Below are 206,438 nucleotides of genomic sequence, written 5' to 3'. Positions count from 1 at the left end.
TGTACATGCAAAACAGGCCAGCCCCGGCGAGGCACAGAGGGTCCCCTTGCTGCAGCAGGAGCCTGCTCAAAGTCCCAGCTTAAATCCCTGCCCAAAGCTCTGGCCAAAACCCTTCCCCAATGCTCCAAAATAAATCCCTGCCCAAGGCCCCTGCCCAATCCCCCAACCCAGCCCCCCAGCCCAAGCAGCTGCCTGTGCTCGCTGCTCTGGCCAGCCCTGCACGGACACCCCACCCTTGGGAAGTGTCTTTTGGGGTGACTCTGGGGCAACGTGGAGCCCACAGCTCTGGCAGCCTGGCCCCAGTGCCCCATGCTCCCCCAAGCAGGTGTCTGCAGCTCGCTGCATAGTATTTATTCATTATATCACAAAGAAGAATATTTCATTAAATTAGTCCTGGTTTCTGCAGGGTGGTCCTGGCCAGGGATGCTTGGTGCTGGTGGGTGGAGGGTTGCCAGGCATGGGGGTCCAGCATTTCACCATTTCGCAGTGGTGGGAGAAGGGGAGAGATGCCATCCCATGCCAGGGCCAGCTGTGCCCCGTGGGGTGAGATGGCCAGGGCTGCACTTGCCTGGGCAGGGTGACCAGACATGCGGGGGTGCCCTGCCGTGGCCCCTCAGACCTCCAGCTTCTTCTTCATCTCCATGCGGTAGATGATCTGGTAGCCGTCATCCCAGGCATAGATCTGCCTCTCCCGGGGACTGTACTTCATGCTGGAGTGGGAGCCATAGCGCTTGGGGAAGTAGACGAGGGAGGCGTCCTCGGGGGACAGCGTGCCACTGACATCAAAGACACACTGCACACGGGAGCGGCTGGGCAGGCGAGTGTTGTAGACCACATGCAGTGCCCCACACACCACAAAGGCACCCTCAGCGTTCTCCCGTGGGCACGGTGTGTCCCACATCTGTTCGATGTCCAGCGAGGTGGGGTCCAGCTTGGCCAGGCATATGTTCTTCTCGTCCTCCTTGGTGGCGTAGATGGCCCAGAGCCCCTCCTCATCCGCCGCCACCTCGATGTAGGTGAAGGGGGAGAGCCCAAAGACAGGGATCTGCTCCTCGGCTGGGAACACCGAGCTGTCCACGACTGTCTTGTTGGCCAGGTTGAACTTGATCACCTGGAAGGGGCCCTGCTGGCGGATGTAGTAGAGGTGCCCATCATAGACAAGGTGCCCGGTGCCCACCCAGGGGTAGGGAAGCTTGATGCGGGCAGCCTTGCGGGTGGCGGAGAAGAGGGTGAACTCCCGCATGCGGGGGAAGACGTACACAGTGTCATTGGCAGTGCCGTCAAAGACATAGATCTTCTCAGAGTTCCCCGCAGCATCTTTGGTCCAGAGCCCTGAGGTGCTGCCGAAACGCTTCAGGATCTTCATGGCTCTGACACTGGCAATGGTGTCGCTGCAGTCTGCAAGAGTGGGGCAGGTGTGAAAGCCTGGGAACCACCCAGCCCTGCAGTGGGCACCGCTCTCACCGCACGCCAGGGTCCCACAGGTCCCACTGTGTCCCACCCCAGCCCCCTGGCAACTGCCTTGAAAACTTGCGGAGTCTGCAGTGCAGACCCTGGTGGCATCAAGAAGTCCCCTTGTGTGACACACGGTGTCACGGGCAGGGAAGGCTACCGTCACCCAGTCCCTGCCCCAAGGGCTTTGGTGAAGCCCAAAGCTCTGGCAGCTGTGGGGATGCAGGATTTTGTGCCAGAGACACCTGAGAGAAGCCCTGCTGGGACGTAATGCCACGGTGCGTGGCCGGGGCAGACTTAGACCTGGGTGGGGTGGGAATTCCCAGGCTAACCCGCACCCAGGACCACCTCCCCAGGGAGCCACGGCAGCCCCTCACCTGTCAGCTTGGTGTATTTCTCGTTCTTCCTCTGCTTGGCCGTGGCCACTTGCTTCTCCATCAGTGTCTCATCTACCTCCACGCAGGGCGGTGCGGGGTTCTGCGTTTCCAGGTAGTCCACTTCACGCTCCAGTCGGTCCACACGCACGGCTGCGCTCTCTGCCTCCGACCGCATTGTCTCCCGCTCCTTCTCCGCTGTCTCAAGCATTCCCAGTACCTGGTTCTTGAAGTCCCGCAGCTCTGCGGAGTAGCGGCTGCTCTGGTCATGCCACTGTGAGATCCTCTCCTGGGGTGGCCAAGGGGACACTGAGGGAGACCTCTCCACACTTCACGGCCCATCCACAGCAGCCATCCCACCGCCCACGTGTGGCTGTGGGACCCGGAGCCGCAGGCGCTGCAATCCTGCTGCTTCTCGCTCCGGTCCCATCCTGCCACACCCCACACCCTGACACCCCTGATGCTCCCTGACCCGCGATGGTCACCTTGCTTCAGCGGGACCCGCAAGCCCTGGGAGCAGACACCACCGGACCGGCGGTGTTCCCAGACCCACGGTGGCCCCGCTGCCGCGATCCACCAGCCCCACGGGGCTGCCGCCACGCTCACGCTGGGCCGGGGTCCCCACGGCAGCTCCGCTCTGCTCGCGGCCAAGCGGGTCAGCGCGGCCGGCCCTACCTCCAGGAGGCTGAGGCGCCGCTCCACGTACTCCATGAACTGCTGCTGCTGGGCGCGCAGGGCCCCGGCCAGGAGCGGCAGGAGGAGCAGGCAGCGCCAGGGCCCCATGGCCTCGGAGTGCTGCCGCCACCTCAGCGCTCAGGAATGCTCCGGCCTCAGCCCTTATTGAGTCCAGATGTGAGCGGGGGGCTGCGCCTTCCCCGCAGGCCGGATTCAGGCGCCTTAACCCCTTCGCGCCCTGGCGGGTGCCTGCGCAGCGCCGGCGGCCGCGGGGGGCGCGGGGGGCGCGGGGGGCGCGGGGTCGGTGCCCTGCGCAGCCAGGGGAGGCCTGTGCCCGGCGCCGGGGGCACGGCCTGGGCCAGCGCGGGCCGAGCTGGGCCTGCTGCGAAGCCACAGGCTCCCGGTGGCCCGAGCTGCAGACGCCTGAGGCAGGTGGCCCCCTCGAGCCTGCCTCGGCCGAGCACCCGGCCTGGTGGGGACAAAGCTGGGCCGGCGGCACAGCCTGCAGCCCCCCGAGCCCGCGGCACCCCCTGGCCTGTGCCCGCCTCACGGGGGTCACACCGCGCAGAGCCGGCCAGGCCTGGCAGCTCGGTCACGGGCAGCGGCCACCCGGGGGCTGCCCCGCCGATGCCGCCATTTGGGGCCGTTTGCTCAGCACCTGCTCCCCGGGCTGCCCCGGGGGGGAAGCCTCTGCGCCCCCGTGCCACGGGGCAGGCCCAGGCGCAGGGCGAGGGACGGAGACTGCGGCTCGGTGCCCCGGACGCAGCCAGGCCCGCGGTCACACCCGCAGCCCTCCTGGGCCTGGCCGTGCTGCGGGTACTGGCCCGTGGGCCCTGGGGTCTGCGCAGGGCTCAGCACCGGCCGCATCCATGCGCAGCGCTGCGGTGCTGTGCGTGGGGCGAGTGTGCCATCTAGTGCTCCTGCATGCGGCACGCCACAGCCCCCATGTGCACCCCCACCCTGCACCCTGCATCTTGCACCCCACATCCTGCATCCCGCACCCTAAACCCTTCAGCTCGCACCCTGCACCCCACAACCCCCACCCTGCATCCCACACCTTGCAACCTGCAGCCTGCAGCCTGCACCTCACACCTTACAACCCACCGTGTGCACCCACAGTGCCCATCCTGCACCCCAAAACCCACAACATGCACTCCACAACCTGAAACCCACACCCTACACCCCACAACCTGCACGCTGCACCCCAACACAGCACCGTCCACCCACGGCCCCAGGCTCGGCTGAGGCCAGGCTGGGCCCCAGCACCTCTCTGCTGCCTTTCACACCCGCCGCCGTTCCCAGCAGGACACACGGCTGCCAGTAAAGTGCAGCCCACGGGCGGCTGGGGTGCATCTCTGCCAGCTGGGTCAGTGGCGCTGAGCACAGCAGCGCTCACCCCTCCTGTGCTCGGGGGGTGGCTGAAGTGTTGTCGGATTGTTAAAAAGTTAAGATCAATTGATTTTATTTGTTTGATTATCTGTTTTTATAGAGTTATTTTCTAGAATAGAAATATAGGAGGATAAAAATATATTTTGAAGAAAGTTATGATTATTTAGTAAAAGCAGTTGTGAGACCCTTTGTACATTTTGTACTAAGGCCAGAAGAATGGGCTGGAATCATTGTTGAAACGTAAGTAATAATTTAGGGTTTGAAAGGTTTCTTTGTGTCTAACTAGTCTTCTGTATATAGAAAGTATATTGAGATGTCAGAACGTAGGATTAATGGGAACTGGGGGGAGTCGACTGGAACAGCTTGTGGTTACCTGCCAAGAAACCGTGAACTTTAGTAAAAGGTAATTCCGGCAGGGGGAGAGCGCGACCACCGACTCACATACCACCTACCCAAATCGTACCCCAGACCCACTTCTAGACCTTTCTAAGCTCTACTGTGCAGAATCGGATATAGGAGGAGAATATGTTAATGATTTATGGGAAATATCATGGTTATTTATGAATACTTAATGAATATGTATGAATAAGTTCTATATATGGAATCTGATTTGGGGACCTGGCGTGCGTTGATCGTGAGAGGACTCGCTCACGCACCCGGCCGTCAATAAAGAAGTGTCTGCTTATCTACATCACATTGGTGTCGATAAGTTCTTCATTCCGAGATTTCGGTAACAGAAGGAACCCACCCGTGGCACCGTGACGCTCCTAGACCTGTGATGCCCCTGCTCCCATCTGTGATGCCCCCACTCCTGCTATCCATCTGTCCCACGGTGCTGCCATGCTGCTGCTGGACCAGTTTCAGGCTGGCACCGGTCCCTTGCTCTGCAGAGCGCATTGGCCTTGGCCAGCGCAGGGATCCTTCGTCTGGCATGGCCAGGCTGCTGGGCCCAGGAGGGTCGGGGTCTGCCCCGGGACCAGCACCAGGCAGGGGGCTGCGGCAGCCCTTTCCTTGTGCAACTTCCCCGGCGAGGACAGGACACCACGTCACCGCGCTCGGGAAGGTGACTGGCTCTGCCCTCGCCTCCTGCCGAAGCCCACCCGGGGACCCTAGTGTTTCGGCACCTCCCAAAGCAGCATCTAACCCAGGTGGGACCCAGACCAGAGCGGGAGGCAACACGGCAGCACAGCCACCTTCAGCAGTGCCCAGGTACCTCAGCCAGGTGTGCAAAAGCAAATGTGTTTATGAACGTGAACCAAGGTGACGGGAAAGCTCTTTTTCCATTTGAGAGAGTCCTGATCGTGGTTCCCCCACCACGAGCACCGCTGACAGCTGCAGAGCCCAAGGGACCCTTCGCAGAGCCAGGGGCTGCTCCAGCCCGGGCCGGGCTCTGCGACCGGCACCGCGGCACGGTGCCACACGGTGCCACCCATGCTGCTGCCGCTCTGAGACCAGCTTGCTGAGCATCTTGCATCGCGCGCTGCCCCAAATGTGCAGTGGCACCATGATCTCAGCAGCGAACAATTAAATCAGTGCTGATACTTCACCCTGGATATCCCAAACCCCCTTTTCCACCCCCTTTAATAAATCAAGTGGCCACATGAATAGAGTACAGAAAATTAACCCTTTTTATTGATGCATTGCAATTGTTCTACATTTTTACCATATTATGTAGAAAATACTTAAAATACAAGCTACTTTGTAAAACCAAAGACAAACATTGAATCCAAAGATAAACTATGTTTTCACAATGGACCCTTTTCCCATATAGTTAGTATTAAATTTTTAAATATCTATTTCTTTTGTTAAAATGATTTTTACATACCCCCTAAGTACATCAGCAATACAAACATAGATCAGTAATTGTCAGAAACTACCTGTATCTAGCGGCTTGTAAAAAGGAAGAGCACAACCATAAAAGAAAGTTAAATTTTACACAGTAACTAGCATATCAAATACATTTAATAAAGTAGGAATTCCATTGCAATATCAAGGATTCAAGCAGAAATACTAACGTTACATATAATGTACTGCTACATGTAGTGAGATAGATATATTTCAAGCTGAATCTGAAATCACACATTATATAAAGTTCAGCAACAAACAACCATGTGGACATGCGGCACCATTCAGAAGTTTAAATAAAAAAAAGAAAGCAGGGCTGTGCCAATCCTGTCATTTAGAAGCAATTTAGTCTTGTGTACTAAAAGAAATTGCTCAGTCAGAGGTAAATTGCTGCATCCATCAACTAGGTGCTACGCAGGGAAGCCTCGGCAGTTGCCTCTGCAGCGGCTATCATAGCTGCGAACACAGGTCAGGCAAGAGGAACAACTGACTTAGTTCAAGAATCACGCAGACAAGTCTAGATGGGACCACACTCATCAAGTATTCAAAAGGTGAATCCCAAACTAGTTTTAAAATAAAAGGACTCCAATTTCTATCCAAAGATGGCACATTTCTTTACAGAATAGGTGTAGTGGCTCTGATGACGACAGTTAATTCGTTAGCCGAATTTGAAGGCTGGATATTGGAGGGAAGAAGGGATGTATCTCCTTAGAGCAGACTACCAGACACTTAGACTGGGCAGCACATACTGGGGCCAGACCGGGACCCACCACTCCTGCGGAGCCAGCACTGTGGTAAGACCTGGCCCTGCTGGGATGGGGTGGTGTTCGCTTGGCTTCTGCTGCGCATCACAGAGGAATTTCAGGGTAATCAAGAACCTGTTTTGAATGGAGTATGTTTCATTTTACTTATGCCGTTTCCATCTCGTCCTCCCTGTACCAATACTTTTGGAAACTTGGACAGTGGAAGAGATGACAACGTGCTTTGTGCGCACACTTGACTGTTTAATTATGTAATACGGACCCCAAATGGTCATTTTAACCTGCTTTTGGCGGGGGGGAGGGGGGGAGGTGGGCAAGTTCTTCTCAGAATTACTAGTAGATTCTGCTAGAGGTCTTTTTTTCCTGTTAGGACTTCATGGAAAACACTTTACTATTTGTGAAACAGGGAATGTTTTCCCAAAACACAGGAATGCGAGCTTATTTTGCCTTTGATGGAAAGGCACAACTCTGTACCCAAGAGGTATCTCAAGGCAAGTACTGAACACAAGCAATGTAATACAGAGAAAAGTAAGAAAGTGCCCACAGCAACAGATATCATCGTTTACACCAAAGATGTGGCATAGCAAGATCGGCTGGTTATCCGCACATTTACAGAAGTGCTCTGACTAAAAATACACTGAACAATGACGTCGCTAATGCTACTGTCCAGTTCCAAAGTCCTTGATCCCTCTATCGAAAGAGTTGCCAAACCTTTAAACAGTTCATCAATTTTGGGTCAGACCAGACTTTCTTCTATCAATAATGTGGAATTTCAGAAATTACTTTTGCGCTTCTTGTCACATACTGGTCAGAGAACTGGCCTCTTTTCCACTGGGACAGAACATAAACTGGGATTCAAGGTTACCAAAACCTCTTATTGCTGCAGTAATATGACCGCTCAAGCCAGTTTATCATCCATTTGGACAAGATACTTAACCTACGTACTGAAGATGAGAAATAATTCCTAGTACAAGGGACCCAAGAAAACAAAGTGTAGTTTAAAAACTGCACCGATTATCCAAAATGAGTATTTCCTCTGAACACTAACTAGGGCTAGAGCTGACAAACCTTCCCAACAACTCCACATTAGCAGTAGCATTACAAAACTTTTTAATGGTATTATGTGCTTTACAGCAGGCTCTCTTTGGTATAAATATTCTATCACCAAGCTAGCAATATTTTACAAGAAATGTCTGCTATTAACGTGGGGGAAGGTAACGCCATACTATCTAATAAAAAGTGATTGCACATATTTAATCACTTCTGCAATATGAGACTAAACATTCCAATGCATTCCCAGCACTACCTTATTCGAAATGCACTGACAGACATCTAACAGTACATGTGCCATTTCAAGGAAAAGCTTTAAGGAAACATCGCTTCACTCCGAACAAAAATGTAGCTTTTTATGATAGCATTAAAACTGAGAACAATGCACCTATGCAACATACTGCTGTTCTTGCTGTGGTAAGCTTAGTGAATTGCTTCAATTCGACGGGGGCTTGCTGGTCCCTCATAAGGCAAGCTCACTGTAAACTCTAGTCACACTACATCATCATTTAAGGCACTACAATAAGGGGACACACCAAACAACTCTTCATCACACATACCTGTGCAAAACAAATCAGAAGGTATCCTTTCCTCTCATGAAGCTCTACTCCTCTCTCAGTGCTACAGTGATGAGCTCTAACCATTGCATTATATCACATACATTCCAACATGAATCAATTCATTTTGGTTTAAATACAAAGGATACATCAACTCCATCCCCAGGAACGTTTAAGATTTAGACAAACACTAAGTACAGAGTTCAAGTATAATCACTACACATTTTGATTACAAAGACAGAACGTTTGGGGTTAGCAGGAAGTTTTGCTTGTTATATTTTTCTAATCAATATGTACATATTTCATTTTATGTAAAATATTAAAACACCACCAATACAAAACCTCTAAAATAGTTTTAAATTCAGTAATAAACTTTAAAATCTGGATTTTTTTTCCTTTTTTCTTTTTCTTTCTTCCTTTTTTTTTTCTTTTTTTGCGATTCCTACATGCGTGTACTGTATACAAGTCTTAATAAGAGCGCTTTAAAGTAGCTGTTGACATATCCAGGAGGATACGCTCACAGGAGTAAAAAAGGCTGTACACATCAATACAGTGATGTTTCATTGTATTTCAAATTCAACTCCCTCCTAAACAAATCATGTGAAGAAAAATATTAAGAAAAACAGAACAAAGAAAAGCCCTGTGCTTCTGTGAAGGAATCCAGCTCCGTTATAGGGCCAGCATCTAATAATTTGCAGAAACCAAATTTTAGATCAATGCTGCACTATTCATTCCCAACTGAAGACCACAGCATCCTGACAAAGCTGCTGAGTTCTGTTACACAGTAAAACCTTGAATACAGTTTGAAAAACTTAGAAGAGTTCTGCAATGAATACAATAACAGGTCAACTGTGTTATGGAGATACAGAATTTTCAAGAAAAGACAACAGATTTCAAGGTTTACACAGACTCCTGAATATGTGATGCTGCCAGTATGAGGCTGCTGCCTCTACCAGTCCTTAAACAAAACAGAGGAGTAAACAAAAAAACCTTTGACAGTAACATATATGGAGATGTAATGGCTTTTGCAGAACCAGCAATTTGTTAAGAGACAAAGTAAGTTAGAGAAAAAATGTTAAAATAGATTTTAAAACTGCCCCAGCAACGTAACGAGATAAACATGCATTACATTTTTAGTGGCAACATGGATTTGTGCAAGCTGCTAAATATAATCTGCTAGTCTGTTTAAGTTATACAAGTTAAAAAAGTCATCAGGATCTGTCTTCCAAGATGCTGATTTCCTTTCCTCTTTTGATTAGCACAACATAACAATTTTAAATAAATGTGACCATGAACTTTTTAAAAGCATCTATAAAAAGTAAGTAAAATTTAAAAAACTTAATTAGTGACCCTCATACTGGTAACAAAGCACGCTGCTCAGTGATTGAACGCACTAGAGACTTTTTTGAATAACATACAACCACATCAGGGAGAAACAAAAACCAGACAGTCATTACCAGGTAAAGGTTCACCTGAAATCCTTCTCCAATCTCTCAGGCCTATTGCAGGACAGTGCTTTACTGGGAACTACAAGTACGAGTACTGGTTGATCTTTGTAGGGCTCAGCGGATATCCAGTGTAAATAGCAGATCCTCTGGAAGCACCAATATAGGACTGGGGAGCAAACTGGTGTTGGTACTGGGCAGGTGGAACATTTGCAGAAGTCAGCAGACTTGGACCAACACTCACAGGGACCTGGTGGACAAGTGTGCTAGGGTGGGCAGCGTACGTGGTGTGCCGCGAAGAGCCCTGAGGAGAGAAGAGGTGGGCGATGGAGGTGGTGGAGCCCAGTGTTGCAGCAGTGGTTGGAGCATAAGTGTACATATGTGGCTGGCTGGACAGGTGTGCGTTTGCCGTTGCTGCTGCCAGGTGGGGATGCACTGGGCTGCTGTGCTGAAACGTGTAGGGAGCCTGAGAAATAGTTGATGTGAGGGGGGCCACATAAGCTTGCTGCCTACGTGGGACAGCATTTCCACTTCTCTCCTGTGAGGCCAGCACTGTTGTTTGCTGGTTCTGCAGGGAGAAGAAGTAAAGAAGGTTAGTGGCTATCCTCAGGGAAAAGTGCAGGGGACAGGAGGTGAGCAAGGAAGGGTCAGTCAGAGCCTTCCGATCAGCACCTCCATGTAGCTGCAGGACTGACACTCCTAGAAATCCTCCCTTCCCAGCTCTGTGAAACCCTCACGTAAATTTGGGAAGGGTTACTGCAGTTCTGCTGAGGCAAAGGTTACACTTCTCCTCTACAGTGGGATCAAACTGCCACACCCGGGGTACCACAGTCCACGTGTCTGCAGATCTGAAGACTGACCGACCTAGCCCTTGAACTCCTCACACATCTGTTCTGCACCTCAGTGAGAGTGGCAGCAGGGCTGCCCCATTTCAGCACAACAAAGCCTGTCTTGTCCCCACGCCAGAAATTAACTGGAGGTGTTAATGCTTCCTCTCTTCTGAAAGGCTACTGCAGCTTGACCCAATGATCAAGAGTTGCAACGCAAACTGAAGTGAAACCAATCTCTGAAAGTTTCAAGGGAAGACAGGTGCTAACTGTTTAGTTTGAGAGACAAGGTCCAGCCTTAATCTCCTGGTCGGGCCTTTGCGAGAAGGTAAAGGAAGGTAAGGAAGAGAAGAATCTCCTCATACTGTTGAGTGCCTTCAGTGCTACTCTAATTCAGCAGCTGGATCCTGGTGTCGCTTTCCCACCCAAGTATCAAGAAGGCCTCGCTGCAAGACAGGTATGACTAGGAGCACAACTGAAGAATACGGACATAACCATGCTTCCTTCTCCTGCCCTCTGGTACAGGAACAAAGAATTTGTTATGAAGTTGAGAAACTTCACATATACTCCCTGTGGAGTTTACCCTACCCTGCACAGCCAAAGGACAGAATTGGCTTCAAAGAATTAATGAGGTAGCAGCTAACAATCCTCTTGCAATCAAGTCATTCTCCCTGCCGTACAGCACGATGTTTCTAAAGCAATTCTAAAGCATCATGTTCAAAGGTCAGCAAAAGCCATGCAGCACTTACCTGGCTGAGATTGAGAGGCTGCACACCGCTTGTGACCACGCGATGCGAGCGGTACCCAGTAGGTGTTATACAGCATCCTGACGACTGCCCGCTCACAGAGGCCACTGGCTTGGTCTTACTGGTGCTGCTCAGGATGCCTGAAAGATTTCAAAAGCTTAGCCCATGCTCCCCTCTCACACACCATGCACTATGATAACCAGCTTAGGTAACCAAGGACTGTACAGGGGCTATTTCCGTAACAGGGCCTTTTCTTCAATTATGATTTAAAATCTGATTGTACAAGAATCATTGTGAATTTTTACCGATCTTTCTAAAAGCAGCCAAACATAGAGGAAAGGTAAATCTATCAATGAAACTGAAAACAGACCAAGGCTTGCACTCTCAGAACAGCAGCTGTGAAACCTAAAGCTGCTGAAGACCCACTGCAGACAGTCCAAAACTGTGAGAACAAAGCTGTCAGGGACAAGACAGCACCTGAGCCTTAGCAAAAACTACTGAGCACAGCAACCTACGAGAGCACGCCTACCTGAAGCCTGGGTAGCTACAATGCAGTCATTGAGCTGTGTTTTCAGTGGCGGCACAATGATAGTCCGAGAGCTGGAGCTGTCAGATGCTCCTCTACTCGGCAGCTCCAGGGCACCGCCTGTACTCCTGAGAGAGGAAAGTGGGTCTGTGGCATAGGGGCTGTTCAGGGAGGAGTCGGAATCAGGGGAGTCATTAACAGTAACGTAGCTGATCACATTGGATCTCTGCTTCATACCCAAACTGCAGGGGGAAAAAAAACAAAACAAAACGCAAAAACATTCTAGCTTTTCCCACAAGATGCAGGGGTTCTCCCTCTAGAATCTCATACCCTCCCCTCCATATCAGATGAAATTCTGGTTAACTAGAGACACAAACTGCAGACATAATGCAGAATTTTCTGTCTTACGCAGTGCTTCTTAGCCTAGCCAGGGCTTTGCATGTAGTGTTCTCCACTCTCCTTGACACTTGGGCTGAGCTCAGGACAAATCAGGACTGGCTGCTGAAATGATCTTCCTACCTGGCAGGTTTGTATTTGCTGTCCTCTTCCTCATCAGTGTCGCTGCGAATGGTGATGACGCTGACAGGTGGGCTTGGAGTGTCTGGGATCACAATGGGCTGGTGCTGTTCCTGCACTGGGACGAGCACGTTAGAAGAGGAGGAGGTGGAGCGCAAAGGACTGCTCCCAATGAGCGAGTAAACTTGAGAGGGCATGGTCTCTAGAGTTGAACTGGGCCTGATGGAAAACCAAAGCAGTATTCAGCTTCGTGTCAGCAGGCTGGGACAAACCAGCACCAGCATTAGGAACAGCCAGGCTCCAGCAGGCTGGAGCACATGTATGAGAAGAAACATCTTGAAACACATAGAAAGAACCTCAGCACAGACACTCATACAGGAGAATGCTGCAGAACACATCCCAGAAGAGAGCAATGCACTCAGTGATGCTCTGAATGGGACCGATTCATCCGAACACGGCCAGAAACCTGCCACCCCTTGTTCGACAGCTGTCAGCTCTGTCACTTCTATTGGTATGGCACCAACACACCCTGAATGTGCAAACCCCGCCTTTGACCAGTACAGTAAAGCACTTGGTCAACCACATCCCCTATACTCTCACCAAAATTAGCATTGCTTGTATCAGTGACTACAGCGTGAAGACTTTTTCCAAGATATCTTTAAAAGCAACTGCAGCACATAAAAAAGCTACACAGACAACACCACCATGATCAGAAGATCAGTTTTTCACACCATAACTAAAACCTCCACAAACACACCCACAGCCTTTCTAGGACCGGGAAAGGAAGCCTTACTTGGCAGCGCTTGGTGCTGGCTGCTTGTTCTTCTTTGCTGGAACATTGCTGCTCTGCTGCTGCCTAACAACATGAGCAACTCCAACATTCAGAGGCTGCGCTGTAGCTAATGTCACGTGGTTGGTCAGTAGTGATGGCTGTTGCATGAGAGTGCTATACTGATTTCCATGGGAATGTGCATTCCTGGAGCAGAAAAACAGAAAGAAAAAGACCCAAATCCCATGGCTACACTGCAGGAACTGCAAGCTGCACCGAGCACTGCGTGAATCTGAAGGGAAGGGAGAAATTCTGTACATTGCAGGCAGTACTGCAGTGGCACGTATTTCCATTCAGCACAGAGCTGGACCCTGTGCAATCCCTACCTCCAGTCAGCTAATTGCTGGCTGCCGCTGATCGTCTCTGGAATCACAGTCGCTGGCTGAACGGAGTTGTGCAAAGCAACCCCTGGGAGCTGCTGCCAGGTAGAAGGAAGCAGTATCTGCTGGGTTCCCCCAGGCCAGGCCTGCTGCAAAACAACAAACAGATACACAGATTCACTAGATTTCAGTTCCTACAGGTGAAAAGAGATTTGTTCCAAGCAACAAATGCACTTGTGTAGATTGTTAGCTTGCAGAGATAACAGCACATCATTGCACTTTCTCAAAAGGTCTCAGTACAGCAACAGAACAAGAAAACCAGAGATACAAGCTTCCCCTGACACTTCACTAACCTTCTGTATCACAGATGTTACCTGGGGAGAAGAGTGTTAATACTGTACTGCACAATGCAGCCAGATACTGTAAGGCCAGACGCAGCCTGAGTGTTCAGGACTGTTTCGGCATGTAAGTTTATGCACACTGCTCTGCTGAAGGATTCCAAAATAGCAAGCCAATTTGGTCCTTTCTGTTTTTCTGGCTTAAAGGGCTCATATTGAGAGAGCTGAGACAGTGTTACTGTTGTGGAAATTCACCCTACCTCAACTAAAGTATTTAAGAAAAACCACACTAAGAGAAACATTTAGTTACAAGGGAGATATGTGAAGATATTTTTAATTCATTAGTATTATTAATGTTCCTGTCCAAATTGACAAAACACAGGTTTTCTCTGGAAAAAAAAACCAAAACCAAAATAAATTTGGCAGTACAATATTTCTATGATTTTGAAAATACATGCCACTCTTTCTTGCAGTTTAAACTGCAAAACCATAAACACCTGCTGTTTTAAATAAAATATTTCTGCAAGTAACAGATCCACTTATTACAAATGCCAGTTCCAAACAAGAAGCCTCCAAAGCAGAGAGCTGCTAAAACCTCTGCCAACATAAGCGGAATAATAATATTAAAAAAAAAAAAGAAGGAAAAAAAAAAAAGAGAAACATGTTAAAAATCACACCATGCGTCTTTCCAAAAGCCAACACCTGCACAAGACAAAGCAGAGAGTTTAATACAGCAAGATATAAATTCCCAATGAGAGGCAGAAATCGGGCCTTCCAAGCGACGAACTGTTTTGACAGAGGAAGGACAAAAATATGCAAAGCTTAGCAAATGGCTAATGCAAACTCAGGGGAAGCAGCAAGGGAGAAGTGTCGGAAGCACTAAAGGTGAGCAAATTCACTCCAAAGGCTCCCAGAATCCAAACAGAAACAGTAAGTCCTCCAGAGAAACTCAGAATCCAGGCTCATAGTCTGGAGACAGCTGGCTCTGATCTCCACTGCTGTACAGCGGAGTTGAACGACAAGTCCACTGCACACACGCAGGAGAACAGAATTTGCCTGTTGAATCAAAAGCCCAAATACACTTTTGACAACATCACTAACAACTCGCTTGTGTCCCAAGCTCTGCTACAGTCACCCCTTGCCGTTTTCAGAGCCCAGATTGCAGCCTTTCAGCAATCAAAATTCAAAAGGAGGAAAGGAGATGCATCGCTGGGCTGATACACCCAGGAGAACCCCACTCTCCTGCCTTCCCATCCTCAGAAACCAGAAGCAGTTAACTTGGTTCAGAAGAATCCAAACAAGTGGGTTTTAATTTCCGTACAGGTATGACTTGAGCAAACTCCACTTCAGCAGAGGTCTCCCTCTTGGAAGAAAATGACACTCAAACTATGACTTTAAAGCCACAAGAAACAACATGATTCACATAATGGAATGTGCTTTGAAAGACATGTGAGGATACCAGCACGTAACTGTGCACTGCAATGTTTTCATAAGCTTCACTGATCTGATTCTGGAGTTTCACAATGACTTCTTTGTGGCACCTGCAAAGTTGTTCTGATGCAGGTGCCAAATGAATACAGAAGAGGACAATTTTGAAAACATACATTTCTTAAAGGTGTGTTTTAATTCCCTTCCCCCATACTTTTTAAAAATTGTTCCAAATAGCCTAACAGCTAGCTATTGCCAATTTGGATACTAGAGCTCACCTTTAATTTCAACCAAGAAATACATATGAACTGAAAGTATCTGTGAAGAACAGTATCTTTATCTGGATGAAGTAAGCTACCTGCGATTTGCTATAAATAATAAAAGGCCAGAAAATTATTGTCAGTGTTCAACAGAGGTTAAGAGAAATCGACTGCTAAAGCAATACATTAAAGAATTTGCTATCATTAGAGATTTTAGCCTGGGCTTAACGACCTGAAACATTTCTACATGCAAAGCAGCTTTACACGTGTTGAAAAACAAAACATACTGCTAACTTGCCAAGTAGTTCAAATTCTGGCCATCCAGGTACCTGTAGCAGAGTCAAGCTAAAGACTGATTCCTTTGCATTCAACAATCAAAAAAGCAAAGATAGGATAGTAAGCAAAGAACAAGAACAATTACAACTCTTCTACAGTATCACTTAGAAGAGCTTTATAATACTAGGCTAGTAAAAAGTAATAGTCAATGGATCTGGATTCTTTACAGAGCCACACTAAACGTCAGAGTCAGACAGTGCTTCAGCAATGTTGGGGAGGAAAACAACAAGACATTAAGATGTAGCAAGAACACAGCCACAAGATGGCACATGCTTCCATGCCCTCTGCAAGTCTAAGTTAAAACAAAAACTCAGTTAGTGAACACAATCAAGGGAGGCAATTACCAGTACTGCTGCCGTCTGTTCTACTAGCGCTGGCCGGCCGGCTGCGCAGTTCAGAGTAAAGGGGACCGCATACTGCGGCGTGATGGTGGCTACTTGAGGATGAAGAGTTGCTACCATTAGTGGTGTACAGCTTCCCTGAAATGTAGATCAGGCAGTGAGTGAAACACACGTACTGATGCAGGTAAGTGGGTTCAGCAATAGGGCCAGAAAAGGTTTCACCTCACTGGCATTCTATGGTGCTTGAGCAGACTCCAGAATTGCAATGAATGCAGTGAAACCAGAAATACCCAGACCCTCCGGGCATGTTCCTCTAAGCACTTACATGTCCCTGAGGGGAACACGAAGAACAGGGAATTTGGGAACAGGATCTCTCCGATGACACATTTAAAAAGTAAAAACGAGATAGTGTTCAGCTATTGATACTTGACTTGGTCCCAGCAAGTTACACTACATATGCTGCGCTAACTGTTAACACAGACTGCACCCCTAGCAGGATGCAGCATTTACTGTTGTACCTCCAAACTCACACACAGTACTCTTGGAAAAAGATAAACTATGGGATTTACTAGAAGGCACGGTAGGTCTTTTGTGTCATCAAAGCGCAAAGTTACCTGTGATGAAACTATCAAGACACATATTAGTCCATCAAATGTCCAATTAAAACTAGATTCTTAGTGTACAATTTGCACTCTCAGGAAAAGCAGGTTTTTGATTCCTGTCAGCCTCCTTCAAGTATTCTGCTTTTTGGATACCATTACCTGTATAATTATGCTAAACAAACCAGATCACAGAATGCCACCAAAATTATTTAGACCAAACAATCTAAAAATTACTCCTCTACAAGTATGTCAGTAAGTACAATATACTGCACTAACAAAATGTGTGTTAATGTCAGCAGAAACTAAAACTATCCAAATAAATAAAGTGTACTTAATTATAAAAGCATTTACAAATTTTCAGTGAATAAAACCTGTGGCTCACTGGGAGCTGGCTACATACTAAAGCATTACTAATTGGAAATAAAAATTGTTTTACTTTACGACATACTACTACTATTTACAAAATAATTTTTTAGAATGATTTACGAATTTTGCTGTCGTGTACAGTTTAAACTGCAAACAACAGAAATAATTATGTCATCACTTTGCATCAATTCACACTAATAATGTAATTAAGAATTCAGAAATAATTTCATTAATTTAAAGATGGAATTTTAACATGAGTAATCTGTGTTGCCACTTCTGTCCACTGGGTTCTCACTTCTTACAGAAATTATTTCTTCTAAAATTTGCTGCCATATTTTTAACATGTAGGCAAAACCGTACACCACTACCTACAAGGCAGTGTACACCTGTGAGAAAATACAGCCTGTTTTTAGCAGCAGCAAACTACATATTTATTCCCGTTATTAAATAAAACTCCTAAAAGCAGGGAGGGACATAACATAAAATAGTTTACACTTCAAATATTACAGAAAAAACAAAACAAAAAAATGCTGTCTTAGAAGTGATGTGCATTTAACGTTTCAGAGTTAAATGAAATTGCACTCACCCCAGCACCAGAGGGGCAGTCAGGTTCTCCAGGATGGTGGCAGGAGTTGCAGTTAATTCTATGGGTGTTTGGGGGTTTTTTGTTTGTTTTTGGTTTTTTGTTTTCTTTACCTGCGTGAGAACTCCAGACTGGATCTGCAGTGGCTGTGCTGCAGGTGCCTGTGGTACAATTGGGACAGCGTTCTCCATCCTTACTGGGAACCCAGAATGCTTTGTAGTTGCCTGAAGTCCAGCTGTGGAGGACAAGAATACATCACTGCTAAGCTGCTTTATTATTCTTTTTTCTTTTTTTCCCTAGTTTCTTTCCAAAATCAAATTTGTACCAGGTAAGGGCAGAAGACAGGGTCAGATGAAGAGAAAGAAAAGCTGTTCCCTTTGTCAAAAGCGTACTAATAAAACACCAGCTGAAGTAAGTACTTCTGAAGTCCCAGTATGCCAAAGGGCAATGATGGACAGTCCTCAAAAGCTTGGCTCTGTTGAAGTCCATAGTCATGTTTCCAGAAATACAGATAACACAGACATCTAATTCTGTGTGGCTTCAGACTATGTTCAAAGTTCAAACCTTATACTACCAGTTCCACTTCATCCATAACCGTACATATCAACACAATCCAGATATAAGCATAAACAGGGAACTTTCAGGATTAACAGACCCGTGCTTGTGCTAATCTTTTTTTTTTTTTTTTTTTTTTTTTGCAAGCTGTGAAGACGTGCTGCAAACAAACTACACAGCTGTATCAGTGCCTGTGAACCGAGACTCAAAGACCAGACATTCACTCCTGACGTACAAAACGCAGCATGAGACTTTCTTGTTTTCAGATAGGTCTGGCTCCTCTGTTCACTGCTTTCTGTGGAATGCTGTTGTGTTCAGTTTGGGGGGAAAAACTGGTTGGGCAACCAGACCAAGACTGCAACCTAGGCAGGCAAGATACTGTCACCTGTTCAAGCATGATCTGGAAGAGACCCAAGTGTCTACACATGTCTGACCTGATTCTGCACTTACATCTGATGCAAGAGGACAGAGTGGTCTTCTGCACTTTCTCAATTTAGTGCAAATTACAACTTCTCTTTTCTACCTAATAGAAACCACAGTATCACACAAAGGGTTTTTCCGCTTACTTTGAAAAGCAGGGGGACAAACAATGAACGTTTGCTGGAATGGGTCAGCCTGCGTGCAGATCTGGGTGGTTCCAGGTTGCAAGGAAACACTCTGTTGTGTCACTCCTGCAACTGGTGCTGCAGATGATGGATACAGAGCAGACTGATAGTTTAGCAGCGAGACATCTGAGTTTGCCAGGGAAAGAGTAGCAGCAGCAGTAGAATTGGAAGCCAATACACTGGCCTAGGAGGGAAAAAAGAAAAACAAAAAAGAAAAAAAATCAGATTACTTGTTATAAAACAACAGGAACCATCAGTATCATACTATGAAGTAAGCACCAGGAAAATGTTTCAGGTAAAAACAGAACCTGTTTTTAGGTTCTGTCAGAAAAAACCAGAAATTGCAGAAACTTTACTTATGTTCCTCAACTGATAGGCAAATATGATTTGGTGAAGTAAAGAGACTGCCTTGGCCTAAGTTTTGAAGAACTGAATTTCAAGACAAGACTATAAATCCTGGGGAGTAATTTAAAGACAATGGTTTTGCAGAACAGGATTTGGTCTGATGGAACAAAATTAAGATGACTCTGTTTCTTTGATTAGTATAAAATAGCTAAAAGATGCTATACCTGATTGTGTACTGTATTGAGCTGGTTGTTAAAGCTCATCGTCAGATTTGTGCTTGTATTAGGAGCAACATGAGTCATGAATGGGCTTTTAATCTGATTCACTGTATCATACATGTTAACTCTTCGCTTGCAGATCTCCATATTTTGAAAGCAAGATTTCACACTGAAAGACAATGACAGAAGGAAAATATCAGATATGTAAAACCAGTACAACAGAGACAGAACAGATTCCCATCTTTGTGCACATGCCTTTACGTTTAGGTTTTGGCTTTTTTTAAACCAACAAAGGATGTCCTAAAACATGAAAAGGAAGCTTATGAACATTCCTTTGCTTATACATGCCATCACTATTTTCAGATCAGCCAGAAACTGCAGAAAACAGCATTGACAGAAAGCAGAAAAGTGCAATGCCGTGTTTCCAGTAAGCCAATCCTGAAACAAAATAAGAAATCTAAGGAAGCCTACTGATTACTGTGTGGGAAATCCAGTAGGTGTGTCATTGTAACAAAAGGATGGTTCAAAGTCTTCAGTGGAGTAATTCTCTTGTCTGCATCAATTGTCAACATTTTCTTCAACAAATCAATATATTCCCTTCGGTCAGCCTTCTCTGCCAACATGTCAGTCCCTTCTAAGTCTGTAGACATATTCACCTTGAAAATAAAGTGAGAGTAGTTCACACAAACATAAAATTAATCGCTACATAACAATTCAGTAATTTCACATCATGCAGAAATATTTATTGAGCACTTCTGTTTCTTAGCCAGCTTAATTACAGACACTACAACGCTAAAACACAATCTTTCCCTTGCCCATTCTATGAAAGACAGTCAAACTTGCACACTGATTTCTCACTTGGTCTGTTCAATAGATACCAACCAGGCTTCAGTCTCCACTGCCTGGCAATATGCCCTTATTTTCTGTGTGGGGCTATAAGGGGCTGGCAAATCAGAATGGCAAGATTCTATATTCTCTGCACAGACGAAAAGTGGTAACAGCTATAAAAGCAACAGAAAATTAAGACCAACATATTTCAAGACTCAAGGCCTCATGATATTTCAAACAATCAGATATTCCTTCATTTTACTTCTGAAAACAGAATGAAAAAAATAGAACGATCTGTAGTTCCTGTCAACATTTCCGAAGTCCAGTAAGAAGCCAAATCCTGTAAACACATCTGAAGGTGTTCAGCTACTGCTCCTACTACTCAGCTACCTCTAGTGACAACAGGCTACGCGCACTTGTTGCATCTACCAGATCAAGGCCTAAGAAAAAACAGGAAATTTCTTAACAGCTTCATAATTAAAATTTTGAGGGTCTTTAATACAGTGATTTCTGATGCAAACTGGCTCCATGGAAAACCCATATCAGTGCTCTCAACAGCATGCAGAAGAGGACTACTGCAGCACAGGAGCCTCTTTTAGGGATCCCAAATAATGTATGTAATTAATATGATAGTTATCCGTGTGTTACAAGATTTCCACACACCTGCGCCATATCATCCAAACAGTTGAATATATATTTCCGAGCCTCTTTTGATTTTATTCCTGTCTCCAACTCATGCTCTTCTGGGGTCTATAAAAGAAAGCAGTTGTTAATACAAAGATATCACATACTGATAAAGAAAAATCAGCAAGAAAGAGTTAAGCCAGGTGATCTTTCGCCTCTTTAAAACAAATCAAGTGCCAGTAGGCCAAACCAAAACACCCATGGCTTCTCATTTCCTCAGCTGGAAAGATCATTCATCACAAAGCTAAATTAACAGCAGGATGACTTAATTTCAAGGCTTCGTTAGGTAGTGCAGTAGCCAGAAGAACTGAAGATATCTGATTTAGGAAAAGAGGCTATAAATATTTTAAACCCCTCTTTTACAAAAGAGGAAGAAAGGCAAAATCCCCTTCCTTCTGCTGCTCAGATTTAAAGGCAAATCAAGTGTATATCTGACTCTTTCCTGTCCTCTGCCAATACATAAATAAATTTCTGTTAAACTAACACAGACTATCATGAAATACTCCCCGTTTTACTTTTTGTATTGTCAGGAGATGACACACTTCACCAAGACTGAGCAGGCCGTAATAAGTAACCATTATCTCAATTACTTTAACACCCACTCTTTGCTGGTACTATCATGCACAGCTGCTATTGTTAAGATGAGTACCAGGAGGTCTGTACAGGTTCTGAAATGAAATACACAAATCAGCTATATCTGAATGGCATTTCACATCCAGTCTTCACTCAGAATGTTTTCACAGAACACTAAAACTAGGTGTAAATTTACGTGAAGCCCTCAATGAACAAAAGAGAACTGAGAATTAAAAAGACAAGACAAACCTTTAGCCTCCAAAGTGGGTATCCCAAATTTGGATCTCTGTTAAAAAACCTGCTTGTTTTCGTTCCTGCACTGAGAAGATACTCTGCTGGAAGGCCTTGAGTTTGTGAAATATAACGGATCTAGGAAAGAAAATTAAAAAGAATGAGGACTCCCAATATAAAGAACTCATAGCTAATGGAGTAATTATCAGCCAGGTTTGTTCACAGCAAATAGGAAATAACATGTAAATAAAGAACGCCCAGATAGTCCCTTTAATTTTGCACTTTCAGCTATCTCAAGCATTTATAAAGACACCTAACTTTTTCAATCATATTATCTGCAGAAATTTTAGGTTTTAAATACATCTTTCTTATGTTACAGAAATATTATTTGTACAAGTGTATGTGAGCAGCCTGTAAGCTTTTGATATGTGGATAAAGTAACACCAACAGTCTAAGCAGTACATATTTTAAGAGAAAAATACCACCATGTACGTATCTGTAATTAAACATATAAGTATCCAAACAACACTGCTGTGGCTGGCTACATGTACTCTAGGTACATGATTTAAGAATAATGTCATGGTGAAGCTCTCGCTGACCAAGAAAGCAAGGCCAAACCTACAGTACAATCAGGTTCTTATATTCTCAGTAACATTTCATGTACTTCACATGTAACAAAAAAGTGGCTCAGAATTTCGGAAAATGCACCTGAATAGTTGTGATGGTATCAACAAAACACTGGTAAAGAGCTAACAAATAAAAAGGTATGCTCAAAAGGAAAGAAAAGAGCAAGTTATGAAAAAGCACAATAATAAGCTCTTTAAAATATTCCAAATATTGCCCAACTGCTAACGCTATTTGCTCTTAAGATGTATGGTGAGAAATGTGACATTCATGACTTTAAAGAGGTCATGACTTTGAAAGAGGTCTACTTTAAAAGTTTAAGGAAAAAACCTGTTAAGTCTGATTTATAAAATGAGGACTGGAAACACAGTGTTAAGGTAACTAGGTTTTGTTGGAATTAACAGCTATAGGTCCCTTAGCATGTCACATTTCTTATTTGCAAAACTCCTGCTATGCCACTGTGGCGAAACAGATGAACATTGCAGGGCACTTAACTCACTGTTCCAGCTTGTGATCCGTATGAATTTATTGACTCACTTTTCAATTACGCCAGTGTGAATCTGAGTGTCTGCAAGCGAATATTTTTTGTATCTACACAAGAGTTCAGCTAAAAGTTCTGCTATTTTTGTGAGACATAACTCTTATTTTACAGCCAAAGGGTGTTTCAAAAGTAACTGTAAATCCCATCCCAACCCATAAACCCATTCCTGGAGAGGTCCTCTCAGAAGACCTGCCTGAGCTTTTACTTGCTGCTGCAGAATCTCAGAAAACATGAAAGCAAGTCATCCCCAGTTTTTGAGGGCAATTCAGATATCAAAGTCAACCACATGAAGTCACACCTCACGCTGCATCACAAAGGACTGCAAAATCCTATTAAGCAATGGAAAAAGCACCTCCTCCCCACCCACCTACATGACTAGATAAGGTTCTCAGAATTACACAAAAGTCAGTGTGCAAGGAAACCGCCATGCTGTACCTCAGTTATTTTCTAACTTATTTTGCTCATTAAGGTATCACTGTGTTTCTTTTGGAAATTTACAGTGCTGGGAAAATGTAAGTTTTCAAACTTAGTAAGTTTTTGTGTATTTTATCACACAAGGAAAAGTATACCAAGCACTGTAACAAGATAACACCATAAAAACCACAGTGGAAAAGTTACCCTCAAAAAAACTCTTATATAGACTTTTTGCCCTTTTATAGGCAACTGACTAGCCCAGGTAATAATGCTAAAGTATCCACGGAAAGAACTAATTAGTTCAAGAAGCCTTTTCGGACTCTTGCCCTTGTATTTCAGCGACAGCTTGGGGCTCACACTTTGCGTTAAAAATGAGGGCTGCTGTAGGTATTAAGAGGCCATTACTGTCTTAACATTAGTGTAGGCTCACGCTGTCTCCACACGGAAAAACTGCCCTCATAGTAAAATTACAGAGAGCGTTTCAAGTCAGGGCACACACCTCACTGCTGTTTTGACAAGAAGGTATTTCAACAGCTTTTGGGCTTGGAAGCCAGGGGTTAACCATAAATTGACTCTCTATATTGGGTAACTACCTTCAACTGAAGTTAAAACACAGAGAACTCCACGCTCTCCTGTACAAGAGAGACAGGCAATGCGAATATCTCTGAGAGAAAATGAACTTAAGATGACAGATAACAGTGATTTGTACTAGGTGAAATTTGATGTAGGATACACTGGGTTCAGAGGGTCCAAAGACAGATCAGTGTGGTTTCATATGAACATCCCCACATCTGCCCCATACTCTCACCTGATCGTACTCAGATGCTCCCGGATACAGAGGCCAGCCTAGAAACAGCTCCGCTATCACACAGCCCAGTGACCACATGTCAATAGCTTCACAGAATGGTAAACCCAGTATGATTTCAGGAGCTCTGTTGGGAAGAAGAAAAAAAAAGAAAAAAAAAAGAAAGAAAAAGTAAAAACATCCAACTCTGAAAGCACGCAGCTCTTTCCCATAAATCACTCTGGATAATGTCCCTCCTCCTCTCCTTCAAGCACAAGTAAATCCATGTGAAATGAAGTGATTCACTTTAAAGCAGAAGATGTTTCCTCAAGTGGCCTAACAGATCCCAACCTTTTTATCACTTAGCAGCACAGCTGGATTCGCTTTATTGACATGGTGCCCTCCAACTCCTAGGCGGCCTTTATGCAGCTGTAAGATGAAGTTACTCCTTCAGTACCCAGTTTAATTACACCTGACAGCATGTATGGTGTGAGGCGTCCCTGAGATGGCACACAACCTACCCTAACAGAACTGGGAAGAAAAGTTCTGGGAAATGGTGCTCAGACTCTTCTCGGAAGGCCTCAAGATCACAGGTAACCAGCTGCAGAAGACTGCCTATTCTCGTGTGGAAAAGAACAGCATCTGCAGAGCCAGAAAAAGGAACCCTTCAGAGAGCTGCTTAGGTTTTCACTCAGGGTTTGTTTGGAGAGGTTTGAGTTTGAAATGGATGGAGAGAACACAGCTGGAGACTGTGACTGCTTTGTAAGGTTGTGTTACAGGTTTCTGTGCACTGAACCACACCTAATGCAAAATTTACCTGTCTGGCCTAGCCTTTACAAGAAGATGATGAAAAAAACTCAAACTCCAAGCAGGGTTTGCTTCTGCAACAAGGTGGAATTTCAGGGAGATTTCTGTCCGAAACTGACTCAGAACACAAAAGGATGGTTTAGTACAACTCTTCACCTACACACAGTTCTGAAACAAACCAATGCCCTTCCGTCAGGCTAAATTCTGGTCATATATTTGCATAGAGCATAAAACCGAAGTGCTGCAAAAACCATGTGAGATTGTGTGGGATTTTACTCCGGAAAGTACAGGAAACTCAAAAACCTTGATCTTCTTCATGCATAACTAACACAAGCACAAAGGAAGACAGAAAAGTCCTAAACTCCAGGCTATCTATTTTCTGGTTGTGACTCCTGTAGCATGCCCCAGGACCTGCATGACATTTCTTGCGTTATAGTGTGGATATTTCAATTAAACAAAGGCTCCGAAACCAGTTCTGACCTTTCTACAAAACTCTAAAAGAAATACCCAGGGCTTGTACAACGTACAGGTACCAATAGATCTCCACCAACAGACACTCACCTTCCTCCACTGTTCAGCCTGAACATACCTCCCAATTGGCTCGTACATGGCAAGAAGTGACTCTCCAATTAATCACCCTTTGTGTCGTGGTGACATAGATTCAGCTTTTGTTTTAGGTGACTACACAATTACCATTAGCCAGTCTCCAAAACAAATGCATTCATCCCAGTTGCCCAGGCACAGTGCCCCTGAGAAAGCACAAGATCTATCAAAAAGATAGATAGCTGAACCAGCCGGTTGCTGCAGTGGTCATACCTATTCTCTATTGTTCAGCTTTAAAGCACAGAGGACCTTCAGTTATGTCTGAGCCCCTCAAAAACAGAGCCCTGATACAGCTTCGGTAATCAGAATAATAGATTATCTAAGCTAATACATTCCAACCCTTGCTCTACCTGACACTGGCCTGTTTCTGCCTTCTTGTTTGTCTATCCCTGGCAGCAGCCAATTTTGCAATGGTTTCGCATACGTGAAAATATAAAATTATTATGCAAGTATGATAGGTATCCAATATTTGAATGCTGAGTGTCCTCCTAAACATTTATATTTTAAAGAACTACACTAGAATAGATCCAACTTTCTATAGGCCAATAGCTGCAGCCAAGAGGAACCCACTTCTCTAGTACTTTGGCCTTCACAAGCAGAGCAAGCATGATGTAGTCATTCACACAGGATTTTCAGAACCCTGTGTGCCATCAGTTTTCTAGCCATTGTCAACTGTATTGATTCTCCTGATTATCCTACTTATGCAGGTATTTCCAATTTACATAGGATCGGCCCCAAACTTGTCATATAAGGAACACTGCACACAAGTTTTCTCTGTTTGGGCTGGCAAACGAACTAAAATACAAGTGGTTTGTGGAGTAAGCAGAGCATGCTAGCCCTTCACATGTGCATTAAAAAAATCCCACTGATTCCAATGGGAAGAGAAGTCAGTGGCAACAAAAGCTGGATGTGACGGTTTGTTGGTCTTTACCTACATACTGGAATAGACTTAGGTACTTCAATACCAAAATGACAGCAAGTTGAACTCTGCATTTTATTCCCTGAAACTAAATAAACTAATTTCTCACAAGCCACCTGATTTCATTTTGATTGCAGGACAGAACTGGTAAATCAGAATCTCTCTCACCCCCTTTTACACCACTGTAATCAGTGGCCTTACGAGATGCGAGCTGAAACAGGACAACAGGCAGAGGTCACTTTCATAGCTGGTCTGTAGGGGATTAAAGTGATTTTACAATCTTAAGCTCTTTGAAATAAAAATCAACAACATTCATTCTTTGCACACATGCCTGCCAAACTCTTAACTTCCAAAGCTGGCAAATATGCTCCAGCACTCTCAGAAGAGAGAAGACTCACAGCAGCTACAGAAAAAGTCAAGACTGACTTTCAGCATTTCAAAACACACCATGCTTACACCTGGGTCTTCAGCCCTCCCCCTTGTGAAGAACGAGAGTAATATGAAGCTTGTACAACCAGCAATGCAGAGAATAACACGATCACCACTCAGAGCTGGATTAGCAAGCAGAGTTAGATTTGGCAGCACGCACTGCTGCTTCCCAGGCCAACACGACTGGGGCAGAAGTAGGTCATGTAGCCCAAAGCAGACCTAAGAAATACTACTGCACTCTGCAGGCTCCCTCAGTCTGTTCAGTCCTTCGGCTTCAGTTTGCTAGGCGCCTCTACACTGACCCACAGGAAACATCAGGAGGTAGGGATCTGAGTAAGACTCACATGATGGCTCTACTTACATGACATAGGACACAAGTAAACCTCATTCTCTGCAGAGCAGGGGGATCGGTCTTCACAGGGATCTTTCATTTCTGCAAGCTGTCTGCTTACTTCTATTGCTTATCCTCCCCAAGGAGGACAAAAGCATCCCAACCCTTCCGCACCTGACATAGCCAGCACATACTCTAGTTTTCAGGTCAGGAATTACTGCTAACAGATCTCAGGACTGCCACAGAAACTAGTCACTGCATAGAAGCATGACTCCTAGAGTTAGTCCACTCCTAGTCCATGCCTGGCTTCAGAGTCAAAGAATTCTTCACAGGAACTTCTACCTGTGCTTTAAGTCAACCATATTCCAGCAGTAAAACTGCCCCTCTTGACCAGGGTTACAGGGCAGAGGCAGCAGTAACGCCTGTGGAGAGAGGGAACCTGCCTCAGCCCTGAACACATTTGCCTGGACAAACCCAATACTACATCCCAACTGGACGGTACTGCAGGAACCACACACTGCGACCAATGCAAGCCATCCAGCTGCCAGAAGTACAGTCAGAACCTGGAGCGAGCAGGGCTGTTGGACAAGATGACCTCCAGCAGCACTAAGCAGAATTAATTAAGGAAGGGTTTTTTCCCTTCAGGGTGTGGGGGTGTGCTTGTACATATTTTTATATATATCTATATATATCTCAGAACATTCACCTTACAGTACCTGAGTTTGGATGGTTTAGATGTCTCCACAGGAGACAGAGGTAACAAAAGTGCCAGCAACAGGTACTAAAAACAAAAAAGTGAACACAGAAGAAGAAGTCTATTTCTAATAGCTGACAGAGAACTGAATGAAGAATTGGTCTATGCTGTTTAATAAAAAACAGCAATGAAAAAAAATTTACAACATGGAACTCATCTGAACACTAATTTAATGTGAACATGGTTAAATAATCAAGTTCTCCCACAACAAGCTGGTTTCTACACTATCTCCATAAGTTCCTAGACTATGCATTTTAGTAATCATCACTATTAAACTAATTACATATCACTAAATATTAGATTTCCACATCACAGCATTCTTTAACTTCAGTCAAGCAGACAGTCTTAAATGCTGTTTAATCTCAGGTTATTTGCCTTTCTGGCAGTGTCAGTCACCCCGCGTCAGGGAGGCGGAAGTGGCTTGGAGTTCAGCGCCATACACAAAGATGAAGCAGACAGCTTCCTTCCAAGCAGCCCCTTTAAGATACTAATCATCCCTTGCTGCTTCTGCCTCAGCCAAATCTGGTTTTTGCAATACCAGAAACTGGAAAGCACTATATGCCTCCCCAAACTCTTTTGATCATGTGTGGCAAGTCAGATAGAGCAGATTCGTGATCAGTGGTCACCTCTTTCAATGCAACAACAAAATTGATAATGTGTTTTAGACAGTGAGCATTTTGACAGAACTACGGCACACAGAAGACAACTGCATTACAAAAAAAGAAGGATCAATAGTATGGAATTGGAAAGACTAGTACCAACAAGCTGAGTGAAGACTAAGAGGAATGGATTAAGAAAAGTCTGTATCACATGAAAGAAATGGCACAGACAGCTGGTACTCTTGTGTTGAGGAGTAAAAAAAAAAAAACCCAACCCCAAAACAAAGGGGAGAGGGATACAGGGAGTATGAGGAACAAACAGAACGAGCCTACAAGCCAGGGCTTTAAACTGAAGCTAGGAAGACGTGAAAGACATCAAACAGGGCAGACACACAGGGTGGGGTGGAGTGTCTCAAGTCCTCTTGTCTCCCAGCTGGAAGGACTAGATACTAGTTAAGTTTTGCGTCGAGTGAGCTCACATTCCACTGAAAGCAACCCTGACAACACAGCACAGCCTTTTTCATGTTCCTTTAATGCCAGAAGTTCTTTCTGCATCCATTTATTGAAGTCTACTCCTACTTATATTGAAATACACACTATTAACAGAACGAAGCTGGAAGAATAAGTGAAAGAAAAAGCACAGCTTTCTTTAGCTACACAGTTTCTTGACTTTTTAACATTTTTGCCCACAGTTTATTTTTAATTCTTAGACAGGAGTAGGCTAGAAGCCACTTCTACATTTTGCTAACGGAAGCAGAGATCTAGCTCATTGCTGTTTTAAAAGAGCTACAGGTCTCATGAAAGCTTGACTTATCGAGGGTTGACATAGGAAGTCATGCGTTCGTGAAGTGGGTTCGGAAAAAGATGGGAACAGAAGAAACAAGACAAAAAGAAACTGGCATGCCTTTGACTTCTCTCCCTTTTAAATGATCATGGCTAATGAACTAGTTTCAGGTCATGGCAAACAATCCAAAACGTACTACTTAATTACCAGCATACTACTTCCCCAGTCTGCTACTTCACACATCGTCACAAACTAGTGACAGGGTAAAATCAGCTTCCTGCACTAATCTGGGATAAAAGGTAGGTACGGGACTGCATATTATGTCACACTCACAAAGCAGAAGTTCTATTTATTTACATACAAATTTCAGAAGAAATCTCCAGGAAACATGCTGGACAGTGGACAGGCTGATCATTTCCTCCCCCTCAACTGGGATTAGACCTAACGGCAGAAGAGTTAATCTTTTGTGGAAGCAAACCCCTAGCACCTCATCAGTATCAGCTTTACTTTGCTTGCACAGCATATGAAAGTGAGCGCACTGTCAGCACTTACCTGTAATAGCGTGACTGCAAGTAAGTGGAGCACACTGCTTTAGACACGTGGCTGGCTGAACCAAAGTCTATCACCTTCACTCTGTAGGGCTGTCTTGCAGGATCCACCAACATGATGTTCTCTGGTTTCAAATCAGCATGTATCAGACCTAAGCTCTTTAACTTCATCAAGGCAGTAGCCACTTGCTGCAGAATTGGCCGGATGTATTTCAGGGGCAACGGACTGAACTTATTTTGCTTTAAGAAATCATATAAGTTCTGTTCTAGCATCTCAAATACAAGGCATGTATGATTCTTGTGTTGAAAGCACTCATAGGAGCGAACAAAGTTATATTCGTCAGCATTCTCACTGCTCAACCGAGAGAGGATGCTCACCTCTATCTGGCCCTGCCTAGCATAGGAAGGATGGTTTTTTAGGATTTTGATGGCTACAATCTCCTTCGTGCTACGTTTCCAGCATTTCGCCACCTGCCCAAACGTCCCTCGGCCCAGGAATTCCAAGACCTCGTAGCTGTTTGTCATAGAGCACAGGATCTCATGCTGGACCAGCTGATAATCTCCTTCACCACTGGAACTGCTGCTTTTAGTGGTTACCGTGGTGGTTGTGGCCGCAGCACCCACCGCAGGTCTGTTTTGCAGCATGAGAGGTGGATGTTCCTCAATTATCTGCACACTACCGTTGCTGTCGACCTCTTCACTTTTCCTTTTTAATCCACATTTTTGGTATGGTTCCAGTAAAGAAACGTTGCTCCTATGCGTTAGGGTTTGGCTGTTCTGGAAGGAAGCTGTGGCGCTGCTGCCTGTGCTGTCAGCTGCTGTAACCACAATGTGCTCAACCGAAGGAGCAGGGAGAAGGAGGTTCTGATCGTAAGCAGGGATGCTGAAACTGGCTACCTGATGAGAGGAGCTTGCTTGCCCTTGAGCTGCTGGGAGGTTTTTGCTGTGGGTATAATACTTGTCACTACTGCTCTGTCCTGAAACATCCCAGACAGAGGGCTCCACTTTTAGTTTCTTGGCACTGCAGAAGGCACTCGAGGATACTGACGGAGGGGAGAACACCTGCAGCTGTGAGGCCATACCTGAAAAGGGAGAGATAGAACGCATTAGGACTGCTTAGCAGCAGCAGGCTGTCGCGGGATGGGATCCTCCATCGCACAAAAACCAGAATGACAAGTATTTTTCTAAGCACCGTGTGGTGCCTGCCGCCCAGGAAGGCAACCTTTTGAACGGCGGATCCCACGGGCACCCACGGAGCAAGGCTCTCTGGCAGAACGGCTGCGGCTGGCCTTGCTGCCCATGGCACTGGCAGCAGGCCGCTCTGTATCTGGCTTGCTGAAGGCCAAGGAAATCCGGCACGAGAGGGAAAACGGTGCTGAAGGACGGGAGACAGCACGGAAGTGCCGAAGCGCAGAGGGAATTCCCCTGGCTCTCCCTGCCCGCCGCCCCCGGGCCTGTGCCCCCCAGCGTTGCCACAGCAGGACGGGCGGGAGCCCCGCGCCAGGCTCGCCGAGGGCGAGAGCAGCGCATAGCAACGCAACGGCCCGGCCCGGAACGGCCTGGAACACCGCGGCTCGAGCTCAAGGGCCGGGCCCGCGCCGCCAGCCTGCTTGCCCGGCGCGGCGCGAGGGCCAGGCCCCGCGCGGCCCCCTCGTGCCCCGGCGCGGCCCCCCCGCCCCGGCGGGTGCCCAGCCCGCAGCGCCGCCCCGCCGCGTCCCGCCGGAGCGAGGGGGGGGGCCGGGCCTCCGCCGCGCGGGCGCTGAGGCGTCCCCAGCCCGGCGGGCCGCGCCGGGCCGGGCCGGGCCGGCCCTGCCCTTCCGTCCCCGCGCCCCGCCGCCCGCACTCACCGCCGGTGGGGGGTTCTCAGCCGCGGGCCGGAGCTGCCTGGGGGACACACGGGGGTGCGGAGCCCCGCAGCGGGCGCATCATAGCCTCGCCGCGGCCGCCGGCCCGGCCCGCTCGGCCCGCGCACGCCGGGGGGAGCCCCCAGGCCGCTCCGCCGCCGCCAGGCTCCGCCGCGCCCTCACGGCCCGGCCGGGCTCCCCCCCCCCCCGCCCCGCGCCGCTGCCGCCCGGGCCCGCGCGCCCCCCGCCGCGCTCCCGCCGCGCCGCTCCGGGCCCCTCGGCCGCCCGCGCCAGACTGAGCCAGCCGAGCCCCGAGCCGGCCAGGCGGGCCGAGCGCCGAGCCCGCCCACGTGACCGCGCACGCCGCCGTCGTGACGCGTGCGGCCCGGAAGCGGCGGTCGGGGGGAGCTCAGCCCGGGCCGCGGAGACCGCCCCAGGCCCGGCGCCCCCTGACCCGGCACGGGCCCAGCGGAGCGGGGGGGCGGCCCGGGGGTCCTTGCCCGTAAACCCCCGGAGCGGGCTGTACGCTGCCGCCGGGCCTGGGGCTCCCCAGCAGCCGGCGCCCGGTAGCCCAGCACGGAACGGGCCGCGGCTGCCGGAGCCCCCCGTGGGCCGAGGCAGCGCCCGGCGGGGCCGGATCATCCTCTCGGCCGCCAGGCGCTTCCACGAAGCACCTGGCGAGTCACACCAGCATCACCCCCCAGAGCTCCGTCTCCAGCGGCTTTTATTCAGCCCCTTTCAGAGTCAGCACACCGGAGGGGTTTCTTGGGTTTACTTCAGAAGCTCACAGTCTTTTAAAAAACTATGTTTACAAATACTCCTGCCCAAATCTCAAACCTTCACAGCTTCCTGTTTACTCTTATGTGAACAAGCGTGAACAGGAACCTTCTAAGGAGCGTAAATAATCAGGGATAGCAGTTTGCACCCGGGTGGAGACAATCAGAACAAAAGAAAATGCAATAAAAAAAAAGAAAATCCCGTGATCTCGCAATCCATTGTGTGCTGCTTGAGTTAGACCCTTGTAGGCAGAGACAGGAATAAGGTGAAAGAAGGAGACCACACCAGCCTAGCAAAAGCCACCACGCATGGCCATCTCGAGCATTTTGAGGCTGTTGGAAACCTGCTCCCATAACTCTGGGGCGTTCATTAACTGGGCACAGCAATGCTGAGCTGGCAAAAACAGGTCTCCACAGCCCGGAATGTCACGGCGCATCTAATAACTTCGCTTCCCCCAAGGGCATGACAGGACTTTTGGTCCTCAGAGAAAAAGCACCGAGTTCCAGCACTAAGCAGACTGCATTGATCAGGGATGGTCGAATGTTCATCGTTAAAAAGTACCAAGTAACGTCCGCTACACATAAAAACGCAAGAACAGAAGTACTATTCTACAGTTCCTTCTGAAATGCAGAAGGAAGTTGGCCCTCCAAGACCCCTGAGAGATGCAGGCACATGCTAAAATGCAAATCTGGGAATGCACACTGACAGAACCTTCCTCGTGGTGTTCACTATTACAGAAGCGCCTCTCTGAACCGTCCTCAGGGCCACTGTCAGATCCCTGGGGGAGGGAGAGGGCTCGGGGTGTGCTGAGGTGGTTTGCTGCCTTGCAGAAACTTAAGCACAGCTTTTTTGTGTGAGTGCTGGGCAACTCTAACTGCAGCCATGATTTGAGGCACAAAATAACATTGCACTGGACAGTGAGACAAGCAGCTGTCAGCAGACAAGTGCTAACGGGACATTACTGCTCTTTTGTGGAAAAGCCTACAAGTAAGGTGTCTGTGTGTGCTTCAGATTCCAGAAATAACATTTCCCACTTTCTTCCTCCAGCAAAATACTGTTCAGAAGCTCACCCCTCTCTACTATCCGCTAAAGGAGGGTCTCAGTCCTGCACGGAGGACTTGGGGGCTGCAGTTCTCTTGGCCCTATTTTCTTCAGGCTGACAGTGAACTCCAAAGTGAGAGAGCATCGAACATGCTTCAGTGAGGGCTTGGCTCAGAGCCCCTTGAAACCTGAGGGAGCCTGACAGTCTGTGCCCTGGGCTCACTGTGGAACTCATGCCCTGCAAGAAGCAGGGGAACCCACCTCCACAGGCTCTCCCTCCTCCTCCCTCATGTAATTCTATGGCTCCTGCCTGTTGGGGTGAGGAGTATGGCTCCCCAGATGGCCTGAGTCCCACACTCCACCATTTAATGGTAGCAACACTTAGAAAGCAATCATCAGGTCAGCGCCATGTGCTGCTCCATGCTGCACATCTGCCACAAGCAGAACACACACACAAAACGAAACTGCTCTCACCTTCTCGGGCACCAGCTCACGAATTCCCAGACTGCCTGAGTCAGGGCCAAGAGGCTTGCTGTCAAGTAAGGTCCATCTCGAATGATTTACTGCATGCTCATGTCCGCTTCTGCTGAGGCTGGCATTTGTCCAAGTACAAAGTGACAGCAAGGAAAACTTGGGCACGGTAGCAACCTTAGCAAAAGAGCCCAAACGTAGCAGAAGGAACCACAAATGCACACAGAATACCCACAGCCAGCCTTCACTTGAACAAGGCACCTCACATGATTATCAGGGTGACTCCACCTTTTCTACACTTTTTCAGAGGGCTCCACAAAAAAACATAAAGCCAGAAATTCTAGGCTTGATGTTCATGTGGAATAAATCCAGCTTTTCTTGGTGAAGCAGAAGATTCCTCCATTACACAGTTCTTTTTATCTAGAAAATAAAAACCTATGCTGCAGAAACGGACAGCAGCTCTGCAGCAGAAAGTTGTCCTGAGAGCTTTAGCTTTGTAGTGTGGGAAGCAGAGTGCTCTAGGGTGTTCCCTACAAAATTGCACTATACACTCATTTGCTGTGAAGCACATGAACTAGGTTAAGTTTTACCTCAGTCTCTTGGCAGCAACCTAAACTTAGAGTAGTTCTCCTCCTCTCCACAGCATAAGCAGGGTACCCCTTCTCGGGTTTCTACTCTGTTTTAGAGAAGCTACATCCAACTAAACTGTTTCATAGTAGAGCAACTAGACTTTCACCGGCAACTGTGTGAAAGGAGATCAGCAGGCAGCCCTGCTCCCAGAACCAGCTTCTTAAAAAAGGTGCTGAAAACTTGCCAAAAGGAACTCAGCTCATTCCTACCTCCTCTGTCAAGCCTTGGGTGAGCTGCTTCATCCCACTGGGGCTTGGTTCCCAACTGTGGAACACAGATAAGCAGCTCAAGCATGCTCTGCATCTATAGATTTGGGAGGGCTTTGGTCAGATCACCATGGTGGTTTTTTTCCTGCTGGAAAACTGTATGTTTCCAAGCATGTGGCCCTTAGATACCCCACCAGCAAGCCAATACTTGGCTACAGCTTCTCATTGTCACTGTTGTGAGCAAAACACACCTGTGGCAGCAGCTGAGCTGGAAACAGCATGTTCAGACCATGGTGCACGTGACGCTCCAGCTCTCGGCTGCACCAATGCTCCCCTGTGAGCTAGGCTGGTGGCAGGGAAAGAGGGAAACTTTGGAGGCAAGCACAAGGGAGGGAGCCTGTAAGAGGCAAGCTACATGCTGCTGGGAGACTTCAGGACAACTGAAGGATTCTCAGAAACCTTAGAGCTCAGCAAAACTATACTGCCAGTTTTCCCCACAAGGCCACGTTTTGTTTTCCAGGATTTTAGAATAATACACAAAAGTAGTATTTTAATGCCCAGGAGAGGGAGGAGACACGTGGCACTCTAAAACGCCTCATGCACCTGCTCTGCAGAGGCAAGATCTCCAACGTGCTGACTGTTGGTCAAGCCTTTCCTGCTTACATTGCCTTTTAAAACCATGGAGAGATTTTAAGTTGCCTTGACTCTATACTATTTGGATGATTTCTTTCTTAAGTGGCAGAAATTACCTTTTAAGCTCTAGTAAAGGAAGCCAGCATGTCTTCTGCACTTTTAAATAAGTGTTCAGAAATGGGGTGCAGATCCCCAGCTTCTGGTCTGCAATTTTCACTTCTTTTTGTGTGATCTAAAGATCAGACTTACCTCAGCAAAGAACTACCATTTACAACTCCATTTTGCCCAAAGGTTCACCAGGAGGTTCTCTATTTCATTTACTTGAATAAAGGGTTGAGAAGAAAGGCTGGTAAGAATAAGAGAGGAAAGGCTGGAATGCAGTGAAATGCATCAGATCTCTGAGGTGATTTGCAACATACCTAATTGGAGCAGTGAGTCAGAAGGCAAACATTCCTTCCGAGCAATGGAGAGGCTGCACGCACTAGCAGGATGTGGAATCTGGGAGTTCAGGCAGTGCCTCACTCACCTGCCTGTCAAATGAGTCACTTAAATTTCAACGCTATTGAAATAACAGCCTGCGTCTCCAAGGCAGCCAGCATCACACAAAACACTACAAGCATAGCACAATTATTCCCTGGCTGCCTCAGATGTTATGAAAGATGCAGGTGTCACCACTCAACAGTGACCCCATGGAGCTCTGCAGCTGAGTTTTGCTTAGCAAATAATCCACACAGAAACCTCCAAGGAACAGGACCACACAGACCACGGCAAGAAGCTTGAGCTGCCCTTGCTATCCCTTTTGAAGTGTGTTGCACAGAACCCTAGTCCATCATGTCCAGCATCCCCTTAAGCAGCTGGCAGGCAGAACCAACAGGCAGTCACAGCCAGAGGCGCTACTTACTTTATTATATATTGTTGCAGTGCCTAGGAAGGCACAGGGTTGCGAGTCAGGACTCATGTTTTACAAACAGCTTTCCAAATATACCCACTTTTGTTGCCACCATGATTACTGTTCAGGACAGCCTAGATTTTAACAGGTGCGACTGCTGCATCCACAGGCATCTTTGCTTTTCGCAAGCCCTAGCTTTACTAAAGGAACAAATGCTTCCTTTTCTGGCTCGATTCAGGGTATTCAATCCATCTAGCTGATTCGTCTTGGAAAGACCTTGCAGGACGCTACATTCAGAAGAGACCCTGATCCTGACTTAGGCCACGTGAAACATTTTGTGTTGAAAGTAACGAAAAGGAGGCTAGGAAAAGCTGAGTAACCAGCTGGTTTGTAACTCCAGGAAAGTGCCTACTGACCACTTCCACTTGAGTGTTGCTGCCTTGCCCACGCAGGGAGCCAATCTGTAACGTGGCTAGTGCAGTTTGGCACAACTACAGCATTTCCAGGCTCCACAGTGGGTGCCCGCTGGCTGGTCACGCTGCTGACACTTCCTGACTGTGCCAGGCTGTGGCTCTCTGCAGTCGATCTGGAGTGGGAAAATGCCCGACCTCTAACTAGCAGAGCCAATTTTGCTGTTCAGCTACAGTATTCCTTCCAAACAATGCTGCTGAGACCAAGCATTTCATACCACTAAGCAGATGTTTCATTATCTTCCATCCCCTTTGCTATTGCTTGAGAACAGGCAGCAGATGGGAAGGCAGTGGGCCTAGCAGAAAGCTGGCAGTTACTACAAGCGCTTTGCAGTCAAGTGGAATTCAGACATGCAAATTTGCATGCAGAGACTGCAGGGATATCGTGATGCATTATGGAAAGTCCAAAACTCAAGAACCCAGACAATTCCTACTTTTTCCAGCCAGTAATCTGAAAAAGCATTGATAGTTAACATTAAGATGGTGCTTTCAGGAGAGCAGAACTACATCCAGCTGCAGCTGGCTGGATGCAGCAGTAGTGCTGTCAGTAGGTATTAGTAGATTAGTAAACAGAAAACAGATTAATAGACTTACAGGCACTTCATTTTCTAGATTTTTTTAATCAGCATTTCTTAAACGTACCTTAATACATAATATTTGTAATGCATCTTGGAATGAACCAGTCATTGTCAATGAGACATTACAGACAAGCAGAAAGAATCTCTTGCTTTTTTCACCACGTTCCAGCCCCATTAATTACTTCAGCTGCAAGCAGCTCACACCCTCTGCAGCTCAGCCTGAATCAGCTTAGCAGCATTTTTTGTCACAAGAGATAGGCAAGACACCGCAAAGAGTGGATACAAGGCACACAGGCAGTGGGGCTGCACAGCCCGAGTGTAGTGTGGAGACCCAACAGGTGTAGACAGAGATTTAAAAATAAATAAATTTTGAAAATACGTAACACTGACAAAGTGGTTCTAGTTTCCTCCTTGTCCTCTAATAAGAGGTAAAGAAAGAAGAGTGCTATAGCTCAGCAGCTCTCCCCGGATGGGAAACCTGAGCACAGAGAATGGGACACAGCAGTAAGACCTCTAGAATCACTGCCACCAACTGCATTGGCAAGCATCACGCTATTTTTTTGGACACTTCTCCCCTCCTTAAAAAATCTTCTACCCGCTTGTAAAAATTCTGTGTGGAATTCTGCTTTAGGACATTTAAGGGAGTGAGTAAATATTGCTCTGCAAATCCAGGTGAAAAGTGCTCATCAGAAACAGGTGCCTGACTAACAGTGCTAGCTGCCCTTGCTACTGCTGGCTGTGCACTCATCTCTTCATTCTCTTTCTCCTTGCCCATATGAGAAGTGCAACCTTCTTTTGAGCAGAAAGCTGACTCACAGCAGTTCTGCTGAGGGGCATTAGCACCTGTGAACTCTTCAGATTTCTCAGTACATTTTTCTGGGGACTCATAAACAACTCCTTGGGGCACAGAATGCCGCACAGCTCTTCTCAAGAGACACATGGGTTGCTGCCTTTTTCTTTTGCTTTGCTGCTGTACAGACTCTTGCACAGGCTTTGGGATTTTGAGGTCAGGAAGCGCCTGAGGGGCAGAACTTAGGTATTCCTGAAAGTAAGCCTGGCACATGCTGCCCCTCACAATTGGAATGACCGAGCAAGGTTTCAGCCACTTCACAAACTCGCAGAGCTCTGAAAAGGACGAGTGATCCGAGTACAGAATGGGGTGGATGTTGGGGTGGGTGACTTTCACAGGCCTGCCGGTAGGGAGGATGGCGATGGTAGGGTGCAGCATGTTCCAGCTGATGAGGGTATCCAGGCGGATCTCGGTGACATCCACAGCACGGATCCAGCCGGCCTCCTCCTCGGTAGTGAACACATCGGGCATCTCCAGCAGCCGCATCTGCTCCAGGCGCCAGGGGCTCACCACCACCCAGGTGCTGAACTCCAAGGCCAGGTCCACCAGCAGCGTCTCCTTCCCCAGGCTGTAAACACCTGCAAGGAGAGCAGTCAGCAGCGTGCCAGGGACGGGGCTGAGGGGCACGAGACCCTGCCAAGGGGCCCTGCCACCGGGAGGGAAAGGGCAAGGATGCTGCGGCATGAGGCAGCACTCACCGATGACGACCCGGTGCTGTGGGTGCGTGCGGATGATGTGGGCGGCCTGGCGCATGGCGTGCTGCCGCGAGGGCAAGGGCCGGTGCGGGTGGCAGTGGGTGTTGTCCAGGTAGAGGCGGTCAATGTGGCGGCCCCTCAGCGCTGGCTCGCTCCGCATGGTGCTGGTGTAGCGAAAGTCCCCTGCAAGGACAACACCGTCGGGGTGGGAAAGGCCGCGGCGGGGGCCACAGGGGGCTGCCCTGTACCTGTGTGCAGGATGGTGCCGAAGGCGCCCTCGAAGAGGAACATGACTGAGCCGGGGCAGTGGTTGGAGTCAAGCAGTGTCACAGTCACCTCGTGGTCCAGCACATGGCTCTGCCCCACCTCCAGCGGCCGGATCCAGCGCGTTGGCACCTGCAGCGGGCCGGGGGCAGTGGGGGCCGGGCCGAGCCGGGGCTGGTGGGGGCAGGCTGGGGGCGGTGAGGGCCGGGGGCGGGGGGGGCCGGGCCGGGGGCGGTGGGGCCGGGCCGGGGGCGGTGGGGGCCGGGCCGGGGGCGGTGGGGGCCGGGCCGGGGGCGGTGGGGGCCGGGCCGGGGGCGGTGGGGGCCGGGCCGGGGGCGGTGGGGCCGGGCCGGGGGCGGTGGGGGCCGGGCCGCGGGCGGTGGGGGCCGGGCCGCGGGCGGTGGGGCCGGGCCGGGGGCGCGTACCTGCAGGCGGCGGTGCAGCAGGCGGGCGGTGAGCGGCGAGCAGTACAGCGGGCGGCTCCAGGTGCTGGACAGCCCCACCGTGTGGTCCGAGTGCAGGTGCGACAGGAAGAAAAGGCGGGCGCCGCCCGCCCTCCGCACGCTCCAGAAGTCCACGGCGATGGGCGTACCGGGGATCACCGTCCCGCTCATGGCGGCCTCCCCGCCGCTTCCCGCCGAATTCGGCGGGCGGCACCGCGCGGGCGCAGAGCGGCGTCGGGGCGGGAACGCGTGCGCGGGGCGGGGCGCGTGCCGCAGCCATGCCGTACCTGGGCGGTGAGGAGACGGTGCGGGAGCTGCGGCGGGCCCTGGCCAACCCGCACGTGCAGGCGGACCGGCTGCGGTACCGCGCCGCCGTCCTGCGCGTCATCCGGTAAGTCGGGCCGCGGGGGGGGGGGCCGCGGCGGGGGGGAGGGGGCGGCAGGGGGGCTGCGTCCGCGTCTCCGCCGGCGCTGAGCCGTGTCCCCGCTGCAGGCACATGGCGCAGGGCGCGGACGTGTCGGGGCTGTTCCCGGAGATGGTGAAGGCTAGCGCGGCCGCCGACGTGGTGCAGAAGAAGCTGGTGTCGCTGTACGTGCGGGCGCAGGCGCCGCGGCAGCCGCAGCTGGCCCTGCTGGCCGTCAACACGCTGCGCAAGGACTGCGCGCACCCCAGCCCCGCCGTGCGCGGGCTCGCCCTCCGCAGTATGTGCGGCCTCAGGTGGGGCTGGGGAGGCCGGGGGGGGGCGGGGCGGGGGGTTCCGTGCTGTGCCGCGGGGGGGCTCAGGCCTGCTGGTGCCCCTCCGCAGGATGCCCGGCATACAGGAGTACCTGCAGCAGCCCCTCCTCAACGGCCTGCGGGACAAGGCCTCGTACGTGCGGCGAGCGGCCGTGCTGGGCTGCGCCAAGATGCTGAAGCTGCAGGGAGACGCCGAAGTGGGTGAGCGGCGCCGGCCCCCCCCATCCCGCGGCACGCACCCCCCCCACCCCCCCCCCCCCGCCCCCACACACACCCGCCGGGCGGGAGCAGGAGCCCACGCAGCTGTTTTGTCCTGGCGTCCGACGCTGCCTCTGGGTTGTGGCCGCAGGACAGCGGGAGGGAGAGAAGTAGCGGTCGCCGTTCCGCGTCGGTGCCCCTCTCCTGCCTGCTGTGGCAGGACCTCCGGCAAGTCATGGCTGTTCCCGCAGCCTCTGCTTGGCCGGGTGCTGTTCTTGCACCCGCAGACTGTCGGGGAGTTGTGCCAGGGGCATGTGCTCCTGTAGACCTGGAAGTTTTGTTGACTGCTTCTTCCAGATCAAGCTGTATCTTTTGTCTGAGATAAGTGTTTATAAGCAGTAATTAAATCGCAGTGTGTCAGCCAAATTTGATATAAAGACCTCTGCTGCTTTGCAGATGGTGCGTTGGTGAATGAGCTATACAGTTTGCTTCGCGACCAGGATCCTATTGTAGTTGTGAACTGCCTGAGGGCCTTAGAAGAGATCTTGAAGAAGGAGGGAGGAGTTGTCATCAACAAACCCATTGCCCATCATCTCCTCAACAGGTTTGTTTCGTTTTCTTTGATACCAGGATGGTGCTGGAAGCTTTGTTCTTGTGTCCTGTCAGTGAACTTGAAGTTCTGACCTCCTGTCAGAACTTGCAGGGAAGAACCTAGCACCTGAGATGGTGGTGCCCATCCTAAGAGAAACAAAATTACTTTTCCACTAAGGTCTTAAGAGAGATTTGAGATGCTCTGTTTTTCTAGGGAGTCTTTGCTTCAGCTGGTGGCTTGTTCTGGAATTGTAGGTTAACATGATTAGTTGTTTTTTTTTGGGGTGGGGTTGGTGACAGTACTCAAGATACATTTGCGGGATAGGTATGTTCTAGTATGTCTCTTCCAGTCCGTTTGAAGATACATAGCTTATCCATTGCCATTGCTTGAAGAAATTAATTTTTTTGCAGGTAATTCTACACGATCCAGCAAAAGAGGGGTATTGCTTTGCCCAAGGTTCTTATCACTATTGCTGTTTGGCTTAGAGCACCAGCAAAAGTGCATGTGACTGATACTGAGCCTATGTGCATAAACTGCTTGATACCCTTGAGATGAAATTGCTGTATCTACTTCTGAAGCATAGCATTTGGTTTGGAACAGAGACCGCAAGAAACTCGGAAGCTAAGGCCACTGCTCTGCACAGCGCAGATTTTCACATACTTCTTGACTTCTGGAAAAACTGTGTTTATTCTCTTGGCAGGATGGCTGATCTGGATCAGTGGGGGCAAAGCGAGGTGCTTACCTTCCTTCTGCGTTACAAACCCCGCAGTGAGGAAGAACTCTTCGACATACTCAATTTATTGGATGGCTGTCTCAAAAGCAGTAGCCCCAGTGTTGTGATGGCAGCCACCAAGCTTTTCCTGGTGCTGGCCAGGGAGTACCCACATGTACAGGCAGATGTTTTGGTGAGAGTGAAGGGACCGCTGCTGTCTGCCTGCACCTCTGAGAGCAGGGAGCTCTGCTTCACCGCTCTGTGCCACGTGCGTCAGATCCTCGGTAGCCTTCCCGGCCATTTTAGCAGCCACTACAAAAAGTTCTTCTGTTCGTATTCTGAGCCCCACTACATCAAATGCCAGAAGATGGAGGTGTTGTGTGAGCTGGTGAACGATGAAAACGTGCAGCAAGTGCTGGAGGAGCTGAAAGGTTATTGCACCGATATATCGGTAGAGCTCGCCCAAGGGGCGATCTTTGCCATAGGTAAGAGCTGCGTCTTGTCTCGGGAGCAGCTGCAGCCCTATACCTTTAAGGAGGGCCTTTCTCTGCTGAAGTGTATCTGGGCAAATGCCAAATAACTGATCTGTGCTGAAGCAGTACAGCTCTCTGCAGGCCAGCCTCCCCAGGAATGTTTTGCACGCACCTGTGTTTCTAAACCACGATTGTGCTGTGTCTTTCAGAAGTCCTGGCATTGCATTGTTTCAGATTCCGCATAATGTCCGTGAATCTCATTCAGATGTCTGTGCTCTGATGAGATGCTCTGAAGAAATTGTGTCATTTCATCTTATTAACGAACCTTACAGTGTTGAGTGGAACTGTGTAGTGGGTGGAGTGGTCTAATACCTGCCTGTTCTTTGAGTTGTGATGGGGGCAGAGTTAAGGTGATTTGGGGTATTCTAGTTTTGTTTTTGTAAGCTTTAAAGTAGGTGAGTTTCTATAGTATTCATAAGGGGAAAGGCATTTTAGCATGACTGGCTTTCTTACGTGTTATGCTTAAGAAAAGCTCAGACTTCTGAGGCATGGCTTTGGAAAAAGGAGTTCTCCCTTGTGTGGAGAGCAAGCTCGTTTCACTACACTTTCAGAAATTGTAATCAAAAAGGAGAAGGGAAAGACTGTTTCTTTAAAGTGAGTTTGTGATGAATAGTTGGGCTCATGGTTCCTATTTCACTCTTACAAAAGGCTGACTTCTGTGTCCTCTGGCATCTCTGCAGGCAATATTGCTAGGACATACACAGAACAGTGTGTGGGGATTCTGACAGAGCTCCTGGGGCTTCAGCAGGAACACATCACTTCAGGTAATCAGCTCCAGGTTGTTTGCCTGGCTTATGCTTTCAGGAAGTGGCCTTCTGGGGCTTGTGAACCCAAACTCAAGGCTCTCAAAGGCACTTGGCTTTTAATTTAATTGGCATCTTCGGGTGGAGGTCTTCCTGATGCACTTGGGTGTATACAGTGTATACATTGTAGTTTTTGCTTCCGTAGGAATTACACTTTGTAGTGGAAGGGGCAGGGTCCTAGCTGCGTTCATGGTCTGATGTGGAAGCTCCTTTCTGGCTGCCACCTGCTGACTTTGGGAGTGAGGGACTCGGCAGAGACACTTGAGCGACTTGAGGGCCAAGATGATTAATAGATCTTTTAAATCTTTGTGATTTCTGTTCCTTGTATAGTAGTCTGGATTCACTTGTACCCAGGTTTCTATTGATCTTGTCCTGCCCCTCAGATCTAACTTCATATCGTTGCTGTTTCTGCTCTCTCTTTTAAATGGTCTTGCATTCAGTTCTGAAAATCGCACACTTGAACTCAGCTGTTGAATTAGATCTCAGAAGCTGCTAGTATTTCTGTAAGCGGGCGGCAAAGTCTTTAAAATTTTGACTTAAAAGTTTATGAGGCTCATTTTGAATTGGTATTAGTTTTAATTTGTCATTCTAACCTTGTGTGTCTGAAGCATCATGAATCAGTGTCTTTTTAAAGGCTGGGGAATGTCCAGAAGAGAGATTACTTTCCAGCAGACAGAGGAACAAGCTGAAGTTTCAGTGCTTTATTTGAGACTTGGTATAACTTTGCTCTGACAAATGCAGTTTCATGGGACTTTGAAGGAGGGTGTCTCAAATCATAGTCACAAGCAAGGCACTGACCTCCCTGGCTAAGACTTGCAAAATGTCTTGGCTGGGGAGGGTTGGAATTATTTTTTTTCCCACTAGTGGTTGCATAACTTTTGGGTAATGCTGAGCATTTTGTTTCATTGCAGCGGTAGTACAGGCTTTTCGGGACCTGGTTTGGCTGTGTCCCCAGTGCATGGATGCAGTGTGTCGGGCCCTGCCTAGCTGTGAGGACACCATCCAGGACAGTGAGGTAAGGTGGCTTTGTGCCGTGGGCTGCCTGCCCTTCCTGTTGAGGCTGGGTGGACAACGACTGTTTGGCTTTTCTTTGGCTCGGCATTGGTGGGCAAAGATGAGAAATCTTCAGAAGACTTGTTCTTTTATATCTGTTTATTTCATGTCAACACTGTCTTTCTGGCAAATGATGCCTATTTGCTATTTTTCCTGTGGTTCCTTTAGGGCAAGCAAGCACTGATCTGGCTCCTGGGCACACATGGTGAGAAAATACCAAATGCCCCCTATGTTTTAGAGGACTTTGTGGAGAACGTGAAATCGGAGATGTTCCCAGCAGTGAAGATGGAGCTTCTGACAGCATTGGTGCGACTTTTCCTGTCTCGTCCTGCTGAGTGCCAGGACATGTTAGGGAGACTGCTCTATTACTGCATAGGTGGGTTCCCTTTCTTCTCTTTCACTGAAGCAGTAGTACAGGCTTTTTGGGACTTGGTTTGGCCGTGTCCCCAGCACACGGATGCGGTGTGTCAGCATCCTAGCTGTGAGGTGACAATCCAGGGTGGCAAGGTAAGGTGGCTTTATGCCTTAGGCTGCTGCTTGGCCCCTAGCTGTCTGGCTGATTATTGTAACAGGCTTACTTTATCCCTGAGAATCTGTTTTTAGTAATTAAGCGTTAGTACTTCAGGGAAATCTGAATGGTAAGAGCTCTCCATAAAGTATGTGTCTCTGATTCCCAGAGGAGGAGGCAGATATGGCAGTACGAGACCGTGGATTGTTCTACTATCGCCTTTTGCAGTCTGGTGTGGAAGAAGTGAAACGGGTCCTGTGTAGCCCCAAGTCTGACCCCTCTCTGGGCCTCCTGGAAGACCAAACTGAGCGACCTGTGAATACATGGGCTTCAGAGTTTAACACTCTTGCACCTGTTTATGGCAGAGAACGCTGGGCACTTGTCACTGCTCACCAACCAGCAGAACCCTCTTACACTTGTTCTCCTTGTACTGATTCCAGGGAGAGAGACACAGGTAACCTGCCTCACCTTCCTCTGGGATCTGTTTTCCCTTTGTCAGTGGAGACTTATGTGGATTTCTTTGAAAGAAGATCACAGTGCTTTGCTGATGTAGTGTTCCAACTTTCTCAGTCTTGTGCAAAGCATGACTGGTCACCACCTCACTAGCCCAGGGGATGCTGCTGAAGGTGCTGTGATTCCAGCCACCTTTGTCTGATGGCTTCATAAGATAGTCTTTGTGGAGTTGGAAACGGCACCTTATATGCCACATCTCACATGTTTGTGGTTTCGTTTCAGAGTCCCTGATTTCTGAAGGGAACAAAGAAGTCCTCAAGGTTCATCCCAATACAAGCAGCCTGACCTTAATTCCTGACGTTTACCTGACGGCAGAACAGTTTGAGAAGACCTGGCTGAACCTGGACGTGAGCTGCCACTTCTCTCTGCCCTGGTGTGGGACTGTTCATCAAGATACCATACAGACTGCTCTTCACGTTGTCCACATCCAGACTATTGCTATGAGCAAAGCCGGCGTCCAGCCCTGGAAAGCTTATCTCAGTGCTCAGGATGACAAAGGTTGCCTCTTCCTAACAGAGCTTTTGCTTGAGGCAGCAGATTCGGAGATGCAGGTTCTGGTGAAGCAGAGTGAGGCAAAACCAGAGGCACTGCAAACCTTTATTTCAGCATTAAGGACAGTCATGGGGACAGTTGCTGGACTGAGGGCCTGACTGGTCCCTGATCCCAGTAGGATGCTTGCTCAGGACACAGGAAAAGTTTATTTCTCTGGCTTCATTTGCCATACCCGATGCTGGTTTTGTGCTTTTAGATTGCAGGAATGTTAGCAGCCCTTTCTTGGGCCTAGAGGGCATGTGTGGTGTGGTGGTAGCTGCAGCTGGCAGGCACAGGATTGCTGCAGCTGACAAATGGGGCAGGGTGAAGGGTCTGTCCTCCTGAGCTGGGGAGGGGACAAAGCAATGCATTTGTGAGCCTGCTGCTTCTGGCATGAGTCACAGAAGTGGTGCCATCTATGGTGATTGTCACAAGATGCTAACGTGACAGATGGAACCAGAAATGAGCAAAATTCAGGGATGTGTTTTGGAGAAGTTTTTTTTTTCTGTTGAGAACTGTAAACTCAAAAAAAAACCAAGTTCAGAGGCTCCAGGACTCTGCTACTTACCTCACATTAAGGGGAACAGTGCAGTGAAGAGAGAAGTATTTTAGTTCTTGGCTCCCTTTACATGTGATTTAGTTTTCTGTCTCATAGAGGGGTTTCGGTAGTGGCTTTGTGTAACAGGTGAGCGGAGCTCTGCTGTGTCAGAGACGGGTGGACGGGGTACGTTGTGCTTACCGGCACCAGCATGCTGCTTTCGCGAGAGAAAGAAGTGTATTTTCTAGTTGAAATGTTCTACTGTAATCACGGATCGCCCTCTCTGAAGTTCTTCCCTCTGCTCCCTGTGGCCAGGGTGACTGTAAGAAAACACAGGAGCATGCAGCTTGTGTACGATGTGTTTGTGTGAGTTTTGTAGCCTGCATCACTTTGGCCGTGTCACTGAGCTGTCGGTCCTTGGTACTCACCACCAACAATGGCAGAATTGCTGTTTAGATAATTAACCTGTATGGAATATTTAATTTTTGCTAATTCTGATTTTTACCATTTGTTACTTTGTAACTGGAATGGGTGTTTAAAGGTGTGTTTTCTGTGTGCACTACTGTCATCCTGTCCCCACAACACAGTACATGAGTATGTGACTAAAGTTTTACAGTTTTTAAAGTTATCCTTGTCAGCTTGGGACTTGTTTTTTGAAGAGCATGTTGAGGGCACTCCATCTGCTCTATTGAAAGTTACAGAGAGTTGGACTTCGTACAACGTCATGAAGAGTTTCCGTGTCACAGCCATGTTTTACACAGTGGCAAAGCCCTGGAGAAGGCTCCTTGGCTGAAGGTTGAGGTCTGTAGGTTGCTGTAACGGGGCTTTATGGTGCTCTGTAAGGAGTGGCATTGTTAGACCTGTTCTATAAGATTTCTTGTAATTTTTAATTTCTTTTAATGACTGTATTGTACCTTTAAATTGCAATATGCCTTCCATGCCAGTGAAACGCTGCTGTCACTGTTAAACAACAGGTTTTAGTTTTAGTTCTGATTTTCCTAATAAAATGTGAAACATTCCCAGCTGGTTTCTGGAGTACTTGTTCACTCAACTGTGAAGTTGGGGGTGGAGTTGTCCGATCACTACCGTGGATCCAGATGGGATCTGGATTGGGATGGGACTTCGAGCTTCTAGCCTCTTATCCAGGCCCCTTTCTTGATGAATGAATAGGTCAGCAGTCTTCGAGAACTTGTAAATATTTCAGTTGATCTTAAAAGAAATTACTTATTTTGAAACTAAACCACACCCATAGCTCGAGTGCTGACAGCTAGGTACCGGTGTGTTGTGCTGGCCCAGGGAGGAGCCTGGGGTTACCTTTTCCCAGCAGGAAGGACCTGTGCTGCTCTGGGAAAAGGAAGCCAAACCCCCGAGAGGCAAAGCTCACCTGCAGAGGAGCAGCTGCAGCGGTGTCCCCGCCACCGGGACACGGGACACGCACTGCATGCAAGGTGGAAGCCTTGGGCTCTGACCCCGAGGGGAAGCTGAGAGCGGCTGCCCGAGCTGGGGGGGGAGGTGAGGCCTGCTGTGGGAGGGAAAATGCTTTCTTTGCTGCAGATGAAAAGAGCGTTCGGACTGAATGCCTCAAGGAAGGAGGCTGTAGCTTGGGGGGGTTGGGTTTCCCAAAATGCAGGCTTGTCATGACTTCCAATTATCTCTCTTTTGGCTGATAAGTTAGCAGAGTAAAGGTATTTGAATGCTGGCCAGCCCACAGTCGCAGCCTGCCTTGGCAGGGCCAGGCTGGGGGGCTGCAGCGGAGGGGTGCGAAGATGGTGGTGATGTTTGCCGAGGTATTTATGGCTCTTCCTTTGTGTCTCTCGCCTCTCCCACTGGCCTTGCTTGGCTGGTCACTGGTACCTAGCGCAACCCTCAGCCACCCGCACCACTGACCCTGCACGTAGCCGTGGGAGCATGACTTTGCTGAATGCCTCGGTGAAGTCTTACTGCAGTCAGCATAAAACGTCTCATCCGCTTCTCTGTCTCAGGGTTTATAAAATTCCTTATCTCAGTATCCTGGGCGCTAAGCTTGCTCCCTTAGATGAGAATCAAAATCACGAAGGACGGGCCGTGTAAAAAGCGCTGCCCCGCTGATGTGGCTTTATAGACCCCTCCGTGCGTTTTACAGGGGGAAGGGATGAAATCGGTGTGGGAGATGGGTCACTCATTCCTCCATCCTTGAATTCTTTCTCCAAAACACACGCACATGGGGGGCTTTTGTTTGTCTTCAGGAGAACTTGGACAATTGAGAGAGGGCTATAGTACTTTGCAGAAGGTGAAGCTGGGCTTTTCATGGATTTAACTTGGAGAAATGCTGTTCTATTTCTTCTGGAGACTACAAGCAGAACTCTACACATAAGTAACATGTAGAAGAGATTCTGTATCACTACAAGCAAAAAATCATGAATGTTTGTCATTTTTAATTTGAATTTGTTTTTCTTGTTGTATTTCTCTGAAATTTAGCCATACAAGTGGGCTTCGTTCTTACTCAGTTTCTGCATTAGTACTTAGTGCTGCAGACTCTTCAAGTGAATATTTATTTTAAAACACATTTCCATTCATTATTCTAAAGATCTCTCTGTTCCTCTCAGGTGATTCAAAGGGTTATTTTTGCGAAATTAGCATTTGACATTATTTTAAAGTAATGGTGATGGCTCTTTCAGAGTAATCAGCAGCCCTTTGCCTTTTAGCAACCAGATACGGAAACCCTGCGGCTATTCTGTACCTGATCTGCAAGAAAACACAGATGGGGAATACGTGTAATGGCTCTAGTTACAATCAGAGAGAGAAACAGCTTTGGTACAGCTAGGCTGAAGTCTGTGCGAAATGTGAGGTACTTGAAAGATCAAGGTTGTGATTCCCATGTAGTTTTTGGAGGTTTTGGGAGCTGGTTTTAGTTCAGTTTTGGTTAGTTTTCCCCGCTTTGCAAGTAGAGGAAAATGGATGGCCTTCGAGAGCTTTGCTCTCTGCATCCTGTTCCCACTTTGGAACGCCCTGCGCTTTGTCCTGCGGGGATTGTTGGAGTACCTCTAATTGTTACCAAGAGTGAGGTGAATTAGGCTGGCATAATTAATTTGATTTCTACAGCCTACTGGAGTCAGATTTGACCCTCTCTGCTGCCACAAGCTACCAGACGTGGGGAGCTGTGGCTGGAAGAGCTGACCTGAAGTACGCTGATGGGTTTTTCTCTGTTCAGAAGCGATCGTGCAGTTCAGGGGGGTAACACGCTCAGCACCTGCCTGCAGTATTCTTCCAAAATATCTTGCAGTTAACGTGGTGAACAGACCACATTGTAAGTATGAAGGGAAACTGTGGATTTTGCGTGCTGGTTTAGGGACTCTTCCAGCCGTGGCATATTCTGAGCCTGAAGCCTCACCCCGGCAGCAAAGTGCAGCCCCCGGGCGGGTGGGCGCTCAGCACAGCCCCCTCGCTCACCCCCCCGGACCGTGGCCTGGCAGTGCTGCGCTGCTGGCAACGGCTGGACATGGTGCTTGAAGAAGTCAGATGTCGGGGTGCTTGGCTCTGCTCTCCAGCATCTGCCTACCTTCGAAGCACGGTGAGCACCGGCCCCCGAGGGACCCCGTGCAGCTCGGTGCCACCTACCCTTGCTGCGGGGAGCACGTGCAGTGCCTGTGGTTTAAAAAGGAGGTGCTAGAGCCCCAGGTTGTGTGTTTTGTTTTGTTATTTGACCACAATATCTGTTACGTACTAATTTCCTTTAAGACTTGTGATGAAGTCAGTAAACCACAGCCCGCCGCGAGCGCTCTCCAGGCTGGTGCTTTCCACGGCAGCACACGCGTGACATGTCCCAGGTTTGGCAGGCCAGCCACGCTTGGTCTCCGGCAACATGGACCAAAGGGAGATTCTGCTGCAAAACCTGGAAAGGGCCCAAGGCAAGAAGCTGAACCGAGAAGAGTTTGTAGACGAGTTTTTGGTAAGTTCACTTCAGGCACAGCTCTGTTTTAGCTGATTTTCAAGGGAACCGCTCAGTCACGTCTCCAACGGGGACGTGATTTGCATGTGGCAATAAGATTTTCTACGAATTTTACAGCAGAAGGAGACACAGGAGTTAACTGGGGTAAAAGGAATGTAAAGACAGAAAAGTAATAGTTTGCATTCAAAGTAAAGCTGTTTACTTTTTAAAGATTACCCGAGCGGTTCCTGTTTTCTACTTTGTGAATGCACTTGTCAGGACACAGTTTCACTTTGCCTGGTAATACAGCCAGGGCTGCGGTGAGGAGCGCAGAGCTGCTGCTCCTTCTCCCCGCTGCACCTTGTTCTGCCCGTGATGTGCGTGTTCCTGTCGGGGTTCGCTGGCTGCTACCCGGCCCCGTGCAGCCTGTGCCGCAGGGAGCGGGGGTTCACAGCAAGGCTCTGTGGACCCCAGACTCTTCTGCCTCACATCGGCACTGGGCACCTTAGCCCAGGAGCAAGGAGGCAGTGACCTGGGCAGTGGAACGGGTGTTTCTCCAGCCCCCAGTGCTGCGCTGGGTTACGTGCGAGGGCTCGTGCATCCACCCGCAATGGGAGAGTGTGCCCTACGCCCAGCAGTGCTTCTGGCCCTTCCTGGAAATCAATTTCTTGTTCCCTCAAGGCAAAACTAGCAAAAAAAGCTGATGGCTGTCACCTTCCCCTGTATTCTGCAGTGTCTAGCTGGTTGAGTGTGCAGTGCCATGATCTGTGCACTCTGAAATCTTTTTATTTGCTTGGCTGGCAGGGGTGAGTCCTAGGTGGCAATCTGCTGTCTCACAGTTAAAGCTGATGGCTGGCGATGGCTGCTGAATGTGGCTGGAGGAGGGCTGCTCTGGCAGGCTCTCTGGGTTGCTCTGAGAAGCAAAGGCATTGCCCAGCTTTAGCAGACATAGGGAAGGATAAAACTGGTGCACCTGTAAGATCTGAAATGTCTCAAACACCAGAATAACCACTGACCCCGAGCCACCTCCCCAGACAAGGGTTGCATCAGACAGTGGTCTCTGGGGAAGGCACAGGGCTTCCTTAGGAGTCCCCATGAGATCTAGCCCTGCTTTGTCGTACCAGTGAAGACTGGCACTTCAAACACTTGGGAAAAGATTAGCACTTGGTTTCCAGGTGTCTGGGTTGAAGGGAAGTGATTAATCTGAGTCTGCAGCAACAGTCTGTTGTTCCACGGAACAAAGCGCTGTCACAAGCTGCTGAATTTCCCCCTCGCTGCTGTGCCGGGGTTGCACTGCACCATGCGAGGCAGCAGGCTGCCAAGCCCTGCTGCACGGGATAATTCTAGCAGCCAAATGCACCGTCAATTTTCTGACCAAAACAGTAGGTAGAAGCGGTCAAGGCTGTGTTTCCTCTTGTACTGGGAAGCAATCTTCCCAGGATGGCCTGAGTTGCCGGCCACTTTTGCAAGTGCAGAAGCCTTAACAGGCGATTGTGATGGCATGCATTTCCGAACTTGGTAGAATGTTTGATACTATTTCTCCATCCTAAGGCCTCCCTTCTCTTTGTGTGAGCAAGCATTCGTACATGCAAATTGTGGTGGTGTTACTGGAAATGGCAGGGTTTTTTGTCAGAGTCCCTTTTTTCTGTTTGTGCAGTCTCACAACCGGAGTTTGATCCTTACTGTTCTCACTTGCTTTCTCATGCATAGACATTTCCCAAGCAGTTTTATGTCAGTTTATGCAGGGGCAGAAAAGTAAGGCGATTCAGAGCCTCAGCCATGACAGGACTGGCTTCAGTACTAAGCGATGCCCCTTTCATAAAAGCTCACCTTGGAAGCTGGGGTTGCCTCAGAAGGAGGCACAGGAGGATGCAACCAACGCCAGAAGAGCTCAGGAGGTTACCTACAAAAAACATCCTGATCCCACAACTTCTATCACACTGTGCCTGCCTCTGTGTTCTTGATTAATAGGGCACGGACAGGTGGACTGTCCTGGCCCTCCTGTACTTTATTCCTGACTCATTCCATCCAGGTCAGTGAGATGCGACTCCTGAGGCATAGTGGCTAAGGAGCAGCAGAATTTAGGGTTTAAAAATTGCAGTTTAATGTTAAAAACCATCAGCTCTGACTTGGATCTGAATTAGAATATCTGTGCACAGAAATACTGCAGAGATGAGGTACACGTTGCCATTATACACCTTTTATCTGCAGTATTGCTAAAGGGCTGCTTGGCTTGGTTAAGTATGTACAAGCTACAAAGCCCTGCAGCTCCTGGTGTGGCCTTTTGGCAAATATCTTCATTTTGTGGCTTCATGCATGCTGGGCCTGGAGGGTGGCATGTCCCAGCAGGTGCTCATCTAGAGCAGGCTGGAGTCAAGGGGAGTTTTGCAGCTCTCCTGCAGCTGCGAATATATCAGCTCTGCAGCAAGGAAGGACGGGGGACAGGATTCTCAAAACTGGATGAGAACTTTCGGGAGAGCTGAAATGCAGTTGCTTATGAGCTCCCATGGGCATGCCATAGGTGAGCACCCAAAAATCGGGGCCCTGAATCTGCCAGGGCTGCGTGATTCTGGCTCACCTGCTCTGCGCCAGAGCTGCAGCTCCGAGCCCTCGAGCGCGCCAGGTGGGTACCAGCAGGAGAGCTGGTGTAACCCCCGGCATAACTGCTTCGGCCACGGCGCTGTTTTGGTTTGGTGAGCCCAAGACCAGCAGGCTGCTTTCCCTGCGCCGTGAGCGGCCGAGCCACCATTCCCACCTGCTGTTAGCAGCTCAGGTGTGTCACTGCGAGGTGCACAGGAGCATAAGGAACCCTCTCACCTTGCAGCTCAGTGTGCCTGTGGTCCTTTCCCTTGGCTCTTTTCCCCTGCACACCTTTCTTTCACAAAGGCAGCCGATCCCGAGGCTCTCGTGTGTCAGCCCGATTCGCTGCACCCCAGCTGTGATGTCCAAGAGAAGGGCTGTGAAGGTTGGCTCCAGGGTGGTGGGAAAGGGAGACTTGCCCTTGGGAGTGTCCAGCCATAGAGATGCTCGTTAGAGATGGCCTTTTGTTTTAACTACAAAGCACCCCTTGATGGCAAGAAAAGTGGTTAGGTAGACAAAAAATTATGAAAGAAAAAATACAGCAAGAATGGTGCTTTCAAAGTTGATGGTAATGAACGGTGTGTGTTACTTAGAAGCGGATGTCAGTGAAATAAAATTCTATGCTTTGGCAGGAAAAAGATGCTTGAACTCTCCAGGAGTGCTGCAGCTTTATCCTGGAAATGAAAGAGAAGAGAGATTCATACCCCTAAGGGTCCATCCCAGGACTCCTCCTCCTTTCTCTTTCATCAGTGCAGGTAGCTACTTTGCTCGGATTGCTTGTGCTCCTTCAGTGGCTTGAGCATTGCTGTTTGCAGCTACAGATGGAGGCATCTTTACCAAAGTGAGAAAAATCAATTGATTTATCTGTCTTTTCTTAGACAGTTTGTTAAAGGTGATGTAACATTGTTACTCCTCTTATCTGGGTGACATTTATACTGAGGATGATTCCCCTGTGTCTCACTTATTTGTAAGGGCGATGCTTTGTGTGCTGTATAAATGTATCATTTCATTTCAGAAGCCTACGTGCCCGAGCCTCGTGTGGGCACTGCCTCAGCACACACTTTCCATTCTTCAGGAGCCTGTGCTGGAGCTCTTGGGTGGCTTCTTTCTCTGTTCTTTTCTTGCTCTGAGTACCTTGAGAAAAACCACTCAGGAAAGAATTAATGGTGCAGACCTTGCTTTGTGGTAGTGAACCTGACCCCTAGAGACCTTCACACGTTCTCTAGTAGTGCGTTGCAAGTAACACATCTGCTGTAATTTGTTCCATTCTTTTATCACAGAAGCTGAAAAGGCAGTCAACAAAGTACAGATCGGATAAAATCTACCCTACAGCAGCATCTGAGCAACCAGAGAACATCAAGAAGAACAGATACAAGGACATCTTACCATGTAGGTTGGAAATAGAAAATGTTCCTATTCCGGCTTTTTTTTCGTCCTAGCTCGAGTCTGTTCCCATCCTCCAGTATCTGCCTGCACGGTTGCTTGTGTGTGAGGATACAGTTGGCTGTCAGTTGGCCTTGAATTCTGCTGTTCAGTTTTAAGGCTTTGACTGTTGCAGTGCATGCTCTGGAAGACTTTGGCATGCATTTTCTACAGACAGAACAGAACTTCTGTTCAGAAGGAAACACATCCTCTGATAATTATCCTTGCAAGCTTTCAGGGTAGCATTGCAGCCACTTGTTTTCCAAGGCCTTGTAGAGAACAGCTTTGGACAAAGATGCCTCCATGATGTACAAAGCAGACTATAGGCAAAAACTGCGGTGGCTTGTCCTGGCTTGATGCAGTAGTCTCCAAAGGAAAGCCTGTCCTAGGATCAGAGCAGATTGTTCCTTTCATCCGTTCTAGCTTGAAAAAAGAAAAAAAAAATCTAAACCCACAGACCTCACCTGAGCCTGTAAGGCGGAGTGCAGGATGATTTTAGGCTTGGCTTGCTCAGTGGTCAGAGATGAGCGTTGCACTGGGCTAGTGGCAGCATCTGCAGCTCTTGCCTAAGCCCTCACTAACGCTCTGAGAGCTGGCCCATTGCTTGCGCAGAGGCAGCGGCAGCTCCATGCAGGGCTGTCGGTAGGCATGGGAGGAGGTGTTAGCTGCTTGCACAGCCACCCATCTGCTATGGGATGAGCTCTCTGACACACATGCTCCTCCAAAGCACCCTGTGCTGCAGTCTGAGGAGCTCGGCTACCATGAAGGACAAACAGTAACTGCTGCTGCTTCTGCTTTTGTGCCTGCAGTTGACCACAGCAGAGTGGAGTTGTCCCTGATTACATCAGATGAAGATTCTTGTTACATCAATGCCAACTTCATCAAGGTATTGCTTCTTTCACGGTGTTTTACCGTGCAAAGGTGCTTGTGGCAGCTGTTAGTGCTACCTGGTCGAGTTGTGACAGGGGGAGCAGGTCCTGTGGCACTGGTGAGCAAATGGACTGTGCGTAGTTCTGGGCTGTGCTCAGGGATAACTGATGTAGCGACGCGCACAGTCAGTGAGCGCTTCAAAAACACCCCTTGCAGGAGGGAGGCACCAGGCCACAGGGCAAGGGACGTGTGCTCACGTTGGGGTGGGTAGTGGAACAGTTTGTGGCTCGCAGCCCCCACTTCCTTGGTGTCACTGCCTTCAGTGGGTGACAGTGGTGCAAAACTGCCTGCGGCCAGAATTGCCACGCACAGGCAGGAAGCCGCACAGTGCAGCACCGCTGAGCCCCGCTGCAGCCGCGAGCCACCAGGCAGGTCAGCGCAGGCTGGCTCTCCATCAGGAGCTCCATGTGCTTTGGGGCTCTCCTGTGCTGACGACCCTTCTCTGATACATAGAAGGTTTCCTTTGTTCTCCACCATAGTACACGAGGGCTCTGCAGAACAGACCTTCACAGGGGGATCACGGTTTGTTCTTTGGCCAACAGACACAACGTGCCCAGAGCCACGCTGCAGAGCTGGGTCAGCTGTTGCAGAGGCAACAATGCACAGCTCCCAAATGCACCGCAAGAACTGGTGGCCTCTGAGAGCAGGTGTCCCCTCAAGCCCAGCTCCCTGGCTTGGGTCTGCCTTTGGGAGGTTTGCACACCGCTGGTTTCTGGTTGCTTAATTTAACGTAGGCGCCTAAAATTTAACTATGTAACCCCCCTTCTAAATCCTTAATGGGCTCACTGAATAGAAGTAAGATTCAGAATAAGGAATTACTTTATTTCTGCTAGTGAACTATGCAAAGATGTCTCCATGTCTGATTTAAATGCTGTTTTAGGGTGTCTATGGGCCAAGAGCATACATTGCAACGCAGGGTCCTCTCCCCACAACTGTCATTGACTTTTGGAGGATGATTTGGGAGTATGAAGTCCTGGTAAGGTGCAGATTTATACACCTTTCCCTTTTTTTTTAAAGAAAAGTTGTCTGTACAAAGAGAGCCAGAAGTCCTCTTTGTCTAAGCTGAGAGCCGGAGTGTCAGGGCTTTACTCCAGATGTTGCATGCGCCCCACACCCTTCCTGTGAGCCTCCTCCATGCTGGTGCTGAGGCAGGGTCTGCTCCTGGCTGCCTCTGCGGTTGGGCTCTGGGTGGGAAAGGCCCTGGCGCCCAGGCTGTCCGTGTTGTCCTGGGTTTGATCTGCCTGGCGGTCCGGAACTCTGGGGAAGGCAGCCCACAGAGCTTCCTCATTGCTGATAAGTACCCACAAGTGATGAGTTTGATTTGCTGTCTGGATAAGACACTCGCGTTCAGACTTTCCTAATGAACGTTCTTTCTGCAGGTTGTGGTCATGGCTTGCGTGGAGTTTGAAATGGGAAAGGTGAGTAACGTGTCAGAGGTGGCCTTTGCTGTGACAGTGCCGGGACAGGGTGGAGAAATGCAGGTTTTCATTAATTTCATTAGTGCATTTCTGGTTGATACGAGCTGTTCCCTGGGGCTCCAGCTGCAGAATCTTCCAGCAGCGTATCTGGCTTCTTTGGGAGGGGAGAACCCAGCAATGGTGGCTCCAGGGAAGGGGAGGCTGGAGCTGGCCAGCAGCGAGAGCCTGGCCTCTGCCGAGTATGAGTTTTGTCTTGCCAAGTGAGACAGGAGACAGCGTGGGTGGGCCCGTGGTGAGTAACCAGACGTGTCCTGCTTCTGGCAACAGAAAAAATGTGAGCGGTACTGGGCAGAGGTGGACGGCTCTCCCCTCCAGTGCGGCCCTTTCTCCATCGCCTGTGTGAGTACAGCTGCAAGCACTGGGTCACATCATGTGCGCTGGAAACTTGTGTCATCTGCAGAAAATGTGACTAACTTCTTCTTCTGCAGGAAGCTGAAGAGAAGAAAAATGAGTATGTGATTAGGACTTTAAAGGTGGCCCTGAATGAGGTAAGTAGGAAAGGCCAGTGCAGGAAATGCATCCTGGCTTGCTTTGCTATGTAAATGATATATTAAAATATGGCACACTTTGTGCAGAAAATGTTATGTTGCTCGGCCTGCTGCTTTAGATTTGACAGTAGCTAAAGGAACAAAGAAAGTAAAAAATTAATTATCTCGAACCTCAATTTCTGAAGCTGTTTGCCAGCTATGGCAAGTCAGACCCTGGGTAAGTAGGGTCAACGTGTGACATCAGGAATGTATAAAATGGCAGTGCTGCTTTTATAGCGAGCACAGCTGCAGCCTGCACCTCTGACCTTCGCCTACCAATGCAGACGGGAACTGGATGTGCCTGCATCACACCAGCTTCCCGTGCCGCGCCACCGTCCCGGTCTGCGCCTGCAGGAGCTGCGGCAGCAGCCCCTCGGTGGCGCGGGTCAGCCCCAGCCCCTGCCAGTGCTCTTCTCCTCTTGCAGAGCATCCGCACCATCTACCAGTTCCACTATAAAAACTGGCCAGACCACGACGTCCCCTTGTCCATTGACCCCATCCTGGACCTCATCAGCGAGATTCGCTGCTACCAGCCGGATGACAGCGTCCCCATCTGCATCCACTGCAGGTGGGTGAGCCGGTCACCAGTGGGGAAGGGCTGCCGGACCCCTGGACCCCACACTCTCGCTTCCCGAGCGGCGGTGGGGGTGGTGGAAGCTGGCACAAGCCCCAGCCAGGCTGCTCTCATAGGAAGTCTGAAGGCAAAGGTGTCTGCTGGGGACAGCAAGCACAGCCGGGTGGCAGGAACGGAGACAGGCAGCAGCAGGCCAGCAATCGTGCATGTAGTTAGGAGACCACCACCGCTGTCGGGCATCTCCACATGCGGGCTGGTCGCCACAGGAGGACTGGGAGCTGTTTGCAGGAGCACAGATGTGCCTGCCAGCCTGCAGCAGAGCTGTGGGCAACTGGAGCTTGGCGTGGGGTGGGTGAGGTTGCAGCAGGGCTGGCTGGTGGGTCTGCACCTCCCGCAGTGTGGGGCGGGAGGGTCACAGGGGGCTTCGGACCTTTTTCAAATACCCTTGTCAGAAAATACAGCGTGCCCATCCTCTGACCTCTGCTAGCAACCCCGCTGTGACTGTCATTGCAGTGCCGGCTGCGGGAGAACAGGCGTCCTCTGTGCCATTGACTACACCCAGAAGCTGCTGAGGGACGGGGTGAGTGTCTGCCCGCGCTGCGCTTCACATGGCACCGCAGGCAGCAGCGCTGCATCTCTCTGTCGCTCCCTCACCTTCTCTCTCCTCTTACCTCACTGCATGCAGATGTGTTTCAGACAACAGCCATGAGTGAGAACTCCCCGCAGCCTGACTGGAGAACAGTGGTGGCCAAACTGCCGATGTCCCGCTCCCAGTTGGTGCTGCTCCTCCTTCTTTAGGCTCTGCATCATCCACGCACTGCTCGTTGCCATTGCTCCCCTCCCCATCCTGATGCTTGTACCGATGGGGCAGAATCCTCCCTCTCGTTGCTCCTTCTGGCAGGACCTTCAGGTCACAGAGCTGGGCTCTGCACTGGCCTTCACTCTTCAATATGACTTAACTATATGTGTCTCTCTGCACTTAAGCATCAGAAATCCAGTGTCTCCAAACTAACACCTTGCTTTACTCTGACTCTTTAATAAAAATCTGTGAGGTAATCCCTGGCCCTGGGGCAGGTTGCTGGGACTCGGAGGAGTGGCTGCTTTCTGCACCACAGCACCCCTGAACCCACTGATCTGGGAAATCAGTGTCTTGTCTTTTCATGCTATTCGCAGCTGTTACCAATACTGTTATAAAAAGGGTATTTTCTGTGGGATGCAAGACAGGAGGGAGGAAGCAAGCTGGTTCATAATAAAAAAAAATAATACTTTAAGCAGTTCCTTTGTTAAAAATTCTTGCAGCGACAGGGCTGAATTCTGGACACTGCTCTAAACTGCATCATGACTTGGAAGCTGCTTGGAATTAGACCTGTCTGTAATTTTTCATCTTTTCTCTTTCTTACAAGATTGTTCCGGTGAACTTCAGTATTTTCAGTCTGATCCAGGAAATGCGCACGCAGAGGCCTTCCATAGTGCAGACCAAGGTGTGTTTGGGCAATTCCACCAAGTGGTACGCTCTCCATATTGGGAGCTCAGCTCTTCCCCAGGAGGCTTTGCAGTAAGGAAACCCCGAGTGGTTGTGCTCTGGGAACTGGGGTGCATAGATGTTCTGCAAGGTCCCCCTGCTGAGCAGAAGAATGATTTTGCAGAAATTACTTTGGTAGCTGACCATTTCCTTGTAGACAGCTGGAACGGCTTAGCGCTTGCAGTCTGATACATCAAACACTTATGCTGTGGGAGAAGGGACTGTCCAGGAAATAAAGTGGGAACTCTTCTCAGCTGAGATAGACTGAAGAGGAAGCTTGATGCAGAACAGCATTGTTTGTGCACCCGAAAAAAACCCCGAATGCTTCAGTCTGAACCCTTTGAAAGCTGTGGCTTCTACCTCTTCTGGGAACTTACCCTGCCAGTGCACCAGAAAGTAGCAGCTTCTCTCAGGGGCTGATGCTTGATTTGGGTCATGGGTGACCATTTACAAGTACTGCAGGTGCTGGCTCTCACGTCAGTTTTGTTTGTCTGGAATGCAGGAGCAGTATGAGCTGGTTTACGATGCAGTGATTGAGCTCTTCAAAAGGCAGATTAAAGCATTCGATGCCCAGGCAGAATCTGCTGCTTCACAGGTAAAAGTCCCCGGGATAAGCACCCTGCCTCTTGCAGCCTCAGTCATGCTGGCTCTAACCTAGATCCCTACTGCAGAGGTCTGCTCTGCACACCTGGAATGAATCCCCATGTTTTCTGCTACCCTTGATGCCCAAACCCAGCCTCTTTTCAAGTTAGCCCATGAGAATCCAGCCGTTTCCCTGACTGTGCAATGCTTACCACAGGATTTGGCCCCAAACAAGAGCTAAATTTTCTGCAGTCTCGAAACCATTTTCCATATACTTATATAATTGTTTAATGCAATGAGTGAACAGAAAAGCACCAGCTTTCCACAGTAGCAGCTGATTTCCATGTGGACGTGCCAGGGAAACTTGTCTTCAGGGAGTGCTTGCAAGCAACAGAGTGACTTTCAGCCTGGCTGGGAAGCTTGGATGCACAAGGCGGTACGGCTAGAAGTGTTAAATCTGCAACACGGTGGTATTCTAGTGAGACAATTAGCATTCCAGCCTGTCTGTGGGAGAGAGTAGGCTAAAATAACTTGTGAAAAAACATGTCAAAGTCTTTCAAATCTGATACGCTTCTGAGAAAAAACAATGTGGCCTTGGTATGAAGTTGCAAATAAACAGGAAGATCCAGAACATCCATGATTGAGCTTTTCTTTGCTCTTGCTGTTTTCCTGTGACTGCTGGCACGAACCTTACCTTCCCTGTGTAGCTGTTCGCATCTGGCTGGAGTAAATGCATTGCCATTCTTAGGCAATGGCTGAAAAGTTACAGTTAGTTTGTTTTGTCAGAAGCTTTTGTGTAAAGAATTGGGAACAGGATCCTGCGATGGGACTCGGGCCTCAGTTTTGCCATAGGATTTGCAGGATGTTCCGAGCCAGAGCTGAGTGAGAAAAGAATGGCAAGAGCCTCTTTCTGTGCGCTGTGGACAGTCTGTAAGCAAAGGAGATGCAAAACTAGGTTGGCAGAAAATGCAGAAAACTGTTCAAATCCGGATGTGGTTTTGTAGCTCCTGGCCAAACCTCTCGCCCACCTAAACGTCACTGCCCTTTGAACACACTTTTGCAGGCTATGGGTGATGGTCACATGCTGAGATGTCACAAATGAAGCCAGCGCCTGACCTGCCTGGCTGAGTGCTCACGTGGGGTCGCTGGCTGTTCTGCAGGTGTTTGGAACAGCTGGAGGTTGCACAGCTTGCTATACTCTTGTTTCAAAAAAGGTGCTGACAGGAATTGCTTTTTGGGAGGTTCTGTCCTCAGTTTTCAGCTCCAACTTGGTGTTTTCAAATTGATGTTTGTCATTTGCAAACTGCATTAATAATTAAAAGTATTTGGCACAAATTTCAACTCCCGAAATAGTACGTGCGTGTTCTTTGCATTCTTCTTCCTCACTCTTGTTTTCTAACCTTTTCTTTCCCTAGGTACATGCAAGGCATCCCGTAGCCAAACCACGCCTGACTGCAGTGGAAGATATTTATTCTCTGAGATTACTAACCTGGTAAGTATCCTCTGGGTTAGTGTTTTCAGTCACTCGTACGATTTCAGGAAGATGCATTGTTTCACGTGCGCTTTGTGGCACGGTCCTGTTTGAATGTTGCATTTCAGTTGTCAGCAGGATCTGCAGCTTCTCTCGAGTCCCACTTTGACTCTCACATCTGTTCCTAACGTCATTCCTGCTCTTCTCACCGAAGTCTCTCTGCGACTGAGCCTCAGCCTCTTCCCTCCATGCCGTTATCTGTCCCCCTCTTCTGCCCTTGGCTCTGTTTCATGTTGCGCTTACCTGGTGTTTCACACATGCACTGCAAACACGTCTCAGGGCAGTACAAGAAAAGGCTGATGCACAGGGAGATACCCCAGTGCTGGGTCACTTCAGCCCTCTGCCCCGAGCTGTGCATGCTGCAGGGTGTCCCCAGACCGGTCCCATCTTTCATCTGCGTGTGCCACTCCAGTGCCTCTTGCTGTAAGGAACAGCAAGTCTGAGGAATCCAACTTCCCAACATGGACAGCTTCAGAGAGCGGTGGGATCTCTCTGAGGGCATGTTTTGGTTTGCAGTGTCTGCTTTCTGGAAATAATTTTGCTTTTTGTTATAGTTTACCCACATAAAGGGGCCTCCTCTGTTCACCAGGGTGCACAGCCTTTCCCTCTGCTCCTTGCTGGAGGCTGGGCTGGGCTCTGCGTTCCTGGGGGACAGATCTGTGCTTAGGAGCAATGTTGTGGGGCCTTGTAAGCAGGCTAACAGAGATTTCAGAGGACTAGATGGCTTTGGCTTCACATCACGGTACTTTATTGCAGCTCAGAGCCACAGGAGCAGGACACACATCAACTTCCTCCTCCGGTCGTACAGAGTGAATCATCCCCGACATCGGTGTCTGCCACGGGAGTGCATGACAGCTCCGGGCATGGAGTCCCTCCCATCAGACAGGCCATCTCCTTTGGTACTTTGAACTTCATCAGCTGCAGGAAGGCAGCTGCTGCTGAGAAGTGGGGCGCTGGGGATGCTCTTCAGAAACACCACAGTTTGGAGTTCAACAGCATCTCTCCTGAGCAGCTGCTTCTGAACCCGGAGCCAACGGGAGTGGGCAGGAGAGGGCCTCGTGGCACAGCACCCCTCACACGGACCGCATCGACCCCTTTCGTGCTGGCGCAGCGGGGAGAAGGCTGGGCAGGGGGTGGAGGGGATGCAAAGCCCACTTGGAGTTCACGGTTGCCAAATGCCTGTTACTCAAGCTTTCAGGTGAAGCAGTGGGATGGATTTTCCCCTGTTGAGCTGAACCACTCGAGCATAGAAGCCAACAGCCCCCCAAGCCACAGGAACCACGGGCGATATCCTTACCCCTACTTCTGCTCAGCAGAAGACCCCTACTTCTCCTCACTCTCTCCAGAAGGCCCTGTGTCCCCGGTGTTTACCGAGCACTTTGTGGAGGGGCAGGATGCATTCCTCCCTTCACGCGCTGTGATCTCCCCGTTGCCCGCTGCTGTGGCCAGCTCCCCGCCACCCGGGCCTGCGTCCCACCATGCTCCCCCACTGAGCAGCGAGGGGATATCCTCGTTCTTCCCCAGTAAGTGGTGTGCTGCAGCATGCGGGGCTTGGTGGTGCTGGGCTGCGGCGTGCCGGGGGGGCTGGCGAGTGTTGTCTGCTGGTGTCCAGGCGGGGCTGTAGCTGCTCCTTGGCACTGCATCCCCCTGGGAGCTGAGGGAGCGACTGGTTTCATCCTCACACTCATTGCATCCTGCGTTAAGCTTTTCCCATAAAAATCAACAACATTTTTAGAACAGTGTGATTTCGGGTTTCACATTACATGGCAGCTCTGCACTACCACGTCACCTCGGCACAGCTCTCACAGGCAGGCAGGGATCAGTGCTGACCAGTTTGTATAACAGGGCGCTCCAAGAAGCGTTCAGAAAGCTCCCAGAAATGTTTTTCTCTGAGGATCTAGTTTCTGGGTCAAAATCCGCTCCTCTGTGCAGGGTATCATGCAGGTGGATGCTGACATCCCACCGAGACTGAGAGAACCAGGACTTCGATGTTAGTGTTTTGCCCAGATCTGTAGCTTTAAAACCATCACCTGCCACATGAATAATGGAATTGTTCCTTGGTCTGGTCAGCCCTGGCCCAGCTGGACATTTCCCGTTGTCCACAACTTTGGCATTTGCTCAGATTTGTCCTGCTGAGGCCCTTCAGCATTCAGTGTCACAGAAGTATGCTTGTTATCTAGATGCTAGAGACTCTTGGACCATTTGGGAGTTGCACCACAAGCCAAGCAGCAATGGTACTGCCAGCTGTGCGCTTGCTGTGTGCTGGGGGTTCACTCACTATTTTCCCCTGTGCAATGGCAATTCTGCTGCCAACACTGCTGGAAGCCTGCCCTTGGGGCCAGGTAGCTAGCGGCAGATGAATTGGTGCTGGGGGGCTATTTAGATTTTTAACTAAGGTTTAGAGATGTTTAACCATAATTTCTGGGGCACGCTTGGGCAAGAGCAGTCAGCTCTTGGAGTCTCTACATAGGTTTGTAGTTCTGCTGTGTTGTGCTGCGCGGGTAACCTGTCCCTGTCTCTGCAATCAGCCACCCAGCCACAGCCAGATGATGATAACCCTCCGCCCCTGCCCGAGCGAACCCCGGAGTCTTTTATTGTGGTCAGTGAATCTGGTAAGTGCATTTGACAAGACAGGGGCTGAGAATTGCTCTGAGGGCTCTTCCCATGACTGTGCCATGCCGTAGCACCTGGCAGTGCCTTTGCTCTGGCTGCCTGGGATGAGAAATGACTGCTCTTGTGCTCAATTATTTCTAGGAGAATTTCCTCTGGCCACTTCTGATTTTCAGCTTCCAACCAGAAATACAAATATCAGAACGTCTTTGAGGTGGAGTGGTGAGTCTCATTCGGAAGTGGTTAATGATTCCATAAGGCTGAGACCATGCAAGGTAAGAAAATGGGGTTGTATCTTTTCTCCAGCACTATCACTATGCTAATTTCCTTGTCACGTTTCCTTCTGTGAGAAAGACCCTAGTTTTGGCACTGTGTATTGTCCCTAAAGTATTTCAGGGCTCAGAACAGGAGTGAAGATGTGGTCTCAGTCAGGATCCTCCTCATCAACACTTGCTTTACTCCAAAAATTATTTTTGGAGGTCCTAAATCCCATACAAGGTAGTAAACGTACTGTCCCTCTTTTAAAGAAGGATGATGGAGACAGAAGTTGGTGGTCCGCTGAGGTTCACACTGCCCTGTGGAACAGGCAGGAGCTGAAAAAAATGTAGGCATCTCTTGCTCATTCCCGAGTTGAATTATAGCTTTGTAAAGTGAAACAGTCAGGCATGAGTCTCTCTTCCATTACACGAGCATGGAGGTGTGTGTGGGAGGCTGTTTGCACATAACATCATTTCCTCATCTTCTCTGGCTTGCTCGCGTGCAAGAGAACGACATGTGGTTGTGAGAATTTCAAACACCTTCCTTGTTTTTTGTTTCTAGAGTGTGAAGCTTCGGAGCCCAGAAAGAGGTATAAGTTTACTGCTGGGATAAACTATCTCTGGAAATAAGATATGCTTTTTACTGAAGCTGCTTTGCCACATTTAGTAAACGTCTTTAGGATCTGTGCTCAGTCCAATGGATATTTTGTGTTGCTAAACAGTTCTGCCACTAAATGGTTCTAAACAGAACTAGGCAGTTCTGCAACCCAGTGGACTGGCAGTTTTGTGTTTCCTGACCAGCTCCCGCCACACTCTGCACACGATGATGCTCCTTGCAGCTCCTTGGCTGAGGCTTGTCACATCTTTTGCTGCATGTTGTGTTTCCGTTGAGAAAGGAAACATATATATATGTATAAAACATCGCTCTCTCTCTCGCTAGGTAACCAACTCTTTTATCTTTGCTTTCTTAGAGACAGCCCGGGATTGCTCTAACTCTCCCCCTGCCCTTCCTGAAAGAACCCCAGAGTCATTTGTTCTTGCTGATGCAGCGAGTAAGTGATAAGTTCTTTTCTCGGCATGTAACTGCGATTTTATACTTACACCTAAACCTGTATATAGCTTAGGAGATTGTGGCCCACTTGTTCAAAGCATTGACAACGGTAGTGCTTCAAGACTTAACTGCAGGAGAGCTCAGCAGATAAAAAGAAAGTAAATGCAACTAGGGGACTGCTGGAAATTTCTAGAACAGGAAATTAAAAGCAACAACAAAGCACTTAGAAAAAAGCAGGAGGATTTGTGAATGACCACTGCAAATGTTCTGATGTATGTTCCCAGGTCTGCAGGCTGCTGCAAGAAATTCTACGAGTCCTGTGGGCTTGGAGAGCAATGCTGCTGAATCATCATCAAAAGAGCCTACAAAATGCTTCAGGAGAAGCAAGGTAAGACAAAAAACTATTGAGAATGGAGAGAGTGAGAAGAAGAGATAGCTCTAGCTACAGCTATTGCTACTCTCTTACTGCTAACCTTGGGAAAACTGCCTGCCTTGAGACCACTTGTAGTTAGGGCAAGGAAACAAGACTAATAAAAATACTCTGTTGTAGAAATACAAACAAAACCACTGTCTGCACCAGGAAGAGAGTGCCACAGCCATACCCATGTGAATGGCTATGCCCTCTGCCTGAAATGTCAGCTCCTCTTGGAAAAAGTTGCTCGAGCGGAGTCTGAGCAGTCTCTTTGTGCTGTGACCTGGGTTAATTATCCTCATGAGTGACTGTACTTCAGGATGTTATGGTTGAGCAGAAAAGCATTTGAGGAAAACAGCAAGAATTAATACAAACTGGAGGCATTTGGGATGGCTAGAAAAAAAGCCAAGACAAAGGGAATGGCAAAACTCTGCATTTCAGTCTCAGCTGCTAGGCATGACACTTTTTATGAGATGTGATACATGTATATTTAGTAGCTGATATACTGCTTGCCACACTTTTTTCCAATAGGCCTTTTATCTCTCTTTTTTTTTTTTTTTCTCAACAGAGCTTGAAAATACTGAAAAATGTGAGAAAGAGTAAGTCTTTCAGGCTAATGTGCATCTTCCTGATGGCTTTAAGCAAGTATATAAGTATGTGGGACTGACTTTTCAAGAACGTGAACTAGTCAAATGTGAAACGTCCTGCACATCCGCCTGCTTTGGAATAGGACATACAGAGCTGCGCTGGCTAGCTGAGCACCATCACATCTGGAGAGCAGTACTGGTTTCAGGAGTATCATAAGGATGCTGTGGTGCCCTGGGGTACCCTGGGGACAGCTCCTGTGTATCCAGATTATCAAATTCTTGAGGTCATGCAAACCAGTGTTGTGGGACAAATACCCTAAAAGTGGGGGATAGGGGAGCTGTGGGGAATGTGAGCCCCATCCTGGATTCTGCTTGGTCTATTTGGAGTGTAAATAAGGAGTTTCTCATTAAGTTCCTTTTGATCTAAAATTAAAATGCTTATCTTGAAAATAGGGCTGTTAAAAAGTCCTTAACGCACTTCTGAGCGAACATTTTCCCAATGGAATCACACTGCAGTAGAACCCTTGCTCCATGCCATGAGAAAATAAGGTCATTAAGACTATGTGGCATTCATGCTAGTGTCGAAAGTACTTCGCTTTGTCTTGTGCTGAACAGCATCCATGTGGCAGTACGTGTTTTCCTGTAGGTGTGTCCGAGTCTGGATCTTCAGGGAATTGCCTTAGTGACTAACTGCTTCAGTCAGATTTTTTCTTTCTAGGCATCTGTAGTCCGTCTTCACTGACAAAACCATCAGAATCTGCCCCGTCAAACCACTCGAGGTCTTTCCTTAACTTTGGTACGTTTTTCTCTTTGTGTTTTGGTGTAGGAAGTACCTGGTTTTTGAAAGTCTAAATGCAGGTACCAGGCAGAATACTAGTAGATTTCAAACATTACAAGTAATGCTTATTATTTTTTTTACACATTTACAACTTTATTCACGAATTGTTTAAAGAACAGGTAAGGATGGAAAACACAAACCCTGAAATCTACTCTGACACATGTTTCTCGGTGTGTGAAGGGTCTGAAGCGTGCATTTGGCTTTCTTGTATCTGAAGCCTTTATGTGGCAACAGAGATAGGAGCAGACAAACACAAAGCTGTAGCATTGCCATGAGGCTGCTGGCTTACGTTGTGTAATATGGCAGAAGAGAAAGAGCGCAGTTTCCATATAAAATTCTTCTACTAGACAACAGTAATTTATTAGATTAAGCATAAAATCTAGTTATCTTGATATGCATGCTATAACTGTATTTTTTGACAGACACGTAGACTGTTTTTGCAGCAGTTGACTTACAACGACAGGATGTTGCTTTAAGTCTACCATCCCTTAAAGTTTGGGAAAGGACTGAGATTACAAGTATTTTCAAATACCATACTATCTTAAGGAATTACATAATCAACATCTATAACATACAGAATTTGTTGCATTAAAAAAAAATTTCTTTCTAGGCTTTGCAAATCGATTTTCAAAACCTAAAGGACCAAGAAATCCACCACCAGGATGGAATATTTAGATACATTTTATATATTTGATGTTGCAGATTTGTGAGGCCCTGATGTGCCTTGAGCGCTCCTCCCAGTAAGGTTTCCATCAATACATCAAAAGCTGTTGCATGATATTTGCAGCTCAGGCACCACCTGCACATTCATCAGCTAAACCTTAAGTAAAGAAGAATATAAAAACACCAACAGTTAAGCATTTTCAGTTAATTTACCACAGGATGGAAACTCAAAGCGGGAATAGCTATTTTATCGTAAGGAGGGATACATTTTTGTTGTGTTTTGGAATGTATTCACTTCAAAAGGACGGATTTGAGTGTTGTGAAACAGAGCTACGTGAACTGGTGACAGGATCCAGTGAAGACCATTGGGTGACATGGATGGCCAACGGAGCAGACCAAAGCAGAACGAGACTCGGGATCGTGCAGACGCAGCATCTGTGTAGCTCCACTCACGTGTGTAGGTCCACTGTGATCGAAGACCCATGCTTCCTTTAATGTTTACGTTACTTGGACAACAGGAGAATTAGCATCTCAGATTTTAGAAATAATTTTAAAGTTTTTTTTCATCTGAGCGAATCAGAGAATTTGTCTGTTATTTCTGGTCAATAAGATTGATCACATAGAAACTAAACTAGTGTTAACTGACTGCCCTTGCTATCTGGGGGGAAAAAAACCCAAACCGAACAAGACACCACCACAGCCAGTGAAGTATCATTGTATTTTCAAAGAAATACTGGTTTTAAGGATTTGTGACTCTCCAGCACAAAATTTCAGATGGATAGCTTGGAAGATGAGATTTCTGGCCAGATTCGTCACCAGGTTCCACCGCTATTTATGTTCTCCGTGGGGAGGGATAAAGCTGTTGAAAACTGGTCTATGTAATTGCTTTTCTGTAGAAAGAGAAAAACGAAGCGGGATTTGGGGACCGCGGCGGAGAGGAAGCTGATGAGGCTGCGGGCACAGCGCGCTCAACCTGCCTGAAAGCTGCTGCTGCTGGAGCAGAACGGTAGCGCGGCGGGCACCCGCCTGCCTGTCGCCAGAGCCACCCGGCTTCCCCGCTGCAGAGCCCTGCACCAGCCCCCCCTCAGGCACAGCCCGCTGCCCAGCAGCCCCGCGCCGCACCGGAGCCGAGCGGACCCCGCGCACCGGCCGCCATGTCGCGCCGGCCGCCCAGCCCCCGGGCCGTGAGCGCCGCGCTGGGGCAGCCGCCCGCGCCCGCCGGCCACTTCATCGACGGAGCGTTTTACGGCGTGTCAGAAATGCCCTAAAAATACAGGTTCTTTCCCCGGCCCGCAGGCCCGGCTGCGCCGGGGCACCCCGCCGCTAGGCCGCCCGCCCTGGGCTGTGGCAGCGCGGGCCCCCGCCCGCCGCCGGACTACACTTCCCGGCGATCCGCCGCGAACTACGGCCCCCGGGCCGCGGCGCCTGCGCGCTGCCGCCTGGCGCTCGGGCCATTTAAATGTGTGTGAGGGAGACTGTGAAATGGCTGCGCAGGTCGCTGCGGTGCGCGCAGTGTCCCGGGCCCCGGAGGAGCCGCCCCCACTGCCCCCGGGGGACCGGCCCGGCCGGCCTCGCGGCGGCGGGCGGCGGCGGCGGGGCCCCCCCGGCGAGGCGGCGGGCAGCAAACGGGCCCGGCTGAGCCAGCCGCTGCTGGCGGGGCCCGGCCCGACGGAGCCGCTGCCCCCGGCCGCCCTGCCCGGCCTGCCCGCTGCCGCCGGGCTCTTCACCTTCTCCCCGCTCAGCCTGCCGCCGCCCGCCGCGCTCGAGGAGCGCCGCCACCACCACCACCGGCATCGCCCCGCCGCCGGCCCCGAGCCCGGCCGCCTGGCCGCCGGGCAGCCGCAGAAGGCGCGGCGGGGCAGCCCCGCGGACGGGGCGGCCGGGCGGCCCAGCAAGCGAGGTGAGGCGCGGGGCCGGGGGGGGGGGTGGGTGGGTGGGTAGAGGGCCTGACCGCCCGCCGCCCGCGCACCGGGACCGTCGGTAGCTCGACCGGCAGGGATCGCCCCGGCGGCGGCCCCGTGCCCGCCCGGCCCGGCCCAGCTCGGCGGCGGAGCGGGGGCGGGGGGCGCGGGCTCGGCCGCCCGGGCGAAAGTGGGAGCGGGGCGGGCGCGGGCCGCGCTCGAAGCCCTCAGCGCGCCCCTGCACCTTCGTGCGGAGGCGAGCGCGGCAGCGTGGGCAGCCCCCGGGCCTGGCGGGGCCGCTCCGGGCCGCGGCGGGCACGTCTCCTCCCGCGGGCGGCCGCCCCCGGGGCCGGGCCCTCGCCGCAGCGCTGCGCTCCGCGGGTCGCGGCGCGGATGCGTTGTAGGGAAGGTTTCACCTAGCGCTGCCTGCCTTGGCGTGTGCTGGATCCCAGGAGCCGCCGCTTTGGCAGTGGGTGGCGGCGGTGTTTGGTTTTGGTGGTTTGTTTTCGTTTTATTTTTAAATAAATGCCCTGAGATTTCCCTAACAGGAAAGCCAAAACGTCTCTGGATTTTGTTTTTTGGGGGTGTATGTGTGTGTGTCTTTTTTTTTTTTTTTTTTTATTACACTACCGAATGACTGCTCTGGTTCTGCTTGCAAATTTGTGGTAGTAAAAAGCCTTTTGGTGAGAGCAACGCAGATTAAAAGCAATTGCAGAAGCTGCTGTAATAAATATATTTATGTTGTGACTTATACTTCAGGAGCGTCCGTGGAGGTGTTGTGCCAGAGATCAGAGATGCAGGCGCGTGCAGGAGTCGGGTCTGTAGCACAAGCTCCAGGTAGTGCCGTCTTAAGAACGGGCAAAACTATTGTGAGGAGAGACTTCTCACTGGTGGTTAATGCATCTAAACCACGATATCTGAATAACGATGCTAAAAGCTACTGGATAGTAAGCTTCAAAGTTTAGCTTGATACATGTCGATAAAGCTACAGAAGCAGTAGATCTTCCTAGACAGGGAGTGTCATGGTGGGTCAGGTCTAGCCCAGTAATCAGGTGAGGCCTTCTTTTAATGAAGCCTTAACCACCACTAAAATCACCATCTGAATGCCAGATTTGCAAATTAAAGCTGTTTGCTAACTGGAATTATTCTGAATCTCTTCACTACTTGCTCTAGACTGCACATCTAGTGGGTTTGGGGATGGGGTGGGATTTCTTTTCCTGTCTATCAGTTTTTATTTCTATGTATGACCTAATTAAACTGCCTGTTTCTTTGACTATACTATTCTTATCTTTGGCCACAGGTGACAATATCTCAAGTGTTTTTGCTGTTTAATAATGATGCTAGTGTGTTCAGTTACGTGGTGTCTAGTTTTAGACTGGCTGAGTTACTTGCCCTGCTGTTACTCTGCCTCACTGTGGGAGCCCATATTTTGATGACTTGGCTATAGCTCTCTGTGTTTGAGGTAGTAGAGGCTTTCCATTTATTTAAAGGAATAATTAAAACTATATTTCCTTCAAGTGTGTCAGACCTTGCCGTAATGTCACTGTGTAGCTTCACTTAATAGAGAGGTTGCTCCCACTGTAGTACTGGCGCTGCCGTGTTCAGTGGCCACAGCAGCGGGCAGGGTAGCTTTTATCCTGAGAACAGACCAGTGTTCACTGGAAGTTCCAAAATGTACAGGATGCAAGGTGTACGTCTGCTCTATCTTCAGGCAGGAAGAGAGATACTCTGCATTAAAGCTAGTGCATGTCTGAGGTTTTTAAACTATATCTAAAATTAGAAATGCTTAAAATAAGACACCTTCAACAACCAAAAATTAACTTGGAAACATCTACAGGGAAGCATTCCCAGCAGCTCAGTGGCGGCATGAAATTCTTGCTTAGTTTCAACTTGGAATCCCTGGTTCCACCAGAAGAAAAATGTGTGTGATTAGTGTGTTCACTGCACTTAGTAAAGAGGTATCTATACTTGAGAGCTTAGTGATTGAGAAGCTTATGCACGCTTAACTTCCGAGATTTCCAGAAAAGCTTATTCAGAGAACTGTTTCAGTTGACTTAACAAAACAAGTGGTACTGTGTTTCTTTTCCTGGTTTCCCTAGCTGTAATGCAAAAATAAGGGCTTTCGCTGTTTGTAAAGGCTAACAGCGGTACTGTGAAAACTTGTATTTCGGGTCCTAAGACAATTGTATGAAGCTAGTATTAAGCAATCTACTCTTTCTTTGCTTCGTGAGTAATTCTGTTCATTACACTGGGCTGTTACAAGGTCAACCATCTTCACTAAAGAGCTCCAAGACCAAACTGGTAGTGATACAGTTAAATACTGTGATTAGGCTGAATAACTTGAAGCTGCATGTATCTATCATTACACCTTTTCTCCTAGATCGATGCAACATGCTTTTTTATTTAACTTCAAGTACTGCAGGAGAGTAAAGAGGGAATACAAATTTGAAAGCTTTGCAGACAAAGAAAGGGAATTTTGTTAGCACGAAGCACTGTGCTGCTGGAAACTGAAAAACTTGCAGCTCTTGCTTCTTCTAGTCAGACGTTACCTTCAGTTGCAGATTGTTCTGACCCCCACAGCTATCCTGGTAATATGGCTCTTAGAGGTTTATATCTGTTGTTGGCATGAAACAGTTCTTTGATTCGGGCAGATTAAAATCTTGTCTTGGCAATTGAGTATTTTAACAGCTGGACGATCAGGATTTCTACCTACCATTGTCACTTGCTAAACATTACATGAATTAGTTTTTATTCCTAAAAGATGAGCAATTAAACTATTACATTTTGCCTAGCAGTACTACTTTACATTTTGTCTCTCAGCCTTTAGCCTCTTACAGGTTGATTAACCTTTAAAAGAAACCAAAACAAACAGCCTCTTAATTTCTAGTTCTGAATTAACTGAATAGTTAGCTATCTTTTGCTAGTGTTATAGTTATGGATGTGATGATTCTGATCTTTTAATACAAAAGACTAGCAGTGTCAGATTTTATTGTTTGGCTGGAAGGGTAACTTCTTCAAGTATTTTTACCTCTAAATGTCTACAATGTTTGTATCTCTTCAGTTGTGCTCTGTTTTGCTTCTATATTGCATATCCGAAATTGGGGAAGTGTTCTCTAATGAAAGTCATTATGTTTAAATGTTATGCATACTTGTTTATCCTCTTCCCCTGCATGGCACTGCCTTAAATGTCAGAAGTTATTAATATACTTAATTATAGATGTTCTGAAATATGGACTCCTTCTAAAGGTATTCTAGTAAATCTGTTAAAAATTGAAATTTTTCTAAGATACTAAGCTTGAATTTTGGAAGTTTTCCTTAATTCCAGGCTTTCTTTGCATAATAAAGTACTGCATTTTTTGCTGTGTAATTAGGTATTGTAAGTAAAAGTCACGACATTACTATTGGCCAGTCTTCCTGGGAATAGATAGCCTTAGCAAATCAGAGGTCTTAGTTCTTTTTGGGTGAATATGCAGCAACTGCAGAACTCTAATCTTCTCTTTATTGTTGCTGCCAGAAACTCCAGACGAAAATGGCAAAACCCAGCGAGCTGACAGTCTTATTATGAAGAAGATAAAGAAAAAAAAGAAAAAGAAACACCGGGAAGATATGAGGGGAAAACGCCTGAAGATGTACAATAAAGAAGTGCAGACGGTGTGTGCTGGACTCACTCGAATTGACAAAGAGACTCTGTTTCAAGGACAGTGTGATAACTTAGAAGTGAACAAGGAATCCTTCAGGTATCTGAAGGATGAGCAGCTCTGCAGACTGAATTTGGGTATGCAGGAATATCGAATACCCCAGGGAGTACAGACACCATTTGTGACACACCAGGAGCATTCTGTTCGCAGCAGCTTCTTGAAAACTGGCACTAAATTTAGTAACTTCATTCATGAAGAACATCAGTCCAATGGTGGTGCTCTGGTCCTTCATGCTTACATGGATGAACTCTCATTTTTGTCTCCAGTGGAGATGGAGAGATTTGCAGAAGAGTTTCTTGCGTTGTCATTCAGTGAAAATGATAAAAATGCAGCTTACTATGCTTTAGCCATAGTACATGGAGCAGCTGCTTATTTGCCGGACTTCCTGGATTACTTTGCTTTTAACTTTCCTAACACTCCTGTGAAAATGGAAATTTTGGGCAAGAAGGACATTGAAACAACAACGATTTCAAATTTTCACTCTCAGGTAAGAGCTGTTTAAAGGCGTAAAACTTGCAGAACACGTAGATTTGATTAATCTCATTAATCCAGAGCAGGGATGGCCTAAAATAGGTGAGGCATAGTTTCTTTTTTTTTTTTTTTTCCCTAAGGTGATGGGACTACTGCTACTGTGCTATTTATGCCTGTTTCTGCTTAAAGCTGTCTTGTGCCCACCGGTAGTTGGTGAATCACACTTTAGACACTGCTAACTGTGATCTGAAAAGATCTGCACTGATCTTCTTGCAGACTTTCAATTAATCTTCTAAACTTGGGAGAACACCGATATCATACAAAACGATAGCCAAGTCTGTATTAAGAGTTGGATAGATCGCAGATACCAGCGCTGCTTTTTCTATTCAATAGATCTGTTTAGATTTTTTTCAAGGATGTTATTTTTCAGATTCCAGTATATAACTCACAAATAGTTTGTTGGGGTTTTTTTAACATCTCAGTTCTATCAGTAGCTGGTGCTGGGTGTTTAAACTTTCAGAGAAGTGTTTAAACTTTCATTTTATATACTACCTTGATTTCCATAGTAGGCTTGAAGTATTCTGCATTCTCAAACAGTATTTCCATGTAAGTTAAATGGATGCAACAGTAATAACTTCAAGATTCCCATATGAAAACCCCTTGGGTTTGACTCTTGTGATCAACTTAGAAGCATTTATGAACCTACAGCAACACTACAGTTTAGATAAATGTGTTTCAGATGGAGTAAAACCTCTTCCTGCTTAGTCTACTCTGATAAAGATTCAGACTGCTGATTACTTCTAGAGAATTTACTCAAGACCTTAATTTCTTTTACTGGTTCACCTGTTGGAAGGAAAAACTTGAAACTCTGTAGTGGAGTGCAGTTCAGTACTATTGGAACAGACCTTCTTTAGCAACAGTTTTGAAATGGTAATGCTTGTGGATGGGCTGTCTGGATCTCTCCAGAGTTCACCAAATGCCTATAAGCAAGAATGCGTTGGAAAAACAGTTGCCGCTTGGTCACTTCTGGAATTTGTCATAGGTATTATTAATTAGTAATTCTGATACTTACTTGTTTGACAACAAATAGTTACTACAGCACTTATTTTCTTGGTTTAAGGAACTGTGCTGCCAGAGCTGCATCAGAGCGCACAGTACTTCAAAAACAGTCTGTCTGATGAGCATACAAACTGCTGCTATCAGCAAGAACACTTTTGCACAGTACACACCTGTACTCTGCAGATGTGAAATTTGGCCACAGGTTAGGCTTTAAAGTCGTCTTTGTTAGAGATTTATCTATGTTCTTCAACATCATGATTACATTCTGATTTACTTGGAGTACATGTGACGACCCCCTGAAATGGCTGAACAGTGCCAATTGAATATTTGACAGTTAGACTTTTTCTTGGTGAATGTTTCCATCTTGTAAGCATGCATAGCTTATACTATAAATACATTTGAGAAATGCATGGTAATAAGTAAGAGGCTTCGCTGGGTTATAGTCAGCGCTGGTATTTCAATTAATTCTATTTTAAGTACTGTCTAAACTTGATTAAGATTGAGTCATGACATAAGGTTCAGTTGGTCTAAAACACCTCTCTAAACCCAGCTTCGGCATGACCTGGTTAATCCTCTCTGAAGTACGTTAGTGAGGTTCACACACTGAGCAAACACAGAAAAGTATAGTTGTCACAACTCTTTAAGACAGCTGGAACAGGACTCGTCAGAGAATGTAGATGATGGTAAAGTATCTAGTTTAAGGGTGCATTTAAGCTGATAGTAGATTCAAACTATGGTAGCTGCATGCTGCTGAAACTCCCAGTTTTTGCAAGCTGGCTTATATTTAAATAGAGAAGGCTAAAATGCCCTGCTTAAGAGAGCATAGGGAGTATGCTGTGGCTATTTTGCTGCTGTTCCTTGGCAGCACTGTTGAGGAATGAAGAGATGGGCAAAGCTTCTCTTTTGGACCTTCCATAATGAGAAATTGTACAATGCGAAAGCACTTCACAGTTATGCCTTTGCAGATTAAATGTATTACAGTATTTGTTGTATGCGGTAATACTGAGAATATTTTTAATTGAAGATACTTGGATGAAAGTCACCTCCGTTCTGTATGCATGAACTTGTTTGCCGTACTGGCACAGTATGTCTGCCTGCACTGTGGCAAGGGGATTTTGAGCATTAGGCAGTCTTGAGTTCTGATGTCATGGTGTCAAGAAATCAAAATTTGGTCTGTTAACTGAAAGTTGGTGTGACCTTTGGCTTGTACAACATTCATCTGTTCTGTGTACCTTGTCAGATAAACCGAATTTTAGTAGGAAGTTTCCCCAATTCAAAATAAGGACTTTAATCTCAAAGACTTCATAAAAATCTAGTGATAATTAACTTCCTTGCAAGGTGAATCCCTTTGTTCTTAGGGTAGTGAGGACAACATAAACTAAATAATTATAACAAAGCACTCCAGTGTGTATTTATACTACAAATGTTTGGTTTCTGTGTATTAAAATAACTAAGCTTCAGTGTTCTCTGGATTTTTTTGCTTGCATTGGCTCTGGCTCATTTGCTCTGATACTTCAGTGCTAAAGCTAAGCTTCACTTTAGAGCTGTTCACTTGGACTAAAGCTTTCAAGACTGAAATCACTGAACAGTAATTTGCCTTCACATAAGGGCATACTTCAATTTAGAAGCTCTTAGCAATGCAGCTAGAACGAACTCTATTTTCCTTATCAGTTGTTTCAGTACAATTGCTTCTGGGTCTACTCAGTGAATTGGAACATCTCTAGACTTGAAAAACCACTTCTACTTTTTATTTATTCCTTTCGCCAAGAAGAAAACTGATCAAGTGCTGTATGGGTTCTCTATATGGCCCAAAGTCCAGTTAAACTGCCGTGAGGGACTGGGGGTTCTGGGAACAGGCCAGGGAAGAGTTGGGGGAACTAGGTGTTGCATAAGCTGCTTTTGCCTCTGGGAAGGACATGGGAGAAGCAGCAAACAGGGGATGTAGGCTAAGTTTTCCTACTCCTGCAACATACTGTCAGAAAAGCTTACTCCTCTCCCTGACATTTTTAGTTAATGAGCCATACCACAGTTTGGTTGTCTGCCCCATCTTTGTCTTACTTCTGGAAGAAGGTCTCTTACCCTGGAAGGGTGACTTGATTTTTAGTAGAAGCCTTCAAAGTATGAAATGGAGAAATTGTGCATCAGTACTGCAAAGTTATTTTGGTTTATCACTTAAGCCATATAAATAATGATCGATGGTCTTAATCAAGCATCTGACAGGTTTTAGTCAAACATACGACCCTCGCTGTAATGGCGTGTCACACTATCCTCCTTTCCTCCTTCTGTTGTAAATAGTAAGAACGCAGGGCAGCTTGCTTTCTTCCTTGCAGCAAAGTGTTTGCATGGCTGGTTTTATAGCTGACTTGACATACTAAAATACTGTCACTGTCAACTGATTCAAGCTTTTCTTGGAACTAGAGAGAAACTTCTGAAACTTAACCTCATTTGTCTCAGGCTTGTGCCTCATCTGTGTGTCCTCCTCTTCCCCAAGCTGAGGTATACTGCTTGCTTAACCCTTTGTGAGCCAGGGGTCTGAATTATCTCAGCAACATGCAAATACCACATCCGTAACTTCTACAGGAAGTGTTGTCTACTTCTGTTCCCACTCAGGTGTGTGGAACAGACAGGCGTATTGTTCAGCTGCTATAAAAATGTCTCCGTGAACACTGAAGAGCTAATCTTGAATATTCCTGCAACTTCACTTTTCATGTGATCCTATATGGAGTAGGGGAATACGTAGGGTAGCTGTTTGGCATTTTGAAAGAGTAGAGGACACTAGCCTGATGGTCCTTTTGCAACAGTAAAGATAGAGCGTGGTCTGATCTGTGGATAGTGGCAGTTACTGATCGTATGATCCACTAATGTTTTTAAAGAAGCGTATTGAACAAATTATAGCAATGAAGGTGCTGTGGTAATAAGTTACTAACTTCTGACAGCCATGTAAACTGGAAGGACCCAGGCTAAGTTCCTAAACAAGAGCTGAACTTTAAATATAAACAAGAAACTTCAAGAAAGGTCCTAGTGGATATAGCAAAGTGACTTCACATATTTCATAGTCACATCTTTCTTCCCTGAAAAGAGGGGTGCTTGAAGATGGCTGTGAAATTAATATGGCTGTGGAGAGTGCATCTAGAGTGCTTGGAAAATAAAAGGTCAAAGTAGTTTGCAGGAAGGTGCAGCAAGCAGGTTACTTGGTCTTCCTTTACACTTGGGTGGTTGAGTGTCCTGTGAGTAAGGTGCCAGTTCTTCTAGATGGTCATGAATATGCTTGTTGTTACACACAAGTGCTTAGCATATTCTGTATTCTTGAGACTACAAACCTAACCAGTGGTATTAGTATCTCTGCTGCTCTGGAGAAATTGAGGAGAAGGTGGAACCTTACATGAAAAGGAATTTTTTTACAGCATATTAAACTAGTAGACTATTTCCCCTATGATTGAAGTGCTTGAGATGAATACTACAGCCTGCTGGGGATTGCCATGAGTTAGTACGTATTTTCAGTGTAAACATGTCCTGATTTTAATTCTCAAGTGTGTATATTTCTTTTAAGTTCTATTAAAAACTAGCAAAACGTTGAAATCCAAGATCTCCTTTTCTAGTCTCCTTTATAGCTCTTGAATTCTTTTCTGTTTTTTCATTGCATTTCAGTGCATTTAAAAAAACCAAACAAAACAAATTAAAGCTCCTAGTTTTTCATTCCCTTTGAAAACATTACAAGGAAAAAGTGCATATGGTATTATAATTCATTCTAACTTGTGACAAACACCTGTGAAATATTAGTGAATCTCAACAGGTGGTTTCAATAGAACAAATCTCATCTGGGAATAGTCTGTCTTCACTTACTTTAATAGTACCAGGCAGTTAAGTTTAACTGGCTTAAGGGCCAGAGCATTTCAGTCCTTGGTTCTCCCATAGCTGCAGAGAACTAGACTAATGCTACGGTTTTCTAATACTGCTGCTCTGAATTGCGTTCTGGCTAGCTGGGGAAATTGTTCCACTTCATTGACATTGGATATGAACTTTTAGTAGTAATGTTCTAAGAGGATTTGGAGACTTCATTTTCTCTTAGGTCAATGAATAGCCTCGGAAGATAGCGCCTGCCTCCTAAAAGCTGTACAGTCAAAACCAGGAAGTTTGTAAGTGCTCATTTGGTGGCTGCCACTGGACTTGAAGGTGGAGTGAGTGCTTGAGCTGCACAGTGAATTTCTGTGAGCGGTTTAGGATGTAAACTCTTTACACAGGGAGGTAGGTAGAGGTGATGCGGTGCAGTAGTTGGCTTAGGGCTGAGGAATAAAGCTGTATGTGAAGACATCTTTGGCTCCTACTCAGCTTTTAATTAAAAGCTAAGTTTGTGCAATCAATGCAGAACTGCTAACTGCATATATACAAAGCTAAAGAAAGGAGGGCTCTGGAAATAGGAGTGAGCTAGGCTCCTATAATTAAGAAGCTAAATATCTATGGTTGCTGCTAGAGAATAAAATTGTAGCAGTAATTGTAACTCTTGCTTTATTAGTCTCTCCTAATTTAGCTTTAACAACTTCATGGAGTAGTTTAACTACAACTGGTTTGTTGGCTAAACTGCAAAACTTAAACTCAAGAAACTTAAAACTGAGCTGCTTCATACATGTATCTATAAATGCAGTTACAAAAAGGTATCACACTTTCTGAACATGACTATAAAATTACAAATCTACCAGTAACCCTCTGTCCTTTGTACCTATCCCACTGTTTAGCCAAGGGGGTTGGCTGGCGTTTTCCACTGCTAGAGCCACTTGAATATTAGAGAGGCTGTTAATGAAGAGTGGCGGAAGGCTGGGGATCAGACACATATACATATACAAACCAGACTAATTACAGCAGAATTCCTGATCTTGTAAGACTGAATAGCTGCAGCATCTACATACAACCTACCCTGTGGCCATATGGCATGTTATAGCTGTAGTCCATAGGAGGAGACTAGAGAGCACTGGAGCCCTGCCAGTGGTTCTCCTCCGGGAACAGGAAATTGGCAAGAAAAATTCCCAGATGACCTGGGAAAGTGGGACAGCCTGTGCTACGGAGGATGTCAAAAAGCTGTAAGTGAGATTAAAAGTGTTTCTGGCCACAGCAGTGACATCAGGTTATATTGCAAATGGTAATTCTAGAATTGTTGAACATGAGAGCTGGATTTCTAGCTGGACCTCTGTCATGTCCTCAGGGTTTTTTTTGTCCAGTCTTGTGACACACTATAACAATATTATCAGAACCACTGCATGAAGGACACCTAGATTTTTTGCTACAGTTGGGAAAGGCCTCTGGGACATGACTGAAATGAAAAGTGCACACAACTCTGTAGCAAACAGTTGGAAATGTAGAAGCAAATGTGAACTGCGCAAATTAGTAGAGTTGAAGCTTGCTGGTGAAAGACTGAGTCACAAGGGAACTTTGCATGACCATTTTCTCAAGGCAGCCTGGAAGCGTTGAATTGTTCCTGATTTAGTCAAATACTAACTTACTGACAGGAAATACTTCTGAAGTCTGAATAGCAGCAATACAGACAGGCGTTCTTTTCTCTTGGGATACCCCATGGGCATCTGTTCTGAACAGCCTCTGTGTATTCCTAAAGGCATCTCTAATGAAATAGGTGTAGATGAGTCCAAGATTCATTTCAGTTGTGGCCTAGTGTATTATATTAATCAATTTTTAATCTCTCTTTATCAGAACTAAAGCTATGATGGAATTGTCTTTCCCTTTCTGGCCATTCAGGTCAATCGAACGTATTGCTGTGGAACCTACAGAGCAGGACCAATGCGGCAGATCAGTCTTGTTGGAGCAGTGGATGAAGAAGTTGGGGACTACTTCCCAGAATTTCTAGATATGTTAGAAGAATCTCCATTTCTCAGAGTAAGCAGTAACTTGTGGTGTTTGTTGAGAGCACTATAGGTATTTAAACAATTACTGTTTAATATATTTCCAAGTAATTGGAAACCATAAAGTATTTTTTCTATTGATGGGCTTATTGTTTGGACTACTGAGTTAGATTTGTTCCTGTGTCCAAATGAAGGGAACTGAATTGGGTAGCTACATTTGTGTGAATAATTAAAAAATTATCTAGTGCATATATATGATAAACTATATTTAACCATTTACTTCTCTAAAAACTAAGTCGGATAAAGTTACCTTGGAATAAATTTGCCTCCTAAACTTATTTTAGTTCTGTACAAGTCTTTTGACAGCAGATTTGAACTACTTTTACCAAAGGCATCATTTAATTTTTCTATCTCACCCAGTGTTTTGTGTTATGTGTGTTTTGTGGGTTGTTTTGTTTTTTTGTTTTCTTTTAGATGACTTTGCCCTGGGGTACTCTTTCTAGTCTCAGACTTCAGTGCAGGTCACAAAGTGATGATGGTCCCATAATGTGGGTGAGACCAGGAGAGCAGATGATCCCGACAGCTGATATGCCAAAATCGCCATTCAAACGGCGCCGGTAATGTTTTGCTTTCCTTTCTATTTTAAAGGTAAAACATTGCAGTTATGTCTGTGTTAGACTTGAGAACAAAACCTAAATACTTTGTGTAACCAGTTCTTTAGAAGGCTTGTTCACAGATTTAAGTTTTGTTTTCCTTTCTGTTTCGCATTGGCTCAGTGGATAAGTAAGTTATTTGTGATGGTTATTTTATTTCACCACTTTTCATAGTGGTATGTCCTAGATCAGTGCTTTTTTTAAGACTGAAACCTCTTTTTATTATCCTTCAGGAGACTTCTTTGTTCTTCTTACTTCTGTGGAGAGAACTAATGTGGTGGTGAGGGCAGGTGAAATGCTCTAAAACAGCAGAGATCCGTAACACTGTGTCGCATTTTAATGCTAGTGCTAAAGCACTTGTAATGCTGTCTGCTTCTCAGGAAATACTGTGGTATACATATGTGCTTGCTGTCTTTCTCAGAAAGAGTGTGCTGTAGAACAAATTTTAAGAGGTAAAGAATTGGAAACATACTTTAATTGTAACTTCAAAAAGAATTTTTGGATGTACTCCCAAATAAGTAAAGCTCAGTATCTGTTCACATAGCTCTGTTTTACATATTATATTCCTGGGAGAGTTCTTTCAGCACAAGTGAACAAAAAATATTTCTTGATTGGATTTGTTTTATATAAAGTTTGATTTCATAAGCTGAATTGTACTTTGTTGTATTTGTTTTGATCTTCTGTTGAATAAACACCCAGAAGAAATCAGAGGGAAGTGCTTTGGTCTTTGATTATGAAGCCTGTAGCATGCAATATCTTAAGATTATTTTAATAAGAGTATTTATTTTTGAGTAGTCTGAAACACTTTTTTAGTATGTCTTTTCTGTTGCGTTGTAGGTCAATGAATGAAATAAAGAATCTTCAGTACCTACCTCGGACCAGTGAGCCCCGTGAGGTTCTGTTTGAAGACAGAACAAGAGCTCACGCTGATCACGTGGGCCAAGGGTTTGACTGGCAGAGTACAGCTGCTGTAGGTGTTCTGAAGGCTGTACAGTTTGGGGAATGGTAAGTGCCACTGAAGTGCGACTACTCTAGTCTGAGGGGGAAATTCTAAACGTTTTCTTTCAAAAAAAAAAAAAAAAGATTCCTTGGAAAATGAGCCTAATCAAAGAAATGGCTTGAATCCTGTGATAATATAAATGCTGTCTAGAGCTCTGGAAAACACAAGCTACGTACCCACTATTTTTCCCTCTTCCTGAGGTGCTAGAAAAGTTGTAATAGCCCTTTGCAGAAGATTTTGGTGACCTACAAAATAAGCCTTAAGATACCATGCCTGGACAGTCATCTGTGACTGTTCTTTTTTTCCTGAATAGGTATATTAACGCTAACTTCTGTAACAGTAGTCTAAGAACTCAATGTAATCAATTCCACAACATTGCATGTACCCAGGACATTGCTGTTGACCTTGCACAGAAACTAGACTTGCATCATTGTTATTTCTAGCAATTACAGTAGAAATTGGATAGCATCATTAGCAATATCATTAGATTTTCATATGGATAAAAGGTGCCGAACTTCCTTTGCTCTGATTCACAGCTGTTATTGTTACTTTAAGTTTTTCCTTTAACACGGAATTATTCAGTCTAATTATAGAATGGAAGAGTTGAGGCACACTGTGGTCCCTAGAACATACAGAGAACTTAGGTAGTGGCAATTTGAACCTAGTTCTTGGACACTTCAGGATAGTATTTGTCCATGAAAATGTCACTTCTGTTGTGCGTGCATCAAGAAAGAAGTAAAATGGGGGGGGGAAAGAAAGAGAAATCTCTGAATTATAGCTCCTTTTCAAAATAATACATGTATTGAGAAGTGACAAGACTTTGCGCACAGCGTAAAGCTGAAGTAGGTCATTGGTTCAATCAAACTGTGTTGGAAAGAGCTCTGTAACTCAAATCCTTTAAAAATTCCTGGAACTCTTGTCTTTTTCTTGTCTTTTTCTAGGAGTGACCAGCCTCGTATAACCAAAGATGTGGTTTGTTTTCATGCTGAAGATTTCACTGACGTTGTGCAGAGACTTCAGCTGGACCTGCATGAACCTCCAGTGTCACAGGTATTGAATCTTCCCTAGCGACAGCTCATTCTTAGCATTTTGGAAGTAGCTTCTGACAGTTTGCAGGTTCGCTGTATATATACAAAAGGTTCCCTTTTGTATCTTCCGTGGCCCTCAGTTAACAGCTGTTGGGCATCTTTCCTTCTCGTGTTTCAGAATAGAATAGTTCAGTTGGAAGGGGCCTACAATAAGCATCTAGTCCAGCTGCTTTTCCTTTCTACCAAGCTGGAGTCATGATGGGTGCTATAGAAACAATTAGAAGTTCATTAAGAAGTCACGTATGCCTGTTTCTGCTTTTTGTAATATACTGATGTTGTCTTATGATGTGAAGGCATCTCAACTCAGTCCTGTCAGTGAAAACAGTAAAGCCTCATGTCAAATCTGCTGTTTTCAGCTCTTAACAGTAGAATGCTGTTAAGCATTTGTTGTCCCTTCCTAAGGTGTGCACATCAGATAAATGACATTTAAAAATTCCAATTCTCATTTAAATTTGAAGTTTTACCAGTTAAACAGAAACATTCTAACTTAGATATGAAGTACGTTGAAAATAGGTGGGTACTGAATTGTTTAAACAGAGTATACCACTAACTTTACCATCTTTCCTTCTCTCAGTGTGTTCAGTGGGTGGATGAAGCCAAACTAAACCAAATGAGACGGGAAGGCATTCGCTATGCTAGAATTCAGTTGTGTGACAATGACATCTACTTCATCCCTAGAAATGTCATTCATCAGTTCAAAACAGTGTCAGCAGTCTGCAGCTTAGCCTGGCACATAAGACTTAAACAATATCACCCTGTGGGGGAGACTTCTCAAAATGCAGAAAGCAATTCAAGCTTGAACAGTAGTGTTCCTGGAAAGACAGAGTCAGAAGGTGAACCCCAATGTGTAAGTGTAAAAATAGAGTCTGAAGAACCAGGTATAGAAACACAGCTTACAGCAGGGGTGCTCTCCTCCTCTGTTTCTTCAATATCAGGACTTGTGCAACCAGATCAGGTGGCCCAGCCCCTTCCAGGTTCTAAAGTAGAGTCTGATCAGCAACACAATCCACAGGATCATGCAGGCTCTTCTGTGTGATATGTATATAATCAAACATTTTTTTAACAACTTTTTAAAATTTTGATGTGAAGTTATAGTTTTATAACTGGCTTATGTTTTATTGGAGAAATCTTGCCTATAATTCTATAAAGAAAGGTGACATTCCAAAATGTCAAGCATATCTTTTTTACACAGATTATGCAAAATTCAAGTTGTATTTTAACCCCTTAGTACAACCTGTAACAGTGGTCTACCACTTCTTTCTGTTTAAGTAAAGAGATATTGAATATCTCCTCAAAGTCAGAATGAAATTCCTCCAGGAACATAAAATGATTGAACTACATTGGTCAGTGTTATTTCCCTACTTTTACGTTATCTCTAATCTTTACCAGAAAGTGATGCTTTTGTAGACTTGCAAAGTGACTTTCCCATCTCATTTTAATTGCTTAAAAAAAAAAAAAAGCACAGCACTTTTGATGATTTGTGAAATTTTTGGTATGTCTGTTCTTGACATGTTGGTTTATATACAAGTTGGGTTTATACACAAGCTATAGAAAATGATCTCTCTTTCTTACAGTTCCTATAAAGGTGATCTGTAAAATTAACTGAAGAAAGTGTCTGATCCTGTTGAAATGCAATGACTTACTGACCTAACACTTTTCATAGCACTGCTTATGTTGTTTGGTGTGAGGGTTTTGCTTCCAAAATACATCTTCCCTGAACATGGTTAATACTAGTGTCAAAATTAGAGAACCTATCAGTAGTCTTGTGGAGGAAACCGCTATCTTTGAGCACTTTAAGGCTTTAAAATACTAACCAACTTGGCAGCTTGTTTTGGTCAGGTCGTAATGTGTCCAATGGAACCACACTTTCCCCTGTACTGATGCACTTAAGATAATAGCATTGAGTTGATAACTGACTTTGGGCAGTAAGGCTGTCCTTATTCTAGGAAGTTCTGTATTACTGTTTCACGATAAAAAGTATTACGGCATTGGACTGCTTTTTCCATGTGTAGCTTCTGGGTGCCCAGGTGCTGTGGAAAAACCAGTGGCACGTGCTAAGTGTGTAGAGTGTCAGCTATCAACAGTGTTTAAACAATCTTTCAATATTTCTGGATGTTAATGTGTAATCTGTATTTGACTTTCACTCACCCCATTTATTACTGCCCTTTCCAGTTATCAAAAGGGAAAGTCCTGTCCCTTTCTCCCTCTCCCTTCCCCCTCCCCACATTTAGAGTACAAGCTGGGTTTTGGTGCAACTTAAGCTGTCTCCAGATAAATTCATTTGTTCTAATCCTCACTGGGGTAGGAAAGATTTGAAACACTATGTTAGACTAGACAAAAGCAAAGATGCTGTGTTAGTTCTGGATGCATCTTTTTAATATCAATTATTACTCTTCTCTTTATAAGGGTCTCTATGTTACTCTATTATAAATCTTACTTTGTGCAATATTGTTTGTGTAGGCTTTTATATACATATTAGCACCTCAGTGTAGAGGTCACTATTTTAAACTGATAGAAGAATAATCATCAGAAGATACTGCAGTGATTAGTTAGAACCTGTATTACTCCTTATGTGTATGTATGTATTGTCTTCGGTACAAAAATGAGGACTAGGAAATATTTCAATTTAAAACTAATTTACAGATTGAAGTGGTAGTGACTTGTTTAGTAATCTGTGTAAATAAGGTGTTAGAATGGAAAGCTTTTTATGATGAAAAGTAATGTGATTCATGCAGGGGTGTAATTTAATCTTAGCAGAAATCCTAGATGACCCAGACCGGCTCATAAATGAGCTGTCTGTTCTCTGGTGGGTTTTTTCCACTTTTTATGTTGAGAGGAATTTCATAGCTTTAAGGGTTGTGCAAAGTAAAATTCCTCACAGGCAATAGTGGTTTCAGCTCATCCTTCACATTCAAAGATCGTATTACCCAAGGGTGTTCTTTCCTTTTTACGAAGTCTGCTGGTCTTCCAAGTGCCCATTTCACTTCCCACATGTGCTATTCTTTGGTCGTGTCAGTAGAGGTACATCAATAAGGTGGCTTTTCTTTGACAGCCAGCACTGCATACAATCACTCAGGAATTGACAAAACTGCAGATACTACAGTGAGTCTGCAAACATAACTTTAAAGGCAGAATAAACAGATTAAGAGCCCCCGTACACCAACTTGTCTGTTTTGTAGTGAAAGTTGAAACAGAATGAAGAGGGAATAAATTTGGAAGTCCTCTGTAAATTCTAGTAGAGTGTTTTCAGATGGATAAAGGAAGAAGACCAGAGTGGCTCATGTTGCTTTCAAAACTAGCTTTAGTGAAATCTGACTACAGCCAGAAATACCTGGAAAATGCTCTGACTTACCGCTTCGGATGGAGTGACATGACCAATAGCATCATGCTCTCTTTGTGTTCTGTTCAGTTGCTCAATATCTAATGTCAGATTTAAATACAGAAATGTATCTTCACGTGACTTGAATGTTGCTGATGCTGTTCTAGCACGCTTGGAAGACTGAGGAAGAGAGGAGCAAACTTTATAGAAATCTTACTACCCAAATACATTATCAGCTTTGGTAGGCTTTAACCAAAGTGGTGTACTGCTTTCAAACTCCACCTCAATTCTGGATGTGAAGTATGAGAGGGGTTGCGAACGAAGCAGATTGCTCTACTGTCTAGCCATTGTTTCAGGATTGCTCCAACTGCACTGAAAACAGAGCAGGATTAGAACAATGCCTTGATGTGAAAGATGCAAATGTTTTCCAGAACAAAACATGTAGAGTACTAATTTTTGTAAGCTACAGCTGTTCAGAAATGAAGCAATGAGTTCAAGCCACTTGAGATTTGCTGAGCAAAACAAATCTCTGGGTAGGTCCAAGTAAATATTTCTGAATATCTCCCATGTTAAATAGATGGCTGTTTGGATTTCTCTAAGATTTTGTAAAACAGCCTACATGATGAGGTAATAAAACTTTGGCAGATTTTGTGGGTTGTTCTAATATTTCTCAGTAGTACCCAGATAGATATGAAACAGTTCATAAATACGAATGTGCTGGTCAGTTCCTGTAAATCCTCAGTTCTCCGTGTCTGAGGACCTGCCCTGCTATCTGTGTCAGTTGATCAGTAGAAGATACTCCTGCTATGTGCTGGAGACGGCCGCTGATGGCCCAGGCGCTGTCTGTAGAGCCATCAGCTTTGGGATATGGAACTCTGGCACAGGCTTCTATTTTAAGTAAAGTGCTGTTGATTAAAAATGCCACTTGGGATAAAGGTGAGTGACAGGGTTGTGCTAGAAGTGGGCTAGCATGAGGCAATTGACAGGCAAAATAGCAGTTAGCTTCACTTTCCGCTCTCCCTTAGACATGCTACAGGTCATTTTGTGCAGATACTTGACACGTTCTCTTCCAGGAAGGTGGGACGCTCGGTGAAGTGTTCTCAGGGGATTTATAACCAACACTTTTCACAGGTATAGCTCTTGCCATACAGAAAAGGGCTCTCCGCCGTGCTCTGTCAGTTTTCCTGCACATTACAGCTCAGTTCCCCCTGGACCAGGCCGATGGTCAGAACTTGTCTCACAGGCGCCAGCTCATGTCCTTAACCCGGCGCGGCCTTTTCGGGTCTGGACGGTGGGAGTAGCGAGCCCGGGGCTGGCGGGTTCCCAGGGGTTTCTCGCAGGATCCACACGCTTCTGATTTCTTTGTACAAGGTGTAAAGAGACTTGTGTTTCTGGGTCTGTGAGGTTTAATTTGATTTGGATTGGCAGCTACGATTATTTTTTTTCTGTGGTTTTAATTTATCTAAGGTCTCTGCCTGCAGAGGACGTGTACAATTGCCTGGAAGACTGTTGCTTTGTGCGGCCTTAGTATATTTATTACCCTGGCGAGTGGCCCCGAGGGTCGGGCGGGCACGGGCCCGCGCCCCACGCAGTGCATTTCTGTCCGTAGCTGACTGTACACCAGTGTCAAACTGTTAAGCTATTTCTTTGTAAAATAGTCCAACGGAATGCATAGAATTTTTTTCCTGTAAAGTATTTTTTTAATAAACAAAGTCTGATTTTGTCCTTTACCTGCCTGGCTGCTTATTTCCGCGCTGGAGTCGCGGCGCTCGGCGCTCTGCTAGTGCTGCCTGGGTGGGGGCGGGCCGGGGGCAGGCGGAGCCAGTCGAGCACCGGGCTCGCGGCGGTCTCCAGGGTAACAGCGGCCGGGGCCGGGGCCGGGCCGCCCCGAGCTCGCCGGTGCCCCGCGGCGCCCCATGGCCTCTCGCGACAGGGATGCCATTTCCTGGTACCAGAAGAAGGTGAGTGTGGCGCGGCGCGGGCGGGCGCGGGCCCGGCCGTGCCCTCAGCCTCCTCTCCTTCCAGATCGGGGCCTACGACCAGCAGATATGGGAGAAGTCCATCGAGCAGACCGAGATGAAGGTAACGGCGGCGGCCGGGCGCTCCCGCCGCCCTCGCAGCCTGGGTCCGGCTCCCCTGGCGCCTAACAGGCCTTTGTTTTCGGCTCCGTAGGGCTTCAAAAACAAGCCTAAGAAGAAGGGTCACATCCAGCCTGACCTGATCGACGTGGACTTAATCCGAGGTGAGCAGTCCCGGGAGAGATGCCGGTGGCCGGCGGCCCCGCGCAGCCGCTTTCCGCCGGGGGAAGGGCCGGCCGGCTCCCTCCGGAGCTGCGAAGCGGCTCCCGCAGCCGGAGTCACGCAGCTTCGTGGCGGCAGCGGCTCAGGGCGCCGCCGAAGCCCAGGACCTTACCGGAGGTCCGGCTGCCCGTGCTTGCCCCCCTCAGCGTGGAGGGAGCGCAGACACGCCGATAGCGGCGGCAGGAGGGGCGCGGGGCGGCTGAGAGCGGGCTCGGGGGGGCTCAGCAGCCGGTGTGCTGCGATAAGGCAAGGGGCAGCTTCCCCCAGGCCTGTTCGAGTGCCGTAGCTTGGACGAGTGCCTGAAGCTGGGCTGCTGTCACCCTCCCGAGCCGCAGTGTTCTGGCAGGGTTTGGTTTTGGCCAAAAGGGAAGCCATAAGTGAGCAAATTCTTGTAATTCGTGATTAGTGACTTGTTCGTTTTTCCTTTTATTCCAAGGCTCTACGTTTGCCAAAGCCAAGCCTGACATTCCTTGGACATCCCTAACTCGGAAAGGAATTGTCAGAGTTGTATTTTTTCCATTATTCAGCCAGTGGTGGATACAGGTCACTTCCCAGCGTATTTTTACGTGGCTCCTGGTGCTCTACATTATGCAAGGTAAGGGCTGGCAGCAGTCTGTGCCACAGTCCTTTTTCTGCAAGGAACGTAACATAGTTTTGTCATCCGTAATCTCATAAAGCATAAGGTTCCCCTCTGAAACCTGCTTAATGTAGATTTCAAGATGTGTGGCACTACTATTTGCAGAAATTATAAACCAGAGTAAAAGTAAATAGTGATGACCAAAGAATTGGGCAGTGCTCTTTCATTTTTGCATTTGATACAATTTTCTCCTTTCCAGTCATAGCAGTTGTGTTGTATTTCATGATGCCTGTTGTGAATGCAAGTGAAGTCATGGGACCAATGTGCCTAATGTTGCTGATGGGAACTGTTCACTGTCAAATAGTGTCCACCCAGATCAACAAGCCTTCAGGAAACAACGGGCTCAGCAGGCGAAGGAGGTGAGTGGGGTAACAGGTTCGTTTATTGCATCAGAGCATATGATGGATTGCTCATGGTAGAAGTTAACGGGTAAATCTCTTCTATTTTTCTATGTTATTTAACTATAACTGTGAAAATGAGTATTTTCTGCCCTGCTTGTGATCTCCTCATAACCAGACAGATGCTGCAGATTTACCAAGCTATGATAGGTCTGGTTTAGTTGCCAGCTGGGCCTTCTCTTTCTAGCTTTTTAATCGTTTCTTTTTGTGTCCAGAGGAGGGCATTCTGCGGGGAAAGGCATCCTCAAGGTTTTGCAAACCAGTCTGGTGCCCAGCTTTGGCATTGACTGCAGGGAGTCGCTGATGTGTGTTGAGAACAGGGAAATGATGACAGAGATGACTGTGGTGGATTCATTGCTGGCAGTTTGTGCATGTGGGAGATGTCACGGTCCACCTACTAGATATTTGACTGTTAGGCATCGGACTCAGTTTAGACCCTGACAGAATAGATTTGGATGCGGGTTGGTGGATGAGGATAGAGTTTTGCCTCTATCAGGTTTCTGCAGCAAAGATTTCTCCCGGATTTTGTCTGTTGTATCCTTTACTAGTGATACACTGGTGTCCTGCATAACTCTGGTTAATCCGAAGAAAATTTATTTTGTTTATAAATAAGCATTCTGTCTGCATGACTTAAGAAAAATAGCATCTAAAAAGCTGTTCAGATCTGATTCAGATCTTTTAGGAAAGACCTAAAAGTAGCTTGCTATGCAAATGTAATTCTCCTTTTTTTAAAAATCAGGAAGTTACGCAAATCTGTGGGTGTCGATGGGAACAGTTGGTCTTCTGACAAAAACAGTAAAGAAGAGCAGTCTGAATCTGCATCCATTGTTAACAATTTATTTAGTATGCTTTTCCGAAGGAGGTATGTGATCTTCACTGGGTTTGTTGTATTTGTAATGACACTGTGAACAATTCGATGTCTGGAAAATGAAGACAGAATGTGTACTGTCACTGACATCCCCCAAGTCTGCCAATTAGTTTCTTTTGAACTGAAGCCACTCTTGGTATTGTAGGAGGCTGACTCCTCATGAATTTGTAGTATATCCTTATTAGGAGATCATGCCATATCTCATGGTGTAGCTAAAGCTGAGCATTAGAATGAGTTGCAGAAAGTGGCGGAACTTATTTTTATTTGTCAGATAAGTGGCCTTTCTTGAATGTGCATGCTCAAATTATATTGCTGTTTTGCCTGATTTCCAGAAGCAATTGTGCCTTCTATTTTAAGTTGCTTGAATAGTCATCCCACTTTACCACCTCGCTTTTTCTAAAAGTAACTCGAGGAAAAGGAGGATGGATTGTTTGGGATAATATTTCATTGTCTTCCTACTGTTTTCTCAGGTGAGTTTCTTGATGAGTTTTCAACTGAGAGGTCCTTTCTCTTGATGAGAAGGCTTTTTTTTCGGAATTGTTATGTATTTCAAAATAATAACAAGAAAAATATTCCTTCTTGGTTTAGAAGTTTTAACATACTATTAGAGTTACTAAAGAACCATCCAGTGAGAGTGAAGCTGATACAAGACTCTTCAACAGAATCAGGACACACAGAGCCTGTCAGCAGAAGACAATTACGTATTCCTTTAGCTGTATTGTTTAATGGCGAACCCGTGTGGCAAGTGAAAGAGACCGTGATGTTTTTCTTCAAGAGTTTTTCTCTGACATAAAATCATTCAATTTATTTTCTCTCATAGGATTAGAAGAGTAAAGCTGGTAGCTGAGAAAGGGACTGAGACAGAAAATGGTGTGAATGCTGTGAATAATGGCATTAAACACAGACACGCCAGATCTGAATACAGGCTGTTGCACTTCAAAGAGAAAAATAAACTTTCCGATGGGGAAAAGAGCCATCAGGTACTAGCAGGAAAGATCCATCTGAAGTCGCAAATTTCAGTGTATTCTGTATGTGCCCAAAAGTTTGTTGAAACTTAACTGTATGGTTTGATCTAATACAAGATACTCCATTCTTCTGCTAATCTTTGCTGGCATACCAGAAATGTAAAAACCCTTTCTCGTTCTCGGCTGAACAGCTGACAGGGTGCTGATATGACAAGCCTGGAAAAGGCTTGTTGTTTTGCCCAAGTGTGCATTTAGTTGTAGAGACTTCTAATCACAAGATATTAAGGAAGACTGCGATAATGATTAAAAATAAATAAAATGACAGTTTTCAAGAGCAGTCCTGTAAAATAATTTGCCTTGCAAACAGTTCCCTGTCATATGCTCTCAGAGGGAAGGCAGGAAAGTAGATGGAAACATCCCTTGGGAAGAGAGAAAGATGGAGGTAAAGCATTGTGACCTCTGTTGAAATCCCTAAACCAGAAAGCTCTGTGGAGTTACTTTTGAGGTTGGTAAGGTGCTAACTCCCACATGAAGAACTTAAATGAGAATCTGTGCGGAACACTGTAGTACTCCGCCATCCCAAGGCCTCTGCCTCTAGGCATTTGGAGAGGCACAGAGCTAGGTGTCATCTCACGATTTCAGGTCTGCTAGCCACCAGCTTACAGATGCATCTGTTCTCCCGGGCTTAAGGTTGCTGGCAAGACATAGCCAAGAGCTGCTGCTGCCTTTTCCTCTTCCCTGCGTTGCCCCAAATCTGACTCCACCCCACCCGAGGTTCCCTCTTGTTACCTCTGTGGCAAGGCAAGAGGGGGTTAACGAGTGTAAATTTGTGGTGTATCTGTGATGCTGTTGGATTCTGTTTCTGCATGTTCTGTGGGGGTCATCGTCTGCTGGCTTTTGCAACTGATGAGAGATCACTGTGCGTACCAGCGTAGTGGCAGCACTGGCTTTGGGCCTTTGGTTTGATGCAGCTCATAGGCTGGGCCTTTATCAGTGCCTGTATTTCTAGGACGACTGCACCAGCAGGGGTGGTGTTTCTGACGAGCTTTCCAGCGAGGAGGATGCTGAAGCGGTGGCACAAAAGGTCTTGTTATTCCAGAACATAGAAGTGGCCTCCAGTGACAATAGCTATGAAGAGAAGAAAAAGAGGCCTCTTGTTTCTCTGAACCAGGCTGTCTCACAGGTACTCATGTTGAATTTGTGCCATTTTCCACACGGTCCTTTGCTATGGATAACAAGCTGGTTTTCCTTTGGTTTTGGCAGGTGAAGCAAGCCCTGAAAGGTGCCAGAGACTCTGATAGTGTCGTGGAATCTGAACTAGAATCCACATTGTATAGTCAGGTACGGTCATAAGTTCCAGAGATTTTACTGAGCCTGGCCAGAGCAGGGACTTTCTTCCCTTCAGCACAGACCGTGATTAAATGGGGTATTAAATTCAGGTGTAAGGTGTGGCCTCCTTCCCTGCTGCTTTGCAGCTTTGTAAACTTTGTTCACAATTGTGAGTATACTACTTTGTTTAACAGAAACAAATCAAACAAAACCACTCTGTTGGCAGTGCAGTATGGCCCAAGCTGCCTCTAATTGCTCATGTTGAATTGCTGCAATTACTCTTGTGGTTTGGGGGGGCAGCACTGTATTGTAACTTTTATGCTAATAAATTTCGATTTTAAAATAAATAAATAAATCAATCTGTTCTGTGATATATACTCATTCACTTCATTATCTCACCCCCTGCCACTCCATCCACCTGAAAATAAAGTAGAAATAAAATACATGAATATCGAATTCTAAATACAAAAATCTATAAATAAATACAAAATAGAAATGAAATCTTAAGAGATGATGCAAAAGCCAGGAAACTTTTGCATTAGAATGAATAAGTCAATTTTTGTGTCGTAAAGTTTGGAACTGAGGTGGAGAGCTGATGCTGTGTGACTTCCTGTGTAGAAAAGCTGGTTGCAGAAACGGTCCCGGAGCAATAGTGTCTGTCACACCTGGGACCCGGCGGCTGTGATGGGAGTGCTCAGCTGCCCTGGGAAGCCGATGTAGCTGATTGCTGGTAGGAGGAGGAGGTGTTTCTGCACATCGGTGCACGGGGCTGTGCTATATAAATCTTGCTCTTCTTCAAAGGACGTGAGGTCCTGCATTAGCGTGGGATCCCGGAGCTGCAGTGTGAGCCGGGGAGACTCAGAAAGCACTCGCCACGACTCTGAGACAGAAGACATGCTTTGGGACGATCTGCTTCACGGGCCAGAATGTCGCTCGTCCTGCACCAGCGACAGTGAGGAAATGACTGTGAGAGGCACCAGGCGGGATGTGAAGGAAGATGTTTTCCAGCAGGTTTGTTGATTTGTATCCAGGAGCTGGGAATACAATGAAAGACTCCACACAACCCCCCCCCCCCGCCTTTTCCCCATCTGCCCAAATATGATGGAAGACACATCTGAGTGGTGTTGGTATAATGTGAGAAACCTACTGCTGGATGAGCCCATTCTGTCAGCTGTGCTAATCACACGGAAGTCCGGAATGATCTAAGTAGTATCAACTATCAGCTCCCTCCTTCCTGCCAGTATTATCTGGAGCACTGCTAATCCCAACACAAAGTATTTCACCCAAACCCAGAGTTGGAACCCCCTCTCAATCTAAATGTTTTCTAGGGAAAAGCTTTATTTAATAGCAGGACAGAAAGCGATTATACGTCTTTTGCATTCTTTTCTCTTTTATAGAACCATTTGTTTTGGCTGCAGAACACAAGTCCAGCATCTGCAAAAGTGAGCGCGCTGATCTGGGAAGGGAATGACTGTAAGAAGGTGGACATGTCTGTGCTGGAGATCAGTGGGATTATCATGAGCAGGGTAAGAGGGCTGTAAGGCATCGCAACCTTCCCTCACGCTTTAAAAAGCAACCACCCAAAAACCTGAAAGTAGCAATACGTGCAGATATGAAGTGCAGTATAAAAGTGGTCCCTCTTCAGTGGTAAACACAGCTGTCCCAAATGTTCTTACTTCAAAATTGCGTAAACCAAAATTGAGGAAGTCCTGTTGAGACTGGCGAGTGCTGATCATTGTCAGCTGCAGTGTGCTGAAGGTGGTGGTTTTATTATTTATTGACTGATTGATTGTCGTTCGTTTTGGACTGAAGTGGGTGGAACTATTTTAGGTTATGCCCTTTGAAGGGAAGGGGAATGGAATGCTTGCTTGATTTCATGCTGCCACAGCAGCATGCCTTTTCCTTGATGCAAAACCCTGGGTAATCAGCCTACTTTTGTTCCTGCTTGCCAGGTTAACGCCTACCAGCAAGGAGCGGGGTATCAGATGCTGGGAAACGTCATCACCATTGGATTAGCGTTCCTACCGTTCCTCTACAGACTCTTCCGCACAGATAACCTGGAGCAGCTGTGCTCCATCTCTCTAAAGGAGCTTCTGCACATCTTCTGTGGAGCACCTGCTAGCATCCCTGTTATTGTTCTGTCTGCGATCAACTTCCTTGAAAGACTTTGCTTAACTTGGATGTTTTTCTTCATGATGTGTGTCGCTGAGAGAACATACAAACAGGTAGGTTTAAATGGACTGTTGCCTTTCCTGAGCCCCAGGGCAGGCATTGTACCAAAACCATGCTGCCCATCACAGAAGACGCTGGCAAGACAAGCATGTTTCAGCAGGCTGAAGGGTCAAAGCTGCTAAGAGGCCCCAGAAGTTTAGGTAGGAGATTCCGGTAAGACTCGTGTTCATCAGTCACGAACTTAAACCTGTCAGTAGCCTTCCTGACCCCTGTGCTCCCCCTGCTTAGCCTGGCCCCAAGGGAAACCCAACCTTTTAAACGTGTTGAAATGGCACTCCGCATGGACGTGAACGCTTCAGCATAGAGCTCTTTGGGAAGAAGCAGCCAGCTTAGCTGGCCTGTTCTAGGATGGAGCATTAGCTTAGGCGGCTGCATCGCCCTCAGCCCTCTCACAACTGTGGACAGTAGCTTTGTCAAAGTGGCTGTAAGTGTTGAGTGGCAGGCAGGCTGGTGTTACTTTCTGTTTCAGTGAGAGCTCTGTGGTTAATCTCGCGTCGCAGCAACAGCAGTTCTCCCTCTGCCATACACAAGGTGACTGTAGTTATCTACTTGGGAGGCTGGGCACCAGGGTCCCCCCAGCTGGCTTTTGCAGCATGCCGCAAGGCTGACCTCTTCTGCCAGTTACCACGCAGCAATATTTTTTTGTTGTAGACTAATTTGTGTATGCGTATTTTTGTTTTTAATTCACAGAGGTTTTTGTTTGCCAAGCTTTTTAGTCACATTACATCTGCTCGGAAAGCCAGGAAATATGAAATTCCTCACTTTAGACTCAAGAAGGTAGAAAACATTAAGATCTGGTTATCCCTTCGTTCCTACCTGAAGGTGAGTGCTGACCCAAGGTGTGATCATTGCAGGGGAGTAGCCCCGTCTCTCGGTGCGTGTCCTTTACCTCTCTGCTTCCAGCACTTGGACAGCGCTGGCCGAACGGTTCAGCAGCTGCAGCTGTTTGTGATGAGCCTGGACAGCTCTGCATCCCGCCTCAGACCTGACTCTGTCTTTGTTTCTGCAGAGGCGAGGCCCCCAGCGATCGGTGGACGTTGTCGTATCATCGATCTTTTTACTGGCTCTTTCAATTGCTTTTATATGCTGTGCCCAGGTGAGATTTTAACGTGTTTGTTTGGTGTTTGGTTTTTTTTTTTTTTTTAAGAAGTAGGGGGAAAACTCCCAAAGTGCTGGAGGCTTTTCTTTTGCCAGCCCATAGGTGCTTGAACTGTAGCCGTTTGTCTTCAAAGTAATGTGGAATGTTTTGCATTTTTTAAAAGCTTTGTAATGTTTAGTTGGTAATAGATATTAATTCTCTTATGTATGCAGAGGAAAGTCTGAGTTTTTGTAATCATTAGGAAAATTTCAGGACATAGACAGCCCTGTCCTTTCTGCACAAAAGCCTGCCCAAGTACCTCAGAGGTTCACAGGACATTTTATTTAAGGGGGCCAACTGCAGCATCCTCTCTAGCCACTGTTGTTGCAAAGCATGTCAGTAACTATTAGTTACACCTTTTAAACCTTGTGTTTCAGTAAGCAGTGTCAATGCTGGGGCTGTTCCCTTGGGTTTCTTTGGTTTTGGCAAGAGATTAATTACAATATTTCGGGAAGTTCTTGAGACCATGCGGGTGCAGTTGCGGTAGCAAATTAGATTAGTAAATTTTATTAGTAAACAAAAAAAGATTAGTAGATACTAACTCTTGCCACTGTGACTGCTGCTGTGTGCTGCGGGTTTCTGGGGAAAGCGATGACAATCCCAGTCCTGCTGCATTAGACTCGGCGAGCACATACTGGGAAAGGCAGAACCAGCTTAGCCCGGCCTAGGTGGTCTGAGGCTGCCAGTGGGACGAGCACCCATGAGAGGAAAGGCACTGCCATTACATTGACTGTTAACTGGAGGGAGGAAAGAGCAAGAACAAGCATCCTCTTCTAAGCGGAAAGAAAAAAACCAAATTACAAGCTAAAGCCAGGTTAGAAACAAGACCTTTTGCTTTAACCCAGTGACATGAATGAATTACACTTCAAGGGAAGAACTGTCAGCAGCCACAGAGCATGGATGTCTGCGGAGCAGTAAGGGCAATGCTTCTGCACTTTTCCCAAGAACGGGCACGTTACTCACTACTGACCTTTTTTTTTTTTTCCCCCCCCCTAATACAGGTTCTTAAGGGTCACAAAACATTTCTGAATGCAGCTTACAACTGGGAGTTCCTAATCTGGGAGGCAGCACTTCTTCTCTTCTTACTACGTCTGGCATCTTTGGGCTCTGAAACCAACAAGAAATACAGTAATATTTCAATTTTGCTCACTGAACAGGTATCTTAATTTAGCTTGTTCTCCCTTTTGCTTTGTGGTTTGTTTGGATATAATTATTGCATTTCAAACCAGCTTAAAAAATACTGTGATCAAATTTTAAAATTTAGAAATCAACCCTTGTGCTGGACAGAAGGCAATAAAACACTGTACACCTGGGGAGGGATGAGCTCTTAAACATTTGGACAGATTCAAATTCTAAAATTCTACACTATTTTTATCTCTGGGTTAACGTGTTTGTGTTAACCATGTCAATCAGGAAAAGAACCGTTATCACTGCTAAATTCTGTCAGTGGATGAACCACTTCTCTAGGAGTGACGGTAAACAGAAAAATGACTCTTAATTTCTCTTAGAAATTAGCTGGGGGCTAGTGCTGGAGTATCAACACCTGATCTGTAATGTCCCTCTGTCGCAGATAAACTTATACCTAAAGATGGAGAAGAAGCCAAATAAGAAAGAGCAGCTCTCTCTTGTAAACAACGTTCTGAAACTATCTACAAAGCTACTGAAGGTAAACTGCTCCCCCTAAAAACAAACAGGTACTAAATTTTATGGAAGCAATGACTAATGACAATGACTGTGGTTTTGCTCTTCCCATTTCTCTTCTCTTTGTTAGGTAAGTCAGTTCTCACAAAGGGAGTTTCTCTGTCTTTCCACAGCCTATGGCATAAGATCAAGCAACACAAGACCAATGTGGTTAACTAGTGCTGCAAACATGTGATTAGTAGCAGCTTATTGTGATTTAGGTAAGTGAGAGGCTGGTGTGAACACGGCACAGCTCCCTACTGCTTAAATCTCCTTTTCCTTCAGCAGCTTCTATGTTGAAGCTTGTTGACAGTAGCAAAGCAGGTATTTGGAAAAGAAAGAGCATAGTCTGAGTGACATAAATGAGCCTCGGCACATTCAGCAGCCTGTCGTACCAAGCTCTTGTTACGCAGCCGGTGTTGCTACAAAGGAGACTTCTGAGATGCAGCACGGCTGTTAGAAAACACGGCTGAGCTGGGAGGCCTGAAGTACAAAGTGGGAATTCCTGTATGTTCCTGTAAGAAAGGACGCTGAGGCAGTGCACGGTTAGCAAGGTCTGCCAGAGAGCCAGTATTAAGCTGAAAGTCAGAGGATTAATTGCTTCTGGTATGGATGAACCCTAATGGACTTTACCTCCCCTTCCTTTCCACTGCAGGAGTTAGATACTCCATTTAGGCTGTATGGACTGACCATGAATCCATTAATCTACAATATAACACGTGTTGTAATACTCTCTGCTGTCTCAGGTGTTGTAAGTGATCTTCTAGGATTCAATATCAGAGTAAGTATAACTCCCATCACTCACGGAACATCTTGTAGGGGTCACTTTTGTACCATTGCCCAATTCCTCCCACCAAGCAGAAAGGTTTGAACTGGGCTCCCTCTCCATGAGGCTCTTCTCCCTCGCCCTGAGCCAGTTGTGGTGGGGAAGGAGGGGGCTGACAAATTTCAGCCCCGCTGAGGACTTCAGTGCCCACTTCAAGCCGTTAGTCAGAGTCCTGGGTTTCTCCCTTCAGCCTGAAGACACGGTCCTCCTGTGGCTCCCCCTTACACGGGAGCTTGCTGAGCCGAGCCCTCAGCACAGGGGGGACAAAGCAGACCCCCCCCCCACTCTCCCCTGTAGATGAAAAGCTTTTGGCCCCCTGTGGCGTTCACACCTGTACTCACTCTCAGCATCTCTTTTCAGTTATGGAAAATTAAACCGTGAACTGACCGAACGAACACTCAGCCCTCTCCACCAGAAGGACCAGTGAAGAGAACCAGTAGCTTGGGCAAAAAGCAGAGGTGCTCTCAAACTACGGAAATCTGCGATCATGATTTTTAAAACAGATTCTCAGTGTACATATCAAAAGTTCTCCCTCTGCTTTACCGTTCTACAACATCCAGAATAAACTGGTCTAAGCAGTCAGCAAAGTTATCCCATGGCATGCACACACAGAGTTAATGGGGCCAAATACGAGTAGCTGGCCCAGGGGCATCATCTTCTTAGGACGCATCGTTTTGGGCAGCTGGCTTTGCTCAGTGGGGGGAGCAGCTGCTGCAGCTCCACACCACGGCGGAGCCTCGCAGCGAGGACCTGAGGAAGAAATCTGCCCAGTGCAAGAGATGTGGCAAAGGCTTCCCCTTCCTCAGCCAAAAGTAACGAATGCATAGAAAAGGGCAGAGGAGAGAAACAAAATGTTTTAAAGACATCTGTTAAACTTCCATTTTCCTTCACTGACTCTACTATCTTCTATTTATTAATAACAAAAAAAGCAAAAACTGAGGAATGTCTTTTTATAGTTTCATTCTTTCACATAAGGGGTAAGATGGCGTAAGAATTTTGGTAGCAAATTGTTTACAGCTATTTTCTGTACAAGGAAAAGTTGTAAGATGTAAAAGGAGATGACAATTTTATATATCAAAATGTACAAATAAACCTACAGTACAAGTATTTCATCATTAACAACTGTTTCTACACGACTTGATGATTTTTTGAATACCTTTGTTGAACATTTGTTATTAGAACAGGGAGTCAAGGAAACTTCTAATAATAAATTGCATTTGTTTTCCAGAAGAGTATTATGTTTGTGGGGAAAACCTGGGTCGTAGATTTAGCTGTTTAAAGTATCACTGAGAGTCAACAAAGAATCTATTTTATACAGTGCAGAACCAACAGGCCATGAACTGGAGTTTCTCTTTAATATCTATATAAAAAATAATGAGCGATTTACAGGTCTCTCTCTAGTCAGAACCTCAGAAGTATGTATAAAGGTGCTGTACAATATATAAACATTTACACCCAGTACATCCATACATTGCTTAGCATTCCAAGGCCACGTTGCTAAGACATCTGATACAGTAAGTACAGATACAAGTTCCATGGAAGGAGAAATCACACACGGGTAAGACACTAAATCAGGTCACATTAACATACAGAAAAAATATAGGGGTGGTTGATGACAGGGAAATAATTTCAGTGGTGCTAATTTGTCTTTGTATTAAACGTCTGAATTTGTTACTGTATTCAGTGGTTAGGGCAAGTGCATACAACTCAACATAAAACGGCATCTCTTGTTAAGAATACATGGTTAATATCTACATAGGCTACTTCAAAGTATTAAATATTTTCACAGTCATACTCCACAAGATGGAGTATTTGTATGTATTATGCTACACAGCAAATCTCAACAGATCATCCAATGCCAAGCAGCAGAGCACCATTCAGGTCTGCTTTAAAGCCCATTTGATTTTCCAAGTCTTTGTTAAAAAAGCTGTTTGAGTAGTCATCGCTACGGCTGAAGGAGTCAACTCGGAACTGATGCACCGTGCTTCACTGAGCTTTAAAAACACAGAATGTTTCAAAGCCAAAACAAGATAGTCACACACTCCCTTTCAAAGAGCAAATTGTGTTGAGTTTGAATTTTATCCCAAGTAAGTAAATTTGACCTTTTACACTTCTTCCTCCTTCTGCAAACTGGACCAGTGGGCTCCTTTTACCACTCTTCTGCAGTCATTAAAAACCTACCACATCAGGAAATCATCACTAAAACTACAAATAAAATAAAACCCTTCAATTTATGCAGTCTGTTGTTCTTACAGACTGATGTGTCAGTAGATTCTAGTGGCAACATTTCTCTTTTTAAAATATGTATTCTAGCCCAGATGACAGATATTAAGTTTCATGTACCCCGTAAATCATCCTGTTTAGCACTCTTGGAACAGACCACACATTCAAAGTAAAATACAGGAGACTTCTGACGTACACAGGCAAGAGCTTCATTTAAGAAGCAGCTACGGTGGCTGGTTCTGTCCTAAAGATCAGTTGTTCTCTCCACAGAGGGAAAAAATCCAATTCCTAATTAACTACCATTAAATAATTAAAGATGGGACTTCAGTCTACAGCACCACAATGAGGCTGAAAATGAACGTGCACTCATTGATTACATTTACAAAGAATGCTAAGGATGACACAGCGCCACACTGAAACCAAAAGGAATTATGTTATTTAACAGAACCTGGAATTTTTTTGGACAGATGTTTGTGAGCAGTTGTTATAAGCATCTTTATGAATCAAGAAAATAAAGCAATTTTGCTGTGTTCATAAAAAGCAAAATTACAAAACATCGATTATGTCAAATATAATTTTTATCTACACGATTTTATATTAGGTATAAAAATTTAAGAAAAACATCAATTGAACAGCATCAGTGGCTCATTTGCTGCCCTAGAATTGATAGAACCAACTCATCCATCTTCTTACTGAACCAGTAAGAACATGCATATTTCCTATGTAAACATGCAACATGCTCTTGAGCAAATACCCATTTCAAACAAAACCTTGCCTCTTCTGTGACTGGAATACATACAAGGATCAGATTGACCAGATACAGTAGATAACTTGGCACAAGAACAAGAAGTGAGTCATGATCACATTGGCAATATAGGCATTAAATAATTTTGTTCAGGAACTCACAATACTATCTGAGAAAGCCGTAGCAGTGCAACGTTGAGAGCAGCAGAACACCGCCTTCAAAAGGGCAAGGGGACAGCAGCTTATGGAGGAGTTTCATTTAAGCGATCCAAAAGGTCCTTCATGCAGCTTAGATAATTTAAGAACGAATCAAATACTTTCCACCCTCTAACCAGTTTCTGAAAAAATTGACAATTTTGCGAAAAGAAACAATGCTTTTAAATGACCATTATTAGAAACTTGATTAAAACATGTTCTAAAAAAAAGCATCAGTCAAACCCGTTTTTCAGCCACACCTGCTGCTTGGGTGACTTTACATGCGCTTGGTACCCTCCAAGGTCCAGGAGTTATCGGCGTCTTCTTGACTGGAGAACTGCTCTCAGATTTGGAAATTCCATCATCTTTGGTTTCATCAGGCAGCTCCACGTGTCTCTCCCCGTGTTGTTTGTTCAGCGTAACAGTCTCCTGTGTTTCTGGCCGCCTTTGTTTCTCCATGGAAAGCAGTGGAATATTGGAAAGACTGGAAGTTTTGAATCTGCTGGAACTTGGCTCTCCAGAGCTTGATTTCCTTATTTTTTCATCCTCAAATGCATTTCTCCTAGAGTCACTGAATGGGAATATATTCTCGCCAAATGCTGCATCTCGTCGCTCTGGAGACCACCCGTCTGTCTTTCCAGTTGTTTTCTGCTTCGTGTCTCTCCTGGTGCCTCCTGTTTTACCATTTCCACCTTTCAATTGCTCAACAGGCATCTTATCACCACCAGTTGTTCTGTCTTGATATTCTTGTAACCTGCCTACTGTTTCTGTGTTTCCTTGCTTACCGAGATGCTTTTGGGGACTGGCAGACCTTCCCCGATTTCCACTGGGATACTCTTTTTTGTTACTATCGTTCATCCCTATTTCTGTGGTTTTGCTCTCACTCTTTCTGGAACTGTCAGATTTGTGTGAGAGATTGCCATAGGCTTTTTCAGGATCCCCTTTTCTGGGGCTGTGGAATCCTCTGTGAGTGTGTCCCTCAGCAGCCCGTAACTTTTCTGGACTTGCAGATCTGTCTCCTCTGGTCTCTGCTTCCAAGCTACCTCTTGTGATTTCAAACCCAGGATTGGAGGGACATTCCCATCTGTTCTCTGTTCTCTGGGGAGAAGACTGAGGCTTCATCTCAAACTGGTTTTCAGTTAAAGTGCTTCTCTTTTCAGGCACAGTGTTCTTTGCTTGTTCCAGTTTCTCAGACAGCTGAACTCTGGTTAAAGCTTCTCCTGGTACTGGTAAATAACACACTTCAGATGGGGAAGCAGGATGCGAAGATGAAGATAATGGTGACTGTTCTTCATATATTACATTTGACGAAGATGGATTATAACTATCCCAATCACCTGGAAGCGAACATTGAGAGATTTGACTAAATTACTAAAAATAAAATAAAATAAAAAAATCACTAAGTGTTATAGGAATGTGCATACTACTGAGGTTCCATGATGTTATATGAAATCTTCAATTTAAAAAAGATTATGTAGTGGCATACTCTTAAAAGTCTGATCGGGTCAGTTTTCTATATTGCATTGTTCCACAACCTACAACCACCACAAGGATGTGATCTTGGAAAAACACTTGTGCTTAGAGTGCTGGCATGATCTCTGCGGGACTGACACGGTCTTGCATCAGCACAGCTTTAGAACCTACACAGCAAAATTGCAGAATGGGAAGTCCCTGACCTACATTGTTTAATACAAGAAAACCAATGAATTGAAACTGCTGTGCTAAAAGAAAACTGAAAACAGTGAAAAGCTGAGGTTATTCATAGCTTTGCACTTTAATAATAGGAAGAGATGAAACACAAGACATGCAGATTTACCAAGTCTTTAAGGAAAAACCAAGAAAAGCACTGAAAGCCCTTAATGTTGCTCAGGTTTCACGTAGGGACACAGACTGGAAGGAGCCAAACCTGAAGGAGGAAGAGAAAAAGCCCAGAACTACATACCAAAATCACAGAGTACAGCAAGCAAGATTTCAATCAGAAATGTATGATCAACAGCAAGACAAGAGGCAACAAAATCCTTCCCCTCTCCGCTGCTGCCATCTAATCCAAGTTGCTTAACCTAATCTCAGGCCCCAGTTTGGACAGAGGGCTGGACCAGATGGTCTCTAGAGGTTTCTTCAGACTCTTCTACGATTCTGTGTTTCTACCTCAGACTCAGGAGATTTCTGTGAGCCAGAGGGCCAGGAGTGATTCCAGGTAACTCCTGTGCAGCCCTTGTGGTGCAGAATAAATGCTATTTATCACTGCTGCAATTATATGAAGCTTAAATCGCTGTTAGTAAGGAGAGAGCTGGAGGTGCCCTCACACTGCTTCCCTCTCCTGTAGCTTGTAAAGGCTGGTGTTAAAGAGGGCCTTAACAGAAGCTCCTCAGATCACAAAGACTATATTTAACTTTCACCCTTAATGACAAGGTAATTCAGTGTGAGAGAGAAACCCAGCCAGCCAGGAATCTAGCAAGACGGCACAGAACAGACCTCGCAGATCACAGATGGGCTGTTTCTATGCCATGTGCTAATTCACTGATTTTACTGTGCTGTGCAGGTTGGAACAGTAAGATGTTCAGGGCCATCTTCTAGCTCTCTGGAGGAAAGACATGGAGAAAGTTCTGAGCAGATTTTATCCCTTGAGCGGATGCCAGTTGCTGCTTGTAAATGACTGAACCCAACACTATGTGGTAGTTCAAACTGTGTGTTTTAAAATTTTCAAAGGATGAACTCATGGTTGGTTACTGTTACTGAAAAGCTCTTAATCAGAAAAAGTGACCCTACAATTTAAGAAGTTTAATCTTGGTGTCGGCATCAACAGTTAAAAGAGAGAACACAGAACAACTCAGAGAGAAAGTGTTCTTTGCTTTAGAATACTACCACGACCTCAAGACTTTTTGATTTGTAGATTCTGACCATTTCCTAAGTCAGACTCAAAATCATCAGTTCCATGCTCTGTAGTGGAACTCAGAGCTTCTGAAAGCATTTGCTTTTTTGTCTGTCCTTCTCCGCCCCCCCCCCCCCCCCCCCCCCCCCCCCAGTTTGTGCTTTCCTGTTGTGGATGCAGAAGTTGCACCTTTAAACAAACTCACTCCATTCTGAGAGCAAAGCTGTCTCTCTCCCTGCTTTCTGAAGTTTTGGCATTGAAAAACAAAGCGTTCTGTAATTTAGAAGGCTAAAACCAGTACAGGAATAATATTCTTAACAATATAGGCATTTTGAACTGATTACTATATCTTAGAGGATTTTAATTTAAATTAAAAGGCAATCTGTTAATTATCACATTTGTACAGGAAAACTTGATTAGCTTGGACAGAGCTGAGAAACTTACTACAATTGCAAATATGCAGTAATTTCACACCGTGTAGTATTCCTAGGTACTTGGCATACATTATTTTTACTCAAAATATTCCTTTTATTTTAAAGTAAATATGAACACCTGCACAGCTGTCAGAAAGGAAACTGCTAACTATTCCAGTGAGCAAACACCAACGTTTCCTTATCAGACAGTACTCTATTGCCTTGGGTCCTCAAAATGAGACAGCACTTGAGATGACGTACTGTGATCTGGTATCAGGCCAGTCCCTGGTCTCAGCAGCAGCAAAACTTTATTCCCTCCAGCCTGAATCAGCTCAATGGCTCGTGTGTGAGTGATTCCTTGGGTGGGTTCTCCATTAATTTCAACAATTTGGTCACCAACCTGACAAGAAAAGAGCAACCAGGTTAGTTGTCATGTGTCTCTGACACTGTAAACCAATTTTTAATTTAGAAAGGAAAAAACAGAGGCAGATGCTTATATTTTTCCTCTCACGCTACAATCCACTCAGCAATAGCAACACGATTCCATGGCTGCTGACCAACATGACACAACACAACACTCTGCCAGCTCAGAGCTCTTCACGCAGGTCTTCTGTTCAGCCGGCTCAATAAAAGATCTCAGATTACTTCAACCTATCTTTCCGTTTATTTACAAGCGACGAGACGGTGCTTCAAGGTATTTTCATTCTGGACCATTAGATGGGAGGGAGCCGGTGGATGAACTACGTCAAACCTGGCCCCGCGTGCCTGTTTCAAAATCACACTGGCCAGGTAACAGCAACTTCTCTGCATTTAATGAGGAGCCAAGTGCTATCATGGCAGAACAGGCTTTATGTAAGGAAATGGGCTTTTTTCTTCCAGGTAGGAGAGACCGTCACTATGCAGTTGTCAGTACCAACGTCTACGAGGCCAATTAGCAACTTGCAGAGGTATTGGGCAGGTAATTACAGTTCACACGGACTTTGCAGACTGCTGGAAAGGGGTTGGAATCGCACCCCCGCAGATGGGGTCACGAAACCTGTTTCGCAATACAAGGCTCAGCCAAAGGATGTCACTAGTGCATAAAATCAGCGGTTGAAGGGAACGGTCTGGGCTTTGGTAAATCAACCGCCTCTGCCAAAGGAGGTCACCGGCTGGTTACTCACCGGACAGGACAGGATGGCCACACTGCACGACGTGCCCCCCCCATCATGCTCAGTTGCCATTAACCGGGTGAGAAATTCATTGTCACCGTTTCAAAAGTACAGTCAGAAAATGACACCATTTGGCAGCTGAAGGAGGAGAAACTAAATGACATGAAAACTGCGAACCAACCTCACGCTGGGTGAGAGCAGCCTCTTGTGCTGAGCTGCTGGGGACACACGGCACAGCCACAGCGCTCGTGGCTCTGCTCCTCCACAGCCACCAGCGCCAGCCTCAGAGGCTCACATTCCCTGTGGGACATGACCCCCCAGCATCGCAGCGAACACATCCCTGCGGACACACGTCCCCTGCACAGCTCGTGCCAAGTGGCGGAGGAGGCAGAGCTGGCACGGGGAGGTGGAGCGCTTCCAGCCATACTGTGCTGTCACGGTCCCACACGGACCCGTGCCTTGGCACAGGTCATCTACACGAAGCAGAGTGCAGTCAGCTGGGAACCTTTTGGTTGCTTTTGCCTGGAAAGCAAAGCCCTCAGCTTAGTCTAACGCTACTCGAAGGAGGAATACAAAAGAAAATATTAGTACTAAATGCTACATTCATGTAGTTTCTCAAGCATGAGGGAAATAAGCTGATTACTGTAAAGAATAGGGTAACGGAAGTTAACAATACCTAGAACTCCACATCCAATGAAGCCTCACAGTAGCCCCAGCAAGTATCTGTGTCAGCCCTATTCTGCAAATCATAGTAGCGATGGAGGCAGAGCCTTGTGCCGATGGCCGCACGTGCAATGCAGCACCAGGCTGCACGCGGGACGGCAGCTCATGGGCACCTGCTTCAGCTTCACGCTCCAGCCTCTGAAAATTCAGCTCTGGGCAGCAGGCACAGGTTGTCCCGCACCATTGTTCTTTGCTGTTGTGCCCATGTATTTTGCTGTTACTACATCACCTGAAAATTATTTCCTTACACAAACATAAGAATTAACACACAAAAATTTGGAAAAAAGTTAGGCATGGATCTGCAAACATGGCACAGAACAGCAATAGCACAATGTACACACAACGTTCCTTACAAATTCCCTGACTTTGACAGTGATTCTCCTTTCAGTTCTCTGTTCCACTGTGCAATTTCTTGTCTGGGCTCCTAAAGTGTGCTGAGTAGCTGCTGCTCAAACCCTGGGACACGTATGTTACTGTCACTCAAGGACAGACGGACAGTTCATTTTGGACAGCCAGAGCTTTTCATATATTTCTCCTTTAAAAGCTTAACACTGCAGCATCTGCTGTCACTGCACAGTAACAGCTGGAAGAAGGGCAGCTGCCCAGATGTTGTTCTGTCTATTTGGACCCTGCACTCGTGAAAAAACAAGGGTTGTTGCCACTACGGGTAAATTAATGTGTCAAAAGGCCAACTTGATCAACAAATCGATTAGAGAAGACAAACTCACATGTACTCGCCCATCTTTGACAGCTGGCCCATCTTCAGCAAGCCGAAGGATGAATAAGCCCATGTTGTATTCCTTTCCTCCTCGAAGGCTGAATCCAAACCCTCGAGGGCCCCTTTCCAACTCTACTGGGAAACAGCCAGGATTCTGTGTGAGAAGGCAGAGGAAAAAAGATGAGGACTTGTAGGCAGATTCAAACATTTATTTTTCTGAAAAAATGCTTCACACATGTTTGTATTTTGACAAATGTGCAATCCATGAATTAAACTGAATTCATCACAGCTCATGTATGACTAGGTGTAATCGTTTCATTCTAATTCTAAACATACAGAACAATTTCCCTTCTAAGTTTCAGATATGCATGAAATTTCCTTAAGAAACTTTGCCAAAGGGTCTGTAGTAGCCCTGTTGCAAGCATTTTTTGTTTCCTTTATAATTATAATGAGTACCCACCTACACCAAGGAGATCGTAAAAATCTAAAACATCAACAAAAACATTGTGTGAAGCACTTTGGGGCATCTTTGTACGCAACTTTTCTACCCGTGTCTGACAGGGAAATGCTTTGTTGTTCTGCTTTTGAACACTCCGTGGCAATGCCACTGTGGTGTCTGGACGGACAAGTATTTTGCATGTCTCCGCGCCCTCTGGACGGTTCCTGTACCTGGGAGTGACGGCTACCAATAACTGAAGCAACGCCAGCATCAGACTGTGCCAAATGCTTATGCTCGGGCCAGGAAAGCCTGTAACTATTTGAAACTTCTTTTCCAGCTTCACCTTCCGTAGCTCCCCTACACAGAGGTAAAAGGACACATATGTCACCTTTGCATTAACAACCCCTCTGGTCAAGCTTTTCTAGCTGTTGTCCATTCCTTTCGCCAAACCCCAAAGGCCTGTACCTGTCTGTGCCGGAAGGGTTGATCTGTGCTGATCCCAGTGGTCGGTGCTGTGGAGCCGGACTCTGCCTGGCAGAGTTTGTTCCTGATGGAGGACCACGGTGTTCTAACAAATTCAAACAAAATCAACGGTCAGAGAGAGCTTCCCGAGCATACTGCGAGGCATGCTCCCCACATGTGACCGTCAGCGCTGTGCCTGCTGTTCCTAAGGATGCCACAGCTCAGCTGACCTCAGGCACAAGGTGAAGAGAATTTTCCAAGGTCTAACGCCGTAAGCCAGGAACCCAAGTGCAGTTCATTGGTTCCAGGGAATAAATTCCTAGGAATTTTACTCTTACCTACACTGCTTTTCCTCAGAAAACTCCCACAATTTTAACTGAACCAGACATGAACAGAAGGGTTTTAAACTGTGAATTGATAAAGACCAGAAGGGATTAGGGCTAGTCAGATCCACGAAGTTGGTTTGGGTATTCAATATAATAAATTTTTGTAAGAATAATGTCCACTTGAGAACATTTCCCTTTTTAAAGGTACGAGGAGAATGAGGCTCTGCAGAGGCAATGAGGATTCAGAGATGAAGACTCTCAGTGATAAAGAGAAACTGTCAACTCATTTAAGGCACAAAGGAGAGTTTGCTACTGGCCAGCTCCGGAAAAGGTTATGAACTGGTCCCACAACTACACTGGAGGCACTAGTTCACTGTCAGGTTATCAACAAGAACTTTAAAGTGTTTCACCTTCCCTAAAAGGCATGACATTTAAATAAATCTTTTAGAATAGCTTATTTTCCCTTCCACAAAAAATACAGTGATTCTGTACTTTACAATAAATCCAGTGCCTTTATGAAAAAAAAAAAAAACATGCTTCAGGATACAAAATGTCTGTGTCACTTCAGAGCCATGAAGCGGCTATTCAAAAAGCTGCCTCTTAGCTAGAACCTGAAATGGCAAGTAGTGGCCCAAGATGAACTTATGTGCTGAGTTATAAACTAATATACTCCTTTTCTTTATAAGGGTTAAAAAAAAAAAAAAAGTATCTCAAGCACCAAAACTACGGAAGTTCCAGTCCTCTGTTAGATGCATCACATTACTGCATTCCTCAGTTAAGAACGAGCAAGCCCTAGTGAAATATACAAAGCACTCAAGCATCTTAAGGGAAGGAAAATATAATGCGTATTATCAGACTGAATTTCTCAGGTATGCAAGACCTTCCAAGTCCTTCACAGGACTGCTTGGTGCTATTACTATGACATGCCTTAAAGAGGTTTTTCTCTAGAGACAAAATGTCAACTTTTAATCGTGGTTTATACTCAGAGTTTTAATTTAGAAGCACAGGCAAGAAAAATGCCATCTGTTTGTACAAATTCTCCAGTCCTCTTTTCAGCCTGCTCTCTTATGTTTCCAGCTAATACATGACAAAAGCTGACAGGCTCCTGCTTTTGTGAAAAATGTTAAAGAATGTCTTCTGGCGCATGAAGTGGAATTCGTTTATTCATATGGAAAGCAAAGATCACACATCTGTGAAAGCGAGGAGGGACAGCGAAGGGGTACAAGGCAGTATTTTCGTTGTAAGTCTGAGAGGACAGCGCTGAAGATGCACCAGGGAACAGCAAACTCTGTTAGGGTTTATGCTTTGTGATGCTGAACAGTTCCTGGCAAAATGGGCATTCTTCTCTTTGGAGCTGCATCCTGCCTCCTCCTCAGTGTTAAGCAGCAACTTGTGAACCATCTCTGCGAGGCTCAGCCCTCTCCCCGCCATCCAGCGGGGAAAACGCCTGAAGCCCTGACTAATTCACATCCACTCTGGCTTTCTACAAGAGTCTGCTGTATGGAAGGTTATGCTGTGTGCTAAACTGTATTTCTCCAGCTAAATCAAGGAGGATATACTTGGCAATATATTCCATTTTGGTGGAACACGTTCTGTTTCTCTCTCCTTCACTGTCACAAAATTCTTTACATCTGAAACACGCCAACCCCAGCTCCTCTAAGCCACACATTTTTTCTGACTGGTCTCTTCAGCCGTTTTATCACCTGCTACTGACCTCTCTTCCCCTCCCTTTGTTGATTCTCCTCAGGTTCTCATTTTATCTCTACATTTTGGCTACAAATCTGTAATTGAGGAAGTGGGAAAAGTTCTTACACAGAGTCCAGGTAACATCATGCATAAACAAGGGACAAAAATGTTATATTCAGAAAGCTTATTTTGAAAACAAAGCTGAGTAAGAGCTCTGGAGAAACAGGTCTAATGCAACCAACTCAGACTTCAGTTGCATTTTAAGCATTGCCCTGGGCAACTGCTTTGAGGTGTGTCCCTTCAAACTGGAATGAATTAGATTTGATAAAAATCAAAAACTTAATAGAAAAACAACAATTTGTAGAAGTCTCTCTGCTTCAAGCATTAATAAAAAGGAAAATTAAGTCTTTGAAATTTTGTACTACAGGCTGAGATAGTGTGTTACATATTTGCAATGCATGTGAAATTAGAGAATCATCTGTTGGCTTTACTCACATTCTGGGTCTAGGTATTTATTATTCAAAAGGTGAAGAAAGCCAGCTTTCTGGCAAAATAATGTGATAGTGAGTTTAATTAAACCCATAAGCAGCAATCCAGAAAAACGCAGTGGGAAGCAGGGTTGAAGCTTTTCTCCTCAAATGACTGGATTTTACATATTTATAGTGAATTGCTTGTGTAGAAACAAAACCATACTGAATGCAGTGTTGCATGGGAGCTTTCATGAAAAATATAGTCTCTAAAGCAGCCACGAATACTCACTTCTGCTGCTCAGTTGACATGGCAGTTGCGTGTGAAGAATTTGCTAGCAGCCTGGGAGGCTCTGCAAGAAAACCCCAAGCAAGGTTTTCATGGTGGGATGTGATGATTTTTCAAAGGGTAGCTTTGGCAGACAGAACTACACGACGTTTCTCTTGCATCCCAGGGATGCAACATTCAGTAATTTATGTATTTTAATGTGGCAGGTGTGTCTAAATGGAGAGGATCTGGAATGCAGGTGTCCCTGCAGCCCTACAGCAAGCACCCTAGCTGCCTAGTGTCCCAGCTGGAACAAAGCTCCGGCAGCGACTGCAGCAGCAAGAGACGGGCACTGTATGTGGTGAGATTTTCTCTCTTGGCATCATCCTGTGTCTGGTGTAGCTCCCCCCAGGAGAGGTCATTTCTCTTTCGTTGAAGAATACAAGGTCTGGACAGGACATCATTCCACGTCTGTCTCTCATGTGAGAAACCACGAGAATTTCTCTAACCCTGCATCGCACTGTTAATACTTGCATCTTATTTTTCAGTACAACCACCTTGGTAGCTGTATCTCTCTGCCCCACCTGCCTTCAGCTCTTCCAGAGCAAATGGATGAGCTTCACACTCTTTAATTTCCAAACATCTTAAAATACTCCATTTTAAGTGAGTTAACTTCAGAAATTACAAACATTAGACTCTGGCAGTGTGGTAGGACCCATCCACCTGCCAGGGCCACGCACCCTCCATACCTTCCTCAGCCACAACAGTCAGAGTCACCACGTTGCCTGCGTCCTTGATCAGCTGTACTATGCTGTCATGAGAGAGCTCAACGATGGATTGACCGTTCACTGCCGAGATGCGGTCTCCCACTTTCAGCTTCCCACACTGGTCAGCTGGGCTCCCATCTATAACTCGCCCGATCTTGTGAGGAATCACTAGGAAGTCAAGAACAGGCACAGCAACATGATTAATATTCATGTAAGATAAGTACCACACAGACCCAGCACTGCCACAGCTATACCAGAGACCGCTCCTGCTCTAAAGGGTGGCGCTGCTAGTACAAGAAAAACCCGCAAATACGAAGAATGCTTCACTCAGTAGAGCGAATGGAAGTGCCAACCGCTGACAGCATGGCCTTGCCACATACAAGGTGTTGTGCCTAAGGGAAAACACAGGAAGGAAACGGGTCACAGCTGCGTAAGACCATGTGTCCCAGGAGCACTACAAAGCAGTCTGGTTTGCCACTTATAATGTATTTTTTTTTCTATTTCATGCACAGACCCTGGGGCACTGTGTGGACTCCGAGACAGTTACGGACATCCAGTTTACTACGGTCATCAGAAATCTGGATGCACAGATTAACTCTTCCTCCTTGCAGCCAAAAATTAAACCTTACATGCACTTCAAAAGGAAATCAAACTTCTCCTGCCAGAGATCGACTTAGTAACCTGCTGAGCAGCTCAGCAGCAACCCTCAGCACACCCAGGCAGCACAACAAGGTGTGCCAGCTCAGCTCTGCACAGACCTGCTCCCTATCCCTGCTCTCTGAGATGAACTTGCACATGTAGTAATTGTCTTGAATTTTAGCTAGCTCTCCTGGCTTGCTTTCCTCAGTTCCTCCCATAGTGACACTCTGCTCTGTGTGCAGGTTCCTCTAGAGGCCAAAGCAATGGGGCCAGAAAAGACAGAACAAGAAGAAGATATAATTTCATGAGAAGTAGAAGGAAAAAAAGACTGCTTTTAGTTACTTTCCCAGAGGTGAACACAAATGCAGGAACAAGTAGAACTAAAAAGGCACCAGGTGGGAGGGATGCTGCACTCCAGTGCGGTGCCTCCTCAGGCACCTGTCCCGTGGGACAGCACGGCCTCGGCGGCTCCTACGCTCTCCCCACCAAGAGCCCTGCTGGCACTTGGGGAGATCCTGTTTTACAGTTTGCTGACCTGAACATCAGCATTGCAGATGGCACTTGGCAGCCACCGAGATGCTACTGTGGTCGGGGAAGCCTACCAAAACCTGGGGCAAGAGCGGCTTGTTGAGCTGCCTGCGTGCTGACGTGGCCCTGACAGAGCAGATTCGCATTACATCAAAGCACATCAGCCAGCATGCTTTCCCATGCGTCTAAAACAGCCTTTCATTCATTCGGATGCCTGAAAGCACAGCAGAATTGGATTCTGTCTTTCCCAAATCCCTCATCAAGGCTCTTCTGCACAGGAACTGCTGCATTGCTCCTTTGTAACTCATTTCCAAACACCTCTCCAGAATGACCTCTGCATGTTTCATAAACGCTCTCCTTGCTATTTCATGTAAAAGCCTGTTTGTGCCTCCAGTGCCTGAAGCGGGTTTGATGGATACCCGTTTTCTGTAGTGGCTGCTCTCCCAAACATGCTTTTCTCTGAGGGATAGGAGAGGTGAGGAACACTGTGTGCCTGTCAGGATTATCAGCTGGCTTTTCAATACCATGACAGCAAATCTGAAACACTTTCACAGGGTCATCAGCCACCCAAGATTAAAAAGCCATCAAATATTGTTTGAAGGAGCTAGGACATGCTGAAGTTACCGCAAAGAAACAGACATTGATGCCTTCCAGCATTTACTGTAAGTTTAAATTTTATTTATGCTTTCTTTAATAGACTATATATAAACTTAAGAGACAACTGTGAAGAGTAAAGCACTGCAGGGTTGCAGACCCAATGGCTGATTACTTATTTTGAAATATCCTGTAGCTTCATGTTAAACTGCAGCACAGAAACGTTCAGCACAACACAGCCTATGGATGCACCAGCATCTCTTTTTTTCCTGTGTGTTAGAAGCCACCTGGACCACAGGGCTTACGTTACCGGCACTGGAACTGGTCTCAGTTGTCTTCTACTTTCAGTTCTAGTATCAAATAAACCGGGATTTGCAGCAGATCCTTAGACAAAAATGTTGTCTGTATTACAGTTATATCGTAACAGAATACCAATGTATTGTAATGTTTTTTTCTTATTGTGTGACTGACCAGACAACACAGTGAACCCATGGCCACTCTGACATGGGACACAATTGTCTGTGCAGCATGATGCACTGGAGGGTGACAGTTTGCTCTGCTGCTGCCACAGGAATCTGACAGCAGCTCTGCATGTGGACCACTGCTGCTGCGCTGTCCCACCGCACCAGCCGCTTCCAAAGCCGCTGGCTTTAACATTCTTGAAAGGCATTGTCTGAGCCAAGACTGCATCGCACTCTAAATATATATCACATGAATTCAGCACAATGTTATTTAGAAACAGGATTTTTCTGCGCTCCCGCTGTTTTTTTTTATTGTGCAGTAAAATTAAGTGGAAAAACAGAAGAAAGTGTCTGAGGCTCAGTAAGAGAGAGACACACTTTCAAACCATCATTATATCTGACTGGAATCAGCTGAGGAAGTTTCAGAAGGGTGATTTACACTAAGGAACTAAAGGAACCAAGTAACAATTTCACAAGTTAGCCGTACCTTAATGTCAGTGAATTGTGTTCATCTGTGGGTGAACACACTGAGCTGGCTTGTATTTCAAGGGCTGACACAGGTAACACAAACCTGATGGCCAAAGGGAATGAATCTCAGAAAGATGATCCTACTTGCCACTTCATGCAAAAAAAATTATCCAATAGCCTCTACCTGGCACTGCTGGGTAAGCAGCAGCCATCAGCACAGGGAATACAAGTCCGCTTGATTATGCTGAGCAGAACTGCTCCTGTGCAGGCTTCACGGATCTTTCCACTGAGTTGGACTCCAGGGTTTCCTGCAAGCAGCTTCTCTCATTCACTTCTGTTCACAGTATTTCTTTTTATTTTTGCTTTTAACCTTGGTTATTTTGCTGTTTATCTTTACAACTATGCCTGAGGCCATGTCCATATATCAGAACTGTAATGCCAGAGCATGCTACTTTTTCATTTTGACGATCTTTCTAGACAAACACCCTGCCTGACAGTTACAACTTCATTCCTTTCTTCCAGGTACTGCAGTCTCTGCTTTCTCAGATCCCCAAAATAAGAAATGCTACCCAATCAGGTAACATAAAGCCAAAGTTGAAACTATATTTCCATTAAAATGCCTATGAATTAATGCAGTGTGAGAACAGGCATCACCACCACAGCCTGACAACTATCCACGTCTGCAAGACTGTCCTGTGACAAGTGCACACTCCTGTGTACGGGCTCGCTGCCGGTGATAATACTTTCCCCCTGCCCCCCACTTACGTCACAGTTGAGTGAAAAAGAGCATAAAGAAGCAGCCAGACAGACCGAGCCTCAGCTGGCTGGGCTGTGAAACAGTGAGAGGTGACTGTGTCTACACAGAGTGCTGTGCAGGTAAGACCAGCACAACAAAGACAGAGAAATCCCCGAAGAAGCCACGGCCCTGCTCACGCCTGCTAGTGCCAGCAGCAGCTTTGGTACAAGCACCACGCAGCGAGGCCAGGCAGCAACAATGCTGCCAGAACATGGCACTTACCCCCAGGAGGAGGTTTGTTCTTTGAGGTGAGGATGACAAAGCCAAATCCTTCGTTCTCCTTCCGCTGCAGACGGACATCATAGACCTCTGGGGACTGCTGGTTTGCAAACTCTACCCGATTCAGTCGGGGAGAGCCGTTTTGCATCAAGACAGGCTGCGATTCCTCCTCCTCCTGTGGCTTTTCCCCTTGCAGGTAACAGACAAACAAGTAAGAAAAACCCAACACTGCTGTTTTACCAAGCAACTACAGCAAAACTCTGCGTCTTAGTGTCAGTGCCAGCATGAGGAAACACCCATCTGCCTGGGAAAGTAGGAGGCGAGTTCATTAACGATATAGTTAATACAGAAATCAGACACAGAATAGAGCATTCAAAGGTCCAGAGCCCTACACAGGCATGCACAGTTACAGAAGGTAAGTCTGCTGCACACTGGTTGCACACAGCCAAACAGACTTGGCACTGCGTGCACAGACTTTATCAGAGCGATCTGATGCCTTTTTATAGTAAAAAACCAAACCATCGTGGCTTTTCTGTGTGCTCCAAGTACAAGATCTATGGCAGAAATCCAGCTACAAACCAGATCTATTGCTATCTTAACTGAGGAACAACTGTTTACTTGGAACAATGGAAACATTTTTTAAAAGGCAGTTTAAAAGACTGAAGCCAGGCTTTCTTTTAGGAATCCTACAAACTCTTGGTCCTGATTGCCTTATCAGAAGGCATTTTAAAGAAACTGAGAATTGATCTTAAAAATACTTTTTCCTTTTACCTGTATATACTCAGAATTAGTGGTTGAATAAGGCAATGGAAAAGCAATACTGACTGCTCATCAGAACAGAAGATTGTTACCAGTTCTCCTGAACCCCACCCCAGCTGTCACTCACATGATCAGCATCAAGTGAAGGACAATAATCTTCTGTACACTGCTGATCTGGACACTGAGCTAAAACTGCAGAATCACAAGATGCTGCCCTGAATCATCTCTGGTTTGAATGCACTTATTCTTGCTACACACAGATGCCCAAAGACTTAAGAACATAGCATGTTGTACAGAAAAGAGATTGTGTTATTACTCAATTTGCATAGTATCAGTGGCTGTTCTAACTAATATCTGCAAAAAAGTTTGAATAAAACAGCACTGCCATCATAATTTTCAGAGCCTTACCTGTGCAAACAGTGCAACCCAGCAAGAACCGAAGCATCAGCTTATTACATTCTGCTTTTCTCCCCTTACTCAGAATTACAGCTGACCTTCCTGAATCTCAGATTGCTCAGCTCTAGTGCAATAATTGATAAGTTTCAGAGCGGCTTTATTTGATTTGATTACAAAAATGTAAGTACCCTCTCTGGAACAGACACATACCACCAAAGAAGATCTTCCTCCGGACTGTGAGCAGCACCTGACCATTCCGTGCAGCACTGGTCATTAAGTCCAAAACTTGTTTGTGTGACTTCCCCTTAACCGGGACTCCATCAATACACATCAGCTCATCTGCAGCTCGAAGCCTGCCGTCTTTTTCTGCTGCTCCCAGCGGGATTATGGCTCCAATATAAATCTGTCAGCAGAGCAGAGTCAGGGGGTTTGAACAGCAGAACATGAACTCATCAAAACACGTAATGGTTGGAGAATCCAGGTGAATCCAGACACATGAGAGCTTCTGGGAAGATATTTTTAAAGATCATTTGAGCATCTAATTCTAGCAGAAACACAGGCAGCAAGCGTACTTTGCACAAGGTGACTCAATGGATACAATTTGGGGTCTCAAAGCATTCAAGTAAATAAAGTTTTGGGGTATTTTTAATCCTTATTCTGGAAGCATCACTATCTCTTGAGTATATTTGTTATTTTGTCAAAAAGCCCAACTCTTGACATAAGTAGTACACTGTGTATTTACTACACATACATGATTTCCCAGACATTACTGAAACAAAAACCTCTGTCATTCATTCTACTTACTCCGTTTTTTTTTAAACCAAGACTAGGCCAGAGTGCGGAAGAAGTAACAGCTTTTGAAAGAACTCAGATTTACTTCTGAAAAGCTGCTCAGACAGTTCCACATTTGAATTTTTTTCAGTGCATAGCTTTTGGTGATTAGATAATGAATTCAAACAGCTGCACTCCCCTTATCCATTTTGTCTACCCCCACCTCATAAAGTGCTACTAAATGTAACAGATAAGAACACCACAAACTATTTTGTATGCTAGAATCACATTCAAGTTAAATGAAAGATTAAGAGTAATCACGCCGGTATTTGCTATTTGCTGGAGGTTAAGCAATGGTGGGCAGATCATCTGTGCACAGCATTCATGACATTAGCCTGACGCTTGCCAACAGCTATGGCTGTTATGGAAACAAAACACCACACATGCTATGAAGTGCAACAGAAGTAAAATTCTTTGCTTGTGCTCCTCCTTTTCTTTAAATGCATGTTAGGGGGGAAAAAAAATGCAATCACAGCTGTGAATGGAAAAACCCATATTCCTTAACTGTAGTCAGAAAACAATCTATGAGTATCTAATTCCAAAAGCTTTTCCTCTTAACTTGACAGCTGAAGAAACAGCCCCTGACATACAGTGCAAGTTCTTAGCACTTCTTCCCAGAGAAAAACTTCTGCATTTTTGGAAATAGAGGAAAGTCTCCTAAAGCCTGCTGTCAGAGGAACAGACTACCCTGGGGTTTCCACACTGGCATTTGCCCATCTGCCTCCAACTCCACCATTCCTCGGCAATTACCTCTCAAGCAGTGTTACCCCAGTCCAACTGCAACGGCTCTGCAGGCTGAGGCTAGGAAACACTGCTACACTGACAACTTAAAATCATAACTGAACTCTAGTCACTGACCAGGTTAAAAGAAGCCAGACCCTAACTAGTATTCTTCCCCCTGTACAAACATCAGAGCTACATTTTGATGCCAGTTACAATGCAAAACAATACCAAGATCCATTTGCAGAAGGAAGCCAGTCTTAATTGGTTCTGCTTCAAGCTTCTCATGAAAATCCTGAAGTACCACATTTTGTATTTTCTGAGATGAGAGAGAAAAACACAAGGCTAATAAAAGCCTGAAAGAATGTATGAAAGGCTGTGCTTGTCTCCTTAAGATGAATCCACCAGGAACCACACTGACTGACAGAACAAAATGCATTTTTAAAAATTCAGCAAGAGAGGTGGGGGAAAGGGTTGTGACACAATCCCAAATCTTGCCTTGTTTCACTGGGCTGCACTCAAAAGAACAGCCTCATGGAGTTTTTGCAGGGTAAGCAGCCGCTTCCTTCCAGTCATCTGCTCTCTGGGCCATGCCAATGTGCACGGCACACTGGGCATTACCAGGGCACATATTGTGCCAAGGCCACCATCGGGATCAGGTGGAAATGGGCAAAGGCTGGGTAGCACTGCTGCCCTTATGAGGGCTCCTGAGACACAGCAACAACTACAGAAACACCATCAGTATTACCAGCCTGACTAAGAAAACTGCTGCCAAAGACAGATAGCAGAAAGGGCACAGGAGCCTCGCAGATTAAAGTCAGCCATGAAGAGGAAGAAAAGAAAGTTAATCTGAATCAGTTGTGATCTTTATAAGGCAGTTACCAAACTGATCCATTTTACCATCACTGAACTGTTTAGAATGAGAGGGAAATGAGGATGACAGAGCAGGAGTCATTCTAACAGTAATACTGGAAGATAACACGTAGGTAAACAGTTTCACTTACAGGCTGGTCTGGTCCATCCCCTCCAAGCACACGGAAACCAAAGCCTGACTCTTGTTTTCGCAGGAAAACATCCAAATCTCTTGTGTTTGGAGCTAAGACAAAGCAACATTTCAAAACACGTAAGGAGCTATCTTTGATTATTGGAAGATTATGCTTTGATGGTCATTCTGACTCTTTTTACTGACAGAACACAGTAACCAGAAATACAGTACATAACTCAGTCAAATCTGCAGTGATGTTCTCTTTCCAAAATCAAAAAGTAAATTTTCAAGAAAAGGCTGAAAAAGGAAAGGATAGATTGACAAATGCCAAAGGAGAGATCACAGCTGTATTTGTACGGTGGCCCAAGATAAAAGCCAGTCTATAATACAACTCAGAGCTACCTTCTATAAATTCTGAATTGGTCAGGTCTACTTCAGTTCACTTCAGAACTGGATCATCCCTGAGATCATTTCTATGATTAACTGGGGTTTTGTATGATGTTGTTTTTTTTTTTAAAAAAAAAAGCTGTTCCACAGTTTTCTCATCTCTGTATGAATTACAAATTCCTTGAAATGTTTTATCTACATCAGGTTAACAAATTTGATAAGAAAGTCAAACAGTTTTACTACACATATGACAAAGAAAAAGTTCCTTAGTAATTGAGTATTTCGAAGTGGAAGTTGATATACTCACGTTTGTCCTCATACATAGTCTTAGACTTCAGGTAGACTTCTGAAGGGTCCAGTTTAGGAGAGCCTGGTCGTACAGCAGTGGGTGGAAATGGCATCGGCTGTGGGATGGGATCACTGACAGCTTCCAAACTCCCTGAACTGTCCTGCTTGTCTTTCTGAAACAGACCACACCCCCACAAAATCCCTATTAGATCAAAAGCATAACTGGACTTGTGTGCTTGTATGCCCAGAAACCACAAACATCATGCAGAAGATGCAGTCTTCCTTCTGCCTAATCTAAATCTCCCCTCTTTCAGTTTAAAGCCATTCCTCCTTGTCCTGTCACTACATGCTCTTGTAAAAAGCCCCTCTCCAGCACTCTTGTCGGCCCCTTTAGGCACTTGAAAGCTGCTCTGAGGTCTTCCCAGACCCCTCTCTTCTCCAGGCTAGATACACCCTTTTACAAAGAGTGGAAGAAAACTCCCCCAAGCCATTTAGCAGTTTGACACTTAAATGTTTATAAACACAAGAACTTACCCTTTTTAACTGAATTGTTTTGCCATGCTACTTAATGCCACTGAACATCAAGTGCTCCATGGGAAGTTGCTACTGCACATGTGCTAGAACACCAGTACCCAAGTCCGAAGCATTTTTACGTGCCTGCACAGAGTGCACTGACACAGGAACCACACTAACGAGGCCTGCATCCGCGAACTGCAGAGATTTATGCACCGATTTATTTAGTGTGGACAACTGCATGCTTGCAAGGAACAGAATCTGAAAATCTTATTGAGTGCACTTGTATGAAGCACACTGAACTTGTGTGCTCATATTATCTCATTGCTGGGATAAGACTTGAATATTCAAACAGCAGGACAAAGATAGAAAAAGCCACATCTACATTCTGGTAATTGGGTTTTCCTAAAATGCAATCATTTGTTCTGTACAAGAAACATTTTTAAAGAAACAGTCTGTTCACCAACTAGCCTAACTCATAAAAGAAGCACTCATGACAAAAATATGCATTACTATCAGCATATCAAATCAGAGGGTATTTTATTAAGCCCAAGGATTCTTTACTGAGCTAATGTATATTAAAGATACCCCAACGGATCAAACTTCCAAGAATAATGGGTATCAGACTAGGAATGTACAGCCCCATAGAGACTTCCTGAAAATATGGATTCAAAGATAAGCAAGCATTTTGAGAAGGGAGCGCTAACCAGTCCATTAAATCTGTGTGAGGACTGAGAAATATATGGAATATAAACTTCCTTCACAAATCCCATTTCACTTTAATACAGGCAATTAGCAATGTAAAAAAAAAAAAAAAAGATACTGTATTTTGTTTCCCTTTTAATGGGTACTCTGACAGTAGTTCCTTAAGACAAAGAATCTGTGCCAGCTAAGCAGACATGGTTTTGCCAAATCATCTTACAGATTATCGCAGGGACTAAAATCCAGAGGAGATGAGATTGCAAAAAGCAGGTCGAAGCATGCATGCAGATAGCAATTTCAAGTACAGTGCAAAAAAAGGAAATAACGATCAAACCTAAGTGGTAATGTCATATTTAAAATAATGACAAATCAACAGTACTACACCTATTGTCCCACAAGGTCTTTGCTGTGTTCTTGATTCTTCAACAGTAAGGGAGACATCCATCGCCTCCATCAAATAACTCAAAGGAATCTTTTGTGTTAAGTAGACCATATTTACATTTGGTTTGCAACCAAACCCCCCCTGAATATTCTCCAGCAGAATCAAATTTAAGTACATCACTAATACTCACCCCTTTGGCAGTTTTAGTAGGTGAGGGTGGACCTGAAGAAAACACAACACAGAAAGCAATTTCAATGCTAGGTCACCAAAAGCTTAAACAGCATTAAGGCAATGTAATCAGCTCCTCCTGTGCTGAAAATAATAACTGCTTATTCACTCTTCTTTTAAATGGCAAAGTGAATGTTCAGTTGGCCAAACACACCACTTCAGAGAAGTCTTAAATTAGAACTGCTAGCCTGTACAACACTGAAAAATATCTATTTCTTTTTTTGCTAGACACTGGTCAACGAAATCACACATCAGTTCATTGGATACAGGGACTATGAATTTGTCTGGAAGAATTTCACTTGCTACCAAAGAAATCCAATTATTTCCTTAGCTGATTAAGGAATAGTAGCATTTATATAGAAAAAGACCTGGAGATTTTTGCAGGTGTGGATGACTGTTTGAAGTGACACTCTCAGGGCTACAGTAAAATCTTAAAATGACACTAAGCAGCCACATATTGGTTCATAATTCTTTCAGCTCCTTCTGGCAAACACACACTACCTACTAGTCAGCTTTTGGGGAGAAGATGCATTCTGGTCCATGACTGACAGTCAATGAAAAGGTATAAATATGCAAATGCAAAACTGACATTTTTCTGGTATTTCCAGTGGTCAGCTCCACATCACTGCTGATGCTTCTTCCCATCTCCTGTAATCACCTATCCATTACAGCTACAGTTACTGGAATACATTTGGAGAGCCTTGGAAAACTCTGTCCATCATATGCTTTGTATTATGCTAGAGACTGCATTTTTGCTTTAGCACTCCCCAGACACTTGGAAGAGACAGTGCATAAACATATCGTAATAAAATTTTTGAAAAAACCCAACCTTAGCAACATGCTCTCACCCCAAATACTCAGGCATATAAATTCAACCTAGAACATAACAGCTGAATAATAAGCTGCTACTTGGCTGCCAAGACTGGACACGATTTAGCTATCACACTAAAAAGGGACTCTTAAAATGCATATAACCATACTTGACAACTGTAAATGTACATATGTACCTCCTCTTAAGATAAGCAGTGGCACTTCTGCTCCTACTGGAAACTGCTTCAGTACCTCCACCACCTGCAGATGTGTCAAGCTCTGTACGTTCTGATGGCAAATCTCCTTGATTACGTCCCCTTTCTGAAGGCCTTGACACCACTGGCTGTCTAAAATCATTTTCACCTTCTGCCCTGTAGGACTGTCTGCAATGGCAAACCCAAAGCCTTTAGGGCCTTTGACTAGGGGAATGGTGACCAGCTCTGGCTGAGAGCCTCCTGAAGATGCAAGAGAGATCCTCTGTTCAGTTGTATCCATGGAAGGGCCGTTCAGACGACCATTGACCAACATGGGGCCCATTTTTCCATTCTGGTCCAACACAACTGCTCCAGCTATTAGATCTTGGCTGGTCACACAAACATCTCCTTTAGTCACAGGTGGTCCGTTGATAATAGGTGTAGCTGTCACTATATCTATCACAGGGTCTTCATTGTCGTCAGGAAGAGGATAACCACGACACAAAGTCATGTTCACATACTGATTGACGGGAACGAGCTGAAACATCTGGACAACATCTGCATGGGTATGGCCAAGGACACAGCTTCCATTTATGTCTACAATGACATCACCTGTTACAAAAGAAATTTCAACAGTGTCAAAAACAGAAACGAAACCATCCACACCTGGACTCAGAACAAAGGCATAACTGGAGAAAATCACTGTGCAGTTTTCAAAACTAACAATGAGCAGTGGCTGTGCTGTTACCTTTTGGCTCGACGTTGCCAGAAAGCATAAAGGTTTTCCTCTTTGCATTTTATCCATTTCATCTCAGAACACAGTGTGCTAAATATATAAAGTTTAATCTGCAGCAGATTTAAAAAATGATACTGTACAGTCACAGGAGATGAAGCAGTGCACGCACACTACTGCAAGCAGATGTCTTCTACTTTAATTCATGTTGTACAGCATCCTAAATTCAATCCAGAATAAATCAGATTTTGGGGGGAGTGGTCCTATGTTTATTTTAGGACTGGTTGAACTTAAGCTAGGATTGCGCCCACACACATCCTATACTCTTACACTGTTGCACCACACGGCTAAGCATCTATTTTCAAAATGAAGTGGAAGTAGGCTTCAGATCCTGAAACCTTGTTTCATAATTTACATCATTTTGACCATGAAACTTTGCACGTGTGATACAATATTCCCAGCAAGCAAACCGCCTTACCATTTAAATGCCTGGGCATCAGTAAGACAGTAACTCTCTTATTACATGAACTACAGCAGGAATAGGTACGTATCTTTTCACACAAACACGTGTGCACCACCACACAATACTGCAGGATCATTATTTTTACAGAGGAGGAAAATGCACTACATACAAACAAGTTCAAACAATAGGTTGGCAACAAAACAGGGAATTGTTTCATTTCATAAGTAAATAGTATTAGATAATGAATCGGAAGCATGAACTCTTATTACTCTTCTTATCTGAAGAGTAAAGAGTTTATGTGATATGTAAAGAAGCATTTTGCCTTTTCTAGTATGTAAACCAGATTACAATAATTTTATAGGTAACAGTTAAAGGTATAATAACAATGAAAAAGCGTGCAATTCTTCATGGATTGCAGGTACATTCATCTCTCTTGTTTCCTCACTTGTCCAGTTCATATAGCTTGGCTTGCTCATTCCTGCTGCAGGTTTTTTGCAATTTTAATATTTGGTATTATGCTTTGTGGCAGCAACAAGGCAAAATACAGACCAGGTTTCAAACACACCATTTTTACTTGACATATAGAAAGGCAACAACAAAAAAAAACATTCTGTAAACAACCCGGAAACCAAAAGTCTTAGGCTAAAGCAGAACCACTGACATCTTCAGAAGCATACTCAAAGTAGATTTGTATCTACAACATTGCTTCTTTTCCTTTTCTGCCACTGCTCTGCACAGATCTTTCACAAATTTGAAAACTATTTCATTTAGTGAGGTGTTCATATTCAGTCAGTGGATGAAGTCATCCAACCTCTCGTGCTTCAGAAGCTGTGCTCTCTAAAAGCACCACAGGAAGTGCAAGTTCAGAGAAGTAATACTTGACCTGGTGCAATTCTCCCATCTTGTGCAGCGGGTCCATCTTTTAACACGTTCTTCACCTGCAGAAACTCATCAGGTCTGTCTCCTCCAATGATTGTAAAGCCAAATCCCATTGTACTTTTTTTCAGTGAGGTCCGTATAAGTGCACCTGTAAGCTGGGATGGATCTCTAGTGAAGAATGACTTCTCTGGTCCTTTTGAATTATGGAACAAAGACATACGAAGGTAGGAAACCACGGTTAGCTTTGCTAAGTTTTTTGTTTGTTTTTTAAGGTGTCATAAAGGATAATGATTTGTGTGGTTAGCATTGGCTAACCTCTGCAGCACTGTTATGGAGTAAAGCAAACGATGCCGTTACACTCATTTCATGGCTGAGTTAAGTGAATGGAGAAGTTGAAGAGCTTTTTCAAGACCATAGTACAGATTACAGCAGAGCTGGAGCTAAAGCTCCCACCAATAATCCCCAGGTTTACACTCTAACCCTTGAATATCAAGCTTAAAGCAGATGAAAAGATTCAAGGTGTGGTTTTACCTGCATCTTCCAGCTGGCTCTTCTAACTTCCCCCATATTCAAAAGCTGCTTACGACAAACAGCTTCAGAACGATCAAAATGTGTTTAAAGTAGTCTTAAGGATCGCAGTTCAATTTAACGTTCAAAAAAAGAATCGTTCAAAAACCCTACAGATTCGGGAGGGCAACACCACAACATCCAGTGAAAAGACAAGACTAATGCCTTGATGAATTCCAAAATCGGTTACTTATGATGCATACTTGCAGATAAAGATATTAGTGACAAAGAACACAATATTCAGCGATACCTGATTTTGAAGGGCCAACATCAGTCTGTCCTAGTTGTTTTTTCCTTTTGGCTTCCAATACTGGGTTTTCAAACTGAGTTTTCTGGTTAATATGACTGTAGACATACAAAAGGTAGATCAGGATTTCAGCAGAAAGCATTCTGCCTATTTCACAGCAAAAACAACCACAAAAGATACATCTACAAATACTATTTTTTATTATCTCAAATTATATATATAATCAAAATCAAAATATATAATTTATTATCTCAAAAAATCTCTGGAGGAATGAACAATAAACTATCATGATCAATACTGAAAGCATTTTTGTTCTTTCAGCAACTTGATTTACTTTAAGAGCCAATACAATTTTACTTCCCGCAATTATTAGGTAGAGTATACCTTCACTCTACTCTGCAAATTTTCAAAAGGTTGTAATAATCTAGAACTGAGAAAACCTGCTTTTTCTCTTGACCCTATGTGTTTCTTCCATCTACCTATAATGCTTACAAACTCACCTTTTTACTAGTAGATATTAAAGCAGTAGAGCAGAGTGGAAAAAAACCCAGTAAGTCTGAGCAGAATTTAAATATCTGTGTCAGTTTTCCAAAGTCAAAAAATTGTTAGCTAGCTCTCTGAAACTAACATTTTCAACTCTACTGATTTTCTTCCCCATGGTTAGAGAGATTTCCTTTACTCTGACCTGAAGAAGATTCAAAAGAGCTCTGGCAGCAGTTTAGTAGTTATTTACTTGGCTTTTTGGAGACAGCTATGAGAGATAAATTGATTTTGCTCTTTTACAGTTATCAGGTACCACTCTTAAATCAAGTGACCCCATTTTTGTTACAGCTAAGAAAAATGACATCAGCTCACTCCCATTAATAAATTACTTTGGTTGCTGCTTGCTTCCCTCCCCAAATGAAATACACTTCAAGAAGTCAGTACAGTCACACCATGGATCTTCCCACATGCCAGTGCTTCAGCAGTGTGCACCATGTGTTCACTGCCTCTAGAATTGTTTCTACTGGATATGTTTAATACTCGCACTGCATTACAACCTATACGTACTGCATATCAAACGCTTCATTATTTTCTGCTCAATTTATAACTATGTCAAATTAATAATTAGCACTTACTCAACATAGTATGTTCCATATTGAGGGTCTTCTATTTTTTCCCATCCATAAGGAAGTTCTGCAATCAGAAAGACCAAATTTTCTGTTACAGTGGAAAACTATCTGCAAGTATCAAAGCTCTTATGAAGGAATGAGAGGACAGATTACAGACTCATGAAAAATATAAGGAAAATACAGGTCCTTTTTTATTCCCTTCATTTGCTGGAGGCTGGTCCTTCCGACGAAAGGGTATCAGCCTGTTCCCAGGAACGTGAAGCCCTGTAATTCTCACTTTGTTTCACCAGATGCAGAGACTTGTATTCAACAAAAGCACACCACTTTAAACATATAATAAACTTAAAGACAAGATACAAACTAACCTATTTAGAGAGGAAGAACCTATAAAGGAGGAAGAAAAATACATTATTTAAAATTAATCTAATTATAAACTATGAATGTGATTTGATAGCTGTCAACTTTCTAAGCTATACAATTATTAATATGGTCACACTGCTTCTGCCCCCAAATACACCACAAAAGAGAGCTATAAATGCCTTGCAGTATCATATCTCAAGCTTGCAAAACTCTGCATCTCCATTCCTCTTGTACTTTCTGTTTCAGACCACCTGGCACAAGTAATGCCATCTTTAATTATTCTCTCAATAACATCAGGATATCTCACTGTACTCTGACAATGTTTCAGTTTTCAGTCAACCCAAGAAATCTTCATAGAGTTAGAACTATATAAGCCATACGTGATAAGTAAGAAGACAGCCCCCTCCATAGTAGGCTATTTCACCCTGATGTTTACAATACAGTGAGACACCCCAAAAATACCAGCACGTGTTTAGGTCTGGCTGCATCAAATTCAGCACAGACTGTCTAGCCTGCCAAGAAGATGAAATGTGGTTCTGTGCTGCTGCAGCCTGCCGGCTCCTGCAGCCACACCAAGCTAGCCGACAGTGGCTCGGGCTTGGGCTGCCTTGGACATCCCTACATTAGGGGTCTAAAATAAAAAAAAAATCACCTGTTTGATATAGGTACTGGAAGTTACGTGTGAAAAGCTCCTTTTTATGGCAAATTCAGAATCTGGTAAGATGGTGCCTAGCAGCAGATCGTAATTGACTGAAGGTGATAAGCAGGTAACACAAAGGTCCAATTATTCTAGATTTACTGTTCTAGTTATCTTGACTATGGAAATTTAAATATTAGAATAATGGACACACTCAGGTAGCTAGCCATTTTAGGGGTAAAATTGCTATGTAATCTTGTTTGAGGCTGCCCTAAGTTTGACAGTAACAGGAATTTTCCTAACATATGACAGCATTACCAATTATTAATAACAGCATTACTCCACAGGGTTTGACAAAAGACCCAGTGGGTCTATTCATTTAAATGTTGTTCATTCGGATATCCTACATCTATCTGTTTAAAGTGCTCTTTTTATCCTGTGGTGAGCTGCACATATGTTTAATAAGTAGCAGTATGCGTCCATTGCTCCAGCTGGCTTCATTATGAATACACGGTTGCTGTGCAATTTAGGAAGACGACAGGCTATTCCGAGTCTGCCTCATCTTTTGTAATGTCAGGCATTTGCTGAAGACAGAGCTATTTGGTACTCTTTTCTAGCCGAAACAAGACCTGTAACTCTTGAAGCAACAGCATGAAGAGTTGAAGGGAGTCAGATTGTTCCCTCTACTTATGCATTCAAATATTATATCATCATGTCACATGCAAAAGGTATGATCGGCAACAGGTATAATGCTGCATCTTCTTTATTATTCCTATATTCTAATATACTTATGGACCTCTTCCTCCTGCTATATTCCACCTGCACAACAATTTCCACTGAGATCATCACTAAGGTATCCAGCTTTCTCCTTAGCAATGATAGTAACTGGAACAAAGTTATCTCATTCTCTTCTCACGAATGCAGCTAAACCCATGATTCAGTCAGATTCTACTACTCCAGAGAAAATACAATGTGGACCTTCCCAGTCTTATGCAAACTCCTATCGCCACCAAACTGGGGACACTCAGCACTACCCTGCCTGCTCCAGTCACGTGTACCAGGAAGAAGCTTTACCACAGCAATAATGGATTGTATCCAGCTGGGATAAACTCAAGACATTTACCAGTCACAGGTGCAAAATTAATTCTGAATATCTCACCTCCATCTTCACAGTCTTCAGGAGCTTTGGCCTTCTTACAGAGCCGTGGATCAAGCCATGTGGTTGTCTTGGTGTTATGACTGTAGAGCAGAACATATGCCATTAAAAGAAGAGAACTCCCTCAGACTGAAGAAATTTTGCTTTACTTTTACTTTTAAATATTTACTACCATGGGAAGACTGTAGCTTTTAGATAATATAACCTCTATTTGCGCCCTAGTCACACCATAAAATGCTAAAGAAAGGCAACAATGATGCTCAGAGGTACCACTGCACTGGAGACTCTCCATGACAGATGTGAAATGTTAGGGGTATAAACACTCTCCCCTGACCCCGAGAGCTCATGTGGGAACAGCAGTTGTTTCTACCTGAAAGGAAAAAATATTTTTAGCCTCTTATGATTAACTCTCAGTAAGGTTTCCGCTGCATTTTTGCCTTACAGCTTATAAATGAGGCTGTTCCACATGTGCACATATGAGCTACTTTCCTATCCTGGGCTTTAATCTGTGCTATTTGTACTTTTCAGCATGCATTCCCAGCCAAGGAACACAAGCATTGAAGAAAGAATAAACAAGCTCTCAGATTTCAGAGGAATTTGACACAGAGAAGGTTTATATGATGTTATACCTCCCTTAGCAATACCCAGCCAGCTTCATATTTTGTGAGGTACAAAACTCGCATTACAAACTGACGCTGCATGTGGAACCACAAGGCTTTCCTGTGTGACGGCAATCGTACTAAGTGTACAACATAGATGACCAGCAGTAAGGAATCTAACAGCAGGAATATATTAAATTTCATAGAGAAACAGAAGCAGTAAGAGCAGCAGAAGAGAGGTATAAGAGCAGCAGGCAGCTTCCTAGACTGCCACCCATCAGCACTTCTCTCCTGCGAAGGGCACAGCAACCCCTCCACACTGTCAGTCTACTCACTCAATGAAGTAGATCATGCCAGTGTCGGTGTAGGCCATCTCCCAGTTCTTGGGGAGTGGTTCCAGGGTTTCATCCCTCAACAAGTAATTTCTGAAGTCCATGGAGCTGCTTGTCTGGTTGTAGCTGGGAACAGGTTTCATCCAGTCAGGAGAATCTGAATGTTTTTCTTTGTTTTCTGCAGTTGTTCAGGGAAAGTGTTACTATTTGTCAGATGTTTATGTTGTTTCTCACAAAGAACCACCCTCTTAATCTGGCTACGAGTGGATGTCAAACACTGCCCCATGTGTGATGTGCATTTTTCCACCTTTTTTTTTTCAGCTGTGAACTTTGAAAAGCTGACATGAAAACACTGAACTCTGCTCTTCCCCTGCCAAACAGAATTAACCTCGTATCATGTGTCTGAGCCTACTCTGAAAAAATCAATGCTGGCAGAAAACCAAGTTGACTACACTTTGTTGCTGCTCTTACATACAGAACAGTGTTTGTAATACCATACCCCCCCACCCCCCCAATCCTACTAATATTCCTCAAAGCACCAGAATGAAATGTAGAGAAGACCTAAAGTGCCAATAAAACACACACCACCCTCCTGCAAGGCACAAGAAAAAGCTCCCAAAAATCCCCACAGGAAACTTTCAATGCAAGCCTCCACCCTTCAGTCCTGAGGTTACGCTCAGTATCTTTCATCACACAACAACATCTGCGACCTTCACCTAACCAGCAGCCCGGTCACCTCGCCGCTCTGTGCTGTGGTGTTGTCAGCCCTGAAGCTAGCAAGTTTAGGTCAGGTCTAGTCAATACAAGTCTGTCTTAAACACACAGACAGGATCATCTGCAAATGCAATGTGACATTTCTCTCCGCCATCAGTTCCTCCCCCTCAAGATGAGTAACTGTGACAGCGGAAGGAAAAGGGCATCCTGCCAACCTTTGAAAGGTCCAACCGGACACTGGTCCAGTCCTCATGCACTCTGCTTTATTTCTCTCCAGAAACTCCCCTTCAGGCAGTTTCAGGCTGTGCAACAGTTCCTTAACCAAAATAATCTGAAAATTTTACAGTATGAGCTAGCGTTGCCCCTTAAACCAACAGCTTCACTAAAATCTCCTGCATACAAATACAGTAATCTCCTCAAAATTAAACAATAACATGTACAGGGTATGAATTATACTCTGCAAAGGATTCTGTTACTTGAAGAGTGGATAAATTTTTCCTTCCTCCTCATGTAACTGGCAGATACCCAGCACTACATGTTCTTTACTGAGCAGTGCATTTTATGATGCAATTGCACATCTGGCTGGAAGAACAGCTGTTTCTTCTTAAAAGATAATTTCAAAATTGAGTAAAAACACCAGTCTGAATAGAAAACTGCCTTCAAACTTTACCAAAACTAAGGAAGCAGTTCAAGCAAGCATGAGCGTTATTTGTATGCTTCTTATCCATTCATACCATACTTCAGGGAATTTCTCCCCTTGTCAACCAACCTATCCCTCCGCTGCCATTAACTGCTTCCTTTTCCTCCTCTTCCTCCTCTTCAGGGAGAGCGCTGTCCATCCTTTGCATTTTGCTGACAGATGTGGTTCTTTTCCTCTGTGATTCGGTATCAAAATCATTGTCAAAAAGAACTTGATCCACGGGATCAGGCTGAAAGGGGCTGGGCTCCGCTGGAGGCTTTGGAGTACCGTAAAAATTACCTGACAGTGAGACAGAAAATCAAGATTGCTAAAGCACTGACACTTGCAGAAAGTACCGGCAGTGAATGTTTTATTGCCTATGTAACATGTTTTTGGTGAAAGACCTGAACTGTAACTTAACTTCTTAAAAAAGACATAAGCACTGTCAAAAAATCGATCAAGAGTCAAAACCTATTTGCCAATGATGCTATCTGACATCAGAAAACAATAGGTTTAATTCAAAATTTCTATCCTGCCACATGTTTTCAAAGCAAAAGACAGATTTGCTACTTTATGGAACATTAGTGAATTCCAGGCAAAGAGACTTGGGGAACAGTCTTGAGAAAAGCAGAACAGTGAAAATCAATTGTTCTTACTTTATATACTGATTAACTGATTAACAAAGTACTATGCAGCAACAGAAACACTCTGAAGTAAAAAAGCAAATTAATTTTGTGCAGAAGTATCTATTTACATAAAACCATTTAGAAATAATTGATTCTAAAACTACAATCCTACTATTTTCTACTGATAATACATGCTGTTAATACAGCTTCATCTAAAAAATGAGCTCTGCTTGAGAAAAATGAAGAGATATTTTTCTTCAATATTTTAATCTAAAACACAAAGACTGGGAATCATCTGTTGTTTTCCGGAAAACAATTTCAGCAATTGACCTCTCTCCTGACTGCTCATCTGACTTTTATTAGGGAATGGAGCACACAGTAAGAGAGCTTCCCAGAATTCCTGCTGGGGTAACTTTTGGTGCTGGATATGGTTTTGACCATTAAAAAAAAAAAAGTAAGAAACCCTTCTGAAAATATAAGTGAGGGCGAGGCTCAAAGTGGTGACAGCCAGATAAAGGAGAGCTAAGGGGGAAAAAAAAGTGTCAGTTTAGTCTAAATTTGCTTAGATTTCCACAGACAGGACGACGTTGACAGACAGCATGAGACATGTAAAAGAAGGAGGTACAAAGCCTTTCACAGAATCTTCTACTTTGGACATTTTCTTTTTCTTTCTTTCTTCCCTTTTTTTTTTTTTTTTAAGAGGGTGGAATCAACCAAACTCATTCGAGTGCCAGTAAATCCACCAACTACCAAAGAAATCCACTTGATGCATATGTTGGAATCAAATATATGTTAAACAGATGTAAAAATCAGGCAGGTTTATAATCTCAAATTCTGTTGATCATCAACGAAAGCTGCACATGCTCAGCATTTCTGAAAATTTGGCCGTAATTTAGTTGACTTCAAGTACAACTATATATTTGAAAAAAATCTAGCCAGATCATATGTCAGATTTTATAAACTTAGGTTAAAAAGCAGCACAAGATGTTTGCAATTTGTTCTGTTCACGGTGTCAAGTCATTCAATAGTAAAAAGCAGTAGAAACCAGGTGATCGTTACTTGAGACCCATCTGCAACCAGGCATGCTCCACAGCAGTGCAAGACATCCCCAGGGCTGAGCCAGTCAAACTGGTATCTCCTCCCTCTCACTTTAAAAAAAGGTGGGTTTTGGTTCATCCCGCCACCCTAGAGCACAGGGACAGGAGGAACCTTGAAGTTACCTCTGACTGACATCAAACGCTTGAAAACAAACCAAAGCAAACCAAAGGCCTGCCACACAGTAGCAGCTCCTTGACTCCCCTGGATAACCAGTTCCTGACGGTTCGCTACCTTCATTATGACGTGTTTCCCCATCACTTTTAACAAAACTGACTCTGCTACAGATTTCGACAATCTGGTCTAGAGCTGTTAGATTTTTCATAGCAAAATACATTTGCTTCCTCAAAAATGCAATGGGGAAAATAATCAGATGGCATTAAGACTGGCTGAAAGGACACCTGTGATTTAGTAGAGAGCTTTAAAACAAGACCACTAGTCTTCTTCACAGGTAGTCCAAAAATAGACTTAATATTGCCGCTCTGGTAGCGTAACGACCATCAACGGGCAGGCCAAGTGGCACCTCCGGGGTGTAAGGAACTGCAGGAACTGCACTTAGACCAAGACACCAGACATGAGTTCTGGGTCCTTATTCCCATTCCGTGTCATCAACGTACCATCGTATGTTCCACTTTCTAGCAAGGCTCCACTTTCTTCCAGTGCTTTAAACTGCTCAACCGGAATGAAATTATAGTCTACCCCAGGGACCTCCCCATCTCTGGGAGCCCGTGTAGTGCCTGAAAAGACAGAGAAAACATTCTTGTAAGATACTTAAGTGCTGCCTGTTTACCAAATGCTGCCTGCTGTACAGTTCAGTAAAAACAATGTATTTTTGTACCTTTATACAGTGATGATGTCACTCCGGTAAGATAAGAGATAGAACACTGGCGAGCAAATGAACAATAATGTATGAAAACTAGGCCAATAAATTATGTAGGAATGACAGTTCTGGTATTGAGGAAGGAGGAGGAAAAAAAGCTGGGTGAGGTGGTAATTAGAGAGAATTTCCTCCATTCAGTGAACCAAAACCAGCTTCTGTGGAAGCTGACAATGCCTGGGCCAGGCCGTCACAGGCTGGGATTCTGAGGAGCTGTTTAACAGCTGTGGTATGTTAACCCAGCTGTAAGGGTGCTTCATCTCTCCACTGTTTCCACCAGTACCAACTCACTAACTCGCCAAGAGGTCAGCATAACTAAGCACATTTGATTTTTGGGCCACCAAATCCGTAACCGGGCACAGAAACTGTTTTTTAACCTTACAATTCAGAGTGTAAATCAGCTATACACCAAACCCTGGCTGTAGGTAAGATTTTTCACGGTAATCAGTAAATTGCTGGTTTAATGCAGAAGTTCTCGAAGCGTTGTATCTCTAAATATGGGTCTCCCATAGTCATAACAGCTTAATTAAAGCTCTCCTGGAAAGGACTCTACTGATTTGTTACTGCCTATAACATAAAGCATTTTAAAGGTGTATGTCAATTTTTTTCAGGCAGCAGCACGAACAAGAGCTGCTAGCAAATAAACTGCATTTCACTATTATTATCTTCTGAGAAAGTCGCAAAGCCTTGGGCACGATCAGTATAATAATGATGCTAAACTGAGAACAGAATTCCTGTAGTTACAAGAACATCAGTTGACAAACTGAGGGTTTTACTGCAATGAATATTTAAATACAGTTGGTGATGAGCCATTTTAATCAGTGAACCTTTGAAAGAAGGTAAAGGATGATCTTGTGATAATTAAGAAGTGAAATTACACAGAAGGGTGAGAAGCAATGACACAGGATTTTTGGCAGCTGTCAGAGCGTCCTGTGCCTTGAACGGTGCTTTCTATAAATGTCCACTCATGGGAGCAGTCACCTTTAGGCACCTCGCTAAAGGCAAGTTGGCATCTGTGCTGGCTGGACCAAGTGATGCTAGCAGATGCTCAGAGCAGAAGGGCTGGCATAACCGATGAGACAGGTCTACCCAGATTCTCCCACTAATTAATTCTTGCTGTGACACTAGTTTGTCCACACGCTGTTCCTTCCTTCTCCTCTTGGGCCATGGATTCACTCTCCCTCTTGCCACCACCACCTTGTACTGTCTTCTCGGCGTGAGCGAACAACAGCTCCCCTGCCTGCACCTTCTGTCGCTGCAACCCTTTCTGCGTACAATCCAATCCCTCCCACACCTCTCCTTCAGCTGCGCTACTCTGCCTAATGCATGTGACCCTCTCGAGGTCCCAGTTTTCTCTTTGTGCAAAAAAACAATAAACTGACAAGAATCAGGACATTTCCACTGTTTGATCATGCTGAGGATGATTTATTTCTTGTGGCAGCTGTGGTTACTGTAACAACAACTGACAAACTGCCAAAGAGTAAAACACAGGTATTACTGAAACGCTCTGAGCGCTGGGTTCTGAAGTTTTTGCTGTTTTGTCAGTCCATATTGGCTGGACATTTTCATTGCAGCTTAAGATACAAAACTATTCCAGCAAAGACATTTACAGAAGTTGCTGCTGCAAGGTAAAACTACAAACCAGATTAAGAGAGAAGGCATTTAAAGCTCTCAAATTAAGCGATGGTTAGCAGGAACAGATCAAATGAGGGTGATCTTACATACTTACAAGGGATGGTTCTCAAGTAGAGATTGTCTCTGATCACTTGCTGGAGTTTATGGTCTATAGAGCCCTTCTGGAACTGAAGGCTCAAGTAGTGGCGCAAGTCTTTGTTGATGACTTTTCCTTAAAAAACAACAAACAAGAATAACTTGTAAAAAATAAGCAGGATCTCACAACAAGAGTGTTACATACAAGTGCTATAAATGTTTCAAAAAAAGGAAGCATCACAGAGAATTGGGTTGTTTTTAATACAACGACCTGAATGGAAAAGCCATTCTATGCTACCAAAGCCTGACTCTGCTGCTGTAAATTGGCACAGTGATTTTAAGCACAGCTACGCAACAACCGTCTAATCTCAGTATCTCCCCAAGCAAGACAGTGACAATATCCTGGAATTATTTGGAAATCAATAAAAAGTATTAAAATACAAAATCTATTGCCAAAATTAAAGTCTCTACAGACAGGAAACTGTTTCAAAATACAGTGATAATACTTTCTATTCAATTTACATCAAATGGATAGGCACCTGAACTCAATATTTTGTCACATGGGAATCTGCATTCTTGATACTATAAAAAGAAATTATTTCCTTTTTAAAAACAATGCATGATAGAAGCGAGAGGTTTTTACAATTATTCCTTTGCAATACTTCTGTCAGGTATCATTAGCGAATCTGTCATATCAGTAGATAACCATGGCCCCTTCAGCACACAAATAACTGAGCTCTTGTATTACTGCTTCATCCTTCTGACAGAAGGGTACAAACCAATCTTTTGTACCCTGTCATCTTCCCAGAAAGCACATTAAATAGGGTTCAGTGACCTTGGTAAATTTAAGTTACGTACTACAGCAGAATACTCAGGGCTTTAGGGAAAAAGACTCAGTCTTTGTCTTCAAAACCCACTCTAGGAGATGGCCAGTAGCAGGCATATGCTGGTGTATCACAACAGCGGGAACAAAAGCTGGAACAGACAACTGCTCCTTTTAAATTGCATCAGCAACAGGTTATGAAACCTGCCGTTGGGAGTGATTCTGACAGGAGCCTTTGAAGCCTGCTGAGACCCGCTGCTAAAGAGACCATCTCAAAAGGCCCAAGAATGAAATGGGGCACAGACCCACATCAGTCTTTCTTAAAACAATGCTCCCCTACAACTTAAAGTGAGATTACTACACTTATATAAAATGCCAAGTTTGGAACAAACCCCAAAACACCAAAATCACCAAAACCTAAAAAACCCTTCTACCACTAACCAAGCTTTCCCAATCATGTGTCACTGCTGCAAAGTTGGTTGCGTATTTTGGTTTTGGCAAGTTTATACTTGCCCTTCCCATTTTGCCAAGTGAAGGGCAGATACACACCTTACACTTGTCTCTCAAACACTACCTTGGCTACCACCATTCACTAACAGCAAACTGTATTTCAATTTGCACCTTTTTCCCTCCAAGCAAAACAATAGCATGGTATTTAAAAGAGAAACCAAGTTTACCTATCATCTCTCTCTTCATAGAGGTCTGTGCCATCCATAAATTAACCAAAACCAAACAAAATCACCCTAAGCCCCCAAGCAAAGAAAAAACCCACCACACACATGCATGTGCCCAGGGATGCAGGCAGCACATCCAGTGCTTAACATGAGTCCCGAGATCCAAATGAAGCCAAATTCTCACCCCCCTTCAAAGCTGTCATTTTTTTTCAAAACTAAGCACAGAAACACTAAAAGCATTCTACAGCGTGGACAGGACAGTCCTCACGGCTCCCCAGGAGTTACACAAGCGATGCCGTACTTCCACTGATGTGGGTGGGGTGAGCAGTGTCCCTGTCCCCAATCCCTTCCCAAACACACAACTCTGAGTAACTCCGCAGCTCCCCTGGGTCGGATGCTCTCTGTTGTTATGGTAGCGAGCCCCCAGCTCAATTCCCTATATTGCCATCACGAGCTGTTCTTTATAAAACTTTGGATTTGCTTCCTGCAGTGTAATGAGCAAAACATGTCATGGAAAATGAAAACAAATGGTGTAATCTCCAGCAAGAAAAATATTTTCCATTTGTTTCTACAAATCACTTTATTGTTAGTAGACAAGATGGTTTCTCAACATTAAAAAACGCTTCACTGCTAAAATGGACCATCCATCTCCCTGTCAAAGACAGATCTATAGCACTGCACTTTAACAATACAAACATATTTCACTTAGGCAGATCAATACACACATCCTTCACTTGGGCAGATGAATCTGGTTGTTAGTTACGTTCAGAGCACTGCGTGTTGGAAAAGCTTGGCAAGAAGTGAAAATCTGTATGAGATGTAGAATTACAGAGACTTTATTTATTCCCTGATCTTACCCTCTTCATGTTTTAAAATTTAAAAGCCTCATAAACCCTTTTCAATAAATATCAACTCAGTCAGAAAAAAAAGAAAAGCTGCTACTACAGGTATGCTGACACTGAGGGGTTAATCTTAACATTAAAACCCTACAGATTGGACTATACGCCGAGAACAATATGACTAAATTAAAGATTGAAAGGATTGCCTGGGGAAAACAGAAGAAAGTCAAACAAAATAGTAGGCAGAGAGAAAATGACAGAAAGTCACATAGAGAATGGTGTGCGTTACAAAGCAGAGAAATAAAGTAACAGTAAGGATGCTTTAGGCAGCCTCCAGAGCTTGTTCTTACGTAAAAGCCAGATATTTCCCCCTTCAGGAGCCGAACATGCTCCTTTACACTGTTTCACACAGGCTTTTAGAAGAACCTCATGTATCAGACTCTCCAAAATGACTTAATAAATGTTGAGTTGGTGTTTGCTGTGCTGCTGAGCTGTCTCTGAAGGATGACACACACAACACAGGGACCAGTCAAGAGGAATAATGTACTTTATACCGTTCAGGTTCTGCAAGATGAACAGGCACAAGCCTCTTGTTTTCAGTTTTAATTTAAATTAACCACAAAGGTGGTGTTTAAATGAGGATATGCACGCTGCAGTTTGGTAAGGAAAACTAAGCGACTGCAGAAGAAAAAAGGGCTTGAGTACCACTGCAGCAAAATACAGTGCTGTGAAGGACAGAGGCAAGCTTGAGTGACAGAGACACTGTGAAAAACGGGGGTAGTGGCTTTCATTTCTTGTCACACCACAAACGGCAACAGTAAAGTTGCCTTTGCTGCTGTACCTAAGCAGGACGAACATAGCTATTTATACATCCAACCTGTCACGGAAATGCTGAAGTATACATGTTGCGGTTACAAACAGATGGGTATTGCTATGGTGCTACTAGAACTCAACACAAAGCAGCACATTTCTAGATTAGCAATGCTGGTAAAACAGCAAAGCTCAAAGCTGAAATATGCAAATAAATGCTAAAAACTCAATCTGTGAAGATTTTGTGTTGCTGTCCAATAGTAAGCTGCAGCAAAATAATGTCCAAGTATGTCTGGCTAACACAGCAGGTATATGGATTGCCTGTGACATCCTCCCCCAATCGCTCTGAAGACCACATAGAAATTCTCCATTTCATTTTGATGCACGATCTATGCAGCCAGAGGTGACAACTTTCTGGAGGCATGGCACATCCTAGTCACTGCACCACGCAGGGAGCTGTACCCTGAAGTTTCCATGCCAACACCTCCCAGAGACAGTGGCAGCTATATGCCAACACTGACCTGCAATGCTGCGCTGATGGGAGAATTAATGAGTACATAGCGTTTTTCTTTCAAACTTTTTGAAAAATATTTTACCGTTAATTATGAAAGCAATTTTACAAAGTAACCGTTTATTAAGTGTGCTACTCTCCTATTAAATGATATAATTCATTACTACGGCTTAAAATTTCACTGCAGCCTTTAGCATAAAAATGGAGTAGTCGCGAAAACGGAACTGCATTCCCTCACTCTTGGCTCCCCTCCGCCCGCTCCTGCCCTGGCCAGACCTCGGCACCACTGCCCACAGGGGTTTTAAGCATCAAAGAATGAAAAAAAGGGCACATTAGACACTGCTGCAGTTTTGTTTTCTCAATGGCAACAAAGCAGAGGAAAAATGTAAACAGAATTTCATCATGTAAATTCAGAATTTCATGAGTGTAAACAGAATTCCATACTGTCCAAGGCTATGCTGGACTGCATGAGGTGTTACATAAGTGGCGACTGCAAAAGGCAACCTGGAATATGAAAATTCCACGCGAAAAACATGAAGGGCTAATAAAGCCGCTAAATGGCTTTGCTCAAAAGCAGCCAAGGAAAACAGGAATTGTCAGAGTTGATCAAGTGGAAAACAGTTACTGTTTAATTAAAAACTAGCCTATCAATACATAAAGTAAGATTAAGTGATCTTCGACGTGATGAAGCAAAAACCATTTAAAGAAACCTTCAGCAACAAAAAGCAGACACCATGCATTAGGAAACCAAATTATAATTAGGGTGCAACACGTTAACTTTATGATATTCTTCAGCAACTACTCACATGTGTAATTAACACAAGGTACGTATCCAAACACATGCATTCACTGACACAAATTATTTCTAAAAGCATGAACAGAATCACCATATTCACAGAACACGGGAAAGATGGAAAAGACAAGCAGTAACCCGCTGCCCACCAGCAAATACAACCCACGTTCCCAGTACAAGAAACAGGTGGGAGGTTCAAATTTTTCCAGTTATATTAGAAAAAGACAGCAACATTTTGCGCACGTCAGACCCAGCCAGCGGGTGCAGCCTTCCTCAGCTTGTGGGGCAGAAACACCGACGGGTTACTGCGCAGAAGCCTGCTTGTCCTTCAGGCAGAAGGGGGCCCTGGATGGCAGAGGAGGCAGGCTGAGACCGGCAGCCCTGCTCAGCACCTCAAACCCCAGAACCTCGCTCCCCAGTTCGGCACCTTGCCCCTGAGCAGCCCCCAGCCCACCAAGGCTCTGTGGACACGCTCCCACTCAACACCTCCCCGCCCCTCTTCCAGAGAATGGATGCAAGAACCTAAGTTTGGACTCTGCCTGCTAAAAAGCAGAGCCCCTGGGAAAAGGCAGGCCAGTAAGGAAGGCGAGAGGCCAGCCACATCTGGGCCAGTGATCCGCCTGGGAACAGAGACCTTGGTCCCATTAGGGACTGATTGCCCCTTGAGGTAACTCCTGCTTGTTCATGAGGTAACTGCTGCTGCTTCGAAGAGCAATCAAGCTCACCATCAGGTGAGGCATTACTTTCTAAGAGACAAGGAGTAAGAAAATCACGGTGTTCTGCCCACAGGGCTCAATAAGCACCTTCTAGGCCATCCGGCACTACCAGCTGCTTTGGAGTTCAGTTGCTGCAAGGATGTTCAGAAGACCAAAAGCAGATAATCATCTCAGGAATGTGACATGTAGGCTTCTGCTCCTCTGCCTTTTAATGAGACTCAGGCAGCAGTAGGTCCACACTGCTCCGCTCCCAAAGTCAAAATTAATCACGTCTTTTGACTGCCAGGTCCGACACCAGAAAAGGCCAACCGTTGACTAATTCAGTGAAGATTCTCCAAAGGGCTGTAGTGGGCAGGTCTCTGGCTTGGATACCGTAAAGGCATCTTGATTTGCTGTGTCACCGGTAGGCAACGACATTTGTCTGAAAACAGAAATCTGTCACAAGACATATTTTCCCCTGACAATGAACAGAACAGACAAGGTAAAGAATGAAACTTCATTTCCTAGAACAAACGTGGGAGAAGAGCCAAACACATCAGAAGCTTCTTTTTTGGATGTGAAATGCGAATGATGTATTTTACAAAGACAAAATAATAATAAAAAAACCTTAGCTCATTAAAGGGCATGAAGAAAAGAATAAAAATCTATTTTAATGTTCTGTTCACATTGACAGACTCTTCACCTTCTCCCTCAACCCAGGATCATTTGTAGAACTTTGGGTCGAGAGCAGACCAAGAGACATCAACAATCAAACTCCTCTGAAATTACAGATGCTGTTATCAGTAGAGGGAGAACTGGGGAATGACTTGGGAAAGTTGTTTGGAGAGGGAAGGGAAAGTCCTGGGGATGAGAAGCTGATAAGCGCAGATAAAACTGAACTGTACTATTTGGGAATAGGGATAGGTATCAAAGGAGGTATTATGATTCAGAATAATGCTGTCAGGAGAAAATATATTTAAAGTATATTTTAAATTCCTCAATAAGATGTCTTACAAAAACTTTCAAATATTCATTAACAAAACCTCACTAAAGCCTGCTGGGCTGTGTGAATTTCCCTCTACTAAATGTCTGCAAAGAATATTGACTGAATATAGGGACAGTAAAGATATTTTTATTAAGCCATGCTGCACTCAGCAAGCTACATGAGCATCCCCCAAAAAAGCTCAGACAATGTTAAATTCTGTAGACTAGAGCCACTGGCACAGGGTTAGCTGCGAGACAGACACAGAAACAGCAGAGACAGCCTGGGTTTAGGCGATGAATGTACACAGGTGAGCAAGAGGCTCGGGAACAAGTGGAGCGAACACAGAGAGGAGAGGGGGCAGAGAAGCAGCCCTGCACGGCATCTGTGTGCAGAAAATCCAAATCAGTCTTGTTACACAGTTCTGGAAGTTATTCCAGCATCTGGAGAAAAAATGTTATAATGAACAACAACAAAAAAGAAAGCATTTAAGAAATTATCAAACTTTCAGGCAAAGGACAATTAGAGAGAAGTCCTTTACACCATGCTTCCTTTGAGATGAGCTTTTGAACACAGTCCTGCCAAGCACATCGCAGCTTGGAGAAGATTGCTACTCATTTCCTTTATTTTACCATGCTTTTTAATTGTATTGCATAAAGATCTTCAGGAAACACTAGCCATATGGAAATCACAGCCCTCCTGCATGCCAGTGTCCTACAGAGATAGAATGAGGAGAGATTCAGAATTCGGGGAGGTTTTTGCAGAACCTGACCCACCCTGTGTACTCTCAAGCTGTCTGGCCTAACATTTGCCTGTGCAGTATGGCCAAGAACTGGACGTCTAATAAACATCGAAGACCTGTGCAAACAGCTACATTTAGAAGACCGATTTTACTCCAAGGCACAGATTAATGACACAAGACCAACCGGTACGGGTGGGAAGTCCCAGAGCGTCGGCACAGAATGAAAGAAGCAGGACTGGAGGAGACCTCACTGACAAGTGGCGGGACCTGTCCGAGCGGCAGAGGAAGGAATTTAATTCCCCCATAACACAGCTAATCCATAAACTTTTAACTACAACAGCAAATCTCGTTTCTTTATAGTGAAGAGAAATCATGGTGCAGAGCATTTGCCAATTACCATGCTGTGAAATAAAGGTTGTTAAGTGGCTAAATGTTACTAGTGTCAATCTTCTTTAAAGAAAATTGAATTAAGGATCTTTCATGTAGCTGAACTATGGCTGTGTCATTAAAGATATTCTACAAATTCAGAAAAAGTAAAGGGTAAGTATGTCAGAGTCATCTAATTGCATTAACATGACAGATGCAGAAGAATTAACAGAAGGATTTACATAGGGTCTATTGTACAGAAAAAAAATTTCAAGGCACTTCATAGCCACAATAATCCATTAGGCCAGACTAATTTACTAGCTGAAAGCTGAAAAATATTAGAAAAGTTTACTTTGAGAGGCTGGTTTAATTGTAGTTTGTTATATGCTGTCCAATAAATTCTTGGTGGTATATTCTTATTTACAGAAATTATGGTAGAGATAAGCCTTACAGTATTCATAAATCATTTACCATAGCATTCAAAATACTGGAAGGGTGTTTTTACAATACTCCTGAAATAAGTGAAAAAACATTTATCAAGATCTAAGAAATAATGTTGCTGCAAACCTTATTACAGCATGTAATCCCACCTCACTTTGGGGAATCTTTTTTTGTTAGTAATACAAAATACACTCTGAAAACATCAAAAACTGTACATGTTGACTTTTCAAGCCTACAGATTTGGGAGATCGCTCCTTACTAAAAATGATCAAAGGGGCGACCAACACAAGCCTGTCCAAGATAATGCCCTAAGATCTTCAGTCAAGGTGGTGACTGATACAGGGAGACAATGTTTCTCAAACCTCATTCCTGAAGATCACAGCACACTGTACAAGGTGTTACAACCAATAAGCCAGCCCACTGTTGGTAAACCTATGCAAAAATAATTTGGCTTTGTGCTCGCTTATGAACTTCATCATTAAAGCATTACAAGTTTTGAAGACAACTAAAATATGCTTTGGAAGGCATATCCCCAAACAGTCTTTAAGAAATACAAAAAGTATTGGCAAATTATGCATTGTTTATTCTGAACAACACTTGGGAGCTGAGAAGGACAAGAGATGAAATGTAAACAGTGGGAGCCTGTATGCAATCCTCCAGGTTTTTATTTTTGGCAGTACAGAAACAGCAAAGCCAACTGTAACGGAAGCCTCTAGATTGTGAATATCCATGGCTGGGTTCCTCAACTGCCATGAAAAAAAAAATAATCTATTGTTTAGTACAGAAGGAAAAAGAAAGAAAATATTGGCAGAGCATAGGCAGCGTTTAGATGGGAGTCTTTCAGTGCCATTTGGTTCATATATGAAAATAACACTTGTTACCCAACTAACAATTGCCTGCGTTTGCAAATAGATGCATCATAGTTGGCTGAATCTTGGAAGCAAAGAATAAAGATTCACTGTGCAACCAAGAGGTTTTTAACAGAGGAAGTACCTTCTACCACCCACCCCAAGCTCACCGCTCCACCTCCAGAGCACAAAACATCTATGGGCAGGGTGGGGCGACCCTCCCCTGCACCCACGGATGGCAGCTCCCATCTAACCACAAACAACAAACATGGCTCTTCTTTAAACTACCTGAAAGCAAAAAGCATTTAGCTCACATGCCAGGACACATACTGAACGAGGACATCACCAGTAAAGCTCAAGTGCGAAGCCCAGGGATGCTGGGGCTCGAGAAGTGCAGAGCTCCTGGCAGCCCGGCTGCCCCTGCCCTCTGATCCGCTCCCTGCACACGGCAGCATCTCCGCAGGGCGCCTGCGGCCAGCTGACACATGGCAGGACAGTGACACACACCACTTCGGAATTGCAGAAAAAGTTGTAAATTAAGACCAGCTGCATTTGGAAACCCATATGTAGGACAACAACAGATAAAGGCTCTACCGGACTCAAAAACAAGTAGCATTTTGCAGCAATACTATTGTGACACAAGACTCTCCATTAGAGCCTAGCGCAATTTTGTGAAGAGGTATGTATCTCATCATGAAAATAAAGTATATACAGTTAGTATTGTTAACATGAAATGAAACATACATGTAAAAAACCAAAAAGATTAGCACACAAACGATGAGAAATGTTGGCAATTACTGATGGACCACGCAGTTCATTATTTTTCACTGAACACTACTTTTTTCCTGTTCTATATCTTGTTACATCTACAGACACTCTTAACCTATGCATGACTTCTGTGGAATGACAGCAGATGTCATTTTAAGTTGGGGTTTATGTGATGCATTGGTAGCAAAAAAGCTTGCAGAGCCTAATACATTTTCTGCCTACGACCTTAAGGATTTTTAAAATGAAAATCCTTTGAGTAAAGAAGTTCAAACTTTCAGATGCCAGCTTCAAGCATACTAGTATCAGATATAATTACAGTAATACATTGCACGCACACAAAAATCCATTAACAATGGGAGTACAGTCAGGAGAATTACCAATGGGTAGGGTTTTCTCTGATAACGCCAAGTATTTTAATGTACCATTATTAAATAGGAGAACAGCAAGGCACAAAGAACTGTACAGCTGTTTCTGATATAAGATCAGACACTGAAGGAGATATGAGTAGAACTCAAATGATTCAGAATAATGAATGGGTTTCAAATAAAATGCAAACATAACTGTTTCCTTCAACTTAACAGTGGGGAAGAAAAATGCAAAAGAACTTTCCACAAGAGAACAGTTTGACCTTTTATATTGCATACGGAGACTTCACTCTTCTCTCTTTGATTTAGTATTTTCTTGAGAAGCGAAAAAAAGCACTTAAGAGATGAACAATCTTTTGCCTATTTATTAAGATTTGCTAGATTTTCAAGAGGTATTTTAATTCTCTGCTTTCCTCGTGATCCTTCCCCACACTTCACTGGGAGGCAGCATGTATTCTACTTTACTCGTGGGAAAGATGGAGCATTTTACAACCTTCTGAAACAACTAAGACTCACTGCAAAGAATTTGTTTTTAATTGCTGTGGGGTAGTAACCTAAAAGCAGAGATACACTCTGCTCTCAGCTCACAGACAGCACTTTATACTTTGATACTATGACAATGGCTGGGGGGAAGAGTCAGTGAAGAGTGTCTGTGTGGAAAGTCACCCCTGAGACATCACTGTTGATACAGCAGATGAAGCTGTCCTTCTTGCAGGCCAGCAGGGAAAGGCATCCTCCTTCCACCTGCCTCTGGCTGCTTTCTCTCCTCACACCTCCACTGCTGCTCTGCTTGACCTGTCCTCCTCATTTTGTAGCAGTCCCCACAATAATCCATCCACTACAATGGCACATGATTTCTGTCTCAAGTAAGATGTGTTTGCACTGGTGATGAGGAACAAGAATCCAAATAAACTGCACCCTGTAAGCCTCCACCACTGCCAGGTTTAAGTCAAAGACAGGGATTTACACAGGTATCTGGAAAGCTCACTGAGCACAGCCTGGGAGCTTGAAACAACTCACAGGACAAAAACGTGGATTTGCAAGATCTAACTATGCCTCTCAAAGTAAGAGAAATGCAAAGCACGAGAAGCAACAGGTTTCTGACGTCACAACAGCAGATTAGTACAAACACTGAGCAGGACAGTACAGTCTAGTTGAACCACCATGCAAGTGATGGATCCTGTTCAGCAACACACAAACAGGCACAAACATGCTAGAAGACTGTGTTACAACAATCTAAAGGGTCAAAACAACAATTAGAATTTGTAATATGCGAACACGTTAAAAAAAATAAAAATACAGGGTTGTTTTAATAATAGCACTTTATTAAGGCTTTCTAATTATGCACTCGATCCCTTGCTGAGTTTAATCACTGTGCAACTCGCTACACCTACCAAGGCTGTCTGGCATGAGTAATATCTGTCACTGCAACACTCGTACTGTAAAGTCAAATACAGACACTGGAGCCATGAAATCAGAGTCCTCTGTAGCTGTCATAGGTTACAATAATACATAAATCATCTAGTCTGCTCTTAATTGAGCAGATACAGAAGTGAAACACTCCAAAACAAAGATAGGTAACCCAAACAATAGAAGTGATTTTCCTCGGGGTAACTATGGCTTGTTTTTTCCGATTTATAAACAATCTGCCATTCACTCCCTTAAATTTACAATGTGAGGGTTTAGGGCATTCACACTAGAGAAAATGATTTACTGAGACAAACCAACCAATTTGGTCTAGAAAGCACAATTAACATACGCAACTGAACAAAATGTTACTTGAGTCCGAAAACTGTTCTAATATTAATGCTTCCCTTTGACAATCCGCAGCCAGCGGGCAAATTCAAACTTGCCAACATTTAGTAAGTATTGTTTCAATATCCCACCCCAACAAGGGGTTCTACACAGGGTATTTTTGTAGGTTAACCTATTCCCACTGCAGTGTTTTGCAAAAACTGCCTGCCCTTGTGTTTGTCCTAACGTTTCAGACACTGACATACGTATAACATACCATATCTTATTGCTTAAGCAGCGTGCAGTTCTATAGAATGACATTTCAGTCACATCCCCAAAGAAAAATGTCCTTGCAGCTGCTCTGTGTTACACAAGCGATTTAATCTGCTTGGGACTTGGCACTGGTTTTCCAGCATAAGGGTACACGTTACATGCCAAGACCTTTTTTGTGTGTGTGTTCCGATTAGAATAGAATTTATGCAAATCACAGATTTATTTTTAGCCTGCTTTCCATAGGAAACAAGACATGCAGTTACACTCTAATTTCTAGGCCCACTAACCTGTTTCAGTCTGGAGTTCAGCAGAGTAAGGAGCCTGACAAAGACACTATATTCACAAAGATGCTGCATGTCTGTTTTGCTGGACCAGAACAAACCTCTTGGGTGACCAACCAGCAACAGAAAACGTCACAGCAAAGGCATCCTTCAGCTGTGCCCATCAGTGGCAGCACAAGGTCTGTCATAGCTGGACCCATAAACCAAGTTTACACAACAGCAAACCCAGCTCTCAAATACCTGACCCACCCCAAACGTCCCCATTCCACATCACTTTCAAGTGCAACAGTTCTTGTTAACAGCGTGGTTCATTCCAAAGCACTGGCCCACGCAGAAAAGTCACTGATGAGGTTTTGGGCGCACAGCTCTGTTGGGCTCCTCAGCCCCCACTTACTGCAGGACCCCAGAGCTCCAGCCAGGGCAGGGACCCCCACCAAGCACTGAACACACAGGCTAAGGAGCAATTCCTGCTCCGAGTAACAGTCATTAAGTGGTTCTTATGAAGGAATGGAGCTTCTCAAACTGGCTTTTCAAGGATCTCGGGAAGTCCCACCACTCCCAGAGGTAGGCTGCGGTATTCCCAATGGATCGCTTGCACTTGCACCAGAGAGAGGCAGTTCAGCAGTAAATTCAAACTGCAGATCACACAGCTGTGCCTCACCATGCTCCCAAGGACTCCCAGGAACTCAAACACCAACATCTAAGTGCCATCTCAGCACTCCTCTGATCAAATTAACAGATGTGCCATGTCACGGCATTATTGATTGGACATCTCAACATTTAATTGGAAAACAACACAGACAGACACCCCCAGCACTCTGCACAATATGGACAGTCAGCAAAATCCCTGTAACTCCAGATGTGCACTGGCCATGACTAATGCTAATGCCTGACTCATACAGAGTTCACACAGCAATTCTGCATCAAGACATGCTTTATTCAGTCTGCTACTACAGCTAAGGATCGAGGGCACACCAACGCACACCACAGTGCTCCGGTAAGGAACAGAGAAGTCCCTGCAGATGGCCCAGGACAGCACCCAGGGGAACATGCACGAGCTGTGGCAAGCACCAAGTCTGTGAGCATTCCTCACAGGTAGCCTCTTCGCACAAGCATGGCTGCAAGGAAACAGGTTTATGTTCCTCAGATTCTTCAATGCATTTCTTAGCAAACACAAACTTGTTGCAGAAAAGTATCAACACTGACATTTTAAAGTGCTGGTATAAACAGCACTGCAACTTTTAACTTGCGTAAGTCATACCATTTTCATGAACTATGAAAAAGACTTTCTCTCAAAACACAACCTAAAAACCAGCATTTAGTATCAATTGCTGTTAACTCCTACCCTTAAGGAATCTTACAAGACTTAAAAAGCCCAGAATGCCTCTGAGAAGGTACTGAACACCTACTGCACAGTTTTACAGTAGGCATATCCAGCTCACAGCACTACTGCACTATAAGCTAAAAGAAAAAAATAATTCAAAACATACAAACATTATTCAAAATACTTTAAAAATCTTCCAATTCAGAAAATAAGGTAATTCTCTCTTTTCACCCACATGAAGATGTCAGTCAAGCATCTTTTCCATCATGTATTTGGCACTACATTTACACGTGAAAAGCACAAAAACAAGAGCCAGGAGACTTGTTCCAGCCACCTACAAGACGGGGTCAGCTACCCACAATGTGCATCCAGAGACACAAGCAAGCTTCTGCCTTGGCCACAGAGAACAAGCACACATTCGTCGGTCACACCCCTGAATCTCACTGGTTTCACTCAATGAACTACAATTCAGTTATAACCTGATTTTGCAGGGATGCCTGTGTTTATGATCTTAACGCATTCTGTTGTTGAAGTAATCACATTAGGAAAGAACATGTCCCTATGTGTAAAGTTAATTGAGTAATATTAAAAATGAAAGGAATTTATCCTTTCCCTTGCACAGCATATCCTATTATTTCATCACTATTCATTTAATAAGATTTATTTCCAGTTACGGCACCCAGGGTTTTCAATTAAATATGAAATAGTGCTTTCTCTAAGGAGAGCAAGCGTGAAGAGCTGAACACCAGCAAAGAGGAACTGCTCAGCTTTTGGGACTCAAATTGCAAAAACTGAAATTGTCCAAGCAGTCCTAGCACATCCCATCACAACTCTTTGCCACAGAAACTCAGCTCGCCAGCAAGGTGGGTCACAGCAGCTAGCCTGGTGCGACTGCATCAAAGGCGCCAATTTGCAAGCTCCAAAGCAAGTCGTGGGAGCAGTGCAGGTCATCACCACTGAAAGCTGCAGCTCATTCAGAAGAGCTGTCAGAAGCAACTGCGCGCTCACCTCCACCTTTTGGCTTATTAATTTACATTTCAAAATTGGGCAGATGAGACTGACAAACTACTTCTCATTACTTACAATCCCAGAGAAGCAAGGTAAGACAGGTACATGGGGTCAGAAACTGCTGCAAGCAGTGCGGTAAGCACCCACCTGCCCGAGCCTGCTCCCAAGCATCTGGGGACCCTAAAAGCTTCTTGCCCAGTGCTCAGCACTGGGTTCATGCAAGTTTTTAAACTTTCATCTAGTTGTTGCCCATGCCTGCTAACATGGGTGCAAACCAAAATGGGTGCTTGACACACTCCAGAGCGTGGCACGGCAGGTGGGGGCATGAAAAGGTTCAGATGCACCTCATCCAAACAGGTTTCCAACACTGAGACGGGCTCCTCAACCTTCCTGCTCCTTATGAGCATGTCTGCATGACAAATGTGCAGTGACCGAGGGCAGACTGGCTTTAATGAAGTATCATCAAGATAAAAGAGTGTATTATCAACCTAACTTGAAACACAATTATAAAACCACCCATTTGCAGCAGCAACTCAGCCAACGTAGTCTTTTACCAGATGAGCCTGCTCTGAAGTATAAGCTTCATTAGGCTTTAACTGATTACATCTTCTGTCCTAACCAATTGTTCACAATTTATGTTTATGGTCATGCAGGCAGAGAATGTACAACATAAAATAGGAACCACTATGTTGACAGAGGACAATGCAGTAGCTTTAAATTTACAGGAGGATATAGATACTGCAGACTGCCAATTTACTGAAGAAATTTGCTTCATTATTGTTCCCACTCTAAAATGCTCCATAAATAAACATGTTTGGACCCTGGAGGACTCAGAAAAAAACACGGGTGAACGAAAAGTGATTTAGTAAATCAAACAGTTGAACTATTCCTATCCTAGAGATTAAGCATGCACACACACACACAAAAAAAAAAAAAAAAATCACAAAAACAGACACAACTCCATTCTAAGAACAAAGCTCACCTATTACAGATTCCTACAAAAATGTCCTATTTATCCCCAAAAGTACAATTATAACCTAGTTAGATATTATTTTCTCTCTAGGGTGACACAACCCACATTCAGTTGCACTGTGTACATTTGAGTCCACATTTCACCATTTGTGTCTGTGTCCGTCTGTCCCCCCCCCAAAAAAAAGTACCTACTGAACTGAGAATTATTTCAATATTTACTTTATAGATTTAATTTCATAGTAAGTGGTAAAGAAAGGGGAAAAAAAGAGGCCAAGAGGCAGGTTGGTCAAGAACCACACCAAGGTTCAGCGACCACCCCAGTACTCCTGTCGCCAGGGCTCTGGCCAGCGCTGTCATCCGGGTCACCACGAGAGGCAACGCTGGTGCCAGGGGGAACCGCATCCCAGTAAAGGGACTTTTCCCATCCACCAGCTACACATCCCCATCAACACTAAGCTGCTGCTGGGCAAGGAACACGGACACACAAGGAATTACGGAAACGCAATACCGTGAACAGGTAAGGGAATGATGCAGACTTTGCAACCTAAAAGGTATTCACGGAACAAGACCTGTTAAAGGATCAGAAGGGAAGCCCATGGTCTGTGTCAGTCATCACAAAGCTGCGAAACTGAACACTGTTACAGGAACTGCTGCCTTCTACAGTTGTGTCTTCTACCTTAGCATTGCCTGGGAACACGGGACTGAGACGGTTGGGACATGCAGCTCAGCCTTTCAGATGATAGCTACTTTAAAGAACCTGGGATAATTACTCTAATTACATTTTGTTGTCTTCCATATGCCGTATACTATGTACGCATTTCTGACATCTGACAAGAAGCAGCATTTCACAGGGAATTATTGGGTTTTTCATAATATAATTAATGTACATTGATTTATTTCCTTGGGCAGCAACTTAACATCTGCATAAATGCCAGTGTTCTGGAAAGTTCACCAAGAAATTTAGTGCCAGGATTATCAAGCAAAAAATGTTTTTTTTCTAAACATAATATAAACTCAATTATTTGGCAATCCAGTGTATTCTTCAAGTGCAAAAAAACAACCCAGAAGCACAGTATTTGTAAGCACTAGTAAAAATCAACAGGACAGATATGTACTGATGTTTTTAAGTTGTATGATTTGCATATGTTCCAACACGGTGAATTTACTTGAAGTCTAAAGTCTACTTAAAATTTAAAAGCCCTTAATGTTACTGTAAGTTATCTTGGCCAATGGGCCATGTGGATGAATATACACGATACATTTAGAGTAGCACTACAGAAGAAAGACGTAGTACTCTATACTCTCAGTCCTAATATTGAAAGAAAACCCCTACTACCCCAGACTGTTTTAAGAGAGATGGTTGTCAAAGCCTCCAAACACATTAATCACATCTCCGAGCTAAAGCCTGAACTCAGGCACCCCGTAATCAGATCAACAGCACGGAGAAAACGTAACTCCTCGATCTGACTGTAGAACAACAGCACAGGCACCATCAATAAAAACGACAGGAGGCAGGAAAGGCTGAAAAACCCAGTATGGAAAACACATCTTGATAGAGAGGTTCATGCCTTATGCAGATTATACGCATATAACAACAACAACAAATTACAAAAACTAAATACCTGACACTTATTAAATTATCAGACAAGCGTTTCCAACGTTCTGCGGAACATAAAATGTTTTACTCCTTACGTCAGTTCCTGCACCCTCCTAACGCTATCCAGCACATGTAAACAAGGACAAAACCAGTTCAACCCTGGCAGAAGCTTTTTTCAGAAACAACAGCCAGTAAATACAAAAATCCCAAACCCAACGAACCAACCCCCTGTCAACAACTCTTCCCTTTCAGGAATTCCTCACATCCCTACGCACAGAGTCTGGTGCAGTTTTAATCTGCACCCATGGGAATGCCCCACAGCCACGTCCTGCTCATGAAGCCATGCATGTGAATGCATGGATCAATTTCAGGATTTAACTTCAAAATCTGCACACCTTTCCATCACCTGTCTGCCTCAAAACACTTGATAGCAGCCGCTGTAGAATCCAAATGTTAATTCTGCATTTTATAAATACATCTTTGATTGACTAAATCCCCTTATATCCACATGCTAAACAGCACTATTTACAACTTACACACTTTCTCCACATTTACTTGTCAAACTGTTATTACTTCTGATGAGTAACTGGTCAGAAAAACAAGGCTGTACTGTTTTATTGGACTGTGGGAGCAAGAAGGGCACTGAAGGGGGTAAAGAGGGAAGGATGACGGCATTCACAGACTAGCACATACTCATATATTTCTCTAATGACGGGGGGGAAAAAAAAAAAAAAGGCATTGCAGAAGAGAATTATTCCAGAGGGCAGACTGTTGTAACTGCAGCCACAGCTCTAAATTATGTAGCCAGAAGGTCATAACGATCTTTATCTTCCTCCTTTGCACGCACTCACTCATAGATATAACAATGGCAACTCCATTCCAGCAACAGAGTTAACCTTAAACTTCAAAGGTTAACTTAAAATGGCTGCCTGTTTGGGGTTTTTTGTCAGCTCCTGTGCTTTGCTGCTGTTGACTAAACACCTTCGCGTAACAGCATGTAAGGACCCCACAGCACTAATGAATATTTTCCGTTATTGACAGTTTAAGTTCAGATATCCATGGTGTGGCTCTCATGTAATTTAAATTATGATGCACTCCATGCTTCGAAAACAAATGTTAAGTTCTACTAATAAAGGGTTAAGGACTTCTAAGTCAGTTCAACTGACCTTGGTATGACTTACCCACAACACAGTCAGCTCTTCAGCAACACAGATGGTTGAACTGATGTTGCCAATGTTTTAAGCTCAGAAAATGCTTCTTTTTTTTTTAATTATTATTATTATTTCCCCATGCTGTGTTTACTGTTTTACATATGCCTCTGACTGCCAAGGAATTGTTAACTAATCACCATGAGATTCATTTTGTTAGTACACAGCTGGGTACTTGGTCATGCAACATCTGCTTCTCAGCATTTCTTCTTTTTCTTATCTATCAGTAGTTCGTAAGAACACAGCCTCAACAGAGTATGTCAGTACATGGAAAAAGAAGCTGGTAGCTAACAGCTATTAAAACAGAAACCTTCAGGTTAAATAATGAACCCATCTCTCTTACAGAACGGAAAGCCCACCTAGAGTAGCCATAAAACAGATAAAAAGACATTCTGATTTCCTCATCGCAAGGCATTTCTTAAAAGATTGCTGCAACTTGGAGAACATAACGGGAATAATGCACACTCTGGAGTCACACGTTCTGCAAGACCTGGTCTCCCAACCAGTTTCAGTCCCAAGCCCAGCTCACTGCCTCTCCTGCCGAGCCCTGGCTGCTGCACCCAACTGTCACGCAGGAGAGGAGCCTCACGCTGAATTTGGCAGCGGGAAGTTGCATTTTGTCCAGTATTATGGCAACCACTTCTCAAGCGCTAACCAAAGCTCCTCCCGACAACTGACCACAGAGTCAGGGTCACCCACCCACCTTATGACCAAAGCCACTTAGTTCCCTCGCCACCAGAACCCAACACACAGTGTGCAGCAATTTTGAAAAGAAGTATTTGCTGCCTCTCCTCTGTGCTTTTAACTGCTAAATATTACTAAGAAGCTAATAACAAACAAAAACACCCACCCCAAAAACCTGTAAAGCTTCCACAAAAAGTTTCTAAAAGATAATCTTTCAAGAAATTTTTCTGCAATAAAGTTTTCAGAACATCTGCATTTGAGAGGTCGGCAGAATAAAAAAGGGCAAATAACCTGTTCATTAAAAGGATAAATCTGGTTTTCATAATCAGAACTTACTGAACATTAAAGAAAACGTGCTCTTTCACTGCCATCCATGTGAATGTCTAAGCACAGGCAACAAGTCAACTCTGCAGCAGATTTAAGCTTAGTTAGCATTTGTTCACCTGTGGAAAGGTCACTCCACACGGGGAGCACAATAACTGTATTTCCAATTATTTTTAATTTCAGAACAAACTTCTGCTACTTTAAAACATACTATAAACTAGAACTAGTTGAAGCAGAGAGAAAAAGCAAGGACAGCAACTTCACAGCAAGATAACTGCTGTTTTCATTTTTACTTTGTGCTTTCCATCATAAAAACTAGTCTACGTAAGCCATATACAATCATACTTAAAAAACAAAACCATTTGATTTCAGAAAGTCCTCATGGGCCACAGCTGCAGTCAGATACAAATGGCACATATCACTTCAGTTGTGGTCGGATTCCAAGCCACCTACGCTCCCTTCTCCAAGTACAATAAATGGCCACAAAACAGACATACTGGCAGTGAACAAGAATCAAAGTCTAAAGAACAGGGCAGAAAATAACTGCTCCCCAGCAGATGTCTGCAACAACTGTGTGAATGATAATCTATTAGATTCAGTGATTAACTTTCACCAGTTGCTTTCAGTTTGATTTTTGCCCCCAAAAGTTTGGCACCACATAGATATCGTAAGCAAAATATAAATGTTTGTATAGACTATGAGACAGAAAGGGTCATCCAGTTACAATAATAAAAGTATCACATTCGAAGCGCTTAGCTCTTGGATTGCGGTGCATTCAGCTCGGGAAGCTTGCCAGTCATCGTCTTTTTGCAGCTGTCTCCAAAGGCTGGACTCATTTATATCTGCTTAAAGAGCTCACTACATTCAAGACTGACACAGAAATGGAATTCTCATAAGAAAGCACTTCAAATAAAAAGACAGCTTTGAAGGCAAAGCCAAATCTAATTTCTGTTCTCAATTCACAATCAATCAGAAGGCAGCTATGGATGTACACCCCAACAGGAAAACCCAAACTGACAGCATAGTAGTTTTTTCCCCCTGTATTTATTGCATCATTCCCTTTTCTGTCACCCTTGCCTGACCGTCTAGGTTCTGCAGTAATCTCCTTGAAATGCTTTGCTATCACCAGAGCACAGTATTGCACAGAGCAGATATTTCTGTTACCCACAGCAGACACTTTTTACAAAAAATACTTCCTTTCTCCTTGCTTCCAGGGCACACATATGAACATGAAGGCAAGAGTTTTAAAAGGTTACCTTTTTTGCTTGAATACAAGTACATCAACTTACCAATACAATAAAACATACAGCTAGATGATGAAAAACTACCGCGCACTGATGACCATAGGAATTACATCAAGCAAATCCGACAGCAGGTACCTGTCCTAACAATATTCGTCATCTCAAAAAACTGTGACTGGAACGCAGTCAAGAGCCTTCCTAATTTTACTCGTCATATTGAGTCAGAATCAGATAGCAATTACATAGCTAGCACTTGACTTGTTACTAAACAAAACCACTTAAATGCCAAAATTCACCGTTCAATCCCCACTGGCAGCTATACAGAAACAGCAAAGAAAAGAAACCAGACATCTTGCTGCTCAAATAAATAAAGCGATAAAACAGAATTATCTTGTCTTTATCTGCCAATTTAAATTCTTATAAAGAGACTAACAGAGCCTTCCTGAAGGCACTGTCAGAGCAATCAGGTGAAACCACTGCTGTGGATGTTTGATATGAAGCACATCAATGTCTGCTTGGAAAGTTCAGCACCCTGTGCACTGTGTGCAGCAGGAGGGTCTGCTGTGCCAGGAAAAGTATTACTGGAAAAGGGTGCCTGCCCGATTTGTTACTGTAAAAAAAACAAACAAACCAACAAAACAATGCATGTCCAGCATGTAGGCCAAGAATAAATTTTCAAGACCAAAATTTCAAATATCCTCTGCTTCTAAATTTATTTGGCAGCATTTGCAGTAGCACTGAGGTCCAACTAAGTCTGCAGGCATCACTCACATTTCCTGCATTTGAATCAGATGCACATTGTTACTTCAAAAAGCAGACTTTATTTTTATATCCACAAACCTGATAAATATAAGAAAAGCCTCACACTTTGCATTTAAATCTTGTACTGCCAGGTAACAACAAATACTAAATTTTTCCAGATCACTGCAAGTAGCCTGAAGAAAGGGTCCAGTTCTCATGTCCCAGTTTCTAATTCTTTAGATAGGATAGAAAGTTCTGCCAAAAAACTAGGTTTGGGTTTATTATTTTTGAACATGAGAGGTGTTGTTTTTCTTCGCCATTGCCTTAATACCCAACATCTCTGCAACCACACCCCCCCAGGAAGAGCAGATCTCTGAAGAGCATAGCTCAATTAGGAGAAATAAAAATAAGTATCAGATGTATTTGCCAAAAGGCAATAAATAAGGATTTCAGAACAACAAATTTTATGCCCCCCAAAGGTGATTCAACAAAGCAGAAACTGATTTAAGTCCTTTTTCTCTTTCCTGCACTTCACCCAGTGTAAGAAAAAACAGTCCACAAAAAGAACTTCCTCAGGTAAAAACCCTTTTACTATTCCTGCAGCATGACACTTCACATTACAGATCAGAGTTTGATGACTGAATGGAAGAATAAGCTATTTTTAGTAGACTTTTAACTGCGAGAAAATGCAGAGAACAAGTTGGTAGTTTCTCAATACTTTAGAACTTCCCTGTGGATGTACTACGCGCATTTGTGTACAAAAGGTTAACAAAGACCCCAAGATCCCGTCCTCGGGGTCACCACTTTCCCCAGAAGGACCACCACAGCCTGATGAAAAGAATTCCATTTTAAGCAGTGTTCAGCACCACAATTTAAACAGTTTCCCATCCACAAAGCAATTCTCGTCTTTGTTCCATGTTCCTTCCCTCTGCAAAGACCAGAGAATGCGGATACCTTCCTGCTTCCCGTCTTGTCATTCTTTTACTATGGAATTGGTGCCAAGATCAGACTGTTGCATGGCCAAAGGTTATTAAATTTACACAAGAGTTCCAATTCTCCATATTCGGGATAAGGAACTGTTTGAACAGCACAAACACTTCCAATGCTTCTTTAAAAAGCCACTGACAGCTCTGATGGCAGACAGCTATCACAGGAAAACTGCTTTAAATGAAAAACTTGCAAATCACTTAACTGTGCTTATGTTTAAAGAAAGTGTTAAGAACATTGTTTCAACAATACAAATACCCGTGACTTACAAATACTTCTAACTCCAGGTTCAAACCACAAAGTCAATGTTCCACCTGACCCAGGGAAGACCCTGACACCAACAGCGTCTCACCAACACCCACTGCCAGGGACAGACCAGCACCATCCGAGAGGGGTGCCCACAGGGCATCTCACCCACTCCCTGATCTGCCTCAGAAACACCCTGAAACTTCACTCACCACCCAAGTCAGTCTGAATGACACCCGTCTGCATGTGAGCTCACAGGTGAGTGACATCACTCGTTACACATCTGGATGGCCTGCACTCCTGTTTGTCCAACGGAAGGGCACTGGAGCAGGCAGCCACCACACTCTCACTGCCTTCTACAAGGTATTTACTAAGGCAGAAAGATTAATATGAAAGATTCATATTAATAAGGCTATGCAGCTACCAAAACTAAGTGACAGTGAAGTATTTTCAGTGCAGCACCTTACGGCTGAGCAGGCAAACACACCTTTTTCCCCTTACATTACTCAATTGCACAGTGACAAAGCAGCAGGAGATTTATGCTCTGGACCCAAACCTTATTTTGAATCCATACACTTTACACAGGAGTTAGAAAAGATGTCTCTGGCTAGCAAAGACCCATATATCCTGAAATATTTTGCAGAACAGAGCAGAACAAAAGGATAAAATATGCAGTACAGCATAAACAACATTAACTCCACTGCAATTATTTGCTATTTTGATGAACATTAAGCGTCCTGCCCTAATGAATTCATTTAAGTACCAGCAGCATCTCCTAATGGGCATTAATTAAACTTTTCCAGCATCTCTACCTTCACCAGAGAAAAGTAATTACTCACTGCTGTCCTACAGAGAGGGAAATAAAATCCACAGGATTAGGGTTTTTTTATATTGAGTAAGTAGGGCACATAGGAAAGCCTGCAATTTAGAGGCAAGTTGCTGTAGTTCGTAATTCCACGACATGAGCAATACTTCAGGCCGTGCACTGGGTAAAACAGGTTTTCTGCTGCCTGTAAATAAACCACAAAAGCAGGTTTAATAATAGCAGATAGGTCTGTCAAGGACATAACAATTCGTCTTTTTCAAAATTCGTAAGAGGACACAGCATAAGCCAGTTACCCATTACCTCAGCTATTCTGTATAGTTAAACCACCAGCTGGATATACTCACCAGCATTTCATACCCTATCTATCAGTGAATACATTTAAAAAAGATTTTATTCATAATTATGGCATACTAATGCTTCTATAGTAGGCCATTTAAAACAAGAAGTATACGCATGAGTGGCATCTGAAGAAGTCAAGAGATCTAGAATAACGGACAACAATTTTTATTCATACAAAACTGTTTTACACAATAGGGAGCAACTCTCAATATGAAATAAAACCACAGCAATTTTGTCTTCAAACTTATGCCACTGGCATTTTTTTGTCTACACCAAACACAATGCATTAAAGTTCATGTTATAAACATTATCTTCCAACGAAACACTATCAACTCGAAGCAAACCCATTGCAATAAATATTTCAAAAACACTGCTCAGCAATGGAACACCGTATTTGATTACTTACTGGCACTTCCATTCGATGGCACCCACTAAGCAGTATTCACAAACAAGTTTTGCCTGCACCAAAGCATTTACAATCTAATCTCACTGCAAAGGAGATTAGTGAAATTACTGAGCGATAATAGTTTCAGCAACAGAGGTAAAAATAGCTCCCTGGCACTTCTGGTCAGCTGTTTTCTGAGGAATTCTTTAGACCAATAAAGGATGAAACAAGCCATTAAACATCATTCCCTGGGATTAATAGAGGGCTATGCCTCTCTTTTACATAACAGAATTCTGAAATTCTCCCCAAGTACATGCATTAGGATAAAATAATTTCTACAAACCTAAAACTTTCGGCTTACTTATTTCCTAATAGTTCTGTGGTTTTAAAGGAAATAAACTGGATGTTAATCCTCTTGCATTTAATGAGTAGTACCAGCAAACTCTGCTTCTGTCTGTTGCAAGAAGGTCACAGTAAACTTGGCATATAACCAAAACGAAGTTGCATATAGTGGCAATGAAACCTTAAGTAGGGGAGGAAGGCTTAAGTGGTTTGGGTGTTCTTGTTGTCTACTTGAACAAAAACTGCGTCAAAACGATTTAAAAACCCACCTATGTCCTTAGCCTTTTTCACACAAATCACTTAACACAGGATGGAAATACTTAATCAGCACGTTGACTTACACCCAGTTCAAATCATTTGTCAGTGGGTTAACGTTTTGGTTTTTAATAATGTCAGGAAAAGAAGAAATAACTTATGCACATACATCTCCATACTCAGCTGCTGGGTAAAGCTGGTAGGCCACCAGCTGTGCAAACACAAGAGATGTGCCAAAGGGAATAAACCAGCCCTCATTTCTACTTCAGTTATACTTTTCTTGTGGTCTTCTAACAAGTCTTGCAGGGAAAAGGAAAACTTGTATCAAGACAGGCACTTCTGCTTTTCGTTTCAATTCGTTTTCAAAGGAATGATCTTCCTACCCAGACTCACTAGGTTTCATGCTAGACATGGCTCCCCTGGTAAGTGCTGCTTTTTCCAGAATCCAAAATACGTGCCCAAGATACTACGCACATTACTTTTTCCTAAAAACTGACTACAACTATAGCAACTATTTAAGAGTTACAATACTATATAAAGAGGCTTTCTTTACTAAATTAGTCAGCAAACCACCTAGTCACCTAAAGATTATATATACTTCATTACCTTTAAGTTAACTTTGTTAAAAATATCATACAGAACAAAAGCACGAAGTTATCTATCAGATGCTTTGTCTATTTCTTTGTAACTTTTACTACCAGTCTTCACCACCACAGGCATTTTATTTTCAATGACTTACAAGAATAATTCCTTTAACACTGAATCAGATCAACTTTTTTTCTTAGGATATCAAGAATTAAAACTTTTAATTATTTGGAGTCTCCTAGCCACCTGATTCCACGAGTTAAGAAAAAGGTATCTGTAGATGCCCTAAGACCTACTCAATTGCAGATCAAATACCTTAGGCCACATTTTTATATTTTTTTTCTGGGAATCGTTTCGGTCAGTCAGCAGAGGCTGCACCACTCTGTAGGCACCCCGCAGTGGCAGGTCTCGGCTTGCGGCCATTGAAGACTGAGATATCCTGAATGACTCCCACAGCGTTTACAAAACATTTAAGAAGAACAGACAGATTAAAAACAGGCTTAACTTTGTCACACAAGCCTTAGTGACGCTGGAAAAGAGAGACAAAGACTTTCTACCCTAACATTATTTCCACTACAACTTAATTTGATAAACTACATCACTGTATCAAACAGTAATTAAGCAGCCACTTCAGATGGAATTTTTTCCTCTCATCTGTCCTTTCATCAACATGAAAGGAGATTTTTTTCCTAAAGTTTCTTCTAGCTAAGCACAAACCTGGTACATATGCCACTGTGCACCATCCCACCCCGGTCAGGGGGATCTGCTGAGGAAGCTCTCCGCAGGCACGCCAGACCTGCCAGCATTCCACTTCACAGCGAGCAGGACCGACCCTGTGGGGCACCAACAGCCGCTTCCTACCGTGCCACAACTGCAACGCAGCATTTCCACATCAAAGCTCAGCACTCGCTCCTGCCCACCCAGCTGCAAACTGCACCTTCTCCGAGCCAAGGGGAAGGAGGATGCAAGAAGGTGCCTGATGCCATGGCTGGAGAGGACTCCAGCAGAGCACTGCAGAAGAAATCAGCTGCCACAGACTCAGAGGCAAAGGCCGAGGCTGGTCACGGCCTTTCCCCTTTCCCATACCAGCACACCCCACTTTGCCCACAGAGCACGCCAAGAGCTGACGAACCCTTTCCATGGGCAAACAGATGGTCCTGGCAAAAGCGCTCCTGAGTTGCGTGCTACATCCTCGCCTGCATGCTAAAACAGTCCTTAACAGAAGAGACACAATTTGAATCCCAAAACATAATAGCTAACATCGAATTGCTCTTAACATACAACTCCAAAACGATCCCAGTCCAAGGGAAATTACTTTCTCCCTAAATGTTTTATCAAAAAAACCTCTGGCAAAGCCAGCTGGGGCATTTCAGTAGCAACCCAGCACTAAATATGTTCCTTTATGCTCTACATTCAAAGCCTGATATACAGGCTAAGCCACCAAGTATTGATGGTTTTTTTTCAGAACAATTTCTGGCAGAGGACTGCACAGATCTACCAACTTGTATTTTTAAAGTTCAAAATGGCTTTCAGTGTTCTTCAGAGCCCTGAGAAACTGGCCAAAGATGTATAACTCAAACTGCATTTGATTACTGGGAGGTAAACAACACTGGAACATACTGACCACTCATTTTTACTTCTAAGACATGAGAACTTTATTCATATTTCCACTATGAAGTGAAACATCTAATGACCAGGCCTAAAAATGCGTGTGAGTTTTTAGTGGGATGGCCAAGGAAGAGAGCTTGTTTTTTCTCTTAGATTACTATCATGTTTAGTCTATGATGCATCTAGAGTTGAAAACTTCTGAAAGTGCTTTTATGTAAACCTGTAATGATCTGCAGACAGCTACTGAATGCTGTAAATCTGCAAGCCAAGAATCTACGATGGAGTAAACATCACCCCGATTCACATCTCTCAGGTGCTTGAACAATGGTTTTCAAGAAAAGTGAAAAAAAAATTAAGTAAAATGTGTTTCCAATTTCCAATTCTTTATTTCCTATTGTTAATAAGCTTCATAAATCAACCTTGAAAACAGCCAGGCTGCAGTTACCTCCTCCTCCTCCTCCGCAGCCCTTGGGCAGTCACCCCGTGCCGGCCCGGCAGCCCTGGCACACCGCACTGGAGCGGTGCGGGAGGGCCATGCCCGGCAGGACAGCTTGCTGCACCGCTGCAGAATGTCACACCTGAACAGCTGGGAGGCACATTACAGCCGAGACACGACCAACATGCCCTGCAAAGCCAACATGTCAGGCTGCACCGGGGCCGGTCTCCCGCGGGACGCAGCCCTCCCCAGGCGCGCCGTGTGCCAGCTTGAGTGCCCTCCTGCGAGCGGGGGACCTCTGCAGGGCGTCAGTGCCACGCTGGTCCTCACACCCTGCCTCAGGCTGCCGCGCTCTTCAGCCCCAAACAGATACAGCGAGTAAATACATATTTGTAGTCTGACAAAGGAAGGGTGGGAGGACTGCCACGTCCCCACTTCACCTGAGAAGCCCAAGTGACATCCAGTGGTATGTGAACATTTAGGGCTGCAGCGGTTTCTGGGAGACTTTGATGGAAACTTCTATATTCCCCCACATGACGTTTATGGAGCAAAGAGGACACGCTCGAGGGAACCAGCTCCACCCCGACAGAGGCAGCTGTGGGTCTGGGGCCTCCACGGGCTCCTACAGCTCCCACGTGGCCGACGAAACAATGATATTTTAACTAACATCCAGCACGAGGGAAGCATTCCCATGTCTTTAGTTTAAAGGTATACTGGGACTAAATTAGAAGAAAACTGGACATCTGTGCCTTCCCACACGCAGTTATTAATTAGCACGTGCAGGTTGCTAGAACAATAAGCATCAGAAGGCAAAGGTCAAACCGTTACTGAACCCTGCTGAGCCCTTCTCCAGGGCCTGCCCCTGGCACTTGACATGCCCGAATGAAGACATGTTTCCCACTATCAGGGATTATTTGCTGTCGGTTATGGCCTCGTGCTTGTGCTGAGAGAAGAAGCAATAAACCCCTAACCCTACTCTTTTGTACCATTACTGAATCTCACTCATACTTATTTCCATTCTGTTGTAATTCCACCTTTCTCTGTCTCACTGCTCAAGTACTTCCAGGCTGCTGACCTCTTTCTTCGCATCTCCTCTGCTTCTGGCTCTCTGAGGCAAGTTGAGGAGTGACCCCCAAAGTACTCCCTAATACCATCTACAGAATTTGGCAACACCAGCTCGTGACTTGCATCTCCCACGTCCCCCACTGGATCAGACCTGCCTGGCACATGTCAGCTCAGGCACTTGCATCACAGCGGAGACAAGGTGATACCGCCAGCTTCTTCAAAGCAATCTGTGCTGGAGATGGTCCTGGAGGGTCCCAGCCTCACCAAACCAACGCAGTTTTGTACAAGTGCAACGCAACTATCGTTGTGGTCAGATTTTGGATTAGGTTCTCATTTTACAGCAATACTAGTTTGAATTTCTAAGAATACATGTTCTCTATTTCTAAATGCAGTGGATTTAAGAAAAGACAACTTTAGTAACAGGTGATTCACACAATCACATTAACCTTGTTGATTGCCTTTAGCACCTTTTTGAAAGAATACTTCATTATCATGCAGATTGAAATAACGCATTTCTAGACACTAAAACCCAGAATACTTCTGATGTTTATATAGTGTCCATAATCCATATTCATAAGGCACCAGCTGTTAGTCTGATTGTTTTTAATACCAAAAGTCAGTAATGAAATGGCACTGAAGTAGAACTCAGTAAGAATCAATATTCAAGTGTACCATGATCTGACAGAGATAGAATTCAAGCTTGACACTTTTTGTACAGGTAACTGAAGAGACGGCAATCCAGAGCTTAAAGGAATTAACTTTTTAACCATATCTCAGGAAGATAAATTTACAATGGATCTAGCTACACAAACCAGACTGCTGCTGTTCAGCAAGTGAAGAGTGACACAGGATGGATAGTAAACACCCCAGTGATCTTCAATTTGAAGAAGTTACATTCAACTGAGAGCAACCAACAAATCATGAAAAATTACAGGCTTGAGAAACATACATATTGAAAAGTAGCTTAAGCAAGCATCTTCAAAAGTAGCTATGAAAACAAGCTTTAAAAGCTCACTGTCAGAGAAAGCCTAGAGTTATGTCTAACCACCCTGGTGTGTTTTGCAAATGAAATTACATTTCCACATACGATCACTACTTTAACACGTTGCATTTGCATATGACAAAAAAGCACAGTGACATAAGCTTGAAGATTGCTATGATGGTATTTCATATCAAAAGCTACACCTAAACTCATCACAGAACATGGCTATGTGCAACCACCCGTATCTGCATCTGTACAGCACTGAGGGGCAGCTTGTACAGAGGTTTTAACAGACAGTATGGAAAAATTAACACAAACCCCAGTGTCCCTCAACTTGATGCACCCATAGCAGCTATCCCCTTTTCTCCATCAGTGCCTTTACAGTCTCCTTGACGCCACACCGACAAACACCCTTTCCTAGGATATTCCCCTTTTCACCAAAGTATATGTTCTTGCTTTTAAAACTGATTAGCTTGGAAGCCAGCCCATCGTATTCAACTACTGCTGGTATGCCACCTGGGAGCAGCTCCTGTTCCCACTGTAACCTGCTGAGGGCCCAAGAAAGATTAATTTAACACAGATTCAAATACCAATTAGCAACCGAGAAGATGAATTACTTAGGATTCTTGTTTTGATGATGATGTAACAGATCAATACAAGTCTGCAATCTTCCTACTGCATTTTTCCCTCACCTTCTGTTCAGCAGAACTAAATAAGGAATTTACTCTCAAATACAAAGAGCTCATATTTTTCTTAATCCAAATCTAGTACTCTCAGGAATACTATCGCTTTGAAAAAGAAAATTGTTCCCATTCAGGGAACAAGATGCGATTTAACTAACAGCCCATGAATGTGACAAAATGCTTCTTAAAAGGAAGCATCATGAATTAAAAACAAGAATCAGAAGAATGAAATCAAAGACATCGAAATAGAGCAACAATCAAAACTAGAATAATTTTTTTCAGCTGTCAATTTGAATGCACAATACCTGTTATATGATTTTTTTTTTTAAGAATTATCAGCTGAAAAGTATCTTGAAGCAGAGGTTTCAATAATACAGGAGCACGATGCATAGCAAGTTATACAAGTGCAGCTTGTTTACCTCAGGAATATTCTAAAAAGGCAGTTCAGTTTTAAAGTGTCTTTGTTTTATAATAGAAAAATGAGAATTCCTTTAAAAAAAATAAGGAAATTTCATCTTCTGAGAGTGGTAAAAACTAGCCATTTTCTACAACTGACTAGCATTTCATTAAAGCCAGCCAAGAATTCAAAAGCAACACCTAAACAAAAATTATGAAGGCAAAATATGCTGTTGAAATCATGGCTTCTAATAAAGGTTCATGTTTATTTCATTCTTGGCTTCATTCACATAGAAGAAAAAGCCTCCTGCCATTGCAGAGTGGTGGCAAAATTACAGTTTCAAGGATTTTAAAGAAGTTCTATGCTGGCTTATAGACCAAAGCTTTTTTTTTTTTCTTTTTTTCTTTTTAATAGAAAAGCACCATAAAGATATATGCAAGAATTTCAATCAAAACTGTCTACCTGAACAAGAAAACTTCCTTCCAGGCATAACAAGTGCTTGATCGTTCAGTCCTAGCGAAAATCTCCTTCCCCTACAGCAGGGGACACAGACGCAGAGGAGGTGGGTTGGAGAACACTGGCTGCACTACCCGCTCTGCCACCAGCTCCAGGTAAATGCCAGCGTTACACTGCACTGTTCTACTGGGTCTCGGGAGAGACATCAGCAAACCGTACAGGGAAGAGAATGGCTTTCCTGAAGGGAACAAAAAAAGTGCAAATTAAAACCGTGGTGTTAAATAGCGCAGCAGCAAAAGCCACATGAGGCCTCGTTATCATTTGAGACTAACACGCCAAGAAAGAATAGAATAATTAGAGCGCATTTATGGTGAAATCATTAACACGGTACTCATCGCAGGAAAATTTAAACAAAGGAGTATGTGAAAGTGAAAGGCAATACATTCTATGCCAAGAATAATGTGTTTATATAAAGATGAATAGGAGAAACAAGATTATAAATTACACGCACATACTAATACCCATGCCCTGGCAAGTGCTTGATAGTCCTCTGCATCCACACATCTGAGATGTAAGCTAATAGCTTTTCGTGCAAGATGGCTCTCTAAAAATGCTATAGGACACACCACTGCTACTACCAATGCTTTGGAGAAACAACAGCCTCCAGCGAAAAGCATTTCTTGATCAGTTTTCTTTTTCAAGACTGCACATCTGTCTCCTGCACAGTTTCAAGGAACTGGGATGCCCTACACATTCATTATAGCAACCCTGAATGTTTTCATCATTTCTTAAGTGTGGTAAAACAAATCAGCCTTTCCTTCTGTATAAAAATGGATCAGTTCCCCATGCACCCTGAAGCAGGGAGGGCAGTTTTCCACACCAGCATCCAGCAGCCCCCCACCCAACGCACATCAAGGACTGAAGGACCTGAGCTGGCTGCGTCAGCTCCTCAGACTAGCAGACTAACACATTAGTCTGTTTAATCTCCGAGCTGGCATACTGCCAGCTTCCACAGAAACACAGAATTAGGGTAATGCCTTTCCTCTGAGAGGCAAAATTATCCTAGTGTGTACTCTGATCTCTGTTTTAACATGGCACATTTAGAATTCATCTGATTTTGCAAAAACAGCTTCGGAGTGTGGCGTGCCCTCCTCTCTGCCTTAATTGCCAAACATGCAAATGTTTACCCCCGCACGAAGGCTTCATACCTACCTCAAGCACAAGAGAAAATGTAAATGAATCTTATATACTCAGCTTCAAGTATTGTGTCTCGAGTGTCAAATCCTGATCTGAATCACTGCATGTGTCATCACCATTTTCATTCATTCTGCTTCAGAGAAGGGACCCCCATGCACAAGCTGACTGCTAAACACTTCCTTCAACTCCTCTCGGTAGCAGACACATCAGGGATCGATCACCATGCAATTTTACAGTCACATGAGAAAATGCATCCAGCAGTAAGTTACCTTCTCGTAAGGTTGTACTAGATTTTGATCAGGAGAGCATTTTGGTAAGACAAAGCCTTGCTGGCTTCAAGATCCTCAAGTCCCAAGAGTATTACATCATTTAGTGAAAGATACTGACTCGAAGAAAAAGATCAGTTTGGTACCGAGAACTTCAGAGTACCACATCCACCTGTCAATCCCCTTATTCTCTGTACTAACGCATCATAACTCAAATAAAGCAATAGATCTGAAGTAGTTAGAGATGTCACATCAAAAGGCTGCAGATTGTGGCTGAGCACACACAAAGCAGCAACATGTGTCAGCTTTCAACTGGGGTGTACTGTATGTATCATAAACTGCACGAAGTACTGAAAAAAATAATGATCCCACGAGTCCTGCGAGTATGAGCTGGGAAGTACTCCATGTGTCCCAGCAGGGAAAAAAAACCATCAAAGCACAAACTGATAACTTACTGCAGGCCAGGCAATCCAGATGGGAGATAACAAATAAATGCCCCAGTCAGAGGAAGAGCTCCAGCCACCACTGTGAAAGTCAGCTATGAAACAAATACATAGGAAATAGAGATTTAATAGTTTCAGGAGCACTGAGACTATTAAAAAAATTTAGTCTGAAGGGGGCTTTTCATCATTTAAAATCTTGCTGCATTTTTTGATTAAAGATCGGGTTTGATACAACGGAGCCAACATGCATTCTCTCAATAATCAAGGGACAAAACTATGTGCTCTGAAGCGTTTGTCAAGTGGAAGAGTTGCAAGACTCTGCCCTTTTCTTCCTAGATGCTAGTTAGAGTGGCCATGAAACCATAATAATTGCCACAGAGTAGCTGTATTCATCAAAGCTCCTTAGTTTGGAAGGAAAACACATTCCTTCCTACGTAGTATCTGGCAATTCAGGCTGCAGAAATAGGAACTTGCAGTAATTTTTCTTACTTCAAGTCTGTAACCTAGTTTTGATGTATTTTGGCTACCACACTGCTGTGAAGAAAGAAGGCATTCAAAGCTGTATTTATGAGTATTTTAGCACACAGCCTCACCTGTACACACAAACATCTTTCTGGCTAGATCTGAATGCCGTATGCAAAAAAAAAAAAAAAAGGTACCTTTAAAGGATGAACTTAGCACTCAAAGACAGTGGATTTGACTAAAGCAAAATGCTTTAGTTTTTCCTTAATGGAAATAAAACCTGCAACAGTGCCAGTTAGTTACAAGGCTCATGTACTAATACAAGTAACACTGGACAGGGAAGGTCCTTGAGCCACATGGCAGCCATCGTTTCAATGCATGTAAGCCAGCGATTAGCTTGAGACCAGCACTTACCAAGCGTGGCTAAAATACAAATGCATTCATTATGATGAGCTGGCCTGCGTTAGCATGCATGCACATACATATAAGTATCACATTGCACAAGAAGCCTTATTTCTCTGTACTGCCGTTTTGCTCGTCTGATCAACCGGCACCAGAATGGAAGATTTTCCAGCTGGCCTGCACGCACCTGAGCCAGACCTCATCCAGGGGCCCAGCTGCAGCACCAACAGCATGCATCCCCAGCCTGCGGCACACTGGTCTTGTTCCCCCTCCTCAGCAAGTAAGGACAGAGCAAGAAAGGGAAGGACAAATCTCTTCATCAACAAAATGGTCCATCATTTGTGATGTGCGGTTAACAGATGGCATTCAAATTAACATTCATATCTTTCAAGTGTCTTATCAAACAAGACTAAACAGCATCTTGAAATTTCCATTTTAAATTTTCTATGAGCTTGCTAGAAGTATCACAGACAGATTTTACTGCTGTCAACTAAAGCTGTTGCTGCCTTTAATGAAGGACTACATCACTACTTGAAATAAAGCAGTCCAGTCCCCCAACATGCTGTTCAAGGCCACTGGGACACCTGCACAGACTTCACCTGGAATACGGAGCCAGCCCTCAAACCCAAAGCTGCGCTTCTAAAATGCAGAGGCAGATCACGAGAGCATCAAGGCCTTATAAGCTCCCTAAGACTGAGACACAAGGTGACAAATTCCTTGCTGTGGTGGTAGAGACCCCTGAAGTTGGATCCCCTCAGACTTCTGTCCCAGCAGCACTCAAACCCGAAAAGCCATCAGGGACACGAAGGCCAGCTGGCAGAGGCACTCCTTGCCTTCCAACGTGATGGTTCTTTTGAGAGAGAACAGTTTTGACTGAAGGAAAACATGAAACACGGGACCTTAAAAACCAGTAATACAATTACAGGTCTCTGAGAATCCAGACCTGTTACGAGTGCGCGCTGCCAGCACCCCAGCCCTCGCTCCCTTCACCACCCGCACGACCCCACGCATCTCCCCAGCTGCCTTCCAAAGGTCAGCAAGTCTGGATCGCTCTGGATCACAAGGGGTAGAAGGGAAGCCAAATTCAAAGTCACAGGTCTTCACAGAGAACGCCTTGTCAACAACTTTCCTAATTACATATACCCTAACTGGAACACTGCCACTGAGTGCTACTGTGGCAATCTTGTAAAAAAACAAAACCAACCAAGAAAAACAGTATGCTTTAAAATACTGTATTTAAGGACACTAAGTCTAACACAGAAAATTGCTGCACAAGTCATCTGATGTGGTAAATAAGCTTGCAATATGTTCCAGTACGGGAAGAATTGTTGGATCTGAAGCTTCAATTTTATTTGTTCCAAAAGTTAAATAAATTCAGCATGAAAACGCTAGCTCTCTTTTTACAACTCAACCCAGCGTTCGGTTCACGAGCTCTGGATGACTATGCTAAACAGCACAGGTCTTTGCAAGACTCCAGCAGTAGCTTCCTTCTGTTGAGAAAACCATTGCTGTATTTTAACCACTCACTAACCCACTGGAGAATTCTGCTCTTATCTTTTGGCAGCTACGCTACCACACAACGTGCGCTCAGTGAGAGCCTTACTCAATGTCTGTTGATACCTTACTGAAAGTCTATTTCAAAACCCAGCACATCAAAATACTTCGATTTGATTAAACCAACCAGTGAACCTTCAAAAACTAACAGCCTTTCTTCTAAAAAGCCACCCACTCTCCTCATTAGATGGTATTTATTCACATGCCCAGTAGTTTCAGTCTTACCTACGGTCTTAACCAGCTTGCTGGCATCAGAAGCCAGTCCCAATGGTCTTCTGGACCCTTTCCCTACTAGCACCATGTCCTACACCACTGATGATTTAAGGAATGGGCAACACAGTGCTGTTTAGTGCTTCATATTTGGAACTCCTAATGAACATCACCCAGCTCTGGACCTTTTCTACTATTCATTGCATCAATTTCTTCTGTATCTTTCCTGCCAGTTTTAACTTGACAGTTTGAGCCATCTCTGTTGTGGAAAGTCCCCGTACAGGAATACCCCTATTACCCTCCATAATAAACACAAGAAATACCTTTGATCTCCTAACTGTAGTTTTTATCTTCCACAAGCTTTCTCTTTTTAAAAGGGATTTACAATTATTTCCTATCTTCCTCAATTTTTTTTAATCCTCTTATTTTGCATTTAACTTGCAGCTGTTTGTTCTTTTCTATTTTCTTCATTAAGACAGGATTTCTAATTTTGGAAATAAAGACATCTTTCAAAGCTTACCAGGCTTCTGTAGGTGCTTTTAAGGTGTGGGCTTGTTTTTCTTTTGTTTTGTTTTTTAATTTGTTTAGCAAGTGATATGTATCAGGATCAACTGCACAGTTTTCAGATGACTTTTCATTACTGGTCAAAGAAGGAAAATCTGATTTAAAATACGTGTCGCTTAAAGTCAATTAGCAACCCAGCAGTTACGAAAGAAGCACAAGACAGATGTCAAACAAAGAAACTGCGTAAGAAATCGCATCAGAAACACTGCTGTCAGTTGGGATTCAGATAAAAACGGTTCCACCGGAGACAGTTTCTCTGTAACGCATCACGCTTGCACCTGGACCGTCTGACCAGGAAAGCGGTAAATCTGAAGCTCATTCCACTGAATCATCGGCTCATGTGACTGCAGGTACCACAATTCAGCATTAACTTGACATCTGACAGGCACGTTGATGAAATAGATTTTACCACAAGGATCTGGTATCGTTAGTTAATTAAAGGGCATTGCAAATTAATCTAAGCGTACGGAAAAAGAGCACCCAGAGTTTGTCCTCGGTGTTTGTCTTTGGCAAGTCAGAAACCAAACAGGGCACAGTGACGGCACGTCGCCAGCCACGCTCCCGCCTCCGCGGTCCCGAGCATCCAGCGCCCGCCCGGCTCCGAGCGGGTCACGGAACCCCGGGGCACCGCCTCCTCCCGCTGCCGAGCCGGGACGGCCGGTGCCCAGGCGCCAGCACCGGCTGCCGCGCACACCAGCACGGCGGCGGGTAGGGACCCCCGGCAGCCCCCGGAGCCCCTGCTCGGCCCCGGGAGGGCACAGCCGCTCCGCCACACGCCAAGCACGGCGGCGCGACAGCGGGAGCCCCGGGAAGCGCTCGGGTTCCGGAGCCGGCCGGCACGGCGCGGGGCGAGGCGGGCGGCAGCGGCTGGGCACCGGGCCCTCCCCCGCGGCGACAGGCGCGCCCCGGCACCGGGACCGAGCCGGCGGCCCGCGACGGCCACCCGCTGCCTAAAGCCGGCGGTCCCCGACGGGCCGGGGGAGCGAGCGCCGCCCCGGGGCAGGGCCGCGCCGCCGGGGCCCCGCGCAGCCCCACGCGGCGGCGAGGCCACCCCTCCCGCTCCCCGCCTGTCGCCCCGTTCGGCGGAGGCGACCGCCCGCGGCGCAGGAAACTTTCCCAGCCCGGCAGCCGCCCCCCGCGCCCCGCCGCCACCGGACGAGCGCTCCCACACCCCGCCGCGGCCCTCCCGCCGCCCCGCAGGGCGCCGGCGCGGCTGGGCCTACCCGCGGCCGGCTCGGCGGCGGCGCGGGCAGCGGCGGGGCGGGCCGCGGGTCCGGCGGGCGCGGCGCGGCCTGCGGCGCCCGGCTCACCTGGGCGCACGGTCTTGAGGCGCACGGGCTCCCTGAAGTGCCGCACGACGGCCAGCGTGTCGCGGTGCGTGAGGCCGCTGACGGGGGTGCCGTTCACCTCCAGCAGCACGTCGCCCGGCGCCGGCGCCTTGCCCGAGAGCAGCGCGGGGCCCGGCGCGCCCTCGCCGCCCGGCAGCAGGCGGCCCGCCAGGTAGGGGAACTCGCCGCGCTCGGCGCCGCCGCGCAGGAGGTCGGGGTCGGGGCCCGCCGGGCCGCCCCAGGAGACCACGCACTCCTGCACCTTGCTCAGCCAGTGCCGCTTCTTCCGCAGCGTCTTGGACATGCCGCACCACGGGGCGCCGCTGCCCGCCCCGCGCCGCCGCCGCCGCTCCCGCCCCGGCCGCGGCTGCCGCCCGACTGCCGCCCCGCCGCGGCGCCGCCCCGCCCGCCCGGCCCCGCCGCTGCCCCGCCCCGCCCCGCCGCGCGCGCCCCCGGCCCCGGCCCCGGCGCGCGCCCCCGGCCCCGCCACGCCCCCGCCGCGCCCTACCGGCCGCGCTGGCCACGCCCCCCCTGCCGCCGGCCCCCGGGGCGGGGCTAGTGCCGTCACGGGCAGCGCGGCGGCCGGCTCCGGGCTCCGGCGCTACGGCCGGGCCGGGCCTCGGCTGCCCCCGGCCCTGCTGGGCGCTCCGGCCCCGCGCCGCCGGCTAGGTGTGGCCCTCTTGGCCGGGAGCAGCCCCGCAGGCGGGGCCCGCCGCGGCCGGGGTCTCGTCGCAGCCGGGAGCCCCCCTCGGGCAGGATCTCCCGTCAGCCGGTGCCCCCTCAGCCAGGAGCCCCCAGTCAGCGCCCGCCTCAGGCAGGCTCTCCCCTCGGGCAGGCTCCCCTCGGCCAGGGCCAGCCTCCCCCCGGCCAGGAGCTCCCCTCGGCCAGGCCCACCTCTCCCAGCCAGGCCGTGCGGTGGCAGCAGTTCGGCGAAACCCCACTGCAGGGAGGGCCGCCATCCCTGCGCCGTGCTGCCCACAGCTCCCTGCAGAGCCTCCACTCGGTGCTGAAGTGGGCTGTGCGCGCACCTCTCTTCCAGCTACTTTCCCTTTTTGCTGCCTTTCCTTTTTGCGTTTACTGCCAGCACAACCGGAGCGGTGCAGAACGCCACTCTCCGCATGGCTGCCATCGCTGGGGCCAGTTGGTTCAAAGCCAGCTTGAGCGCGCCAGGCCAAAGCAGAGGTGAAAGTGATGGCTATAATTCAGATATACCCATGAAGGTGTTTTTGCAATTGGAAAATACAAATCCAGTGTGTTTGCTCTCCACATGAGCTTTTTATTTAGCTGTGTATCAAAGATGTCAGTGTAGCAATTAGCTCATGCCAGGTACAGATTGCACACCAGGTACGCGCTATGAAAATCACAGCATTTGCATTTGGGAGCATAGCACAGCAGTTTAACAAATGAAACACTAAAAACTGCTAACCACAGGAAAGTTCATTCAAAATCAACATCACCACTGTAAAAGCTGAAAATTAATCCTTTGAAACCTTTATGGTTCAAATTGCAGATTTCTCTGCCCAGTCATTTTAAATTGTTTTTCTCTCACTCAGAGGCTGAATTCCCACTACAGATCTTTTTTGACATCTACTGTGTTTTAGGAGTGTCTTGAAGGCTCCAGCTGTGCCCCGGGGGTCGAGGTCCTTACCAAGCAGTGGGGCTGCATTAAAACCGGAGTCCTGAAAAGGTGTAGCATTGCCATTGTTTGCAAATAGAGAGGTGTGACTTTGCATAACTCAAACACTTTCCTTAGCATAGGCGGAAATGAAAAAGCCGTATCTTCAGAGTCCCAAGAATGTTTGCTGAGCTGTAAAACAATAGATTTTTGTTTCCACTGCTGTGTTCCTGTGTTCACCTCAGTTTGCACAAGAGAGCCCCTTAAAAGTATCACATTTCAACACAATGTTTTGCAATGGTAAACAGCAACAACTGGTTAATTTCTGCGTAGTACAGAAACCACGAAGAAACCTGCACCTTACAAATACCAGTAGCTTCTGCTACTAGATATTTTCCAGTTCTCAGAGACCCCTCTACCCTTTAAGGCCTCTTAGTCTATGACTTACATCAGGGGTTCTCAAACTACGGCCCATGGGCCGGATACGGCCCCCCAGGGTCCTCAGTCTGGCCCCTGGTATTTACAGGCCCCCCCCCCCCCCCTCCGCCGGGGGTTGGGGAGAAACCAAGCAGCCGCAGATGGCTGCCTGCCACTTCATCAACCACCCGGCCCCATATTTAAAAAGTTTGAGGACCCCTGACTTCCATAGTAGCTATTACCAAAAAAGCAAGAATGTTTCCAAAGAAGATAGAAGAACGCCAATCTTATAGCAAAGCTGTGCTTGATGGGGTAAAACAATGTAATCTAAACTTGTCTGGGGCCATTAACCAAATGCTCCCCATACATCTGAGGTGTATGCTCCCCCTTACATCTCCGGCACTAACGGAGTTGCAGCCAGCACAGGTTTAGCTCATTGTGTTCGGTGCTGTTCGAGGTACATGGGGCTGTCTGCCAACAGGTGTGGAAAAAACTGCCAGTGATAAATTTGCATTCCCACTTGCAGAATGGAAGCAAGAAGGCTGAAAGCATTGTGGTGCTCGTAATCGGGACATTAAAAGGGACACTGTCACATTATTTAAAACCAATCTTCAATATTTTGCACAGGAATTGTGACACCAGGCATGATCCATAATTTATGAGCCACTGACAGTGGCCTGTGCCAGGCGTTACAGAGAATACATGCAACTGTATGTAGACAATGTGGACATCTCAAGAAGACAAGCATCCTTTTGGCTCCAGGGCTAGCAGCTGATCCATCCCCTTCAACAGAAGGCTCGTCCGCCCATTATCTTACGAAAATGCAGCTCAGTCTTTTCGCTGGCTGAGACTTTCAAACCTTGGCGTGAGATCCCCACTGTGTTCACAGACCTGAAACAAGGGACACCTCCAGAAATGCTGAGCTCGACACACTCGCTAATAACAAAAGCAAGTCATGAAGCTGCTGTTCTTTCAGTGAAAGTCCTGTTGTCTTTAACAATATGCTTCAATATAAACTTGAAAGCCAAAAAAAGCTGCCTAATCCTCTGTACATGTTATGAAGCTCCCCACCTCCACAATGCTGGGAAGTTATGCAGGCTGGTTGTACATCGTATGAACGATAATCTTCTTCTGGAGCTGCACATTTACCTTTCAGTCTTATTGTATGCTGAGAGAGTCAATGGCATTGTTGAATGTATTTACTTTTTCAGTATCGTTTTGCTAATCCGCTGTCTCCTCTTCAGCACCCTGGGTGCAGATGCACTGGCACCATGTGCAGACCCAGGAGATGGGCGAAGCCTCCCTCCAGGGGCAGCCGCAGCCCACAGGGCTCCCCGAGGCCCTGTCCTGGGCTCCCCGCTCTCACCTCTGCTGGTCACTGCACCTTTCAGGAGTGGGCACTGCTGGAGATCGGGGCAGCCCCCCTGCCACCATGCTGGTTTGGGGTAGCCCACACCACGCAGCACACCTCACCCCACAGGACCTCCTTTATTTCTCTGTCACGAGCAAACCTTGAAACATGAGCAAACTGCTTGGGAACCAACAGTTCTAATTCTCATTTATGCCACATGATGACAAGTATGTTCGTCCTGCTTTCCTTTCTCCTTTGCAAGTACTCATTGCAGCTCATAGACACGTGAAGTGTCTGCAACCACCTCCAGTGATCAGAAGGAACGTGCTCTGTACTGTCACCAGCTCCAGCCCACCAAGGTGTGAAGAATTGTGTGTTTACTGAGCACTAGCATTTGAAATCTCAGTGAGCTAAAAGGGGCCATCAAAGAGACATCAGTGCTCCAGTGTCACCAGTTCATCACCTGCCATGCCATGGCAGCTGCCATCCCTCTCTTGCTGTTGGCATCAGCACATGGACAGATGCCATGAAAACAGTGCGCTGAACTCTGCCACATCAGAACTAAGGAAATAAACTGCTTCCAGGCAGTGCAGCTTCTTAGCAGGCAGGGAAGCAAAGTTTGTTTATCACACTGCCAAAGTTCAAAGGCAATCAAAACAGCAAAAACATGTCAGAGTGCTGTTTAATTAGAGCTTGAAGACACACATTCTCAGAGAGGACAGAAAAGGAATTGTGGTGTTACATTTTGACTCCTCCAAAGTCCTTCTAGTGCCCAACACTTGCAGTGCAACTGTCTGTGCTACATGCAGCGCGTCAGTCCTGTGCTTAAAGGGAAGAGACCCAGGCAGCGGCAAATACACAACACATACACACACAAAACAGCAATTCCATCCTCAGCGAGGATGAAATGGAAGCAAGTTGCACCAGTACAAAGCAATGTGCAGACATTTATATGTGTAGAAGTGTGTTATTTTCTGTTTGCCCAGCAGCTGGGCACACAGCAGCTCCGACTGTCTCACAGCAATACTACCTGACTACAATGCTGTTAAAGCTTTCGGGAGAACCAGCAGTGATGGTTGACTGCACCGTGTTAACTGAAAACAAAAATAGTTTCCAGGGAGGAGCAGTGGGCACAGTGTTCCTAACAGAAGCACTCGTCTCAAACACCAAGTAACAAATTATTCAGCAAGCTACCTGCCTCTAAGGAAGCATAAACAAATCACAGTTGGGTAAGGGTGCTTCAAAGCCAGACACCTGCTGTCCTGTGGACAGAGATATCCAGGACTGCCTATTTGAAAACTGTGTGACCCTAAGATACAGTTATCTGAAGGCAAACTTTTAAACATGTCATAAATTAACTTGTACAAGAGCAAAAGCTGCCATGCAAGCAGATCTTACCAGGGAATTTTGTCCAGCTCCAAAAAAGCTTAGAGAATAAACCCAAGTCTTAACAGTGATCTGTGTCAGCCTGGGCTGGCTCATCCCTGGTGTCTGGACTCCTCACCTGGGAACAGAAAACGTATCAGCCCCAGATAGATCAGGATGAACAAATGCTTCGCCAATACAAAGCTGCTCCATAAATCTGCCTGTATTTGATACACACATTGCCATGGCCTGCAAACAAAAGGCAATACCAGCAAGAATGGCATTCATGCAGCATTATGTCCTTCTCTCCTCTCTCTCCCTGCTTCCACAAATAAAAAACCACCCTTGAGCAATGCAGGGCAGATATTAACTAGTGATCATTACATACGATAGACCTTGAATGTCTCATAAATAATCACACAAAATTTTCAAACAGCAGGAGCGTTGGTCTGGGAATTTACTATGTTTTGACCAAGATTTTACAGGAAATTAATTCAAGTCAGATCCTCTGTATGCCTCAACTTCCCAGATGCACATTCAGCAATATTTCATACCTGAAACACCATAAATTCCCTTAAACTAATGCTCATAAAATGATAGAAACCTCCATAGAAGGAGGCTGTGTATAGACAAATATCTGCAATGGAGACCACAAAAAAAAAAAAAAAAAAAAAAAGACACCGAACGATTTGCCTGCTTGATGCAAGCATCTGCCATCAGGTTAAAAGCTTGGACAACTGAGCTGTGTTGTACTTGCTTTGCACAATGACAGCAGTGTTTAGTTATCCTCAAGCTGACAAAAAAAAAAAAAAAAGGGGGGGTGGTGGTGGGAAGAGAACAACAAACAAAGCACTGCTGAAAGAGTAGAAATAATTTCCATCAGCAGGTGTAACACAGATACGTACAGAGCACACAGGAATATGTTCTCAAGCACTTTTCATCTACTTTGCTTTCTCCCGTGCAGCTCACCCTCAAGAGTCAAAACTTCCATAATAAAAAAAAAAATAATAACTACAGAGATTGCTCCACATATGCCTGCTGCCTGTGCGGCTCCTTGCTGCTGTAGCTTTCTGTGTAAGAGTTAACAAGATGAACTAAGAGGACTTGTCAAAGTGAATAAAGAAGCAGCCTATGCAAATACCCCTCAGCCTCTTGCTCTGGGGCACACAGGAAACATCTGCAATGCAATGTGATCAAGCACTGCAGATGTGGATGAATGCAAAGTGAGGATAAATGCCCAGTCAAACAGTGAACTGAGAGTCACGGAGTCATACAGAATCACAGCTAAGCGTGGGTTTGAAGTCTACATTTTGGATTGAGAGCCTAAAAGCAGTAATGGAGCGTTTAAGTCTAGATCTAAAGTTTGGGGCTTTGCAGAAAAATCAAGGCTGGAGAAAACCAGTGGGATGCTCTGACGTGGCATGGGGAGACAAGCAGGACTGAGGGGCTGGAGACTAAGGATGCAAGCACAACATGACCAAGGGAGCGGCAGTGGCAGATCGCTCATAAATTCATCTGGGTATTTGCAGTCAGGGCACACTCAGGAAATAAATGCATATCCCAGCTCTTATTGCTGACCCGACCTCTGCTGGTCCCATCATTTGGTGCTCTCCCTTCTGCATCACTGAGGGATGTCCCCCCTTTGCCATACTGAGGCACCGGGACCATTTCACAAGTAGCCACAAGGCTTTTATCATTGGCCCGTGCTCTGTTACAGCAGAAGCAGCTGGATGCAGCCCTCGCTCATGGGTGTCACAGGCCAGCTCTCCTCCACGTACAGGACTGACTGGCAAAGACCAGGCGGTTTGCAGCGTGTGCCCTCAGATCTGACCACTTCCAAAGTCTGCTCATGCTGGCTTTATTGAGGCAAATCTTGACCCCTTCCAGCACTGCCATATGCTGTATTGTTGAGGCTACTGCCAGCTCAGGAAGTACCTTTTGACTTGAACCAGACAACTCAGGAATTGAGAAAAAGGATTGATTTCTTGCTCTTTCAAGCTAAGCTTTTTTGTTTGTCTACTTGCATACCGGAGGGAGAGCTTTTTGTCTATGAATCCATAATCACTCATAGGAACAGAACTACCTGTTGCAAATGTTTCCTTTTAAACCAAATCTAATTCAACCACAGTGTGAGCTACTGCTTTTGGTGTGCTATTTAGACCATTTATCACAAGCAGCAGAAGCTATTGGTTTGATGGTGGTTTACCCTGTTCATCATTTCAGCTATTTCTCTCCATTTGGGTGTGTTTCTGATCATCACTCGCTAAAATCCCTTGCTTGAACCTTCTCCCTGGTGTCAACCTACTTTACCAGGAGCCGAGTTAGCATCTGTAAGCGGTTCAGCTCTGTCAGTGGTTTTACATCTTCAATAGGATCTGAAATATCTGTAGCAGCCTTGTCAAGTTTTATAGCCCCGTTCACAGGGATTTGGGATAGCTGACGTGGTCCAAAAGCCTATCCTAGTCTCTGCCTGATAAACGTAATCCCCGGCTCCTCTCTGATTCCTGCTCCTTTTCACCAGTCACTTTCTCTTGCCTAACTGGGTATCTGCTGCTTGAGCAGCTGGGGAAAGAAGGAGGAGCAGACCAAGGCCATGGAGCAGCACTACAGGCACTCTGCGCCTGTACACAGTCAAACTTCCCTGGAGAGCGCAGAAGGAAAATCCAGTTCCTTGAGAGCAGATGCCCACTCCTGTAAGTTGTTGCCTTCCAGGACCCCAAGAGTCCTACAGTCACTTGCAGGCCATACTACAGCCTGCTCTTGTCTTTCAGAGACAAACCATTTCTATCGCAGCAAGGGAACTGGATTTGAACTGGTGAGGGAGGGCGTGGTGCTGTCCTGCCCCCTCCAGTTACACCCATCCCACTGAGAGAGGAACTGCTGGGGGGAGAGGGGGTTTGAGCTTCAGCAACACACTGACAGTTTTCTTTATTTCTAGAAAACAGGATGAAGGAGAAGTGGAGTGTTGGGACTGGAAAAATACGTCTCCTTCCCCTCCCGCCCCTCCTGCATTTGGAAGAAGAACTGGTTGCCTACCTCTGTGACCTGCAGTGTGCGCATCAGCCTTCTCCAGGGGGTCGCTCCCCGGTGTCCAGAGTGTGATTTCAGACTAACACAACTGCCCTTTTGTTTTGCTGCTATTGTAGATGTAGCTGGCTTTGTCACTTTGAGGATCTCTTCCAACTGCACTAACATTTCAGAAAGCCTCATTTGAGCAAATAAACCTTACCCAGCTGAAGAAGGACGGCTGCATTCGTTATTCCTGGCAACACGATAATTCACATCTGGTTACATTACTGTACAAAGCTATATGATTAATACATTTCTTGTCTTTCCATGATTAGTATTTAAGCAGCAGCAATGGCATGCAAAGGTTTTTACAGACTTATTTAGAAAAGACTGTCCCCATTCTTCCTTTTTTAATGTTAATAATGTAGTTAGAGTCTCGGTATATCTGTCATAAAAATATTATCAAAGGATCCAAGATAAGTGCAGAATTATTTGCTGTTTGGAAAATCCAGACACATCACAGAAAGCAATAATAACACAAAATAACTTTGATAGAAGTTTTAAAGAAAGCTTTTTTTACAGCCCAAGCAGTAATTACAGCTCATATTGAAATAAGCTCCTTGCAAGTGCGTTTAAATTAATTTACATTTTAGTACAAGAAATCAAGTAACGCACTCTGACAGAACAGACTTCACCTCAAGGGAGGGGTTATCCAGGTATCGCTGCTATAGATTAAGAACTTGGCAAGAAATATACCTATGGTTCAGAGGAGATCTGCAGAGAGCCTTCTGGCCCCTCTGTTTTGCTCCTCAGCAAATGGCAGGAGCATAAGGTGATGGAAAGGGGACTCCAAGGATTGCACGGGCAAAGCCCTCCCCAGGCTGCCGCCCTGGATGGATGGCACAGTTTGGCCATGAGAGTGCTTGCCCCACACAGGACCCTCGGCGAGGGGGCAGCGGCTCACCGCCACACTTCGGGGCGCTTGGGGATCTTCTCCCAAGCGGGCGCTGCCGGCAGCACTCATGGACGCCAGCCCTGGCTGCCTCCTGCCCCTCCGAGTGGGGATGTAAGCGGCTGCTGCTGCAGCTTGCCCAGACCTCCCCGAGCTCGGGAAGTGAAGGTGTCCTTATTTTCCATGCCCCCCATGGCAATCTCGCTGTGAGGTGCAACGGCTGAGCTCCCACCAACCGAGAAACAAACTGCCGTTCCGCCGCACCATGTTCATTTCCTAGATTGGGTTTCTCTGTTTCCTCATGGCTTTCAGCACCTTTTAGAGGCAGTCTCAGATTCAGAGGCCTTTTACAAATGTCACTGTTCCTTGAAGAGCACTGGCGAGAAACCTGTAAATTATTTTTCTTTCCCCCCTTCCCGCCTATGCCCAGTCGTATCGTCCAGACAAAAATAGTACCGCTACATTATGATTTCCATAATTTGGGAATTACTGTTCTGTTTTAATTCAGTTTTTAAATTATTGCTCTAAACACAGTGAGACAGATTTTCTAGATTCTTTTTTTTCCTGGCAGTGTTTATACAGCAATACATGTCACTGTTAAACCAAAACCTGATTAGTGCTTCTGGGGTTTTGTTATCAGGCTAAAAACAAAGGACCCTTCTGAAATAAATGGCATATAATAGAAGCTTCATAGGTTTGCCATTATACTTCACCATTATCGTTTAGAGGTAGTTTCTTTTGGAGTCATTAATGAAAAATGACAATATAATAATCTTCAAAAATCACCATTCCAGCACCAGCCTTTCCTCTGACTTATACTTAAGATGTCAAAATTAATTTCTCTCTCAGAAAGCTGGGACTTTTCTTTCTTTGCTGATGGATCTATTTTACAGATATTGATTCTCAGCTTCCACAGCTCAGCTTGACCTCACCGTGAAGGACAGTGTGGTGGAGTACACGTTCTCCATTTTTCAATGTCAGCTCTCAAAACCAGTTTCACTAAGAAAGAAAAGAAAAAAAAGAGAGTGACCTGCTGGTAGATGGCCCCTGTGGGGCTGTCTGTTACCAACATAGGGGTCGGGAATCATAGAATCATAGAATCATTTAGGTTGGAAAAGACCTTTGAGATCATCAGGTCCAGCTACCAGGGTCTTTCACTGGTTTCTGGGTCATGATACGGTGCCTTTCATTTTTAGGTGAACGAGATAAGATACAGCAAGGACATGCAAAGAAGCAGGTCAAGGGCCCAGTAAAGGTGCAAAGACAACGAGCACACTGGCCAGGCAGTGCAGGCGCTGCAAGGCTGCAGAACTGTGCCTCGGAGATGCTGCAAGGGCTGCACGCTGGAAAGGAGGAGTGCTCCTCCTCTCCACTCATGCTAGGCCAGCCTGAGTGACAGAGATCTGGGTATCCTAGAGGATGCCCTCATCCAATTAAACATTCATGTCCTCTTGCTTCTTCTCATGTATTTTTATTACTAACGCGTTTCTCAGCTGATAACACACCAGGAAATACATTATTCAGTCTGGCTCACTGACGGCACTGCTGGCTGTCTCCATTACGCTGACATCCTCCAACATTTACGAGCAGGGAACCTGGGATTCAGCGTGCTGTGTCTGAGCGCCCTGGCAGAGTACGACCAGTGCTGCGGGGGCAGTGCCCTGGCACGGTGGGGAGAGGAAGGGAGAGGCAGCAGGATGGGACCAGAGCCAGGGATCCCTGTCCCAGCGCAAGCCCTGCTCCTCCAGCTCCCTGTCAGCCCCAGGAGACATAAGTGAAGCAGGAGGGGCTTTTGGGGCTGAAGTGCCACATGTGCTTCTGCTGTTACGTTACAGAGCCTCTGCTGCCACAACAATTCCCTTTCTTTTCCCACATGTACCGTGAACATAGCAATTACCTTTGCGTCTCACAGGGGGGCTGTGAAGCTTAATTAATTTGTGGGTTTTGGTGCTTCATGTTCTCAAAATGTAGTGTATTAATTCCTTCGTTGCTTCACAGTTAATAGCATTATTTATTTGAGTCAGGGCAGGCCCCACAAAGCCTGTGTGATGACGGGTTCCTAATGCCGTATGGTGCATGGGCAGCAGTAGGAGTGGCCCTGGCACAGGGGACTGGGGTGGGCTCAGCAGGTGCAGGTGGCTCCCCAGCACGCCCAGCTGCAGCATGGGGGTGCGAAGCCATAAGGCAGGACCTGGCCCTGCAGCATTAATCCCCCCCTGCAGCGAGGCCAGGGCTCCCCAGTGCTCACTCTGGAGGGAGTCCTGCCTGCCTGTCCTGGCACAGCTCCCCACGGTCCCGGGCACTCACTGGCACTGGCAGTGCGTGGACGTCGCCAAGCGGGACACGTGTCTGCTCTGACGGTGAGCCAGCATCTCTGCAGCCACGACAGGGACCGGCCCTGGCCTGGCACAGGCTCCCTGTCACCCACCAGTGGGCCTGGGGGAGACCCTCCCCAGGTGGGTCTGTGTCCGTGCGTGCCTACAAGCCACAGGGTGGGGAGAGGCCACAGCGACACGGCTCCCGGTACCTGCGCGTGCTGTCATCCGTGGGGAAGAGGACGTCCGTGTGTGGTGAGTGGGGTGGTACGAGGGGGATGCGGCGCCTGGAGGTGAAGCTGAACCCCTGCTTATCGCAAGGCAACCTCCATGCTCAGTTGCTTATAAAGACCTATGCAGACAAAATTTAAACAGGCCATTAAGCAGCACTCCAGTGGATTAACATTAGTCTGTCTCCCTTGCACTGCAGGATTTGAAAATTCCTTTGAAGTTAGCGTATTAGAAAATCACTTTCCAAGCCATATAACTTTGAGCTTTAGATGTTTCCTAACTGTTCTGTGGTTGAGGAACAGCTGACTAATCCTTTAGGATTTAATGAGGTTAACTAACTTGCACGGCTTTTGTAGGGGAACTGTAGTTGGTATTTTGGTAGCAAACATGAAAAAAAATGACAATAAGTAATGTTCTGTAAAAAGCCATTATGGGAGCATGGCATCATTTTGGTAACTTTTGTCAAAGCTGCTTTTTCCTTCAAGGAGCACAGGTAGGGATTCTCGTCTTGCTCAGCCATAACAATTAATAATGAACTAAAGGACTCTTTGTTTGTAACTCTCATTAAAGTCAGTAGGATTACACATTTCTGTTTGCTGGGTTAATGTCTGGGTTTGTAGCTGGTTCTCTGGCTGCCCAGGGAACCCCTTCCACGTGCCAGGAGAGCACCAGCACCGTCTTCTAGCAGCCGGTGGCTGTTAGCAGCCGGGGCAGGTGGCAGAGCATGCCCAGCGCAGGGCTGGGACTGGAGCCTGCATCCTGCTGCTTGACCGGCAAAGCCCAGACCTGTCCCTGGCCAGGTATGGCACCGAGCCCTCCGCTCGGCTGAGCGCCTGGGACAAGGACGACCCTGCAGCAAGCCGTCTCAGCACAGCTGTCTATAATGGGCAGTCTGTTGTGCTGTTAATACTTCCCACACATTTATCCCCCTGCTCTGGGTTCGTTCGGCGAGGCAGCTGTGCCGGCCTGGGGCTGGAGCGCTGCCGAGGAGAAGGACAGCCGGTGACCGCTCTGCATCCTTCTCAGCTTGTGAAGCTGGCTGCAGAGTTGTGCTTCGGGTGCCTGGAGAATGAGCGATTAACTTAATTTGGTATTTACAGAACACACTGAAGTTGCACGTAGCAAGTTGACACATAAATTCATTAGGATGCAATTACAGTGATCAGAACTTAGGCTACTCAATTACTTTTAGAAAGAACATGTAATTAACTGCAGGTTCACATCAAATGCTGCCTGCTGCCATGAATTTGGCTCAGAGGATTGGCTTGCACAGGCAAACACCACAGCAGGGTTTTCCCAGAGCACAGGCTCCTGGCTGGGAGATGGCAGGCTATCGGCAACGACAGCCAGGCAGGCAGCAACGGCTTGTTTTGTGGGAGACAAGATGAGCAGAGCATCTTGTCCATCACCTGACAACCCGGCTGACGGGGACAGAACCTCTCCCTGAGAGAGAGCTTCAGACACCCCAAAACAGACCAGGCTCTTCACTGCTGAAGGCATGACTCTCAGAAGGCATGTACAGTAACATGTGTGGAAAGCGCATGAAGTGTGAGGCAGTGCTGCTGGCACTGACGTCAGGTCCCAGGAATGACTTCAGATGAGAGGAGGCAGAAGAGGACCTTGCTGTTCAGCTAACTGCCCTTGCAAGCTGGCCCACACCACACTTGCGGAGAGCAGCAAAGGGGTGCAATGTGCACATTGGTGAATTTAAGGTCCGAAGACCCTTAAAGTGCCTTTCTAACTGAATACTCATTTCATTTGATTACCAAAACATCCTCATCACTTCCAAACTGCTACTCAGTTGCCGTTTCAACAAAGACAATTCAGCCTCAGCTGACAGTGCGGATTCAAGGCTCGTTTTCTTACATGGGAGGAGGACGCGTGCAGCCCCACCGCTCTGCGTAACCAACACACAGTCCAGGCTCTGTAGCAGCATGGGAGCTGCAAGGACCAGGGCTGAGAGGGCACCCGGGTGCAGACAGCACATTCTGAGAAGCCCTTACAAGGGAGCCCCCCACCCCTGGGTGCACCGACACCTTGCTCATCGCCCCTTACCCAGGCAGTGCTGACACCTGTCCATGCGCAGGGCCTCCCTCGGTGCTGAAGGCAGAGTTTCACCAGGACCAGAAGCAAGACGAAAGCTGCAGATCCTGTTGGGATACAACAAAGCTAGTGCCCTACTCTTGTAGCACCTTGGCTGGAGACTGGGAGCGACAGCCTGGCCCATCAGCCAGGTTGGCAGCAGTGCTTGAGGAGCCCTCCCCAGGGGTAGCTCCTCTCCCCACCCTTCTTTGGGCAGCGATTTGGGGACTCACTGGTGTCCCCAGGACATTCCTCCTGCCCAGCCCACGCTTGCTCTTGCATCACATGCATGGTCATACTCCAGCTGCTCCCGTGCATGCTCGGCAGCTGTGGGAAAAAGGACAAGGAGCAGGAAAGCAGGAGGGTCCCCCATGCAGGACAAGTAACAGAGCTGTCCTGGCTGCCTCAGGGACGCGAGCCCAGCACACTGAGACTGTCAGGTGTTACAGCTTCTGCACCATTGCTGCCTGATGAATAAGCATCATAAATATTTATGAGTTATTATAGCTGCTTCGCAAAGATCTGCCTGTTATGGCTCATAGACCACAGTGGTGCTAGAAGAAAATAAAACTTCGTAAAACTGTTCACCTGTTGCTCATTTGTAACTCTCTCCTTCACTCACAGCAGCCTGGAGACAGTGGCTGGGGCTGTTCTGTAGAAGCAGTTTCCTCACCGTCTCTTCCACTTGTGAATTATTTCATGGGATGACCTCTTCTAATAACAAAAGTGGAAAACTTAGTGTGTCAATTAATAACTCAGTACCCCCAGACCTTCACGGTGCCTGAAAAAATATACATTACACAAGTAAAAATCCCTCACAGAGCAGTAGCCGAGCAGGTGGCTGTTTAGGGGCTGTATGTGAAAAGAAGGAAGGAAAAAAAAGCGAGCAAATCTTTCAGGACACATGGGGTTCACAAAGCAGGAGAGGTGTGTGGGTGTGAGCAGCGTAACAGGACCTGGGAAATGTGGCAGAATCCTGTATGTTACTGAAGTTAATTTGATTAATGGTCGTCCCTCAGGCCCCAGGGCAGTGCCTTGGGGTGCCAGAGTCCTTTCTCCCCAGTCCCGTCTCATCTGTTTGGGAGGAAGGCTTCTGCAAAGAGCCCAGGCTTCCCACATCTCATTTGCAACTGGACCTCTAACAGAATCCTACTGTCTGCCAAATAATAAATAAGAAGCCTTTATGCCGCAATATTCAGCTTATTGCAGAGAGCTTTATACAAAGCCAAAATAGTAGGTGATTTAAGAAATAAGGTTGGGAAGGCAGCGCTGCCGATAGCTGTAGCACGTGGGTGAGCGCCTGCAGGAACACACCAGCGAGCAGTGCACAGGCAAGTCCTCAAACACAAACCCTGTTTCCAGGCTTGAAGCCATCACTGGAGAGCTTTCATGTGCAGTGACGAAGCGAAGGCGTCTGAGGCATTACAGAAAATGCCTCATTACGGCGAAACCGTGCAACTCTGGATTTCATGGTTTACCTCTGGTCGGGGAGAAGCCTGCGAGCAGGTGCGGCGAGGCCGGGTGGCACGGCAAGGGCAGGACCAGCGCCCGGCAGCACCTGCGTTCTGTACCGGTGCGGAGCCGCAGGGCAGCCGTGCCCTTCCCAAGGCAGAGCAGAGCCAGACATGCTCACAGACTTCACAGGCCAGCGCCTGGGAACTGGGAGGCACCAAACTGGAGCAGGAGCCCATGCGCCAACTTGCAGGCAGCCGGAGCTGGGCTGGGGAGGCAGGAGCACCCCGGGGCTCGTTGCAGCTCTGTGTGGCGTTCCTGCGGGCGAGCCGGTGCTGGTGCTGCTGAGCGATTTATACACCACTAGCTCATGTACTTCCCTGCTGCATAATTCATACCTTTTTAGCAGAAGATAAAAACTTCACAACTGCTAATGTGCAAGTGTTTATTAACATGGAGACTGTCAGACAGACCTCGGATTTGGAAGGAGCTCTTGAGAAAGAGCCAAAGTCCTCTGTAAGCAGATATTTTTTGAAAGCTACTACCTGGTAGGTAACAGGCTCCAAGCGATTCTCTGGTGGCTGCTGAGCTGCTGCTTCATCTTGAGGCCCCTGAAAAACTTGGAGCATCATAGAAGCAGAAATAAATAAATAGATCTTTTCCTTTATGCAAGGCTGGGTGCTGGATGTGCCATATTGTTCGTGTTCCTCTCCTGCACGGTGGTAAACCAAGCACAGAGAGGAGGAGATAAGAGCATTCATTCCCACAAGGAACACAGATAGGATGAAAAACAAGTTTTAAGTCATGTTCTGTGCAAGGTTGTTTATAATGCCTGTGACTATTTTTAGACGTGGGAAATGAAGGGCTGCTAGCTGCAGAGAGCTTTTGAGGGTAGGTGCATATATATCACTGTCAGGTGAACAGGAGTGGAGACTTGGTACCCAGCAGCTGACACGGGGACATCGATGACGCTGTCTCTCCCCTTGTCTGGCAGCAGCCTGGGCAGGTGGCTCCACACACCCGCTGCCCGGGTTACACCAACCTTCCCAGGGACAATGTCACTGCAATAAAACCTTCCCAAAGACACTGCTGGGGAAAAAAGGCAGTTTCTGGGTCTAGAGGAGGAGCGTGGCAAAGCCTGCCGTGCAGTGCACTGGGACAGAGGCATGCTCAGGCAGGATGGTTTGCAAGCAGGAGGCTGGAGGCAGGGCGAGGGCAGCTGCCTGCAGGGCTGGCCTCGGGCACAGGGATGGAGAGCGCTGTGGGAAATGCAGCGATATCCTCCCGCTCCTTCGGCAAGGGAAGGCAAGGGCAGGATGGGCAGCCAGCCCCTTCCCACCTCCCGCTCCATCGCTGGCACACCAGTGCACATTAACTCAGGGATGCTGACAGCAGCTATTTTGAACAGCCTCTGACACAGTAAAGTGAGAAATCAATTCCCAGAGCCAGAATTTCTCTCTCTAGCATTTTGGAGAGATTTGAGGCCACCCAAGCTCATGTTGTAGGGTATCACTGCGGTGCCTTGACTGATCTGTACCTTTGTAAAGAGCCTTCCAATGGCCCCTATCAGGGTGAGCCCAGCCAGCGTGATGCAGCACGGCGCCGTGGCATGGCTCAGCTCCCACAGCTCAGTCCCCGCTTACCTGCGGATCTGCTCTGTCATTTCCTGGAGGTTTGCTGTGTGTTCATCAAATTGAATGGGATTAAAAAAGAAATGAATATCATAAATTCTCTAAATGAGTTGGATCTATAAATGCTTCCCTGGCACCACTAGCATACTGTCAATATATATAACGTTATTTAAATAATAAGTTAACAACTTTAGCCTGCAAGTTAAAATATCTTATTGAAATATATGCTGATTACAAGGCAAATGTCTTTGCTCTAATTATCTTAATTATGGGCTTTTAATGGCAAGAAACTGTAGAAATAAAAACACACTTAAATGGCAGCTTATAATGGTGATAGCTGCACCTGCTAGCACTTCCACTGTGTTGTCAGGGTAATTAACACACTGATTCTTGTTGAAGACGAGGAGAAGGGTGGGTTTGCAGGGAGGCTGGCTGGCTGAGGAGTGTGTACACACATGCCTGTCACGTGAAGTGACGGTGGCAGCTTGGGCAAACTTAGTTCAGCACCCCTGTTTAGCAGCACTTACCCCATGGGTACAAAATGCACGGGCTTTGCTGGGGGGCGCAGAGAGCAGCTGCTTTGGAGGCAGTGGAGTGGGAGCGTGTGCCGGGGCGACCTGCTGGGTGCTGCGGCACGTTGGGATCCTCATCAGCCGGTGCTCTCCCTGCAGCTTGCCCACCCCCGACTGCCAGCCCCTGTGCTCATTCAGGCAAATGCCTCCGACTGTAGCAGAGCCAGCTGCCACCAACCCTGCCCATGGCCAGCTCCATGTGACAAGGTGATTACTTAATTAATTTCTCATAATTTTGTCCTACCTGGCTGGAACACCGACGTGAGTGCTGTATCCCTGGAGGAGGATTTGCCATGGACCAGCTTGGACGGGGTCCGTCTGCTGTGCCTGCTCTGCAGGTGGGTCCGACAGTGCCAGGGCAGGGGGCTCCCTGTGGCAACAGGCACATGCCTCCTCATAAGGGCACGGAGCTTGGTCCTGGGTGCCGGGACACTGGACAGGGCCATGTCCAAGCAGAGGACTGATGCAGGTCTCTGTTTCACAGCGGATGGGCAGCAGTTCCCTTTTCCGCAAAGAAATGCAGGGAAGGAGAATTAATTTCCATTTGCTCTGGTTCAGTACCAGCGATTGCATTCAACCTTTTGGGCTCCTGACTGCATTCCCATTGCCTGTACCTGACAAACTAATGAATTTCTGTTGATTACTTGTCTGTGCTGTCTGCTACCTTTATTTTATTCTCATTTTAGCTCCTTATCTTTCTTCACACTCTTTTAACTTCAGCCTGTGAATAGCTTCATCCTTTCTAAGTGAGGTGGTATGCTTCTCACGGGCTCTTTCTTATCTCTGAGAGCACAAGAGGTAATCACCCACTTTGTCCTATTGCTGGGTGCCACGCAGCCCTCTCAGGGACACGGGATTGAGCTCACGGGAGAATAATACCTGGTTGATTAGCGGATAAAAAAGCCCCAGCAACAGAAGCCAGAGCTGAGGGCTGATGCCTGCAGGCCTTCCTCACTGCATCGCCATCCTCAGCAGCCCGGCTGCTCCATCCCTGGGGCGCTCCCATGCCATGCCATGGCAGGTGGGAGTCTCCCGATGGCTGCCACATGGGAAAGCGGACAGGAGACAAGCCACGCACGTGCAGAGACACGGGCTTCGCTCTCGTGCTCGTGTGCAGCCATGTGAATTAAAGCAGCGGTGCTGGGGGCAGAGGCTCAGCGGCAGCAGCAGGGGAGAGCGATCCCCTCTCTCCCCATCACTGGTGTCACTGGCAGAGCCTCCCCTGGGGCACTTGCCAGCAGGAGGGGTCTGCTGGCTCCTGCCATAACCTGTGATGGTGCTGGCATGGCTTCTGCAAAGCGTAAACCAAAAATAGATCAGAAACAGGTTTTATTTACTCTCAGATTTATGCAGGCATGACAGTTTTTGCTCTCCAGCTGTGCATTAACCTGCATAGCCTGGGAACATGAAGTTGTGCCCAAACAGTTGAGATGGTACTATTTCAGATTGGATTCCCGGTCTCCCGACTGCAAATTACGGGACTCCACTTCTTTTCCAGCATTTGCTGAGTAACCTGCCCTCCTGCCCCATCTCTCGTTTATTCTTGAATTACCACAGGTACTTAACACGAGTCAGAAAATCTCAGCACTACCTGTTTACACTGAGCTGAACAGGGACATTATTTTTCCTGGCAAGGTATTTGAGCAGAGCATGAAATCAACCATGCAAAAGGTTAAGTCTGTCATTCAAAAAAAAACCCCAAACCCACCATGTTGAAACAAATGCAGCAATGACACTCACGGCCTGGGGCATCACTGATTTTGTCCTCAATATGAATATTACAAACTTTTTAAAGGCTCCTACAGGTCATTTATCAACATCACATCCTAGGAAAGAGACTCCCCAGCGCTTGCCCTCAAGCTCCTGAGCTGCACCGCTGACAGCAGGAGCAGGGCTGGTACCGGCGCTGTGGGACACCCACAGCCAGTGTCGGCCGTACATTGGGCCATGGCACCCGGCTTGGGACCACCAGCCCTGGCGATGTGCCGGTGGCAGCGTGGGAGCTCTCGGGGCCAGCTCCCTGCAGAAGGAGTCGGTGGCTGTGGCTGCCCCGTTTCCCACGGGGCTCCTCGGGGAGGCTGAGGTCGGTGAATGCTGGTGGGCTGTGGGGGGTGCAGGGTAGACCCCCGCCTCGAGCCTTGCTTTGCCCACACGTGGCTGCCTCCCTCTGTGCCCAGAAGGTGACTGACACCCCAAAGCGTCCTGCTGCCTGCTGCTCATGCCGGGCTTTGACTTGAGGACACACAATTGCTGCACCAGGAGCCGTGGCCCTCACGTTCATTTCTCCTTAGATAATTTACCTGGCTGAAGTGCAGCCGCAGTGACTAAACCTTAGCCTAAGAAATGTTGTAAGCTTGCAAAATACTGTTTACTACACTAAAAACAGGGTTTTCTGAAATATCATGGGGAATTTTCAAGTTCTTTTTACAAGCAAGGCCAGAAGTCAGTTTTCATCCGTGAGACCCCAGCACTGACTTCCTAGATATCTGCAGTGTTTTGTGCTGTCACATTGTTCATTCGAATGCCGAGCATCCTGCCTGGTTCTCAGCGTGGCGTGGCACTCATTTGCTTCACGTGCCTTCAGAAATGCCCCCTGAAAAGGGTCTCTCTCTGCACACAGCCTTGCAATGTATTCTGAAGAAAAGCGGTGTATTGTAAGAGCAGGCTGGCAGGCAGATTTCAGGTTGTTTTTCTTTTCTATCTGGACATATGGATACAGGAAATCTTTTGAGACCTTGAAGAGGAAAAGTGCCTCCCTTTGAATTCCTAAACCGACAGTGTCTCTAAGAATAGCCTCCGAAGGGAGAGGGAAGATGAATGACATGAGGAATTCAGCACCTTTTCTTACCGTGCAGTATTCTTGAAATTTTAAAAGTAAAATACCATGCAGAATTAAGGAGAAGGAGGATAGCCAGTCACTCTGAGGACATTTGGAGGAGTGTGCTATTATGTAAAGTGAGCCAGGGAAAGGTTAGCAAATACCACTGCTTCCCTGGGGAGCCCTTCTCTTGCAGGAGTCATTAGTGCATTGGCAGGATAACAGATCCTCTCCGCTAATTCTCTAGGTCATAAGCAAATTAAGACAGAAAAGCTGATCTGCTATCAATCTACATTAGGCACAGCTGACCAGCTCACCTGTCTGGTAGCCGCTGTTTTACAGAAAGGTTGGGACTGGAAATACCAAAGTCTTGTCATTAAACCAAGCAGGTTTTCCTCTTAGCTCAGTGGGGCTGGTCAGGGGGCACTGGGAGGTTACAGGGCTGCAGGATCAGGCTGCTGCTGGCGTACCCTCGGGTGGGAGCACTCACCGGGTACATGATTCCCGGCACTCCAGGACTTCCATCGGTGGTGTGTTGCCTCTTTGAGAAAATCCGTGGCTGCGGGGTTGCAGCCGTGCTCCGTGGCTGGGGGCTCTGGCTCGGTCTGCTGGGACCCGGCGGGGAGAGCTGCAGTTCAGCGAGCTCCTGCTCAGCTCAAAAACTTGATGCCAGCTCATGCTAGTGCGGTTCAAGATTTGGAATGGGACAGACAAGGAAAATGTTGTTCATGGGACATCGGAAACTGCATCCCTAGGTAGGAGCAGGTGAGGGAGGGCGGCAGGGAGACAGAGGCTTCCCTGGGAGCAGCCCAAGTCTCTCCCAGCGTGGGCACAAAGCGCTTTTAATAACCTGTGATAGAAACTGCTTGGTGAGATTAAAGCAACCCACTTGTGGGTAGGATTAAGCGCAGGTCTGGAGCTTCTCCCTCGCACGGACATACCACTGCTGCAGATGGGCATCCTGGGCATGGCGGCATGCAGGGAGAGCAATATCCTCCACCCACGCCGTCCCATGGGAATCACCCCCAATGTGAACACCAGGCAAGACCCTGGTCTCTGTAGGGATTCAGCCTCATGTTGTGTGCAGATGGGCTTTCACCGTGCCGGTTCAGCAGGAGGGAGGTTTGGTCTCTGCCTGCTCCGCTTGCCCTTGCCCCTCCCCACAGAAGCGGTTCGCTCCAGGAGCTGTGCCCAAACTTTGGGCCAATGGCCGTCTTGGCTTCTTGCCATGTCTCAGACCCTCCCCTTGTGTTGCAGGGTGAGCAGGGAGCCGGCAGGGCCAAGAGCCAGCTGGGACAGCCAGCCCCAGCCCCGAAAGCACCCTGCTCACAGTGCCCACCTGCCCTCCAGCCCCTGCTGACCCAACTGCAGCACCCAGGGCAGGATGGCTGTGGCAGCATGGGGAGCTGCACCCCAAGGGCACTGAGAGGAGCCCGGGACACCCCTGCATGGGAACCCCCCTGCAAACCCAGGGGCAGCAGGCACCGGCAGCTCCGGCCCCTCCCTGCTCCACTGGCACGGTGGCCCTTTGGGGGCCCAGGGAGGAGGCAGCACTGGAGAAACCTCGTGCAAGAGGTTTGCTGCACAGCTGCTTTTGTGCAGACATGCATGCTCTTCCTACCTTTGGCTCTGCAAGTCACCTCATGCTCGAGCTGCGGCAGGACACAGCACAGGCACAGCAAACCTTGCGGAGCAGCAGAGCCAACTTCAAACAGAAACGCTGCCTGCGAAACCTCCAGAGTCATATTTGCAGTGAACAAAAACACCCACCCACATGCAACACAGCATTTCAAATCCTGCCTTTAATCTCAGGTTCCAGTAACAACCTTCTCCCCATCCAATTACTTGTCTTACAATTGACATTGCAATATTAAATTCCTAAGAACTAAAGCGCTTTGAAAATATAACCTACTTTAAAGCAGACAAGATTTATAGTGGAAGTATTTACTTTCTAGTCCTTGATGCTATCAAAGTCACTGATGCCTGATCAGCAGCTCCTTAAATGAGGCCTCCAAACACGTGGGGTCTGGTTGGCACTTGCAGGCTGAAGCCCTGCTGCTGCTCACCCAGCACATGTCCAGAGCCGGGCGCGCTCCCGGGGGCTCTGATCCCTGAGGCTTTGGTGTTGGGTTCGGCCAAGCTGCAATTTCAGTGCTCGTGAGCAGCATGGGGACCGCAGAAAAAGCCTTTGCCATTGCAGGGAAAGGAGGTCGATCAGCCATCCTTTGGGAGTCACAGCAGGACCTGCAGTGGGGCAACAGCCGAGGGCCTGGGTCTGGGGCATGGCTATGATTCGTTTGGTCAGAGTGTCTAAAAGAACAACTGTTAGATACATGCTGCCGGAGCGGGAGACTGGGCCAGCTCACCTGGCGGCACAGGGACCCGTCCCAGAGGAGGATCCCGCTGTGCTGGCCCCCACCTCCCCACCCAGCCCTGTCTGCCCCTCTGGTGGCACTGAAGCAGATCCCAGCTGAGCCCCTCGGCTGTGCGGCAAGTGACAGCCCCGTCACCATCCCCTGTATTGCTGCTGGTTCTGTTTGACAAAAACCACGTGCAGCTGCAGTTCTTGACACCCTCCTCCCGCTGCCACCCGCAGACACCGGCTGCAGCACCCCCAGCCCGACAGAGACGGGGTCTGATCCGTGCTCCTCCGCCCGAGGCACAGAGCCTGCTACATGCGGCATTAGCGCTGTGGGCTCATCGCTGCGCAACTGCAGTATCCAGGCGCAGCTCAAACATAAACCGGGAAACCTTTCCGCCAGTGCAAGTGGCCAGTGTCAAGCCAGGCGGGCAGGCAGCTGTACTCCTGGTACACGTTTCTGCCTGGCCTCATCCCTAATCATAAATTGCTGTGCTAACCTAAATGGAGAGGCATTAACTTTCACTCCTGAAACAAGGTGCAATTAGTTGGGCATAAAAGAACACTGAAGTGATGTTAATTACCCTCTAAAAAACGAATAGAATTGAGTCAGAGAAGCAGAAAATTACCTTTGTGGGAAATCGGCTTCAGAGTTTAAACCAAGCCAGTGGCGGAGGCTGGATGGGCACCGTGAGGTCCAGCGCTGTTTCTCCTACTCCCCATTTCCAGCCAAGCCACGAGCCTCCGCGCCGGCTGGGCAGGACCCCTGGCACCGCAGCAGGGTTTGCATCCCCCCGGCACTGCCCTTTGGCCATAGACTTGGCCACGACCACCCACTCGCGGGCAAGGAGGGGCAGCCAGGGGGGAGGATACTGCACAGCTGCAGCTGTGTCATCTCAACCTCTAGAGTGAGAACTTGCCTTTTAACAACTGTTCACAAGCACCTTGGCTATGCCATCTTGTTTATTCCGGGAAACTGTCTAGATTTTTAATTAGCCTTTAACTAGTCGCTACCCGTTCAGCAGTATTCAAGGAATCTATCATACTGGTTTCACATCTACCCTGCAGGCTCCTCCATACATCCTCACGACACTTAGCTGATCAGTAATTGCTTCTGGTAACAGCCCACAATTCATCACCAACAAACTCTCCTCACTGCAGCCTGCTCAGAGATGGGCAGCAGCTCTGCGGATGGGCTGAAACCCCTGTGACCTTCTGGAAAGACACAGTTCCTCCGGAGCATGGCACAGATTTGCCACCAGACCACTGAGTCGCAGTCATGTCCAGCCCTGCACCCGAAGCGTTTGTTACAGTGCTGCCCTGTGCCAGCTGCCACAGAGTGCTCCCACCGAGTGAAGGCTCCCGGCTCCCCAGCACACATGTTGCTGACAGGACTCCCAAAACAAACTGGGATCTGCCCCAGGTTTACTCTCCTGCAGCTGTGAGGAAATCTGTCTGTAGGGCAGCACGCCAGCCACTCCGGAGTCCAAGCTGCTTTCTGACTTCAAATCCTTCACTTGCAGAGGTCTGCTCTGCGGCTGCGTGTGCCCAAAGCGACCCAGAGCATCTGCTGGGGTGCTGGAAACCAAACAGGACAGCTTCAGGGCTTTGTATGACCAACACGTGCGGCGCAGACATGCCACAAACAGCTCTGCTGACAGTCCTCTGTGCAAGTACTTTATGCAAGTCCTCTGTGCAAGTACTTTATTCGACTTTCAAGGTTGAGCAGCCAAGGTGACGCAACCCTCTTGCCCTTCAGATTGCAGCGGTGAGGCTCACGGCTGCACCCCGTTGCTGCTGGGGCTCCAGCACTCAGGACAGACATCCCCGGCACATCCCATTTGGGACAGCATTTCCAAGGAAAAAGCAGGGGGTCGCAGGGGCTTTTATCCTGTGCAAAACCACCTGCATTTGAGACCTCAAGGAGCTTCAACCCCATCTGTTCCATGCAGGCAGGCAGCACGTAGTACCGTGTAGCTCCTGGGACTTTTAATAGTAATTAACAATCTGTTCTACTCAAATTGTGGTGGTAGGGGGCTAGAGGAAGCCGTCCGCTGGGGTCTGGAGCAAGGCAGCTCCCCGGATGGCTCTGGCATGGCTGCAAATGCTCTGAAAGGGGACCTGGCTCTCCAGAGGGCTGGTACCTCCAGAGCCTCCTGCTTTCCCTGCTGCTCTCTGAGTTCATACACATAAAACCTTGATGTTCCCATCAAAGCTGCTCCGAGATTTATGCTTATGGGAAAAGCTTATGGAATATGTTGTGGGAACTAAAGATTTAAAAAGGCAATTTGAGCAGCAGTCCAGGATGCAATCTGCTTCCAGGTACCGCTGCCGCTTGCTCTCCCTGTTGCACAGGACTGGCTGTACCTGCAGCACAGGCTGTTTGTTCCAGCCTGGGTTTGAATGCTCTTTTCATTTATAAGAAATGCTCATTTCATTATTTACCAGTCTGACACGCAGCTAATTTAAAAATAAGATCTATCAGCAAAAAAACAGTACTTGCTATAGTGGCTTCCAACAAGCACAGTAGAGTGTTTTGCTGGGCTTGTGCTGAATCTGCAGATTCCCACCCAATCCATCACCAAAGGGTGCTGGCAGCAGAGCCCGGGCCCCGCATGCCTCGGCCCCCTCCCAGTGCCACCAGGACACGGCCAACGCTGGACTCACAATTTCAACAGACATACCGAGCAGAAGGAGGCCCTGGCCAAGGGAACGACCTTCACGGCATCGCAATGAGTTCTGTGCCGCCGAAGAGCCTGGACCGCACTGCCACATCCCTTTTGAGCAGCAGGGTGGCAAGCCCAGGGGTCCCCAGCCTGTCCTGCTCCACAGCCCCCACAAAGCAGGGGAGCAGCTGCAGCTCAGGGGAGTGGCAGCAGCAGGTCCTGGGGCTCTGCGGAGGGGCCCGGGATGCAGCAGGGGGGCTGTGAGGGATGCCAGGTACCCACTGCTGGCAGGAGTCTCTGTTGGCTGCCTCGGAGAGGCTGAGGGAGCAGATGAGCACTCGCCACACCATTACCTGACAAGGGAGGGTACGGACCATGCATGGGAAGATACACGTGCTTCCTGCAAAGCCTGCATCCCAGCGGTACCCCTCGCTGCTGCAGCCCCTGCCCTGCGCTCGGACCCCACCAGCTCTCCGAGCTGCTGCTTCCCATGCCCAGGAGCTGGGTCTGCCCGGCTCTGTGGCGGCCGAGCTGTGCCTGCTCTTTGCATGGCACTTTGCAGGTGGAAACAGCTCCCTCCAGCTGAACAAAGCCGGAGGAACTGCTCTGGTGCCAAGGAATTTTTAGCAAGCTGTGGGAAGTGTCAGTCGCTTTGCAAAGGTGCAACTGTTCATAGAGCAAAGGGTAACCGGGGCTCATCGGCAGGTCAAGATCCACTGTGGAAATGGGATATCAGCTCCTGGAGGACCAGTGTCGTCTCCTCACGTGTTCCCTTCCCGGCTGGCACACCCATCCTCCAGCTCCCAGGACCAGTTACCCCATTGGCCCGTTAACCAGCACTAACCAGCACTACTTTTGGCGGGGGGAAAACCTCGGCATGGCTGAGACCTTCTGGACATGGTGGCAGCCACAAGCACACGGGCCAGTGACAGCCAGGCCAGGCTCAAAACTCACCAAGGGGCCCATTGCCGCCTCCATCACACCTGCGCCTTCACTCAGGGACACACGCGCAGGCACATGTGCTGCTCCTGGCATCACTGCCCCTCCTCTGCAGCCGGGAGCTGGAACATGCTGTAAACACAGATAAATATTTAATGTTCAGAGAAAGAGTTTTTGTGATGACCTAGATCTCTTTCGCCCAGACACCCCACTGGGACCCAAGGGGACTGCGTGAAGCAGGAGCACGGCCACTGACATGCACGACCCTCCCGGTGCTCCTAGCAGCCCCCAGCCCAAATCAGCCGGGATGGCACTTCCCTGTCTGGTGCCCGGTCCTCTCAGGGCTCCTGTTTGTGTCCAGCTAGACACATGTCAGCGGGTGCCACGCTACTGATCTGTGATGGGGAGCCAGCACAGAGGCGGGAGGCAGATGCTCTTCTCCCCTCCGAGGCACAGGAGGGGCAGCTGGGATGTGCCAGGCAGCATCAGCCCCTTTCCCATGGCAGGCAGGCAGCTCCCCCAAGAGAGGTGCCGCTCGAAGCACCGCAGCCTCAGCGCCCGCCTCGCCCCAGCAGTCCTTGGCTCCTCTCCCCACCTGCGGAGGCCAGGGGCCGGCTGACCTCCAGCACTGGCAGTGCTGCGGGGGCTGCTCCCCTGCTCCTGCTCCAACACGTGGCAAAGTCGCGTCCTCCAAAGGCAGCGCTGCCTTATCAATAATAAAAGGCGATTTCCCCAGACAGAGCCAGGAGATTAGGCAGCCCTTCGCGCTCATCTGCCACTGACAGGATGGGAAGAACTTTAATAAGATGCAATTTGACAGTAACACAAAACAACAGCATTAAGGAAAGAATAATGGCAAAGGCAGCTGTCAAAAACCTCATGTTCTCTAACTGGGAGAAAGAAATCAAAGCTGTCAGGCCCCAGCAGAGGAGTGAAGGGCAGCCGAAAGGGAGGGCAGGACCACAGCAGGCAGCCAGGTACCACTGCCTGCGGGGGACCGGGCCACCACAGGAACTCAGCATCAAGCCGGCCATGGCACCAACCCAGCAGAGACCCCAGCACCACCACAGCCTGCTCAGCAACACACAGGCTACATGGACACGGAGCCCAGGGGAAGGAGAAACACCACTGTCTACCAGGAACAGGGTAGGCAAGGAACGCGGCACGTCCATCACGGGAGCAGTGGGACACGGTGCCGTGCACCCACTGGTCCGTGCTGTGCGCGGAGGAGCTGCGCGCCACGGCCCCACATGCCGTGCCTGCTGCAGAGGATGGGACCTGTCGCTCAGGCTGGCTGTAGAGGGGGATGGAGACAGGCCAGACCCTTTTGCGTCAGTCTCTATGAAAACAAGCCAGAGGACATCTGATGGCGTTGAAAGACAGAGCGATGAAAGGTATCCGGAGGAGCTGGGCTCTGTGAGGTTGTGCCAGCTCAGCGACCCGAGGTCTGTGGCCCAGGAGCTCACCGCCAGGACTCAGGCAGAGGGCAGCTGTCCCGGGGGCACCCGCAGCAGAGGGGGCACCGCCAGCCCTGCAGGGACAGCACTGCCAACACCGGGGGCAGAGGGAGCACGTCTCAGCACCTTAGTGCAGCAGCGAGAGCCGGGCGGGATGCAGCAGCGCCGGCGGGCAGGCTGGAGCCCCCTTTCCCCCGGGCCGTGGCTAGGGCAGAGGCATCAGTGCTAATAACACAGCAGCGCAGTGCTGCGCAGCTCAGAGCTGCCCAGGCTGGGATGGCAGGGCCATCCTCCCTTTAGCAGGGTCGTGGGATTTATGGACACACACCTCTGCCACACCTAATTTGAGCCCATGCTTGGTAATTCAATTTTGCTCACAAAAGTTCAAATCCCATAAATGCCGCTGGCAGGGAGAAACCTGTCCAGCACAGCCGAAGCTCCCAGCTCCTCACTGGAGGGGAGCCGGGCAGCACTGGTGCCATTCGGGGGAATGCCAGTGCGTGGGCACCAGCGGCACAGAGCACAGCGCGGGTCTCTTTAACAGTCTGTTCTGCTTCAACACTTACAATTAAAAAATGCGGGTAAGACAGAGGCCCCAGTGAAGACCAGATCCCCTTCTGAATATAGGCTGCATGCTATGAACCACATTAATACAAGGAACAGAAACATGGCTCGGAGCCCCTGGGTACGGGCTTGCCCGGGAAGAGGCAGCGCTGCCGCAGCGTTTCCACACGCTATGGGCCTCTGCCGAGCGAAGGGTTCCCAGCGACCAGCACCGGCGCTAGAAATGCTTCCGTCCCCATCCCCTCGCAAGGACCCTCACCTCCAGAGCAGGCACTCCCGTGCCGCGCGAAAGCCCTGCCAGGGCCTGGCAGCCGTCGGGCTGAGGGTCTCACCAACAGCGGGGAGGGGGGTGTTGTCCTTCGGGGCACTGGGGCGGTGGGAAATGGCTCGCCACGAGGTGCTGGGGGTGTGCTGTGCGAAGCCCCTGTACCCAGCACCTCCTCACCAGGAAAGGCACTGTGAAGCGTGCGGGAACAACACGTCCTGCTGTCCGTCCGAGGACCCCCACGGCATCCCTGCTGTGCTGAGGCCCACAGGATGGCGTGTGCATCGTGCAAACACACGAAACCCCTGCCCTTGTGCAACCAGGCCCCTGCAGAGATGCTGCTGCTCTGCAGGACGGACAGACAGACCGTCCTCCTCCCGCTTCCTCCAGCTGCGGGCACTCGGTTTAGCATAATTCACTGCCGGGCCATGACACCTGTTACCCAACCTTCTCCTTACGTTGCAGCAGCAGGCCAGGCAAGGCTTGGGACAGCCACAGTGGCCAGGCGGGCGCCACATTCTGGGAGCAGTGGAGGGAAAAACCTCCCTGTAAAATCACTGGTGCAGCCACAGCCCTAGCACCACGAGGGAAGTGCAGCCTCTGCGGCTGGTGCTGCTCCTGTAGGTAACGACACCACAGCGAGGAAAAACACCAGTGTCCTGGTGGGAAGTAGCCGAGAGCCCCTCACCGCCCGAAGCACCATCCCAAGGATGAACAGCCCAGATGGGGACGCCGGGGCAGAGCTCATCACATGGCGTGAGAGCAGAGGCTCCACCAAAAACTCCTCCGGACTGGGCCACGTCAGAGCATTGAAGGGCAGAGAGGACAGGGAGGGCCTGCACCCACCTGTGCCACCCTCGAGCTGCTGCCAGTCCAAAAGCCCGTCCATAAAAATCAGTGAAGGGTTTGACAACGTGTGCACCTGGAAAGACAAACAGACAGGGCTTAACGAAACCTTTATTTTAAAAATATGTTTTTTAATTTAAATGCAAATTGGATGCTGTGTTATCTGTAGGTCACTTGCACTGACACACTGCTTAATTAGCAGGGATGAGTCTCAGGAAGCAAAGGCAGCTAATGGCTGGCCCTTTCCTGTGCATTTGTTTTACGTTAATTAAAATTTTTCAGAAAGGGATCTGTCCTGCTCTGCAGAACAGCTCCTTACTCTGTTCAGCCAGTCCTTTCCTAAGCCAAGCATGCTGCCAGGGACGCTCTCAGCAGGCTATTAGCTATTAGTCGAGTAGGGCACATTTATTTCTGCATCCTGAAATCCCCTTTGGCGAGTCACAAATCACAGCCCACTGTTCAATAGATGTGCCTGCAACATTCAGCATCAGGTAAAATGGTACCAACAATAAATCTGAGCAAGGACGTGCGAGATTTTTCTAAACTCTGGGGTGAATTACATATATAAGTCTTCCAACGAGACATTAAACCTAATGTGAAATTGAACCTTCAAAGTGATGAGCGGAGCAGTTATCCCCTCTGTTACATGCAAGTTATGCGCAAGAGCGTCTCATTTAGAGAAAATCTGCCTTTGCCAGGAGAGATGAGCCGGAATAGAGCTCTGTGATCCGTGTCTGGGGATGGAGCTTTAACCCTTCCCTCGGCCCAGCTCTGCCTCATGCTGCTGCCACCCACAGCATGCAGACCCCCAGCCCAGGCACCCCACTGCATGCAGACCCCCAGCCTGGGCATGGAGCCGGTCCCTGCCAGCCGCAGGCAGCTGCAGGTCACTGAACCAGGGCTCGGCCGCCTGGACTTGCGCTCATGCAGGGGGTGACATCCCCGGGACAGTGAGAGCAGCGGGGGGACAGTGCCAGCTCAGAGGCCACAGTGCTGCTCGCCTCCCCCAGCCCAGTGCAGCGCCAGGGTCTCACCCCAGGACACGGTGTGGTGCCAGGGGGGAGGAAGGCTCTCCCAGCCCTGCTCGGGGGGGGACAGGCTGCGCTTCCCCACTACAGGGTGGAGCAGCTGCCGGCTGGCGAGATAAACCCCGAGACGTTATTGGGGGGGGGGGGGGGCAGCAGAAGCAGAGCAGGGATGACCCTGCAGCAGCTGCCCGGACCCATCAGGGGCTGTCAATAAACACTCACAGTTTAATCAGCCTGCGTCCCTCCACAAAGCAAATCGATGCCATCTATTCGGGAGAAAATGAGATAAACAGTAGCTTTAATAGTGCTCCATTTCCCTGCAAATCGGAACCCCAACCCTGGCGTGCCTCCCAGATGCAGGAGGAAAAGGCCCTCGATTAAAGGACACGCTCCGAGGTTGCCCCTTCTCTGCTGTGCTGCGTTCGTCCCGTGTCCCAGCCAGACCGGCTCAGTGCAGCGAGGACGAGCAGACCCAGAAAGAGCCAGGCCAGCCCCGGGAAGGAAAAGTGGCAGCAGCTACATGGGATGGCAGGAGGCCAGGGCCCAGCTCTGCCCAGCGTGTGCCAGGTCTCCGGGGGCTGTTCCCCTCCTCCCTCGGTACCTGTAACCTGGAGGGTACGAGCTTCACCCACCTTCCTAAAAAGCGTGGGAACCCCCACCTCCTGCACGCAGGCAGGCACACAAGGGGAGTCAGGAGCCACCTCGCTCACCTGGGGATGGATGCACAGGCAGCCAAGGCACGTCCACACGCTCGAGCCTGCCCACACCGGCAGGTGCCCACGCGTGGCCTGTGCCATCCAGCTCCGGTACACCCACACCGCAGTGCCTGGGCTCTCCAGGGGGAGGTGACCGGCTCCCTGCCGCCAGCTCTCCTGGTTAGCTACTTCAGGGCAAGAGCCATAAAAATTAGGGTTTGGATGTATTTGTCCCTTATGCTTCGGTCTGCCTACAAATGCCTAGTTTCATTCTGAAAAATGATCCTGTGTCCCTTCCAGCTTCCTCCGTGTGGGGAACATCCAAGTTTTCAGGGTGCAGGTGACAGCCGCGACCACCCTGGCACGGGAGCCTGCCCGGCCACGGCTGGCGCTCCCGCAGGCCGCAGGGATCCTTCTCCTTCCGCCTCCGCTACCCGCCCGCTCCCTCGCTAAGCCCCTCCATACCCGGCAGGACTTGAAACGCTGGGCTCCATTTGGCAGAGGGTGAAGCTGTCACCCCACGAGGAGAGGCGGTGACTTTTCCAAGCAGGAGCCTGGAGAGACCCCAGGGGCAGATGAAGCTGCTGCCGAGGGGGAGCCCCTCACCGGTGCCGCACCCAGGCACAGCCCCCTGCCCACATCCCGGGACACACACCCTGACTGCCACGCCGGGTCACCGGAGCCGTCACATCCACGTGCCCATCGGCTCAGATGCTCCGAGGTGCCCGGAGGGACATGTGCGGGGCAGGCACTCAGGGCACCGGCCAGTGCCGCCACACCTGAGCCCGGAGCCTCATCTGAAGGGGCAGCAAACTCCTGCGGGACGGGAGGAGGAAAGGAGAACCTAGCAGGCAGGAGGTGGTTTAACGAAGTATCCAGTATTTTAAACCACTGAAGGATTGAAGTAAGGAAGAGATAGGACCTTCCACGAAAACGCAGTCATTAGCGAAGCCCGAGGGTAGATGCAATTGTTTTCTGGTTTTTTTCCTCTCTTTGATGACCCATTTTTTAATCTCATCAGCACCAGGCTTGTGTTAATTTTTAAATATGCTTGGGTAACTGAGAACATTAACTATTCATGATCTTATCTTCAATAGCTGGTTCCCTGACACTGTGCCAGGGTTGAGATGTACATAATGAACCGGGGCGAGCTGAACTTACCAGGGAAGGCAATAGCCGTTTTTTCCTGAGCCTCTTGTTGAAATGATCACAGGACAGGGCAGGGTTTCACAACACTTGTGCTTCTGAATAAATCAAGGCTCGCGGGGCAGGCTCGTGTCACTGAGGCCATCCCCCCACAACTGCGGCGGCTTGAAAAGATTTAAGAGCATGAAAAAGGCTGGGGTCTGGGAAACACTGCGGACACTCAGCGAATGCTCCAGCTCCGGTCCCAGCACAATTTATGAACAGGAGGGAAGCCTCCGGAGCTGGCTGGAGGCTCTGCTGTGCCCTGCCCAGCCAGGTATCGGCACCAGGAACCCCTGGTTTTCAGGCACATAGCTGACAAATACGGAAGTCGAGAGCCTGCACGCAGAGGAAGGGCAGCCCTTTAGCCCGTGCTACGAAGGGAGGTAACAGCAGCAGTGACATTTACTTACAGCCTGGCTTTGCTTTCTGGATGCTTCAGCGTAGGTCCTGCGGACAGGACACGCTCCCCTGCGCATGGGAGCAGACGCAGGCCATGAGGAATTGGGCAGCGCTGCCAAGCGCATCGCATGTTGCCACATAAAACCGGGCAGGGACCCAACGCGAGGCTGCCAGCGGCTGCCCTGGCCTCCGCTGCAGAGCCTGCCCCTACAGCTGCCGGCAAGGCCGGAGCCCCTGCGCGGGCTGCCTGGCGCTCCTGGGAGCTGCATCTGGGGATGCTCTCTGCCAAACTGGTCCCTGGGCAGGCCATAGTGGCCGGGAGAGGAGAGCCCTGCACCGCAGGCTGCCACGCGCTGTGCTGCAGCAGCAGCGTGCCAAGCCGGCTGACTAACTCTCACTTGTCAGGCTGCGCGTGCACCCAGCTCTTGCGGACACTTTCCTTGGGTGCAAACTTCACTTGGCAGCAAGAACCCAGGATGAGGCAGCTACAGGAGCTCGGGTTAACTTGGTAAAAGCTACACAGTGTCGAGAGCTGTGAACAGGTAAAATGGCGAGGCATACCAAACAGAGCACAGGAGAGCAAAGGTGGTTAATTAGCAGAACATGAACCAGCACAAGAACACAGTGATAGAAACAGAGTAAGTTATTCAAAGGAATAAAAAACTTACCCTGGATTTTATGAGGGAGGGTGGCAAGTAGGGTGGGAGGCACACACCCCTCCCCTCCTGCAGCAGGGATGTGGCGGCACACTCTCACCAACGAGTTTATGCTGACAGTTTGTTGCTGGAAAGAAAATCTCTTATTACTTCAAAGGATCCGAATAGCAGGATGACAGCGTTGGGAGCACAGTGATCTGCGAGTCTCCTGGCCCAGAGTCAACAGCGCCACG

At 46.3% G+C, this 206,438-nt stretch overlaps 8 protein-coding genes across 30 annotated transcripts; 3 read left to right on the top strand and 5 right to left on the bottom strand.

The window, feature by feature from the left end:
• Window positions 1-330: 330 nt before the first annotated feature.
• OLFML3 (olfactomedin like 3) lies at window positions 331-3,318 on the bottom strand. The gene is made up of 3 exons (XM_005447113.4): window positions 2,502-3,318; window positions 1,830-2,115; window positions 331-1,398 (listed from the first exon to the last, which is right to left on the bottom strand). The coding sequence occupies exons 1-3, from the start codon at window positions 2,607-2,609 to the stop codon at window positions 614-616; spliced, it is 1,179 nt and encodes a 392-aa protein (XP_005447170.1). The 5' UTR covers window positions 2,610-3,318; the 3' UTR covers window positions 331-613.
• Window positions 3,319-5,495: 2,177 nt separating this feature from the next.
• HIPK1 (homeodomain interacting protein kinase 1) lies at window positions 5,496-31,596 on the bottom strand. 4 transcript variants are annotated; one of them, XM_055728038.1, is made up of 16 exons: window positions 31,590-31,596; window positions 29,747-30,824; window positions 23,993-24,116; window positions 21,624-21,743; window positions 20,781-20,867; window positions 19,761-19,945; window positions 19,296-19,458; window positions 18,688-18,910; window positions 17,680-17,801; window positions 16,019-16,153; window positions 13,319-13,461; window positions 12,957-13,139; window positions 12,167-12,382; window positions 11,651-11,889; window positions 11,125-11,261; window positions 5,496-10,116 (listed from the first exon to the last, which is right to left on the bottom strand). In XM_055728038.1, the coding sequence occupies exons 2-16, from the start codon at window positions 30,820-30,822 to the stop codon at window positions 9,631-9,633; spliced, it is 3,639 nt and encodes a 1,212-aa protein (XP_055584013.1). In that variant the 5' UTR covers window positions 30,823-30,824; window positions 31,590-31,596; the 3' UTR covers window positions 5,496-9,630. The 4 variants fall into 4 exon arrangements, with proteins under 4 accessions (XP_055584013.1, XP_055584012.1, XP_027672215.2 ...); XM_055728037.1 differs by lacking the exon at window positions 31,590-31,596 and adding an exon at window positions 30,965-31,115 and having other exon boundaries at window positions 13,319-13,458; XM_027816414.2 differs by lacking the exon at window positions 31,590-31,596 and adding an exon at window positions 30,965-31,114.
• Window positions 31,597-37,303: 5,707 nt separating this feature from the next.
• LOC102056573 (5' exonuclease Apollo) lies at window positions 37,304-38,993 on the bottom strand. The gene is made up of 2 exons (XM_027816503.2): window positions 38,830-38,993; window positions 37,304-38,709 (listed from the first exon to the last, which is right to left on the bottom strand). Exons 1-2 carry the CDS (start codon window positions 38,984-38,986, stop codon window positions 37,829-37,831), a joined length of 1,038 nt encoding a protein of 345 aa, XP_027672304.2. The 5' UTR covers window positions 38,987-38,993; the 3' UTR covers window positions 37,304-37,828.
• Window positions 38,992-39,704, bottom strand: LOC129737496 (5' exonuclease Apollo-like; the record flags this gene model as incomplete). The annotated part of the gene is made up of 2 exons (XM_055728314.1): window positions 39,516-39,704; window positions 38,992-39,222 (listed from the first exon to the last, which is right to left on the bottom strand). Coding segments are annotated over exons 1-2 (420 nt in total), but the record flags the coding sequence as incomplete, so codon positions are not given.
• Window positions 39,705-39,791: 87 nt separating this feature from the next.
• Window positions 39,792-47,267, top strand: AP4B1 (adaptor related protein complex 4 subunit beta 1). Of its 2 annotated transcripts, XM_055728099.1 has the most exons (10): window positions 39,792-39,924; window positions 40,026-40,250; window positions 40,339-40,469; window positions 40,923-41,070; window positions 41,759-42,255; window positions 42,984-43,067; window positions 44,018-44,121; window positions 44,328-44,535; window positions 44,837-45,121; window positions 45,403-47,267. In XM_055728099.1, the coding sequence occupies exons 1-10, from the start codon at window positions 39,812-39,814 to the stop codon at window positions 45,828-45,830; spliced, it is 2,223 nt and encodes a 740-aa protein (XP_055584074.1). In that variant the 5' UTR covers window positions 39,792-39,811; the 3' UTR covers window positions 45,831-47,267. The 2 variants fall into 2 exon arrangements, with proteins under 2 accessions (XP_055584074.1, XP_055584075.1); XM_055728100.1 differs by lacking the exons at window positions 40,026-40,250; window positions 40,339-40,469 and having other exon boundaries at window positions 39,806-39,924.
• A 2,676-nt stretch (window positions 47,268-49,943) lies between these two features.
• On the top strand, window positions 49,944-68,593 carry PTPN22 (protein tyrosine phosphatase non-receptor type 22). Of its 2 annotated transcripts, XM_027816640.2 has the most exons (21): window positions 49,946-50,177; window positions 54,017-54,125; window positions 54,968-55,044; window positions 55,969-56,064; window positions 56,468-56,506; window positions 56,834-56,905; window positions 56,995-57,054; window positions 57,519-57,661; window positions 58,181-58,247; window positions 59,071-59,148; window positions 59,692-59,784; window positions 61,187-61,263; window positions 62,059-62,825; window positions 63,831-63,914; window positions 64,057-64,187; window positions 64,732-64,759; window positions 65,141-65,221; window positions 65,505-65,608; window positions 66,201-66,231; window positions 66,938-67,015; window positions 67,668-68,593. In XM_027816640.2, the coding sequence occupies exons 1-21, from the start codon at window positions 50,091-50,093 to the stop codon at window positions 67,730-67,732; spliced, it is 2,367 nt and encodes a 788-aa protein (XP_027672441.2). In that variant the 5' UTR covers window positions 49,946-50,090; the 3' UTR covers window positions 67,733-68,593. The 2 variants fall into 2 exon arrangements, with proteins under 2 accessions (XP_055584166.1, XP_027672441.2); XM_055728191.1 differs by lacking the exon at window positions 59,692-59,784 and having other exon boundaries at window positions 49,944-50,177.
• A 518-nt stretch (window positions 68,594-69,111) lies between these two features.
• Window positions 69,112-100,253, top strand: LOC102056068 (protein PHTF1). Of its 17 annotated transcripts, none has more exons than XR_008735396.1 (23): window positions 69,162-69,620; window positions 73,136-73,806; window positions 80,595-80,732; window positions 81,173-81,315; window positions 82,189-82,356; window positions 83,293-83,401; window positions 88,784-88,840; window positions 88,931-89,000; window positions 89,495-89,653; window positions 89,895-90,054; window positions 90,833-90,955; window positions 91,782-91,941; window positions 92,936-93,109; window positions 93,190-93,267; window positions 94,057-94,266; window positions 94,653-94,781; window positions 95,208-95,480; window positions 96,178-96,309; window positions 96,497-96,583; window positions 97,627-97,782; window positions 98,196-98,291; window positions 98,397-98,859; window positions 98,961-99,039. XR_008735396.1 is itself a non-coding variant. In XM_055728179.1 (23 exons), the coding sequence occupies exons 1-22, from the start codon at window positions 69,203-69,205 to the stop codon at window positions 98,499-98,501; spliced, it is 3,816 nt and encodes a 1,271-aa protein (XP_055584154.1). In that variant the 5' UTR covers window positions 69,162-69,202; the 3' UTR covers window positions 98,502-98,526; window positions 98,961-99,086. The 17 variants fall into 17 exon arrangements, 14 of the variants coding, with proteins under 14 accessions (XP_055584164.1, XP_055584159.1, XP_055584156.1 ...); XM_055728179.1 differs by having other exon boundaries at window positions 98,397-98,526; window positions 98,961-99,086; XM_055728178.1 differs by lacking the exon at window positions 98,397-98,859 and adding an exon at window positions 99,492-100,253 and having other exon boundaries at window positions 69,163-69,620; window positions 98,961-99,086.
• Window positions 100,254-100,439: 186 nt separating this feature from the next.
• Window positions 100,440-173,722, bottom strand: MAGI3 (membrane associated guanylate kinase, WW and PDZ domain containing 3). 2 transcript variants are annotated; one of them, XM_055728177.1, is made up of 22 exons: window positions 173,316-173,722; window positions 136,291-136,407; window positions 134,302-134,421; window positions 132,054-132,263; window positions 130,574-130,748; window positions 129,643-129,722; window positions 127,493-127,550; window positions 126,378-126,472; window positions 125,565-125,753; window positions 123,489-124,097; window positions 122,444-122,475; window positions 120,676-120,829; window positions 120,001-120,092; window positions 117,656-117,848; window positions 116,294-116,479; window positions 112,568-112,753; window positions 109,075-109,177; window positions 108,840-108,966; window positions 108,181-108,324; window positions 105,840-105,978; window positions 104,110-104,199; window positions 103,496-103,630 (listed from the first exon to the last, which is right to left on the bottom strand). In XM_055728177.1, the coding sequence occupies exons 1-21, from the start codon at window positions 173,635-173,637 to the stop codon at window positions 104,150-104,152; spliced, it is 3,381 nt and encodes a 1,126-aa protein (XP_055584152.1). In that variant the 5' UTR covers window positions 173,638-173,722; the 3' UTR covers window positions 103,496-103,630; window positions 104,110-104,149. The 2 variants fall into 2 exon arrangements, with proteins under 2 accessions (XP_055584151.1, XP_055584152.1); XM_055728176.1 differs by lacking the exon at window positions 104,110-104,199 and having other exon boundaries at window positions 100,440-103,630; window positions 173,316-173,721.
• Window positions 173,723-206,438: the final 32,716 nt, after the last annotated feature.

This window comes from Falco cherrug, chromosome 16 (assembly GCF_023634085.1).
Source record: "Falco cherrug isolate bFalChe1 chromosome 16, bFalChe1.pri, whole genome shotgun sequence".
Lineage (NCBI taxonomy): Eukaryota > Metazoa > Chordata > Aves > Falconiformes > Falconidae > Falco > Falco cherrug.
The sequence above is the reverse complement of the archived record's forward strand: the minus strand, read 5'-3'. Positions and strand labels throughout refer to the sequence as shown.

Bases quoted from the DNA above. Each gene is read 5' to 3' on its own strand.
- AP4B1 (XM_055728099.1), top strand. From the start codon at position 39,812: ATGCCGTACCTGGGCGGTGAGGAGACGGTGCGGGAGCTGCGGCGGGCC. The intron at 40,251-40,338 runs GTGGGGCTGGGG...GCCCCTCCGCAG, and splicing joins CGCAGTATGTGCGGCCTCAG to GATGCCCGGCATACAGGAGT. The intron at 44,122-44,327 runs GTAAGGTGGCTT...TGGTTCCTTTAG, and splicing joins ACACCATCCAGGACAGTGAG to GGCAAGCAAGCACTGATCTG.
- MAGI3 (XM_055728176.1), bottom strand. From the start codon at position 173,637: ATGTCCAAGACGCTGCGGAAGAAGCGGCACTGGCTGAGCAAGGTGCAG. The intron at 120,093-120,675 runs GTGAGTATATCA...GCTTTGTCTTAG, and splicing joins GACTATGTATGAGGACAAAC to CTCCAAACACAAGAGATTTG. The intron at 105,979-108,180 runs GTGAGTTTGTCT...TTTTCTTGTCAG, and splicing joins TCAAAGATGGGCGAGTACAT to GTTGGTGACCAAATTGTTGA.
- PTPN22 (XM_027816640.2), top strand. From the start codon at position 50,091: ATGGACCAAAGGGAGATTCTGCTGCAAAACCTGGAAAGGGCCCAAGGC. The intron at 56,507-56,833 runs GTGAGTAACGTG...TTCTGGCAACAG, and splicing joins TGGAGTTTGAAATGGGAAAG to AAAAAATGTGAGCGGTACTG. The intron at 64,188-64,731 runs GTAAGAAAATGG...TTTTGTTTCTAG, and splicing joins TAAGGCTGAGACCATGCAAG to AGTGTGAAGCTTCGGAGCCC.
- HIPK1 (XM_027816414.2), bottom strand. From the start codon at position 31,043: ATGGGCAGCAAGGCCAGCCGCAGCCGTTCTGCCAGAGAGCCTTGCTCC. The intron at 16,154-17,679 runs GTAAAGAAAACA...TCTACATTTCAG, and splicing joins AGTCTGGAGTTCTCACGCAG to GGAAGCTGTACACCACTAAT. The intron at 10,117-11,124 runs GTAAGTGCTGCA...TTCTCCCTGCAG, and splicing joins AGCCTCTCAATCTCAGCCAG to AACCAGCAAACAACAGTGCT.
- LOC102056068 (XM_055728187.1), top strand. From the start codon at position 69,203: ATGGCTGCGCAGGTCGCTGCGGTGCGCGCAGTGTCCCGGGCCCCGGAG. The intron at 81,316-82,188 runs GTAATGTTTTGC...GTTGCGTTGTAG, and splicing joins TCGCCATTCAAACGGCGCCG to GTCAATGAATGAAATAAAGA. The intron at 90,055-90,832 runs GTGAGTGGGGTA...TTTAAAAATCAG, and splicing joins GGGCTCAGCAGGCGAAGGAG to GAAGTTACGCAAATCTGTGG.
- LOC102056573 (XM_027816503.2), bottom strand. From the start codon at position 38,986: ATGCGGAGCGAGCCAGCGCTGAGGGGCCGCCACATTGACCGCCTCTAC. The intron at 38,710-38,829 runs GTGAGTGCTGCC...CTCTCCTTGCAG, and splicing joins ACAGCACCGGGTCGTCATCG to GTGTTTACAGCCTGGGGAAG.
- OLFML3 (XM_005447113.4), bottom strand. From the start codon at position 2,609: ATGGGGCCCTGGCGCTGCCTGCTCCTCCTGCCGCTCCTGGCCGGGGCC. The intron at 2,116-2,501 runs GTAGGGCCGGCC...TGGCCACCCCAG, and splicing joins GGCGCCTCAGCCTCCTGGAG to GAGAGGATCTCACAGTGGCA. The intron at 1,399-1,829 runs GTGAGGGGCTGC...CCACTCTTGCAG, and splicing joins GAAATACACCAAGCTGACAG to ACTGCAGCGACACCATTGCC.